At 44.8% G+C, this 288,358-nt stretch overlaps 6 protein-coding genes across 17 annotated transcripts in view; 1 reads left to right on the top strand and 5 right to left on the bottom strand.

Annotated features, from left to right (window-relative positions):
- The window catches only part of LOC142489583 (cohesin subunit SA-2-like), a 98,774-nt gene extending 29,775 nt beyond the window's left edge, over positions 1–68,999 (bottom strand). For 2 of the 4 annotated variants that reach the window (XM_075590605.1, XM_075590607.1), the window contains exons 1-23: positions 68,844–68,999; positions 67,432–67,556; positions 66,508–66,580; positions 65,955–66,101; positions 64,315–64,411; positions 62,440–62,516; positions 61,609–61,680; positions 61,147–61,351; positions 57,984–58,135; positions 57,640–57,713; positions 44,624–44,747; positions 41,280–41,378; positions 37,394–37,473; positions 34,292–34,399; positions 29,581–29,695; positions 26,673–26,790; positions 25,089–25,192; positions 20,451–20,543; positions 19,479–19,568; positions 17,473–17,676; positions 16,409–16,482; positions 14,226–14,313; positions 13,701–13,781 (exon numbers count right to left, since the gene is read on the bottom strand). In XM_075590605.1, the coding sequence (XP_075446720.1) occupies positions 13,701–13,781; positions 14,226–14,313; positions 16,409–16,482; positions 17,473–17,676; positions 19,479–19,568; positions 20,451–20,543; positions 25,089–25,192; positions 26,673–26,790; positions 29,581–29,695; positions 34,292–34,399; positions 37,394–37,473; positions 41,280–41,378; positions 44,624–44,747; positions 57,640–57,713; positions 57,984–58,135; positions 61,147–61,351; positions 61,609–61,680; positions 62,440–62,516; positions 64,315–64,411; positions 65,955–66,101; positions 66,508–66,580; positions 67,432–67,472 (2,316 nt within the window). In that variant the 5' untranslated portion in view covers positions 67,473–67,556; positions 68,844–68,999. Of the gene's footprint in view, positions 1–13,700; positions 13,782–14,225; positions 14,314–16,408; positions 16,483–17,472; positions 17,677–19,478; positions 19,569–20,450; positions 20,544–25,088; positions 25,193–26,672; positions 26,791–29,580; positions 29,696–34,291; positions 34,400–37,393; positions 37,474–41,279; positions 41,379–44,623; positions 44,748–57,639; positions 57,714–57,983; positions 58,136–61,146; positions 61,352–61,608; positions 61,681–62,439; positions 62,517–64,314; positions 64,412–65,954; positions 66,102–66,507; positions 66,581–67,431; positions 67,557–68,843 lie in introns of those variants that run through there. The other 2 variants (XM_075590606.1, XM_075590608.1) reach the window with 2 other exon arrangements.
- A 21,763-nt stretch (positions 69,000–90,762) lies between these two features.
- Positions 90,763–120,278, bottom strand: LOC142491049 (uncharacterized). 2 transcript variants are annotated; one of them, XM_075593383.1, is made up of 8 exons: positions 120,140–120,278; positions 102,338–102,456; positions 100,929–100,989; positions 97,513–97,580; positions 97,071–97,173; positions 95,947–96,065; positions 93,767–93,912; positions 90,763–91,003 (listed from the first exon to the last, which is right to left on the bottom strand). In XM_075593383.1, exons 1-8 carry the CDS (start codon positions 120,204–120,206, stop codon positions 90,901–90,903), a joined length of 786 nt encoding a protein of 261 aa, XP_075449498.1. In that variant the 5' UTR covers positions 120,207–120,278; the 3' UTR covers positions 90,763–90,900. The 2 variants fall into 2 exon arrangements, with proteins under 2 accessions (XP_075449498.1, XP_075449499.1); XM_075593384.1 differs by lacking the exon at positions 120,140–120,278 and adding an exon at positions 120,016–120,122.
- Positions 120,279–123,332: 3,054 nt separating this feature from the next.
- GTPBP6 (GTP binding protein 6 (putative)) lies at positions 123,333–141,194 on the top strand. Of its 2 annotated transcripts, none has more exons than XM_075590598.1 (10): positions 123,333–123,833; positions 124,915–125,052; positions 126,461–126,531; positions 127,631–127,761; positions 129,244–129,314; positions 129,682–129,840; positions 130,645–130,853; positions 132,251–132,399; positions 138,769–138,924; positions 140,684–141,194. In XM_075590598.1, exons 1-10 carry the CDS (start codon positions 123,380–123,382, stop codon positions 140,805–140,807), a joined length of 1,662 nt encoding a protein of 553 aa, XP_075446713.1. In that variant the 5' UTR covers positions 123,333–123,379; the 3' UTR covers positions 140,808–141,194. The 2 variants fall into 2 exon arrangements, with proteins under 2 accessions (XP_075446713.1, XP_075446714.1); XM_075590599.1 differs by lacking the exon at positions 123,333–123,833 and adding an exon at positions 123,849–124,004.
- A 133-nt stretch (positions 141,195–141,327) lies between these two features.
- Positions 141,328–157,194, bottom strand: PLCXD1 (phosphatidylinositol specific phospholipase C X domain containing 1). Of its 5 annotated transcripts, XM_075590601.1 has the most exons (9): positions 156,959–157,192; positions 156,160–156,265; positions 151,822–151,999; positions 146,645–146,774; positions 145,196–145,332; positions 144,488–144,616; positions 143,851–144,006; positions 143,110–143,290; positions 141,328–142,215 (listed from the first exon to the last, which is right to left on the bottom strand). In XM_075590601.1, exons 4-9 carry the CDS (start codon positions 146,754–146,756, stop codon positions 141,968–141,970), a joined length of 963 nt encoding a protein of 320 aa, XP_075446716.1. In that variant the 5' UTR covers positions 146,757–146,774; positions 151,822–151,999; positions 156,160–156,265; positions 156,959–157,192; the 3' UTR covers positions 141,328–141,967. The 5 variants fall into 5 exon arrangements, with proteins under 5 accessions (XP_075446716.1, XP_075446717.1, XP_075446715.1 ...); XM_075590602.1 differs by lacking the exons at positions 156,160–156,265; positions 156,959–157,192 and adding an exon at positions 152,085–152,262; XM_075590600.1 differs by lacking the exons at positions 151,822–151,999; positions 156,160–156,265 and having other exon boundaries at positions 156,959–157,194.
- A 7,367-nt stretch (positions 157,195–164,561) lies between these two features.
- RGN (regucalcin) lies at positions 164,562–183,020 on the bottom strand. 3 transcript variants are annotated; one of them, XM_075590594.1, is made up of 7 exons: positions 182,892–183,020; positions 173,505–173,671; positions 170,221–170,403; positions 168,553–168,768; positions 166,112–166,243; positions 165,759–165,913; positions 164,562–164,826 (listed from the first exon to the last, which is right to left on the bottom strand). In XM_075590594.1, the coding sequence occupies exons 2-7, from the start codon at positions 173,665–173,667 to the stop codon at positions 164,776–164,778; spliced, it is 900 nt and encodes a 299-aa protein (XP_075446709.1). In that variant the 5' UTR covers positions 173,668–173,671; positions 182,892–183,020; the 3' UTR covers positions 164,562–164,775. The 3 variants fall into 3 exon arrangements, with proteins under 3 accessions (XP_075446709.1, XP_075446711.1, XP_075446710.1); XM_075590596.1 differs by lacking the exon at positions 182,892–183,020 and adding an exon at positions 182,177–182,194; XM_075590595.1 differs by lacking the exon at positions 182,892–183,020 and adding an exon at positions 175,896–175,989.
- Positions 183,021–200,116: 17,096 nt separating this feature from the next.
- JADE3 (jade family PHD finger 3) lies at positions 200,117–277,628 on the bottom strand. The gene is made up of 11 exons (XM_075590593.1): positions 277,435–277,628; positions 244,915–244,974; positions 244,438–244,520; positions 238,261–238,418; positions 235,059–235,249; positions 230,481–230,692; positions 227,837–228,004; positions 223,253–223,369; positions 222,220–222,693; positions 214,830–214,947; positions 200,117–203,845 (listed from the first exon to the last, which is right to left on the bottom strand). The coding sequence occupies exons 2-11, from the start codon at positions 244,961–244,963 to the stop codon at positions 202,953–202,955; spliced, it is 2,463 nt and encodes an 820-aa protein (XP_075446708.1). The 5' UTR covers positions 244,964–244,974; positions 277,435–277,628; the 3' UTR covers positions 200,117–202,952.
- Between the last annotated feature and the right edge of the window lie 10,730 nt (positions 277,629–288,358).

The raw sequence follows: 288,358 nt of genomic DNA, 5'->3' as shown, positions 1-288,358 counted from the left end.
GGTTTCAGAAGCTCCAAATTTAAATAACCCGCCACTCTGTGACATCATCACATTCAATTTACAAAACTTTATACAACAAACAGAAGAGCTGCTACAACCGGGGCTCAACAGCAAGATAGCAACAAAACTGCCTACAAAATAACAGACAGAGGTTTCCATCAATGAACACAATACAGAGTGGACACAAGACCACAGCAAAGTCTCACATACAAAATAAAAACAAGAGGAGAATTTACAAAAGGGAAACAGAGCCAAAATGCAGTGGGAGGTAATTCAATATCAAAGTTTATAACTCGTTATAATCCACACCATTACAAATGTCCTAAATAAGGACCAATCAGATACATAGGTAATAAAAAACAAATACATCTGCAAAATTTCCCAGATACATTAGTACAAATAAGAATTCAATATATAAAAATAATACAAGTGTATAAATGTAACGTCTGAAAGAAAAATAAGAGAAAGGAAAGCAGGGAAAACCGTTAATGGTGATATAAACACATCTAAGAACCATTATATATCGCCCATCTAACATGAAATTATAAGAGTTGATATCGATATCTACATTTAAACCTCTAGGTTGGAGTGTGTCTAATTAGAAAACCCGGAGAGTTTCTCTCTGGAACAGCATTTGCAACCTGTTGCCACCTCTCCAACTCGGTTTAACCCAGTCAGTGCCAATAAATGTGAGATCAGATGGATCGGAATGATGATACGGTTTAGAATGTAACTGAACACTGAGGGTTTACAAACCCATTCTAATGTTACGCAAGTGTTCCAAAACCCGAACACGCAGCGGTCTCGTGGTTCTGCATGTTACAGGGGCAATTAAGGAGATTCACTGTAAATTCTGTGTATAACGGGTAAACAGTGTGTTGACCCACCAGGCGCTCAGAAATACACAGTGCTGTTGAATGTTATTATAAAAATGATTAGGGAACATCGGTCATGGCAAGCCCCAAACAAGTGAACATGCATACAGTCTTTCCCAGCAATTGGCTTTGCATAAAGCACTAATGATATTGAGATAGAAAGACTCACTTATGAATGGAGTTGGTGGCGCCGTGACAACCAGGTCCTCATATCGTTTGTTGAACCGCCGATCCTTCTGCAATGACTCCCTCATAAAGTAATAGTTAACCCAGCAGGAACTGCTACATCAATGTGGCGCCGTAACACCATGAATAACCGACACCTCTTCCAGCCGCCAACCCTGCATCCGCTCCGTCGCGGTGGGCGGTCATGTGACCGGCGGCAGTGTCATAGCTTCCGGGTCAGCAGGAGAACCAGCACAATAACAGCAACAGCCCGGCGTGCTGACGGCAGTCAGCAATACTAGGAAAATCCTCCCACGGGAGGTGTAGACGCAGCACAGCCGAAGTGAAGAGATGAATGAAGGCTGATATGGTGACTGAAAAAAACTTTATTGACACAGTGTGCAAACGGATCCTCTGACGCGTTTCAGCCCGTCAGGCCTTTGTCAAAGAGTGATCCGTTTGCATGACAAAACGTCCTGTTATAGTGTGTGCAAACTGCAGCACCTGTATCTGTTGCCCAAAAGTAATGAGCAACAGGTGCACATAATCACACACCCATAGCATGAATGTAAACACAGTTAAAAACAATTAAAATGATGACCAAAATAATATGATCTAAGATGTACATTAGTCATACAAACATAAATTAAGCATATTATGCAGACATATATAACACCATCAAAAAAGGAAATAAATTGGTCACGATTAAAAACAAAACTAAATAAGATAGTATGCACACTAATGCCTCAAATATAACAGCAAAGTATATAACTCTATAGTATACCCATGTATATAGGATGAAACGTAACAAGAGATAGTAGAGGATAGTAATGGATCTAATATCAATATATCCAAAGGAAGTGTCGTAGAATATATTATATCCTGAAACATAATAATGCACTATCATACACATAGGATGGAATGTGACAAGAGATAGTAGAAAATATCAATGGATCCAATATCGATATATCCAAAGGACATGTCATAAATTATATCATATCCTAAAACATTGTAATAAACATTATGTGAAAACATAATACATATGGTAAAGAAAAGGATGGGAAAAAGGGGGGGGGGAGAGGGGGAAGGAGGGGGGGAGGAAGAGGGGGGGAGGGAGGGGGGGGGAGGGGGAAGAGGGGGGAGGGGAGGGAAGGGGGGTGGAAGTGGAGGGAGAAATGGGTGGGGTGGGAAAGGGAGGGGGAGGGAAGGGAGGAAAAAACAACTAAAGACTAATGAGAATATACATTAATCATGAAGGAAATGTTTTAATTCCCATTCCACATTTAAACCGTAAGGTTGTAAAGTATTAAGAGAAAAGATCCATGACATTTCTTTTTTATTTAGGCGATTTAACCTATCACCTCCTCTAACGCTAATAGGGATGTGTTCAACACCAAAGAATCTAAAATTCCTTAATCCACCAAGTGGACATTGTGTGAAGTGTTTTGACACTGGGTGGAACAAATCCTGTTTATTGATGAGTCTTATATGTTCAGAGATTCTTATGTACAAAGATCTGATCGTTCTTGGGTATACTATAGAATTATATACTTTGCTGTTATATTTGAGGCATTAGTGTGCATACTATCTTATTTAGTTTTGTTTTTAATCGTGACCAATTTATTTCCTTTTTTGATGGTGTTATATATGTCTGCATAATATGCTTAATTTATGTTTGTATGACTAATGTACATCTTAGATCATATTATTTTGGTCATCATTTTAATTGTTTTTAACTGTGTTTACATTCATGCTATGAGTGTGTGATTATGTGCACCTGTTGCTCATTACTTTTGTGCAACAGATACAGGTGCTGCAGTTTGCACACACTATAACAAGACGTTTTGTCATGCAAACGGATCACTCTTTGACAAAGGCCTGACGGGCTGAAACGCGTCAGAGGATCCGTTTGTGTCAATAAAGTTTTTTTCAGTCACCATATCAGCCTTCATTCATCTCTTCACTTCGGCTGTGCTGCGTCTACACCTCCCGTGGGAGCATTTTCCTAGCACTGTAAATTCTGTGCGACAGTTAATAAAACATTCAATCTCAAAAGACGTTCCTGTTTTATTAGAGAACAAATTAGTTGCTTTACTCCCATTTATACAGGCCTTGCATTTGCTACAACTGAAAAAACCTTTTGGTTTCGTATTGAGCCAACATGCACCATTAGCCTCTCTATTTCCAATTTGCTTAACGGTAAGTGCTACTTTCACTCTTAAGAATGGGCGCTCTTGTGGAAATTATCTGCAGGTGATGTGGCAGAAAGTCTCTTAGGACTTAATGTTTCTTGAGCATTGCACAATGTTTAGACATAAAACAGATTATCTGATGTGCTTCCCTATTGTACGGTGTAATAAAGGGGATACAATTCTCATGTGTAACTTGTTTAGTAGATACTGACTTATCTTTATTTAGAATGACATCTCTATCCAGGCAATCAACATTCTCCATTTCTATTTTCACTTCTTCCGCATTATAGTTTCTTGCCAAAAATGTTTGTTCCAGTACAAATGCTTGTTCCTTATAGACTAATATATCAGTGCAATTCCTCCTTATTCTCCTAAATTGGCCTTGTGGTATATTTTTCATCCAAAATTTATGGTGGCAACTAGAACTTAGAACAAAATGATTACTGTCCACTTTCTTAAACGTTTTACTTTTGACTACACCTTCCTCTAAATACTGATTAAGATCCAGAAAATTAATACTAACTTTATCGAATTGATGTGTGAATGCTAAATTTAACTCTTTATCATTAAGATAATCAACAAACGTCTTATGGTCGGATACTACTCCCTTCCAAATGAAAATAATATCATCGATGTAGCACCGCCACAGTACCAGGCGCGCGCCAAAGGTATTGTTGGTAAATACAGAATCTTGTTCTCATAATCCCATAAAAAGATTTGCATATCTTGGCTCGAACCTGGTACCCATGGCAGTATCACATATTTGCAAAAAGACATTTTCATTAAACCTAAAATATTTATGACTCAAAATAAACCTGATGCTATCAATCAAAAATTGAATCTGTTCTAATTTAAGTATATTTGCTTCTAACAAGCACCTCATTATTGCCAGACAGCCTTGATCATGTCTGATGCTGGTATACAGTGAAGTAACATCGCAGGTGACCCAAAAAAAAAATCATCACGCCACTCAAGGCCTTCAAAAGTGTTAATCATTTGAGTGGAATCACAGATAAGAGGGGAGCAGGCATACATATACCTGAAAAAAAACAATCTATGTACTGGGATAGGTTAGATCAGCGCTGCGCAAATGGGGGGGGTGGGGGGCACGAGACCGACTGCGGGGGCGCGGGGTTTACAGAGGCCCTGCGAGCTTCCCGAAGGCACTTCAATTAAGTGCTGGGGAAGCGGTGAAGGCCTCTGTAAACCTCACTTACCTTGGCTCTGGTGGCTTCTTAGACGCGCCGCCATGGCAAGACCAAATTACTGCTTGAAAATTTTAATGTTGAAAGACATTGAACACTTAAAAGATAAAATGTGAATCCGGGTTTTTATGTTCCTAGCCGCGAAGCCTATCCCTATAAGTACATGTTAACACGAAAAGTTTTATATGTTTATTTGTTCCCGTAGCGCTTGTCGGGGATACTATCGCGAGCAAGCACTCTGTTCTGGTGACCATATTATCCACTTGATCCTGCGGGATTCTAGGTTATAGCGCCTTTCCATTATTTCATGTATTTTGAGCACTTTTCCAACTTGACATCAGCACTGATATGATAACTAAGATCAGTGTAGATGCAGGAATGTGCCAATAAATATATCCTATTGGTTTCTCTCTTAATGTTTTAAGTACCTCTCCAACTCGACATCAGCACTGATATGATGATATGATCAGTGTAGATGCAGGAGCTTACTATTTAATTAGCCCTACTGCTCTCTCTCTCTCTTTGTTATATAAGCACTTCTCCAACCCGACATCAGTACTGATATTATCACCAACATCAGTATAGAGGCAGGAGCGTGCCACCAATTAAGCTCTTAATTGGCTTCTATCTTTGATGTTTGCAAGCTTACCAGCTACTGTGGGGATTTTATCGTCACTCACGATGTTCTCCCGTGGAGGCTGAGGACCCAAGTCCGTTTCCTCCTCCACCGGGTTGATGAATAGAGACCGCTGCATCTTCCAGGGTTTCAGCAAGTTCACATGGTAAATTTGTTTACCCTTCCTGGACCCTGGTTGAGCAATCTCGTAATCCACATCACCCGTACGGCGGAGTACTTCGAATGGGCCCTGCCATTTGGCCAGGAGTTTACTCTCGCAACTGGGTAACAATAACATCACCTGGTCTCCTAGGTGAAACACTCTCATGCGAGCATTCTGATTATAATGTCTCTCCTGACTGTCCTGGGCTGATCTAAGATTCTCCCTGGCAAAATGGTCGACCACATCTAGGCGCTTCCTAAGGTCTAGTACATATTGCAGGGTATTCTTAGAAGGGGACTGCTGTCCCTCCCAGGACTCCTTTAGGAGGTCTAGGATACCCCGGGGTTGGCGGCCATAGAGCAATTCAAATGGAGAGAATCCCGTGGAGGCCTGGGGAACTTCCCGCACTGCAAACAGCAGAAAAGGGAGAAGTTCATCCCAGGCTCTCTTCTCTGAATCTACAAATTTCCTCAACATCCCTTTTAGAGTTCGGTTAAATCTTTCCACCAATCCGTCAGTCTGTGGATGGTAGACCGATGTCCGAACAGATTTGACCTCTAGTAACTTTAAGTCATCCTGCATCAGTTTAGCCATGAAATTTGTACCTTGGTCTGTCAACATAACCTGGGGAAGTCCAACCCGTGAGAACAGTTCCAACAACTTGTTGGCTACTTGCTTCGCCGTTGCTGTTCTCAGGGGGAACGCCTCAGGATATCTTGTTGCATAATCAACTATTACAAGGATAAACCTGTGTCCTTTCGCAGAAGGTTCTAGAGGTCCTACCAAGTCTACCCCAATCCTCTCAAAGGGAACTGACACCAAGGGTAGAGGAACCAAAGGGGCTGATTTTTGTCCTGATGGACTAGTTAGCTGGCACTCCAGGTGAATTTGGACTAATTTTTGGACTTCTATTTAACGGACGATCTGGGACACAATTATAGAACCCCTGAGGAAGAAAGCAGCACGCTTTCGAAACGCGTAGGGTGGCTTTGTAGACGTCCACTGCGGCATCAGGCCTCTTCCCACAGTCCGGTGACGAATCAGCTGTTTCAAGCTGACGCGCATTGATCTACATCCAGCGAATCTGCTGCGGTCATTTCGATCCTATCCGCACGTCTTCCACTGAGTGTCGCGAGAGGCTACACGCACAAACGCCGGCGGGCGTGTGCAACTCTCCATCCGCAGACCTGACCGCGTGCAGTAGCTGTTTGAGCAGCAGAGAGGGGATAATCTCTAATTTATCCACCGCTTTTATATATCATCCGTCCGGTGAGTGGGCAGTTCACCCATTGCAGCAGTGTGTCTATCCGGCAATTCCATTGTCCTTTAACCCCTTTTTTATTTTTCATATGTCCATTGTTTTATTATATGTTTTATTAAATGTTTTTAATTATTCCATTCACCTTTATCTCAGCTGATAGTTATTAGTTTTATATGTTGTGTGTGTTATATGTAGTTTGTCTCTATACCCTACAGTATTACGCTATGTATTGTGTTTTTATTTCTCTTTAAGCACAACCTTTCATCTGGAGCCTATGCCTGGCAATCCAACTGGTTTGATATATATCCTTTTACCATCAGGCGCCTTATAAATACGCATTCCTGTTTTCTTGGCACTCCGGACATGCCGCACATAGCTTAGCAATATCACTATGCATCCCTGGCCAATAGAATCGGGATGAAATACGGTCCAATGTTTTATCCCTGCCCAGGTGACCACCCCAAGGGACAGTATGGGCTAGAGTGAACACAGATTTAACAAACGCCTTGGGAACCAATATCTGTCTGGTGACCTTCCCCTGTTTGTGTCTGCCTATTCACCCTATATAGGATATCATTTGATAGCTCAAAATGGGGGAATACTATCACCCCCTGTGCATCTAAAATCTGCTCATCAATTTTCACCACCTTGTCATACTGTCTAGCAAGGACTGGGTCTTCCCTTTGCTTCTGGCGAAAGTCAGGGAGGTACAGGTCTGGTAAATCTCCAGGGCCCATATCCCCCTCCCTCTGGCCATCCCCAGCCATCACTTGTGACCTCTGACTACTAGAATGGTCACCTTGAGACCCAGATTTCTGCAACCAGTCCTGTTTGTCAGAGCGTCTTTGCTTCCGAGTCTTTTGAACCCGGTGTCTCCTGGGAAAAAGGTCTGCCGAGAAGGGGAACAGTTTGCCAGGGTTCTCCTAAGTCCTAGAAGGAGGCTCCTCGTGAAAGACTGGGGCCATTAGGTCCAAAAGAAAGGCCAGTCCCAACCGAGCACAACGGGGGCAGGGAGCCAAGGAGCGACTCCTACTTCGAGGTAAGCCTCCTGACCTTTTACCTGTAGCCGGATTTTGGCTGTCGGATAGCGTTTTACATCGCCGTGTATACATTCTATACTCCATGGGGAGTCAAAGGAACACACGTTAGGCGGTAACAGTTCCTGGAGGACCAGAGTTTTCCCATAGCCCGAATCTACATGGGCCTGGACGGTTTTTCCCCCAATCAGGGCTGGAAGTAGCCAGGGCTTGTAATTTTCTTCAGTAAAGGCCGAGGCGACGGTTCTGCTGAATGAACAATCCATCTGTGGACAGTCAACATACCGGTGGCCTTGTTCTCCGCAGGCGGAACATGGAGAGGGTTCCCTCGCAGAAGGGGGCTGTGGATAGCACTCCGCTGGACCGGATACTGGAGACCAGGCATCTGGTGGGTCCTGTGGGCGACGTCCTCGGAAGTTCCTCTCATTTTGCGACGAGCCGACATCCGGAAGGAGATGAGGGTCTCGGCGGGGACCAGCATTTGGACTCCGTCCTTGCTGGAACGACTGCTCTTTCCGTTGGACTTGGCGGTTGCGTGACGGGCCGTAGGTTCCCCATTGATCTGACCTCCCTCTTTGGGCGTCCGCAAGTGCCGGTGGAGTCGGGTCCAGGACACTCGCCTGCTGCTCAGCCCCAAGGAAGTTCTCCACGAGTCGGACCGCCAAAGCTAGGGTTTCAGCAGCGTGGCGTTTTACCCACAAGCGTGCGGAAGGGGGTATTATATGTAGAAATTGTTCCAAAACCACCTGCTCAAGAATTGCCTCCTTAGTGCACTCCTCGGGTTGTATCCAGCGCGTACACAAGTCCAATAATCGCTGAGCGAGGACACGGGGTCTCATCTTAGCGGTGTATTTATGTTCCGAAACTGCTGCCGGTAGGTCTCTGGGGTCAGACCTAAGCGATCCAGTATGGCGGCTTTTACTTGTCAGTAGTCCATTGCCTGATCTGTAGGGAGGCCCTGATATGAGGCCTGGGCTTCTCCTATGAGGAGCGGGGCCAAAGCAGTTGCCCAGCGATCTGCAGCCCAGCCCTGAGCTTTAGCGACTCTTTCAAATGTCAGTAAAAAAGCCTCTGGATCCTCGTTCGGAGCCATTTTCCTCAGGAGTATCGGGGGTCTGCTTGCCAGTTCTGCACTGGCAGACCCTTGGAATTGGGTCAGCAGTTTGGCAATCCGCTCATCCTGTGCTGCTTGTAGTCTTTCATCTCTCTCCACTTGCAGCCGGGCCTGCTCCTGCATTAACAGTCCCTGCTGTTTGGTCTGCTCCTGCATTAACTGTCCCTGCTGTCTGGTCTGCTCGCACAGAAAGTCTTTCAAAAGTTCTTCCATTCTTGTGTGTCTGTGTGTGGCCCTTTAACTGCAGGAGCCTTTTGAAAAAATCCCAGGACTTTTGAACACCATATGTTGCAGGGTACATGCAACTACACACGTGGGTTTCTTGACAAGGCTTATTTATTTAGCCTTAAAAGATATACAGCACACAAAAACAAAAATAGCTTTTCATCAGCAAACAAAAGAAAAAATGGCTTTTCATCAGCAAACAAAAGAAAATGGCTTTTTCTTCAGCAGACCAAACAAAACAGTTTCTTTTTAGCAGACAGTCTATAAATAAGGCAGCTACCCTTTTTCCATGCAGGGGACAGACAGTTCACAATTCATCTACTTTGCTAACAGACCTTGTATCAGTAATCTCTTCAGCAGCTTACTCCTCTCTCCTCAACAGCCAGCCTCGTGTGTCTACAGCCTGGGGTTTTAACACACCTTGATTAGGCAGCTGGGATCCAACTAATTGTCCTGAGGTTCACAGCTGAAGTTAACCTAGTCACTGTGCACTGTAGACTAGACATAGGTTTTCCAGGCATATAGCTGGTGGCTTTTATTTACCCTGTCACACATACGCACAATACTGAATTGTCCCTCCTTGATGTCTACAAGCTTACAAGCTATTGTGTTTGATATATGCACTTATGATATCTACAAAGACATCTAGCCCCTAACTAGTTTGGATATAGCAGCGTGTGGCTGACATGTACTGACATTATGATTAAGACTCAAGCCAATAATACTTACACAGGATTGAATTTAACGGCACCTACCTACTAATCATCTATGCTGATAAAGACCTAGAATCAGCATTGATGTAGGAGTGTGGCTTTGTATCATCTTCACTTACTTTCAGAGAGAACCTATGTGTAGGTGAACTATATGAGAATTACCATTGCAGGATCAAGAGGTGTGTGTATTTAGCCAGACACGCATGCCTATATTAGGGCAAATCTATCTACATAGATTATTTGGAGACATATTTTAGTTCTCCAATACATATGATTGTATGATCGTGAGCACCTACAGTACTCATACTACGGTCATAGTCACTATACATATGTTGTTCATATATATTTTTAATACCCATTATTTACTTCATTTTGTGACATTAAAGTAAAGTTTTAATAATTCAGAAACCACATCAGTGATAGAGTGCTCAGAAACTAGGTTTTCTGTTCTTGTGTATTTATTTGTTTTTAAACACTTACAAGACTGTAACAATGGTATTTGGGACCAAGGCTAAATGACTGAGCTCCAGATCAGAACCAACGCTAATACCACCCTAACTCCTGTTACTAGTTTTAAATACTTGGGCATATGGTTTGACTCCCACTTAACATTTGGGATGCACATTGATACCCTGACATCCAAAACCTATGCCAAACTAGGTGTACTTTACAGGAACAAATCCTCTCTAAGTTTGCTGGTCAGAAAGTGTATCGCAGAGCAGATGCTAATGCCAATTATCGACTATTGGGGCATAGTATATGGCTCGCACCCCAAACCCACCTTGGCAAACTTGACACCCTCTACAATTCGATATGCCGTTTTGTCCTCCAATGCAACTACAACACACATCACTGCGAAATGCTCAAAGAACTAGATTGGTCATCACTAGAGTCTAGGTGCAAAGTTCATCTTTCCTGTCTTGCCTTCAAATACTTTCTGGGCAAGCTACCCGTCTACCTGAACAAGCACCTCACCCCTACCACATGCAGCACTTATCATCAAAGATCTGACTCCAAAAGACTGTTCATGGTCCCAAAGTTCAGCGAAGTATCCCTCTTACCGTGCACCCCAAAACGGGAACAATCTACCGGAGACTCTCACTGCCGCCACCAGTCTAAGTTCTTTCAAAACTAAAGCTGTCTCACATTTTAATCTGGTCTGTAACTGTTACATACGCGTATAATATATATTATCTCTAACTGCGCATGCAATGTCTTGTATATTCTGTATACCCTGTTCACTTATGTAACTGTATTTGTAGCCATGTATTATTTGTCATCATAACTCTATGCACAGGACATACTTGAAAACGAGAGGTAACTCTCAATGTATTACTTCCTGGTAAAACATTTTATAAATAAATAAATAAATGTAGAGGAAGGTGTAGTCAAAAGTAAAATGTTTAAGAAAGTGGACAGTAATCATTTTGTTCTAAGTTCTAGTTGCCACCATAACTTTTGGATTAAAAATATACCGCAAGGCCAATTTAGGAGAATAAGGAGGAATTGCACCGATATAGAAGTCTATAAGGAACAAGCATTTGTACTGCAACAAACATTTTTGGCAAGAAACTATAATGCGGAAGAAGTGAAAATAGAAATGGAGAATGTTGATTGCCTGGATAGAGATGACATTCTAAATAAAGATAAGTCAGTATCTACTAAACAAGTTACACATGAGAATTGTATCCCCTTTATTACACCGTACAATAGGGAAGAACATCAGATAAAACAGATTATGTCTAAATATTGGGCAATACTCAAGAAACTGAGAGGCTTTCTGCCAGACCGCCCGCAGATAGTTTCCACAAGAGCGCCCATTCTTACGGCCCCGCTGCCTGCGCTGCCCCCGCTGGTGGTGCGTGCACCCGAGTTCCCCGGTCTTCAATGAGCTGCAGGGGAATGACAGGGGGTGTGGCCATGACTTCACCCGGCAGGTCCGCCCTCATTGGCTGAACCACCAGGGGGCGTGGACTAACGCTCCGTCACTAGTATTGATCACAATTTTCCTGTCTGCAGGAAAAACTGGCCGTGCAGCTCCGCCCCTTGCAGTGGGTCCGGCCCCATTGAGTGGCGGCTCTTGTCCCTGCATCAGGCAGCGGGGACCTGGCCTTAAGAGTAAAAGTAGCACTTACCATTAAGCAAATTGGAAATAGAGAGGCTAATGGTGCATCTTGGCTCAATACGAAACCAAAAGGTTTTTTCAGTTGTAGCAAATGCAAGGCCTGTATAAATGGGAGTAAAGCAACTCATTTGATCTGTAATAAAACAGGAACGTCTTTTGAGATTGAATGTTTTATTAACTGTCGCAGAGAATTTACAGTGAATCTCCTTAATTGCCCCAGTAATATGCAGAACCACGAGACCGCTGCGTGTTCGGGTTTTGGAACACTTGCGTAACATTAGAATGGGTTTGTAAACCCTCAGTGTTCAGTTACATTCTAAACCGTATCATCATTCCGATCCATCTGATCTCACATTTATTGGCACTGACTGGGTTAAACCGAGTTGGAGAGGTGGCAACAGGGTGGAAATGCTGTTCCAGAGAGAAACTCTCCGGGTTTTCTAATTAGACACACTCCAACCTAGAGGTTTAAATGTAGATATCGATATCAATTCTTTTATCATTTCATGTTAGATGGGCGAGTGATTATAATGGTTCTTAGATGTGTTTATATCACCATTAACGGTTTTCCCTGCTTTCCTTTCTCTTATTTTTCTTTCAGACGTTACATTTATACACTTGTATTATTTTTATATATTGAATTCTTATTTGTACTAATGTTTCTGGGAAATTTTGCAGATGTATTTGTTTTTTATTACCTATGTATCTGATTGGTCCTTATTTAGGACATTTGTAACGGTGTGGATTATAATGAGTTATAAACTATGATATTGAATTACCTCCCACTGCATTTTGGCTCTGTTTCCCTTTTGTAAATTCTCCTCTTGTTTTTATTTTGTATGTGAGACTTTGCTGTGGTCTTGTGTCCACTCTGTATTGTGTTCATTGATGGCAGTTTTGTTGCTATCTTGCTGTTGAGCCCCGGTTGTAGCAGCTGTTCTGTTTGTTGTATAAAGTTTTGTAAATTGAATGTGATGATGTCACAGAGTGGCGGGTTATTTAAATTTGGAGCTTCTGAAACCCAATCATACGGATGCCCCCGAGGAAGCCGTTTAACTGTGAAATTAGTAGGACTGGACTTTTCTCTGCTGTGACCCCCCTGTGTCCAATGGGACATTTGTGTGCTGCTCCCCTTCTTCCCGTGGAGGCTGGAGCTGCCAGCACAGAATATCTGCCATTGTGGAGGAGGAATCCGGATCGGAGCATCTGCGCTGTGACCCTGGGTGGTCTCAATGCCTATTTAATACCTGTAGTATAGGATTTCTGATATACCCACAAGCCTTAAGTGATCCTGAACACCCTTTCAGCACCATTGAGTATAGGATATCCATTTTATCCTGAGGCTTGGTGTTATCTGTTACCCTTCTACCTCAGAATACACACCTAAATACACTATTTGTGTTTTTTCACAACTGTGGTTCCTGGAATTCGCGCTCCAATCGTTGTTCCTGTGAGACCTTGTGGAGGGTCCTCTCCTTGGAGTAGCACCTCAGAAACTGCCAAAGGGGTTGTATGTGATACATTTATTTATAATATTGTTATATATATATATATTCTGAGCCCTGACTTTATTTTTTTATTCACAGTATTAACTTCGTCTGACTAATAGTCTTCACTGTGAATTAACGTAGTTAACAGTTAATTAAGCTAAATAGATTTTGTGCACAGCAGCAGTTGAGTTGGTGTTATCAAACCTCCTGCAGAGAAGTATTGCCATTACAGCCACGATTGTTTCAAAGCACAGGCATGTAATAACCACGAGCCCGGTCAGGATTATATCACAGAAATGACTCTTATGCCCGGACCTGCATTCCCCCACCAATTAAGTCGGATAGAAGAACATCTGTTGTCATAGAGGCTTAGCCAACTGTTGCTTTGCTTTTCGTGTCCGGCCCGTCTTCCATGGAAGTGGTCAAGAAATCTTTCCCAAAATCAACTGAAATTAAGATATCAATAAAATTCCACAATCACAATCAATTGAAGTCTAACTTTAAGAGAAAGTAACACACCTTGGAATGGGTCTCTTCTATGACTGGGACCAGCTGCCACAGGAGAGCATAGTACATGCACTGGAAAGCTGGCAGAACAACCTGCACAGAAAGAAGACTATTTTAAATGGTGAAAGAGCAAAGTAGGCGAATGTCAAATATTTCATTTTAAGGCTCCTTCCAGCATGCCTACTAGTGACAGGCCCAGAAATATGAGCCCCTTTGTGTAAGTGGTTGCGTGATTTAAAATATGAAGCAGGTAGAAGCAATAATGTTCTTGCTATAACTTCTGCACACTCAGAGGGGGGCCCTCAGTAAGCAGTAAGGGGTTAATTATCGCTCATATTACTTTTACAGCTTTAGCTGGGATCTGTGTGTGGAAACTACTTTGTATAATCTCAATGTTTCTTCTCCTTGGAGAAATGAAACAAAGTAATCTCATTACTTCTAGTCCCCAAATAATATATTGTTTAGTTTGAGATGCAATGACCCACTTCCCAATAAATAACATCACACAGATTTAGGAGAGAAAAATAATAATTTTACCTGCACGGGCAAACTGCGTCGCTCCATATCAAAGAGAAGGAGCTGGGAGGTCCTCTGAAGCAGATTCCACGAAGTCAGATTGTGAGCACTATATATTGAGTACAAATAAATATATAAGAATGTGACACATTCATCTTATTTCCCCTATGACCTATAATTCAGGAGCAGGCGTTATGTCCGCGAGCAATAAGATATGATAAGTGAAGCAATAGATAATGCATTAAGTGTATCTAGTCAGCATGATGTTTTAGAATCAAGTTATTATTGTATGCAATCTAAAAGAGCTAGTGAGTAGCTGGAGAGGAGCACATAGCAATCATTGGGTAACATGATTATTTTACTTTCATACAGCACAAGCTTCTTATGCAGCAGTTTCAAGTAGAAAACTACAGACAAATAACACAGGGCTTACACCAATGATTTCAACCGGGGTTCACGGGCCCCCTCAAGTATTCCGCGTCCGACAGGGGGGTGGGGGTGAGCTTACTGTCCAAGGCCCGGTGGTGGCTACCCAGCTGCAGTGGTGGCCTGGCAGCGGCTCCCTGGCCACCCAGCGTGCACTGCAATCATTCACATCCCTCCTCCGTACGGCATCGGAAGTCGGGTCCAACTTCCGCCCCCGACCGGAGGAGGGAGCTGCGGACTGGCCTCAGTCTCAGAGGAGGGGGGGGGAGTATAAGAGAGAGAGGGGGGGAGTGTAAGAAAGAGAGAGGAGGGGAATATAAGAGATAGGGAGGGAGAGTGTAAGAGGTGAAGACGGACAGGGGAGAGAGTGTAAGAGAGGTAGATGGACAGGGGGGAGAGTGTAGAAGGGGTAGATGGACAGGGGGGAAGAGTGTAGGAGGGGAAGATGGTCAGGTGGGAAAGTGCAAGAGGGGAAGACGGACGGGGGAAGACAGAGACAGATGGAGTTGGAAGAGAGATGGGAGGAAAAGGGTTGGGGTTCCCCTGAATGTCACAATATCATTCTAGTGTTCATTAACCAAAAAAGGTTTAAAACCACTGGCATAAATACACAAGTATCTACCCAGACGAGTTTGCAAAACGTTATATAAAAGACAAGTTTTTCATCTTCGTTCAGAATGGGGTCTGCCAACACATCATGCTGGTTATTAAAAGGACGCGGCTGTGTGCAATGTTTGCATTGAGATTGATTACACTGAACGACACTGCAGAATCAGGAGCTAACAAACTGTGTGAAAGTGAAAGGCCAAATGTTATTAGGTAAGTGGGTAACAGTGTCGCCCACCAGGACAAAAAAGGAGGGCGACTCCAAGAAACTCAGTTTCATGATCAAATACATTTACAAACAGTGAATTTGGAGTTATTGAAAGGGGACTGTGATACATGTCCCATGGAAAGGCTTAGGAGAATACATTGCGTTATTTACTCTTCCTGGCTGCTTGCTCTCATGGAGAGTTAACCAGGAGGACGCTATCTCCCCATCATTTGCTTGTGAGTTAACCCCCTCTACAATCAAGAAATCATTGTGGTTTAGAAGGGAATACCTCCTTAAGGGCTGTTCTATAGTGGGTGCGCTTGCTAGGCCGTGAGTGCGCGCGACAGTTATAGTTGACTGAGGTTAGTCAGCCTTCCTATAATAGGACCGCGCTCGCACACGGCAGTGAGCGTGGAATCGGCCGACAGGGGAGAAGACGGGGAAAATAAAGATTTTGCGCCGCTACCGGTGCTGAAATGTGTGTGTGTGTACAATGTTAATAAATAATTTATTTACCAACGTATTTAACACACACACACACACACACAGTACGTCACTGTGTCGCTCACAGCATACACACAAAAAGTGTGCGGCACGTGCACAGCCGCACACAATATATTACGGGTCTAAGGCTAGGTCCCTGCTGCAGTGCACGCTATGGCGTGCGCTGCAGGAACAAGAACCGCCCCTCAATGGGGCCGGGGCCGCTACCTACCTTTCTGAAGACAGGAAAACTGTGCTCAGGACTTGCGATCGAGCGCTGGCCACACCCCCCGCGGTTCAGCCAATGAGGGTGAACCTGTCTGGTGATGTCATGCCCCCCCCCCGTCTTTCCCCCTGCAACTGCAACACACTGCAAAGATACGCTCTGCATCCTCCTCTCAAGCACTGCACTGCTATTTGGTGTAGAGGAGTACCAATTAAAGGAGAGGACATTGGTCATGCCAAGAATGAGATGGCTCACTTATGAAATGCTGTCAGCCTTCTCAGAGTGCAGGACATTGGGTGCACATCTTCTGCCGTCCAAAGCTCTTCTCCCTAACCAGTAATGACAATAATAAGAGCAGTGAGAGCACATCCCTGTGCAACACCATATGTAAGGAAACAGAAATAACAACAGACTGTACCATAGACTTAGTTTTCCCCACGACATTTCCTTCCTGGTTTATTCAGTGACATGAATTGTAGTATAACTGTATACAATAAGGCAGCAGTGCAGAAACTGGGGGGCATGCAAGATTTTTTGGGGTACGTGGCGGATGCAGGGGCCCGGCACTCTTCCCCAAGGCATTTAAATTAAATGCCGGGGTACCACACAAGGCCTCTGTAACTCCCCTTACCGTGACTTGGTCGGCTTGGGCAACATGTCATCAAATGACGCCGCAGGGTCACGTGACATCACATGACCCCCACGGCGTGATTTGATGCTTTAGACTAGGTAAGGGGTGGCGGGAGCAGTGCGGGAGAGCAGACAGGGGGGCGCAGGGCAAACGTTTGCACACTCCTGCAATAAGGTAAAAAACTGTCCACATCTTAAAGCAGGGGTGCCCAACTCCAATAGTCTTCAAGACCCCACAACAGGTTAGGTTTTAAAGATATCCCAGCTTCAGCACAGGTGTCTCAAATCAGTGGCTCAGTGGCAGACCTGTTGGGGGGTCTTGAGTGCTGGAGTTGAGCATCACTGTCTTAAAGGATGAAACAGACATACAAAATGATGTAAGTGCCACACAAGACTGTACTTTATTTTGGGGATTAAGCTGTCTCCCTATCTATATCCTACATTTGGAAAGACAACTCTATCTTACATGATGCAGCACTTGTGGTATGTATAGAGATGTTACATTGACTGTGTGCTTTTACTTTACTGTAATTCTAGTATATACTGACAAGATCCCCAAGTATTTCCTGCATTACCTGCTTAACAGCATCTAATGGATAACACAATAGTTAGATACAAGCCTTTCCTTGTCAGAGAAAATATAGCCCTATGGTAAAGTTACAATATAACTATCCAGGGTCCATACTCACCTCCTGTAGAATATCATCCAGCATTTGGTTAAACGTGTCCACCAGCTGATCTATCAGTTGTCTTTTGGAAAGACTAACCCGGAGGTGGCACGCCAGCTCTTCCTTCCCGAGACTGCAGTATGCTTTGGAGCAAGCCTCTAGCACCTCCGTGTCTGAATGGTGCACAACGATGTGTCTCAGCTGCTTCAGCAAGGCATCCAAGTGCTGCAAATAAGGGGGATGGATCGCCATGGATCGCCGTGCCATATTTCTGAGCTCTTACATCTTAAATTCATGTTTTATCCAATATGATGAGGTATTATCCACACAAGTGAGCAGATGTTTGTTTAATTCCTCATGAACTGATGGCTAACAGCTATTAAGCTACTGCCCCAGTCCTCCCTGCTGCATGCGGGCCTAGTGGCTGCAGAGACTACAGCTGTGATCTGCGGTCTGTAGGGGAGGTCGGGGCCATGATGGGGCGCGGCCATGACGGGGCATATCTGCCCTGCCATTGGCTCTGTGCAGACCACGTGACCGCGTCGCTGCACGGGAAGACAACATTCTTGACTTCCCTGGTTGCGGACGTGTCACAGCGCTTTGCGCGCCCACACACACACAGCCACTGGGGCCTGCCCCATAGAGGGCTGTGCTGTGGGGCGCGCACCCATAGCGCGCACCGCCTTGACCACTGGGGACTCGGCCCAGGTCTAGTAAAGCAAAAAGTTACAGGTATTGCATGTTAATGAAAAAGACCCAGCGCACAACTCTCATAGTGTAATACAGCAATTATATTGTTACACACAGGTGAGGTAATATATGCACGTACAAGATAACGCAGTTAGAAAAGCGGGGCATGTTTGTTGTACATATCCCACAAACATGCCCCGCTTTTCTAACTGCGTTATCTTGTACGTGCATATATTACCTCACCTGTATGTAACAATATAATTACTGTCTTACACTATGAGAGTTGTGCCTTTTTCATGTCCATTCATGGGGTGCTGAGCCATCCACTTTGACGAGCAGCAGACTCTCCTCACTATTGAAGAGATTGTTGTATGTATTTTTTGAATCCTACTATCACAATATTATTTCAATATTGTATCTTTGCCTTCAATTTAGGGTGCACTTTATTTAAGATAGGTACTTATTTAACGCCTAATCTAGAAATCCCTTTAATATATCACATTGTCACAACATTTTACAGTTTGGTGCGCAGTTTTTCTCTTCTTTCTATATTGCATTTCAATGAAAAGATTTATTTCAGAGTTTGATTATTGAGGAAACTGATGGAATCACTTCCCTAATTAATAGTCTGAATTCAATAAGTCTCCTGGCACTACAGGTCCAGCAACAGGTAAAACAGGCACATGTGACACAGTGGCACCACAGTTCTCTTACAACCATCCCCAAGACAGAGGTTATTTTAATTGTTACAAATATAGCAAACATCACATCATATTATATTATGACACACACGTACAAATAGAGGTGCCACTATAAGACTACAATCTATATACTTAGCAATCTCCTGTGAGCCACCTTCAATCTCTGCCAGGGGGCAACGCCAAAATATGATGTATTTTCAGCTCTAAGAGCTGTCCCATGTAGCTACAGATCTCAGTCTGGTATACATTGAACTTCTGTTCACGTTTACCACATTAAAGCCGTGTAGCACATCGAAGTACAAGTTCTTCATACACTTTTATAAATAAGATTCCCTTACAAGTCTGCAGCCTTTGCTCGCCTTTATTTCTGAGATGCCTGTTTTATTCTTTGCTGGTTTCTCAACTCGGAAACAGTACACATCAGTTTATACGGTGCAGTGCAATGTACGATACTCCATTCACTTGAATGGGTCGCCCACGTGTCTTCCAACGCCAGGACGCGTCTTATGACAGACTGTAGTACTGCTTAGTAAATAGAGCTCAATATGGCCTCATGGAAAGGATCTGGTTTGCTGAGTGTTTGTACGAACAGAAAACAATTAGGAAGACTCTTCCCATCGTCCTTCTTTTACTTACATTGTCCATGCATCTCGCAGCATAAACCTCCATATCAAAATACTGAACAATCTGCAAGAGGTTTGTCACGTTTACTGGATCCAATGAATACTGCAGAAGAAAAAAACATCAGTGACCTACAGTACTGTTATTGAGGCACGAGAAGCAGCTGCTTTCAGTCTAAATGATATATTTATCTTGAATAGAAAAGATAAACTTAGTCACACCTATAATGTCAGTCCTGGGCAGCCATCCCTGGCACTGCAAGTCATTAACAAGACAAGACGTTAAGATATCAGCACAGTCTCAATCGGTTCGACATCAGCCTCTATATACTGCATCACTTAACCAATGTCAATATCTCCATCTCGTCTCTGAAGGAGAGGCCCCGTAGCCTCTAACATATTGGCAGACACCAACAGTGAAATATAACGCACGCAAAAGGCATTTGTGGGGGAAATAAATACAAGTCTCTCTCAAGAAACCTGACCAGCTGGCTCGAGCACACGCTTCTAAATATACACAGTGACTGTGCTACAAGGGAAAATAATGCAAGTGTCCTCCAACAGCCAGCAGCCCTCCTGTGAATATAGTGTGCAGTTAAATGATACGCTATCAATGCACAAGGCACACTATGTGAATTGATTGTGAAAGCAATGGGACTTTACTTATGAAATGGTAAAGGACAAATTGCTAGGAAAAGATGTGACATCAAGTGCATTACTTGTTTAAAGATGCAATAAGCTGAGCAAAATATCACAGGCCCAAATAACATTGTATACAATTTAACCAAAACACATGTACAATTGTATTATTTTATTTTGTAACTATTTGGATTCTCGAGTGCTACTGTTTTCCTAATAAATATGTCCATGGTAAAGTCACCCCATCCAAGGAGAGAAATGCAGAAAAGCTATTTGAGACCTGACTGCAAAAGATGTTTGGTCTTTTACAAGAATGATATCATGGGCTCACATGTGCGCTCTTTCTCACCTTCACCAGAAGGACAGGAAGTGTCCCTGCAAAGTGTTCAGTAATCCTGGTACAATCTTCCACTTGCACTTTCTTCTCCTTGGCCGAGAGGACCTAGTGTAAAGGAGCACTTCTTACACCCAAGCAGACACCATTCCTCCTTATCATCAGTGTGCGGCAGGATATATATATAACCATGTTAAAAAAAAATTTGGAGGCAAAAAGTGACACTGTGTGCTCATTTGCATGTCATTTCCCAGAATCCCTTGCTGCAGTGGACGTGCTGTATGCTGGGTGATAATGGGGAAAGGCGGGGTTGCAGACCTGCCTAAGACATGCAGATGAGCATACAGTTGTATTTGCATATATATATATATATATATATATATATATATATATATATATAGTGCTCGACAAATAATGATAACCTGTCGCCCGTTGCGAGTGGATTTAGGCAGCTGGCGACCCGTGCTGCAGCTCAATGAATTCCCCTGCTCGTGCCAATTTTTTATTTTTTTTTAAATAAATAAATAAATAAATAATCCTCCTCCCTGATTGGGTTAAAAAAAAAGTTAAAAAAAATGGCGGCAAATCCTGTGGTCCCGGCGCGCGTGCACAGGGCAAGCAGAGTGTCCTGCCATTTGCGCTGCCTGTTCCCCCCAGCAACCCAGAATCCCCCGCATCCCTCCCCCCCCCCACTCCCCACATGGGACGGAGGGGGAAGCCCAAACCAAGCCCCGCGCGCAACCCAGCCCCCCCCCCTCCGCTCCCCACGTGGGACGGAGGGGGAAGCCCAAAAGAAGCGCCGCGCGCGATCCTGCCCCCCCCCACACCCTCCGCTCCCCACGTGGGACGGAGAGGGAAGCCCAAAACAAGCGCGCGATCCAGCCCCCCCGCACCCTCCGCTCCCCACGTGGGACGGAGGGGGAAGTGCCAACCCAGCTTCCCCCGTGCGCGCCTCCTGCGCTAGTCCGCCTCCTGCCCATGATCTCCCCCTAATCACCTGCCCCCGATCCTCGCTTGCTGCCCGGGGGTGTCCGGGGAGCGTGCTGCGGCGTCGGCCGCTTCGGGGGGGGGGGGACCTGCTGCTGCTGCTGCTGCTGAGGCCCACGCTGCGCTGTGTGTCCCATGTCTTGGAGAGGGCCCACTGCCGTGCGGAGACCCCACTGCTGCCATGTGTGACCCGGTGAGTGTGTGAGTGACAGACTGAGTGTCTGTGAGTGTGTGAGTGTGCCTGTGTGTCTGTCAGTGTGCCTGTGTGTCTGTCAGTGTGCCAGTGTGTCTGTGAGTGTGCCTGTGTGTCTGTGAGTGTGCCTGTGTGTCTGTGAGTGTGCCTGTGTGTCTGTGAGTGTGCCTGTGTCTGTGAGTGTGCCTGTGTGTCTGTCAGTGTGCCTGTGTGTCTGTCAGTGTGCCTGTGTGTCTGTCAGTGTGCCTGTGTGTCTGTCAGTGTGCCTGTGTGTCTGTGAGTGTGCCTGTGTGTCTGTGAGTGTGCCTGTGTGTCTGTGAGTGTGCCTGTGTGTCTGTGAGTGTGCCTGTCAGTGTGCCTGTGTGTCTGTCAGTGTGCCTGTGTGTCTGTCAGTGTGCCTGTGTGTCTGTCAGTGTGCCTGTGTGTCTGTCAGTGTGCCTGTGTGTCTGTGAGTGTGCCTGTGTGTCTGTGAGTGTGCCTGTGTGCCTGTGAGTGTGCCTGTGTGTCTGTGAGTGTGCCTGTGTGTCTGTGAGTGTGCCTGTGTGTCTGTGAGTGTGCCTGTGTGTATGTGAGTGTGCCTGTGTGTCTGTGAGTGTGCCTGTGTGTCTGTGAGTGTGCCTGTGTGTCTGTCAGTGTGCCTGTGTGTCTGTGAGTGTGCCTGTGTGTCTGTGAGTGTGCCTGTGTGTCTGTCAGTGTGCCTGTGTGTCTGTGAGTGTGCCTGTGTGTCTGTGAGTGTGCCTGTCTGTGTGTCTGTGTGTCTGTGTGTGTGCCTGTCTGTGTGTCTGTGTGTGTGCCTGTCTGTGTGCCTGTGTGCCTGTGTGCCTGTGTGCGTGTGTGCGTGTGTGCGTGTGTGCGTGTGTGCGTGTGTGTGTGTGTGTGTGTGTGTGTGTGTGTGTGTGTGTGAATGTCTCTGAGTGTGTGTCTGTGAGTCTTCTGCGTGAGTGTGTCTCTGCGTGAGTGTCTGCGTGAGTGTGTCTCTGCGTGTCTGTGAGTGTCTGAGTGAGTGAGAGTGAGTGTGTGTCTGTGAGTGTCACCCTCTCCGTGTCGCCCTCGCCTTCTCCCTGTCGCCCTCTCCCTGTGTCGCCCTCGCCCTCTCTCTGTCTTTGTCTCTCATTCTCTCTGTGTGTGTTCTGTGTCTCTCTTTTGTGTGTCTCTCATTTTTGTGTGTCTCTCATTTTTGTGTGTCTCTCATTTTTGTGTGTCTCTCATTTTTGTGTGTCTCTCTTTTTCTGTGTGTCTCTCTTTTTCTGTGTGTCTCTCTTTTTCTGTGTGTGTCTCTCTTTTTCTGTGTGTGTCTCTCTTTTTCTGTGTGTGTCTCTCTTTTTCTGTGTGTCTCTCTTTTTCTGTGTGTGTCTCTCTTTTTCTGTGTGTGTCTCTCTTTTTCTGTGTGTGTCTCTCTGTCTGTCTCTCTCTGTCTGTCTCTGTCTGTCTGTCTCTCTGGCCGAGTCCATAGAAGGACAGGCCGCGCTGAGCTGTGCGGACGCTCCGCGCTGAGCCCCTGCATACTCAATGAGGATGCCTTGAGAGGGGGCTCACGCGAGCGTCCGCAGGCGTGCTGAGGCGCTGGAGTTTTCAGCCGACAGCCAAGCTGTTTTTCAGAGCACTGTCGGCTGAAAACATCCAATCAGCGCGGAGCAGCGTCAACGTCACGGCGCCTTGACGTCTCTTTATCTGTCTCTCTCTCTCCCACTCTCTCTCTCCCACTCTCTCTCTCTGTCTCTCCCACTCTCTCTCTGTCTCTCCCACTCTCTTTCTGTCTCTCCCACTCTCTCTCTCTCTCCCACTCTCTCTCTCTCCCACTCTCTCTCTCTCCCACTCTCTCTCTCTCCCACTCTCTCTCTCTTCCACTCTCTCTCTCTTCCACTCTCTCTCTCTTCCACTCACTCTCTCTCTCTCCCACTCTCTCTCTCCCTCTCTCCCTCTCCCACTCTCTCTCTCCCTCTCCCACTCTCTCGCTCCCTCTCCCACTCTCTCGCTCCCTCTCCCACTCTCTCGCTCCCTCTCTCCCTCTCCCACTCACTCTCTCTCACTCTCTCTCTCTCCCACTCTCTCTCCCACTCTCTCTCTCTCTCTCACACTCTCTCACTCTCTCCCACACTCTCTCTCTCTCCCACACTCTCTCTCTCTCTCCCCCACACACTCTCTCTCTCCCCCACACACTCTCGCTCTCTCCCCCACACACTCTCACACTATGGATCTGGATATCTTAACTGCCCTATACTACACTGAAATAACCTATACTGCTTACTTCCAGATCTGACTCAAGCTTCACACGGAAGACATCGAACCCCCCCTAACCCAGAAGACAGGTAACGAACACCTCCCCTCCAATGTATAACATTGCGGGAATGAGGGTACCTGGACTTTGAGGGTCTGCGGATCAGGTAAGATCCCAGACGGGATTGCTGCTTTAAATATTGTGAAGCGGGGGCATCCAGACACTAGTTAAGGGGTTCAGGAAACTAGTCATCCACATCTGGCTTTTTTTTTCTAGATTCGACATTTATACACACACACACACACACACACACCAACGACTAATTGTAGTATAATGTAATACAATAAATAAACTAATATCAAAAACGAATGTTCTTACTAGGAATTTATTCAATTTATGGCTTTTTTTTAAATGCGTGGCTGGGGGCGGGACTAGAGGCGGGGTTGGGGGCGGGACTAGGTGGCGAGTAGATTTTTTGGTTCGGCGAGTAGATTTTTGGGTGATTTGTCAAGCACTGTATATATATATATATATATATATATATATATATATATAATAATAATAATAGCATGTTCTTGTATAGCGCTGCTAGTTTTACGTAGTGCTTTACAGAGACATTTTGCAGGCACAGGTCCCTGCCCCGTGGAGCTTAAAATCTATGTTTTTGGTGTCTGAGGCACAGGGAGATAAAGTGACTTGCCCAAGGTCACAAGGAGTCGACACCGGGAATTGAACCAGGCTCCCCTGCTTCAAACTCAGTGCCAGTCAGTCTTTTTACTCACTGAGTCGCTCCGTCTCATACATAATGCTCAACTAACTAAGAAGAGAAGTGCTATTACACTTATCTCGAGAGCTCAGCGGTGCATAGAAACAGAACTATGCTGTAGCAGCTGTTTATGTTCAAAGACAGCCCTAATAAATATGCTCAGAACTGTTGTGTAGTGCAGCATAACTACACACATCCCACCACATATTCACCAGAAAATGAAAAGACACAACGGTCCATATTTATGTGGTGCTATTCCACAAGACCCCTTCCAGGACCATAAGGCACCTTACAGCTCATTGAAATGAATGGACTGTACGATGCATCCAAGATCCCCACCGTGTCTTATTGCGTAGTACTGCCCAGTAAATATGGACACATCTATTATTGTGGCTCTCTCCCACAATTTCCAGCGGCTAACTCTGGAGACTTCCCCACCGATATCACACAGACAACAGGTGAGAGGATTCCACTACAGAAATCACTGACCTTCCTGGCTGGTCCTCTTGCCACCGGAGGGTGACCTTCCACTGCCTGCCGGACACTTGCTAGGATGAGTTCAATCAGGAGGCATTCTTTAGTAGCGTTCAAAGCTAAAATCCAATTACATCTGTGTCACAATCTAAACCAGAGAACACAGCAAAATACATGTGCAAAGTTGCTACAAAGTCAGGTTCAGTTCACTAGGCTTCTTCTACTTGGGCATTCTCCACTACAACGACATTTCCTGAATGTCCTATCCTGCAACTGCATATATATATATGAGACACGGTAGAGTCCTTCTCTCCCATTTCCCTGCATGTCAGATCATGTTAACGCAGAACGCAATCTCCCCTGGAACATGAGCACTTTGGGGGTATGAAGGAGCCACCCCGACATGGGGCCCCTGGAATACCAGACCCCATGGCGTAGTGTCCTGCGGCACCCAAAGGGTTAATCTAGTAGTTTGGCAGTAGAGGAGAGAGCTGGCACATTGCCAACGGAGGCCCATATTCATTAAAGGGTGCCACACCTTAACTCGGGCTAAAGCTTAGCACCCTTCTGTGAACAGAAGGAGGCGATAGCTGAGAGAAGGGAACCAGCACATTTCCTGTATTTTTTTGGCCCTTGAATTGCAGTAGTATAATGAAAAGGACACATAGGTTAGTAAATATGAGCTGCAGTGGCACACTTAGGCCCAGATTCACTAAAGGCTGCTAAGCTTTAACACGCCATCCTTTCAGTGGTAGTTAAGGAGAAATAGAGCTCAGCGCCCTTTCATCTGGGCCTTAATGTTGTGCTTAATGTTGGATGTTGAGGGAAATGTTTAAGGGTACATCATCTTTACATTTTGTCTCATTTAGTTTATTTGTAAGTGAAACACTGTTAAAAAAAACCCATTAATAATAATAATTTTATGTACATATACAGTGCTTTTCAATGCTGAAAAAAATGATGCCTTGCAGACTACATCTCATTTTATCATTTTCTAAAACAGATACGTACACACGGCTCAAATGTTTCATTTTTAATATGTGTAAGCAGTAGAAATGTCTCATTTGTTTTAGTGCACTTTGGGTACGGTTTCAAGATGGCAAGTACTGGTCCTCAAATGGTACACTGTAAGACATTCAGACAATAATAAATGCCGCTATACAAACAGTGTTAACTAAAAGGTCTACTTAGGTTAGGACTTGTGCTCGCAGCAAAATGAATACATGAAGCCAAATGTGGGGAATTAGGTCTAAGTATTCAACCTTTGCAATGCAGCTGCCAACCCGAGAAATGCAGAGTCACTAAGAGTCACGTGCATAGCACGTTGGCTTCCAGAGGAATGCAGTGCAGGCCTCGCTGGTAGCACAAGGGTTAATTAACCTTTCATAACACTCTATTGAAAATGTTCTTCGTATGTGCAGCACGACACCAAGAAACCTATGCATGGCTTCTTTCCCAGCATATGATCCCAGACAGGACTGCTGAATAATGAGGGCTAGATCCGGAGCTGGTGTGCCAGCCGGCCTCAGAAACATTACTCAGGGAAGTTAAACACAGCTTACTAGGGAAACCCGGATCTGATACCAAATCCTAACTCACCGCCGTCCTCTTCCGTAGTATCCTGCAGCAGAGTGGATGACATGCATTGCCAGTCTTTTAGAAAGCTCGGTGTGCAGTCCCAGAGGCTGTCAACAAGGTACGTCAGGTGGTCATGCAGCTAAAGTGAGGAACACACAGCAACTGATAAGACACCATTACAGGGTGCAAAATAGCCGGCTGCCATCGCGGTGACGGTGAAGGGGTAACCCGGACATCAATAAAGGTATTATGCCCGGCTGGTTACCTCTGAACCATATTTGTGGGTTTAGAGTGTCAGCTCTTGGACCTATTGGTTGTACATGAAATGCATGTGATTGTGCAACAATAAAGAATGTGTGTGTGTGTTTTACCTTTCCAGGAGTGCTAACCAGTGGAGACTCACAGGCTATGAGTTTCAAGGGGAGGGTTTGCGGTAACAGTGTTGTCACATTGTATCTAGGTAGACGGGGCCCAGAGATGCTGGCCACCCCAAAAATGTATCCGGGAATCAAGTCAGATTCCCCGGGACATATAGGCACGGAGCTCCGGTCAAAAGCCTCCCTTGAAAACAAACAGTTACGCGACTCACCTCCAAGTTCCCTGCTTCAGCACTGACCAGAAAGGTAAAGGGGGCATAGGGATGTGAGGTGTCCCTGACACAGCCAAGAGGTCCCTAGGTTAAGGGGGATACTCATTTAATGCCCAGGTCACCCAGAAGCTGTGTAGGACGTGACTCACAACTAAGTTCCCTGCTTCTGCACAACCCAGGAAGGTAAACGGGGGATAGGGATGTGAGGTGTCCCTGAAACAGTCAAGGGATCCCTAGGTTAATGGGGATACTCAGTAAATGCCCAGGTCACCCAGAACCGGTATAGGGTTTCTGGGGGTACTCAGCTACAAGATTGTGAGGGGACTTTTAAAAGTCCAGTCCTAAGTAATGTATAGAGTGTGGGGAATATGGCTAGTAAGAAATAACGTGCAGCTTCTTATTCTATTTCCTATAACCAAATGACCTAGGATATTTTTAAAGTGTATATTAAAACATATGCTTGTGCACAGTATAATGGGCTGGGACTCTCATACAGTGCCACTGTGTCTACTCATACAGTGGGGCTCCAAAGCCAAAGAGGAAGTCTGAGGTGTCAAAACCATTTGGACAGGAGGGAAGAAGTCAAATGCCCACGTCCTCAGATCAAGGGACACACTTTGAATTCCCATTTGGCCCACCAGACTGGCCGGGGGGCCTGTCACCGTGGGGGCATTGAGGGAATTAAGGGCCAGATAAAGCAAATTTCCCACGCCCCTTGTTTCATTCAGATTTCCAGGTAACCCTGTGCGTCCTACCAGCTTGTCTCTGATTAGCTTCAGAGATTTCTGTCACGTTCCTGATAGGGGGGGGGGGGGGCAGTAATCTGTAATGAAAGTCAGAGGTATTATAACCCCTTGCGGCCCTGAGATAGTTAGTTCTCCAAAGGGTTCTCCAGAGTGTTCCAGTTAAAAGTCTCCAGCAAGAAAGGGGCTGCTTCAGCAAAAAGCTGCCTGGAATATTTTCTGTCCTGTTTTACAACTGCTATCAAGGATAGGATTCCCTGCAGCTAGGAGACTCTACGTTGTTACCCCAAATTCCCTAGTAAGTGTGTCTTTTTGCTGTAGTTTGTGTAACATTGTGTTTGCCTATTCCTGCGAATAAATTTACTATTTATTTCATGAACTCGTTTTGCTCAATGCATGATCCTAGTAAAAAGGTGTAAATGGCCTGGTCTCCCATGACAATCGGACAATGGTAGGCCGAATGTCTCCTGGTGGCTCCCACAACTGTCCGGTCAAATCGCCTCCTCAGTGTGTCTCCTGTCCGCACTTATCTCTAATCATCAGACACGACCTGTCAGTAACTCCCCTGAAGCTCCCGCTCTCCCATTCAGTATCGGGGAGTCCTTGAGAGCTGCCGGGGAGTCAGTGCCAGGGCGCGCCTGATGTTTAAAGATCAGAGCTCTGTGGGCAGGAGACAGAGTATGGAGGAGGAGGAGGGAAATGAAATAGGCATAGTCAGGAGGAGGTAGAGAAAGAGTATTTATGCCACTCTGTCTATGTAGCCTGGATGTGTCTGCAAGCTTGTCTATGTATGTTTGTGTTGCATCAGTATGTCTGTTAACATGCTGTCTGTGTGTATGCATGCCTGCATATGTATGTTTGTGTGTGCATGTTATATATATATATATATATATATATATATATATACATACACACACACACATACATACATACACACACACATACATGTCCATGTATTTCTGTGCATATATGTATGTGTATCGGTTTCTTCTGTGTGTTTTGATGTATGTCTGTAGGTACAGTATGTCTACATACCTAGTGTATGTGTTTTTTTTTTTGCTCCTAACAGATTGAGGGTTGAAGACAATGCCCTGTACCGGGGGCTGTACAGGAAAGAAGAATTCTGGTGCTACTTGTGCCAGTTCAGCACTAAAGAGACATTGGTATGTAACCCTCATAGGGTTAGATGGCTGGCAGGGCTATAGCCAGTTTGGGAGATCAAATACACTTACTGTATGGGAGACAAAAAATTAAAATCATTTGAAAGAATTTATTTCAAACCCTGCATTAGCTTTTAATTTGTGTCTTTTAACGGGATCCTCTCAGTGAGGGTAACACAAGGCTCATCGACACCACCTCACAAAGTAAGACTAGAGCAGAGCTATTAATACTGCCCACCAAACCAGGAAAGACAGTGATGCAAAGTTGTTAGTAATTTATCAATACTTACAATCAAATACCTGGCTAAAAAATACCACTATGGCAATCAAGGTCGAACACTCAACGGCATTTCATGCAACATAAACCAAAAGCCCTCCGATCTAACAACATGCAGTGACATACTTGCCGTAGTCTCAGCAAGCTGAGTATAACCCACCTCACTCTCACAGAAGAAAGTCAGCAGAGTGGTCAGCTGGCTGGATTTGAGCTCAGTCCCCATTGTCCTTTGCAGCACATTGATTTCCGCTCCTGCCACTTGAGGATTCAAAAGCCTGCAGGTAATGAATGGACACGGAGTGCATGGCCATCAGGTGCGACATAACAGCCTATGCATTTAATATATAAATACAAAGCAAGTGCCACATCATAATAATGCAACTCAGACACTTCCATGTAGAAACTGAGATGTGCAGAGCCGCAGTGACACCTCAGGGGTCCCACGGGAGGGCAATGTGAGGAGTTAGGTTTTTAACAAGATTTTTATTGATTTGTGAAGCTATAATATGAAATATATGACACCATAACAATCAATACAAGAGTCAGGCTGAGATGGGAAAAGTGTTCAAACAGAAAAAGAAATGTATGTTTCCACAGAACATTATGGATCTGTTGTTATATGCTACTCTGCGTTCCCAGTGTTTTCTGCAGTTGTCCACTTCTTATTTATTTATTACAAAATAAATGAAAAGAAAGTGTGTAGGGATGCGTGTGCGTTATTGTACTTGAATATCTCTGATCCTTTTTTTTTTCAACCTGTTTATTTTTACACAATTTCAGGGGGGGGGAGACATAATATAGAAAGGTCGGGTCGTAAAAAAATAAATAAAAAAGGGGGATTGTAACATACACGTGGTGGATTTCCAGCATAGCAGCCCCATTTCCATCAATTGTCAAAATAGCACTGATTTTAAAGCAGCAATACTTTAATAATAAAACTGATAATAATAAAACGTGAGACCTGCTGTGCGGGGAGACAGGGAGAGAGGGAGGGACTGCTTCTCTCTGCGCAGCTCTTAGTCTGGCTGCGGCAAGGTAGGATTAACGCAGCGGGAATCCCATTCAACGGCATTGACCCCCCCGCTGCGTTAATACCTTCGGGGCAGCAAGCATTACTAGCCTTGTGGGCACGGGGGGGCTGGGAGCGGGCTCCGTCCGTCAGCACTTTTCCTCGCGCCCAAAACGAAAGTAAAGAGCACCAGATCTGTACTTTCTCCCCCTTTTAATATATATATGAAAAGCACGTGACAATGTTTCATTCTACAGTCTTACCTAAGCTGGCAATCGTTTGGTGCTCCTGTTATAAATGTGTAACAGTCCTGATTGTGTGCCTAACATAATGGCCGCCTTCCAGTTTCAATTAATGCTCCAGTCAGTGTAACTCGGCAGCTACTATGTACCCTTATATCACTACGGTAACATTATCTATTGTTACAGTTTACAGCTCACACTTCTGGGAACATCGGTAACAACTTATCGCAATCAGGAAAGTGTTGCAAAGATCTTGCACTGCTTGAGAGGTGGATAAAACCTGCTATAGAAACGAAAGGATGTTTTAAAACTCCTCCCCCTTCCCCCGTTAATTGTGACTATTTTAAACATGTGTTATATCTCTGAGTGATTCCAGATACATTGTATCTATAAACCTGGCCCAAACAAACTGACTTTGGAAGTCCATGTACAGTATATAAAATATGGCCAATTGCAAACTCCCCTGTCTGTATTGTATATCACTGTTACTCTATTTGTGAGATATATGGAAACACAGTTTCTTGCCTTTTAATTTGCTTCATGTTATGCTGAAAATGTCAATAAAAATGTATGTGAAAAAAAATGGCATTAAGAGTTGGGACAAAAAACAACAAAGAAAACAGTCACTATCTAATATTACAGCACTGATTTCACTTATATAAAACATTAAGATTTCACACGTTTTGCGGCTTTAAATAAAAATAAACCATCGAGCCTCTTGATGCCTAACATGCTTGCAACAAAACAACCCCCACCCCCCCAGTGTAGACGAGACTTCATACAGGTCGGAAGTACTATTTGGAACAAAAACAGATCATGTTCAAATTGTGTTTCTCCAAAACAAAACGAAACGACTGTTTTAATGCAGGTGAACATGGTAATTTTGTAGAAACAAAAAAAAGGGGCCTTAAAAAGTGAATGCAATGAAGTTATTCAGTATATAGGGATAGAATGCAATGTAATGAAGTCATTATTGTCCTTATTAGGGACAATACACAAGTGTCACAGGCAGTGTCTCACAGAAGCTACGGGAGTGACTTACACCAATTACACCAATTGACATATTAATGCAAGGTTGGAAGAAAAAAAAATGTACATGGCGTTTTTTTTAATGGAAATTATACTTTAAAATATACTTCACACTTTTCTCTAAATCTAAGAACCAGACCCATCCCTATAGTTATTTCTGCATGGGCTCGTATCTCTGGGATAATGTAAGGAACAGAGCTAACAGTTACTTGAAACCAAAAAGTCACTTGGTCGGCCTGTTTTGATAAGTGGTTGAATAGATTATAAAGCACGTATACTGTGGCACACAACAGCAAGCACATGCATGTATTCTGAATGTGTTGGTATAGCGCTCACAGTGTACTCAGCGCTTTACACAAGACAATACAGTACAGGGAATTATAATACAATAAGCGCAACAAACAAGGTCAGACAATAGGAAAGGACATCCCTGCCCCGGAGAGCTTACAGTCTAGGTGGTATGGTGGGCGACTTACAGGTGAGGGAATACGCGCAGTAGATGGCCCAATATTTGGAAGGAGAGACACTAACCGTTGTCTGGACAATTGAAGTGATTCATTTAAGAAGTGTTTTAAGGTTTGACTTAAAAGTGGGGAGAGAAGGTGCTTGGTGTACACGGAGTGTGAGGGAGCTCCACAGGTAAGGGACAGTGAGGGAAAAGGGTTTAAGGTAATTAAGAACTGTAGAGATGAATGGGGTGGAAAGGAAACATTTATGGGTAGGACGCAGGAGATGAGTAGGGGCACAGCGAGAGATCAAAGCTGATATGTAGGGAGGAGCAGACGAGCGGGGAGCCTTGAAGGTAAGGAGGAGAACTTTGTAGGTGATCCAAAATTTGATGGGAAGTCAGGAAAAGGGATTTATGGAGGAGATGAGCAGAGACTGTTTTGGTAGAAAGTGAAATCATTCTAGTAGTGTATTTTTGGATAGATTACAAAGGAGAAAATTGTGAAGCAGGGAGGCCTGTTAGCAGTATGTTACCATAATCCAGACGGGAGAGGATAAGGGCATTCGAGTTTCAGCAGTAGATTGACAGAGGAAAGGGCAGAACTTGGTAATATTAGAATATTAAGATGGCACTATAAGAAGCAACACATTTTAGCTGTGCCGTGAATTTGAATGGAGAAGGAAAGGGAAGAGTCAAATGTCACTCCCAGGCAACGTGCTTCGGGCGACAGAATAGATTGTAGAACCATTTACAGTGATCGAAAAAAAGGCATATTAGGCCAGATTTTGGGTGACATATGAGCTCAGTTTTAAACATATTATGTATAAGGCGGCAGAGCACCATCCACAAGGATTTAGGCAGGAGGCAATCATAGAATTGAGACTGGATTGCGGATGTGAGGGTAGGGATGGATAGATATATCTGCATATTATTTGAATAGAGATACCTAAGGCCAAAAGAGTTGATGAGGTCACCAAGTGATAGTGTGTAGAGAGAAAAGGAGAGGGCCCAGAACAGAGAGGCCTGTTGTACACCAACAAGCAGATTAACGGGACACAGAGACATGTTAGCATCAGTGGCTGAAAACGTGCGATGAGAGAGGTGTGATGAGATCGAGGATAGAACTTTGTTGCAGATACCAAGAGAGTTTAGAAGATGAAGGTGAAGAGAGTGATCAACCGTATCGAAGGCAGCACAGAGATCGAGTGGAATAAGTAGGGGGTGAAATTACTATGGGATTTTGCTTCAGGTAAATCGTTGGCTACTTTAGTGAGCACAGTCTCTGAGTGAGTTGTACAAACGTCCGATTGTAAAGGGTTCCGGAGGGCATGGGAATTAAGAAAGCTGGTTATACGGGAGACGTCGAGACGTTCGAGCAGTTTGGAGGCAACGGGTTGGAGGCATACAGAGCAGTGGTTACTAATAATTGAAGATACGGGTGTGAGTAGGACTAAGATAGGAGTAAGAGTTCTGATACGGTGTGAGGGGATACAATGGAAAGGCATGTGGTAAAGGGAGAACAGAAAATCAGTTTGAAACCTTTAACTTTGTAAAAGGGGGGAAAGAGTCAAAAGTGGAGGAGTAAGGTTTAGATAGATGCAGAGTGGGGGGGGGGGCAGAAGGAATCTAATCGTTGATAGCACCCACCTGGTCTTTAAGTTGGTCAGCAAAGGCTTGAGGAGAAGTGAAGGAAGGATTGGAAGTGGCAAGAGAAGGTCAGAGGAAGGAGCCAAATATAGAGACATCTGTCAGTGGTTCAGTGAGATGTGTTTCGAGTTTCAGTGATAACACGAGAAACCATTGTGATGTGCACCCGTGGCTCTGAGAAATTCTGGGTTAAATTCACTGTACTCAGAAACAGACGTTCGGACCATTTTCAGACAAAAAATCCCCTCTGATGTCAATGGGGATTTTCGTATGGAAAGACCGGTACAGCCGATTTGAAGTCGATTTAATGTACCCCTTTGTTCTCTGCCATTTAGCTGTATTAGTGATTGTGACCCTAGAGCTGAAACATCGACAGCTACCTGTGCCGTCTAGCAATCTGTTCCCCATTCCTACAATGTGCCCAGCTTCTGGAACCAACGCTTCCAACTATTCATGTTACCAGCGCAAATAGAAACATAATTTGGTCTCTAGTTACCTTTTATACAGAAATTCTCCAGCTGCTGCAGCCAGCGGTCTGTGTGTTGCATACACAAACTGGTACAAGATGTCACAGTCTTCAGTGGTAAACACATCTTCACAATGCCTGCATGAAAACAAACTGATTGTCATTATGCAAAGTGAGGTCATTGTTCATTCAATCCAGCAGAGACAAAGTCAGATATGTCCATTATGTGTTTGTACAATCAAAAGTCCTTCTTCCGTTTGTGAGAAGGCCTCAAGGAAAACTTGCACCACCAAATGAACAAGAATGTGGACGGCACGGGCGATTTTGTTACACAATGGAAAACAAAAAGAGCGGACGAAATGTGTCCTTGTCTACAAAACTTCAGTTTGTGTATACAGTCACAAAATCGTAACGTGCATCTGTCTGCTCCCCAAATGAAAATAGTAATCTAACGCACTGGGCGTCTTCACGACAATATGACTGTAAGCTCTGGCACGTAAGCCTGTTTCATTCAATCTCATTTTTAATCATTTCTAACAAAATGTATCAGGTTCACAAAGGATGTGTTTTACAACTCGTAATTTGAAGACATAAAAACTATCCTTTGTCTAAATTATACAGCAAATAAGACCAAGTAATGCTTCCAACATAGCTTGAACTATCACCTCAGAGAGCCGAAGTAAGACAAGGGGCTGCGGTAAGCCAGAACACACACATACACGCAGATCATTTGTCTACATGTGATTGGTTAACTATTAACAATATATGGATTATCTAAGGATCCCTGGGGAATGGGTTGATAAAAACATCACCAGTTATATAAATAGCTCTTCAACCAACTGTATACCTAACCCCGACACCACACCAAATAATCAATAGCCACAAGAAGGCCCACAGACATTATGCTTAGCGGCACACATCATGAAAGTCTGCATATCAATTTAATATGACTGCGTCATTTGCTGGGCAGAAATGTAAATTACTCTAATCTTTGCCCTTAAGGCAAAATCATTATATGTGTACAGTGAACCTCGTGGAAACTACACCTGCATTGCTCTTGCAGATATATTTGAACATCTGAACACGAGAACGCTATAAAACTTCACATGTTTTATTACATTTCCTCACTGTCATGTCTATAACTTGGGTTCAGGAATAGGCAGCGCGGAGTAATTAGCACTGAGACATCAGAACTGGAAAGTGACACAAACTGAGCAACGTTCTATAGAGCCTGTGCACATTAGTTCCATTCACAAAAACTGTTCCCTTAAATTGCCAATAACAATCGCTAAACATTATCACAATTGAGTCTTCCCCTATAAGAATGCACTCCTCTGGCACCAACTACTAGCAGAGCAGTAACAACATGGGGGATGGTGCCCTCTGGTGCTGAACACCAAAGTGACAGCCTTGTCGTTGGTTTAGGTTAGGGGAGTTCTCCGATCTCTGGTGCAATGGTTTTGCAGCAGTTATTGTCCTGGTTTTGCCGTCTAGAAACTTTGATATGCAGCTCTCAACGTGTACTTCTTTAGCAGCACTCTGATCATTGCTTCCACACACTAATCCGTCGCGATAAGAACGAAATGCATAACTAGTATAATAGTGAGTAGGACATGCCACAGGTTTTCATTACATCCAAATCGACAGTTTCACTTATTTTTTTGTTTATTAAAATAAAGTGAAAGGGCTAATTATAAGACAGTTATCTCCCCTTGTTCTCTTGCAGCACAGCCTTTTAAGCATTAGGGAAAAAGAAGCATGATCCTATTTATTTCCGGGCTGTTTGGAGTGTCCGATTCCTTTCTTCCTGATGGCGCTGTACTTGGCGTTCGCTTTCCTATCTATATGTTTCGTTGCACTGTTCAGGATACGTTGGGGTTGGTATTAACCCGACACTATGTATTCATATTGTTATATATTACTCGTGTATTTGTATTTACAACGTATCCGAGTTCCTAAACCCCCGCGGGGAGCGCTGTGCATTAAGACGTTTAGAAAACAAATGACCGTGCATAACATTTATTTACCTAACATTAGTTCAGTGGCACCGAGAATTGTAAAATAAATAAATAATCATTAAAAAAGGGGGTTACCAGTCGTAGGAATCGGACACTTGTTCACGGCCATCTCGCCACGACCCCTTCAGCACCTGCACCTGGCCGACAAGGAGGCCTTCCCCGCAGCTGCTCCGTCTCTGGACCCGCGGCTGCCGGCCACCTCCCCAATAAGGTAAGTTCATTTAAGGGGTTTTAGCGGTTAGGGTATGGGGGTTAAGAATAGGGGTTTTAGGGGGTTAAGGTTTTTATGGTATGGGGCATCATTAGTATTAGGGTTTTTAGGGTAAGGGGGTAGCAGCGTTAGTATTAGGGGATAAGAATAGGGGATTTAGGGCAAGGGGTTAGGTTTTTAGGGTAGGGAATTGGTGTGGGAAGTTTTAAGGTAAGGGGTTTTTTAGTTTAGATTAAGGGGTTTTAGGGCAAGGGGATAGGTTTTTAGGGTAGGTGGGAGTGTTATTATTAGCGGTTAACATTACGGGTTTATAGGGTAAGGAGTAAGGTTAGTTGAGGGTTACCTTGGTGGTGAGACGGCCGGCAGAGAGATGTCCCTGCGGCGAGGTGTGGCGGCTAAACGCCAGCAGTGACTTGTCACGGCAAGACGGCTGCGACCAAATGTCCTAGCCCGTCGGTCGGTATAAATAGTGTGCAACGCTTTTATTACTTCAATACTGTTGGTATCTACCTCTGAGTTCAGCGCCCGAGGGTCTTCCAGCTTTATATTATTGCGTGCGCGTGTACTATGTTGTGAGCACGTGTAGACAGACACACGTATGCAGACTGATAGAAGAAATCCAGAACGCACACATTATGCAAGTTCAAAAGCATTGCATCCCGCTACAAAAGTGATCCCACGTTTCAGACCACCTAATGGAGGTCCTTGCGCAGCAAACTATCGGGTCCCTTTTGTAACATGTAACACAACCCTTATTGGCCAGCCTTTAATAACACTGTGCGGACGCCGATTTCTCTTCACACGTGGCTGGATATTCTGAGGCTGAAATGTAATGAGAGAAACACATTTTTCTTGCATTTCCCAGATTAACCGTACAAAAGTAGAACATACAACAATACTCACTGTGACATGTGTACGAGGAGCCTCATAGCTTGAACAGTCACATCATGGTCCCTGTCCAGTGTCATTGACACAATGCGATCCTAGAAGATCCAAGTCAGGAGACATTATATATATATATATGTGGGAGACAGGCAGACAGAGAGACAGAGACAGGATGTGTACATTTCTATAATTGAAGAGAGAAATTCCCTCTTAAATCAGTGGGTCCAGTTTTGCATTCAGCGCTTGTTAAAGCAAAGACCCCTCCAGAAGCCTACATGAGTTTAACGCAGAAGTCGGAAAAATATGGTCCGTGGACCACATCCGGTCCGTCATATCAATCTATCCATCCCACACTAGTAGGACCCCCCTCTCTCCACACGCCCTCCCCGGGATATACCTGTAGAAGTTACACAGAAGTTCGGCCCAACTTCCACAATCACCGCCCTGGGTGAGCTCCCTCCATCCCTGCGTAAGGACCAGTGCCACAGGTCGGGCCCCAGGGGGAGAGTGTGACCTGTGGCGGGAGGAAGGGAGGAGAGAGAAGGTGGGGGAGGTAGGGCCCCCATCTCTCCTTGCTGCCTCCCCAGACTCTACCGGAGGAGGGAGCTCACCCAGGTGATCCTAACATGGAAGTCAAGTCCAACTTCCACAATCTCTCAGGGGAAGAGGGGAGCAGGGAGAGAACGGCAAGAGAGAGAGAGAGTGAGAGTGGCGAGAGAGAGAGTGAGAAGGGCGAGAGAGAGTGAGAAGGGGGAGGGAGAGGGAGGGGGAGAGAGAGAGAGAGAGAAGGGGGGAGAGAGAGAGAGAAGGGGGGGGTAGAGAGACAACTGGGGAAAGAGAGAGAGAATGGGCAGAGAGAGAAGGGGGAGAGAGAGAATGGGGGGATAGAGAGAAAGGAGTAGGGAGGAGAAGGGGAGAGTGAGAGGAGAAGGGGGAGAGTGAGAGGAGAAGGGGGAGAGAGTTAGAAGGGGGGATAGAGAGAGAAGGGGAGGAGAGAGAGGAGAAGGGAAGGAGAGAGAGAAGGGGGGAGAGAGGGAAGGGGGGAGAGAGAGGAGAAGAGGGAGAGAGAGGAGAAGGGGGGAGAGAGAGAAGGGAGTGAGAGGAGAAGCAGGAGAGTGAGATAAAGGGGAGTGGGGCAGATTGATGATGGTAAGAGAGAGTGATGGGAGTAAGAGAAATGGGTGGCATTTGGGGGGGGGTGTAGGTGAGAAGAAGAGTATGTTTGGGAGAAGCTGGTGAGGACCTATATTAAGTTTGTGGCCCGCGGAGCTTATCAAAGCCGGTGAAATGGCCCGGCAGCCAATATAATCGCCCACCCTGGTTTAACCCATATCATATTAGTATCTTGTCACCTGAGAATGCCCAGCTCCTTTCTTTTTTTAATGTTGTAGTGTTAACAATCCTCATTTTCTTAATCTCTAGCGGTGGAGGTAACCATGGTAACCTATCGACTGAATTGGGCTCTGGTGAGAGCTCCTTGTAAACCTCCCGGGCCTAATATTTCAACTGCTTCTATCTCCTGAACAAAGCATGAGATTTTAGCAATAAAAACAGCCTTGGAAAGAACAAGAAGATATCTTTTAAATAAATAAAAAACATCTGGTGATCAGCATTGTGCGCTGCTTTAATTTAACTTTACTATCCACTCTTTGCCTTGGGATAGTAATATACAAATGATTGAGCGTTAGTTTTCCATGTCCCATGTTTCCAATACATTTAATATCCCTAATATCAGCCTAAACAGCTTCTCATGAAATGAACGCCCAACCTATGTGTGGAATTTGTTCTTGGGGTAATAGTAACTTGTTCACTGAACTCACTTCTACTTGTGCAAATTACAGCAAAGTAAATGAATCCTATTGCGAGCAATAAGACTTTAGTTTGATAAATCTGCTGCAATTATTGTGCACTCGTTTTGTCCCCGTTTTACAGCCAGTAGCCCAGGAGTGGCCAACTCGTCCTCAAGGGCCACCAACAGGTCAGGTTTTAAGGAAATGCCTGCTTCAGCACAGGTGGCTCAGTCAAAGACGAAGACACAGCCACTGATTGAGCCGCCTGTGCTGAAGCAGGGATATCATGAAAACCTGACCTGTTGGTGACTCTTGAGGACTGGAGTTGGCCACTCCTGCCTTAATGGATCTCATTGAGTTCAGTGAACGTTAAAAGCAGACATAAAATGGCCTTGGGGTCAGGGCTCGCTCCAGAAGCCAATAGAAAGCCGCTGTGTAATCAGAAGATGACGTCTATTGGTGAACCCGGCAGCCATCTGTGTCGTTTTTTACCCCGAACTAGTTCATCAGCATTAGGGGGGGGAGGAGGGAATTGCTGCTTTAATATTACTCCAGAAATACATTCCACACAGGGTTGTAGGTTCTTTTCATGATACGCCGTATAAAAATAAACCTCCCTGCAGAATGTAAACAGATAGTAAGCAAGTGTAGCTGCGATATGAACTTCTGCTGCCAGCGAGGATTGCAATGCACTTAACCTCTTCCCTGCCAGAGGGAAACTGCATCCAACTGACAAGCAACGCATGTGTAGGTTCCCTATACTGGCAGTTACAGTGTTCAGGAGTAACTGCAATGGGCTGTATGGTATCTTTCAGCACCAGAAAATGTTTTATGGCAGAAAACTGCAACATCATCCTATTGGCCAGAGATTTGGCAGCCATTTTATTTCCCCTGGACAGAGATTTAAACCTGCTAACATCAGCAGCAAGTATCTCAGGAAAACTGAGGGTTATCCTGGGATGAAAATAGCTCGGTACATCTCTGGCGGAGGGGTCAATCATTCCTACCATTGTATTATATCAGTGGTTTTCAAGTGGAGAACCCGGGGGTTCTGTGAGCGGTTCTGTGAGCGGTTCTGTGAGCGGTTCTGAGAGGATCTGTGAGAGGTTCTGCGAGAGGTTACCAGCGTTTAGTTGAGACCAAACTTGGTAATGGCCGATATTTTGTTCCTCAAGATACAATCATTTTATTTTGCCATATTTTTTTAATTGAGTAATTAAAATGATGATTACATTTTATACTTTATCGTAAATTATACATAGTAAACAAAGCAGCTAATTTATTTAGAAAATGGCAGGCCTAGCACAACACTGCTATTTTTTACGCACATAAGATAAACAAGTTGGGGTTTCATAAAGTCACAATACCTTTTTAAGGTGTAGCAGTCACCTTACATTTGTGAAGATTTCCACTGGTCAAAAGGTTGAAAAACACTGAACTAGTTGAGTTTATACAATGTTTTTAGGCCACTGGTGGTTTGAGCCTGTGGCGGATATCACTAAAGCCGCGCCACTAGTAGTATGTGTCCTGATTCCCCAGTCACGTGTAGACGCCAGCACAAGTGCTCCGGTCGCCATCCTGAAAGCCCAGCTGCTTACAGCAGATCTGCCTGTACCTTTCCAGCATTTCGTAAGTAGGGTTGCAATTTTGCCCCTCCGGATGCGGTTAATACACATGTCCACGCTAATAAATAAGCTTTGTATTATTTTTTAGGCCGTGCTTGTGTTTCATGTTTGTATGCTCTGTTTGTTGTTTTTGTTGCTAATATCTGTGTTTCCCCCCCCCCCCCCTTCCTTCCCCCTCCTGTGTTGATTTACTGCACCATTATTCTCTTTCTTTCTCTCTTTTTCATATATGCATTGCTGAGGTGAGAATCATCACCATTCATCATTCCAAGGACTGTATTTGGACTGTCATAACAGGACTGGTATTTACCCTTTTTTTGGCGCCGGTTAAACCTCTTTTTTTCATTTGTTCCCCTGACTGGTTGTACTACCAGTCTTTCACCTGGCTGCCTGAACATTTATATTTATAATTCTAGCGCTGTTTTGCACCTATTCTCTTTTTTCTGTTTTTTTTATGTGTTCTAAAGGTGTCACAACTTCATGTTTTACCTTAAACCTGCACGTAAAAAGATCCATTTTGGAAACCAGATCCTTTTTATCGTAAAGTCCATGCAGGGCCATGAGACTTTTCAGGCGCACCTCAGGGATCTGTAAGACACAAGGAGAACCCCACGGTCACATATACTAATAACATTACTAAATCTCCTTGGGGCAAAGAGAAAACAGAGATTGTGCATACAGTATTATTTGCACAGATGCAGCAAGCTTCGTGGTTCTCTCTCTAGTGTGATATATGTAGATCTAGTGAGAATTACTGTGCCAACGCTGCAACTGCATCCTATGGAAATGATATTCTGAGTTATACTGGGATATGTTGTTTAGCACTAGGGATCAGTGATGCTTGCTATACCTGTACATAAATATTTTAAATAGCTGATGATTAAATAGTTTAAAATACTATAATTAAAATTAATTTAGTATTGATATTAGGTCCGCTATAATTAAAATAGAAAACAATAGTCAGCTGGTGGCGCTCAATAACCCACTGTATGTGGTGAGTACAACCTTAAAAAAAACACATAGGTGTGCGCTATACCTGTACATGCCGACTTCCTATTAATTTCTCCTCCTTTCCTTTAAGGCTCTACATTCCTCTGCATATATCTCAACTCTGATCCCTCGTTACACACCGACCCATCTCTTACGCTCAACCCCAAGGCTGTCTCATCTTTGCACCTTTTACCTCTGCAGCTCCCTCCCGTCTTAAACCTTTCTCACCAATCTCTGCCTGCCTATGGAACCCTCTTCCGCTCAATATTCATCAAGCGCCTTCCCTTTCCACATTCAAAGCCCACCTGATAATCCACCGCTTAAAAGAATCTCATTAAATAATTTACGCCTCTGCAACTGGCTCCAGGTGCACTTGACCTCCCGGACTGCACTTTCAATAACGTGCTTTTACTGTAACTGTGTCCACAAGGCCTCGGGCATGGCGCTGACCCGTGCTGAGGCGCGCTTACGCTTACCAGTGAGCCCCTGCAGCCGCAATGAGAGCGGCTTTAGCAGGGGCTCGTGCACGCTTGCGGAAGCGTGGGTCTTAGAAAATTTTTTGTTTCAAGCGCTCACGGGAGCGCAGGGCCGGTCACGTGAGCGGCTCGCCCAATGAGGGCGAACCAGCTCCGTGACGTCACTGGCCCGCCCCCCGACACGCCCATGGATGGCGCGCTAACCAAGGCCAGGGAAAGCACCCGCTTTCCCTCAGCCTCAGCGCGCCTCCGCACGGCTGCTGCAACCCTGGACGCAGCCTAAGCCTCCCAGTATAACACTTAGATTGCAAGCTCTTTGGAGCAAGGTCTCCCTTTGCCTTACAGTATGTTGTAATTGACCTGTCACACCAATCCCCATTGTTTCTACTTGATGTACCTTGTATTGCACATTTTGTCATTTAGGGTCACTAAAATGTAGGTGGAGCAGAAAAGGGACATGTTTGAGCAGAGTTCAAGAGGAGGAAAGGGGTGTAACAATAAACTAAAGCTCAGATAGAAAGTGCAGAGGAGAAGGGCCTTGAAGGAGGGCAGCAATACTGTAAGTAATGGAAGATTAAACAGTGAGCCATGATGAGCGATGTAAAGAGGGACCTGCCAGAGGCCGCTGTAGGAAAGAACGAGAGGGTTCTAACAGCTGCTGGAAGAACAAGTGTGCAGGAGCAGACGGGTGTAAAAGGGTTAGTACACAGCCGGAAAAGAATGTGATTAAATAAATACAAACGTTCACAGCAGATCCCCCCCCCCCCATCCCCTCCCCATCAGAGTGCTAGAAAAGTGAACATAATAGTCGTCTTGAATTTGTCTAACCAGACACCATCAGCACAAGCATGCATTCAGGATTCACCACTAACTGATGTGCCCTGTGTCATGTGTGGGTTTCCTGTGCTCAGACACACCATGAGTGCAGAAAAGCTAATGCTGAATCAAGTGTTGTTACCAAGCGTGTATGAGGTTTATTTTTCCAGTAGAGGCAGCTTTGTAGAGTCTGGAAAAGTATCAGAGATAAAACACATAATACTTATAGATGTTCCTGCTTAATCTAAGGTACGTCCAACTCTTCCATACACACAGCCTGGCCACGTGTACACAAAGCTTGGTTGTGTGAGCAATAAAATAACCACAGCTACAAGTTCAAGGTGTCATATCCTGAAAACATTATGTGGATACATTAAATGTGTGTGTCGTGGGGCACAACTGTTATTAGCATATCACTGATAATTCAAAATAAATATACTGTAATCACAAAGATTGAATCACGCTTCTGAAAAGTAAATGACGATTGCTCATTCAATCATTTAATTATATGACTAATAGAAACCCTGTGGCAGAGATGGAACTGCAGAGCTAGTTTTAGATTGTAAAGTGGGACTTTGGCCAGTAATAAACTTTTGTGTTGGGAAGCAGTGAATTTTGCCATTAAACAGAGCACTTTTACCCGGTTTTTGGGTATTCTAAGTGCAGTGTAAGTTCTTTGAACCCTGTTTTTCTAACTTCCACCAGCTCATGATCGGACAGATTAGTTAGGAGGGGTTCTGGTCACATCTTCAAGTTGAGTGATGCTTGCCTTTGCAGACATCCTCCCCCTTTCTGTCCCTCCTGCATACAGCACGGACGTGGCCACTGATCACAGCGAGGACACACAGACGCTGCCAGCGCCATCATACCCATCGTGGCACCGAGCAGAAATAAACGGGAAGAGAATGTGACGGAGCTAAGAATAGTAAAAGGCATAGCATGCTAAAAGGGGGCGAGCCACGCCTTAAAGAAAAATCATGGAGAAGTATTTTAAAAATCCCCTTTTTGTCCCGTCAATGGCTGTTGACATTGTAACCTGAAAATAAGAGTGGGTGTCATACATATTAAAAGCTGGGCTGTGTGTTGATTAATGAATCATATACTAGCTGTTATGATTCTTCTGCTGAGATAACACGTAATAAGTTGGAGTGAACACACAATGGGATTTGTGTGTCCTTCCTTAGGACATTTCTTTCAAACCCTCTAGACTGGGTAACCTGCCTTATCTCTCCCCTATTACTGGCCTTAGGCATAAATTGGACATTCAGATATCTGACGACCTTATCTTCGGGGTAGAGTAAAATCATTGCCCTCTCCGATCAAGCTGGAAACAAAGGGACGTTCCAAACTTTTGGAAATTATTTGAAATGCTTGTTATTTTTAGCCTTTTTCTAGGTATCAAACACATAGAGAAGTCATAGCCTATTAAACTTACACCTGATATCAGTTGAGTCCTGCTCAGATATAGGGCTACACCTTGAACTCATAATGTAACAGTTTCACGCAGAATCCCGTTAGCGCTATACTGTACTTTCATATGAAGAAACCCACCTTGTCATAAAGCATCCATCCAATGTACTTTAAGCAGCTATCATTCAAATAGGTTTGAGGGTACATTTTCATCCACGTACCAATTTCTTCAATGCAAAGTGCCCTGATTTCAGAGACCACATCCCTAAAAAGGCAGGTAAAGGGATTAAAAGGTTCCAGCCATGGTACTAAGGGGAAAAAGCAACCACATGTGTCAAAAAATACAAAATTAAGTGCATCCATATATTTCAGGCATACGGGGCCTTCATTACCCTACATTTAAATAAAAGAAGTAAATAAGCCGGATGAGATATTCATATGGGAAAGGTGGTATTTTTCTATGCTGAACCGTCACGAAACGGGCTGCAAACTACTTTACACTACTGCTAACACACATTGTTACAAACATTAAGGTCATGGCTAACCTGCTCCACGAAATGCAATACATTCACTACATTTTACATATTAGTAGTTAAAAGTAATTGTAACCTAGCAGACACACTGTTGCCCTGACGTTTCATTGCACCCCGCAGGGGAGGGCTGGCCAGGGGAGCAAAGGGGTTATTGACGACAGCAACCCGTAGCCCGGAGGTAAAGGCCTGAAACGCGGAGTCTCTGGGTCAAACCCGGAGAGGTGGCAACCCTGGATATCAGTTGTCATAGCAACGTGACACTGCATGACATCACGGCACGTTGTCATGGCAATGTGACGCCATTTGCCGTCGCAGCACCATGATGAGGGACCATGCAGGTAGAGATGGTGAAGAACAAGGTAAGGAGAGTTACAGTGGCCAAGCGCTCTCGCCTGGCAATCAGTTTAATTGTTGTGCGGAAGGGTGCGGGGCCTCTGGAAGTGCGAGGCACGGTGCAGGGACACCGATGGCACCACCCTAAAGCCGTCCCTGTCTCCAGTGTGTATACTTGTAATTGTATAAATGGTGTGTGTATATATAGATATATATATATAGTGTGTGTGTGTATGGTGTATATATGATGTAAGTGTATATATGATGTGTGTATAGATGTATATGTGTATACATGTGTGTGTGTGTGTGTGTGTGTGTGTGTGTATGTGTGTGTGTGTGTGTGTGTGTGTGTGTGTGTGTGTGTGTGTGTGTGTGTGTGTGTGTGTGTGTGTGTGTGTGTATGTGTGTATGTGTGTGTGTGTATAACAAAAATCAAAAAATACTGCAGCATTCTCTGTAGGATATAAATAAGGTTTCAATGCATCAAGCGAGCATAAGGGGCAAGTACAGGAAGAAAGGAAGCGACGTTTCGGACCTCCCAGTCCATTATATAGGCTATTGAAGGGTGATCCTACATCTGAGATCAATACTATAATTCAGAACATCTTGGGAGTTGCTGAAACACAGGGAATAATATCTAAACCATTACGATTGTATCTCACGGTTCAAGATCCCCTAATCCCTGTGTCTAATCCACAAGAGATTAGTGAATCCCCCAGGGAGGCCAATAGTAGCAGGGACAGGCTCTATTTTTTAATCAATATCTGTATTCTTGGACAAGATTTTTAGACCGTTGGTGGAGGTTGGTCCTTCATATCTTAAGGACATTCCTGCTGAAGCTTAGACAGATTAGTACCATCACACAGGATACGTTGCTGGTGACACTGGATGTCAGTAGCCTCTACACTTCCATAACACATGTGGAGGGTGTGGAGGCTACTGCGTTCTATCTGAACCTGCGATTTATTTTGACATGTCCAGAACAGAATTTGCTACTGGCACTACTCAAAGTGGTTCTCTATGAGAATTACTTTCTGTTTGAAGATGATTTTTACAACCAGACTAGAGGAACAGCCATGGGATCAAATGTGGCCCCGACATATGCGAAAATGTTTATGAACTTTTTCGAAGAGCAGTTTGTGTATAGTCATTTTCTCTTTAAAGCTTTTGCGATAACGTGGTTGAGGTATATAGACGATATATTCATGGTCTGGTCAGGCTCCCCTAGTGATTTATTGCTGTTCCTTGATGATCTTAAGTCCTTGCCGACAATTACCTTTACTCTGCATCATGATAAGCAGGAGGTTTGCTTTTTGAACACTAAAGTATATAAGCTAGAAGACAAGGTTCAAACTGACCTCTTCACTAAGGGCACAGATCGTAACACATTACTACACCATAGTAGTTTCCATCCCATGAGTACTATTCGTTCTCCTGCAAGGAGCCAGCAGTACAGGGTTAAAAGAATTGTTAGCGAACCACACAGGCTTGAAGAAAGCCTGGTACATATGACAAATAAGTTCAAAGCACGGAGGTATACTGAGTTAGAACTTAGTGGGAAACTGGACGGAGTTGCTGGCCTTAATAGGGAGACCTTACTTACACCAAAACAAACAAAAGCCAACATCAAAAGGATTCCTTTTGTCAGCACATTCAGTACAGCAAGCCCAAGGATAAGTCAGATACTCAGGAAACATTGGCATCTTATTAATTCCAACCCATTATTAGGCCAGATACTCACAGCTCCACCGCTCATGGCCTATAGAAAGGCTCCAACATTAAGGGATGCTCTGGTTAGGGCAGATCTGGGCTCCAGAAAACCATCAGGGTCACGGTTTAAAGGGACAGTTATCCGTGGGACCTTTCCTTGCCTATCATGTGCACAGTGTGGGAATATGCAGAAAGGTCCTACGTCCAGGTAAGAAATATTGGGTCAAAGATTATGCTACGTGCCACTTGAATTATTGGTGTATCTATTAAAGTGTCCATGTGGGTTGGCATACGTTGGGGAGATTATACGTAAAGCCAAAGAATGTGTCAGCACAAGTCCACAATTCGTTGCAAAGTGATGGACCAATCCGTGTGTGCGCATTTCCTACAGGCTGGGCATAGCGTAAGTCAGCTACGTTTCGAAATCATTGAGGTGGTACCTAAACCTCGGAGAGGTGGCAATAGGTTGCACCAACTAAGAAAAATGGAGACCTTTTGGATTCGGGAACTGGGCACGGTACATCCAAGGGGCCTGAACAAGGAGTATGACCTCACTAATATAGTGTGATTTATATTTCTTCAGGTGGAGCCTGGGGTGGAATTTTCCAGTAGCCGGAGCAAAGTGTACAGCATCCAGGGTGAGGGTCAGGTGCCGGAGGACACCTTTTGGCTCGATCCTGGCACTGTTGGAGTCTTGTGACTCGGTCTGGCTACAAGCCAGCTGTTCCATAGTGGTCTCCCTTCTATACCTCTTCCTTTGAGATGATTCTATACTTATTTTATTGCCTCACCTCGCTGCAGCATATTACCCATGGTTTACCAGAAGTCGCAAACGATGGCTCTTGGGCTACTTTGGATGCACCAGGGAGGATAACCATGATCTGTCATTATGCAAATACATCAGTGAGTAACCTGATGATGAGTATCTAGTACTGTCACTTTGGCTAATTTGTTGACACTAAGAGACACTAGATATTGACCACAACAGACATCACTGGGTACCTGCCACCCAAACTAGTCCTCCCGTTATCTGGTATGAACTTGGATGGTTACCTGAACTCCGAGGAGTCATATTCCCAGTTGTATATGCTAACTAGAAAGGACTATCATGATGGGTCCCAACTGGGATGATTATATCATACTATTTCTACTTTGATCTCTAGATATGTTTTTCTTTCTAGCAGATGACGCAATGCAGAGTATTGGGCACAATTCAGTTTTTATTCAATTAGTTATGCCACTTTTATGAGTACGTGTCTGTAGTTGAGTTATGAAAAGGTATTTTACAAGGTTTTTAATATTATTCATTTTTTGGTTGCACTTTATTGATTGTTGGTACATCTACAGTAGTGGAAGATATTAGAAGTTATTTCCAGTGTAATACAGGCATACCCCGCATTAACGGACGCAATGGGACCGAAGCATGTATGTAAAGCGAAAATCTACTTAAAAGTGAAGCACTACTGTTTCCCACTTATCGGTGCATGTGCTGTACTGCAATCGTCATATACATGCATAACTGATGTAAATAACGCATTTGTAACAGGCTCTATAGTGACCCTGCTTGCGCACAGCTTCGGTACAAGTAGGGAGCCAGTATTGCTGTTCAGGATGTGCTGACAGGCGCATGCGCAATGTCCTTACTCGCGAGTGTACTTAAAGTGAGTGTCCTTAAACCGGGGTATGCCTGTATGGTACTAGGTATGCTTTTTTTCTGTTACAGGGGATGTGCCCAGAGGCAGTCCAAACATAGCCTACAGAGTTAAAGAGTACTTTGATGTAGAGAAAGATGGAGGGTCCTAAAAAATGATTACAGGGATCTAGGCCAAAAGCTTAAGGCAAGGACCTCCAAGGTAGTATTTTCTGAAATACTACCAGTGCCATGTGCTACCGCAGGGAGACAGTCAGAGATCAGGGAGGTTAATGCATGGCTAAGAAAGTGGTGCATGAAGGAGGGGTTTGGATTTTTAGAGCACTGGGACTCATTTTCTGAGGGGTGTCATCTATATTCTAGGGACGGATTGCACCTCTTCTGTGCTAGGGGGGAGAATGCTAAAAAGGAGATTTTAAACTAGGATGGAGGGGGGAGGGTAATGAAACAGATAATGAACTAAATGGAATAGAGGAAGATACAAGGTGGTATGGAGGTAGAATGGGGGCAAGTGCGAGTTTGACAAGCAGTGAGACACCCATAGTAAATACAGATAATACAATAAAACTTCTAAAGACTAAACCAAGTGGGCACAGAAAGTAAGGAGCAGATAAGATAATAGTACAGGCTGAAAAAAAACTTAAATGCATGCTTGCTAATGCAAGAAGCCTGACAGATAAAATGGGGGAGCTTGAATTAATAGCTGCAAGGGAGCAGTATGATATCATAGGCATTACAGAAACATGGTGGGATGAAACTCGTGACTGGACAGTTAATTTAGAGGGTTATTCCCTTTTTCGGAAGGATCGAACAAATAGAAGGGGAGGTGGAGTATGTTTATATGTTAAACCGGATCTAAAACCTATTATAAGGGATGATATCTATGAAGGGAATGATGAAAATGTAGAGACTTTGTGGATAGAAATTAGCAGTGGAGGTAAAAGTATAAAGAAAATGTTTGTGGGGATATGCTATAAACCACCAAATATCTGTGAGATTGAGGAAGCTAAAATACTTTTGCAAATGGAGAAGGCATCAAAACTGGGTCATGTTTGCATAATGGGGGATTTTAATTATCCAGACATAGACTGGGGCAATGAGATTAGCGTTACAACAAAAGGAAACAGGTTTTTGGGGGTGCTTAAAGACAATTATATGACCCAAATTATTGAGGAACCGACCAGGAGAGGGGCAGTTCTGGATTTGGTCATATTAAACAATGTAGAAGTAATAACAAATATTCAAGTTCTGGAACATTTGGGTAACAGTGATCATAACATGGTCTCATTTGAAATAAATTATCAAAAAACAGATTACTTGGGTTCAACAAAGACCTTAAACTTTAAAAAGGCAGATTTTAATAAACTGAGGTCTAATCTACAAGTAATACACTGGGATGATGTTTTTGCAGGGAAAAATGTAGAAGATAAATGGGCAGTCTTTAAAGCATTGTTAGAAAAGCACACTTATCAGTGTATACCCTTTGGTAATAAGTATAAAAGAAATAAGTCAAAACCAATGTGGCTAAATAAACAGGTAGGGGAGGAAATGGACAAGAAGAGGAAGGCGTTTAGATTCTTTAAGTCAGAAGGGACAGAGACATCGTATCAGAATTATAAGGAATGTAACAAAGTTTGCAAAAGGGCAATCAAATTAGCAAAAATGGATAATGAAAAAAGGATTGCAATAGAAAGTAAGGTCAACCCTAAAAAGTTCTTTAAGTACCTTAATAACAAAAAAATGAGAAAAGAAAATATAGGACCCTTTCAGTGTGAGACGGGTAGGCAGATTATTGGAGATAAGGAAAAAGCAGAGGTATTAAACAAATTCTTTGCCTCTGTCTTTACCAGGGAAGAATCAATTTCAATAGTAGTGCCGCAGGAGGAAGCCACAACCTCCATATTAATGAAGAATTGGTTAACTGAGGAAGAAGTTCATAAGCGACTTGAAAAAATTAAAGTAAATAAGGCACCTGGCCCCGATGGCATACATCCAAGAGTTCTCAAGGAGTTAAGCTCAGTAATAGCAAAACCATTATATTTAATATTCAAGGACTCCATTTCCACAGGCTCAGTACCACAAGATTGGCGTAAAGCAGATGTGGTGCCTATATTTAAAAAGGGAGCTAGATCACAACCGGGGAATTACAGACCTGTAAGCCTGACTTCAATAGTAGGGAAACTACTTGAAGGTTTAATACGGGATAATATTCAGGAATACCTAATGGAAAATAAAATTATTAGTAATAGTCAGCATGGATTTATGAAGGATAGATCATGCCAAACTAACCTTATTTGTTTCTTTGAGGAGGTAAGTAGGAATTTAGACCAGGGTAATGCAGTTGATGTGGTCTACTTAGATTTTGCAAAGGCTTTTGATACGGTTTCACACAAGAGGTTGGTGTACAAAATAAAGAAAATTGGACTCAGTAATAATATATACACCTGGATTGAAAACTGGTTAAAGGATAGACAAGAGAGGGTTGTCATAAATGGAACGTTTTCAGGTTGGGCTAAAGTCGTGAGTGGAGTACCTCAGGGATCGGTACTGGGACCCCTGCTTTTTAACTTGTTTATTAATGACCTTGAGGTTGGCATTGAGAGCAAAGTCTCCATCTGTGCTGATGATTCTAAATTGTGTAAGGTAATAGAATCAGAGCAGGATGTAATTTCTCTCCAGAAGGACTGGAAACGTGGGAAGGTAAATGGCAGATGAGGTTTAATACAGATAAATGTAAGGTTATGCATTTGGGATGCAAGAATAAAAAGGTGACTTACAAATTAAATGGAGATATATTGGGGGAATCCTTGATGGAGAAGGATTTAGGAGTGCATGTAGACAGCAGGCTTAGCAATAGTGCCCAAAGTCATGCAGTAGCTGCAAAGGCAAACAAGATCTTATCTTGCATCAAACGGGCAATGGATGGAAGGGAAGTAAACATAATTATGCCAAATTTATAAAGCATTAGTAAGACCACACCTTGAATATGGAGTACAACTTTAGGGAACCAATCCTAAGAAAAGACATTATGGAACTAGAGAAAGTGCAGAGAAGAGTCACCAAATTAATAAAGGGGATGGACAATCTAACTTATGAGGAGAGGCTAGCTAAATTAGATTTATTTACATTAGAAAAGAGGCGTCTAAGAGGGGATATGATAACTATATACAAATATATTCGGGGACAGTACAAGGAGCTTTCAAAAGAACTGTTCATTCCACGGGCAGTACAAAGGACTCGGGGCCATCCCTTAAGGTTGGAGGAAAGGAAATTTCACCAGCAACAAAGGAAAGCGTTCTTTACAGTAAGGGCAGTTAAAATGTGGAATTCATTACCCATGGAGACTGTGATGGCAGATACAATAGATTTATTCAAAAAAAGGTTGGACATCTTTTTAGATGGGAAAGGTATACAGGGATATACCAAATAAGTATACATGGGAAGGATGTTGATCCAGGGATTAATCCGATTGCCAATTCTTGGAGTCAGGAAGGAATTAATTTTTCCCCTTATGAGATATCATTGGATGATATGTCACTGGGGTTTTGTTTGCCTTCCTCTGGATCAATAAGTAAGTATAGATATAGGATAAAGTATCTGTTGTCTAAATTTAGCATAGGTTGAACTTGATGGACGTACGTCTTTTTTCAACCTCATCTACTATGTAACTATGTAACTATGTAACCTGTATATGGGCTCCAGCCTCTGCCGCCCATCTTATCCTGACTGGCTACATCACTCTCAGGGCTAGGTTGTGTTAAGTGGGGTTCTCTCCCATAGCCCGAGTTCGTTCACTGGTGCGGTTGCATTTGCACATGCGCAATGCTGTACTTATGTTGAACTGCACATGTGTGGACATTACATTATGATGTTTAGAACTCTGTGAACTATTTCATTTTAAAATACATGCCGCATGTGCACGCACACCCGGCTGAGATCATGGTTGGGGGACACGTGCCACATTGCGCATGAGCACGAGCATGCACAGTAACTGACATATGTTGTTAGGAGCTCCGTGGACCCTCTGATGACACGGCACACAGCGTCACGCATCCTAGCACGAATGTTTATTTATGAGAATCTGTGCTCTACAGTCCCCCCTGCACCACGGAGAGCAGATTATTTGTTTATTTAAGTACTTTGATTAACACAGATGCACATGCGGCGTGGTCCTGTGAGAATGATCTCTTTGAGCCACCATACCCAGGTGGGCGTATCCTATTCTGGCACCATCATAGATGAAATAAGTGTATGTCTCATTCACTATATATACTCAATGTGCTGCACATTGAGTTAGGAGCTTGATAAAGGACTGGGAGGTCCGAAATGTCGCTTCCTTTTTTTCTGTACTTGCCCCTTATGCTTGCTTGATGCATTAAAACCTTATTTATATCCTACAGAGAATGCTGCAGTATTTTTTGATTTTTGTTTTATCTGTTTCCACGGCTGGATGGTGATCCCAGCTGCTCTGCAAGCACCCTGTCAGCAAAAATAAGTATCTTATTTTTTTGATATACCTGTTTGAGTGCCCTGAACTTCTTGTTTTTTTGTGTGAGAGTGTGAGTGTGTGTGTATATATATATATATATATATATATATATATATATATCTCCCCCCTCCTAAAAGGTTACTAATATAGCTGTTGTATGCTAGGGTCCACCCTGGGTTACTATGGGGATCCAGAGGTCACCCAGGGGTTAATTAAGGCAAAGTGGACGACTAGTCAGAAGGTTAGGTTCCAGGAGGACATGAGGAGAGGAGCCTCTGGGAGAGTCGATCGGTAGTGTTTCTAAAATATAAGCACAGACCAGGCACCCCTGTTTATTATGTTGTAGATAGGGACAGTACTGGTTAAGTTAGGATCCCTGAAAGAAGGAATGGAGTCCTGAATAAGTAATAAAAAGGAATACGGCACGCCACATAAGGCCTCAGGAATGAGGGCTCCGGGGTGTCAGCGGATCAGCCACAATATTCCTCATCAGTCTGTATAGAAGTGGCAGTTCCCAAACAGGCACCAGGTCAAGTAAGAAAGGCCCACCAGGACTCCGTAGGGGCCCAAAGTAATCGGAGTAATACCAATGATGGTTCCGAAGCATTTAATAATATTTAAGATATTATAAAATCCAGTACAACGTTGTTAACATGTGTATGAGCAGTCCCTGTCACACTAATAAAAGACTGTTGTATGATAAAAGTTCCGGGCGCTCATTATTTTATAACCTTGCTTCCTCATCGCCCAGCCGCCTGAATCCAGCCCCGGAGACAAGGTAACCCCTGAGGAGCAGACCTACATAACACACCGATGTAATCTCCCTAGCAGCCGGGCAGGGTGGGATAAACCACTTCTTTTTCATAGGCGCAATCCTGCCATAATAAACGTTGAGCTAAACATATCATATGGAAGTTTGGATAGCACTACCCAATATTTTACCGCTGTATCAGGAAGACTCAATGGTTGTGGTGTGTGTGTCTGTGTACGGTGTGTGTCGGTGTATGGTGCGTGTATCTGATGTGCACATCTGTGTGTATGGAGCGTGTATCTGGGGTGCGCATCTGTGTATATGGTGCGTGTATCTGGTGTGCGCATCTGTGTATATGGTGCGTGTACCTGGTGTGCGCATCTGTGTATATGGTGCATGTATCTGGTGTGCGCATCTGTGTATATGGTGCGTGTATCTGGTGTGCGCATCTGTGTATATGGTGTGTGTATCTCGTGTGCGCATCTGTGTATGGTGTGTGTATCTGGTGTGTGCATCTGTGTATATGGTGCGTGTATCTGGTGTGCGCATCTGTGTAAATGGTGTGTGTATCTCGTGTCCGCATCTGTGTATATGGTGCGTGTATCTGGTGTGCGCATCTGTGTATATGGTGCGTGTATCTCGTGTGCACATCTGTGTATATGGTGCGTGTATCTGGTGTGCGCATCTGTGTATATGGTGCGTGTAACTCATGTGCGCATCTGTGTATATGGTGCGTGTAACTCGTGTGTGCATCTGTGTATATGGTGCGTGTATCTGGTGTGGCATCTGTGTATATGGTGCGTGTATCTGGTGTGCGCATCTGTGTATCTGGTGTGCGCATCTGTGTATATGGTGCGTGTAACTCGTGTGCGCATCTGTGTATATGGTGCATGTAACTCGTGTGCGCATTGTGTATATGGTGCATGTATCTCGTGTGCGCATCTGTGTATATGGTGCATGTATCTGGTGTGCGCATCTGTGTATATGGTGCGTGTAACTCGTGTGTGCATCTGTGTATATGGTGCGTGTATCTGGTGTGCGCATCTGTGTATATGGTGCGTGTATCTGGTGTGCGCATCTGTGTATATGGTGCGTGTATCTGGTGTGCGCATCTGTGTATGGTGCGTGTATCTCGTGTGCGCATCTGTGTATATGGTGCGTGTATCTGGTGTGCGCATCTGTGTATATGGTGCGTGTATCTCTTGTGCACATCTGTGTATATGGTGCGTGTATCTGGTGTGCGCATCTGTGTATATGGTGCATGTATCTCGTGTGCACATCTGTGTATATGGTGCGTGTATCTCGTGTGCACATCTGTGTATATGGTGCGTGTATCTGGTGTGCGCATCTGTGTATATGGTGCGTGTATCTGGTGTGCGCATCTGTGTATATGGTGCGTGTAGCTCGTGTGCACATCTGTGTATATGGTGCGTGTATCTGGTGTGCGCATCTGTGTATGGTGCGTGTATCTGGTGTGCGCATCTGTGTATATGGTGCGTGTAGCTCGTGTGCACATCTGTGTATATGGTGCGTGTATCTGGTGTGCGCATCTGTGTATGGTGCGTGTATCTGGTGTGCGCATCTGTGTATATGGTGCATGTATCTGGTGTGCGCATCTGTGTATATGGTGCGTGTATCTCGTGTGCGCATCTGTGTATGGTGCGTGTATCTGGTGTGCGCATCTTTGTATATGGTGCGTGTATCTGGTGTGCGCATCTGTGTATATGGTGTGCGCATCTGCGTATATGGTGTGCCCGTCACCTGGTTCTTGGGGCAGTGTGTTGGGCTTGCCCCCCCGGCCTAAAATGTGCCAGCCCCTGACACCAAGCCACTTGTTTCCCATAGAATTTGATAGCAGAGAAGTGCCACTTGGCTCACCTAGTCTGCCCATTTTACTATCAAAACCTCAGTCACCGTTTGATCCTGGGCTGTATTGTATTAGGATACACTTATTTCTATCCCAAGCTTATTTGAACTCCCTTACTGCATTGGCCTCTATCACCTCTGATAGGCTATTCCATGAATCCATTGCATGAATCTCCCCGCAGTTCACGTAAGCCAACCATCCCCAAGAGCCTTTTTCTAGCACTTCTCTTTCACTGAAATACACTGCACTCTAGCACCTTGTTGAAACCCTTTATATATTTGAAGGGGTCAATTATATCCCGCTCTCCCTTCTCTCCTCCACACTGTATATATTGAGGTCTGTTATTTGTTCCTGATAAGGATCCTGAAAAGGATGTAGATCATAAACCATGTTAGTAGCCCTTCTTTGCACAAATCACCAATTTATTTCTGTCCTGAGAAATGGTCTCCAGAATTGAACACAGTATTCTAGGTGAGATCTTGTCAATGAGCCATAAAGTGACATCGCTACTCGTGTCTTCTGCTGCTAATACCTCTCTGTCTTCAACATAGCATCCTGCTGGCTTCCCGCATTGCTGTGTTACGTTGCTCGCCTACATTTAAGTCAGCGGCAATAATAACTCCCAGGTCATTTCCTCTATAGTAGTTGACAATATGGTGCCTTTTTTATCCTGTATTCTTCCTTTTGATTTTTGGGACCCTGGTACATTATTTTTGGCATTAAATTATAGTGGCCACACTCGTGATCATTCCTCTAATCTACCTAAATCATTGTGTTTGCTTCCCCTGCTCCCCCCGCTCCCCCCCCCCACCCCGTTTCAGATCTTTGTGTAATCTAAAGACTTTTTATAATATTGCTAATAAAAATATTAAAGAGCACCGGTCCCAATACGCATCCCTAAGGTACTTCACTGGTCACCTGCCCCTCCTAAGAATGTACTCCATTAGGCACAAATCTCTGTCACCCATCCTTAAACCAATGTCTTATCTATTCTACCTTAGGCCCGTAATACAGAGGGAAGTGGTTAGCCAGCCATTGTATGCTAGGGCTGCGCGCACGGAGCCGGGCGATCGGGGGGAAGACTCCGAAAACTATGTATTTGCGCCGCTACCTCTCAGTCTGCAATGTATGTATGTGTGTGTGTGTGTATATATATATATATATATATATATACACACACATCAAATATTGCACAATGTTAAAAAATAATTTATTCCCACATGTCTTTTTTTTATGTTATAAAATATTGTATAATATACGCACACACACAGCTTCCCCAGTGACACACAAACACACAGACCACTTCAAAGTGACACACACAGTCACCCAGTGACACACACACACACACACACACACACACACACACACACACACACTCTGACAGCTTCCAATTCACACACACACACACACACACAGAGTTACCCAGCGACACACACACAGTACCCTTCCAAGCCTGTCGCTCACAGCAGCACGAACTTTACACACAAAAAGTGTGCGTCACGTGCACGAGCGTTCGCACAGGCGCGCACCAACTATATTACGGGCCTTAGAATCCACTCCCAAGCATTGCAACTTGCTTATCAGTCAGGACGATGTCAGGGGCTTTACACGAACCTAGATAAGCTCCATCCTGATCTATTACCTTAATCACCTAGTCATAAAAAAAATCAACCAGATCTCCCCCCAGTAAATCCATGCTACCTGCGGTCCTGTACATTGTTAGACTTAAGATGAAGTTTGTGCTTACTTTGAACTAAAATATGTGCACACAGAGTGTGTTTGTCCAACCTTAGCACACGTACAGTAACATGCAGAATCCTTACCGGTACCGCTGCACAAAGGTGCCTTTAAAAAGTGCATTCATCATATCTTCTATCTCATGATGTTTCTGTTGAAGCTGAGAATGAAAAAACGAGGCAATATTGAGCTGTAACAACAACGCTCAGAGATGTCCTTAAACAAGCCACGTGCCCTGGACCCTATAATTACTCTTCTCATGCAGCATCAAAGGGAAGGCTCTTTCCTCGTCTGCTCCCTGGCATTTCACCCACTATAACCAAATCAACTTGTCGCTCTTGTACTCCTATATTTTCTGTAGCACCATAACGGAGACCACTGGTCGTTAATCCTGCAATCAGCCCTCCAACTCAATCGCAAAGCATCCAACCTCTTTCCTTTTTTGCTCAAGCTGTTCAAGTCGGTAAGTGGTCCTTTTGGCCGCGGGTCTTGTTTTCTCCACCTGGTACAGCCTCTGCGAGTTGTCTATGCTGATATCAAGATTCAGGATAACTCTCACAAGGGCAGTCAGCAGTTTCATGGCTGAAGTAAAGGAAAGGGGAATAAATGCAGTTATACGAGATGCCAGGCCAGGCCACAGTCTGCCACAGGTTTAGCTTTGCCCTTCATTTATTCCACTAATTCTCCCTCCTTGTTAATTCTGTCCCCGCTGGAGAGATGTGTGATACGTCACTTCAGCAGTAAAGGGTTTAATGACTAGTGGCTCATCAAATCTTACTAACAGTCCCTGCAGTGCCAAACATAAAGGGGCAATCCCTCCTAGGACCAAAGTGAACTTTGTCAAGGACGTTCCCACGGTCTGTAACACAACTTCATTGCACATGTATGCAGATGATACTATTACCATAAAATTGTACTGCAATCTGATTTTTCACAAAAAAGACATTTTGTCATCTTCCAATGACAGATCTACTGATAAGAACCAGCTCTAGCACTTATCTTGCCTCAGTTACTAGTTTTAAATATTTGGGTATGTGGCTTGACTCCCATGTAACATTCAGTTCACTTGTTGACAAACTGATATCCAAAACTATTCCAAACGGTGTGTAATTTATAGAAAGAAATGATGCCTGAGCCATTGGTCAGAAAGTGCTTTGCACAGAAGATGCTAATGCCATATGGGGATATAGTGTATGTGCAGCACCCTAAATTCACTTCAGCAAACTTGGTACTACAGACTCATGGTCTTGACATCAAGTAATAACCGCTTGAGGCATATTCATGGTGAAAAGGAGCAGGCAAACATCCAAGCAACGACATTGCAGGCCCACCTGGCCTTTTATCAGTGTAAATGTGCTTTTCCCTCTTCTGTTTCTCCTGTTTGTTCATGAGGTGTGGCCACACTTTTTAGGGATACAAGCACCTTATTACCTTTTTTCTACAAATATGTATTGCTCTATTATAAATATCTGGGATAGTCATCCCTTCATTGACCTCAACAAACTTGCCACAACTCAATATGCCGTTTTGTCTTATTATGTAACTTCAACAACCTCCGTTGTGATATGTTAATTGGACTAGGTTTGTCTATCCCTTGAAATCAGATGCAACACACATCTTTCCTGTCTCACCTTCAATTACTTCCTGGACAAATTACCCAAATACCTGAGTAGATTTCTCACCCCTTATGTATACATCACTTCTCTCCTAAAATCCAACCCCCAGAAGTCTACTTATGGTCCTGAGGTTCAATAAAGAATCCGGTCGCTCTTCCTTATGTTACTGAATACCCCACTGCTGGCACACTTTACCCGAGTCTCTGAAAAACACCTCCTGGCTAAGTTCTTCCAGGACTTCGGCTGCTTATTACTTTAAAACAGGTTTGTAACTGTAGCTTGTACTGTTGTCAGATTATTATTTTGTACCCAGGACATACCTGAAAATAAGAGGTAACTCTCAATTTACTTTTTGTTTGAGTAATATTTTATAGTAAAAATGTATATGTATGTAACTTATATGTATGTAAGTATATGTAAATAAAATAGTTATTCCAACATGATTTATGGAGTCTTTTTTTTTTACCCAAATCTGCCATCTAAAAGTACTTTTAATTTATTTTGTGAAGTTAGACTTGGGAGGGGTTGGATTTCCTGTGGCGGCTTCCTATCTGTGATATCATTGTGTGTTCAGCAAGCGCTTGTACAATCAGAGACCCCCACCGCCCCTTCCCCCCCCCCCCAGGCCCAACTCCCCTAATCTGTATTGGTTCTCTGGTGAGGACAGGGTGGGATAAGGGTAACGAAACCACTTGTTTGCCAAACACTTCCCTATTCAGAGGTGCCTAAAACATTCAACTGGCAGATTGTGGGAGATGGCACCTTTACAATATATCCCTGTTCCGCACGCAAAAGGAACTAAAGACGATAGAACTCTTTTTGCACAGGAAGTACCACGTATGGAGACGTATTCTATTCCCAACACTTTTAAACGCACACAACTCAATAGCGTTTTAAAATGGTTTATCAAGTGATAACGTGCGAGGCGCACGAAACGCGTAGGAGGTTTGTTACATCTGTTTTTTTTTTAAATGGACCACTAAAGCTTTATATTCATTCTATTTTTGTGACCCACTCTTTTGGCTGTGCGCCATAATCCTATTTTTCTCCACCCTGATATTACTATTGGCAGCACACTCAATCAGACACAGGACAGAGGTACATCATATTGTGAGTATACTATTTACATATTACTAAGTGAATCTCGTGTGTCAATAGCAGGCCAGGGATTATCCCAACGAGGTTTGAGCAGTGGGCTCCGACCCATTTACTCTTACCTTCAGGGTGCATTTGTCTCTTAATGGACTTCATACTTTATTGAGAATCACTATTGCCATTTCTATCAATTATACCACTATCCTCATGTACTGTGCCTCTGTTTATACATAATATTGGAGTGTATTAACACCAAATGGATCCGGCGCAGGAGCGCTGTAATCACTACAATTTTTCTTTCTTACCAGGAGGTCCCCGGAGCTGAAAGCTGTTTTCGGCTCCGGGGCCTCTCGGTTCCTGAGATTGTTACAGGTAAAAGTACCGGTGTTATGTCCATTTTTTTTTTTATCTCACGTGTCACATGGGCCAATAGGAAGCTGCGACGGGTGATGTTCCGGCTTTCTATTGCCCCGAGTGATGCCGGAGATTTAAATCGCCATTTTGTTTCCCCATGGAGAGGACAGAAACGCTGGTACCGTCACCGGTTAAGGATACGGGGAAACAGGGGGGGGGAGGGTGTCCCCAGAGCTGAAAATAACACAGGATTGCAAATTGAAGAATACCATTTTTTGTTTGATCATTTTGTTCAGGTAATGTAATAGATTTGTAAAAGTAATGGGTAAAAAGGACCCCCCAAAAAATGGAATTGCATAGGAAAAAAATCTAACAATACTACTGATCCCAGCCAGTCATCTATTTCCATAGATCACTCAAACCCTTATTCACAAAATGCAGGTGTTCTTCAAACCATGTATTCACCAGCAAAGTGCTAGCATGTTACGCCTAGAGGAATGCACAGCTCTCGTCATTCTGTACACCAACCTGACAAAGTACTGGTGTGTCTGAACGCCCGGACGCATGAGTCTGCCAGGCCTAGGAGCAGGGAGATAATCGTGTCCAGCAGATATCCGTCATAGATGACACTGTACTGACACTGTTGCACCAGCACAGCTGTGAACTCACAGAAGTTGGCCCTAAATTTTTTCCAGTAGGGTCCTGGTTTGATCAGTGGATAGTCTTCATCATCCTGTGTTAACAAAAATACCACATTCAATAGTATGCAGCAACAAAACAAAGTAACAGACGAACATACATTTTATTTCTGGAAAATAATTGGCCAATTTTCATATTCTGCCCCTTTCCTTTTATTTGTTAAATGAAAGCCATCAAAAGCCATGCACATCTCCTGTGTATCATTGGCCTTTAGTAGCCACTGTGTCATGTACATAATAATTACTGATAGTAAATACACTCTAGAACAAAATTAAGGACATATTTATTTACCGTACTGATGGGCCAGGTAATGGTTAGAATCCAAGGATACGCCATGAACTTCTTGTACTGCAGACCTGTTTCCTTGGAGGCATAAACACAACACATGAGAACTAGCATTGGCTGAACACTGAACAGTCTCTGTTTTTAAGGCTTCTTTACGCACTTTCTTGCAGCTTAGCAGAGCAAAGTCTAGTCCCATTTAGCTGGTCCAATTATTTCTTTATTTTAATTACCACTGCAAAATTCCTTTGTAATTTTATGTTTCCAAAAAATACTGTAAAATCATTTCGAGGAAATAGTACAAAGCATTAAAAAAAAAAATGATTTATAACTCTTGTTCTGATCCCTATACTTGGATCCAGACCAAAAAAACCATGTGCATTTTACATTCTGTGATATTATATCAGTTGTTGTGTGGTTTTAGTGTTAGCCTGACAGGTGTAAATTAGAAGAGTACTAAGCACATGTATAGTAGGGTTACCATACGTCCGTATTTTCCCGGACATGTCCGGCTTTTGAATTTAAAGTCGCCGTCCGGGGTTTGTTTTTAAATAACTAAAAACGCCCGGGATTTCTAGCCACGCATGTGTGAGCGCGAACAAAAATCAACCGCGCATGCGTGGGCGATGAGCGCCGACTGTGCATGCCCGATGGGTGTTCCGGCTTGGTGTCCTCTTATTTGAGTGGTGAATTATGGTAACCCTATATAAAGAAAAGAAATGACTGAAACAGTTTTACACGGTCCAGTGCTTTGACTTGAACGTAACTCCCCTGTATGTTGCTACGTGGGAGTGCACCCCTATGCCATGACGTTCAGTGGTAGAGCAGAAGAGCGATTACCTCATCAAACTCCTCAGTCAATTTCTGCATGATTTCAGTGCTGCACGAACTCTGGAACAGCTCTGCTGTCACCACCCCTAGGTAAAAGAAAACCACTGTAGCAACTACACAACACAGAGCATTTCACACCGCTCACTCTTAAATAAACAATGTAAATAATTGTAATTATCGAGTGTTAATTATTAACACAAAATGAGTGCTACCTAGGTACAGAAGTTAATCATATTAACAATTGAATGAACACGTGACAAGGTCACAGGAACATTCACAGAAGTACATTTAGGGTGCACATCACAATAAACATTTTTAAAATTTTATGAATAGATGTAGTGAAAAACCAAGGTGAAAAAGTGAAAAATAAAAATAAAATATTATTAAACCACTGTAGCAACTAATAACGACACTTCCTATAGTGATGGGCAGATCCACCCAAATCTGTTTCCCAAATTTTCTCGCTTTTTCCCCCCCAAAAAAAATCCGTTTTCAGGTGTAAAATCCCCAAATGAATTTGGTCGGTTTTAATCCTTGCGGATTCATCAAAATCCGATACAATCTGTTCACGGATTTGTAGAATCCAACCTGCGGATTCAGCAACTCGCGGGCGGATTCCTAACAAATCGGCCGACGGATTACTGAATCCGTGGATTGGATTCTATAAATCCGCCCGTAGCTTGCGGAACGCATTGGCAATAGTAATTAATAGTAATTAAAAATCTGCATAACGCAACATCGCCCTTTTTGAGATTGAGCCGCCTTATCTGCAAAACAATGTGCCCGTCTCTAACTTACAGCCAGCAATACATAAATATCTAACGTTAGGAAAACTATCAACACAATGTGTGGCCGTACTGTGATATTGAAAATGTCCCGCATGCGTTACCCAATTACGGGAACAGCTTTCTTACGCCAGTCAGGCCCAGCGGCAAGGGGGAAACGCAGCGAAATCTGTCCCCCTTCGTGGGACACGGAGGGAGAGAGGAGGGGGGAGAGTGTGAGAAAGAGGATTGAATAGTGAGTGAGGGAAGAGGGGAGAGAGGAGGGGGAAGAGTGAGAGAGAGGAGGAAGGACGGAGTGAGAGAGGAGAGGCGGGAGAGTGAAAGAGAGGGGAGAGAGAGGAGGGGGGAGAGAGAGGAGGCAGGTAGAGTGAGAGAGAGGTGGGGTGGAGACTGATAGGGAGAGTGAGAGGAGGGGAGGGCGAGTGAGCGGAGGGGAGGGAGAGTGAGAGGAGGGGAGGGGAAGGAGAAAGAGAGAGAGGAAGGTAGAGTGAGAGAGAGGTGGGAAGGGAGAGTGAGTGAGAACAGAGGGAGTGTGTGTGTGTGTGTGTGTGTGTGTGTGTGTGTGTGTGTGTGTGTGTGTGTGTGTGTGTGTGTGTGTGTGTGTGAGAGAGAGAGAGAGGGGGGGACTCGCAAGGCCGCTGGCAGGGGGGGGTAACGGACACCTCCTTCCGCTATTTAGATTGTAAGCTCTTCGGGGCAGGATCTCCTTTTGCCTAATGTTGTCATTTGCCTGCTGCACTTATTCCCAGTGTACGGTAATATTGTGAAGCGCTGCGTACATTGTTGGCGTTATATATAAATAAAATTATACATACATTAACAACCCGGGGCCCCGGGGGGGACAGGGCCCCAGGAAAGCTGCCAGCTGCCCTGACTCAAATACAATACTGGATGCACCAACTAACCTATCTCTAGGTTTATCAAAGAAGCTTATTTTCCGATCATGCCAGATCTTCGAATGGTTTACCGAATCTCCTCTGATTATCCCAATCTCAGCCCAAAAATTCAAGATCTCTATTGTCTCTCACTTCAATGCCTCTGTTGCCATATAGGCCAACGGCCCTTAATACTGCCATTAATACAATTATTAAATATTTACCTTCACATCCTGAGCACTGAATATAGAAGTTAATAAGGTCAAGCAGTGCTGCATCCCTGTCTTGTTGATAGGCTTCAATCCAGTCATCTACAACCGACTGCAAATAAATACCAGAACATCATCATTTAAGCATTGGGATCAAACACAGCATGTGCCAGGCACAATTATTCACCAGCATTACCAATATCCCTAGCCAGGCAGCGCATGTCACGTGTGGCTCTTTCTCTAACATAAGAACTTAGATGGTAAAACTAATGTTAGATACTGTATTATAAATATATACATCAAAATACACTTCATAGAGGTAGTAGCTTTAACAATACATTGATAATCTGTTCAAGCTTCAAGCTGTATATTACTACTAAAGCCCATCATGTGATGAGGTGTCCGCGCTAATGTGCAAGAATAAGAAACATAACAAACGACACGATAGCACAGCAGCCGCTGACATGTCCACTGCACCTTTCTAACCTTTCTTCTATTGCTATTGTAAAAATTATATATGTGTATTTTTTTAAATGTGCAAAAATATAAAATGACAAATACAGCCATGCATACATGTGTTTAGAGTTATTATAAAACAATAATAATGAATAATAATAAACAATGCATGTCACGTCAATCAGGATTAAAAGAAATGCCACTAGTATTAAAAGCAAGATAAATAAAGCTACTTCATGGGAGCCCAGAGGAGCCACACAGAGGAGGTCACCCAGAGGGGTCAACGAGGGAGGTCACCCAGAGGGGTCAACCAGGGAGGTCACCCAGAGGGGTCAACCAGGGAGGTCACCCAGAGGGGTCAACCAGGGAGGTCAACCAGGGAGGTCAACCAGGGAGGTCACCCAGAGGGGTCAACCAGGGAGGTCACCCAGAGGGGTCAACCAGGGAGGTCACCAAGAGGGCATCTTGACCTAATAGGGCCCTCTCCCCAGGGCTGGTGTGTTTTCAGACTTTGTTGTAAGGCAAAAAAAAAAACTTTACCTGAAATTATACAAAGTGTTGTCACGGCAGGCGTGGGAGCCTTGTCAGGGTTTGGGGATGGAGTAAAAGGAGGAGCAGTCTCCAATGTGGGAGGTAGCATGGGAGCATGGCCTTGAGGCAGCCTTATGATGGTCGTCTCCAGAGGTTTGGCGATGGGTGAAGGTAACATTAGGCCCCTCTTGGTTTAATGCAGGGGGGGGGGTGGAGATTGGTATCTTTAGGGCTGGCAGGTTCAGGTGTATTTATGTATGTATATATGTTATTATGTTTGTACAGTAAGAAAAGGTTATGTGGTTTGGTCATTAATAAATGCTGTGACCTTTACCTCCAGCAAAGTGTTTGGTGTGATTATTTATTTATGTTTAAGGGAAGAAAATCGGCCACGGTTGGGTCATGGAAATTTGCCATTGGCTGTATTTTAAGCCGCTGCCGTTCAAATTGACTTAAAATATACTCCACTTTAATTGCGGCATTTATTTATGCATAATCCAATAATCACATTATTAAACTATTATTATTATTACTACACCAGAGCAATAGCATTTGTTATATACCGTGTTGCAGGTTCTATAATTGCACAGTGTGGCAATAAACTACAACAGGATGTGTTGTTTAGAAAAAACACGATGTTGGCCTTGTAAAATGCGTGCGCGTGTTACCTGTACCGCCCTCTTTCCGATGCTGACCACTTCATAGAGAGTCACAGCCTCAACTATTTCTCCATTTGTTATCTGGCTGTCCCTGCTTCTCCTTGCACAATTTTTCCTAGAGATATTCTCAGATTGTTTACGAATCTTTTTCGGCTTCTGGAAAAGAAAAAAAAAGCACAAAGAAGACCCAGTCAGCTTTGAAGTGTATATTTCTGTAAAGCTTTAACAGATGTGTTAGAAGCTACTGGGCTCCTACAGTATTTACCCAAAGACCAGGCAGACTTCATGCAGAGCACACTTTGGCAGTGCAAGCTCCCCACGCAGCTCAGGCCTGTGATGCCTCAATGTGCTACAGTATATTACCAGTAATAGACCACAATCACACCTGACGAAGGGAGGTTATTCGCCCAAAACGTTGTGTATTTACTTCTCTGTAAAACTAAGGTTGGGAATAAATACCAGCGAAACACGCTACCCTTGACACCAGCTGGGCGACTATTTCTTTCGTCTTTCCATCCACAATCATCACCACAAATTAACATGTGTAAAATGAACGACTTACAGGTGTCATCGGGTTTCTTAAGTCCCCATTCTGTTTGGTGGTCTCAGGAGTCGAATTACTGTCGGTATTTTCTCTGCGATATAGTAAAACAGAAATGCTAAAGAAAGAATGCACCTCCTAAAATCAGCTTTACACAAATAACACACGTGCAGCCACCTAACATCGAAAATTTTAATTAAGAAATGATACGGTAGCAGCCATTATTTGTACTAAAATGGTGATTATAAGCAGTAGTTGACAAATCACCAAAAAATCTACTCGCCACACAAAAAAATCTACTCGCCACATAGTACCAAACGTGTGCTGCTTGGGCCAATATTTACTCGCCCGGGGGTTAAATCCACTCGCCCGGGGCGAGCAAATGTATAGGTTTGTCGAACACTGATTATAAGGACTGGCTGACGAGCATGTTCCACAAGTCCATTAAATACTGAAAGGGGGGACCCCTGGCCAGGGGGTCCCCATCAACCGTGTTCACTGTGCTTCCAAAATAAATAGGCTGTCACTAGCACACAGGGAGGTATATCATAATAAGTGTAATAAAAGCACGTGCTGGGAAAAGGGATCCCTGCCTCTGGGAGCTTACATCCTAATACCCTTAGAAGTCATCACAATGTATGTTTCTTGCATTACAAAGAGTTTCTATGCTAATGGCTGAAGAGGATGGGAGATATTTTTAAACAGGCATTTGGGTTCGTAGTCTGAAACCTCTATATTCGTGTTTGTGTCTAGCCAGTAACAAGTGTTCTTGCACACTCATGCATTTGATTTATTTGGGGGTAAAAACGGTATGTTTCCCCTGTACGCCCTTTTGGCTGTCAATGACCTTGATGTACACTGCTCTATAGAGATCTCAGTGACCCTCCTTCCCCAACTGCCCACTAAATTAAGTGATGTTTCTATTGGACCTGCCCCATCTCTTACTTTTGGCAGACGTCAGCACCTGGATTGGACTCAGCTATCATATCGTCTACTGCACATCATATCGAAGAACCACAAGGACCAATTCCCTATCTGGCTCTTTACTCGTGGTACTGAGATGCCGGCTGCTGGAATGAGAACAACATTATTTTTTTTCTTACTTAAAAACAAATCAGCAGGCAAGTCTGCACAGCACTTTATTGTTGTTACTTACTTTAACTGATCTCTCGTTACCCTTTCTATCTGTGGTTTTCTGGTCATTTGAAAATGGTATCAAATACAGAAGCATTTACAATGCATCTGATCAGAGTTGCTATTAGAGATGGTTGGGGGTTCCTCAGAATTTCACTTAGGTTTCCTTAACCAAAAAAAGGTTAGAAACTACTACCTTATTCTATAACAATCAAAGCAGCTGTTTGGACCGGTTTCTTGTTTTTGGGCTGAAACGGCGCAAAATGCCAGCTGCAATAGGTGGATATAGAATTACCCCATAAGCTTGTGCTAGCAGAAAGGTAAAAAAGGGAGTCATTTATCAAAGTATCCCAGATACAGAATTGAGGAAACACGTTAAAAAATACTGCACCGATGGGAATGATTGTCTTGGATACAGTTTGTGCATTTTTTCACCCCAGTTTTGCCACCAGATTTGATAAATAAGCTCAGTCTTCCAGCTGCAAAACCAGAGTAGACAAACTACACCAGATTTATCAAACACGTTGCTTTTTACTGTGAATTGCACTGCATTCAGTGTTCAGTGCCATGCAATATGTATGGTTATGATGGATTTATATTGCAATGAAAAGAAAATAGCATAATTACACCAACCAGCACCCTAACAGCACATCAGTATTCAGACATATTATATTGTACATAAGTGTGCAGGCTGATTTTATAACTTGCATTTTCAAGTGGGGGTGGGGGGGGTTAGCACGTGAAGATTGATGACATTTTGTTTCATTAAATATATTTCCAAAAGTCCTGAAAGTTTATCAGGATACTACAATATGTAGTAGCTACTTCCAGATAAGCTGGTAATACAGCTATTGCAAGAAGCAAAAGGAACCCCCCCAAACAGTGACTGCTAAAGAAAATGGTTGTCCCCTAAATTAGAGTTCTGAATGGCTTGGGCCACTCCATCGAGGAACACCAACCGATGCATTGGTTTGCTTGCCTCTGGCGTGGGTGCTGTTAACCACATTACATGATCACACTTGTAGGGTTTCATGTGATGTCAACGGGGCCTATGCACAGCACAGAACGCAGCTGCCCCCAGCTGCACTAGACGGAACGTTCATCTCACAACGTTCTAAATTCTACTATGAACATTCCAGAGCGGACATTGTCAGCCACTGGAGTGCAGATGGGGAGATTGTTTACCAATAAGGATCATGCCCCTCCTCCCTCTTGTTGTTTACCTTTTCCAGTAGATCTCCGGAGCGTGACAGTCCTGTCCATGAGCAGACACGCCCCCTCTCACTCTCCTGATTCTCTATTGTTTTTAATTGCGGCCGTGATTCTGCCTCCACCACGCCCCTTATTCTTACTGCTTCCTACTTCGTGCTGGTCCCATCAGCACGCCAAGCAGCCAATCCAGACCAAGACAGGCTCTTAAAGAGGCAGAAAGAGTTTGGGTTTCAGCTGAATGGTTGTGGTTTGCTAAACTTTTGAAGGATAGAATTTTAAAACACGGGATGTTTATACTTTCAGAAAGTTTGAAATCGTTGTATTTCCGCAGGGTCATGTGTAGAGGAAACGTTGGAAGTTGTAATGTTGGCAAAATGCAGGACACTGCCGGGCCCAGCAGCAAATGCTTTTCTCCCTTGTTGGAAGTGAAGGGCTTAAAGCAGCAATCCCTATTTTGTTAAAGACGAGCCAAAACGTACTCTAGAGTTTAAGAGCTGCATTTCCAGCTTTGGGAACCCCTCAGTTCTTAAAACAGCACTCCTGCTCTCCCTTTTTTTTTTGAAGCGGGTTTTCTGCACCGCATTAATTTCAGCTCTGGGGACTTCCCTGCTTCCAGAGATACATACCTCTGTAGGGGGTGCCGGTAGCGACTCTGGCTGGGCTGTGTGTGGCTAACATAATGGTGGCTTAAATGTCCTGCATCACATCGGCCAATAGGAAGCTGTGACATCATCCCTTGCAACTTCCTATTGGCTCATGTGACCAGGGCACTTAAACCTGCTTAGCTGTTATCGGCACCCCCTATATCAGGGTAAGTAAGTATATCAAGAAGCAGGGGGTCTGCTTGCCACTTTTTTTTTTTTTAAATATGTTCTGCTGCTTTAAGATACAGGCAGTCCTCGGTTATCCGACACAATGCGTTACTCAAAATGGCGTTGGATAGCGAAACGTTGTAAAGCGAAACACGTTTTCCCATAGGAACACTGTTTAAATGAAAGGTTCCATTCCTGAAGGCATTTTTAATGCTAAAATACACAAAATATTTTACGCAGACAATAAGATATGCGGCATACACATAAATTATATAGTGCATATACTGTATTATATATATACCATAATATAAAAATATAATATATTATATAGTATAATATATATATATTATATACACATAAACAAGTTAGCAATGCGTCGTAAGACCGTTGGATAAGCCGTTTTGGCGTTGTAAAAATGAACATAGGTATGCATTGCACAGCGTTGGATACGCCGTTCGTTGTAAAGCGAAGCGTTGTAAAACGAGGACTGCCTGTATCTGTATTTAAAGTTGTCTGTAAATGTACAAAGATAAAACAAAGATGGCTGTTGGGGTCACCAATAGAAAGCTTCAACATCATCTCCCAATGACAGCAGAGTCTATATTGTGTCAACCATTCAAGTATTATTGTCAGTGGGACACAATTGTGGGATCACCGGATCAGAACCACAGTAGTTCCTCTGGATTTGACTACATAAACACATTACACACTAGATTGTGTATTCAAGGCACTACCTTTGGTGTTAGCATGTGTACTGTACATCTAGTACATTTTATTTTTTTCGCACCCGTATACTGGATTGCAGATTATGTTTAAATAACATACATTGATAACAGTAATAATAATACAGACTCGGAAATACTATACATAGAATCTTGTCTCTTCTATCTATAAATCCACCATTGGAACCCGGAAGTACAGCTCAACCCTCTTATAACGCTGTGCTTGGGGTCCAAAGAATCACATCTCGCTATAAGCGGATCGCGTTAGAAATAACGTACAATTGTATGCATTGTACAATAAAGTATTTAAGATACCAATAATCGTGTTGTAAAGTATTCATAAATACGAAAATTGGGAGCCACACTTGTATCACGTTAGAAGCGGATTTGCGTTGTAACGGATCGCGTTATAACAGGGTTGAGCTGTACCATACAGGGAACACAACAATATATTGCTAGTTTTTATATAGTAATGCAAATTGAACCTGTTCTGAAAATTGTATATGTGTATAAGGAGAGGACAGTTGAGACGATCGTCACACTAGACCTTTAATACAGATTTTCTTTTTTTCTTTTTGTCCTGTTAATGCCACAAAATCACAAGTACATTGTAAGAATATTTGACATGAGAAATAAATTGAGTGGAATATTATCTTTGATTTTCTAAATTTTAAATAAGGATATAATAAGGGCGTGAAGTGCGATATCGCTGAGGCACAGTTTGATTGAAATTATTAAACATTGCTTTGTTTTAAAACAATGATAGTATTGTGTATGTAGAATACCCAGTAGGCCTGTCACTTTTAGCTTCCTGTCTATTGCATGAGTTAGGCATTGGCCATGTTTAGCGCTTGCTGGCGGAAGCGTGCTGACGCGCGCTCCCGCTCAGCACTGAGCCCCTACAGCCGCAATTAGAGCGGCTTTAGTAGGGGCTCACCTGCGCTTCCGCGCGCTTGCGGAAGCGCAGGTCTTAGGGGAATTTAAAATTCCCCCGCTTGCCGGTGCGACAGGCCGGTCACGTGAGCGGTTCGCCCAATGAGGGCGAACCAGCTCCGTGACGTCACTGGCCCGCCTCCGGCCCATCCCCGGCCCGCCCCCTGACGGCGCGTGCGGTAAGCAACCGCAAGGCCAGGGAAAGCACCCGCTTTCCCTGCGCCTCAGCACGCCAGCAGGGAGCATGGCCGAGGCCTTAGTCATTTGTGGAGTGCTTTTGAAACGGGAGCAGTTGTTTAGAGCAGGGGAGCGCAAAATTTTCCTGCTGCATCCCCCTGTCTGCCTGCTCTGGAGCTCGCCTTCCCCCCCCCCCTACCTGGCAGCTGCGTCCGGGGTCGTACGTCATTTGACGCCTGTGACATCATGTCACATGACCCGCGGCGTCATTTGATGCCACGTTGCCATGGAGATGCGTCACAGCATCTGAATCCCGGTAAGTTTTATTGTTGCAGAGGCCTCACGTGATACCCTGGTATTTAATTGAAATGCCTGGGGGAAGAGGGCGGGACCTCTTCAACTACCCGCGCCCCCCCCCCCCCCGCCCTCCCCAGACAAATCTTCCACCCCCCCTGGGGAGCGCGCCCCCCAGTTTGCGCACCCCTGGCTTAGAGCATTGTTGGCCAACAGACGACCCGCATCCCACAACCTCTGACCGCCCCAGCAGCTTGCTCTCCCTCTCTCTCCAGCAGCCTGCTCTCCCTCTCTCCTGCAGCCTGCTCTCCCTCTCTCCAGCAGCCTGCTCTCCCTCTCTCTCCAGCAGCCTGCTCTCCCTCTCTCTCCAGCAGCTTGCTCTCCCTCTCTCTCCAGCAGCCTGCTCTCCCTCTCTCCAGTAGCCTGCTCTCCCACTCTCCTCAACACCAAGGGAGCAGAGATGTTGCTGCTGTGGATTGTAGTTTCTTCCTGCTCCCTCAGCTGCTTAATGACAATGCGCTGATAAATACCGGCCCTCTCCTGTGTCCAGGGCAGGAGGAGGAACGGGACAGTATTGATTAGCACGTCTGCATAATGCTGCTGACCGGAGCAGGGAGAAGCTGCTACCCACGGATGCAGCGTTCCTTCTTCCTATGTACAAGAGAGAGAAAAAGGGTGTGTGCGGTAAGCACGGGCATTTTAAGCGAAACTTCTTTGTGTTTTGTCACTGAAATTGTAATTATACTCTCAAAAGTCTTTCAATCAATCAAAAACATCAAAATAAAAATACAATTTCAGTGACAACACCCCATTTTTTTTTTCTGACTGTGCTTTAAGTGTAGGGTGACCATTCGTCCCGGTTTTGCCGGGACAGTTCCGTTTTTTTGTGTCCTGTCCCGGTTTTAAGTCCGTCCCGGTTTTGTCCCAGTTTTTGTCCCTGGTCCCGGTATTGCGGGGCAGCGGCGGTGAGAAGAATGCGGCGGCCGGTAAGTATTTTTTATGTGTGTGTGTGAATGCTGCCGGGGGGACTGAATGAAGGAGAATGCCGGGGGCGGGACTTAGAATGCCGGTCCGCATGGGATTGGATGAATGATGATGCCGGGGGCGGGACCTAAAATGCCGGCCGGCCCGCAGGGGATTGGTCGCAGACATATCAGAGGAAGCTGGGGGCAGGGCTTCCGCTTTGTGCAGAGCACACGTGACTGTGACTGCCTTCCCGCTCCTGGCTCCTCTGTGCGCGGTGAGTGTCCCCCTTCTGTCCCGGGTCCCAGCCAAGGGGGGGTACTAGGAGGTGGTAGCGGGGGTGCGCCTGCCTTTGCCCCCCGGCGCTCGCACTTTTGCCCCCCGGCGCTCGTACCTTTGCCGTCCGGCACTCGTACCTTTGCTGTCCGGCGCTCGTACCTTTGCCCCCCGGCGCTCCCACCTTTTCCCTCCGGTGCTCCCACCTTTGCCGTCCGGGAGATGGGCTCGGGGGCGGACAGTGCTGGCTGCGCGGTCGCGGGCGGTGCAGGGGGAGGCGGGGTGTATCTGTGTGTGTATCAGTGGGTGTGGGTGTGTGTATCAGTGGGTGTGTGTGTATCAGTGGGTGTGTGTGTGTGTGCATGTGTGTGTGTGTGTATCAGTGGGTGTGTGTGTGTGTGTGTATCAGTGTGTGTGTGTATATCAGCGGGTGTGTGTGTGTCAGTGGGTGGGTGTGGGTATCAGTGGGTGTGGGTATCAGTGGGTGTGGGTATCAGTGGGTGTGGGTGTCAGTGGGTGTAGGTGTCAGTGGGTGTGTGTGTGGGTGTATCAGTGGGTGGGTGTGTGGGTGTATCAGTGGGTGGGTGTGTGTGTCAGTGGGTGGGTGTGTGTGTGTATCAGTGGGTATCAGTGGGTGTGTGTATCAGTGGGTGGGTGTCTCCCTCACCCTCCCTGTCTCCCTCTCTCTGTCTCTCTCCCTCCCTCTCTCTCCCTCCCTCTCTCCGTCTCTCTCCCTCCCTGTCCGTCTCTCTCCCTCCCTGTCTCCGTCTCCCTCCCTCTCTCCGTCTCTCTCCCTCCCTGTCTTTGTCTCTCTCCCTCCCTGTCTCCGTCTCTCTCCCTCCCTGTCTCCGCCTCTCTTCCTCCCTGTCTCAGTCTCTCCCTCCCTGTCTCCCACTCTCTCCCTCCGTCTCCCTCCCTGTCTCTCCGTCTCCCTGTCTCTCTCCCCCTGTCTCCCTGTCTCTCCCCCTGTCTCCCTGTCTCTCTCCCCATCTCCCTGTCTCCCTCTCTCTCTCCCCCTGTCTCCCTCTCTCTCTCCCCCTGTCTCCCTCTCTCTCTCCCCCTGTCTCCCTCTCTCTCTCCCCCTGTCTCCCTCTCTCTCTCCCCCGTCTCCCTCCCTCCCTGTCTCCCTTTCTCTCCCTACCTGTCTCCCTCCCTCCCTGTCTCCCTCCCTGTCTCCCTCCCTGTCTCCCTCTCTCTCCCTCCCTGTCTCCCTCTCTCTCCCTCCCTGTCTCCCTCTCTCTCTCTCCCCCTCTCTCTCTCTCTCTCCCCCTGTCTCCCTCTCTCTCTCCCCCTGTCTCCCTCTCTCTCCCCCTGTCTCCCTGTCTCTCTCCCCGTCTCCCTCTCTCTCTCCCCCTGTCTCTCTCTCCCCCGTCTCTCTCTCCCCCGTCTCCCTGTCTCTCTCTCTCTCCCCCTGTCTCTCTCTCTCCCCCTGTCTCCCTCTCTCTCTCCCCCTGTCTCCCTCTCTCCCCCTGTCTCCCTCTCTCTCTCCCCGTCTCCCTCTCTCTCTCCCCATCTCCCTCTCTCTCTCCCCGTCTCCCTCTCTCTCTCCCCGTCTCCCTCTCTCTCTCCCCCTGTCTCCCTCCCTGTCTCCCTCTCTCTCCCTCCCTCCCTGTCTCCCTCTCTCTCTCCCTCCCTCCCTGTCTCCCTCCCTGTCTCCCTCTCTCTCCCTCCCTGTCTCCCACTCTCTCCCTCCCTGTCTCCCTCTCTCTCCCTCCCTCCCTGTCTCCCTCTCCCTCCCTCCCTGTCTCCCTCTCCCTCCCTCCCTGTCTCCCTCTCCCTCCCTCCCTGTCTCCCTCTCTCTCCCTCCCTCCGTCTCCCTCTCTCCCTCCCTGTCTCTCTCTCTCTCCCTCCCTGTCTCCCTCTCTCTCCCTCCCTTTCTCCCTCTCTCTCCCTCCCTGTCTCCCTCTCTCCCTCCCTGTCTCCCTCTCTCTCTCCCTCCCTGTCTCCCTCCCTGTCTCCCTCTCTCTCCCTCCCTGTCTCCCTCTCTCTCCCTCCCTGTCTCCCTCTCTCTCCCTCCCTCCCTGTCTCCCTCCCTCCCTGTCTCCCTCCCTCCCTGTCTCCCTCCCTCCCTCTCTCTCCCTCCCTCCCTGTTTCCTTCTCTCTCTCTCTCTCTCTCTCTCTCTCTCTCTCTCTCTCCCTCCCTCCCTGTCTCACTCACTCTCCCTCCCTCTCTCTCTCCCTCCCTGTCTCCCTCTCTCTCCCTCCCTGTCTCCCTCTCTCTCCCTCTCTCCCTCCCTCCCTGTCTCCCTCCCTCCCTGTCTCCCTCCCTCTCTCTCCCTCCCTCCCTGTTTCCTTCTCTCTCTCTCTCTCTCCCTCCCTCCCTGTCTCACTCACTCTCTCTCTCCCTGTCTCTCTCTCTCTCCCTGTCTCTCTCTCTCCCTGTCTCTCTCTCCCTCCCTGTCTCCTGCTGGAGATAGAGGGTGGGGGGGCTTTAAGGCAGGAATACATTTGCTCTTGTGAAGATTGAGATAATGTGAGTGGCTATCATCACCTCCATTTTGGCATAAACCACCATTTTCTGAGTGTTTGCTATATGAATGTATATTTGTCTCATTTGTGAATGAATGAATGAACTGTGAATGTTTGAATCTGCAGAGTATCGCTCCTAGATATAACTAACCCTTTTTAATTCCTACAAGGTAGGCAAGAATTGAAATAGCATTCGTAAGCAATTTCTCATGTCTTAAAGATATTCCTGCTGACCATAGTGTAGTTGTTATCTACAGCATACATACAGGGCTGGACAGAGTAACTCCCTTATGTCACAGGGTTGGGAGGCCCACATTATGGTAAATTATCGATAAGAATATAGCAATGTAAAGCATATATATGTATCAACTAATATATTTTTGCATGTCATCATATCATCACTTATCTGTAAGCCAGCCCCCTTAAGGGGTGTATTACTCATTTTGAAATGTATAAAAATGTGATACTAAGCAATATGTTTTCAGAGGCCTGAGTTCTTTCTTTGAACTCTTGTCTCCCAATTGTGCCTTGGTACAGATAAACTCATGTGTTACTTTGAACCCTTGTCTCATTGATTTTATTTCTATGCTTTCACAGATGGCGCATCCTTGAATAGGGACCCAATATTTCGGGACCAGGAAACCCAGACGGAGCAGCTGCCTACATTACTCAAACGTGCACACTTGGAATAAGGTATGGCTTTATCCTTTTTAACAAAAAAAGCCGTTAGATTAAAGTTTGAGTAATCTGTAGACAGTTTGTTCTTTATGGGCAACCTACCTGAGTGACGGGACACCCTGTATCACGTGAGTTTATCAATATTATACTGATCAGGTATTGTTATTGTTGTTTTTGTATTATTGCCATAAACTCAGGTTATACCGTGTGCCGCTAAACGGCAGGGCCAAGTGAGGGCCCGGAAGGTATAATAATTAATAAGGTGTTAAGTCTCCTAGAACTTGGGGAGAGAACTATTGTTAAGGAACAGCAGGAAACTGTTTTTAAGGCCACTGTTCCTTAACTCTATATTCTACTTATATTATACCAAGGGTTGGGGCACCTTATTGGAACCCGATCGACTGGCGTTGATCGGGGATGGATCAGATAATAAGGTGGTAAGTCTCAAAAAACTTGTAAAGAGAAGATTTTGTTAAGGAGCAACAGGTGACTATTTTATTTTTTTAAGACCACTGCTCCTTAGCTCTATATTCTACCAAGTAGTGGGCACCTTATTGGTACACGATCGACTGGCGTTGATCGTGTAATAGAGGAGAATTATGGGGAACCTACATTCTCAGTCGCCGGCGCAGGGTACGTCCCTTGAAATTATGTGTGGACTTTATGGCAATAAAATGTTTTAAAAATGGATATTTAGTGACGCAGAGTATATTAAATAAGAAGGAAAGTGAAACATATCAGGCTCGGTTTTAAAAATAACTGTAGCATTAGTGGACCCCCCTTTTTTCTGATCCCCTTTTCCTCTTCCCCCTTTTCTCACCCTTTTTCACTGAAAAGGAGTTGCATTTCTGTGAGGCAAAGGAGTTGCATGTCTGTGAGGCAAAGGAGTTGCATGTCTGTGAGGCACAGGAGTTGCATGTCTGTGAGACATGGAAGTTAATTAGTAACCTAGGAAGAAATGGCTTGAATTTAAGAATGTTAAAGTAGTTTTTTAGGAATTAATGCATTAATACTGCATGGAAAAAGAAGGGAACATCCTCTTTAAATGTTTTTTGTTTTTGTCTTGCCAGCCGTGATCCTGACAAGAAGGCATAGTGCTAGTGTGCAGCAAGTTGCTGTACGCGTTAAGAAGTTTGCAGTGCGTAGTGTTAGTGTTAGGGTTCAGTGAGTGTCAGGACTGGGATGAGTTAAGGGAGTGGGGCAGGTTATTACCCCGCAGGCCCTAGGAGTTTTCCCAAGCCACCCCAGGTTGCGGTTCATCAGGGACAGGCCCTAGGTTAGGGTTCCTGTCACGTTAGGGTTAGTGAGAAAGAGATAGGGATATAGCGGCGGTTGCTGTTCCCGTGATGCGGTTGGTGTTGCCGTGATTTGGTTGTGTTCCCGTGAAGCGGTGGGACCCTCGTTGGGGTTCCTGGAGAATTACCTGGATAGGATCAGACGGATGCATCGCACGTCTGACCCTTTTAGAAGATTGTTGCGGACCCGAGCATCGGAGTGCTCGGAAGGTATTCACTATATATATGTGCACCAACAGGCCTAACACATTAATTAGTGACTGCGCAGTCACCCACGTTCTCTACTAGAGTGCGGGACATTGGGTGGGGATTCTCGGAACACTGGGTGGGATCACCTAGTGTCGGGGAAGCGTCCTGCGCGACGCAGTAAGTGTCTCCTCTAGAGAGGGACACAGGTTATGATGTTATGATATGTTTTCTTGCATGTTGAGTAAAGTCCCTAGTTAATATATATATCTGTGTGAGTATCGATTATTGTGATTGTTCTGCGAGGAACCACTCCCCCTCTGGTGGGAGCCATCGCAGGTGGAGGCGCTGCATCGTTGGAAGTAAGTATCCCTAGTATAAATGCCCCAGGTTCCCCATGGCGGAAGCTCAGCCCTCCTGTGAGCCAACAGGTATAGCACCACACTGAGAAGTAGTCAGATACACCTACACACCCCAATCTCACTTAGGGTGGGGGTAAGAGGGCTACATTTGGAGGCGCTGCTGAGAGACAGACCTGGGGTGCCCTGTTCCATTTTTTTCCCAAATTGTCCAAGTCTCAATTTTTTGTCGCCATGTTTGTGAAGTCCGGACACGAGGTCCTTGCCTGGGCTTTGAGGCAGTATATGGAGCCTGGCCGGGTAGTGGCAGTAGGAGGCCTTCCCGCAACAATACCCGCGGTTGAGGTTCAGTACTATATGCGTAAAATTGCTGGGTGGCCGCACGCATGTTTCTTAGAGGAAGAACACGATCCCACGGCCCTATGGAAATCGATACTTTTTGTAGCAACCCCCACTGCGGATATATGCCTGGCAGAGGCACCGTCCGCCCTGTGTATGCCCGGGGGCCCGTCTGAGGGATACCCCCTAGTGTACGCGGACCTAGTAAACTGGCGTCTCCCGCCAACGCAGGGGAGCGCACGTGCTGCTGACTGCAAGCCGGCACTAGATTGTGTTGAAGAAAACTGTCCGGGATTGGCGGGAAAACCAGAAGGCTACCCCCCTATCTATACAGAGAGCCCTAGCGTAATTGCAGAGACGGTGATTAAAATGGAGTCTCTCTCTAGCAGTGAGTCACACCTAAGATGGCGGCTCCCGCCAAGTCGGGAGAGCACCAGGACTGTGCAAGAAATTGTTGCAGAGTATTGTCCGGGTTGGGCGCGAAACCCTGAACCCCGCCCCTGCACTGTGAGTGACTCAGCACAGAGCCAGAACCACTCCCTTGTAGAAAGTGCCCCTCCTTCTGATTCCACCAGGGGGAGCAAGCCTTGTTATCTTCAACCATACAGTGATGCCGTAATAGACTCTTTCTTCTCTGAGGATGAGGATGAGAGAGACTGTCAGGACATACACCCCAATGTGTATGTGGCCTGGCGAGCGCCAGGAGTAGATGGCCTTATGTTAATGTGCCCCTGCCTGCAAGAAGCCTATGACGAGGGAGCCGAATTGTCCCATTTACCGCTAGACTTCAAGACGACTGAGGTATGCGGAGAACCGGGTATACAATGTTTTAGTCCCACCTGTGACTGCTCTAGAGGTGCACTGGCGTGGGAGGCCGAATGTGAATGCTGCGGTGTGCGGTTCTTGAAGCCTATTACACCCCAGGCTACGGAGGCAGTTAAAGAAGAAGCGGGGAAGCCTGACCCCTCTGCAAAAGTGAGTGACATTGCTAATCAGTCTGTTCTAATTCCAGTGGCCCCGTGTGTTCACAACCATGTTGCAGAACCGGTTCCAGACCCTCTCAAAGGGGACGGCTTAGTGGTAGAGCAGGAACCACAGAGCCCAGACCAACCGATGCCGGAATCACAGGGTAAGGTGTCTATACCCCCATTTTCTTTTAGTGATTCCAGCGACCAACCTCTCGTGGTGATGCGCCTGCCGGCGGACCACTCTAGTGAAGTTATCGAACCAATTATTTCGGCGGATACAGAGCCTGCTGTGGGCCCGTGTGCCCTGGAGGAGGTGTACCCCGATGTTGCGGACCCTGCTGTGGGCCCGTGCGCCCTACAATGGTCAGTCCGACCTACTACCGAGGTACCATCGGTCCTAGAATGGGGACCAGTACCAAACGACGATGAGGGTGAGTCGACTGCCCCAGGGGTGTCGGGAGTGAGCCTCCAGGTGACCGCGGAGCACGATGGTTCCTTAAGTCTGGTCACCTGGGTGAAGGGCTCCCCTCTACATCGCGTCCTGGCGGAGGTGTCCTCCTTGGGAGAATCCATCCCAAGCCAGTGGAGTGGTAAGGAACTCCCTAACTCCCCACAATCTCCGATGGAGCTGGCCGTGAAGAAGGTCAGAGTTGCGGCTTCTGAACGGAGTATGAGCCCGTGCGCTCCGACACAAGTGGTCCCAGGACTGGGATCCAACGCTCCCGAGTGCCCAGAAAGTGAGTGGACTTCCCCAGAAGTGCCGGGGACAGGTCCCCAGACCACCGAGGTGGGAACTGGCAGCGTCCCCAAGGACCTGTTGGCCACCGTGAATCACCGCAGTGGTAAGGTATCAACCCTTTACCCCCTGCAGAATGTGACAGAGACTTTGAGTACAAAGACATTGCTAATCGCTCGCTTCTCAGTGGAAGTCTCCCAAGTGCTTAGGGACAAGGACTGTGTTGTGAGTGATCCCGTGAAAATTGCCTCCTTTAAGCACAAAAAGGAGCGCTCCATTCACCATGTGGTGGACCGCGGAAAAGGTCAAGACCTCCTGGGCTACCGCATCCATGCCGCGGATGGCCGGGTAAAGGTCTGGCCAAGAGACACTGTGCTATTCCTTCCACCAGGGGGAGGAAGTAGTACAGAACCAGTGACTGTCACCCCAGAGCGTGCTCTACAGGAGATTTTTCTAGCGGAGGCTCACAGACGCACAAGTGAGATACCCCCACATGATCAGTTAGGGGCACCCCACAAGTGGTCTCAGCTAGCCTCGGGTATTATGTGTGAATTTCATTGTACCCAGTCATATAATTGCCATGTGATGAGTTGTATTTTCTATGCTGTGCATTTTGATTGTATAACTATTATGTTGATTGATGTCGTTCCCCAAGCGGGGACGTTGGATTTTCCACCAGGGGGAGAGTGTAACCCAGGTCTCCAGCAGCTCCTAGAGACCCCCCTCCCTTGGAGCAGCGTGGTCGCGGGTGCCGCCGGAGCCAGCGACGGACCCGACGGCTGCTTCCAAAGGTGGGGGCCGAAGCAGGGAGTAGCGTGCTATCTCCGCGAGCAGGCTGGTTGCCGGGGACGCGATCGGGCCGTTGCTAAGGCCGCGATCGCGTTGCTGCGGTCCCGGCAGCTAGCGAGGAGGGCGCCGCCATTGCGGAGAGACTCGCGCATGCGCAGTGATCGCGCAGGCGCAGGTAAGGCCCCAGAGCTAGGGAGAAGTCGCGCGAGTGTAGGGAAAGTGCAGGAAGGGTTGAGGTGGCCTCCAAAGACTCGCGCATGCGCAGGGCAAGTGCGCACGCGGCCCCAATGTATTTGCAGCCTCCACGGGACTACAACTCCCATGAGGCTTAGGGGCAAGCACATCAGGTGCCTCCGTGTGGCCAATAAGGGCCAAGGATCTCCAGAGGGAGCAATAAGATACATTTCGCGCGCTGAGAACGGCAGTTGGAGCTGGGGAGCGGTGAGGGAAGGAAGGGTGCAGAGAGCATGTGCAGCTCCTGCATCGAGTAAGGTCCCCACATCCCAAGTAAGGCCCCAACTCCCCACCAGGTTAGTGGGTAAGTGCTGAGGGACGGCCCAGATAGGGACGCTGCCCTTAGTGCGTGTGTGTGTGCTGTCTTGTCAGGATCACGGCTGGCAGGGCTGTGAGGCCTGACAAGAAGGCATAGTGCTAGTGTGCAGCAAGTTGCTGTACGCGTTACAAAGTTTGCAGTGCGTAGCTGCTAGTGCGTAGCTGCTAGTGTTAGTGTTAGTGTTAGGGTTCAGTGAGTGTCAGGACTGGGATGAGTTAAGGGAGTGGGGCAGGTTATTACCCCGCAGGCCCTAGGAGTTTTCCCCAAGCCACCCCAGGTTGCGGTACAGATAGGGACAGGCCCTAGGTTAGGGTTCCTGTCACTTTAGGGTTAGTTAGGGATAGACAGGGATAGCGGCGGTTGCTGTTCCCGTGATGCGGTTGATGTTGCCGTGATTCGGTTGTGTTCACGTGAAGCGGTGGGACCCTCGTTGGGGTTCCTGGAGAAGTACCTGGATAGGATCAGACGGATGCATCGCACGTCTGACCCTTTTAGAAGAGTGTTGCAGGCCCGAGCATCGGAGTGCTCGGAAGGTATTCAATATATATGTGCACCAACAGGCCTAACATATTAATTAGTGACTGCGCAGTCACCCACGTTCTCTACTAGAGTGCGGGACATTGGGTGGGGATTCTCGGGACACTGGGTGGGATCACCTAGTGTTGGGAAGCGTCCTGCGCGACGCAGTAAGTGTCTCCTCTAGAGAGGGACACAGGTTATGATGATATTGCGTGATCTGTTTTCTTGCATAACACAGTAAAGTTCCTAGTTAATATATATATCTGTGTGAGTATCGATTATTGTGATTGTCCTGCGAGGAACCACTTCCCCTATGGTGGAAGCCATCGCAGGTGGAGGCGCTGCATCGTTGGAAGTAAGTACCCCTAGTATAAATGCCCCAGGTTCCCCATGGCGGAAGCTCAGCCCTCCTGTGAGCCGACAGGTATAGCACCACACTGAGAAGTAGTCAGATACACCTACACACCCCAATCTCACTTAGGGTGGGGGTAAGAGGGCTACACATGTATGAATGTCTTTATTCATTTAGCACCATTAGTGTACATAGCGCTTCACATTGTCACTTGTTGTACTAATCATAAAAATAACAAATAATCTCTTGTAAAAGGGTCATTTAAGTTTAAACCCTTTTGTCAAAGTGTATTAAGCCTGCTGCCATTTACAAGGCATGACAGTAGCATTTAAAATAAACCTAGGAAGTATTGTATGTTAAAGTCTGTTAGTGTAATATTTTAAAAGAGAATGAAAATTTGGCAGTTGTAAAAATAAGTCATTTCACCCTGACTCAAATATGAATTTGTATTTTTTTCACAGTAGCACATGTTTGTTCCTGGGCGTAGGAAATACTGTGTTACAATATTTAAATGAAGTTTTAAATTTAAATTGCATGTGCTGATTTAGAGGAGTCAGGACTAAAAGCAAGGTATATCTATAATGCAAAGTTTTAAAAAGTAAATGTTTATTTTTTATTTAAACAAAAAGAAAGAGTCTGATCTTATGGAGTAAGGAAGCTTTATTAAGTTTTACTCTGGCCCACAAGATTAAGATCATGTTGGAGTTTTGTATAGAGGAGAATGAATGTTGATGGAAGATAAACTCAGAGAGCGTGTGTATGTGTCTGTGTGGGTGTGTGTAAGAAAGATAAGGAATTATAAATATATAGTAAATAAAACAATAAGAATTATGTTTTATAAGAAGGGTTGCAAAGATGGTTTTGTGTTTGTTTTTGTGTTATCAAGGTTTTTCTGTTCAAACTTATAATAGGAAACTAACGGTTTGTTTTCTTAAATACACTGCTCGTCTGATTTTTGAACAGCAGTTATTTAAAAGAGGGAAGGTTAAAAGCAGCCAAGTGGGCTGGCCCCCCTCCTCCAGCTTAAGGAATGTACAAAGACCACGTTCCAGACATGAAAAGTTAACTAGAAACTGAGAGGAAAAAAAAAAAAGAAATGTTTAAAAGCAGCTTAGTTATAGTATGGGGAAGAGAATGATATTGTAATTTATTTATTTTTTGGGACTGAGTTTGCAGGGTCAAACAGGTCTGTTTTGGGTTTTTATCTTATTTTTTGTAAAGTTCATTTTGCTCTGTATCAGAGAAATGTGAAATTATGCTTTTTGTTTTTTGTATCTATTTTAGGATAAATACCTCATAGTTTATGAAATGCTTTAGATGGCATAGCTCCCATTATGTAGGAATTATTACAAGAAGGGGTTATAATCCCCACATGCAGTATCCAAATTACCTCTATGCAGAAACCAGTAAACACATTTCAATTCTATTTGTTCTAATTAGGAGATGTTTTTTAACGCTATTTGTTATAATTGTTTCATTAACAATACAATAATATTTAATATGTATTTCCGTATTTGAATAGTGTCAAAAGTATACTCAGTACTTCACAAAGCGTACAACATAAACGAGTAAGCATAAAATCAGATATGAAATAATTTTTCCTATAAAGTTAACTGCATATGTGATGTATTTTTATAACTTTTAACCACTACCTCTCCTTTCCCTCCAAAAGGTGTCTTAATTTGAACCCTGATCTATAGCCTCTCATTTTAAAGAATGCAACTGTAGGCTATCTAGATTTTATTTTTTAAAGCAGTAGCTATTGTCAAATTCATGATAAATATATATTTAAATCTCAAGCTGCTGATGTTTTAAATACCATCATCCTTTATGTCGTATATTGTTCACATGTCATAGGATTTGCATATGAACAAAAGAGAGGATAATTTATATGATTTTCCATTACACACCTGTCTATATGCGGACTCTGCCTATTTTGTTCATTGCAACATTACCTTATGTGTGTTGTTTTGTTATTTATCCTTGAATATTTCTTGCCGAAATGACTCCATTCATATTGTGTTGTGTTTTGGTGCTGTTTACTCATTGCTACACATAGCAACATGTTATTTCATGAATATTCATGTAGAGAGGGATATACCCCATCTCTTTACATTTTCCAGCATAACTATTGGATAGCTTTATTTTGAGCCTGTTTGGGAACCAAGTATTAATGTGATGAGCTGCTACTACGCAGTGTTTTGTGGTGAAGCTAATTAGCATTGTTAGTATATTATGGTCACTGGCCCCTCATGTTCTGATAGGGCTTTACACTCGTGTTCATATTAGCATTTTTGTTTACCGTATACTGTCCGTTTCATGCACATGGGGACTTTTATTTATGATTTATTAGTTGTCATTTTATGCATTTTGTAAGTTTTTAGCTTGTAAAAAAGTTGTATACGTTTTAGTTGTGTTATAGTTAAGTTTATGTGGATATTTCCCATTTGGTCTGTAATAAATTTGATATTAGTGGTATTAGTTATTTAACTGGTACTTTATGTATATTTTGCAGTTTACAATGAGTGCAAGCTTTAGGGACTTTTAGTGACAACCTCTTGCCACTTATCAGTGTTCTCTTACGATACTTTCCTATGCACCGTTGATTTCTTTCTTTTGTAATTGGTGAGCAAGGTATTTTTTGTGTTTATTTTATATGCGGATGCCAAGATAGTGGTGAAACAAAAAAAAAAAAAAAAAAAATTTGAGCTGATACTAAATTATAGTGGTTAAAAGCGCTCTCCTTGTGCTTTTATTAATGAAATGTTTAAGTCTCTCCAAACTTAGGTGCAGCTTATACAGTCTACCAAGGAGAATAAATAGTAGGGTGGAGGCGGTCACAGCACTTGGAGTCCAGTTGTCCTTGGAGTCCTTTGTCTATATCTACCAAGGAGAATACAAAGCAGCATCATCGCAAGAAAAAAGTGCCGGCACCACCGTAAACAGTTAACAAAGACAAAGAATCATCAAGCCAGCGTTTTTTTACCAACTGTTAGTGTATCTAGGCACAATAATCCTAGAACATTTAACCACCAAGGAATTAAGACTTCAGGCAAGGCCCGATCTTAAACGAACAATTTGTTTTTTCTGAACTCAATATTATCAAGGCCCGGACTTAAATGAACAATTTGTTTTTTCAGGACTCCATATTATTTTTATGCTTTAGAGTGTGTTTTTAAGATGTATGCCCCGCTAGCCAAGATCAGCCTACACCATCCAGATGATGATAAGGGATGATCAGTTTTGAAATATTTGTAATGTTCATTGTTTTATGGTCACATTATTTTGCAGACAATCATACAATCTTGCACAATACTACACAGGTTAATGGGTCACAAGGGAATATATACAATGAATCCCTGCCATACTCTAGTGGCCCCCAATGACGTAAGAGAGAATTACATTTAACCCCTTGAGTAGGGATACCTTACACTAATGCCGAATTTAAAATGATGAAATGTTAATTTGAATTTGTTTACAGGAAACTTTTCTAAACCGAATTCCACTGGTAAATGAGGTTCCTTTAGGTGGAAATTACACTGGGAACAACAAACAATTTATGGGTCAGGTGTCTCCACCAACTAATGAAACTTGTATGAAAATGTATTTACAGCCCTGAACTAAAAATTTACAGGGAGGATGTAGCCTTAATTTTTCAGTTTAATTAAGATAGTAAAAAGTGCTTGCACAAATTCTAGTTTACCTAGGGGAGTGTATTGGATTTGTGGAAAATAGGCCTACAGAGTATTACCATGTGGTTGGACAGGGTCCTGCTATCTAGGTACAATTGTACCTGCCTTTACAATGACCCACTGGCAGGATCAGGAATAGCAGAGCCACTTCCAACACACAGAGTTTGAAAAGTAGTCTATGGAAAGAACAATTTTGGGCTTGCTTATTTCCTAATGTAGGAGTTGGGTTGCTATATGACACGCTCAATGTACTTACGGATGTACTGGATGATGTTCTCAATCATACAACTACATTCATTAATTTACTTAATCAAGAACAGGTACAGATTAGATTAATGGCCCTACAGAATAGAATGGCTCTGGACTATATTTTAGCGTGTGTGCCCGAGTTAAAGAGCAATGTTATGTTTTTTTAAAGATCAAAGTGGTAAGATTGAGCATGAGGTAGAGAAGATCGCAGAGATACAGGAGAGATTAAGGAAAGGTGGAGATAAGAGGTGAGTTTCGTTAGGAATTACCATGTTGGTTGGTTTTCTAGAAGCGAAACTGATGGATGGATTTGTCTGTGTGTTTGCAGTTCTGATTGTTTTGTATGACTGTGTCATGTGCAGTAAATCCATACTGCAAAGGTGTGTAAAACCCTCTACCCAGGCCATGCCACTGATCACAGACGACACTACGGAAGATGCAATCTCAGAAGGAAAAGTCAGTCCTCCTCAATGGAATACAGATGAAGATGATGGCAGAAAGACCAACCTGGCTGATATGATAGCCAGCAGCTCTGTGAGTTTCCAGAACTATCGGAGCCATGCAAATTGGGGCCCTCCAGGCCAGTGCAACGCTTCTGAGTTTTATCTGAATTATCCTTAAAAGACTATGTTTTCAAGAATAAAAAGAGAGGACTGTGAAGATTGAGATAATGTGAGTGGCTATCATCACCTCCATTTTGGCCTAAACCACCATTTTCTGAGTGTTTGCTATATGAATGTATATTTGTCTCATTTGTGAATGAATGAATGAACTGTGAATGTTTGAATCTGCAGAGTATCGCTCCTAGATATAACTAACCCTTTTTAATTCCTACAAGGTAGGCAAGAATTGAAATAGCATTCGTAAGCAATTTCTCATGTCTTAAAGATATTCCTGCTGACCATAGTGTAGTTGTTATCTACAGCATACATACAGGGCTGGACAGAGTAACTCCCTTATGTCACAGGGTTGGGAGGCCCACATTATGGTAAATTATCGATAAGAATATAGCAATGTAAAGCATATATATGTATCAACTAATATATTTTTGCATGTCATCATATCATCACTTATCTGTAAGCCAGCCCCCTTAAGGGGTGTATTACTCATTTTGAAATGTATAAAAATGTGATACTAAGCAATATGTTTTCAGAGGCCTGAGTTCTTTCTTTGAACTCTTGTCTCCCAATTGTGCCTTGGTACAGATAAACTCATGTGTTACTTTGAACCCTTGTCTCATTGATTTTATTTCTATGCTTTCACACTCTCTATAAGAAACCATCCACCCCCAATCTGTGAGGCCAGCGCTTTGGCCTGGGACATAGTGCCCCAAACAATGTGGAGGCGCGCTGGGGCTCAGGTAAAGCGGTGCTTTCCCTGGCCTTATACAGCGTGCCGTCAGGGGGCGGGAGGGGGGCGGGCCAGTGATGTCACGGAGCTGGTTCGCCCTCATTGGGCGAACCGCTCACGTGACCGCCCTCCGCTCTGGCAAGCAAGAAAATCTCAAGACTCCGTCAGACACACGCTTCCGCAAGCGTGCTGACGCATGCGCGAACCCATGCTAAAGCCGCTCTCATTGCGGCTGCAGGGGCTCAGTGCCGAGCAGCAGCACGGCTCAGCACGGGTCAGCGCATAAGCGCTGACCATGCCCGAGGCCTTAGTTTGGGAGGGATGGGTGATGTGTTGGACAGCATCCTAGTCCCTCAAATCTTCCACAGTTTTCTCTTTGGCTAGAAATTCTAATCATAGTTTGAAAGGGGGGATGGGTGTGTGTGTCTCTCTCGCTCTCCTCTGTGCATGCGCACCATGCGCCGGATGCCTCTGTGCATGCGTGCCGGGAGCCTCTGCGCATGCGTATCCAGCACAGTCCACCCACGTCATTTCCGTGACACACTTCCGTCACCATGAAGGAGATTTGTGCTAGGAATTTTTTTGTAGGTGCCAGCAAAGAAGTTTGAAGTCTCTCTCCCCCTGTCTCCCTCTCTCTCTCCCCCTGTCTCCCTCTCTCTCTCCCCGTCTCCCTCTCTCTCTCCCCCTGTCGCCCTCTCTCTCTCCCCCTGTCTCCCTCTCTCTCTCCCCCCATATAACTCCCTCCCCCAAAACATTATATACTCTTTATATTTGAATTGTGGGTAACAGGAGTCCCTTTTGAGTGTTCAAGGGCCATATATGCTATATAATGTTGGCCACCACTAGCTTAGGCTAAGCGCAGGGTGACTACTACGCGAAGTGAGTGCGCTTACGTGCGCACGCACGTACATCACAATTTCGGGTTGTCCGGTGGGAGTTTTCAAACTGAAAACTACACCCGGTGGCAAAGTACAGTGTTGACGCTGCAACATTTTGCCGCCATGACTGAAATTGTTTTTTGCGGCTGCAGTCGCGTCATGTGAGCTGGTTCAGCGAACCAGCTCTGTGACACGTTAGCCACGCCTCCGCCACGCCCCCAAATGACGCGACCCAACACCTGCAGCCAAGGCACAGATCGCTGGGCTGCAGGAGTGCGCACGGAAGCACGCGGCTGTAGTTCTTAGTGGTTAGCCAGCCGTTCTATACTAGAGCCGCGCACACGGCAGTGAGCGGGGAGCCGGACGATCGGGGGGAAGACTCAGAAAATAATCTTTTCGGGCCGCTCAGAGTGAGGCTGCAATGTGTATATGTGTGTGTGTGTGTGTGTATATATATATATGTATATGTATATATATTTATCAAAGTTGCACGTTATGTTAATAAATTATTTATTCTGTTTTTTTTTCCATTTTTAAAATATATAATAAATTATTAACTTTCAAACAAACAATCTATACACACACACAAACACATATATACACACACCCGTGTGCGTCATAGCCTGTCGCTCACAGCACGGACCCATACACACAAAAAGTTCGCACACGCATGCTGTAAAACAAGCCTTACCCTGAACTCCGCCTTAGAGCAATAGTAGAATGAGATGTATCTCTATTTGTGTCACTATAATGAGCACAGTTGCTTCCATTCAACCCGCCAGGATTGAGGTAATGTTAACCTCTTCTGCTCAGCACTAGATGTAAGAAGCTCAAATAACACGCTTTATAGATGTAGCCAGGTCCCCCCTGCCTGCCAAGCCCCCCTCACCTTCCTGGCGATCGCGGGTGCCGCCGAGCCCAATGGCGGTACCGTCGGGCCGATCGGAAGAGTGGTGGCGGTCAGGATCCTGCTCGGGGGTTGCCGGGGACGCGTGCGGCCGGTTGCCAGGGCGGCGATCGCGTTGTTAGGGCTCCCGGCGCTCCCGAAGCAAGGCGGCGAGGGCGCCGCCATCTTCTAATTGTTGGCGCATGCGCAGTGCAGATCTCGGTGCGGTGGCCAGCAGGGAAGTTCGCGCATGCGCAGGAGACGCGTGCGAACGAGGGCCAATCAGGAGAGGGCTCACAGAAGGGACTACATCTCCCATGAGCCTTAGGAGCGCCCCATGTGACCCCAGGGAGCCAATAGGGCTACAGTATCTCCCTGCTCAGGGATAGATACATTTCGCGGGGTTTAGGAGCACGTTAGTCGGCTTCAGGAGCAGCTAGGGGAAGGAGGTAGGGTGCAGGAGTCAGTGACTCCCTGCACTAGGCCAGCAGCCCCTAGGTCCCAGTTAGGTCCTGAGCCACTGTGTAGCTTGTGCTATAGGGACAGGCCCTAGATAGGGACACTGCCCCATTAGCTATTTGCATAGTCAGGGACACAGCGCTGAAGCCGTGCAGCCCTGCGAGGTGGGTTCTGGGCTCAGAACGCCACCAAAGACACTGAGACTAAGGTGATATTATCCACGCTGGAATTCACCCAACGCGGTGCGGAGGACGACGTCGGATCGGGCAGAATCCCTGTCGTAGTCTGCGGAACCCGGGGTGGGAGCCCTGGGCAGGTATCATTCTTCAAGTGCACCAACACTGTACAGCAACGCAAGAAGCACGCCTAAAGGGTTGGGGTATCACTTGGGGACACTTACGTGGAGAGTGGCCAAGGGCCTTGTATAGTGCGATTGGACACGGTGTGGGGATACACGGTGGTGGGAGCGGGGTGTATGTTATACCTTACCCAAAATGCAACGTTGAATGTTATGTATAGTAGAATATAAGTTATGCGCATATATGCAGTAAAGCCTGCCCTGTTTTACAACTGTGTGGTTACCGTGATTGTTTCCTGTGAGGGCCTCCTCCCACTCCGTTGGGATCCCTCACAGGTGGAGGCGTTGCACCACGAGATTGTTATATGTATGTACCCCAGGCTCCCCAAGCGGAGGCCTAGGCTCCTGAGAGCCACACGGGTATACACAGCAGTAGTAGCGTCTGTATTCACAGGGAATACCCGTTACATAGATATGGAGCAAAGAACAAGTTGATGCAAATGAAAATGTTTTCTTTGCCCAGGTAGAGCAAATTGCTTCACTTGAGACATATCCCCAAACACAGCTATTTCCCCCTTTTGGACTCATGAAGCTGATAGTGCCACTCTTAAAATGGAAAGTGCACTAGAATAGTTTGATCTATTATTTACTAATGTTAGGTATTCAGAGGAAATTATTAACCATGTATTAATGTGATAAGGATATTGTTTTTATTGTAGAGGGTAGCAGAGAAGAAGCACTGGTTATGGATGACTTGCATGCGAAAAAGTTGTTATAAGACCATTTTATGAGCCATAAAACATATTTGAGCTATATCTTCCAGTGTCTTATGAAAATCACAAGGACAAAGAAAAGGCAAGAACTGGCATTATTTCTCGAGTCAGGTCTTCAGGGAACGAGGATACTGTTGTAATGATTGTCTGTGTTAGATCCAGTAACCTGCAAAGAAAATAACACAAGCAGAAAAGATTAAATACCCCGAATTTAACATTACAAAACATTACTGATAGTCAGGTAAAACTGTTTTATCAGAGGCTCTAAAAAATGGTCCCCACTGTGAATTTCCAGCAACTCTGCTGTTGCTACAGCATTCTTATTTTCAGTACATTGTAAGCGCCTAACTAGCCCACGGGAACCACTATGGGCTAGATGCACAAAGATCCATAAAATAAGGACTCATAACGTGACATTACCTAAACCAGACACAGACGTTATGTTCCCTGATTTACCATGGTATCCTCAAATCTAATTATATGCAAAAGCAACTCATACTCTTAACATGACGTTATGCCAATTTTGGCATTACTCCCATCCATCCCCTGTAATAGGGCTTTTGTGGAAGTGGCGAGAGTTGAGACATTGCCCTGCCCCAAAAACCTTACAATCTAAGTGTTATGTTGGCAGGCTTACAGACACATTAGGAGTAAAAAAGTGCATTATTAGAAGTGCATACAGCAGGTCAAGAGCATTTGGAGTTCGTAGCAGAGACGTAAATCGTTTAATGAGATGCTTCTTTTAAGAGGTGGATTGTCAGCTGGGCTTTGAATGTGGAAGTGAAGGTGCTTGATATTGAGTGGAAGAGCGTTCCATATCTAGGGAGAGATTAGTGATAAGATGTAAAAGGTGCAAAGATGAGACAACCTTGGGTAGAACGTAAGGGACAAGTAGGTGTGTAACGAGATATCATAGTTGAGATATATGGAGGTGCAGAGCAGTATAGAGGCCTAACAGTAAGGAGGACAATTTTATAGTTTATATGGAAATTAATAAGAAGCAAGTATAGAGAGTTCAGGAGATCGGAAGCAGCTACTGTACACATCTAAAAGAACAAGAGATGATTCAGGTAGCAGTATTTTTAATGGACTGTAACAGAGAGGGATGTGAAGCGGAGAGATCAGATAAAAGAATGTTACAGTAATCAATACGGGAGAGAACAAGGGCATGCATTAGTGTTTTAGTGGTGTATCTTAACGATGATACAAAGGAAAAGGCGGCAAGATTTAGAAATAGGATTTATATGTGTGGAGAAGTAAAGGGATGACTCGAATGTAACCCCTAGGCAGTGTGCTTGTGAGACTGGCTAGATAATAGTGTTGTTGACTGTAAAGTAGAATGGAACAATGGGACTTGGTTTTGGGAGGAAATATGAGAAGTTCTGTCTTAGCCCGGTTACGCTTGAAGCAACAAAGAGCTATCCAGGCAGAGATAGCTGATAGGTACTCTGTCATTTTTGACTGGACTGCATGTGTAAGGTTAGGTGTAGAGAAATATAGTTGTGTCTCGTCGACATAGAGATGATACGTAAATCCAATGGAGTCAATAAGATCACCCAGTGAGAGCGTATACAGAGAGAAAAGTAAGGGGCCTAAGACTGAGCCTTGAAGTACACCTACAGAGAGTTCAATAGAGGTTGAGGAAAATTTGGCATGAGACACTGAAGGAATGATGAGAGGTAGGAGGAAAACCATGAGCGGGCAGTGCCACGGATGCCAAGAGAGTGAAGAATGTGTAGGAGAAGGGGGTGGTCAACAGTATCGAAAGCTGAGGAGAGGTCAAGAAGAATCAGAATGGAGTATTTTCCTTGAGATTTGGCAATATGGAGGTCATTAGCTACTTTAGCGAGTGCATTCTGTGGAGTATGCTGTGCCAAAGCCTGACTGGAGAGGGTCAAGTAGGTTATGGGCGTTAAGAAAGTAAAGTATATGTAAGGAGGCAATACATTCAAAAAGTTTAGAAGCTAAAGTTAAGAGGGAGACAGGGCGATAGTTAAAAGGGGCGGTAGAGTACGGTATTATTCTTGAGAATAAGTCCAACAACAGCTTATTTGAAGAGAGATGGAAAAGTACCAGAGCACAGTGATGAATTAAAGATGTTAGTGAGGATGGGGACCATGGTAGAAGTGAGAGGTTTCAGGAGATGAGAGGGAAATGGTCGATGCTGCCTGTGATGGAGGTTAAGGAGAGCAGCAGGAAAGCTACTTCTTGCTATGTAACTGGAGAGGAGACAAAGGTAGATGGAAGAGGCTTAGGAAGAAGGGGTGTAGAAGGGACCGATGGGATTTATTTGTAGATAGCTTCCACCTTGCACTTGAAATAATCAGCAAAGTCTTCGGGTGCAATGGAAGGAGTGGAGCATGGTGTGACGGGAGGGTTGGCTTTATGCCGGTTTATAAGAAAGATGAAGTAACCCTGTTTGGCAAGCAAAAAGAGAAGAATTGAAGCAGGACAGAATACATTTGTAGTGAAGGAAATCAGCCAGAGTGTGACTTCCTCCAGGGGTGTTCAGCGGAGCGAGAACGTGTGTCTGTGTGTTTAGCCAGGGTTGTGAGTTGGAGTGCCATGAGTGTCGGCGTACAGGTGAAGCATACTGCTCAAGCGGATATATTGCAAAGAGGGACTGTACTTGTAAAGAATGATATCTTCTAACTGGTCCTCATTTAATATGTCAGTTTGAGGCTTTATTACCAGTTATTGCCTTTAATACATGTAATAATCAACCAAGTTTCCCCTAAAATATAGATGGGGAAAAAAAAGATTGATAAAAATAGGATAATAGGGTAAAGTACAACTAACATTTTACTACAGTGAAAAAGATACCCAATTCTATAGTAGCCTTTATACAAAGGCAATAATGTGATACTGTTTTCACAAAAACACTGGAGGTCTCCATAATAGTCCACTTTTTGTTGCACTACCTTCTTACCATGTTGAAAGGTGAGCAGGTAAAAGAGGTTCTTGTCTTGATCCTTCATTCGTAGCAACCACGGACTTCACAGACTTAAAATTAGCCTCAATGTCTCTCTTCAGAATGTCCAAAGATAGACATCCATTGAAGTAACTGAGAACTTTCTGAAGGGACACAAAAAATGGCAAAGGATAACTTTTCCAGAAGACAGGATATTCCACAGAAGACATTATGTTTAACAGTATATTGTTAACACTGTGTGGCACAAGCAAAGCCACAGTGCTTCAGAAAATGAGACAGTAAAAAAGCTTATGTCAACCAAACCTCACATTTTCCTTCCTTGTTGTCCCATTTGTTACTGGGGATTATTTCTTCACCTCTGTCATGCCAACAATATTAAGACTCTTACTTTATAGATAGGCTCTACTGTTTGCATATCATGTACATGTGGGGCCTTACAACATAACATATGTAGGTCTGGAGTCCATTTTGAAACCAAGCTACTTTGCACTGTGACCACACAGCAATGTTTAACTATACCCCGTGGTGTATGAACACAACAACGTTTATAGGTAGTAATAAATATGTAAATCACTACACCATCTCACACATAACATTTAAACCATCATTTTTTTAAGAGCAGACTCTAATTGTAGATACTTACAATTCATACAATAGGTTCAGAATAACAGGCAAGTGAAAATGCATTTTCTTAAAGATCCTCAATGTCTACTTTCAATAAACTATACATTTGACACAGACAATTTTTATTGAAACACAGCACTAATATGTGCAGCACATTGTTCATTTAACTACATTTAAACATTGTTGAAACCGGGGACCTCTCAATACATTCATTCATCGCTCCAAGGATCCCACAGGTTCCAGAGGTGATGGATGCTTAAACATTTCCCATTCAGGTGGTTCAATGTGATAGGGATAAATAGCTGCATGCAACATCCTTGCCGCAAAAAAAACTTTGCGCACCCCTGACTTAAACTACCCTTTAACTTATTTTTGGGGACAATAAAAAGAAAAAAATCTTGTGTAAATTAGGTTTGTTCATTCTATATCATGCCTGGCTACAGTGAAAGCACTGTGTGCTAAGAGATAATGGGGAAAGGCAGGGTTGCAGACCTGTCTGAGGCATGTAAATGTGCTCACAAGTGATATTTTAATGTGCTACAGTAGAGGCAACGTTTATTCTAGCATTTGCCGTAAACTAGCCGGGTTACATTCTGGGTATGTGCTGGGTATGTGCTGGGTATGTTCTGGGCTAGTTTGAGGCACGTTTAAGGCATTTCTGCATTGACTAACGACCCATAGGATTAACACAGCAGGGATCCCTGGCAGTCCAATTCAGTTTGAATGGGACTGCCAGGGACCCCCCGCTGTTAATCTGATAGGCCATTAATCAATGCAGAAATGCTGGGGCTAGTTTAAGGAAAGTTTAAGGCATGTACCCAGCATGTACCTGGGTGTTTCCTGGTTTTTTTGGGGAATTGCCACTGGTTTTTGTTCGAATAAGAGTTGCCTCTACTGTATGTCATCACTGGAATTCATGAACATGAGTGGCTTAGAGCTATTCTCTTACAGGAGCATTTGCACAGACAGGTCCTATCTTCACCTCTCTGAAAACAAATGCCAATTACATCATTATGGAGGCACATTTTAAAAACATTCCAACAGTGCAGCATTTATTGTTGTTCCCATCGAAAACATACATTTGTATTCAAATTGCCAAAGGGCACAGCTATGGTTACACATGGATCTATAAATATTTATTGGGTAAGGCAGAAAGGGGAGGACTCACTAAGCGCTGATAAGGTGTATCGGTGCAATACAAGTCAATGGGAGTTAACGACAGATCGAACTCCAATATCCCTTATCAGAGTGAAATAGATTCATGACAACAGGCTTAACACTGGTGCAAAATTCTACAAATCACGGTAACATGAGACTTTGTATTCAGTGCTATCCTTCAGGTCTACTTCACTCCTGATTCTAGATAAAAAGCAAGAGTGCTGAAGTATAGAGCATACAGTACAATGCACCATTGTGTATTTTTCTAAGTTATTAAGTTACAATCTGTGTACTTTAGTTCCTCTAGGCCCCTGCTTTTATCTGACAATCAAATGATGATGATGGATAAGGATGAAAATTGGCAATGGAAAAGCAGTAATCAATCAAACACTTACATACAGTACTGACAACTGGTGAGCTACATATTTATGGCTTCCTAGGTGCCTCACATCATCTTCCAATTGTTGGCTCAAAACCAAAAGCTGATTAAGTTTTCCTATGTGAATGTAGTACTCTGGAAAAAAAGACATGACATTAGACAGGTGTTGATAGCCTGGTCCCTATCCACATCCTTTAATAACGCTGGTTCTATAATTTATTAAATGCTTATTAGCCTTTGAATATGAGCCCAAACAACCTATTCAAGTTGGCACTGAAGTACCATTTTATACCTGGAATGTGTCATCTAATTTGCTTTCTGGGGGAGTACAGGAATAACTAGTGGAAGTATACTGAAGGCATTGCATTGAAATAGCAACCGGAAGTTAAACAAAGAACAATCTTACCATGGCTACACTTTGGTCCATATTTACTAAGCAGTCACCTGGAGCTGGAAGGCACCTTACACCACGTTGACTGGAATGGGCTGTAAGGTGTATTCTAGAGGTGAGAAGTGCCTTGTAAATATGCCCACTTGCCCTTCAGTCTCTCCCCCAGTCACGTGGTGGATACTGTGCCTCACTGGCTGAAGCATGATTGGTAGTAACTCTTATATCTAGACTTCACAGAAGGGCAATTTTTTGGGGGGGTGGGGGTAATTAGGGGTGAACTGTATCCGTACTCCAGCTAATACTGTACATCCATCCATCAGCAATGGATCTGTAATACTAACTAAGAGTAGGTATCTCGGAGTAGATTAATGCCTTTTCTGACACATTTACTTAAAGCTGGATGATTTATTGATTGTTCAGATATAAATACATTTTTAATTGCCTCAGGGTCCGAGACATTTGGTCCCTACAAAACACCACTGCTTCACAGTAACTATATTTTTGCATACATTTACACTATAGCCCAATCCAACTGACTCCTCCACGAGACTATTGTAGGCAATCTCCAGATTGCAAGGCAATTCAATCAACACTGCCTGTGCTTGTGCCCCACAAAAAGTGTTATGTCTGGGAAGAAATGATATTGTTTTATAATGTAGTGTCAAACAGAGAAGATTGCCTCACTATTCATTGGTGTCAGGTTGTACATTACATACGTTTTGGACAAAATGGCACCCAATGCCTCTTACCATCCATTGGAGGTTTTTCTAAGATATCAACAGGTCTTTCGTGTATGATGTATATTTCAACTCGTGGATAAAGCACAGATAAACCTGACGTATCCAAATAGTCCTGCAAAATGACAGAAAAGAGGAAGTGTACCCAATTATTTTATGGCATTAATACAAAAATGGAATTAGCTAAAAGAGGAAAGGCTCAGTTGTATCTTCTTCACATTTGTATTGTATTACCACGTGTGGACTTTGAGAATGTGTCACTTTTCTGAATACAATTTGGCTAATTTTGATATATCTCTATTATTATTATTATTCTCCTAGAGTGCGGTCCCACTTAACTTATACTTACTGTAATTATGGAAAACATAAAGATAAACCTTTCATCATATAATGTATATGTGTAATTCTAAGAGGTCATTCTTTTACACAGTTTTAGCATTCTTTTTGTACTTACCTGTAAGCATGGAACAGGTTCAGGTAAATGAGTTAAGCATTCTTTCATTCTTTCAACAATTTCTGCCCCTGAATTAAAAATAAAAACTCATATAAAATGCAAAATTGTCAGCAAAAACAAGGCACCCCAGAAATATATCAGCACACTTTGTCACAAACTACAAAGGGATTTCTGGTCTGACATGAAAGAGATGTTTGGGAGAAGCCTGTTTCTGAAAAAGTAATTTATTGAGTGACCTGTGTAGCTATAATTAGGTTCAACATTGAAATCTTCCTTTGAACCCCAACAATAGTTTCTGCAGCTGTGCCTGAAAGATTATAACAAGTGCTCGCTGCAAACAGGACGGTGCCGCGAGGCCAAGGTGGGGATAGGATACACCGACCTGGAGCCGCGTCTGGATTGCGGGTATCGTAGTCGTGGGTAGTCGGGTCAGGGTTGGAGAGGTACGTATCGTAGAGATCACTTAGCCGAGGATTGTAGAGGTGCGTATCGTAGGGGTGACAAGCTGTGTCGAGGGTCAGAGAAGTCAGCGGAGTCAAACGGGGGAAGGCAGAGTGCTTGCGACCAGCACAACGTCACTAGAGGTTTATGGTCAGCCAACTTCCTGGTGGAAGAGGTTAAGCCTAAATAGCAGGGTCAGCGAATCTGACGCAGGATTAGTCCTGGATAGAAAAAATTAACCGTGTAGGAGCTCAAAAGAGTGTAGACAAAGGTGCCAGGCAGGGCAAAGTCAATATGAAAGCATTTAAATGGAGTTGACACCGGGTATATAAAGTCGGGTAGGACTGTGATAAGGAGCAAGGTAAGTGACTAATAACGCAAGAGAGGGCTGTTAACGGGAGAATGGAAAGGTACTCACTCAATCCCTGACCCTGGCTGGCCGCCCGGTGTGGAGTCCACGCGACTCACAAGATCACCGCTCTGCTTTCCTCCTTCCAGCTCCAGTCCTGCATAGATGCGTCTCCCTCTGTGTTTGCGGCTGCTTCCGCTTCCGGTGGTGAACACTGATCCTCGCAGCAGTGACTGGGAAGGTAAAGGATTCGTGGTCCATCCGCTCCAGAGAGAATAAGGTAAGAACTCACCAGCAAAAAGGGGTTAAAAACTAATTTATTGGGCTACATAAAAACAAAAAATAGACAGTGACAAACTCTCCCACGCGTTTCACGCCCACTATGGCGCTTTCTCAAGGAGTGTATTTCTCCTTGAGAAAGCGCCATAGTGGGCGTGAAACGCGTGGGAGAGTTTGTCACTGTCTATTTTTTGTTTTTATGTAGCCCAATAAATTAGTTTTTAACCCCTTTTTGCTGGTGAGTTCTTACCTTATTCTCTCTGGAGCGGATGGACCACGAATCCTTTACCTTCCCAGGCAGGATTAGTCCTGCAGGCAGGGGAGAAGCTAGAACCAATCAGGCGACTGGAGCTTGAGGGAGACGGAGCCTGCGCCTGATCCTCACAAAGATGAAGAAAACAAACACAGTAACAAAACGGTACACAGTTGGAAGGATAGAGATCGTACTGTCATTTTCACTGAAATCAGTGTAAGCCAGGGGTGCTCAACTCCAGTCCTCAAGACTTCCCCCCCCCCCCCCCCCCCCCCCAACAGGTCAGTTTTTAAGGATATCCCAGCTTCAGCACAGGTGGCTCAAACAGTGGCTCAGTCTTTGTCTGGGATGTCCTTAAAACCTGACCTGTTGTGGGGTTTTGATGATAGGAGTTGAGAACCCCTGGTGTACGCTATGTTCCAGACCACCTTTATACTGCCTCAATACATCCAGCCTGGTTACTGCAGTCATTAGCTTCTTGATGTGCTACAGTCAGCGGCGGATTGGAAAATGGCCCTCAGCTATGGCGGCCGCCTCCTTGCTGCCGCCCTCCTTCTTCCGAATCACAGCGTCAAATGATGCCGCGGACGTCACCAATGTGATGTCGCGCAGCATGGCAACGTGACGTCATGATGTTATTTGACGCCGCGTTGCCATGGCCTTCTCCAAAACGAGGAGGCGGCTGCCACAACTAAGTGCCTTCCCATTAGGCCCGGTTGACCCAAGAGCGCGCTAGGCCCGGGCCTAATGGAAAATCGGCCACTGGCTACAGTGCAAATAACATTATTGTCATGGTGTTTGGGTTCTGCCAAACTCATTCTGTCCGGGTTCACCGTTAGTTGGCCAAGTAGGAAACTATGGGGATCTAATCAATACCATTTCCATTCCCCTCGCTGGGGTCCTTTAGAAACACAAAGTATAACAGGGCTCCTAAAGCAAGTCTCTTCCATTTGTACCAGCCTCCATGCTCAGTATGCACTACAGGCGGGCCAATGCAGGTCAAAGTGTTCCATAGGAGTTCTATATTTTGAAACTTACTTCACAGTAAAAATATGCACTTTGACAAAACTTTTGGCCCGTGTGAGATCTCAACTTGCTGGGCAGTTTTATGTCAATGGTGGCACAAACTACGTCAAGTAAAAAAATCACCAAACGTAAGGCTGAGTCCATACAGACTTCAGCCGTGCGGAGGCGCGCGGAGGCTGAAGGAAAGCGGGTGCTTTCCCTGGCCTTAGACCGCGCGCCGTCCGGGGGCGTGTCGGGGTTTGGGCCTGTGACGTCACGGAGCTGGTTCGCCCTCATTGGGCGAACCGCTCACGTGACCGGCCCTGCGCTCCGGCGAGCTCAGAAACTTAAGATTTCTTAAGACACACGCTTCCCCAAGCGTGCGGAAGCGTGCGCGAGCCCCTGCTAAAGCCGCTCTCATTGCGGCTGCAGGGGCTCACTGCCGAGCAGCAGCGCGCCTCAGCACGCAATGCCCGAGGCCTAAGAGTAAATTCTTTATACTCGAAAGTGGCTGTTTGGGATGTTTTCAGGTGAAAATCCCTATTGACATCTATGGAAAATGCCCCGTTATTCTATGTCTGTCAAAGCGGTCATTTTGGGTTGATATAGAATTACCCCCTTATCAATGATTATTTTGAAAATATTTATTGCTAGAAACTCACAATACATATTTATGCCTCAAATATTCCTTTATATGTTCCATCCAGGACCAACGTTTCTTTATATAAATAAAGATATATTACTATACCAACAAAGGTGTTAAAATAAATGACATGACTGAATATGGATATCACCTACAGACAGTGAGTCATATTTACTTGAGTGGTCCATAAGGTGTCTAATGCCTTAGCACTGCTTAGTAAATATGGCCCTATTTATTTAAATGCAGTTCAAATGAAAATGTGTTATATACTGTACACTAAATACCATAAATACATCTGTACTGATTCTGTTGAGATTCTATATACTCATAATATATAAGGCAAGTTGTATGAGAGGGGAAGAAAGAAGTTACAACCAGTCCTGAATCAATGCTTCAGGTTCTATTTATTAGAAAATAGTTGTTGGATTTTGACCACAATAACTCACCTAACATGTGAAAAATATCAGACTCCACAAGGCTTATATTTTCTGCAACTTGCTCCAGTAACTGGAAATCAGAAAAACATAACAATTGTATATTATATGAATTATAAAAATGATTTTATATATACACAAACAGACAGAATCCGCATACACACCTAATAATAACTAGGGTATTTATAAGACCATAATCTAAACTCTATAATAGAGAAAAACAGGTCGGTGCTCTGAGACAGGGATAATTAGAATACAAAAAAAGACACAAGAAGTCTCAAAAATGAGCACTCAAAAAATCCCCCCCCAAAATAATACTTTAATGTCCTCAATTGTAACAAACTAAAACATGTTAAAACATTAAAGTACTGTATTATTTTTTGGGGGGGATTTTTTGAGTGCTCATTTTTGAGACTTCTTGTGTCTTTTTTGTATATATATATATATATATATATATATATATATATATATATATATATATATATATATATATAAAAAACAAGAATGTTCAGGGCACTCAAATAGGCAAGAGTAGGTAAAATCACTTATCTTGTCTTGGTAGTCGGGGTGCTAGCAGTGCAGCCAGGATCACTATCAGCAACAAAAATAGATAGAACAATAACCCAGAGAATCCGCAGCACTCACTGGTTAGTATCAAAGGTTACAAAGTTTAATTTATATCACAAGCATCAGGGGTACAAACAAGACAGGACGGAGCGACGATTCGGACCTCCCGGTCCTTTATCAAGCTCTTACCATGTATGTACCCCTGATGCTTGTGATAAAAAGTAAACTTTTTAACTTTTGATACTAACCAGTCAGTGCTGCGGATTCTCTTTTCTGTTTTTCTCTTCTCCTCTCTCTCTCTCTCTCTCTCTCTCTCTCCCTCATAATACAGCGCCCAAAATTAGTGAATGAATACTAAAAATGCCTAATTAAGTGAAATTGTGTGTATCATCTAATGCCAATACAGAAAATCAGAAGTGTATATCAGTATATGGGATAAACCCAATACATCGTATGAAGCTGTGTACTAAATTCAAATTCCAGATAATGATGAAATCATACAGTAACTTTTAACTGGCCTCCATCAACGACTGCTATAATCACACCTAAATGGGATCATTTATGGTTTGTATAATAATGATAAATAGATATCAGATGGAAAAATGGAGAAGTATAGCTTTAGAACAAATTCCACAAGACGGATGGGTCTGTAACACACTGAAGCAGGCAATACTGTACATTTATACTGGTTCTCTCATGGTGGCATCTGAGTTGTGGATTCATGGAAAACCGTAAGCATTATTCGTAAGATCACCACTGACTTTTTCTATAAAGAGCAATATTCACAATATTGGAAAAATTCCCTTAAAACACGTATTTAAATGTGAAATATTTCGGATTTGTTATTTACTCACTTGCTGTACTTCCCCTTTGATGAGAACATCTAGCTGAGAACACAGGGAAAACATTTCCAAAGCCACCTGCTTGCAGCTCATTTGAATCGGCTGCAAAGGCTTCTTTAGGTTGATGATCGCTGAAAAGATCAACAGAAGTAGTGTTAACAATGGCCGGCCCATTCACTTATACACACAGCAAGTAGACTGATAAACAAGTGTTGATAGAGGGACAATGGGAACCATAGGAAGCAGCGTGTATGTTCAGCACTTCACTCTAATAATGTACATGATGCATAACCGCAGAGAACTCCATTTCTCTAAAAGCTTCTTTGAATTGAGACCCAAAGATGAACCTAATTCCACCTAGCTTTTTCTGAATACTAATACAAAAGAAAAGACAGATTGGGACCTATTACTCTAGTTTAAAAAAACCTAGACGAGCTGGTTGTTTTCTGGTATTGTGGAGTATGGTGGCAAATCTACTTCCTTTATTTACATAGTTACATAGTAGATGAGGTTGAAAAAAGACGTACGTCCATCAAGTTCAACCTATGCTAAATTAGACAACAGATACTTTATCCTATATCTATACTTACTTGTTAATCCAGAGGAAGGCAAACAAAAAAACCCAGAGTCATATCATCCAATGATATCTCATAAGCGGAAAAATAAATTCCTTCCTGACTCCAAGAATTGGTAATCGGATTAATCCTTGGATCAACATCTTTCCCATGTATACTTATTTGGTATATCCCTGTATACCTTTCCCATCTAAAAAGATGTCCAACCTTTTATTGAACAAATCTATTGTATCTGCCATCACAGTCTCCATGGGTAACGAATTCCACATTTTAACTGTCCTTACTGTAAAGAACCCTTTCCTTTGTTGCTGGTGAAATCTCCTTTCCTCCAACCTTAAGGGATGGCCCTGAGTCCTTTGTACTGCCCGTGGAATGAATAGTTCTTTTGAAAGCTCCTTGTATTGTACCCGATTATATTTGTATATAGTTATCATATCCCCTCTTAGGCGCCTCTTTTCTAATGTAAATAAATCTAATTTAACTAGCCTCTCCTCATAAGTTAGATTTTCCATCCCCTTTATTAATTTGGTGGCTCTTCTCTGCACTCTCTCTAGTTCCATAATGTCTTTTCTTAGGATTGGTGCCCAAAATTGTACTCCATATTCAAGGTGTGGTCTTACAAATGCTCGGTAAAGGGGCATAATTATGTTTACTTCCCTTACAGCCATTGCCCGTTTGATGCAAGATAAGATCTTGTTTGCCTTTGCAGCTACTGCATGACTTTGGGAACTATTTGAACAGTATCTGCCATCTTCTCCTGCCTTGGCTATAAATACATGTTTTCTTATATAGCAGGTATATATATATATTATATTTTATATATATATATATATATATATATATATATATTGTATTGTATGTCTTTATTTATATAGCGCCATTAGTGTACATAGCGCTTCACAGTAGTAATACATGTGGTAATCAAATAAATAACAGATAATATAAATAACAGATCATGGGAATAAGTGCTTTAGACATAAAAGTAACATTTTGGAAGAGGAGTCCCTGCCCCGAGGAGCTTACAGTCTAATTGGTAGGTAGGGAGAACGTACAGAGACAGTAGGAGGGAGTTCTGGTAAGTGCGTCTGCAGGGGGCCAAGCATTATGTATCGTGTTTAGAATATCCACAGTGCTATTCATATGCTTCTTTAAGCAAGTGTGTCTTAAGGTGGGTCTTAAAGGTGGATAGAGAGGGTGCTAGTCGGGTACTGAGGGGAAGGGCATTCCAGAGGTGTGGGGCAGACAGTGAAAAAGGTTTAAGGCGGGAGAGGGCTTTAGATACAAAGGGGGTAGAAAGAAGACATCCTTGAGAAGAACGCAAGAGTCTGGATGGTGCATACCGAGAAATTAGGGATGAGATGTAAGGAGGGGCAGAAGAATGTAAAGCTTTAAAAGTGAGGAGAAGAATGGAGTGTGAGATGCGGGATTTGATCGGAAGCCAGGAGAGGGATTTCATGAGGGGAGATGCTGAGACAGATCTAGGAAAGAGTAGAGTGATTCTGGCAGCAGCATTTAGGATAGATTGTAGGGGAGACAGGTGAGTGGCAGGAAGGCCGGACAGCAGGAGGTTACAGTAATCAAGACGGGAGAGAATGAGGGCCTGAGTCAGAGTTTTAGCAGTCGAACAACAGAGGAAAGGGCGTATCTTAGTTATATTGCGGAGGAAAAAGCGACAAGTTTTAGAAATGTTTTGAATGTGAGGGGCGAATGTGAGAGAGGAGTCGAATGTGACCCCTAGGCAGCGTGCTTGGGCTACTGGGTGAATGATTGTAGTTCCAACAGTAATGTGGAAGGAGGTAGTAGGGCCAGGTTTGGGAGGAAGTATGAGGAGCTCTGTTTTAGCCATGTTGAGTTTAAGGCGTCGGAGGGCCATCCAGGATGATATAGCAGAGAGACATTCAGAAACTTTGGTTTGTACAGCAGGTGTAAGGTCAGGTGTTGAAAAGTATATTTGTGTGTCGTCGGCATAGAGGTGATAATTAAACCCAAAAGATGTTATTAGGTCACCTAGAGAGAGTGTGTACAGAGAAAAGAGAAGAGGTCCCAGGACAGAGCCCTGGGGTACCCCCACAGAGAGATCAATAGAGGAGGAGGAGGTGTTAGCAGAAGAGACACTAAAAGTACGATGGGAGAGGTAGGATGAGATCCAGGATAGAGCTTTGTTCCGAATACCTAGAGTATGGAGAATGTGGAGGAGAAGAGGGTGGTCCACGGTGTCAAATGCTGCAGAGAGGTCGAGTAATATGAGCAGTGTGTAATGACCTCTGTCTTTGGCAGCATGGAGGTCGTCAGTTATTTTAGTGAGGGCTGTTTCGGTGGAGTGAGCAGTGCGGAAGCCAGATTGTAGAGGGTCTAGGAGAGAATAGGTGTTGAGAAAATGGAGCAAGCGAGAGAATACAAGACGTTCCAGTAGTTTAGAGGCAAAAGGCAGGAGGGAGACAGGTCGATAGTTAGAAAAATAGGTAAGGTCAAGCTTGCTGTTTTTGAGTAATGGTATGACTGTTGCATGTTTGAAGGAGGATGGAAAGGTTCCAGAGCAGAGGGAGGAGTTAAAATGTGTGTAAGCGTAGGGATTATAGTAGGAGCTAGAGGTTTTAGGAGATGGGAAGGAATGGGGTCAAGAGGGCAAGTGGTAGAGGGAGAAGAGGAGATCAACAGCGACACATCCTCCTCTGAGACAGTGGAAAAAGACTCAAGGAAGGCAGGAGGAGAGTTAGGAAGAGGTGTAGGATGGGGGGAAGAAACAGAGGGGATGTTCTGCCGTATGGATTCCACCTTTTCCTTAAAATAGTCAGCAAAGTCCTGAGCGGAGATGGAGGAAGGAGAGGCAGCTGAGGGTGGTTTGAGTAGAGTATCAAAGACAGAGAACAGTCGGCGTGGGTTAGACTTGTGCATGTTGATTAGTGCAGAAAAGTAGGCTTGTTTAGCTTGCGAGAGGGCAGAGTTGAAACAGGATAGCATAAATTTGTAGTGAAGGAAGTCTGCGAGAGTGTGAGACTTCCTCCAGAGGCGTTCAGAGGAACGAGTGGAGGAACGCAGCATGCGCGTGTGGGAATTTAGCCAGGGTCTAGGGTTAGAAGGGCGAGGGCGGCAGAGAGAAAGCGGGGCATGTAGATCAAGAGACGAGGACAAGACAGAGTTGTACTTTCTGACCAGGTTGTCAGGGTCTGTAGCAGAGCTGAGAGAGGAGAGGGAGGAGCGTAAAGTGGACTCAAAGTCAGGTAAGTGAATAGAGCGCAGGTTTCTGCAGAACCGGGCGGTAGATGGAGGTGGAGAAGGGGAGAAGCGAGATAAAGAGAATGAGATGAGATGATGGTCAGAGAGAGGAAAAGGGGAAATGGAGAAATCAGAGAGAGAGAAGTTTTTAGTGAAAACCAGGTCTAAGTAGTGGCCATCCTTGTGGGTGCTGGCTGCAGTCCACTGTTGAAGGCCAAAAGAAGAGGTTAGAGAAAGAAAGCGGGAAGCCCAAGAGAGAGAGGGGTCATCAATGTGGCAATTGAAGTCCCCAAGGAGAAGAACAGGGGAGTCTGAGGAGAGAAAGAAAGAGAGCCAGGATTCAAAGTGAGAGAGAAAGGCAGAAGGGGGATGAGTAGAGGTAGGTGGGCGATAGATGACCGCCACATGAACAGGGAGAGGAGAGAAGATCTGGACAGTGTGAGCCTCAAAGGAGGGAAAAGCAAGAGAGGGGGGAATAGGAAGGGTTCGGTAACGGCCGACAGAGGAGAGCAGGAGCCCCACGCCTCCACCCCTGCCATCAGGGCGCGGAGTGTGGGAGAAGGAAAGGCCACCATAGGAGAGGGCAGCTTCCAGAGCAGAGTCAGACTGAGTGAGCCAGGTCTCAGTTATAGCAAAGAGAAGCAGGGAGTGAGAGAGAAAGAAGTCATGTACAGAGAGGAACTTGTTAGAAAGAGAGCGTGCGTTCCAAAGGGCACAGGAGAAAGGGAGAGAGGAGGGAGGGTGGCAGGGGATGGGTATGAGGTTGGAGGGGTTGACTTCAGAAGGAGTAGAAGTTGCATGTGGGAGGCGAGGACGAGAGCAAGTTGAAATAAGACAGGGACCAGGATTGGGAGAGATATCCCCAGAAGCAAGGAGGAGAAGCCTGGATAGAAAGAGGAGGTGTGAGGATGATTTGTAAGGGTGTTTTTTAGTGCAGGGGATATAGTTGTGTGGTGTCAGAGGACGCAGGTAAGAAAGGAGTTCACGTGAACTGAGAAGTGGTGAAGAAAGGAGAGATGGAGATATATGAATGGAGTTTGAGACATACTGAGGCTGGTAAAAAGAAGTGCATAATTTGAGAAGAAGTGAAGTCACAGCAAATATAAATGGTAAAGGCAGCATCACAGCAGTAATGATGCTGTCTGGTATTGATGATATCCTCCTTTCCAGCGTAGTTCAAATGCAGGAATCAGGGCCAGATAGGGTGCCCACTTCTTCCTCACTTCTTTTGAACTTCCTTTTAAACTTCAGTTGTTCAATAGTCATGCCACTTATAATGGGCCACTTGGATATGGGCTGCAAGCAGACTAGCTGTTCTGACTGGGTTTATATGGGCCTAAAAAGTCACCTGACAATATTGTTCTGTCTGCTTAATTAGCACATCTGAGGCACATTCAAACAAATGGTTTTCTACACAGGGTGTTCCCTGCCTAGGTGGCAACACTTAATTTGATTAGGGGTAGACAGAAAACAGCATTCAAATATGGTTTTTACCTAGCATTGGATCACTTGCATATACTATATAATACACACAGCAGAGGATTTAGAGATGGATATATATATGCAATACGATACCGGATGAGCGAATATCAGAGGCAGCATTCCACGAGGTAGTCAAAAAAGATTTGTATTTAGTGAGACATCATATCCAACGTTTCGTTCCTACACACGGGACCTTTCTCAAGGTGATGTACATACAGAGTGCAATAGAACACATATATATACCCTAACAAACCATAACAAACAGGTGCAACACATAATTTAATTCAAACTAAAACTTACATGCTAAATGCAGGACCCTCCCATTGCAACCAGGCAGTCAGGCGTTAACTGAGACGCAATGATGAATCCATCCCATGAAACGCACTCACTGCGCATGCGCGGGTCAAGGGTTATAGGCTATAAGTCAAAACAACTCCGTCGCGTGTCACAGAGCCAAAGGGGGCGCATGTAACTAATGAAACGCATATCTGCGCATACGCGAGCCGCGAGCTGGTGAAGGGAGAAGGGAAATCGTGTGCAGCTTACTATATGACCATTGCGCATGCGCGAACCGCGGGAATTAAATAAATAATAAGCGCAACTGCAGGCGAAGTGGTCCTTCGCGATCTGAGCGTCTCAGAGCAGGACTATTGATTGTGATGCTAATTAACTGTTGTGGTAGCTAATAAACAGACGTTGAACTATGTAACAACTGGCTAAAGTCAAAGAAAAGGAGGAATAAGCCTAAACAGGCTGAATAAGGCATATGTAAATGCCTAATGGTGTATAAGAGTATATACAATGTCAATGCTAGCAACATTGGCTAATGGCATCATAGGCTGGTTAATGCAATAAAAAAGCATGAGAAATGTGGCAAAAACAACACCCATATAAAAGTGCAGTACAGTGATAACCATAAATGTGAACATATATATACTGAGATGCTCTGGCTTAATTACAGAAATATACATAAATAAATCATCATACAAACTAATGACCTGACTGGTGTGGCTTCATTTGGTAAGAGCCAGACCATGCGTAACAGAAATGGCACACATAATAGATTGGTTACTGTATAACACTTAATTGGCAGAAAATGTGGTTAATTGCACCTTTGCATACAGGCGCGCAATCGGATACTAAATATATCGGATAAAGCCAAAGAGTCAGTCCAAACTAGTGGCTATAGTTCCATGTAATCATGTCATGTGGGACAACACAAGATGCCAAAAAACAGATATCAAAATAGCAATTAGCTTAATTAGTCCATATTAGAAAATAACTGGAAAAAGTCAAAAAATCAAGCATCCAATGTAGTTGATAAGGACATGGCAAAACTGGTCACAAGTTCCTGTGAAGGCAAAATGTTATAATCATGCTGGTGATAAAAACCTAATTATTTATGAGTAACGAGGTACCATGTACCCCCCTGCTGGTTAGAGGAACATCGGTGGCGATAAGAGTGCAGGGCATCCATACATGCAAGATAGATAAACAACAGTAAATGAAAATATCCAATCCATCGTGTCGTTCCTGTGCTGGAGACAAAAAGAATCCTATGATGTACAGGAAAAACGTATAAGGACGTTGTGTAGAGTATAATCCCGTCCATTTGACTCGAATCCTGGGGACGAAAGGTCACCTAATGCAGATGAGTCGTTGATTGGATCAATCCACTGAAGGAAGCAAACAGCTCGTCTGCTGAAAGGGCACGAAAGCCATGATGTGGATAGGTCACTGTCTTGCTGAGTCGGTTAGAGAAAACAGCTCAAAGCTAGGTCTTCGTTCAACCCGCGTGGACTTAATGTGTCCAGCTTATAAATGGTTCTCGCCTCCAATTGAAGTAGAGCCTTGTTGCGATCTCCACCCCTAGGGGACAATGGGACCTGCGCAATTGGCATACACCGTAGAGTAGCGAGACTGTGCTGTTTTTCTTTAAAGTGACGAGCCACCGGTTGTTGAGTAAAATCTTCCTTATTGTCTGTGTCCGCCAGTGCCTTCCTTATGGCAGACCGATGTAGACTGAGTCGTTCCTTTAGTATCCTGATGGTCTTGCCAATGTAATAGAGCCCACAAGGGCACCTGATGAAGTAAATTACATATTTTGAATCACAATTCAAAAAGTCTTTGATATTAATGCGATATCCATGATGAGGATGTGGATAGCTTTTTCCAAGAACCAAGTATTGGCAATTGACACATCCCCGGCATTTCTCAACTCCCACTGGTCTAGTCAGCCAGGACTGCTTTTTGCCATATTTGGAACTTGGATCCGCCTGTGTGAGGAAGTCTCCCAAATTGCGACCTCTGTGATAACAGAAACGAGGAGGATCCTTGAAGAATTTTCCAATTTGTTTGTCCTTGGCTAGAATGTGGGTGTGTTGTAAAATGCTGCGTCTGATGAAACTAGACGCTGTTGTGTAGGTGCTTTTGATGTTAAAGCGGTTATCGCATGCCTTTTTATTTTGTGGTTTTAGCAAGGTACCTCTCTGTATGTTCCTTGCTTTTTCAAGTGCCACAGTCACCTCAGCCCGATCGTAACCTCGTTCCAGGAAAGACTCCTTCATTTCTTCAAGTGCTGCCTCTAATCTGGAAGGTTCAGTGGTAATTCTTATTACCCTTAAAAACTGTGAGAAGGGTAAACCTTTCTTCATGGGTGCCGGATGGTGACTAGATGCTAATAGCAGCGTATTTTTGTCCATAGTTTTTCTGAAAAGTCTTGTTGCCAAATATCCATTGTCCTTGTATACGATTGTATCTAGAAAGGCTACCTCAGTGGTACCAAAGCACAATGTGAAGCGTATAGTGGTGGGTAAGCTATTTAGTGTGTCAACAAATGCAAGTAACTCTGACTCAGAACCAGACCAAACCAAAAACAGATCATCTATGTAGCGAAAAAATGTTTGCATTCATAGGAGTCCATGAATAACTTCGCATATGATGGGGCGATATTAGACCCCATTGCAGTGCCAATGAGCTGCAGATAAAAATTATTTTCACATTTAAAATAATTTTTATGTACAATCACATCCATTAGTAGCAGTAAAAAAATCATGGGGAGGACCAGTAAATGCATTAAAGCTCAGAAGATGCTCTCTGCCAGCTTCAATGCCGTCAGCATGACTGATATTGGAATATAAGATCGCGACATCCATTGTGGCCAAAATGCACTCATCTGAAATATCAGTAAGAGTGCCTAGTTGCTTGACCAGCCTATGATGCCATTAGCCAATGTTGCTAGCATTGACATTGTATATACTCTTATACACGATTAGGCATTTACATATGCCTTATTCAGCCTGTTTAGGCTTATTCCTCCTTTTCTTTGACTTTAGCCAGTTGTTACATAGTTCAACGTCTGTTTATTAGCTAACACAACAGTTAATTAGTATCACAATCAATAGTCCTGCTCTGAGACGCTCAGATCGCGAAGGATCACTTCGCCTGCAGTTGCGCTTATTAATTATTTAATTCCCGTGGTTCGCGCATGCGCAATGGTCATATAGTAAGCTGCACACGATTTCCCTTCTCCCTTCACCAGCTCGCGGCTCGCGTATGCGCAGATATGCGTTTCATTAGTTACATGCGCCCCCTTTGGCTCTGTGACACGCGACGGAGTTGTTTTGACTTATAGCCTATAACCCTTGACCCGCGCATGCGCAGTGAGTGCGTTTCACGGGATGGATTCATCATTGCGTCTCAGTTAACGCCTGACTGCCTGGTTGCAATGGGAGGGTCCTGCATTTAGCATGTAAGTTTTAGTTTGAATTAAATTATGTGTTGCACCTGTTTGTTATGGTTTGTTAGGGTATATATATGTGTTCTATTGCACTCTGTATGTACATCACCTTGAGAAAGGTCCCGTGTGTAGGACCGAAACGTTGGATATGATGTCTCACTAAATACAAATCTTTTTTGACTACCTCGTGGAGTGCTGCCTCTGATATTCGCTCATCCGGTATCGTATTGCCTATTATTTCATACAGGATTTGCAACCACCTTGATTTACCTGACGGAGTGCCTTGTTCTCATCTATTCACTATATATGTATATAAAGTATATCCACAGCACAGTATTTTGATTATTCTTACGTACAAGTTGCTTTTCAGTGGCTAACACACAAGAAGATAAAGTGACTTGCTCAAGGTCACAAGAAGTTGACAGTGGGAGTCCAACTGTGTTCACCCTCGTCAAAATCTGTGATATTACCACTGTGCTAATCCTTCTTCCGTATTGTAACTTTTTACTAACTGGCAGCTAATTCTCCCAACATTCTTCCATGCAGTGTATTTAAATACACTGAGTTACCCAAGTCCCCCCACCCCCCCCCCCCTTTTCACGTATGTCCTGGGCACAGGTCTATTCCCTCCCCCCATTCCCAAGTCCGTTCCCCCCCCCCCCCCGTTAAGCTCCGTGTTTCCCCCCTGCGTGTGCGAGGTGAGCGGGTGTAACGGATCGGGGGACACGCGCCTCTCGGCGGGTCCCAGTCACCTCAGGCCCCACGGCGGCTCTCTGCCCCGCTTCCGTGCTCCCTCGGCCTCTCACCTGTTCATCTCCCTCGCCGAGCCGTCCCTCCGCGGCACACGCCGTACTCTCACGCACGAGACCGGGGCGCGCGCACCCGATCGTCTTACCAGCCCTTCCGCTCCGCCCCCCATCGGCTGCAGGCGATTACCTTGGATTACACCGCTGTCTCCTTCCCTGCTTACCTGGACCTATCCCTGCGATCACCCAGACAAGCCTCCGCTCTACCCCTTGCTACCATTGGCCCTCCTTCCTTTATAACCCCAGTCTGTCCTCTCCTTCCTCGCTCTGCATAGCTTCTCTGTGACTCCTGTGTACAGTGTCTATGCCAAGCTCTGTTCTCGGTTACAGCTCTTGTTCCTGTCCCTGCCCCTGTTTGGATAACTTTGGATTGATCTCGGCTTGTTTGACTACGTGTACCTCGCTACACCCTGGACTCTGCTTTGGACCTCACTACGCTGCTTTCTCCTGTCCCTGACCCACGGCTCTTGGATCTGGATCTCCGTCCCTCTGGCACCCCGGACAAGTATCTAAAAAGATGTCCAACCTTTTTTTGAACAAATCTATTGTATCTGCCATCACAGTCTCCATGGGTAATGAATTCCACATTTTAACTGCCCTTACTGTAAAGAACCCTTTCCTTTGTTGCTGGTGAAATTTCCTTTCCTCCAACCTTAAGGGATGGCCCCTGAGTCCTTTGTACTGCCCGTGGAATGAATAGTTCTTTTGAAAGCTCCTTGTATTGTCCCCAAATATATTTGTATATAGTTATCATATCCCCTCTTAGGCGCCTCTTTTCTAATGTAAATAAATGTAATTTAGCTAGCCTCTCCTCATAAGTTAGATTTTCCATCCCCTTTATTAATTTGGTGGCTCTTCTCTGCACTCTCTCTCGTTCCATAATGTCTTTTCTTAGGATTGGTGCCCAAAATTGTACTCCATATTCAAGGTGTGGTCTTACTAATGCTCTGTAAAGGGGCAAAATTATGTTTACTTCCCTTACAGCCATTGCCCGTTTGATGCAAGATAAGATCTTGTTTGCCTTTGCAGCTACTGCATGACTTTGGGAACTATTTGAACAGTATTTGCCATCTTCTCCTGCCTTGGCTATAAATACAGGTTTTCTTATATAGCAGGTACTGTATATAAATATATATATATATATATATATATATATATAGATATATATATATATATGTAACGGGTATTCCCTCCTGCTTGACTCACCCAATCTCATATTGGCCTGTGTGGTCTAACCAAGCCCCATTACATGGTCGTGTCTGGTGGTGCACCTGCAGGCAACAGGACTCCTGAGTCTCCCGCATGGTGTTATTCGGGGATTGTCACGCTAGACAGGCAGCTGAGGTAGTGTGTGTGAGTCCTACCTATATCATGTGCAGCGCCTCCACCTCATCAGGATCTATGCGTCCGCAGGGAGAGTGTCCTGATGAGGAACTCCTTCTTGGTGGTGATTGCCCCTGGAGAGTAATTTCAGACTCACACCATGGGGTTCTCTTTGAACAAGACATCTTTATTGCTTGGTGTTGTATGGGCAGCCTGCCCCTTGCAGCGATCAGCTCAGCCGCACATTTCTCCGTGCTCCTTTTAAAAGGTACGCCCTCCCAACGGAGTGGGATCCCCTCTCCCTGCAGGGAGATCACCCCTGTGCCAGGTCCCTGGACACAGCTGGCCTTATTCGGCTGGACACTACTTGATGTAGAACAGGGCCTCTAGTTACGGCACTAGTGGCACCTTGATTCCACAGCAGGCTCACAACACTCTCATCCGAACTCCCCCTAACTTTGGGCAGTTCTGTGCCTTATATACCTCAGGAGGCAGGCACATCTCTGATGTCACTAACGGTGGACTCAGAGTATGTAGCCACTCCCATCCATACATAGGGCACCTCACCAGGGTGTGAGGGCAAACCTCCATCATTACTGCTGGCATCCCTGTAACTTACCAGGCTTTACTGCCAGCAGGAGAGACAACTGCAGACCATTTTACATGCATGGCTACATATATATAGATATATATATATCTATATATATATATATATATATATATATATATATATATAGATATATATATATCCACAGCACGGTATTTTGATTATTCTTACGTACAAGTCGCTTTTCAGTGGCTAACCCACAAGAAGATAAAGTGACTTGCTCAAGGTCACAAGAAGTTGACAATGGGAGTCCAACTGTGTTCACCCACGTCAAAGTCTGTGATATTACCACTGTGCTAATCCTTCTTCCGTATTGTAACTTTTTACTAACTGGCAGCTATTTCTCCCAACATTCTTCCATGCAGTGTATTCAAATCACGTTTGCTAGTGCGGTTTCACTATCACCTAAATCTGTCTTCTCTCCCCTTAAATTCTATTAAATCCATAAAATGACTCTTCATATATTTAAACTTTTATATTAATCTGCCCCTTTTCATATCTGCGCTCTAAAAATGTGCTATAGCCCTGATTCTAATCAAAGCCGTCTCTTTTCTTCCATTCACGGTTTATAAGCACTTTCACATGAGACTCTCCTCTCAGTTACTCACCCTCTGCTGCCTGTCACTGTTCTGCTGTGTCACTCTCTCTCAAGCACATATTAAATTATTTATTTATTTATAAAAATGTTTTACCAGGAAGTAATACACTGAGTTACCCAAGTCACCCCCCCCACCCCCTTTTCAAGTATGTCATGGGCACAGAGTTATGATGACAGATACATAGTTACAAATACATCGTTACATTAAGTGAACAGGGTTACACATTATACTGTACTAGCTGATATACCCAGTGTTGGCCGGGAGTTAAGTTTCCCGCTCCCCCTCTGTCTCCGCTCCCCTCCCCCGTTCACAGGTCTATTCCCCCCCCCATCCCATTCCCAAGTCTATTCCCCCCCCCCGTTAAGCTCCGTTCCCCCTCCCCCCCCGGGACACCTCACATCACTGTTTCCCCCCTGCACCGGACAGCACTCTCCCCCCCTGCACTTCACAGCACTCCCCCTCCCCTCATCACTCTCCCCCCCCCTCCAACCCACATCACTCTCCCCCCTGCACCACACATCACTCTCCCCCCACTGCACCCCACATCACTCTCCCCCCACTGCACCCCACATCACTCTCCCCCACTGCACCTCACATCACTCTCCCCCCTGCACCTCACATCACTCTCCCTCCTACACCCCACATCACTCCCCCCCTGCACCCCACATATCTGTCCCCCCCTGCACCCCACATCACTCTCCCCCCTGCTCCCCACATCACTCTCCCTCCCTGCAGCCCTCATCACTTTCCCCCCTGCAGTCCTCATCACTCTCCCCCCATGCAGCCCTCATCACCCTCCCCCCTGCACCTCACATCACTCTCCCCCCCTGCATCCCCCCTGTCCCAGGTGCTCGTTTCCCCCCCCCCCGTCCACGGCACTGGTTCCCCCCCTATCCCCGGCGCTGGTTCTCCCCCTGTCCCCGGCACTTGTTCCCCCCCCCCCTCTCTCCGGCGCTGGTTCACCCTGTCCCCGGCGCTCCTTCTCCCCCTCTCCCCGGCACTCCCGGCGGGAGAGTGTGAGGGCAGATGCGGCTGTGTGCAGGGTGAGTGGGGGGACGGCGCGGGTGGAAGGGGGAGTGCATGAGAGAGGATGCGGCGGTGCGGGGTGATCGGGAGGACGGCGCCGGTGACAGTGAGTACCCCCCCCTGTCCCCGGTGCTTTTTCCCCCCCCTCTCCCCGGCGCTGGTTCACCCTGTCCCTCGCGTTCCTTCCCCCCCTCCCTCCCAGGCACTCCTGGCGGGAGAGCACGAGGGAGGATGCGGCGGTGTGCGGGGTGATCAGGAGAACGGCACCGGTGAGCGTGAGTATGGCGCATGTTCGGGGTGAGCGGGAGGACGGCGCTGGTGGAAGGGGGAGAGCGCGAGGGCGGATAAGGGGGTGTGGGAGGGAGGATGCGTAGTGGAGTACCAGTGCAACGGGATCAAGGGAGTCAGTGTGCGGTCCTGCCAGTCACCAAATGGACAGTGAGGCCAAGAGGCGCACGCGGTTTGAGTGTGGTGTGACTGTCATGGCCTGCGTAGGCGTGGCCGTGACATCAGCCCACCCCGCAGGCCAATGAGCTGTGGCCGTTCGCCGGCCAATCCCAGGGGGCACAAACATACAGACAAACATTTTTTCACTTTTATATATATATATATATAGATAGATATAGATATGTAGCCAAGTCTCCTTGGACTAACATTCCCTGGCCTTGGTTCCACTGTAAGTCCCCATAATGTGTGGGCAGTGTGGGCATGATACCTATGGGGTCTGTTCTAATGTTCAGTGTGTAATGTTATATTGTTCAGAAGATATGAGCAATAAAGTTAATGAGTAGCTCTCATTGTAAGGAAGGGGGGTCTATGACAAGAATAGTCCAGCTTACAAGCTACTCCCCAGGGAAGGAGGGGGGTGTTCTTCCCTATAGAGTAGAGTAAGACCAGGTCCCCGCTGTAGTCGGCGGTGTGCGCGACTACGTGCGCGCCTCCCACCAGCTCCTTACCTTCTTCCTGGCTGTCCCTGGTCCCTCCTCGCTCCCTGGCTCACTGTGTACTGTGACGCGTCAGCCAGCAGGGGCTACAACAGAATTGTGTTCCTGAGCGGCGACGCGTCACGTGGTGCGCCAGGGAGCCTATGAAGAGGGGAGATCGCCAGCAGGGGGGTGGAGGATCCCGATCACCAGTTGCAGGATTTCTGTGACCTGGTTTGGAATTCTCATTAAGCTCGGTACAGTTGTCACACATGGGAAACAGCAGGACTGACCCCACAGTGCAATAGGTTCAGCAAAACACTATTATTGGGTAAAATAATCAGTTGGAAACACAAAACAGCTGCCTATATTATGTGGTAGTGATATCCAACTTGCACGGACATGGGTTCGGCAAAGCTTGGCCTGTTTCAGCACACAAAGATACATTGCTCGAGGAGTGGGGAGATGCAGGGTGACATAAACCCAGTAAATGTAATACACTGAGAATCATAACCGGGTGTGAGGAAAACAACACACACACGGCCCCCGTCGTGGCCATGCCCACCCGCCCCATTTTGGCCACGCTACCCTACGCCTGAGAACTCTGCCTGCAGACCGCAGTCTAGCGCTGTGCACACGCTGCCAGGCTCGCGTGCAGCAGCCTCCAGCGGGACCTTAGCCTAAGGGTTAGTGTGAGCAGTTGCGTCTGGAATAGCCATCAGAGAGTGAGGGTCTTCTGGAAAAGATGCCAGAGTGTGCCGACACTGAAGAGAGTTCTTCTGCTAGAGAAGTGACTGAGGCCTAGTCCCTAGGGGATAGGGTACAGTTGATATGTGATCCAGTGCATGTACGTCATTACTAAATAAACCTCAGTCATACTAACAACTGGTGTAGTCCTTGAAGCATGGCTAGTGAAAGAAGAAGTGTCCATGAGGTGCATCCTGAAGCCTCATGATCCTCTTGGACTGGAGGCGCTGACCACTAAAGAACCACCGTGAGCCTGTCCTGATGTCCTCCCCATACCATCATGGAGATCTCCTGCCTCCTGTTTACCAACCAGGTATGATATAGCAGCCACAGAACACACTGGTAGCAGCACATTTCCCAGAGAGAGGGGGAAAGAGGGCTACATATACAATACATTGCAATACATTGCATGCACAAATTAACTTTTCAACCCCTGACCTTATACCTGCTGTACAGACCAAAGTTTCTGAATGTCTCTCCGCTATATCATCCTGGATAGCCCTCCGCCGACTTAAACTTAACATGTCAAAAACAGAGCTCCTCATATTTCCTCCCAAACCTGGCCCTGCTCCCTCCTTCCACATTACTGTTGGAAGCTCTATCATACACCCAGTAGCACAAGCACGCAGCCTAGGGGTCACACTTGACTCCTCTCTCACATTTTCCTCTCAAATTCAAAAGGTAGTTAAAACCTGTTGTTTTTTCCTCCGCAGTATTACAAAGATACGCCCTTTCCTCTATTGCTCGACTGCTAAAACTCTGACTCAGGCCCTCATTCTCTCCCGTCTTGACTACTGTAATCTCCGACCTTTCTGCCTCTCACCTATCTCCCATACAATCTATCCTAAACACTGCTGCCAGAATCACTCTACTCTTTCCTAAATCTGTCTCCGCGTCTCCCTGCTGAAATCCCTCTCCTGGCTTCCTATCAAATCCCGTATCCCCCACTCAATTCTCCTCCTCACTTTTAAAGTTTTACACTCTTCTGCTCCTCCTTACATCTCAGCCCTAATTTCTCGCTATGCACCATCCCGACTCTTGCGTTCTGCTCAAGGATGTCTTCTCTCTATCCCTTTTGTGTCTAAAGCCCTCTCCTGCCTTAAACATTTTTCACTGACTGCCCCACACCTCTGGAATGCCCTTCCCTCAATACCCGACTAGCACCCTCTCTATCCACCTTTAAGACCCATCATAAAACACACCTCCTTAACGAAGCATACAGTATGAGTAGCTCCGTGGCTGATACTTTACACCTCCTACATAAACCTTGGCTCCTTGCAGACGCGCTTACCAGAACACCTTCCTACTGTCTCCATACATTCTTCCTACTTTACCAATTAGATTGTAAGCTCTTCTGGGCAGGGACTCCTTTTCCTAAATGTCACTTTTATGTCTGAAGCACTTCTTCCCATTATGTGTTATGTGTAATTTATATGATTGTCACGTGTATAACTTCTGTGAAGCGCTATGTACATTAATGGTGCTACATAAATAAAGATATACATGCATAAATACACCAGCTGTTGCTAGGTGGCAAGCCTCCTGAAGGATAAAACCCAGGAATCTATGATCTGCAAACTTGATTTGTTCTAGGGAAAATAATTGCCACCTATCAACAGCAGCCCATCCCACCGTCCCAGTGCTGCTAGGCTGACGGTTGCCTTTAGATCCTTAAGTAACCAGTCTTTTTTGTGTCTTTATTCGTAGGCTTGAACAGGAGCCCAAGATAGGATCGTCTGCCGGCTCCTAGATAAACTATGAAATAAATTGTCACAACGTTGTAGGGCATGTTAAAGCCTCATCAAGATTCTCAATTCGGTGTTCATGTCTCAGTTCTTCCTGTTTAAAATAAGTTTCTTGCTAAAGAGTTAGAAGCATCTAACATGGAACGTGTCTTATTATAGGATAAGTATATAATAAGATCTGATTTTTCCTTTATATTAATAGGGTGACACTAAGGATTGTCATCAAATCATTAAGCAATCTTCCACCGTTTGGGTTGGGAACGAGGATCGTGTGTGCTCCTGGTCACGTCGTGACTAGCATGCCTTTTTTTACTAGAGCATTATTCTTCAGGAGGCTTGCGTTCTCACCAGCTGCTGCTAGATGGCAATCATTTTCTCTAGAACAAAGAATCTTTGCAGATCATAGATTCCTGCAAACCGGGCTTACAATCTGACATGCACTGTGATGTACAAGACGCTCACATTGTTTCTTACGGTTTTTGAGTGGTACCATACCATGAAATTGTACGCTCTATGGCCAGTGATTCTTTGTCACTGTTTCTTTTCATGTGTGAAATGTACCGCTTTGCTCTATACTGTATGCAGTTTTCTGTATTTTAAATTGGCTCTGCCTCTACTGTAATGTGCAGTGTAAACAACTGGCACTATATTTAAAAAAAAAAATGATACATGCCTTTAAAAATGTGACCTCACTTTTATAGGTGATTAAAATGTGTGACCAACTGATGTTTTTAAAAAGGTGAGTGTAAAATTGCATGTATCACCCACACAAATTAAAGTGATTTAAGGGGTATGATGTTCTGGTTTTATCACTACATTACTAACCAGCATCCAGCTTTCATATTTTGCATATTAGACCCATACCATCAAAATAATACATACAAAGATGAACACACACATACCATGCAGCCTGACTGTATTGTGTTGAAGTACTACTGTACGTGCACACAAGACAGATGGATAAGATTACAAGCAGGAAGACATGCAGTCAATACAAGATGCTGCTTCTTCCACCACATCCACTACCTTTATAACATGAGTGGTACAGGCAGGGCTGGCGTAGGGGCTGAGACTGGCTCACAGCAGCCATCATTACACGGTCCTGCGCAGACAAAAACGAGAGGAGGATTTTTCCAAGTGCTCCAGAGAAGAGGTGGAATAGACCCCACAAAGAAGGAGTGGTATATTATGAAGATGCAGTAGCAGCAGTGTGATGATGATGCAGAGCTGGGGGCTGTGCAGCCAATAGCAGTAGATTGTTAAATGGCTGTAAAGGAGACATGCTCTATTCCAACTTCCACTGTTGTGGAGAGGGGAGGTAGAAGGGTGGGATGAGAGAAGAGGAGATGCCACTCTTGTGAGACCTACAGTATATCGAACATGATGGAAAGCAGTAGTGACACACAGGTTAAGGCACAAGAATAACCCTTTTTTGTTGCACGGTTATTCATTCCAATATGCAGGCACATTTGAACTATTTTGTAATACACTTGGGCAAAGACTGGAGCACTGGGAATATTTTACATGAAATACTTATTATTCCCTTGGAGGGCTATTAAAAAGTTGAGGCATTGTGCCTGATTTCATGACACCTACATTTTTACGCATAATGGGGAGAAGGTACTTTCGCTAATAAGGAGGTGAAAAGTACCCCAATGTACCCATCACCAGACTCCATATTTTAGGACAATATTGGCCAGACTTATTTTTTTTTAACGTTTTACAGCCTCTCTTACTTAACTCTTTCCGCAATGTGTTGCCGGTACTTCTGGCAGAGAGACGGTTAATGGAGATTTGCTGCAGGGTATGGTGCATTTACAGAGATGTCGATTTCCAAGAATTTATATGAATGAATTTTTGGGGTTCTAAACCCAAAAAACTTTAATGAATAAGAGATCATTCCAAATAAGTGAAACTCACTAAATATCACAGACAATTGACAGGTTTGCCTTTTTACTGCTACAGTGGGGGGCCAACAAATACTAGTATGATCATGCTGCAGATTAATGTATATTTGAGCTTTCAAGAACCCCATAAGACTCTTGTTCAGGTGTACTGTGTAATGTGAGTAGATCTGAAGCAGATGCTTACTAGGTTTTGAAAACGGATTTTCAGCTATGTCTATGAAAAGGTCAGCCTCGAATGACCAATATCAAAGAGAGTTGGAGGATCTGAACTTCTATCAGCGAGACTTCACAGGTCTTCAACAAAGAGGTACCTGCATTCTTTCAATGCGAATAGAAATTGGCACTTCTATCATTGACAAATGATGGTCGAAAGTGATTTTTTATGTATTTCATTAGTCCCTTTGGTGCCAATGAGGCTACTTAGACACTCCTTGAGAAGGCTTAGGTCGCTTGACTGGCACACAAGGGGTTAACTGAACCCGTTATATATAAATGCATTTAGACTCATGTTTTTTATATATGTATTAATTTGTTAATATTCGTATTATTGTTTTAGATTTAATGGGCCTTCAGTCACCTATGAAATGCTAAGAACTCAGGCGTCAGCTTATGTGGTCGGGTCTGTGGTTAAGTCCCCAGAAGACATTGGGCAGGCTGCCGCCAACGTATGTGGTAGGGTTCCTGCCCAGGTGAAAGCTGGGAGACAATTTATGCAGTTGAGCCTAGGCGGCCACAAAGGGGGTACTGAGATTGGAGCTTCCCTGAGCGGGGTGGTGTTAAGCTGCGGCCAGGTAGGGAGTGGGCGCGCTGGCGTTCGTGTGCTGCGCCCTGCTCGGCCGGGCGATTTGTGGCCGGCTAGGCGCGCGCTCGCCTGGGGGCACGGCCATGACGTCACGGAGCTGGTTCGCCCTCATTGGGCGAACCGCTCACATGACGCGCTTGCGAGTGGCAAATTCAAATTTGCTTGCTCTGCAAGCAGCTAAGCGCCGAGCAGTCGCAGGCGCGTGCTCACGCATTACCTCAATGTGTTTAATCGCAGCCAGTGTGAGCACGCCCGCCCGCTCAGCACCACCCTGGCCGAGACCTTAGGCAGCCATACGCAGCATAAGGCTGAGCTCAGACACAACGCGATGCGACGTGCGCGCGCACGTTCGCCACTCATTTGCTGTGTTCTGTGGGAGTTTTCAAACAGAAAACGACCCCAGGCAGCAAAGTGCTGCGTTGTCAACTGAAGTTGAAATTTCAAGCGACAGCTGCGTCACGTGCACTTCTCCAGCCAATCAGAAACACACACACTTTTTTTTTTCTTCTTAAGTTACGCCCCCAATCGCGTCATTCTGCCTGCTGGGGATGTTCACACATCGCCCAGCAGACAGAGGCTCACAAACGCGGACGCACGTCCGTGCAGCAGCCTGTCTGAGCGAGGCCTTAGGGTCTCCCCCATATTTTTGCATGACGCATGGAACGTCTGCATACAGGGACTAGCGGGCTGCCTGAGTTTGTTTGCAATGTTGTTAAGAAATAAAGCTGCGGCCTTTTGACTTCCACAAAACAGTGTTGTCTCCTTTTTAAGGTGGGCTATAAATCAAAGGGTAGGCACGTTAAGCCTTTATAGAGGTGGGTTTAGGTGTGTTGGGGGGGAGGTGCCCTGGCGAGGGCTGATAGGCCCCCTGAGGTGGGGGCAGGGTAGTGGGAGTTAACCCCTTACCTGCCAAGCAATGCCTTACTAGCCTCTCTGGTAGGCAAGGGTGATGTACATAATAACCCTTTTTTAGCCCATAGCTAGCTGGTCACTTGGGCTACTAAGGAGTTAATATATTGCAAAATAGATCAAATGTAATGAAGTTAACTTTTGTCATGTAGTGCTACATAGTATTATCCTGAAATAACAGGACCTACTGCAGCAGCTTCCACTTCTTGCACTGTACTCTTGCATGTGACTCAGGTTTTGGTGACTGCAGTTCCCGCAGACCCGCCCTCCGAATCTAACTAAACACGCAGTGATGTGAGAACACACACACAAACATGTGTACCATTAATAATAGGGTGTCTTCTGCATCATGCCACAATCAAGAATATATATATATATATATACCTTCTATACCAGAGGAATGATTAAACACTGCATTACAGGAAGTATTTTATGGGCGGGGGGTGCTGTCCATACAACATCTGTAACATGCTTGTATTTTTAGCATAATGTAAAAATGTATAACCCCATGGGGACTGCAAGACTGCACCACCCGACCCCTCCTACGCCCAGTCCGCATGCTGCAGTAACATGCTCAGTCCCCTCCCCTGGGCGCACGTGCTCGGCCGTCACGTGACTGCGTGGACCTCCAACCTGGATGTGTTTGCAATGCTGCTCTCCTGGCTGCTGCGGGCTGCTCGCGGGAGTCACGTGTGCGGGATCACTGCCCTGCACAGGGTCACCGGGATAACCCTGCGTTCTCCCTCCTGCAACTTACTCCTGCCACCTCCCGGTGTCCCCTCCCGCTATAACCGGAGCTGTCACCCAGTGCAGCGGGGCCCGCAGAGCGCCCGCACAATATCAACCGGCACACGGTGCTGCAAAGCAAAGAAACACGGGGGCTCCCCCGGGGACAGGGAGGGCAGAGACCCCGGGGACTGGAAGGGCAGAGACCCCGGGGACTGGGAGGAGGAGGAGGGAGAAGAGGAGGAGGATATCGAAGATGAAGAAAGCGAGGCACTTCTGTCCCCTCTTACTACACCCCTCCTTGAAGGGGCTCAGAGGATATTTATTGTACACCCGGACGTGAAGTGGGGGGCTAAAAAACAGTACCTCACCACCGGTAATATATTAGTAGATGTGGCACCCTGAGCTGCATTAAGCATTTTCACCAAGTGAATCAGACCTTTACAGGAGCTATAATGGAGAATAATCCCTAAAAGAAGGTCCATGGTCCTGAGGGGGTAGCAGTACCAATTACTGATACCTCCCCACTCATCTGGCTGTTTGCAAGGTTGTAAAATCCAGAGGGTTCAAGAAGTGGCATTCTGCCCCATGCATTCATTCACAGTAACCACTGCACATGTCTCAGACACGACTAAGATTTTATAGCAAAGTATTGTAAAAGAATCCACATGGCCTAAAAAGAGAACACAGTCTAACATGTAATCTATCAAAATGATCAACTCTTACCTTGGAGAACATCCAAAATCGCACACACAGTATAACTACAATCGAGAAATGATTTAATACATTGTCCTTTTCACGTCCGTAATGGTAACGTAACTAACTGTTATTGTCTCTGCAAAGACTGATCATACATATGAAGGCCCAGATTGGCTAAATACTAAAAGTATGCATTATACAGGGCAATGCTTAAATAGAATGGACTCCTACAGCAGGTCAGCAGTTTGAAAGAAAATATCTTGACGTTTAGCAAAAGTAGCCATTTTAAAGTCTATACATATATAATGTAAAAGTGGTGCAAAAATAATATATATATATAAATATATGCAAAAGGTGTTTAATTTTTGCTTTTACACATGTACTGATTTATTCCCCCCCCCCCCCCCCCCCCCCCCATTGCTTCCAGAGATACCTCTGCAGCAGGTGCCAGTATCTCTGTGGAGTTTAATTGTGCAGATCATGCGGGACATTTAAATGCTGTCATTTGCTTAGGCATATAAATTCCCTGGCTGCAGATACCGGCACTGCCATGGGAAGTATCTCTGGAAGTAAGGGGGTCCCAGAGCTGAAATTATTGGGGTTCAGCTCCGGAGACCGCTTGCTTAATTCAGATAACAATTAAAAAAATGTTTTTTTAAAACATTCCTTAAACTAAATAAAGGATATTTAAAACTTTATTTTGGGAAGGGGGGTTGATTTATTCTTTTAAAAATGGTTTATTCTGTGTTTTATTGCAGCTGAGCTGCAGCTTGCTGAAGCCGTAGCTCTAGTACACAGCCTTCCAGATTGGACAGTTGTAGACACGCTGATTATGTCTACAAAATCTCCGGACAGCAAACTTTTATTTGGCAAAGGAAATTTCCAGGCTCTGACAGGTACAAAGCACATGCTTCCTCCAAGTTAGAATGTTATTTTCTGTGCATTGCAGTGATAATGTACCGCGCTGTACTTGGACTAGGCACAATGAGTCCCGTGTCCTGTATAATGTACAATGTGATGTTGGTGTCTAGGGAGATAGCGACTTGTTCAAGGTCACGAGGAACTGATACCAGGATTTAAACCAGCCTCCCCTTGTTTCAGTCAGCGCCATTACTCACTGAGACACTTGTGTTTGCAATCTGTCATATGACTTGGTGTAAGGGCTCGCTCAGACAGGCTGCTACGGCAGCTTGCTAGCGTTCGCGCCCCCGCCGCATGCTCCTGCAGCACAGCGATCTGTGCTCAAACAGGAGCCAGATCGCGGCTTTTGGGGGTGTGGCGGGGGCGTGTAACGAACGTGTCACGGAGCTGGCTCGCCTTGATTGGCTGAACCAGCTTGCGTCACGCGACTGTAGCCCAAAAGTTAAATTTGGATTGTGCCGGCAAAATGTCGCAGCGACAACACTGCACTTTGCCGCCGGTGGAGTTTTCCGTTTGAAAACTCCCACCGTACGACCCAAATTTGCGACGGACGTGCGCGCTAACGCCTCATCGCCTGCTGTCTGAGCTCAGCCTCAAGGAGCATTGCAGGCGACACTGTTTAAAAAAAAAATGATTGCAGCAGGGGGTCTCTGAATCTGGAACGTGTTCTTTTCAGCTCCGGGGACCCTCTGCTTGGCGAGATACCTCCGTAGGCGGTGCCAGTATCTGTGTAGTTTAAAGCTCCCTGTCACGTGGGTCAATAAAGGCATGACGTTGCGGCTGCCTATTGTCCCGCGGGACTTTTGCTAAACTGCCATATTGTGAACCAGCCAGGCTCAGTTCAGCTCCAAAGACCCCCTGCTTCAATACAATTCTAAGGGAAAAAAGCATAGTGTCAACTGGAGTGCCTCTTTAAACTTTTAAAATGTATATAAACAACTTGATTTCTGTCCCAGAGAGCTTGGGTGTGACTGCCAATATCCTGCAGTTGGTTTGGTTTCCTAACGGAGCAGGGCAGCTTTGTGATGCACCTGTTTTCCTGTGTGATTTTTCACAGAGGCCCTTTATTTATCCCTGCACTAGTGAACAATCTGCAATGTGTTCTAGTCCTCATCGGTGCTGCAGGTGTGAACAAAATGTCTTTATGTTAATCCTGTCTCCTATGAGTGTTGCAGGTCCTTCTGGCAGTGGAGAGGTTAAGGAATGTCAGAATTCTACCTGTAGAATGTTCTATTGTAGATTTACCACACCTAACAAGGAATTGGCATCATGAGTGTGCAGTTTGTATTATCCATCAATACATGGGAATAAACAATAAGATTTCCAGTGTGCATTCTTTTCGCCCTGTTTCAGACACCCTCATCTATACATTTTCTTTTACAGAAACGATTAAAGGGCTGCCTCAGGTAACGGCAGTTTTCTTGAATGTAGAAAGGATTTCTGCTCTGACTGAGGTAATGTAGTAGCAGCGATACCCAATAAAGAAAATAGCAATGTAACACATATATTCAAAACTACTTTGAACTAATCACAAATTATGAAAGAGCGATCATATTTTTCCCCAAAAAACCTATTGGTTGAAAAAAATTATATTTTTAAGGGTTGGTTCTGTATCAAGTAAACCCCTGTTTCGAATCACCTGCATATTGTTAAATTATTTTGTCTTAACACTGCTTTTAAACAGTGTGGCCTTAAGGTTAGGGTGGGATTTGATACATATATCTCTTATCTCCCAGTTATCAATTTGCCTTAATTAATGCCTATTACTTGGGTGCAGCAAACATATGGCTGAAGTGAGTAAAGGCACTGAGTTTGAAGCAGGGGAACCTGGTTCAATTCCCAGTGTCAGATCCTTGTGACCCTGGGCAAGTCACTTTATCTTCCTGTGCCTCAGGCACCAAAAACATAGACTGTAAGCTCTATGGGGCAGGGACCTGTGTCTTTAAAATGTCTCTGTAAAGCGCTATGTAAAACTAGCAGCGCTATACATGCTATTATTATTATTATTACTGACAAATTGAGCTGCGGCTGAATTCAAAAGAAACTATTTTCTTTTCATATCAATAGTACCATTCATATGATTGATAAATACATGTATTTCTCTATTTTACTACCACTGACGTTTAACCTGTTAAGCCAATCCCTGCCATTAGTTTGCCTGGGATCCAAGTGGAACTGTGTCATTAAACTTACTCAGATCCATCATCGTCTTCTTCTGAGACCATAGAAGAACACAATATTCACGCAGCCCTGCTTGTAAGCAAGCCATCTCTTTGTAATGTCTAGGCCAATTTATCGCCATAGATTTCTCTCTGGTTACTGAACAAAGATCAACAATAATGGCTGATTCGGAGAGGCTGACCTTTGCCTGGACCAAAAAGGTCATGGGAGCTGATTTCTCTCCTTCCCACTCTGGTTGTCGGTTCAGAACCAGAGATGGGTCAAAGGGGAGATCTGCGTCAGATAGACTGGAGCCAATACACTCTTCAGCTGATAGAAAGTGGGTCTCTTCTAGGTTAACATCATTTGTTTCAATTGTATTTTCCATTGTAGAAAGAACTAGAATCAACCTGGGGGGTAAAAGTCTTTGACAGATACACAATTGTCCTGAATATTTTCCGCTGTAATGCGCGCACAAGAGAGGCCAAGCTACAGATCGCTCTGGCTGAACTTCCCGTCCTGAGGTAATAAGACATTTCTAAAATGGGAGTTTGGAACCTGAGTAAAAAACCCAGGTTCTTGAGGCTGCAGAACATTATTTTGTTTCTATTAAGGAACATGTCTTTGGACATTTTATTCATTGTTTTGTATTTTACACTTTACTATTGTTTATCACTATTTGTGTTGTACATACGGAGTATTGGGAAGCATTAGCGCTTATTGTATGCCCTTTTTTTCCACATTTCTCAAATATGACGGGATATTTTCCTGCGTTTGTGAAGATGTTTCCAATTTGAGGCAATGCCTTTACCCAGGTATACAGGGGCTGTAATAAGAGATCAGCATTCACCAATGCAGCGCCTCAACTGCCCTTTATAATGTTTGGTTGCTATTTTAACTCCTTCGGTGCCATGGTCCTGTCACCTTTGCGACCCCCCCCCGGCCCTGCGGCACTGACAGGTCATGTTACCGCTCTTCTGAGCGATCACATGACCTCTTCCGCGTTCCCGGGAACGGGCGGGTCCCCCTTCAGTGAAGTCCGCGAGCAGGACCTAAAAAAAAAATTGGCCTAAGGCCATAATGTACAACGTACGCCACTCAGGCCTCTAGGGTGGCACTTTTTAGGATGTACGCTGTACGTCAATACGGCACTGAACAGGTTGAGATATGTGGGATAGCTTTTCAAATGTAAACTGGTAGACCATGCTGCACAGTACAATGGCAAACCTCAGGCAATGTGCAGTTATACTGTGGTTCATGCACAGCTGACGGGTGTTTGCTCTGGTGATATAAGTGATGCTGTTGTCAAGGCAGAGTGATGAAAATGCAAATGGCAGGCTCCTTGGGCCAATGCGAAAGAGGATACGTGCTGCACACCAAGTTATGTGATATAATAAGAGATGATACCGTTACCGGTGCTACCATCCATGAACGAAAGGCTGCATACAAAGAGAGATGGAAGACAGGGCACACGGATTTGAAAATAGAAAATATTTATTTAAGCTAACACTAGGCCCCCACCCTACTATTACCTTAGATTATATTTTCACCACATTGAACTATGTGATTAAGATAATGGTTTAAAAATATATCAGAAATGAATATAGTAACTGGGACGACTGATTACATTTGGAGCATGTAATTAATCAGTTGGTGTTGAAGTTAACATACAATGCATTGTAGCTTACTTGGGGAAATAATAGTACGTTTTGTTTCAAGAGAGATGTACAAGTGTGATTGTTCACTTCCTTTTAGACATGTTTGCATTATTTTAAGTATATTAGCAAAGTAAGTACTTTAGCTGCACTCTAAGCTCTGAGAAAATAGAACCAAAGAAGACAGACCCTTATTTAATATTACTGTTCTGTCCTTTATTGGAGAGTACCACTGCAACCATTGTTTTGGGATGAGGAGTAATCTGCACAAATAAGAAGTGTTGTCTTTAGCACCTTCTATGTGGAACATTTTTACACTGCATTTAACAAATGTATCTCTTCTTGATCTAGGTCTAGGCTAAAAAATGAGATGGCTCACATGGATCAGCAAGGAGGGGGATCAAGGTACATCATGGGTTCAGGTAAAGTGCTGTATAAGATAACATATGTCCTGCGACTCAGTAAAAACGGCGGATTCATTTGTAAGGTAAAGTGAACGTACGCACCGCACTAGATACTGGACAGCTGAGGTACAATAATAGTTTTTTATTACCACACATACGTTTTTATAGGTAGTTCATAGGCGTATCCTAACCTCTTCGTTTGATTAACACCTTCAGATCCTATATTAACCCCACAGCAAGATATTACAGACTTCTAAAGCAATGTTCAGCAAAAGGAACAACCCTTTTGCTAAACAAGGAACCAATTAAACTAATTAGTTGTTTTTTTTAAATACCTGTTTTGTTGAACTTCCATTTTAATCACGCCCCAAAATCCCAATCATAGGTGAAACAATCATGGAGGTGCAACAGCGGCTGTTCAAGGAGAGAGAGCTGAAGATCAGGAACGCCTTGGAGAAGCTGAGGAAAAAGAGAAACCTGCTCAGAAACCAGCGCCAGCGGCGAGAGTTTCCCACCATCTCTGTAATGGGTTACACCAACTGCGGTAATGTAGGAACGTAACGATGATTTAAGCTTCTCCGGCTCTTTTACTTTGTTTCAATGGTCAGTCAGAAGCTTTAAATGCGTCAAGCCAAATTCTGCACAAAGGTTTCTTTTTGATGCCCAACAAGTAATTATGGAGTTTGTACTAACTACACTAATGAGCAATTTCACAAAGTGATTACTTTTTCTTTTTTTTTTTTTTTTACTTGAGCCTAGAAAGCTCTTGCCCAGGATTTTGACCAAGTAAGATACCCAAGAATTTCTACAGGGAAGCAGGTTGCCACAAGCTGCCCATTTCTCCCCCATTTACCGAGAGAGCTTGCTGTTTAAAGCTGGGTCAAGCAGTCAGGATTTCTTAAATGAACACAAGTGTCCTGTCTGTAAATGCCGTTTTCAAGATGCCCAGAAACTTTAATATATCCTGCACGCTCAAATCTACTTGCTTCTCCATCAATCACCTACATTTTTTTGGTTCCATAAACAGACATTTATGATGATTTGAGAAAATAACACAGTTTAACTGGAATTAGGCCGCTATCGCCTTGTCCAAAGGCAGTGAATAAATTAAAGGGCTTTTTTAAAAAAAAATAAAGGTGATAATGACATGTCTGCACTATTGCACTTCATGGAATAAGTCTCTAAGAGACTCGATAGATATGGACATTCGATTTATGTTTGAGACGTTGTCTAGCAGTTCCAAAATGGTGTGACTTATTTCCTTATCATTTTGTTGTTATGCTCCTATTCCTATAGTTGTGGCTTTTGGAGGCGTGGGTGATGTATTTTGGTATTGTTTGATCTGCAGGAAAAACAACCCTGATTAAGGCCCTGACAGGTGATGCAGATATCCAGCCGCGTGACCAGCTCTTTGCCACACTTGATGTCACAGCCCATGCTGGCTTGCTTCCCTGTCGCATGCCAGTTATTTATGTTGACACCATTGGGTTTCTCTCGCAGCTTCCGCACAATCTGATTGAGTCCTTCTCTGCCACGCTGGAAGATGTGATGTATTCGGTAATGGGCTTCTTGTTTAAAAAGCAGCGAGCCGCAACATGTAAAATGCACACACATTATCTAGGAAATGTTTTACCTTTTTAGACAACCTAAGCAAGAACCCTTAGTATTAATGCTAGAGTAAACCATCCATACTACAATTGCTTGTACAGAAAATGATTTGATACATATTTAAAAAAACATTTATATACACACACACACACAGTCTTTTCGTACCAGCAAGGTGTTCGCTGGTCCAGATTAAAGCAGCAATTCGTCCTGGAATTTACATTTTGTGTTTGTACATAATTGGAACCAAAGGTTCCTCCAATGTTAAACATTAGTACTTTCAGCACCTGAACCTCTTCTCTCCCACCCCCCCGTGCCCCGCCGATATTTATTTTCTTTAATTATAAATGTTTTACCAAGAAGTAATACATTGAGTTAGCGCTCGTTTTCATGTTAGATTGTTCCAGTTGTGAGGTGCACTTGCTGGTGCTCTGGCATCCCTTCTGTGAAAACAATATGGCTCCCAAATCTCACGTGGTCCGCAATAAAGAAAGCTGCATTATCAGTTGCGACTTTCTATTGTCTGACACCGCCGATTCCACATGAGAAAGCCATCGGCACCTACAATTATCTGAGAAACCTGCATGTCCCGCTCGCGGGAAAACGTGAGATTCAGCACCGGAGTGCCCCCTGGTTTGAATTACTATTCTTTGCTTCATTGGAGAGTACCATTAGTTCTTAAAGCAGCAATACTACTTTACAATGTTTTTTCTTTTTATATGTCGACAATGCGATAATGTATAGCAATCATTTCAAGCTTCTGTTATTAATCTGTAAAAATCCTCATTGTGTGCCTAACATAATGGCTGTTTCAGTCAGTGTAACTCAGCAGCTTCAATGTATCCTTATATTACTAAGGTAACATTATCTATTGTTACAGTTTACAGCTCAAACTGCTGGGAACATTGGCAACAAAGGATCACATACAGGAAAGTGTTACAAAGATCTCGCACTGCTGGGTTGTGCTAAAACAGGCTATAAAAATCTAAGGATGCTTCAAAACTCATTGAAAATTGCATTGTTGAATAAAAACAAATTACAAAAAGAACATTCACTATTATCTAATGTTACAGAACTGATTTATTTAAAAACAACAACATACGTTTTCACACGTTTTGCTGCTTTAATGCGCTGCTACCATTGTTCTAGGGTGAGAAGTAAACTGGTTCCAGTACTAAAAAAATGTATGTCAGTTTGTTTTTTGTTTTTTCAGTATTACTGCTTTATAGTAAACGTAAAAGTGAATAATTCCTGCTTTAAACAGAGAACTCTAGTCCTCCAGGGAAAAAAACAGGGTATTTTTCATCTGGTTAATGCAGTGCATAATACTTTTTTATGTCATCTACCAGGATTTAATTATTCATGTGAGAGATATCAGCCACCCTGAAACCATCAATCAAAAAACAAGTGTTCTGTCCGTTTTGAAGAATTTGAGTGTATCACAGCAGCTTCTTGACACAATTATTGAGGTTCACAACAAAGTGGATTTAATTGAAAAGTAAGTGTGTGTGTGTATGTGTGTGTGTGTGTATCTGCACACTCTAATTCAGTTTAAGCAATTTATAGTCTCGGTAGAAAAATGAAAGCCAAACAACGTAAACCCCAAAGATGACAACATTTATCAAGGCCCGACATACTCTGTGATCAGAGTATTATTCCTAAAAAAATAAGCCACCACCTAAATTAAAATGCCTGCAAATCCCATTTCACAAAGGGCAGATTCATCAAGGTCCGTTACGTGTCAATACATTTGATCTGATGTTAACCCTGTGTTAAACCTGTAATGGAGGTTGATGAATCTAGGGTGGGATGACCAGATGTCCCGGTTTAGCCGGGACAGTGCCGTTTTTTCATGGTAGTCGTGACGTTTTCGGAATCTGTCACGATTTTTTCTGTCCCGCTAGCAAGCGCCAACTGCGCTTGCGCAAAGAGCGCTTACTGACTGTGCATGTACGATCGGCACTTGCCGACTGCACATGCGCGACCAGCAAGCTCTGATCGCATGCGCATGAGTGACCAGCAAACGCCGTCAGCACATACGTAGTTGGGAAGTACCGATCGTGAATGCGCAGTCGGCAAATGCTCTTCGTGCATGCGCAGTCGGCAAATGCTCTTCGTGCGTGCGCAGTCGGCAAATGCTCTTCGTGCATGCGCAGTCGGCAAATGCTCTTCGTGCGTGCGCAGTCGGCAAATGCTCTTCGTGCATGCGCAGTCGGCAAATGCTCTTCGTGCATGCGCATGCGTGATATTTGTCCCGGTTTTTGATGGGACAAATCGGGTCACCCTAATCTAGGGGTTAGTGACAGTAGTATACCTCAAAGAACCTTATCTGGGAAGATAAGACATTCCATTTCTGATCAGTCCCTCTGATGTCTGCAGTTCTGTGCTTCCTGGTGAAAGGGAGAACGTGAGAATAAACAGCAGGGCTTGCCATGTAAACGCTGTAGGGCCTTTTTAAGTAAATATTCAAATAAAATAAAAAGCAGCTAGGGAAAAAAGTAAGGTTGCAATCTGCTTTAAAGGGCACAACATAGAGCTCATATTGAACGGAATTGCAGCTTTTGAGGTTTCAGGTCAAACCCTTTCTCAAGAGGAAATTTCCCTTTAAAAAAAAAGTAATTTCCCTTTTATTTATTATTTATCAAATGTTTTACCAGGAAGTAATACATTGAGAGTTACCTCTCGTTTTCAAGTATGTCCTGGGCACAGAGGTATGATGATAAATACATGGTTACAAATACATAGTTACATTAAGTGAACAGGGTTAAACATTTATATACAAGACATTGCATGCACAGTTAAAGATAATATGTATTCTAGGCATATGTAACAGTTACAGACCAGATTAAAATGTGAGACCGCGTTAGTTTTGAAAGAACTGGTCGTGGCTGTGAGAGTCTCCGGTAGATTGTTCCAGTTGTGGGGTGCACGGTAAGAGGAGGAGCGGCCGGATACTGTGTTGAGCCATGGGACCATGAACAGTCTTTTGTAGTCAGATCTCAGATAAGTGCTGCATATGGTAGGGGTGAAGAGCTTGTTCAGGTAGATGGATAGCTTGCCCAGAAAGTATTTGAAGGCAAGACGGAAAAGATGAACTTTGCGCCTAGACTGAAGTGATGACCAATCTAGTTCTTTGAGCATTTCGCAGTGATGTGTATTGTAGTTACATTTGAGGACAAAGCAGCATATTGAGTTGTAGAGAGTATCAAGTTTGCCAAGGTGTGTTTGGGTTGGCGTGCCATATATTATGGCCCCATAGTCTATAATTGGCATCAGCATCTGCTGTGCGATGCGCTTTTTGACCAGCATACTTAGGGAGGATTTGTTCCTATATAGTACACCTAGTTGGCATAGGTTTGGGGTATCAATGTGCAACCCAAATGTTAAATAGGAGTCAAACCATATGCCCAAATATTTGAAACTAGTAACATGGGCTAGAATAGTATTATAGTTGGTTCTGATCTGGTGCTCATTCATAGGAACCTTTAGTAATTTAGTCTTGATCCCAAATACCATGGTTCTAGTCTTGTCAGTGTTTAAAAACAGTTTGTTTTGGGAAATCCAATTTTCAAGTCTCAAAAAATCAGATTGAAGTATATGTCTAAGGTCGGAGAGGTTAATGCTGTGTGCATATAAGATTGTCATCTGCATATGTGTATTGAAGCTCCCTTACAAGCTGTAGGAAGATCATTGATGAACACTGAGAAGAGTAGGGGCCCCAGAACAGAGCCTTGCGGGACACCGCAGGTGATATCCAAGATGTCTGAGTTAGCGCCCGAGATAGACACATGTTGGGATCTACCTGATAAGTAGGACTGAAACCAGTTTAAAGCATGCTTCCCTATTCCAGAGCACCGGAGTTTGTTTAGCAAGATAACATGATCAACAGTATCAAAAGCCTTTGCAATATCTAGGAATATTGCACCAGTGAGTTGTCCTAGTTCCATTCCACACTTGATTTCATTGCAAACTTTTAGCAGGGTAGTTACCGTGGATTGTTTGGGGCGAAAGCCAGATTGGAATTGGCTAGGGAAATTTGTCTTGGTATAGTAATCGCTTAATTGGGAGTGAAAACATTTTTTCCATGACTTTGGATAGTATTGGGATAAGAGAGATTGGCCTGTAGTTTGAGACATTGTTTTTGTCCCCACTTTTGAAGATTGGGACAACTCTGGCAGTTTTCCATGTCCTAGGGATATGGCCTGACGACAAAATAGAGTTGATTAGGGAAGCAATCGGTTTGGCAATTGCTGGGGCACCAAGTCGTAGGAACTTAGATTGCAGTAGGTCAGGTCCACATTGGCTGCTTAGTTTTAATTTGAGGAGCACTTGTGTAATCTCCTCTTCAGATACTGGGACAAATTGAAAATTGTGGGCAGTGTTGGGAGAGGGTGGAGCTATAGGGATACTCCCAGATTGATGTTCATGTATGTAGTTCGGTTACGTTTCACTACTAAGCTAGTAGCCCACCCCACAAAGTTGTTTTGAATGCATTTGCAATGTATTGTATTGTATGTCTTTATTTATATAGCGCCATTAGTGTACATAGCGCGTGGGATTTGCCAGAGTAATATCCTCCTTAATGATATTACATGGTTGTTGTTGGCAAGAAGGTTGAAATATATTGTTGATAACCTTCCAGAAGTTAGCTGGGTTTGGTGTAGTCTGGTGAAGAGTAATATTGTGCTTTTGCGTGCCTTGTATGCTTTGTCCGCATATTCTGCAGGCATCTGTAGTGATTGAGATCCTTGGTAGTGCCAGTTACTTTGTAGCTTTTCCACAAGGCATCCCTGAACTGGTAGAGTGCGATAAGGTCAGTTGTAACCCATGGAAGGTTGGCACCCCGTACCCTTATTCTGCGTAGTGGAGCATGGGTATCACAGAGTTTTAAGAACTTGGATTGGAAATAGTCGAGTACAGAATCGGGGTCAGGAATTAAGTCTTTTCTGTACCAAGGGCAGCTGGTAAGATCAGCCAGAAACTGTTGTAGGTTAAAGTTCCTAAATGTTCTAGTGAGGAGAATTTTAGGGCTTGATTGGGGTGATCTGATTTTCCTTACACAGTACACTATTGCATGGTCACTGAAAATGTCAGGAAGGATCCCAGAGGATTGGATTCTGCTGGGACTAGAGGAGAGAATCCAGTCTAGCAAGGAGTGGTTGTGAGATTTCAGGTTTGTCCGTGTGGGTTGGGAAATGAGTTGCATTAGGTTAAGTGTCTTGAATTGTATCTGGATTTTCTTGTTTTTAGGGTCGAGACAATTGAAGTTGAAATCCCCAGAAACTAGCAGCTCACTCTTCTCATTCAGAGAGGAAATGGAGCCAAGAAATTGGGTGATATCAGTCAGGGATTGTAGAGGGGCTTTAGGGGAGCTGTAGATGCCAGCAACCAAGACGGGCTTAGAAAAGGGGAGACAGATTTTGCCAACTAGGATTTCAAAAGAGGGTGGGTTTGGGGGGCAATTTAACAGTGTAAATTCTAAGGTGTCTGCAATATAAAATAACACACCTCCTCCTCTCTTTGAGCTATCTCTCCTAGAAATGGGGCATCCCTGAATGGCAATATTCGCATCGGGAGTTTTAGGAGGTAGCCATGTTTCTGTGATGATGATGACTTTGGGTTTATGGATAAGGCACCATGCCCTTAGTTCATCTAGTTGATATATTACACACTATTTTGTGTTTCTTTTTATTTTATTTTTTTAAGATGCATTTTAACTGTCATAGCAACTGTTTTTCAGTTGATTTGAAGACATTTGCACATGTTCAGCACAATACATTGAAGTACTGTAGTTCAGTAAGTGTGTAAATCTATACAAAATACCCTTTTAACATAGAACCTTTAGTGGCCAATACAGAGCTTTCTAACCAATCGTTTAGCACTGACGACAACTCATATTTACACATTAAAGCAGCAATACTACTTTCTCCCTTTTTATATGTAAAGTATGTGACAATGTATAATTCTACAGTCTTACCTATCTTGCTAATACCCTACTACTACACTAAATTAAGGGATTATGTAAACTTTGTAAGCATACAGTGTCCAATCCAGCCATTAACATCTGGAGTGCCAGTTTCATACCATATATGGAGCAGTACAACACCAATTAGGATAAAGGTTTTATACTATTAACCTGCATATAGATCCTACACGGTGCAGTACTTAGCAGTCACTCCTTATCTAACCATATAGGAGTTTCTGCAGTGCCCCTATTTTTATCAGTAATTAACCTCTTGAGTACCAGTGTTAACTTCAGATCTGCATACTTCAGATCCCAGGTTCACACGATATAATATTTTCATTCTCCGCGCTCATGCACAATTAATCCTAATTGACGTTAGTGATCGTGATTTGGTGCACAACTACCTAGGATTGTAACATACAACCAATATCACTATAACTGGCTGCAAAACATAGCAGCACAGTATAAGGTCTCTGTGTATTGGTGCACCAACTAGTACTCAATTACTGTGGCACTACATATATGGTCATTACTTTCATTCCCACTCCAAACAAATCCCTAGCTAATCACTATATATGAGGATTACTAGGGCTAGTGAGTTCACTAACACTGGACTTTAATATCCATATAACACTCCTCTGAAGTAACCTACCCCAAGAGTTTATTAAGCACTTGGTACTATTTAATAATTGTTTTAAACCCCATTGTTTTAACGAAGTTTTTGAATAAATATATGTTTTAATTCATCCACCATCTCACATAGGAAAAGAGTGCTATATAGGGGTTCTGTCCATCTTCAGTTTCACTACTATTCTTGCCCCTATAAGCACCATTCCCTACATCACTAGCTGTAGCGGGGGTATCTGATAAGCTGTGAATATTGCCAACAAATGATCCCAAACAGGAAAGTGTTACAAAGATCTTGCACTCATGGGGAGGTGGGCTAAAACCTGCTATAGAAATCAAAGGATGCTATAAAGCAGCAATCCAAGCTTCCGTTTAAAAATTTTTTTTTTATCCCTTTAATATGTGCATCAATACAGTCCACACAATGATACGTAATTACCTAAGTTGCCAAGCAATCTGTTGTCCTGTGATCGATCAGCGAAGATTCGGCTCAGGGGTTCACTAAATTACTGCAGAGGAGTATTCTGCAGTCAGTGTGACTTTGTAAATGGTTGCTATAGGAACAAAAAAGGCTTGTTACATTATAATGCATTAAAAATGTCATTCAGAGTTGTTTAAAAAAAATAACTTCTCATGGTACAGAACTGATTTATTTTAAAAAAAAACATTAGGATATTGCTTGGTCTGCAGCTTTAAAACTCATTAAAAATGGCATTGAGTTTAATAAAAAGTAACTTATCTAATATTACAGAACTGATTTATTTTCAAAACCCAAATAAGATTTCACATGTTTTGCTGCTTTAAGTAGCTATAGTGAAGATCGGAGCACTATCCCATGAAAACTCCCATTGAAGTCAATGGAAGAAACAGATGGTTTTTTTATTGATATGCACAACACAATACAGAGGGAAAATCTGCACCTTCTAAAACTACAGCAGTATTAGGAAGTGTAGATATTATTATTATTATTATTATTATATTGTTGTAATGTAGGATTTGTCCCTGTTTAAACGGCTTATCTGTACAAAAATGTAAAATATATTTGCATGACTCAAAATAATGTGTTAATGTGCACTAAAACATTGCAGACTTAAGATGTAGCCGTGTTCTATCCGTGTTCTATCCGTGTTCTATCCGTGTTCTATCCGTGTTCTATCCGTGTTCTATCCGTGTTCTATCCGTGTTCTATCCGTGTTCTATCCGTGTTCTATCCGTGTTCTATCCGTGTTCTATCCGTGTTCTATCCGTGTTCTATCCGTGTTCTATCCATGCTAGACATGATCCTGCTGCTGTGGATGCTGCTTTTCCTGTGTCTGCTCTGCTTGGATATGGATTGGAAAGATTGAGACAAGAAGTTGAAACTGCAGTGATGAAAAGCACTGGAAGAAACATTGTGACAATTAAAGTAAACCTGGAAAGTCCTCAGTTAAGGTAAACACCATACACCAATTCAACGGTCACCTTGTTTAAGTCCATTCTTAGGCCGTGATTATACAGAAAAACGCAGACGGCGTCATGGCTCAAAAACAAAAGACATGAATCCAATTACAGTTAACATACTAGTAGTGGTGCGCGCGCCGCCTGGAGCTGCAGGGTGGACGACTGGAGAGGAGAGAGAGGATTTTGTTATTGGCCGGCGACCGTTGCATCACCTGAGCGGTTCAGCCAATGAGGGCGAACCGCTCACGGCCACGCCTCTAAGCCTCCCCTGCTCTGTCTCTCTGGTATAATCAAGATGCTGGTCGGCGGCAGCGCAGGGTGACAACCAGCTGCATGCGACAGGTTCAATGCCAGGGCCATCCTTCCCCTAATTATAGAGGTAAATAAGGATTTTAATCAGTTAGTGTTAGGACCTGCGATATTATGGCCATGCCTTGAAAGTGGCTCGCAGGCTTTCACGCTTTGGCCAAAGGGTTAACTAAATTACCCTTTTTTCCAAGAGATATATAGGTATTTCACTGTGTATTTTTGTCACATTGGATGTTCCCCTGGACGTCTTTGTTTCTTGTTTTATACAATTATCCATGCCCAGTAGCACTCCTTTTGACACTTATATATATATATATATCTATATAGATAGATATATATCTATATAGATATATATATTGTGGTAATTTGGGGGGGGTTTCTGAGATCCTGCTGGGTACCTTTATATTTAAACAACAAAATATGCTGCATACAGTACATTTAGTAATGTTCAAAAAAACAGCGTAAAGTCTGCAAATCATGACCATTCTTTTTTCCATTTCTCAGTTCAAAATGTTATTTAGTTATGTGTATTATCCATGAAATGTAAACCAATGTTATGTTAAAACTCAACAGGTGGCCCCACAGTATCACTTTAATTCTTTACCTCCTCTAATGAGCTTAATAGCCATGCATTCTCTCTAAGGCCCCTATTCCACATCCCGCAAAGTCCTTTCATGCTGGAGATCCTCTGCATTCCAATAAGTAAATAGGACTCATATTCCCGGAATGAGGAAACGGCTTAACCCTCAGTGTGCCAGAAAGTTTGTGGCCCTCCATGCCACAGGCCCTTTCGACTTCTGGGTCACGTGAGCACAACAAGCGTAGTGAACTTTGTTTCATGCTCTAAGCCCCAAATCTTTGTTAATGGCATACTGCACAGCATTGTCATACATTGTCAAAAATATGGTGTTCATTTCTTTTTAATGGGGTTTTTTGTTTTTTAAATATTAAAAAAAAAAAGCTCCTTTAGTGGAAAGTGCACATCAGACTGTGCCATGTGTTTCTCCAGGGAGGAAGGAAAGATGTACAATGTATTTGTGGTATTTTGTTAAGTGTTGGCATAAACTGCTTATATTTAAAGCAGCAATCACCCAGAAAGATGCATTTCATTCATGTAATGTTAGCATAATGTTTTACAAAAATTATGATTACATTCATCTCTAGCATCTTAAGTTACTATGGTAACTGTTGGACTGCACTGTTCTCAGAGATCCTCTTACTTGTTGAAATACAATTTAGATGACTGTAGTGTGTGAATTAGTTGAATTTTTATGAAACTTATGGGTGTGTAGGATGTGGCAATATAAATATACCGCTGTGTACTCTTGTAAACTCTTAAGTGGAATTTCAGGTTCCCCAAGCATTGAGAGGTAAGGTCCTAGTTATTTTTGGCTTAAATGCTCCTTACAATGCAGCCTTACAATGGTTCTTTGTTTTACAGCTGGTTATATAAAGAGGCAACAGTCCAGGAAGTGAATGTTCTGCCAGAAGATGGCACTGCCAATGTACGGGTGATAATAACCAGTTCTGCTTATGGAAAATATAGAAAGTTGTTTTCTAAATGAGAGCAGTAACTGGATGTGGGCATCACAGAGCTCAGAAGAGTCATCCTAAAACTCTGCTCAAATATCTCTGATCTGGGAAGGAAAGATGCTCACACCATGGAAGCATGTGCTGAAGCATCTCTCGCTGACTTTCCCTAATTAGAGCCTTCGTTTCCTCCTCACTGGCAGAAGAACAAAGCTTACTCAGGAACTGAACAATGGGTCATTACATTTCTAGCTTTGTTAGGCTTTCAGTTAAGCTAAAGGGCACCTAACAGAAAAATAATCTCCCAGGAAACAGACTTGCGCTATTAACAGATGGAGTGAAATGAGCCACATGATAACTTCAGGATGGAGACTTTTTCAACGTCACGGTTATAAAAAAATAAAATCATTTAATGCAGTCAAGTTTCAGTCCAGTGTCATTCACAGATTGGTTGAGAACAGTCTTGAAACATTGCGATGTGTTCATAGGAATGGGAGCACCATGATGGAAAGAGTGGACAAAATGAAGTAGGAATATATTCTTTATTGTAGTATAATACAAATATTCTTAACCTTTAAACACTGAGACAAAACCAGAGACACTTCAAACATGTGACAGTGTCAGAGACGTCTAATTTGACACCGCAGATACAGTACATGGAATCTATTTCTAGGACAGTTAAGCTATTTTCCTGAGGAGCAGTCTGATTTGTGGACATTTCAGATGCTGCAATGTGTAGTCGTTATTACAGATTGTGGCTTCTGCATCGGGACAGGTTTTACATTTCTTTTAGAAGAAGTATTATTTCCATCTTGCAGTGTAATAAAAACACCACAAATGGAAAATTGCTGGCTCAAGAGAAAAACCTAAGAATCTGTGACAAAAAAAAAACTCCACTGTAGAGTAAATACTTGTGGGTACTTTTGCAAGCCTCAGGTCTGCAGTCCGATCTTTCTTCATTATCTCTCAGCATACAGTGTCTCGACCTTCTGGGTCTCAATGTGAGGATAGTTACTGGCTATGCAACGTGAAGCTGGTGTAAAAATACATGTCAAACATTAAACACTATTCTGTAACCGATCAGTTTGAAATGCATTTAAACATTTAGATATCTATCTTTCCTCCTTTCTCTCTTCTTCTCCCCCCACCCCCAGCAATGAAAGGTTTAATACAGCATTTCCACGAGAAGTAGTAATCACGACTTGTGATTGAACAGCAGCTTTCTGTTGAGACTAATGACTGCAGAAATAAAGCAATCTGACCCTATTAAGTCTTCTGTGATTATGTTGATTGAATCTCTCCGAGCTCCTGGGTGTTGCTTCTTCACCCACTGGTACAGTAATGGAAGTTTAGGCAGGGTCATTTTTCTCATGGATCCCATAGGGTGTTTCAGGATGTAAGCCAAGTTCTCTGTCAAATTGAGACCAGCCACAAAGAATCCACCTATGAAAAAATTGAGAGGCAACTATTTTTAAAAGATGCAACTGAAAGAGTAAATTGTGGCATGATAGAAACAACTTAATTAGGGACTTGTGTAATCTATTGCTTACAGCATATCAAAACATGCCCTAAAAGCAGTGTTTTCAATATGGTTTCCCAGGCATCCCTAAAATCCCTGTAATTCTCAGGTTATTTGACAATTATACCAAATATAAAAGAATTTACAATGCATCTGATCTCAGACGTGCTATTAGAGAGGGTTGGGGCTCCTTACAATGCATCTGATCTCAGACACGCTATCAGAGCGGGTTGGGGGTTAAGCATAATGTCAAAATCTAATTATTAACAAAAGGTTAAAAACACATTGCACTAAAAACTATGCCAACTAGCCCACAAACATTATTTGAATCAGCATTGCTACTTATTCAGTAACTCCTGAAAACTGCAGCATGCAGTTCTACGCAAGTGCCAAATTATTACTGTACATAGAAGATGTAGATCACCAAACTATACTTTATTTTTTAGATATTACGCTGTGTATTTGTTGCGTTAGTGGAATGTTTTCAGTTTACTCGCCCCTTCTTCCCATTCAATCATTCAAGTTAGTGAAGCGCAGAGTAACAGTGAACAACGGAGTAACATCTATTCACTTGCAACACAATGGAAGTGACTAGATTAAAACAGTGTTAAATCCAATGTGAGAGAACAGTCTACCAGAAATAATCTTCATATGGGAAAACTGCCCTTTATCAAATAGATTCACGCTCACTGAAGGAATTTATTTAAACCAGTATGGCCCAAATAAAAGAAAACCCTATATTGTTTCCATAGCAAAATAAGATCTTATATAGAAACAGCACAAGCACATGTGCATTATGCCATCTCTACAGGAGTTACCTGGCCGTCCTTTCTGTTTGTTCTTCTCCAGGTAGTGGATAAGTGCATGCGTGCTTGTGGTGTCTGCCCACCAGTATGGAATGGCTGGCCACAGACATTCATATTTAATTGCCATTATGTCTTCATAGGAGATGATAACTTGGTAACCCTGCTTCCACATGTTCCTCAGCGTAGGATTCTCCTGAAACCATCATCAGGTGGGAGGACACACGTTTTAATACAATTACTTCCCCCCCCCTCCCTCCCCAGAGTCCTGTAGTCTGACTCAATGTTCATATCTTGCCCCCCTGAACTTGTCTTGCTCTTTATTTTTTTTCTTCCTGTTTAGCATCTGGGGTTTCCATAATAGCCTTTAGACGGCACTGGGCTCCATTTTAAAACCTGGACACTCAATGTCAAATGCCTAACTCCTAAACGGAGCATCAGATTTAAAAAAAAAAAAAAAGGGACTGGGAAAGGCATGGAACTGTTGAAATACAAAATAAACAATCACAGATTAACGAGATTAAATGCTCCTGTGAATATGGTTTTCAACATTTAGACAGTGCCCTAAAAAGGGATCAAAGTGCGATCCACTGCATCGCGCCTGAGTAAGCGATATCTGCCATTAACTTTAAAGTGAGTCCCTTTTACCATGAACCTGATAACCCTGTCACTGATTATTAAGCTTCAGCTCCATTCCTCAAGTTGTACAATACCCAGGCCGAAAGCTGGTTACATGCAGGTACTGTATATACATACATGTCTGGGGCACAGTTTGAGACTGAAGATCCTTTCTATGCAGGAAATAAGATGTCTGTGAAGCTCGGGAGTCATTTCTTGTAGGTGCCTGCAAGCTAGGATGAGCACCTCCTTGGGATACGCCTGCAGCCAATTTAATATTTCCTTTAATGTTGCCTAAAGTAAAAAAAAAAAAAAAAAAAAAAATCGTGACTATGCTTGGCACAAGCAACATGTGAAGCAATCAAAATACAAAGCATTTCATTGCACACAGATAATGACAAAAGTAATGCATTTAAGTACACCTAAATCATACAAAACATGCATTTGCCTCATCATATTACAATGATAGTCTGCAAGTAGATTTAATAGTGTTAATGAACTCAAATTACCTAACAGGTTATACAAAATAATCAGCTTGGTGTACATATTACAAGTTTAATATGTACAGTAGGGATTAGAGAGTAATTTCTCACATTTATAAGCTTCACCAAGGTGTAACCTAAACCCAATACACCAATCTCCACTAGACTACGATGAATAACTCACATTAAAGCTTTTCCTGTCCCTATGGAATAGTGGTGAGTGGACACGTTTGTTTATTGTAGGATTACGGCACATATCTGTTGGTCAGTATGCCATTGTTACATTTCCTTACCTCTACAGTCACAGATGTGAACAACCCATGTACAAAGTAAAGAGCTGGAGATGAATCCCCAGGCCTGTGAGCGATACGCAGATCCAGATACCGTACGCCAGCGTCCAGCTGCTCTCTTATATTTAGCTCCTATCAAAAGCAGAGGATGGTGAATGATCTATAAGTAGTGCAAGGTGGGGAGGGGGGGACAGCAAGAGACTGGAAATGTAAAATACTCTTCACATACCCAGGAGAGAGCTGTGAATTAGTTGAGGCACATACTAAACGGTGATGTACCAACAAGTGGGGCAAAAATTACAGTATATGGGGCTTGTTGCTACTTGAAAACAAGACAGACCATTATATTTTAAGCTGACATTTCTTGGTTTTTAATTTTAAGCAGTGGTCATCCTATTTTAACATATCCATGATCTTCACTGAAGAGGTCAAGAACAGATGTGCTCTACCCATTGCAATGGTACCACAACAGATTGAGATCTCACTGTCATTTTCCATAGTGCTCAATAGCAATAACTGCATGTATAATGGGAGTATATCATTTTATACTACAGCCGACTGCGGGTGTTGCATAGTACTCGGCTATAAATCTTTCACAGTATTACATTTTTTTACATGGGAGCCAATACCATCCTTACAATAGCCCGCAAGACACCATAGTGATACTTTAAGGTAATACATTGTTGCAGTTAGCAAAATAAAAAAAGTTACCTGTGTTGTAGACCATTTTAAAATAATAGCGCGTGCAATGCAGGGTACGTACTGATCTAAGATCTGCAATAATTTGGGTGACTGAGGATCAACTGGAGATCTTTTGTCCAAACAGTAGGTCATAGTGTCGTGACTTCCTGAAAATGCAAGTAGAGCTTAGAGCACAGAACCTCCACCATGTGTAAAATGTACATTTGCATGTATGAAAGCAGCATTGTGGGCTATACAATGCTTTTGCAAACTAAGCTGTTGGAAGCACATAAATATTAGGTCGCTGGATGAGGTGAACAGATCTTGAGTTTAAAAAGATAGGCTGGACAGCAAGATCTACTTAATATATGGTCTCCAAAAATGAATGCATGAAATAGCCATCTACCAGAAACAAGCCTACCATATTTATATTAGGTTTATTATTGTACTAATAATCCAGAGGATGATATTAATATACCGGTAATAAAGCTGGTGACTGTCTCCATTATTTCTTTGCAGAAGAAGAGTTTTGTAGCACTAGTGTGCGTGCATCAGAGCCCAGCATTGCAAACAGCCATCCGGTGAAATTAAAATACATATTGCACTTTTAGGCTACAACCAAACTCCATATGAAAGGAAAAATATAAAATGGGTGAGAATTTTAAAGAGCTTCATAGGAGGGTTCGCTGTATGGTGTCCCTGTCAATGAGTAGAGAGTACTCTTACACCTATGTTTTAAAGTACAAATATTTTCTGATTTGAGATTCACAAACCTATAGAATTAAAACAATTAGAATGAAAACAAAACAAACAAAAAAAGACAAAATTTGTCCCATACAGGCCTTTCCATTCACTATTTATTAGTATTACATTTCAAATTTACCAAGCAGTGCAATTCCATAAAATTCCATAAAATTCAATCATTTGTCAATGCGTTTTTAAAAAGGCTGGAAACCACAGGTGGATCTAATGGTAAAGATTACGCAGGGATTTTTATATAATAACTCCACTTAGTACATATGGGCCATATGTTTAGCACAGTACTGGTAATCATCACTCTGATTATCAATTTTGGGTTTATTCCCCCCCCCCCCCCCCCCAATAACAGTGGCAAATATTAGATTCCCCAAAGATGTTTTTCAGATGCTTGGACACACTTTACATAGGAGGAGCACAAGTAAATATTCTGGGCGATTTCCCAAATGTGCAATAAAGGCAGGGTACTTCCATATAGTCCTTATTACATCCATTTTGAAATGACATTTGTGTTAATTAAGGAGTTGAACATAAATCTCACAGGATCTTGGATTAAAAAGATAATGAGACGGGCCTTTAAAACTTGATGGGACATGCGGATACAATGGTGTATTGAGGGTGTTCTGCCTTTAGCTTGCAAATGGGAGGTGTTTTTCTGGTTTTACATACCATGATCTTATAGCATGCCTGCAGTAAGGCAAATGGGAAATAACCCCACGCTACCTGGAATGGACAAGTTATAAAGTGGAACGTCCCACAGTTTGTCAGGCAGCCGGGACATCCAATCTTGCGTTTCCTCCCACTGGTTGTTAGGTTTGTGCAATGTGCTTTCCATTTCTGGTATGTTTATGCTCTGGAAAGCAAATAATGTGGATAATTAAAACAAAAAAAATGTTCTCTATTGTTACACAGTAGGTTTTTCTATTAGCAAAACTGCAACTATGTTAAGTGGAGAAGACTAGGGCACAATGGCACACACACACACACTTCACATTTAAGGTTATGGTGGGTAAAAAAAGTGACAAAAACCCTCCACAGTAAAGCATATAGCAACTGTAATTATGACTGTATGTTCATCTGCATGTCTTAGACAGGTCTGCAACCCTGTCTTTCACCATTATCACCCAGCACACAGCACTTCCACTGCAGTAAGGGATTCTGGGAAATGACATGCAAATGAGCACACAGTGCCACCCCCAGCCTTTGCTTAAAAGCTGTGCTTAAAGCAGCATGCATTGGCTTAAGGGTTGCTCTGTAATAGGAGCTTGAGATAAAAGGTGGCACTGTGAGCTCATTTGCATGTCATTTCCCAGAATCCCTTGCAAATGAACATACAGTAATATTTACAGTTGATATAGATATATACACACACACACACACACACACACACACACGTGTAAGGATATTAACCGCCCAATAGGCAAACGGCATCTCACGCATGCACCTGTCAGCACGTCCTGAACAGCAATAGTAGCTCCCTACCTATACCGAAGCTGTACACAAGTGGGAGACTAGTATAGAGCATGTTACAAATGCGTTATTTACATCAGTTATGCACGTATATGACGATTGCAGTACAGTACATGCATTGATAAGTGGAAAAAAGGGTAGTGCTTCACTTTAAGTACATTTTCGCTTTACATACATGCTCCGGTCCCATTGCGTCCCCGCCCATGTATTTCCCCCCCCCCCCCCAACACACACAAATAAGACCCCTTCCCCCCTTGGGGTCTTGGCAGGTGGTATAAGGGGGGCCTGGGGCATCTGGGCTTACCTGGGGCTCTTGGATGAGCCTGCTGGAGCAGCATGGCCAGCACAAGGCAGAGCCCAGCAGGCCCGCAGAGGCCCGGCAAAGAAGCTGGAGTAGGGAGGGACAGATGGGCGGGGCTGAGCAAAGGAGAGGGCTCTTCTGTCCTGCAGGAGGGAAGTGGCAGCCAGCAGAGGGGAGGACCCGGCAGCCAAGAAAGGGGAGGGCCGGGCTTGCTTGCGGAGAGTGTAGGGTTGCCGGCAGGGAGGCCGGGCCCCTTGACTGGCGGGCCTGAGACACCAGTACCAGGTGTCCCCACGTCAGCGGCCCTGTTGGGGCAGACTGTACTAGGTGCCTGGTGCAACAGAGGTTCCCATGCTGCAGGGAGCATGGCTATAGCCAGGTTTAAGTAGGGACCTGGGGCTGAGCCAACTCCACTCTTAGGCCAAGCTCACTCTGGCTACCTCATGACGTGGCGTGCCTCTGTCTGCTGGGCGATGTGTGCTCATCCCCAACAGACTGAATGACACGACTTGGAGGCGGGACTTCCATATCCTCCATCATCCATGTGTAGCGCACATGCCCCCACCCCCTGGGAGATATGGCAGCTTTGTGCGCGCGCTTTACTGTCTGTGGGCAGAGCTCCCAGAAAGTGAAGGGCGCTGGGCGTATCGTCCTCACGTACCTCATGGCCATTATGAGGATGTTCCAGTGTAACGTGGGGTCCCAATTCTGGCCTATTTGCCGTACGTTAGCAAAACCCGGAAGGGGCCTGAGGCAGTCAAGGACTTCGAGAGGTGGTGCCAGAGGGCACGTCCCCCACTGCGACTATGTGGCAGGGAGACTCATTGATTTCCAGGGCCCATTCGCGGACCTGTTGCTTGGAAGAGGAGAACATGGTATATCTCTCTAATTTGTACTACTGAGTCGGGCACCCCAGGTCTGAGATATCAGCAGCGCCTCCAAATGTAGCGCACTTTCCCCCAACCCCTGGGAGATATGGCGGCTACTGTATGTGTGCGCGCATTACCTGTGGCTCACAGGGGGCCTGAGCCTCTGCTGCTGGAAGCCTAGGATGTGCCTGATCCCTCTGGTGACAGCACCTCCACCTGTGAGGGATCCTACTATGTTGGATAACCCCATCACAGGACCCAATCCAATGATACACACACACCGATAAAAATAACAGTTTACTGTACAGTATGCATGAGAAAGGACAACACTAACGTCCCCACCAACTAGGTCGCGCACGGCCGTAACTCCACAATGCCCTAAAACTCAGTGTCCACACCTGATGGGATATCCCCCAAAGTACGGAGGGGCCTTTAGACCACCCTGGTGTCCACAAGAAGCAACCCACCCAATGTGTGAAACAGCGCTGCCTACAACTAACAAGTGTAAAGTTGGTGCACTTGTTGATACCTGCCGGGTACTCCAGCACCCGGTAACGCAGACTGTAGACAAAGGGACCGTCCAATTTTGCAGGGGAATGCTGCAGCCCTATGAGCTGTGAGGTGTCATGTGTTTCCCAGCCCCTGGGGAGTTGTAGTTCCCCATGCGAAGCTATATAGTAATCCGCCGCTATTGATGAGCCTCTGGCAATGCGCTGGGACTACAAACATGGCCACCGAGCTCTTCTGCGCATGCACACCATCTCGCGCATACGCAGCCGCACTGAAGATGGCGACCTGCAAAGGGAGCTGCCGGGAGCCTCCGGCGACTCAGTCGCCTGCTGCAACCTCCCTGCACCTCCGCAGCCACATCGGGCGGTAGGGAACCACGGGGATGCCCAAAGGGGAGACCTGGCCACACAATTTTAAAAGAAACAAAAAAGTGTGTGTGTAATTTCATTGGCTGGCGAAGTACACGTGGCACTGCTGCAGCATGAAATTACAATTTGAGTTGTCTTCCTCAAGTGCAGCAGCGTCAACGCTGTACTTTGCTGCCAGGAGTCATTTGTAGTTTGAACACTGCCCATCACAAACATCCGAGTGCCGAACGTGCGCGCGCACATACATCGCGTAGCAGGCAGAGTGAGCGGGGCCTTATCTAGGGTTAAGTTGGGTCCCGGGAGGAAGTGCAGGCAGAGGAGGAACTTCTGCAAGAGGGACAAGCAGAAAACCTGTCCTGTTACGCTGTGTCTGCTGACAATAAAGCAAGCAACAAAGAACAAAAATGCCCAAAGCTACTTCCATTGTGACAAAAAGGTAAAGGTTGGGGTTTCTCAGAGCTTGTTGGGAATCTGTGTATTTTGCTAATAAAGCAAGCATCCTGTTTTAAAATTTCCTGGCGCCCTTTTCTACTAGTGCCTAGGCCCGGATCCACATGAGACCAAAAGATTAAACTGACTGAGCTACACTATGCTGAAGCAGGTAGAAATCCTGTTTGCAGTGCGAGAGAGACCGATTGTGTGTACACCACATCTTCTGCAGCCGGGTGGGGGTAAGCATATAGAGATATAGATATATATCTATATATACACGTTTCCCCTACCCTATGGGAGATGTGGCGGCTACTGGGTGTGTTTGGTGCTTTACGCCTGAACCTCCGCTGCTGGGAGCCCGGTATGTACCCGATTCGTCTGGTGACAGCGCCTCCACCTGTGAAGGATCCTAGCACTGCTGGATACCCACATACAATATAGGCCTCGCACGGTTGTAACCCCACAGTGCCCTCCAACCGTTATGTCCACACCCTGATGGGATTCCCCCAAAGTACTGAGGTGCCCCTGGGCACCCAACCTCCATGGTGACCACAAGAGCCAATCCACCCAATGTGTGCGACAGTGCTGCCCACAGTAACTGAAAGTGCACGTTGTGAGGTACCTGCCCAGGTGCTCCAGCACCTGGGTATGGCCAAGAAGCAAAAGTGATCTGCTGATCCAGCGACGTCGTCGTCAGCAAAGCCTCCGCGTGGGGTGGGTTCCAGCTGGATGGTCCCACCATGAAGAGAGAGTCTCTATTGGTGTGGTGGTCTGGTCCCATGCTGTGAGTAATGGCTGCCGGCGCTATTGCATGCGTGCCTCTGTAATGGCCAGCGCATGCGCAATCTCGCACTGCGCATGCATAACAACATGACGGTGCCCTACTAAGGCTTTGTCCCCGCTGGCGCCGAGTTTGCTCATGCTTGGAGAGCTCTCCAAGCATGAGCGCGGGTTGACCTTTAAAATTTCACAAGCACTCGCGGGGAGGGGAGGGAGGCGGCAGGGGGGACGATGCAGGGGAAGCTGAGCGCTCTAGAGTATAAAATGTTTTGGTTTATCTAAGCGCAGAGCACCGGTGAGCGTGTGTGCACACGCATATGTGCGCATCACGTGAGCGGGGACTTGCATATATATTTATATGCAAATCACCTCGCCAAGCACCGCCCGCTCAGCGCTAGCTGGGACGCAGCCTTAGAGAGCCTCTGGCGACTCTTCATACCCCCCTGCAGCCTCCCGGACATGCCACACTCTCCCCGGCCGAAGCGGAGCCCAAGGGGAACGTGGCTGGCCACACACACGGTTATTTAAAAACAACAACATTGTGGAGCTCCATAATACATGACAAAAGTCTTGAAATGGAGACGGAGTCCAAACAAGAGCCAAAACTTGAATGAAAACATTTGAGGGGCTGGGGGTTCCTTCTTTTGCAAAACACAACTTACTAAATCTGCTACTGTTTCCCCCCAAGAAAAAAAATAAAGGGCACTTAAAAGCTGCAATGCTCTGGAAATGAACACCACATTAAATTGTACAATGTATTGGGGTATTCAACTCGTTTTCCAAAGAACCAAATAATTTTTATTTATTTTTAAAGTGACAAGTAGAAGGGCCAGAATCATACAGCAACGTCACTTTATACACAACAACAACGCGTCTGTACCATGTAAGGGTGTGTGTGCAACGTCACTTTATACACAACAACAACGCGTCTGTACCATGTAAGGGTGTGTGTGTGTGTGTGTGTGTGTGTGTGTGTGTGTGTGTGTGTGTGTGTAAAAATGCACTTATCTGCCTGACTAACTACAGCGAGATTACTGTATCAGAAGCAGACAGTCAACAAGTGGGGCTCACTAGTGTTTCAATGGACTGTTACCAACCCATCACCCCCTTCAGAAATAATAGAAACATTTTGCCAACACAACTAATAAACAATAAAAAAGGTTAACTCACCCGAACAATGTGCACGGCTGCCAGTCATGCAGAAACCCCCAGCAGTTTGCCCTTGAGGTCACACATTTATTTAGCAATCACTGAGAAGTTTAGCTCAGGTTTGATCTCAACACAAAGATATTACCAGCTGGAGACTGCCTAACAAATCACTTCTTGTTTGTCACATGTGAACAGGATCCTTAAAAAAAAAAAAAAATGCTCTACATTCCTTAATCTACCAATTTGTATATAAATACATTCAGGTGCTGATAAAGCCAACCTACCGCTGCAGGGATTGGACACAAAACAGTACACTCCCCTCTCTCTTGTGGGTGTATGTGATGTGAGTGATGGCCTGAACCTCATGTCTGTCACAGGCTATAGTGCACACACTCATGAGACGCAAACAGTAGCCACGCGGTGCAGTCTGTGATCCCTGCAGCAAGAGGGAAGGAGGAAGGGAGAGGCTACTCTTGTCTGCGTTGCACCCTTCAGTGCTGGGGAGGGAGAATACCTCTAGAAGAGGGTTAACTCTGTCAGTACTGGAGAGTCATGAATGCATTACGACGGGTAATGATACAGTAAAGGTGCAGTCCCTCCTAGGACAAAATAAACTAATCAAAGTGGCATGTGATGTTTAACAAATGTCAGTCGCTTACATTTCACTTATTAATCATATAAATCTGTAATTTGAAATACATTTTCTAGATACCTGTAAATGCTTTGGAGTGTTTTTATAGACTTTACCTAATCTCTTGTGATACTGTGTGTGTAGGCAATTTGGTCATCGTGTGTGTGTGTGTGTGTGTGTGTGTGTGTGTGTGTGTGTGTGTGTGTGTGTGTGTGTGTGTGTGTGTGTGTGTGTGTGTGTGTGTGTGTGTGTGTGTGTGTGTGTGTAGCGCGCACAGTTGCGAATATATATATATATATATATATATATATCTAATTATATGGACCCAAAGATGAGGTTATAGTAAACAAACTTTTGAAAACCTCATTGGTTACTTCTTCAAGTGTACACCAATTATATGAAAGCTACCAGGTTTTTATTGCTCTCTATACTATAATTGTATCTATGAAGAACCCGTGACAATGAACTACCAGTGCGAAACGCGCTGGAACTTTGGGTAATTGAGATGTAATTTCCGAGCCTTCTGGTCTCTGCGAGCGTCCCTCTGGTACCCCCATCTTGTCGCAGTCGTGGAGCGGCATTGTGGGTCACTCCACATACTATACGGACTGAACGGATCTGGAGTATGGACACTTACCCGTGCTCAATGCTTTTGAATGTGTTCTTGTCTATATTTGGAATATAACCTTTTTATACTTAACCTCGTGCACTTTTGTCTTTTAATTTATTTTACTGTTCATCTACGAAGAACCCTAATGTTGGTCCCCTAAAACTAATGAAATCTACAGATGTAGCCAGACATCTTCCCCGGAGCAGAAGGAGGAAAAGCAAAATGCTGCAGCTCTGGGGAAGGTAAAAGCCGACGACCGTCCGTGCTTTCTCATAGGATGCACACAGGAGTTCATTCCCGCTGTCGGGGGACCCTGCGTAGGGATGGGTGGATTTTTGGGGGGCAGATTGAATTTTTACAAATCCTCCAGCGGATTGCGGAAATCGCAGATATTGCTCTTACAATCCTCCATTGGACTGCAGAAATCCGCGGATTCTACTCTTAGAATCTTCCAACGGTTCGCGGAATCTGTGGCTTGGATCTAATGCCGGTGTTGGGATAATCCACATGGATTGAAACTGGAACAATCCGCAGACATATTATACACTGCGGAACGGATTTTGAATGAAACTAACGGGGAACGGATTTTGACAGTTTCGCTCATCTCTAATCCTGCGGTCTCGTTCCCGTGGCTTTCCTTGGCAGCGGTGAAAATTAATCTGGCTACATCTGTACAACAGGTTTGTATTTAACCAGCACTAATACGGCTACTAGAACTTTGAACTACAGGCCTAAAAAAATAACTTTTTTTTCTTGTCCCTTTTTTTTTTTACAGAGAAGAAGTGAAAACATGTGATTAAATCTTTCTAAAGAAATCAGTTTTTTGTTGTTGTTGCAACTTTAACTTTTGAGTGCCTTTGTGACATACCAGATACATCATGGCACGTGCTCTTTTTCTGGGGGCCGATGGGGGTGACTGCTCAGACAGAGATCCCCGCACTTCCGTTTCCAGCATCCGGGCACCAGTTATGTCGTTTGATCGCCTCAAAAGTGATCACTACCCGAAAGTGCTGGAGGTGGGGTGCTGTGCCCTTGGCACTACAGGTCTAAAACCATTACATCAGCTCCATTGCTGAGGGCCTATTCAGAAATGTGATAAGGCAGAGATTAGGGATGTAAAGTTCCTAGGCTTCAGGTTACAATGTTTACAAAATATTTAAAGATGCTACTACTCGCTTGATTTTTCTTTCAAGGTGTAAGGTCAGTCAGCTAGATACATTCCATGAAACACTCAACACCCTCAATCCTGACGCTATCGCACTTAATAGATTATGGGCCTACGTGGGAACTGCATGAATAACTACATAAAGCAAGAAAACAATGTGGTTTTTTTAACCACTTTACTGCCACAGCGGCCAGGAATGCGTTGCTGTTGTGATTCCATGGAACCTATTAAAAATGCACCATGACTGTTATCTCACCTTCATTGTCTCGTGTATGTAAAAAAATACTATTGAAAAAACCTTTGAATACTTACCTCAGTGTGTTTTTGTTTTTATTCGTTTGTGTTCACAATTTGCCCTTTTTCCCCAACAACAATGGCAAGCTTTGCAAACAAACTTTGACAAGCATTCAAATGTAAACTTTGCCATTTGCTGCCGTTTTTGTGAAATTTTAATATATTTTTTTTTGCAAAAAATGTTGCATTTAAGAACAGAACGCAAAAAAAGGCATAAAACTAATTTGAGAACGGAAGCACATTTCTACTGCTATTGTATGATAACTAGCTTTGTGTAAAGATTATCTGCTACAGATGTACTTCCCAAGATGTCTTTTCTTTTCATTTGCTTTGTTGTATTGATAGGCACTTCCTGCTTGTTAACAATATTGGTTTCTGCAAAGGGCACATTTTCTGTATGTGAAGCTGCAAAGAAAACTCACAGACACAGAACCACAGCACCAATATCAGGATCCACAATATGCTGTCATTTGAGCTGCTGAGGGCATGATGCAGTAGCATCCCCTGACACCATTATTATAACCCAGTGGTGTTGCAAGAGAGTCAAAATGGCATCATGCCGTTTCAACCATTTTGTTTTATAATAGTAACATGGTGATATCCTATAGTTTTTATCTATTTTGAAAAAATATGTCGGTAAAAACAAAATAGTTAATGGAAAGGCAGCCTCCCTCCATTGTAGTTTTGTATAACAAGAACATTGTTAACGACTGCGTCCCATCCAGCACAACTTTTACATTTTTGTACTATTTTTCAACGTGGTGTCTTCCCAGTGGCGGTTTTCACATTTTGCCGTCCATAGGCACTTACATTTTGCCCGGGCCACCTCCTTCTGCAGCATCGCGGCGTCAAATGATGCCACAACGTCACGTAACGGCGCGTTTCCATGACAATGCAACGCAATGGCACGTTGTCATGGGAACGCGTTGCCATAACATCATTTGATGCCGCGATGTTACAGAAGGAGAAGGGCTGTGTGAAGGGGACGATAAGAGACCTTTACAGAGGCCCCGTGCACTCCCACGGAAATCAGTGGGGAAGAGAGCGGGGTCTCTCTATATGGAAAAAAAGCTGAAAATTTGATGCCCCTAAATGTTACCGCCAATCAAACCTAATGGGAGATCTGCCACTGTGACTTCTCCTAAAACAAGCAATATCTTATTAAACACGCAGTTGCTCCTAAGGCGGAAATGATGTAAGAGTGGTAGGGTTTATCTGGGTGATACAATATTGACAAACTAACATTCAACATGGAAGTTAAGGCTTTGGAGGGATCTCCTTTCTATTGTTGATCACCTTCGTGTGGTCTAGAGGGGTGGTTGGGACATTCTATTGATCATCAAAGAAACTAGAAAGGTGAAAAAGAGGATTACGTTTGTTTAAGGACACTAGTTAAATTGTTATTTTGTTTGCAATCTGGTTTTAGCACTGCTACAAGTAACATCTATAAATCCTATCATAGCCCATCATTTGAAGCACAGGTCATTGGAAAGTTAGGTGTAAAGGGATTGAACAGTTCATAGTTTACGCATAAGGCTCATCCAGGGATGGCCACAAATAGGTTAAGTTTTCATCTCAATAAAGTTAGATCTAGTTAATATATCATTTTTCTACTTATTCAATTCAGGATCATATTAGTTTATATGTTGATGACCTGACCTTGTAAAAATGATTATGTGATGTAATGATGCTTCCCTTCTTCATCCAGCGTAGCTATTTATTCATATATAGTTCTGTAACTTCCACCTACACAAACTTGCTAAACCTGTATTCAAAAAGGGTGGAACATGAAATTCACATAGGGATCGCAACATATTATTACTTGGTATAAATAATTACGTTATATTTTAGGCTAATTTTGCAGTTGTATAGCATCAACATACAATAGTCAATTGGTGCGTTCAGAGGCTGACTTTGTAATTAACACATTTTACATATTGATATTTCTTAAATGTGCCAGACAAAAATGGAGTGACCATGTTAATAGTAAAACCTGCAGAAAGCAGCAATCCGACCGTTTGTTTATTATTTGTTTTCAGTTTGGCACTTGGTGGACTGCTGACTACATAGTAATTGCTCTAAGAGCTCCCCATTGATAGGAAGATTCATTGTAAATCCCTTTCTTGGCTAAACAAAACTGCACTGCGGTCCAGTCATGAATGGTTAAACACTTGCAACATATAGTAAAATTTTCCAACCAGTAGGTTCAAGTTGTGTGTAATGTTTGATGATTCACATGAAAGGAACTTTCTGGCAGACATTTTATCCAAGACACTGAGGGCAAACATTACAAAATAATTTGTACCTGAACCTGGGGGCTCTACAGAAATCACTGGCGTGGTGTCACACAACGGGAAACCCCCTGATTCATATTCGATTAAACAATAATATAAAACACTTTGCCAGATCCAACAAAAGTGTGTTACACTTGATGTCTGACCGGAAGCACAGTACTTACTGTTTGCTGCCGTGCTGCTTTTTTCATTTCTACAAAAGAATCTCTGGGACATAACACCCGAGTCACCCCAAAGGCGTCTCCCTAAGAGAGACTCCACGGTATGCCTTCACTGTCCTGTCCACCAAACCAGTGTGGAACAGGTTTACAGCGTGACAAGAACCACATCAAAGACCACCTGGCGCCCATCAGCCCCTCCTCTCTGCATATCTGATCTGAAGTACTGTGTGCTGCTGCTTTGTTTTTTTATTTCTGCAAAAGAATCTCTGGGACATAACACCTGGATCGCCCCAAAGGCGGCAGCCAAAGGGTGTCGCCGTTCGCTAATGTTTGGTAATGTTACAGCTGCTCTATTACATCTGAAACTCACCAACCCTCTCATCCCCTGTTCTCAATGTTTCAACATACCCAGCCTATAGATTGTAAGCTCCATGAGGCAGGGCCGCTTCTAACTCATTGCCATCCTATCCTACCTCTTCTAACACAACTGTAACCTTGTCTGTAAACAAGGCCGCCAACAGGGGGGGGGGGGGACTGCCAGGGCGTCCCGGGCCCCGTGAGTCAGTGCCCGTTTAAAAAAAACAAAACGCAGTGTGGCTGCGGGGCACCCGGCACGGGTCTCCCTGACGGCAGCGCAGGAAGTCAGCGAGGCTAAGCTTCACCGCCCCCACAGCACCGCCAACCCCACAGCACCGCCAGAGCCCCCACAGCACCGCCAACCCCACAGTCACTGCAGCACCGCCAGAGCCCCCACAGCACCGCCAACCCCACAGGCACTGCAGCACCGCCAGAGCCCCCACAGCACCGCCAACCCCACAGCCACTGCAGCACCGCCAGAGCCCCCACAGCACCGCCAACCCCACAGTCACTGCAGCACCGCCAGAGCCCCCACAGCACCGCCAACCCCACAGGCACTGCAGCACCGCCAGAGCCCCCACAGCACCGCCAACCCCACAGCCACTGCAGCACCGCCAGAGCCCCCACAGCACCGCCAACCCCACAGGCACTGCAGCACCGCCAGAGCCCCCACAGCACCGCCAACCCCACAGTCACTGCAGCACCGCCAGAGCCCCCACAGCACCGCCAACCCCACAGGCACTGCAGCACCGCCAGAGCCCCCACAGCACCGCCAACCCCACAGGCACTGCAGCACCGCCAGAGCCCCCACAGCACCGCCAACCCCACAGGCACTGCAGCACCGCCAGAGCCCCCACAGCACCGCCAACCCCACAGCCACTGCAGCACCGCCAGAGCCCCCACAGCACCGCCAACCCCACAGCCACTGCAGCACCGCCAGAGCCCCCACAGCACCGCCAACCCCACAGGCACTGCAGCACCGCCAGAGCCCCCACAGCACCGCCAACCCCACAGCCACTGCAGCACCGCCAGAGCCCCCACAGCACCGCCAACCCCACAGCCACTGCAGCACCGCCAGAGCCCCCACAGCACCGCCAACCCCACAGGCACTGCAGCACCGCCAGAGCCCCCACAGCACCGCCAACCCCACAGCCACTGCAGCACCGCCAGAGCCCCCACAGCACCGCCAACCCCACAGTCACTGCAGCACCGCCAGAGCCCCCACAGCACCGCCAACCCCACAGCCACTGCAGCACCGCCAGAGCCCCCACAGCACCGCCAACCCCACAGTCACTGCAGCACCGCCAGAGCCCCCACAGCACCGCCAACCCCACAGGCACTGCAGCACCGCCAGAGCCCCCACAGCACCGCCAACCCCACAGCCACTGCAGCACCGCCAGAGCCCCCACAGCACTGCCAACCCCACAGTCACTGCAGCACCGCCAGAGCCACCACACCACCGCCAACCCCACAGGCACTGCAGCACCGCCAGAGCCCCCACAGCACCGCCAATCCCACAGCCACTGCAGCACCGCCAGAGCCCCCACAGCACCGCCAACCCCACAGTCACTGCAGCACCGCCAGAGCCCCCACAGCACCGCCAACCCCACAGTCACTGCAGCACCGCCAGAGCCCCCACAGCACCGCCAACCCCACAGCCACTGCAGCACCGCCAGAGCCCCCACAGCACCGCCAACCCCACAGTCACTGCAGCACCGCCAGAGCCCCCACAGCACCGCCAACCCCACAGGCACTGCAGCACCGCCAGAGCCCCCACAGCACCGCCAACCCCACAGCCACTGCAGCACCGCCAGAGCCCCCACAGCACCGCCAACCCCACAGTCACTGCAGCACCGCCAGAGCCCCCACAGCACCGCCAACCCCACAGGCACTGCAGCACCGCCAGAGCCCCCACAGCACCGCCAACCCCACAGTCACTGCAGCACCGCCAGAGCCCCCACAGCACCGCCAACCCCACAGTCACTGCAGCACCGCCAGAGCCCCCACAGCACCGCCAACCCCACAGCCACTGCAGCACCGCCAGAGCCCCCACAGCACCGCCAACCCCACAGCCACTGCAGCACCGCCAGAGCCCCCACAGCACCGCCAACCCCACAGGCACTGCAGCACCGCCAGAGCCCCCACAGCACCGCCAACCCCACAGTCACTGCAGCACCGCCAGAGCCCCCACAGCACCGCCAACCCCACAGTCACTGCAGCACCGCCAGAGCCACCACAGCACCGCCAACCCCACAGTCACTGCAGCACCGCCAGAGCCCCCACAGCACCGCCAACCCCACAGCCACTGCAGCACCGCCAGAGCCCCCACAGCACCGCCAACCCCACAGTCACTGCAGCACCGCCAGAGCCCCCACAGCACCGCCAACCCCACAGCCACTGCAGCACCGCCAGAGCCCCCACAGCACCGCCAACCCCACAGTCACTGCAGCACCGCCAGAGCCCCCACAGCACCGCCAACCCCACAGTCACTGCAGCACCGCCAGAGCCCCCACAGCACCGCCAACCCCACAGTCACTGCAGCACCGCCAGAGCCCCCACAGCACCGCCAACCCCACAGCCACTGCAGCACCGCCAGAGCCCCCACAGCACCGCCAACCCCACAGCCACTGCAGCACCGCCAGAGCCCCCACAGCACCGCCAACCCCACAGGCACTGCAGCACCGCCAGAGCCCCCACAGCACCGCCAACCCCACAGGCACTGCAGCACCGCCAGAGCCCCCACAGCACCGCCAACCCCACAGCCACTGCAGCACCGCCAGAGCCCCCACAGCACCGCCAACCCCACAGTCACTGCAGCACCGCCAGAGCCCCCACAGCACCGCCAACCCCACAGTCACTGCAGCACCGCCAGAGCCCCCACAGCACCGCCAACCCCACAGTCACTGCAGCACCGCCAGAGCCACCACAGCACCGCCAACCCCACAGGCACTGCAGCACCGCCAGAGCCCCCACAGCACCGCCAACCCCACAGTCACTGCAGCACCGCCAGAGCCACCACAGCACCGCCAACCCCACAGTCACTGCAGCACCGCCAGAGCCCCCACAGCACCGCCAACCCCACAGTCACTGCAGCACCGCCAGAGCCACCACAGCACCGCCAACCCCACAGTCACTGCAGCACCGCCAGAGCCCCCACAGCACCACCAACCCCACAGTCACTGCAGCACCGCCAGAGCCACCACAGCACCGCCAACCCCACAGTCACTGCAGCACCGCCAGAGCCACCACAGCACCGCCACCCCCATAACACCGCCAGCCCTGCAGCCACCGGCCACCCCCCCCCCCACCGCAGCACTGCCAGCCCCTGCGGCAACCGGACACCCCCCCCCCACCGCAGCACTGCCAGCCCCTGCGGCCACCGGACACCCCCCCCCCCACCGCAGCACTGCCACCCCCCACAGTCACTGCAGCACCGCCAGAGCCACCACAGCACCGCCACCCCCATAACACCACCAGCCCTGCAGCCACCGGCCACCCCCCCCCCCCCACCGCAGCACTGCCAGCCCCTGCGGCCACCGGCCACCTCCCCCCCCCGCAGCAATGCCACCCCCCGCAGTCATTTCCCCCCAGTTGCACCACCAGCCACTGCAGCACTGCCACAGCCCATCCCCCCCCGCATCACCACCAGCCACACAGCACCGCCAAAGCCACCGCCCTCCCGCAGCACTGCCAGCCCCCCCCCTGCAGCACCGCCACCCCCCATAGCAACAGCCCTCCTCCTGCAGCACAGCCACCGGCCCTCTCCCCGTAGCACCACCACCCCCAGCAGCAATGGCCCTCCCGCAGCCACCCACTCGCCCCCCCCCAACGCCCCACCCGTGCAACAACCGGCCCTCTGCAGCCACCAGCACACCACCCCCACACCTGCAGCCACCGGCACATGCCCCCCCCTGCAGCCACCAGTATTCTGCCCCCCCTGCAGCCACCAGCACACCGCGCCCCCCCCCCTGCAGTGGCGGCCTGACCTGAGATCATTCCCAAGGTAAGTCTGATTTTTATATGTATTGGGGGGGTTGGGTACTTTTTATATGTATTGGGAGTATATTTTTATATGTATTGGGGGGGGGGGTATTTGTATATGTATTGGGGGTTAAGTAAAAGTTGTGCGCTAAAAATGTTTTTCATGTGGTAGGTGCGCTATGGGTTGGGGGGGCTATGCTCCTTTCATTTGTCCTGGGCTCCATGATTTCTGTTGGCGGCCCTGTCTGTAAATGTTACATATGCCCATAATCATATTTATAACTGTCCATGAGATGTCTGTAAACTGAATGTATAACCTTTGTTCAATTAATGCAACCATGTGTTATTATAACACTGTATTTTCCTGTCTTTTTCTTGTGTAACAATATAATTGTTTTTAATTGTAGCTGTTCTCAAACTGACTGTAAAGTATTGTATGTCTTTATTTATATAGCGCCATTAATGTACATAGCGCTTCACAGTAGTAATACACGTGGTAATCAAATAAATAACAGATAATATAAATAACAGATCATGGGAATAAGTGCTTTAGACATAAAAGTAACATTAAGGAAGAGGAGTCCCTGCCCCGAGGAGCTTACAGTCTAATTGGTAGGTAGGGAGAACGTACAGAGACAGTAGAAGGGCATTCAGGTAAGTGCGTCTGCAGGGGGCCAAGCTTTATGTATCATGTGTTCAGAATATTCACAGTGCTACTCATGCTTCTTTAAGCAAGTGTTTCTTAAGGTGGGTCTTAAAGGTGGATAGAGAGGTGCTAGTCAGATACTGAGGGGAAGGGCATTCCAGAGGTGTGGGGCAGTCAGTGAAAAAAGTTTAAGGCGGGAGAGGGCTTTAGATACAAAGGGGGTAGAAAGAAGACATCCTTGAGAAGAATGCAAGAGTCTGGATGGTGCATAACGAGAAATTAGGGCTGAGATGTAAGGAGGGGCAGAAGAGTGTAAAGCTTTAAAAGTGAGGAGAAGAATGGAGTGTGAGATGCGGGATTTGATCGGATGCCAGGAGAGGGATTGCATGAGGGGAGATGCTGAGACAGATCTAGGAAAGAGTAGAGTGATTCTGGCAGCAGCGTTTAGGATAGATTGTAGGGGAGACAGGTGAGAGGCAGGAAGGCCGGACAGCAGGAGGTTACAGTAATCAAGACGGGAGAGAATGAGGGCCTGAGTCAGAGTTTTAGCAGTCGAGCAACAGAGGAAAGGGCGTATCTTTGTTATATTGCGGAGGAAAAAGCAACAAGTTTTAGAAATGTTTTGAATGTGAGGGGCGAATGTGAGAGAGAAGTCGAGTGTGACCCCTAGGCAACGTGCTTGGCTACTGGGTGAATGATCGTAGTTCCAACAGTAATGTGGAAGGAGGTAGTAGGGCCAGGTTTCGGATGAAGTATGAGGAGCTCTGTTTTAGCCATGTTGAGTTTAAGGCGGCGGAAGGCCATCCAGGATGATATAGCAGAGAGGCATTCAGAAACTTTGGTTTGTACAGCAGGTATAAGGTCGGGTGTTGAAAAGTATATTTGTGTGTCGTCAGCATAGAGGTGATAATTAAACCCAAAAGATGTTATTAGGTCACCTAGAGAGAGCGTGTACAGAGAAAAGAGAAGAGGTCCCAGGACAGAGCCCTGGGGTACCCCCACAGAGAGATCAATAGAGGAGGAGGTGTTAGCAGAAGAGACACTGAAAGTACGATGGAAGTGGTAGGATGAGATCCAGGATACAGCTTTGTTCCGAATACCAAGAGTATGGAGAATGTGTAGGAGAAGAGGGTGGTCCATGGTGTCAAATGCTGCAGAGAGGTCGAGTAATATGACGACTTAGTAGTATTGTGACGACCCCTTAAGTAGAGGCCTGTATTTACTTTAAAAATAAGTGATGATGAAGGTTGAGCATGGGTTTGCTCCGTATTATTTGAATAGGAGTAAAGGCGTGCTAAAGCTTGACGCCCCTTTGTGAATTGGGGCATTTTCCTGCACTTTACTGACACCTTTTTTTTCCTTATGATAAATAGGCTTTGATAAGATCCTCTCTATGTTACAGCACAGGAATATGCCGTTCAGGGCCCACTCTGAGAAGGGAGAAAGTTCAAAGTTAGAAATTATGACTGGGCCGGACAATCCATCAGAGGAGAGAGTGGATTGAGGTGTGGAATCAAAGGATTAATATCTACACTGTGTTACAGGGCCTTTTATTTTTCGTCATATCCTGCAGAAAAATCACGACATTTTGGGGGAAAGTTTTGCAATTATAGGTATATCACAGTAGATTATTAGATTTAAGAATTATTTGATAATCTAAAAAATATTCTTTGGAATTGGTGACGGCATGATGACCTGATCAAGTGCATAGTTACAAAATGGACTCCAGACCTACTTCTGCCGAACCTTTGACCTAACATTCCCGATTTGCATCCTGGTAACTATAAAATCTGGGACATCTTGCAAGAACGAGTTTACAGGGAGGAGATCCGGGATGTTGATGAGCTGCGACGACGTATCATTCAGGAGTGGGAGCAGCGGGATCAACGCGTTATCAATTATACAGGCAGACACTGGCGTTCTCGTCTTCGGGGCGTGCATTTCGACAGGACATTTTGAACACACACTTTGAAACATACTTTGAACCCAAACTTTATAGTAATTTTAGTTTTTCAGATTAGATTACAACAGTTTAACGCATTTACGCGCTACGAAAGGAAGATCTATTTCTACCGCAGTGTATCTGGTACTAGTTGACATAATACAGTGACATCAATTTAGTTAACGTCAGTTGATTGTCCACATTGTGCTTTTTATATAGTGTTAATCTACATAACAGACCTACAATTGTGCACATTTTCATGGGAGTTAAGCAAAAAATATATACGAGGCAAAACTGAAGGGGTCCCTTTTTTCCTGAAAACGGTGTATTATTAGGCACCAGTGCACATGTGCATCGCTCTGTCCACTTATCTTCAGACTAGCAAGTGAAACATTGAGGAGGCAGGAATGGTCCTATTAATGTACAGCGTACAGATTTCCGTAATGCTGCGATGCACAAATGCTTATTTCACCTTGATTTAGAAATCGAATTGAAAGTAGATTTAATGCGAATGCAAAGTGAATAATGTTGCCACATTTGTATTTGTTTGTTCATGTTCCTGAGATATACATTTGCATTATTACAATATGCTTTAACCCCTTCACTGACTGAGAGCAGCACAAAAGTGAAGGGTTTATTGATGATTCTTCCAAAGTAGGAATAACAAGATTAGAATGATTACATTGGGCAATGATGGCATTTATTGTATTTGTAGCTGAAAATGTATTGCATGAAAGCCCAAACCGGGAAATAGCAGTTGATGAAAATGCACGTTTGGCTTTTCCTTTGTAGCCAGTAGGTTAGTTATTCTGCGGTTGATCAGGTAAACTCATCTGTTGTAAGAGCATAGGAGAGACATTAATAACATTGCTGTTTCCATTTTTGTTTGTTTGTTTAACCCGCATATACGTTGGGTGGTATTCCCTTTACGCCTAGTCCAGTTATCTGCAAGAAAAGAAAATAGAATGTCACAATCCCTAAGAGGCAGCCGCCTCTCTGTGACATCACTTCCGCTGACAGTCGGGAGACACCTGCTACGTAGGGCCAGAGGGTCAGACATTGCCAAGTCTGGGCTCACTTTAAAAGCAGCAATCCCGCCATTTCACAGGATGGGAATGGAGGGGTCAGTTAGAGCTAAATCAGGCTTTTTTTCCAGCTCCGGAGACAACCGAATTCACGCGCTATTTAACAATAAAGTTACCAGTATTACTTCCTGGCTTCCCTAGGTATTTAAATAGCGGTGCGGTAGAAAGCCGCAATGCCTGACGCTGAAGCTTCCTTATTGGCTCGCAGGACCCGCGAGATTTGAATGGCACTGTTGTTTCCCGTGAACGGATTTGTCACATCTGTAATCTCACTGGAGGGTCCCTAAAGCTTAAATAGAACATAGTTCCGCCCCGGGGGGGGGGGACTCAGGAAGGGCATCACATATATATTTTAAATAAACGGTTGGGATTGCGGTTTTAAAACTCATTTACTTCGGAACTACATTTTAGACTCATGTTGTAAATCTGGGCCGAGTGGCCCTTCTCTTCAATATTAGAGTGTTATGGTTATTTAGAAACCTGTGCACAGTTGAAGACAGTGGAGAATAACTCTGGGAAACATTATAAAGCTGGAAGTGTGCAGATCCCTATCGAACTCCAGTTAATATTTATTCCCCTTTAAAGTGCAGTGAGCCGTATAATTTCATTGACATTGCAATGTCAACACTAAATCATTGTTTGAACACTAAATCTCTCTCTCTCTCTCACCTGTCTAGCTTTGCTTTGATATACTATGTATGTAAAGTAAAAAGCCCTAAATTCATATCACTAAGGCACATGCAGGATGGTTGTACGTTAGGCTTATCAGTGTATAGGGGAAATGGAAATAACCTTGAAAATGCCCCCAGACTGAGGCTGCCGGGCGCTCAGCTCCTCGTCCATTCCATCGCAGGCAGAAGTCACGTACATGTCTGAGTAATCCTTTCCCCCAAAGCAGCAGGAGGTTGTCTTGTCCACTGGCAATGTTACCGTTTGGATTCGCTTTCCTGCAGCACATAGAATAAGAGATATGTTCCTATCTCATATGCAGCAATACATATCTGGTGCTTATTACAGATAATACAATGACCTCTTTTTTAGAATGATTTTCTATACCGTTAATGAGTTTGGAAACACATTAGTAACATAGAATTTATTATATACTCAAAAGGCTTTTTCAAATGGGTGGCAGGCCCACAACATACCAGTCTGAGGATCTATGCGAATCACCCGTCCTCCATTATAACACGCCACCCAAAGTTTTCCTTCTGCATCTATGCACATCCCATCTGGGATTCCTTCACCCTTCTCCAGCTTGTATAGGTGCCTGCGGTTCGCTGTGGAAGAGAAGCAGTAACTAAGCTATGTGCCATGCTAGCATTGTTAGGGGTGAGATCTGATCACGGAGCAAGTTGGGAATTTAGGTCAAAATATTTAGCAACCAATCGCTTTGATGCCAGAGAGGATTGCAATGCATTCGCTAGCTGCAGAGGAGTACAGTTTCCAAATATTATCAATGTACAAAATGCTGTTGAATATCAAGAATACATTTCAGTTGCATTAGGTTTCGAAACTCCCTGAAAATTCAGGACATACATGTCAAACCTTTCATTTGAGTTTAATGGATGAAGAGGGGAAACTTCTATTTCCATTAGTGCGTGGTATGTACAGACTCAGCAAGGAGATTGCATGATTTGTAACTTTGAATGGCCATTCATTCATAATAATTGATATTATATATATAATCATCAGTATATAATCTCCATTTCTGCATGTCCTAAGAAATTATGGGAATGTGATCTTTTGCATGTATTCTTCGCACATTTGACCCGGAATATGCCATCTAGACACTGGGCAAATACCCAGTGGGACCAGGGACCGGTGGAGCTCTATGCATCGTGGTTACAGAGGCCCTGCGCTCTTTCCCACAACAATTAAAGTCATTGCTGGGGATACAGCGGGACCTCTGTAAGACTTACCGTTTCTGGCGTGGCCCTCCTCCATCGACGTTGCATAGTCATGGGTCGCTGCGTTATGGAGACACGTTGCCATGACCACGTGCCATCACGTGATGTCCCGGCAGGTAAGTGAAATTCCAATCCCCATTTCACCCCCAATCCGCCCTGCTACCTCACACTTGGCAAAACCCCTAACTCCTCCTTTTGATACTCCCCAAATTACAACATAACCCAAGAAGGGAACAATAGGTGCTAAGTACCTTGATACATTGACACCAACTGGCACAGGAAGACTGGAATGTAATGTCAGACTTGCCTTGATACATTGAGCTCTATTCAATAACCCATTTTAGGGGACTTGAATGAAGCTGGACTTGTCTCTAGCACAGGGACACGCTGTCACTGCATATTGCATAGAATAAAAGGGTCTTGATCTACCATGACAGGACTTCCAGAGACAGATATATAATTTTCCAGGTAGTAACAAGAGTTGGGGGTTTAATATATAACACATATATTCATTGGTTACAGTTCTCTATGGGAATAGAGAGGTTCCTGTATAAAATGAAAGTAACTATGGAAAGTAAGGCTGCCCAAGGGGAACTATGAAGGATGCATCATCATAAAATGGGGAAGAACTGGATTGCTTCCCTTTGCCCTGACCTCTCAATGACATCAACTATTCAAAAGATATTCAGCTATTTTGAAAGCATTTCCTGGTAAAAGAACTGCAACATAAAAAGCAGAACTAAAAAAAAATGAATTACAACTGTTCTATAATTTTTTTAAGAACACGTTTCTCGATGCAGATTTCTCAATGCTTAGGCTCATCCCCAGTGATCGCGACGGCGTGCGCGAACAAGAGATGATTCTATGGGGCCGGCCCCAGTCAGTCCGTGCGCACGCATGCACAAAGCGCGACTACATTTTGAAAAGTCAAGAAATGTGACTTTTGGCGCGACGGCCGAGTGATGGCCACGTCATGGCGGAGGTTCAGCCAATGAGGGGGAACCAGCCGCATGATGTAATGGCCGCGCCCCCACCACGCCTCCCCGCCGCGAGTGATCTGAAGTCCTATGGTCACACGGGTGAAGGCCACGAGCACCGCCAGGCGTTCTGTTGCACGCACGCGCTCACTGGGGCCATAGCCTTCCAGTGAGGTAGACTTCCACCAGCCGTATAGAGTAAGTCCCAAACCTAAACTCTAAATCCCCCAAGTGACACAGGCCAATAAAAAGCCACAATGGATCATATCGCTGCTTCCTATTGGCCTGCGCGATGTGGCAAATTGAAACTGCCATTTTGTTTTCCCTGGAGGGGACTGGAACATGCTACTTTTATCAGTATGTAAATCAGGAACCAAGCGATCCCGGAGGTGAAAATAATGCATGCGGCATCATACACAGGATATGGAAAAACATCAACAGTTAAAAATGCACAAAAGTACTCATTGTTTATAAAACAAAGCACCAGCCAGGGACTTGTAATTAAAGATGAAAAAAACAGAGTTGCCTTCATATTAACATTAAACGATGGCAGATACAGTATACAGACAATAGATTCCGATGTGTTTCCATTTGATGATACCAGAATCGGTGGAAAAAGCTGCATTCTTGAAGATCATTCATACTAGTACAGACAAACTCGTACAATAAAACAATGGCAGCACCTTTTTTGCCATTACTTACAGACTTTTCCAGTTTTCACATCATAGTCGAAAGCATCAACTGCGTACGAAAGGCTGTCTATGTAATACAGCGTTTTGTGATCGAGGGACCAGTCTAAGCCATTAGAGATGTCCACCATGTCAAAGTGCTTCACCACAGAATGATCAGGATAGAGGGTGAACAGAGAACCCTGGTTCCTCTCGACAACCGCAGGGCGGATTTCCTGGGCCATGGTGCCTGTGGGGGCCATACTGAAATGATTAATGTACGAATATGATGTATACAACCTTAGTTATATTAATATGCTTACTACGTTAAACACAACCTGTCACAGCTAAGGGATTTACTTGACTTATAATCAACAGTCATAGACAATCCAAATTGCTAATGCAATCTTTGCCTTCATATCATTGTAACACAGCAGGGCTTACTACAGTTCTACTTATTCATTATACTGTATCTTCTTATAGTCCTACACTGTATAATCACCAACCCCACCTAACACATACTAGTGAACGACACAAATGCAGTTCCGTAGGAAAATATGGGTATTCTCAATCCTGTCGACTCTCGGTTTTATATGATAGATATATTTATTATGTTATTTATTATTTGTACATCCGTTGGCACAGTTTTTGTATTTTGTATATAAGTACATTTGGATGTAAATGGACTTTAACAATATATATATATATATATATATATATATGTATATATAAAATAATTAACAGCGCCCCTATTAGCACACACCTGTATCCTTGCAAAACAAATCCCACACTGTAGAACGATGCACCCAGCACAGATGTCTAACAATATATAGTATAGTGGCAGGATACTAAGTGAATTGCAAGTTACAAAAAATAAAAATATATAAAAATATGAAAAATGAAAAAATATAAAAAAATGTAGGTTGGCAACAAAAACAATATAAAAAAAAAGAAAAATATACCTATAAAAAATGTGTGTAAGTCTCTTTTTCAATGTAGACAATGTAAATATAGAATGTCCATACAAATCCTTAAAAATTGAAATTGTTGTCCTGGGCAGCTTTAATCTTGGGCTCACCAACCTCCCAACGATACCTAAGAGAAAAAAAAAGAAAGAAAAAGCGCCCGATCCTTGTGTAAAATCAGATAATAAAGGGTTTTAATTTGCCATGAACAGATGATTGCCAACTCACACTTTGTCAAATAAAATCAAGCAATTTATGGGACAAGCCCATGCACCAGAGCAGAGACGTCAGTCCAGGAGTATCCTGCAATACGATCAGTGGAAGATTGAATGCAGCCAAAAGTACCTACTATTCCAACTGAGGTGAAAGAGAAAGTTTTACTGGCAGCACATCCCACAGCAGAGCTGATTTACAGCGGCAGTATCTGTATGCAGACGGAGGACAGCTGTGAAATTTGGACGTCGGTGTGGTGCATGGGCTTGTCCCATAAATTGCTTGATTTTATTTGACAAAGTGTGAGTTGGCAATCGTCTGCTCATGGCAAATTAAAACCCTTTATTATCTGATTTTACACAAGGATCGGGCGCTTTTTCTTTCTTTTTTTCCCTCTTATATATATATATATATATATATATATATATATATATACACACACACATATATAAGATTCACATGGGTAACACCACTGATTATTCTGCTTATTTAAATGTTCTGGTACAGTTTAAGCTAAACTGTACCTGCAAAAAATCTTCCTTCTGGGTCAACCTTCCCATCATTAAACCGGTTGTTGGGCTTGTCCTCATCAACGCGGGCGATCGTGGTTACAGACTGGTCCTCCCAATTAAGACCTCCAAACGTGGTTCCCATGGCAACAACATAACCACCCAATTTCCGAAGTGCAACAGAGCCAATTGGGGCTTCTACACAGAGGGGAAAAGATAGGTAATTAACACAACACGTCACAACAGAAGCAAACTCCTTAGTAAATCATTCAAATCCAATCTGGTTATAAAAACTGCCCAAGTATTGGAGGGTGCCGTAACAGAAATCAGTAAGCATCTTATGATACATTTCTGTCATCTTGCAGGTTACATATATTAGTGGATTTCAATCTTTTAAGAACTGTGGAACCTTTTAAGAATGTATTGTGACTCCACAGAACCTCTGAAAAATATATAGTGACTTCCGAGAACCCAAGTCCTCCACTTACTTCATATGTGTACTAATAATTCACCCGTAGCAGAGCTCATCGTTTGTAAATAAAATAACAGATAAAGGGACTTTTATTTGGAGGACAATAGATGTATCTGCACAGGTGAGTGAGAGGCAGTGTAATACCTCACTTCTCACCTAATCAGTGACTAAACAATTAACCCACATGAAAAACTAACAGAGCAAGCAATCTTGAAGAGCAATCCATGTCTACTGTTCTCACATGTAAATGATTGTCAGTGAGGAGATGCCTTCATAAGATGGTATCTTCATGTTCTGTAAGACTACTTGAGGAAGACATTCTGGAGTGAGTAACCCTCTACTATGTGAGTTAAATAAGGCATTACAGACACCTAAGAAAAAAGAAAGACAGCTAGAAAAAAGAGTGGAGAAAGATCTCACAGCAGTCAAAACTAATGGGATTTATGGCCTGTATTGTGGGTAAAGGCCATGGTAGTTAACAATGCAGTAACTACCATTCACACAAATGAAACTCAATGCATTGTTTACTTTACTGTACCCTGCTTCTCATCATATTGAATATGGTAATAAAAAGTGTTCTAGCTCGCAAATTGCATGCGTTACGTATAGTTCTGTTGTGAGGTGCAGGTGCTTGAATATTTGGAAAATAAACCCAACCTGGGTCTTCGATTGAACTCCGCAGATGATGTATCCTTCTGCACTGTCCTAAATGTGTTCTGATTTCTTAGTGATCTGCATGTGGCGATGGTGTATAAACCATCATGTACCTCCAATGTAACATGAAACTGTCCAAGTAGATGTCCCATAGGGTCAAAAAACGGAGCACAGCAGCAGCAAAAAGTGGGGCCACAAACCAGAAGAAAGATTAAAAACGATTTATTGAAACACAATTGAGGGGTGCAGAGTAACTCTGACGCGTTTCGGGACAGGTGTCCCTTTGTCAAAGAGTTCATTTTGAAAAGGGTTTGTGGCCCCACTTTTTGCTGCTGCTGTGCTCCGTTTTTTGACCCTATGGGACATCTACTTGGACTGCTTTGAAACCGACGTGAGGCATGCACCACCCTGGGATGAGCAGCCGTATTGTGAGTATATACCTGTTAACTCCATAAGTCATGTTGTTCATGCTGGTTGTTTTATTGGGAGGGTAGGCATGACCCTTATGGTATATATATAGGTTTGTCACCACCTTATTGACACTATTGCATTGTTTTATTGACAGGAGTTTAATGGCTACAGGTGTATTATAAGTCTCACACAGCTCTTATCATAGCTCATTATGGGTGTTTTCTTCTTTGTGTGATATCTACATACTGATGTTTTGGTGCAATTGAGCCCTGATTTTGGGATTGGTTCCCTTCTACCCTATGTAACATGAAACTGTGCAATCTTTAAGTTAAAGCCTAATTAAGTGGGGAATACTCATTCTTCTTCGTTTGTCTTTTATCTTTTTAATTGTAACATCGTTCTTCTTTTCCAAAAGTTCTGATCCTGATTTCTATTGATTAACTTTTTAATTGTAAGTGAACTGTCCATCCAGTTGTAGTTAGTGTGTGTGTGTATATATATATATAGTTATTGAAATTATACTGTATTCTTTTCAATAAATGTCTGAAAAAGATGTAACATTTCTTTTTTATCTTCGAAAAAAATGCTGTGAATGAAGCGCTAAAGTGCCTAAATAACTAACTAGTGATACAATCAATAATACACTCTTTACATAAAGATAGGCTGCCTGATACCTACTGTCCAGTACAAACAGAATCAAACATAAAACAAAATAAACCTGGCGCCAAATATTGTCCAATAAGATGAGACCTGTGATCCTCAAGAATCCGCAGAAGTGCTTTCAGGTCATGTAACGAGAAAAAACAAACAAACAAAAAAACCCAGATCATAGCATATAACTGCTGGGTGAGGGCAGCCTATGCTAAAGACACTACATACAGAAAAAGTCAGGGGGGGGGGGGAGGCAGACTCGCTGGACGCGTTTTGTAGAACAAATCTACTTTCTCAGTAGGGCGGGTGCTAGTTGTCACCTTTTGGACTGCTTCAGTACTCTGTGGGACTAGCTGTTGTATCAGTGTGTCTGAGCGGAGAGGTTTGTGTGCCTTTAACCCTGCGGACGCCGGGCAGAGAGGAGCAGTGAGAGAATTGGATTAGCCACACGCGGTGTCGGCGTGAGCGCCCCAGCGAGTCTGCTTCCCCCCCCCACCCTCCGGCGCTTCCCCATGAGCGACTACAGGGAGACTTTGGTGACGACATCAGCGTCACAGAGTGGTAGCTCTGTCGGACCATCACCCTGATACCTCTGGACACCAACCTCAGTTTATCACCGCCAGTTGTCACCCTGCTTCTTGTAAGTAGGGTTTTGATTTTACCATCTCCGGATCAACAGCGTTCTGTCATTGTACCGCGGTCCCTTGTTTAATGACACAGTTCCTTATGTTTTAATAAATCATTTTAGTCTGTTACTTTTTCTGTATGTAGTGTCTTTAGCATAGGCTGCCCTCGCCCAGCAGTTATATGCTATGATCTGTTTGTTTGTTTGTTTTTCTCATTACATGACCTGCAAGCACTTGTGCGGATTCTTGAGGATCACAGGACTCATCTTATTGGACAATATTTGGCGCCAGGTGTATTTTATTTTCTTTTTTCTCTGCAATAAAGTAAAGGTTAAAAACATAATTTAGCAGCCGGGGAAGTTGTTGATTACTTTTTGACAAATTGGTTATATTTTATGCTACTGTTGCTTGTTGTGTCTCATTAAACGTAACATAGAAAAAGTAATAACTGCATGACAATGCTCCCTAATTAGTCTCCCACTCACCTACACATACACTCTGCACATTGTTGGTGTTAGGGTTCCACCGACAAACCTTCTGTCCTGTGATGTCCACATACAGCAGGGTGCCTTCCTTTTCCTCCCACACTGGGGATTCTCCAATCCTGCACTTGTCACGGACAACACACTCAATCTTAATGGAAGACATGGTCCTGGAGTGCAAGAGATGATGGAATGATACACAGTTTTACAACGTGAATGATAATTGGAGAATGGATGAGGGATATTATTACAACCCACACACACGTACAAACAATCCCATTTTTATCTGGTCCCCGAGATATTTATCGTTTATCGTTTGACATGAAAAATGACAAATCTGGCCCCCGTGGCACCAATAGAAAGCTGCAATGTTAATGGCTTCCGCAAATTGAGCATAACAAAGATGATATTTTCTGTCCAGGAGGAAATATTCCTCCTCCCCTGACAAAAGGAGTAATACCTTGTAAACCGAGTTAATAAACCCCTTCTACTCCCCCAAAAATGAACAGTCAGCGTGGATTACTGCTTTCACACAGCCAATGTTTACTGCTGTCAAGATACCCATTTGCCAGCAGCACCTACTTATCATATTTTAACCTTTCTCCAGATAAAAGCGGCGTCATGACAAGGAATGTCAAGGGACAATAAACAATATTATTGTCATGTACAATTAATATTGTCATGTACAATTGAGCAAGCAATGTCCTACATGTGTATTTAAAAAAAAAAAAAAAAATCAGTTCTGTACTATGAGAAAATACTTGTAGCATTTAAATAAGATTAAATAAAAGCAATTTTAAAGACATTTTTAATGTATTCTAACATAACAGGCATTTTTGTTCCTATAGCAACCATTTACAAAGTCACATCCCATTCCCCTTCTGAAACAGAATCACCTTTTTGAGCCCTGTCCTCTCTAGCAGTGAACCAATTAAATCTAGTGCCTGCCTGGTCACATGATCTTCCTCACAGAACTTTGGCTGTCAGTGCAGCAGAACAGGACCCAAGATGCATTTAGTGAACCACCAGTCGAATTTCAGCTATCGGTTACAGGAGTACGGATGGATCAGCAACTTAGCTAATCACTTGTCAGTGTGTAGATTGCATTGATGCACAATATATATATTTTTTAAACGACAGCTTGAACTGCAACTTTAAGCATGGAATTCTGATTGCTCAGATTAAATTTTCTGCATTAAGAAGATTTAGAGAACTTTACTCAAGTTTTTCACTTGAGCAAAATTAGTACCAATAAATAAATAAAATCAGCTCAGGCAATGTGAAAGAAAACTCAACTAATCTTGTACTATGCATCAATGTAATTAACATTTTCAGAGAGTTCATTTAAAAGCAAGTTGACAAAACATGTTTGTTTACAAACACATCAAATGTGCCTGGGTATGTACCCACAGAGGTGGTATCAGATTGAAATTGTGGTCAACAATTAGTGACAAATTCGCACAAGACTAGCGACATTTTCTCCTTGCGTTTGTGAATGAAAAGGGTTTACATAAGCAAAAGGTGTTAACACGTTGGTAATTGCATTATCACAAGTTATTAAACCCCCATTCAGGGTCAGTGGAACACGCTGTGGATGGGAGATTATGGGTAATCACAGCATTTCCATGTTTTTGTTCTCTTATGCTCCGTAACGGATTTACAAAACTGCCGCCCTTATTCACTTACCTGGTGTCGCCCTCCTCCTTCAGCGTCAAATGCTGCTGTGACATCACATGCTGTCCTGTTGTCACGGCAATGTAAAGTCACAAGGCGGACGCAGGGTTGTCACCACTCTGGGTTTCACCCGGAGACTACGGGTTTTGGCCTCGTATCTCCGGGCTACGGGTTTACCTAGAAAACCTCCGGGTGGCGGCAACCCTGGGCGGGCGGCAGGCTGCGTCTCTGGCATCTTCACCCAGTAACTGTTCTCGATATGGCCGTGTGGCGTCAAATGGCGCCGTTTTACAATGACAACGGGAACACTACATGACGTCATGACGTAACGCAGTGCCACGTCCCATTGTCATGACAAAGCGGCGCCATTTGACGCTGCGCGGCCATATTGAGAACAGTTGCAGGGGAAAGATGCCGTGACATGCAGGCATTTAATAATAAAAAATCTTCGTGTTGGACTTCAGTAGAAGGTGTCAACCCTGCCTGCATGTGACGTTGCCCTTCCTCACTGCGCCTGTCCCAAAATTCACAGGAGACCAGCCGACTACCTCCCTATTACAGAACTACAGCTAACCTCAGATCATCATCGTGGTAATGATGCAGGGTGGCCCCTTTTGTTTTAGACCTTACTCTATTTTGTCAAAGAAGTTGCTAATAGACCAGCAAACACCGATACCAGAAAGGACTGAATCCTATCACATTAGGCTCACACACACGCACACAGTGGGCAGCCTGGCACAGCAGAAGCCGCTCCTGTGTTCCTGTTCCTCTCCTCAGCTGGGACATTTTCTTTTCTCAATGTACTTCCTGTAAGGACACAAATCCTTTCCTGCAGAAAAGTCATGTGATTCCATTGCACTGTGCAAGTCCGGGCTTTCTACAGCTGGCATAGGGCTCCACCTTTTGGTTTTAACTACAAATACTCTACACAGCATTTTAGCAATTTAATTTTATTTCATATTAGCTGAGAGACCCGGCGTTGCCCGTGAGTTAAATTTCCCGTTTGGAGGAGGAGGGGGGGGGGGGGGGGGGGACAGTGGACAGGAGGGGGGACACAGTGGACAGGAGGGGGAGGACGGACAGTGCACAGGAGGGGGGGACAGTGGACAGGAGGGGGGGACAGTGGACAGGAGGAGGGGGGGACAGTGGACAGGAGGAGGGGGGGACAGTGGACAGGACAGGCACCCGGCTTAAAATTTCCGGCTCCCTCCTCTCCACTCCCCCTGTCTATTTCTCCACTCCCCCCCTCTCTCTCCGCTCCTCCCCCCCCCCCCCATGCGCAGCTCCGGTCCCCACCCTACAGTGTCACACACACACACAGTGACACACACAGTGTCACACACACACACACACACACACACAGTGTCACACACACACACACACACTGGACAGGAGGAGGGGGGGTAGGGAGAGTGGAAGTCCAGCGATCCGAACAGGCGGCTCCCCACCTCCCGCCAGCCGTGACTGCGCACCACCACCGCACTCCCTCCCCACGCGGGCAAGCAAGGGAGCGCCGTGGGGAAGGGGACCAGAGGGAAGGGCATGTCCCATGCGGCCGCCACTGCCCTGTTCCCCCCGCCCCCCCCCGGGAGGGCCGTAAGGGTGAGTGTGATGGGGGGTTGATGGGGGGGGGGGGGGAGTGTGTGTGTGTGTCTCTGCGGGTGAGGAGAAGAGAGTGGCAGTTGGGTGACGTCATAGAGGCACCAATCAGATTCGCCGCATCTAGCACCAGACATACAAGAATCAGTTTTATTATATATAGATAGATAGCGCTGTTCTCCCAATGGGACTCAAGTTGCTTCACAATTACAGTGTAGCGCGCGGTATGCAGCATATAGGATTGTTACAGACAAGTGTCCCTGCCAGACGATCTTACACTCTATGTTTTGGTTGCCTAGGGTCACAAGTCACAGCTTACACTGAACCAGGTTCCCCTGATTCAAATTGTTACCAGTCAGTGTCCTTACTCACTGAGCTGCTCCTTTAGCTATAGATTAAAGGAGGCAGATTGGATGGAAGGATGAAAAGGAAGCATGCCATGAAATAGTACAGGCTTTCCTTTAAGAACAAAATAGCAGCTAGGCACCTAAGAGATCAAATTGTATATATTAACAAAAAAGTAGCGTGCTCCCAACCTAACCCAGCTCTCTTTGGAAAGGAAAACCTTAATGCAGTGGTTCCCAAACTTTTTCGGTTCAAGGCTCCCCAAGGTGATCAGGATTTTTACGCGGCGCCCAAAGTAAAAACAAAGGTGTATATACATACCTAACAGTTGCAGTGCGCAGTTGGTGTCTCTCTCAGACACTCTCACTCTCTCTCACACACTCTAACTCTCTCTGACCTCACTCTCTCTCTCTGACCTCACTCTCCTCACTCTCTCTCTCTCTCTGACCTCACTCTCTCTCTCTCTCTCAGACCTCCCTCTCTCTCTCTGACCTCACTCTCTCTCTCTGACCTCACTCTCTCTCTCTCTGACCTCACTCTCTCTCTCTGACCTCACTCACTCTCTCTCTGACCTCACTCACTCTCTCTCTGACCTCACTCACTCTCTCTCTGACCTCACTCACTCTCTCTCTGACCTCACTCTCTCTCTCTCTGACCCCACTCTCTCTCTGACCTCACTCTCTCTCTCTCTGACCTTACTCTCTCTCTCTCTCTCTGACCTCACTCTCTCTGACCTCACTCTCTCTGACCTCACTCTCTCTCTCTCTGACCTCACTCTCTCTCTCTCTGACCTCACTCTCTCTCTCTCTGACCTCACTCTCTCTCTCTCTGACCTCACTCTCTCTCTCTCTGACCTCACTCTCTCTCTCTCTGACCTCACTCTCTCTCTCTCTCTGACCTCACTCTCTCTCTCTCTGACCTCACCCTCTCTCTCTCTCTCTGACCTCACTCTCTCTCTCTCTCTCTCTCTGACCTCACCCTCTCTCTCTGACCTCACTCTCTCTCTCTCTGACCTCACTCTCTCTCTCTCTCTGACCTCTCTCTCTCTCTCTCTGACCTCACTCTCTCTCTCTCTGACCTCACTCTCTCTCTGACCTTACTCTCTCTCTCTCTCTGACTTCACTCTCTCTGACCTCACTCTCTCTCTCTCTCTGACCTCACTCTCTCTCTCTCTGACCTCACCCTCTCTCTCTCTGACCTCACTCTCTCTCTCTCTCTCTGACCTCACTCTCTCTCTCTCTCTCTCTCTCTCTCTGACCTCTCTCTCTCTCTGACCTCTCTCTCTCTCTCTCTGACCTCTCTCTCTCTCTCTCTCTGACCTCTCTCTCTGACCTCTCTCTCTCTCTGACCTCTCTCTGACCTCACTCTCTCTCTGACCTCACTCTCTCTCTCTCTCTGACCTCACTCTCTCTCTCTCTCTCTGACCTCACTCTCTCTCTCTCTGACCTCACTCTCTCTCTCTCTCTCTCTGACCTCTCTCTCTCTCTCTGACCTCACTCTCTCTCTCTCTCTGACCTCACTCTCTCTCTGACCTCACTCTCTCTCTGACCTCACTCTCTCTCTGACCTCACTCTCTCTCTGACCTCTATCTCTCTCTGACCTCTCTTTCTCACTCTCTCTCTGACCTCTCTCTCTCTCTCTCTGACCTCTCTCTCTCTCTCTGACCTCACTCTCTCTCTCTCTCTCTGACCTCACTCTCTCTATCTCTCTCTCTCTCTGACCTCACTCTCTCTATCTCTCTCTCTCTGACCTCACTCTCTCTCTCTCTCTGACCTCACTCTCTCTCTCTGACCTTACTCTCTCTCTCTCTCTCTCTGACCTCACTCTCTCTCTCTCTGACCTCACTCTCTCTCTCTCTCTGACCTCACTCTCTCTCTCTGACCTCACTCTCTCTCTCTCTCTGACCTCACTCTCTCTCTCTCTCTCTGACCTCACTCTCTCTCTCTCTCTGACCTCACTCTCTCTCTCTCTCTGACCTCACTCTCTCTCTCTCTCTCTCTCTCTCTCTGACCTCACTCTCTCTCTCTCTCTCTGACCTCACTCTCTCTCTCTCTGACCTCACTCTCTCTCTCTGACCTCACTCTCTCTCTCTGACCTCACTCTCTCTCTCTCTCTCTGACCTCACTCTCTCTCTCTCTGACCTCACTATCTCTCTCTCTCTCTCTCTCTCTCTCTGACCTCACTCTCTCTCTCTCTCTCTGACCTCACTCTCTCTCTCTGACCTCACTCTCTCTCTCTGACCTCACTGTCTCTCTCTCTCTCTCTCTCTGACCTCGCTGTCTCTCTCTCTCTGACCTCACTCTCTCTCTGACCTCTCTCTCTCTCTGATCTCTCTCTCTCTCTGATCTCTCTCTCTCTCTCTGACCTCTCTCTCTCTGACCTCTCTCTCTCTGACCTCTCTCTCTCTCTCTCAGACACACACACAGATAGACACACATACAGACAGACACTCTCTCGCACAGACAGACACTCTCTCACAGACAGACACTCTCTCTCACAGACAGACACTCTCTCTCACAGACAGACACTCTCTCTCACAGACAGACACTCTCTCACAGACGGACACTCTCTCACTCTCTCAGACAGACACTCTCACTCTCTCAGACAGACACTCTCACTCTCTCAGACAGACACTCTCACTCTCTCAGACAGACACTCTCACTCTCTCAGACAGACACTCTCACTCTCTCAGACAGACACTCTCACTCTCTCAGACAGACACTCTCACTCTCTCAGACAGACACTCTCACTCTCTCAGACAGACACTCTCACTCTCTCAGACAGACACTCTCACTCTCTCAGACAGACACTCTCACTCTCTCAGACAGACAATCTCACTCTCTCAGACAGACAATCTCACTCTCTCAGACAGACACTCTCACTCTCTCAGACAGACACTCTCTCTCTCTCACTCTCTCAGACAGACATTCTCTCTCTCACTCTCTCAGACAGACACTCTCTCTCTCTCAGGGAGGGAGGAAAGGCAGGAGATCCGTGCAGGCAGCTCCCTGCACAGACACACACACATACAAATAAATACACACATAAATACACACACACACACACACACATAAATACACACACACATAAATAAATACACACAGATACACACACACACACAGATGCAGATACACACACACACACACAAATAAATACACACAGATACGGGGGGGTGGGGGAGGGTATGGCTGAACGGCTAAGTCCCTGCACGGGGGAGGTCAGTGCTGCGGGGGCCTGTGCCACGTGGGGGGAGGGCCGGTGTGCTGCGGGGAGGGAGGGCCGGTGTGCTGCGGGGAGGGAGGGGGGGGGGGTGTGAGGCTGCAGTGCTGCTGGGAGACATCTGTCTCCCGGTGCTGCTCCTCCATCTCTCAGCGTCGCTGAGCCGGGCTGAACAGATGCACAAAGCCCCTGCATCTGTAATCAGCGCGGCTATAGTTCCTCCGGCCTGGGACATAGTAAGCGCTTAGGTGCTGCTGCTCTTTGCTGTCCTGGCAGAGGAGACAGCAAGTGCGCTTGGGAGGCGGGTATCACTGTGTGTGTTTGTCACTTGGTAGCTGTGTGTGTGTGTGTGTGTGTGTGTGTGTGTGTGTGTGTGTATATATATTATATAATATTTTAAACATTTTAAAAAAAAAGACATGTGAGAATAAATTATTAACATTGTGCAACTTTGATAAATATATTCACACGCACACACCACACACACACACATATATATATATATACACACACACAACACACACACACACATATATATTGCAAGAGAAAAAGGAGGGACCCCGCATCCACAAGGAAAATAAGTACAACTAAATACCGACACTGGATTAATCCAATATACAATGATATGTCGGTGGTGCTATAAGGGCAGTTATATAGGATAAGAGAGAAAAAAAGGCCCTAAAAAAGCACTATAGTATGTTTGAAAGTACAAATCACATAATATTTATTGATATATTGTCACAGAACAAATGTTTAAAACAAAGCACAGAAATTGTTAAAATAGAGCATGGATCCCCTGTTCATTACAAAGCTAAACACATCCTCCAAAAACAAACCCTCATGGAGACAAAGCCAACAGTCAACATTGACTCAGATAGTATTCAAAAGTGCCTGACAAGATAAATCTGGTATAGCAACCAACAGACTAAATAACCGTGGCTATGGCTACGTGATCATCAGCAAGAAATCAAGGCATACTATACTAGTTGGCTTTGTCTCCATGAGGGTATGTTTTTGGAGGATGTGTTTAGCTTTGTAATGAACAGGGGATCCATGCTCTATTTTAACAATTTCTGTGCTTTGTTTTAAACATTTGTTCTGTGACAATATATCAATAAATATTATGTGATTTGTACTTTCAAACATACTAGAGTGCTTTTTTAGGGCCTTTTTCTCTCTCATATATATATATATATATATATATATATATATATATATATATATATATATATATATATATATATATATGTATATATACACACCACACATATATATATATATATATATATATATATATATATATATATATATATATACAGTGGTCGACAAATCACCAAAAAATCTACTCGCCCAACAAAAAAAATCTACTCGCCACCTAGTACCAAACGTGTGATGCCTGGGCCAATAGGAGCTCGCCACGATGTTAAATCCACTCGCCCGGGGCGTGCAAATGTATAGGTTTGTCGAACACTGTATATATATATATATATATATATATATATATATATACATATATATATACACACACACACCACACATACATACATATATATATACACACCACACACACACACATATATACATACATATATATATACACACACACACACACACACACACATACATATATATATATATATATATATATATATATATATATATATATATATACATACACCACACACACACACACACACACACACACATATATATATATATATATATATATATATATATATATATACATACATACACCACACACACACACACACACATATATATATATATATATATACACACCCCCCCCCCCGCAGCCCGTTTTACACACACACACTCACCCCCCTTGGTGCTGCCTCTGTCTGGTGGCTGTAGTTGCAATGCCGGGCAGGCTGCAGCCCCATTGGATGGGAGCGGTCACGTGACCGCTCCTCTGCTTCCCCTCAGAGGTTGTTTTTTAAATTAGCTAGCAGCCCTTGTTTCCCGCTGCTGGCGGCCCTGATAGCCAGGGCGCCCCTCTAGCCAGGGCGCCGCGGCGCACAGTTTGGGAAACACTGTAAGCTTTCCTCCTGCAGGGGTTCTATGGGGAGCGATTAACACTGAAATAGGATATCCATCCAGCTCCACATTAGGAGGTACAGGTGCATCCTTTAACTCTGGTTTGGCAGTCCTAATTCCCTATTGATTATAATGATGTGTGTTGGTTTCTAAAGCATTTGGAGGAGAAAGACAACCTTTTTTAATATCAACAGCCAGGTCGTGGAGCACAGCTTCTTCCTGGTTGTATCCCATGACGACCTCTATACTAGGGAGCCGCTCTAAATTCCCTTATTAATGACACAGGTCAAATATAAAGCACCTTCTACCAATTATACTATTTTACACAATGTACACATCTCCGCATTGGCCTCCCTGCAAAATCACTAATGGGAAATAGAAAAGCAGGATTGTCTGAGCCTGCTCTTGGTAATCAGACAGCCACTCTGCACTAGAACATACAGCACTGTTACTCAATACATGGGTTTATAGCAACCTACAAGAGTTAAAGATACCTACACTGAAACCGGTGGCAGCTCTTCTCTGGCGGCTTCTCAGGAGGACTGAGGGCAAAGTAATAGCAACCCCTCAAGGTTTATATTTGTGGAGTCAGTTAATATTTAACACCAGTGGTCAATGCACCCATGAGACACGTTTGCCTTATTTTATTAACAAGGTTTTCCTGGCTAATGATCCAGAATCCTGGTGTTAAAGGGCTTTCTTCAGCACTTTCTAATGGATTCCGCAGTGGGGGACTGTCTGGTGAGGGTGGATGGAAATATAAATTACTAGCACAGCACAAAACAATAACCTAATCCTTAACTTGATCTGCTATTGTCAAGGAGGGTACAACACATGGTCAGGTATTGGAAAATTAGCTGCAATCACAGAAATGTGACATTGTGTACACTATCAATTCAACATCATCCTTAGCTTTGCTATACAGATCATTATTTGCAAGCAAATCCAGTTATTCTTAACAGTGATAAAAATCTGCTAGTACTCAGTCAATCATAAATGAAACAACTTCACTTTGGTGGTGTATTCCTGAAACACATTTCATGTAAGTTAGTGGCAAATAAATATGATCTGTAGACACTTTCTACCAGGTAGTGCTGGAGACTGCATTCTGATGATTATATTTCTCTATGTATACTCCTCTATTGGAGTTGTGATTATATTATAAATAAATACATTACAACAACCTCTTATTAAATGCAAGAGACAAAGTAATGCTAGTGCAATATACAATGATGAAATCAGTAGAGAGAGAGATTTGCACAAAGTAAGATATTTCTCCTTGAGATCTTGAGTGTGTGTGATGTGTGGTGCGGTGTGTGTAATATTGTGATGAGTGGATAAGCTAAAAAGTCCAAAGCTTAGAAAGTTCCACCTACAAAGCTTTGAGCTTTCGAGTGCCAGTTAACTTTAGTGTGATATCTGTAGCTTCTCAGAGAAGTCCAGATTGATATGTCTTCTACTTCGTACAATCTACCGCACATTAGCAGCTAGGTGTGTGTGACATAAATTCCCAATTTGACATTCATATTTCTCTTTTTGTAGCTTACAATGTGCTAGTGTGCAAAATAAATGAATATGGTAAATAGACAGGGCAATACATGGATCAAAGAGACAATGGAGGAGAGTAAAGTGACAGAGTATCAGAGAGGTAAAAAAAAAATGATAACATTGATCTAGTAATATGCTATAAGAAATTAAGTCCTCGTTTTTGGGTATCAGAGCATGATCATTTTGAGTTCAAATGTATTTGTTCTTGGGTGGTTTCAAACATTCCGTTGAGGATCTGGATTTGTAGATGATGTATGGAATGATTTGGCTGTGAGGAGTGATATCACATTGGAGTACAACATCTTCCTTCTTCGTGGTATGTTATTGTGTTTGTGCAGGTTCATTCTAGTTTGTAGTTTTGGGCTGGTTTCATCAATGTAGCATCCTTGGTCACATTTGCTGCATTGAATCATATAATACCACATACCTAGATGTGCAGCAGTGTGATCCATTAACATTGAATGTTCAAGTTGTGAAACAGGCTGTTGGATATTCACATACAGTATGTGTGCAAAGTTTGCAGCAATTTGTTGTTGCATGGCCTTGTACAATTATCAGCATCCTTCAGTTTATTAGTAAGTTATGTGTTGGCTAATTTCTGTATTGAGGTATGGCGGTTGCTGAAATGCAAGGATTTGAGGTTTGGGAAATATTTATTTTAATGTACCATTCTTATTCAGCATGGGTTGCAGATTCTTGATCCCCCCTCACATTTATTCTAGAGCAGGGTTGTATGAGACTGGTAGTGGTACCCAGGTTGTTGTTATCTTGCAGGTGTTCTTGTGGGGCTTTCAGTGCAGATGTAATTGTTTTGTCGACAGTCTTTGACTTCTGTCCCTTCTGTAATGATTGTCAGTGTTGGGAAGTGTCTGTTCCGATCATCAGAATCGGCGTACCAAGGTACCTTGATTAAGAGCTGAGGCTCGAAACGCGTAGGTAGGGTGACACCTTTGCTGTGCATTTTCATATGACAATTAAAATAACCAAATTTTTTTATGGTATGCGCACTTTTCTTATTTTTCCCCCCATTGTTTTGATGTCTACAAGTAGTGTTCTGTTATCCTCTCCTTATTCATGTGGTTTCTTGTATACAGAGGTGTGGAGTTTGCCATTCTTCGGTGTTAGACATTCCAAGGCAATGGTGCACTTACTGTTTGCATAATTTGTGTAAACAGAGTGTCCTGACAAGGTGCGAGGAAGTAGCCTTTTCCGTACATTCCACTTGCAGACCAATTCGGACAACATACTTCAAACCCATGCATATTTCAAACCCACACATTCACTCTTGCATTATCATTGGTGGTATAATGTACAGTTCAATACAGGGGAGCTTCTGAAAGCTCTGTACATGGTAATTCAACCGATGAAGCGCTCATGTTGGCCACCTAAAAACAATCACAAACTACAGTTCTCCAGAACCTTAAAATAAAACAGTGTTCTAATACAAGCTGTATGTGGGGTACACACTTTGATAAGGCAACACATTGCATTAAAAAAAAAGGATGACCCCCCCCACCCCCATTAATGCTGCATTGTTTATGGTGAATAATTAACTCCCACCAAAACAGATCATGCCGCAATTTTCAGCTCTCTTAGTGAAGGGCTGTCCTGTTGGTTAAAATTGTTACATGATGTCTGGGACTTGTGGACTGGAATCCCTAATAATTTGTATTCCATTTACCTAAAACAGGGGTATTCAGAGTATTAGTAGTGTATAAAATCAGGGGAATAACAAGTCACTAGCTGTTAAGTAGTATTTTCTAGGTTATGCACATGTAACGGTGTTTCCCTCACATCCTGGGAGATTCTACCATTACTGGTCGTGTGGTGCATGATACCTGCTGGTAACAGGAGGGCTGCGTCGTCCGCCGGTGGTAGTGGGGACACAGGACTAGACTTCTAGGGTTCATACCCCACATATCTCGTTAGCAGTGCAGTGCCTCCATCTCCCGTAGGCTCCAGGAGCTGAAGGTGATATCCCACGGTAGAACTTATTACCTCTCCCCCCAGTAAGCTCACGCACCAGGCAGGAGGTATATGCAAACAGGAACGGGTTTATTACTCTTCTGTACAGTTACAGGATGATGGTCCCTGGACCGACACTACAGGCCAAGGGCACCCGCAGCCATCCTAGCTCTTCCCCGCCTCCCTAGCAGAGACAGAGGTATGGTCCACACTCACTCTCCCCCTAAGGAAAGAGGACTGGAGAAGGCCCAATCTCAGCCTTTCCACTGTGCGACCTGCCTTCCTCAGTGGGGAAGGACACACTAAGAGTTTAGGGCGGCCCTGCCTTTTAAGTACTGCCAGGAGGAGGACATCAGGCCTGGCTCATGATTGGTCATGCCCAGGCCTGATGTCACCGACTCCCGCTGTCACTCAAATGCAGCTCCTTGGAGAGGGAAAACCCCATATCAACTACTGGTAACCTGATTATACCAGGGTTTACTGCCAGCCCAAGGGCAGAATAGTAGCCATCAGGTGACCTGGCTACACACAATTTGTGAGGCATAAGTCATTAATGCTTTGTGAGGTCACACGCAATTATCAACTCAGAGTATAGACTGTTCTCATATAGTCAATATTTACATCCACGCATTGGAATTTTGGCAAGGGGTCTTACAGGGCGTATATATCACCTTTTCGGATTATTTGCTCAGCTTTCATTTTGAGAAATTATGAAGCTTAAATTCCGAGTGCCAATTGCAAGAGTTTGTTCAGCACACGCTGCTTATTTAAACAAAAAAAAGAACCCGATGATGCAAAATTGGCCTTTCCTGCACAGATGTGTTGATCGGTCCAATCATTATTCCAGACTGTCAGAAAACGAATATGCTGCAATGTAGAAAAAAGCTGAGTATCGCTGCAGATGACCAAGGCTTTAGAAGCTTATTTTGCATAATAACAAGCCAAGACCCTAACACAAATATGCCACATACCCGTCGTCACCCATACAGTGGGGTCTTGCTTGTTATTAATAGAAAAAAGACAAACTGTTGACACATTTCAGACATTTGCAGTTGGTGAAACATGGGCGAGGATATGAAACTTTCCTAAGTCACAAACATTACCTAGAACAGAGACGAAACTAGGGAGGGGACAACCAGCTGCCCCAGGTGCATAAAGCCGCCTGGCGCCGGTGGTGGAGAGGTGATTTCACCTGTCAGTCACCGCGAGTGTCAACAGTGTGCTCGATCCTGCTTTATTACCGCGACATCAAAGCAGGATCTGGTGCAATGTGACTGGTGGTGACTGACGGGTTAAGCCCCTACTGCGGAGTGTGGCCGGACCATCAAGAGCCTTTGACGTAAGAATTGCCACAGTCCTTGAAGCAAGAGATAAAAACAAATCATCCCCATGCATTTCCTGCACTTTGTACCTTGTGTTAGCTGTGCTGTCACTGCTGTGCACTCCTTGAGAAGTTGAGTTTGTTGTTACTCCCTCAGGGTTAGAACTCCTCCCAGCCAGACAGCAGCACTGGAGAGGAACTAGTGTGCAGATATGGGGGAGGGGTGGGGTGTTTGAGAGAGATAGCAGGACATGTGTTTCATCTACACATCTACTGTGTGTGCTGCACACAATACTCTGAAGTGAGCAGTGCCCACTTGGAGAAACTCACTGCTCTTATCCAGAACTTGAATAATATAGAAGAGAACCAGAAAATAGTGATCTTCCTGGGACAGGAGTCTGCCACTTTCCAAGGAAGACGAGCCATTTTATAAAAAAAAATATTTCTCCAAAATATTCCAACACATTCGTGAATATTACACCCCCACAAACACATACTTATACTGTACACACACCAATAGGTATATACTGTATAAGCAGTGGTCGACAAACCCGGTCGCTACGGGCGACAAGATTTTTACCGGTGGCAAACCTCATGGCCGCCAAGCAGAGCACGCGATTGCTGGCACTGAAGGGAAAAACAATCCCCCTTCCTGAATGGGCTGACACGCCTTGGTGCGCTGCCAGGATTTTTTTGGGGGCTGTGCTCTATATGAGCCCGCACTGTGAAACCTCCTCTTTTTGTTCGTGATCCTGCAAGGAGGTAAGTGGCCCCATCCATGGTCTCTCCCTTCCCTCCCTTGTCAGCGATGCCACCGCTTGCCCACTGATGCCTCACATGGACATCCGGTGCCCCCCCGGCCGCCGATGGCCCCCATGCTGCTGATGGCCCCCCTTGCCCTCCAATGGCACCCCTTGCCTGCTGAAGGCCCCCACTTGCCCCCCCTCTGTCACCGATGGCCCCCCCTGCCGCCGATGGCCCCCTCTTCTCCCATGCCCCCCCATGTCTCAAGTCAGTCAACTACCCACCCCCCCTGTCTCTACCTCACCCCCCCTGTCTCACTCACCCGATGTCTCACCCTCTCACCCTCTCTCTCCCACACTCTGTCTCTCCCACCCTGTGTCTCTCTCTTCCACCCTCTCTCCCTCTTCCACCCTCTCTCTCTCACCACCCTGTGTGTCTCTCCCACACTCTCTCTGTGTCTCTCACACTGGATATCTTTTTTACCCTATATATCTTAACTGCCCTATACCTACACCAAAATAACCTTTACTGCTTTCTTCCATATCTGACTCTCAAGCTTCACACGAGAGACATCGGAAGACAGGTAGGGAACACCTTCCCTCCAACATATAACATTGTGGGAATGAGGGTACCTGGACATTGAGGGACTGCGGATCAGGTAAGATCCCAGGTGGGATTGCTACTTTAGAAATTGTGCAGCGGGGGCATCCAGACACTGGTTAAGGGGTTCAGAAAACTAGTCATTCATATCTGGCTTTTATTTCTAGATTAGTGAGGTACACACTGCCATGGAAGAGGGGGTTTGGCCCGGTATTAAAGGGGTTACACCCCATTTGGCCACTCCCTGCTCTCACTTGGGAAGCAAGGGGTTCCCTGGACTGCGGTCCAGTAATGTGTTTTTACCCTGCTTCAGCAACCAAATGTATATTCCCCTGTAAATGTGTATTGTTCCCATTCCAGTGTTTGCACCAACATATACACTGGGATTGATGCGGGAGGGAAAGGGTTAAGGTTAACTCAGTGTTTATAGCCCTTTGTTCCATGTTCCCGCCTTTTCAGGCTCCATTTTGCAGTTTCCCATAGGTCGCCATTGCAGCTCCATTGAAACTTATGGCGAATTCGGCGGTTTGGGCCCATTTCCATCGAAGACCAGCATGTGGCGTCCGAGAGGAGGAGCGGCGGTATCCCACTGTAAGTCATTGGAGCCATTGACTTCAGTGGGGATTCCTCGACGCCGACTTCCAGGAACGGGTTGGCACCCATCCAAACCGCAGACCGCAAAAGCGGATACATTTTCTTAAAGAGAGCTTTTATCACTACTAGTTCAAGGTCTTTGTGTCTTTTCGTGATGTCTACATCTGAACCTATATTGTGGAAGAAATTGCCAATCCTGTATCCTGTTTGCTTTCTTGTCCAACCCCTTAAGTAAGTGTCTATATTTTGCCTGTTATTTGTATATCTTGTGTGTTATTATATCTAAGTCGTGTTCAATTCAACCCAGATATTTTGGGTGTGTATTATTATACCCTGTCATAAGTTACCGTGACACACACACGCACACACACACACACACACACACACACACACACACACACACACACACACACACACACACACACACACACACACTAATTGTAGTAAAGTATAAGTGTAATACAATGAACTGTTATGTCAAAAACGAATGTTGTTGCTAGTTCTTACTAGGAATTTATTCAATTGCTTTTTTAAAAAGAGGGGCAGGGCTAGGGGGCGAGTAGATGTTTTGGTTCGAAGAGTAGATTTTTTGGTGATTTGTCGACCACTGTGTATAAGCATTAACATACGTCAAAATATGTAGGGGAATAAAATGCATCTCACAATAATAAGTCCCTTTATTTATTTTTTTCCATTGTTTTTCTGTGCAAAACAGTGTCATTTACAAATACACAATACATACATACACTACCCTCCCCAAAAAACACATACACGAACCCCCTCTCCCCCCCCAAAATACACTATATATATATATATATATATATATATATATATATATCCGCCAATAGAAATCTTGGGGCCCAGGACAAATGAAAGGAGCAGGGCTGTGACGGGAGGGGCTCTCTAATAAAGGTCAAGCCCGTTTTGGTTACCCCTGTTCCGTGTATAAGGGTCCCAGAGTCAGCTCTTGAACCCAGTAACATTGTCTCACTGTGTTAGGCCTCGGCCATGCTCCCTGCTGGCGTGCTGAGGCGCAGGGAAAGCGGGTGCTTTCCCTGGCCTTGCGGTTGCTTACCGCACGCACTGTCAGCAGCCATCAGGGGGCGGGCCGGGGGCGCGTGCGTCACTGGCCGGGGGGCAGGCCAGTGACGTCACGGAGCTGGTTCGCCCTCATTGGGCGAACCGCTCACGTGACCGGCCTGTCGTGCCGGCAAGCGGGGGAATTTAAAATTCCCCTAAGACCTGCGCTTCCGCAAGCGCACGGAAGCGCAGGTGAGCCTCTACTAAAGCCGCTCTAATATTGGCTGTAGGGACTCAGTGCTGAGCGGGAGCGCGCCTTAGCGTGCTTCCGCCAGCAAGCACGTAACATGGCCGAGGCCTTATACTGTATGTATTAAAAACATTTTTTTTTGTTTTTTTCCCTTCCCGGGCATACAATCAAGCAGGGATTGCTAGGGTATGAGTTTCAAGGGGTTTTTTTTTGCAGAGAAACCATTGACAGAATGTGCCTTGGAGGATGGGGGCCGGAGTTGTCGGTTCCCCCATAAATGTACCCGGGAATCAGGCATGATACATGTAGGCACATTGTCCCGGCAATATCTCCCCTTGAAAACGCAAGTGCTACTCACCACTAGGGTACCCTGCTTCAGCACAGCCCAGAAATGAGAATGGGGCACAGGGATAAAACATATTCCTGTAGCTGAGAGAATCCCTAGGTTAGTGCCAAGGTGACCCACAATAAGGTATAAGGTTTGTGGGTGCCTCAACCATATATAAGGTTGAGGGGGACTATGAGAGTCCAAGGGAAAGTATGCGGGGAATAAGGCAGATATAAATAAAACTACAATATTTTTTATTTTCTGACCCCTGTACGCAGAGACTCAGAAGTGTATTAAAATATACTTTAATATAATGTAATGTGCTTTTTACATTCAGAACCAATGTCCAAACAGGCTGCCCGAGCTAACCCGTTTGTTCAACCGCCCGTGCACAGCGTCTGCCGGCACGCTGCCTGCGCCCCCCTAAATAATCCTGAGCCCCCCAGTTTGCGCACCGCTGTGCTACACTACCGGAGGCCAAACGGGAGACGCTTCTGGCAGCGTCAGGGAAGCAGCTGGAAGGAGGGGGATCAAGTCGGTGTCTAATCTGGGAAAATCAAGCACGGCTCACAAAGTTTTGACTGATAGCCCAGTCTTTCACTGGGCCCGGGAGCAGACCATGAACATGCTAGCTAATCTGCAGCTGGGGATACCACAAGAGAGTATGAACATGTGATGGCTGGGTAACAGCTGCTTAGGGTATATAATTACTAAGAACAATGTCACCAGCACTCCTGAAGAAACCGAGAAAGGTGAAACTTAAAGATACCATTACGAACACTGATTCACTCTCACTTTTGTGAGTATATTATCCTTAGACCTTGAGAAGACACCTTACCTGTTATATAACAATATTGCACCATTAGATATATTTTTTGTTTCCACATGTTTGCGCTTCCCATTGATCATCACTCCTTCATGCCAGAGCTAACCCGTAAGCACCTGTAAGTCTGCTGGACATCGGAGTTCAAAGCAACCAGAAGATGCCCAGAGGTGTGAATAACATTTGGTCAGCGGGGAAAGGCAGAGTACCAGGTCCGGAGATCAATGGCAGTCCTCCGGGATGCCACTTGTTCTGCCAGACCAGGTGGAGCCTGCCCCAGCGGGTGGCATTGAGATAGCCAGGGAGAGAGGTGGCAGGCTTGCGCATGTCTCTCGGCTATTTCTGATTTCCCGCTGACCCGGCTTTTCTAGCCAGCTTGGCTCTGATGAGCTGCTTGGAAAAGTTCCCACACGTTGATTGGCTGCTCAGTTTTGTGAATGAAACTGAAAATACTTTCATAATACTAGCCAATCAGATTCGCACTCTCCAGTTGTAAGAGCGTGGGCGGGCTTTTCAAAGTTGCTTCTGTGCGAATAGCAGAGCAACCAGCTTCGATTTTGAATCTGAAAAGCCTGCCCGCCAGAGTCTAAGTCCAGCTTTTTGGGACCAAGTTCTCAGAAACTAACGTAGCGGTGGCGACTGATTTGAGTTCCAGGAGATTTGGACTAACTCGCAGTCAGGAGCGACGAAGTTCTCAGAACAGGAAATCCGTGTAGATAAAAAACGGAGCACAGCAGCAATGAGTATAAGGGCTACAATACCAAACTGAGTTTAAAAACAATTTAATGAAAAATGTGACATGGATGGTGAAGAAAAAAGTAACCAACGCGATTCACGCATCTTCCAGTGCTTCGTCAGAGAGTATATTGCATCAAAAGGTACAAGTATAAATAGCCCCCAATGGAAACAGGGTAACGCCAGGTAATACAGCGTGTGTGGATGCAGTAGAAACCGTCTGATAGCTCAAGGCAAACCACACACTGTAGGCTATATAAGCTTGCACAGTGAGTAATTATAAGCAGAGCATGTGGAGATAATGCCTAATGAAGATGCGTGAGGGGTTAACTGAGTGCAGACCCGTGTCCAGTGTGTGGATGTTGGCTGCAAGTAACACAGTGAAAAAAAATCGTTATGGAGTTGAATTACTCACCATGAATACCGTTCCCCTTCTCTCCTGGCGTAGCTAAGCACCTAAACAGGTAACTGGCGTCCCTCCATTGCGTGGCCACGATCAAAGTAGGCAATAGATAAGTAGAAGATCGATGCCACAGCCGCTCCAGTATTACTCAGACTCACCAGGGTGATGGTTAAAATCGAAACTTTATTTAAGCTACATAAAACAGGTACTCAGACAGACAAGACTAAGAGACCTCCTCCCACGCGTTTCGAGCAAGATTGCACTTGCTGGCGTGCCCCGTGCGGTCCCACTGGCGTAGACATATTTGTGGGGGGGGGGAGGGAGCACGAGTGCGACTGCCCGCTCCTCCGTCTTCTGGTGGCTGCCCGTCCTGGCCGGGAGGATCCTGGCGCTCCCTTGCCCCTGGTCCCATTGGATGCTTGCGTGGGGGGAAGTGGCAGTGCGTGGTCGGCTGGCACCCGGGGAGGGTGGTGGGTGCAGGGGGAGGTGGGGAGCTGCCTGCTCGGATCTCTGACCTTTTCTCTCTATCTTCCCCCGTCACTCATCCAAAGCTGCCTCGTGTAGTGTGTATGTGTGTAGCACACCAGAAGTACCCATCCAGTCAGTCACCCCCCGTCAGACAGTCACCCTCCCTCCCCTCTCTGTCACTCACTCTCTCTCTGTCACCCACTCTCTCTCTCTCTCTGCCTGTCACCCTCTCTCTGTCACCCCCCCTCTCTCTCTCTGTCACCCTCTCTATCTCTCTGTCACCCTCTCTATCTCTCTGTCACCCACTCTGGATCTGGATATCTTATTTACCCTATATATCTTAACTGTCCTATAGCTACACCAAAATAACTTATTCTCCTTTCTTCCAGATCTGACTATCGAGCTTCACATGGGAGACATTGGAATCCCCAGTAACCCAGAAGACAGGTAGGGAACACCTCCCCTCCAACATATAACATTGCGGGAATGAGGGTACCTGGACATTGGAGGGACTGCGGATCAGGCAAGATCCCACGCGGGATTGCTGCTTTAGATATACTGAAGTGGGGGCATCCAGACACTGGTTAAGGGGTGCAGGAAACTAGTCATTCCCATCTGGCTTTTTTTTCTAGATTAGGGAGGTCATCCGATATTTATACACACGTAACTATGTAACAAGGAATAATTGTAGTAAATAATAAATGTAATACAATAAACGGTTATGTCAAAAATGAATGTTATTAGTTCTTATTAGGAATTTATTCAACTTCTTTTTTTAAAAGAAGGCCGATAAGCAGTCACTGGGTTTAGGGGATTAGCCCCTGAGGATGTCTAATAGACGAAACACGTAGGACAGAGTCTTGCAGTACAGAGACTTTGGGGGGCATTCACTCACCGTTGGTGTACTTCAGCCTAGAATAGGTTCCAAGTACTCAGCCCAGTGACTGCTTATCGACCGTGCAGCAGAATAAAAGTCTGTTTGGGAGTGCTGTCTGTCCAGTTCCTGTGTTGTGACCCAGGGTGGTCTGAATGCCTACCCCAAAGACACTTATGTAAGTGCATAACTTTGTGTTTTTTAATAATTAAAACAATTTGCACTATATTTGATTTATTTCTTGTATGTGGGATTCCCCTCCCTCTATCTTCCTTGCTGACCATTTGGAAAATCGCTTTTGACGGTGTGAAGAACCCACCTTGATGGTCTCTGAGTTGGTTACTCTATATAACCCCACTGCCTGAGTGTACGTGGAACACGTGAGTTTTACATTTATAGATTAATCTGATTTTGTCTCAGATTGCTATACAGTGTTGCACTACTGCTGTTTTTTTACTTTTATGTTCCTGGATGAAATTTGCGCCCCTATTTTTTCACCATTACTTTGCCTGTACCGGGTTTGAGTCCTGTTTGGGAGCTGCACTTTCTATTAAGGACAGTATTAATTTTTTGTTTATCAACACTCACAGCAAATTATGTTTATTTAGTAATTCTCACGTTTAAGTAGTGTTATTTGCGCTTGCACCTTTTTTCTTCACTGTGTAAAATACTGAAATGTTTTTCCGTCATGCCAATAAAGCTTATTTGATTGGTACATGGAGAGAAAATATGGTGTGTGGGAAAATGAGTTTGTGAATCTGTGTGTATACGTACGTTTCGCCATTGGTCTTCGAGGGCGAGGAGATAGGTGATTATCTGGTCACTATAGCCACACACAAAAAAAATCACTAAGGGTTTGTTAGCATCTGAAAAAAAAGTTACATAACGTATGTACAATATTGTATCTGCAAGTCTGGTAAACAAATTAAACATTTTCTGGAATGATGATCTAACAGGATATTGTGGGGTTTATTAACTTTAATAGTACATAGGTAATTTATGCAATATGGCGCCCCTGCAACAAGTATATTGAACGTACTACAAGAAAAAGAAAGAATATATGAACATGTGAGATTCATATGCTAGACTGGATTCTCTCCTCAAACCCCAGCAGAATCCAATCCTCTGGCATCCTTCCTAACATTTTCAGTGACCATGCAATAGTGTACTGTGTAAGGAAAATTAAAACGCCCCATTCAAGCCCTAAAGTTCTCCTCACTAGAACATTTAAAAACTTTAACCCACAACAGTTTCTGGATGGCTTTACCAACTGCCCATGGCACAGAATCGATTTAATTCCCGACCCTGATTCTGCACTCGACTATTTCCAATCCGAGTTCTTAAAACTCTGCGATACCCATGCTCCACTACGCAAAATAAGGGTAAGGGGGGCCCATCTTCCATGGGTTACATCTGACCTTATTGCACTCTACCAGCTCAGGGATACCTTGTGGAAAAGCTACAAAGTAACTGGCACTACCAAGGAACTCAATAACTACAGATGCCTGCGGAACATGTGCACAAGGCAAAGAAGGCACGCAAAAGCACAATATTACTCTGACAATCTCCACCAAAATACATCAAACCCAGCTAATTTCTGGAAGGTTATCAACAATATATTCCAGCCTCCTAACCATCAACAACCAAGTAATATCACTAAGTGGGATATTACTCTGACAAACCCCACTGACATTGCAAATGCATTCAATGATTACTTTGTGGGGTGTGCCACTAACTTATTAGCAAAACACAGCCCAAACCACAAACCTGAATCTCATCCTGGGAGTGCCCACAAAGCCCCACCCCCTCCCAACACTGCACACAATTTAAAATTTGGCCCAGTATCTGAAGAGGAGATTACACAAGCGCTCCTCAAACTAAAACTAAGCAGCCATTGTGGACCTGACTTACTACAATCTAGGTTCCTATGACTTGGTGCCCCAGCCATTGCCAAACCAATTGCTTCCATAGTCAACTCTATTCTGTCTGCAGGCCATATCCCTAAGACCTGGAAAACTGCCAGAGATGTCCCAATCTTCAAAAGTGGGGACAAAAACACTGTCTCAAACTACAGACCAATCTCACTTCTCCCAATTCTATCCAAAGTCATGGAAAAATGTGCCCACTCCCAATTAGGCGACTACTACACCAAGACAAATTTCCCTAGCCAATTCAAATCTGGCTTTCGTCCCAAACACTCCACCGTAACTACCCTGCTAAAAGTTTGCAATGAAATCCAGTGTGGAAAGGAACGGGGACAACTCACTGGTGCAGTATTCCTAGATTTTGCAAAGGCTTTTGATACAGTTGATCATGCTATCCTGCTTAACAAACTCCAGAGCTCTGGACTAGGGAAGCATGCTTTAAACTGGTTTCTGTCCTACCTATCAGGAAGATCCCAACATGTGTCCATCTCAGGCTCTAACTCCAACCCCCTGGATATCACCTGTGGTGTCCCGCAAGGCTCTGTTCTGGGGCCCCTGCTCTTCTCAGTGTTCATTAATGATCTGCCCACAGCTTGTAAGGAAGCCTCAATACACATGTATGCAGATGACACAACCCTATATGCACACAGCCATAGCCTCTCTGACCTTGAACACATACTTCAGCCTGACTTTTTGAGACTCGAAAACTGGATTTCCCAAAACAAACTGTTTTTAAACACTGACAAGACTGTAACAATGGTATTTGGGACCAAGACTAAATTTTTAAAGCTTCCAGCGACTGAGCTCCAGATTAGAACCAACGCTAACACCACCCTAACCCGTCACTAGTTTTAAATACCTGGGCTTATGGTTTGACTCCCACTTAACATTCGGGATGCACATTGCTACCCTGACAACCAAGACCTATGCCAAACTAGGGGTACTTTACAGGAACAAATCCTCCCTAAGTCTCCTGGTCAGAAAGCGTATCGCACAGCAGATGCTAATGCCAATTATTGACTATGGAGACATAGTATATGGCTCGGCACCTCAAACCCACCTTTGCAAACTTGACACCCTCTACAATTCAATTTGTCGTTTTGTTCTCCAATGCAACTACAACACACATCACTGCGAAATGCTCAAAGAACTAGATTGGTCATCACTAGAGTCTAGGCGCAAAGTTCACCTTTCCTGTCTTGCCTTTAAATTCTTTATGGGCAAGCTACCCAGCTATCTGAACAAGCTCCTCACCCCTACCACATGCAGCACTTATCACCTGAGATCAGACTCCAAAAGACTGTTCATGGTCCCAAGGCTCAACAAAGTATCCGGCCGCTCCTCCTTCTCTTACCGTGCACCCCAAAACTGGAACAACCTACCAGAGACTCTCACATCCACCACCAGTTTAAGTTCTTTCAAATCTAAGACTGTCTCACATTTTAATCTGGTCTGTAACTGTTTCATACGCCCATAATATATATTTTCTTTAACTGTGCATGCAATGTCTTGTATATAATGTATTCCCTGTTCATTTATGTAACTGTATTTGTAACCATGTATTATTTGTCCTAACTCTGTGCCCAGGACATACTTGAAAACGAGAGGTAACGCTCAATGTATTACTTCCTGGTAAAATATTTTATAAATAAATAAATAAAGAACAATTACTAATAATTGTATTAATCATCTTGATGCTAGCATTGCGTGTCTGCATATAACTTAACTGATTAAATACCTTTCTGTTTTTATTTCATTCTATGTTGTTCTATATTCATGACCTCTCCCCCTGACTGATTCGTAATCCGTCATGCGGATTTTCAATGATAGAAAACAAACGGCCTTTTTGAGACTGGTCCATGGCAATCCACAGCTGAGAAGAACTCGACAATCCGCCGTGGATTCGGATTTGAGAAAGTTTCGCCCATTTCTACTCCTACTGTGTCCGGGAGCCTTCCAACATAGCACTTAGATTGTAAGCTCTTCAGGGCGGAGCCTCCTTTGCCTTATGTTCTCATTTACCTGTCGCACGTGTTGCCTTGTTTGCACTTCCTTTACCTTACATTGCACATTTTGTAAAGCGCTGCGTACACTGTGGTGCTACATAAATAAAATTATACATGCATACATTAGTACCATGGGTCACAAGGCAGTTTCAGCCTCATATGCTTAGCAATGGTCTTAAGTTAGGGAACTTCTCTTTAAAAAGAAACTTTAAGCAGATGGAAGTTTCTATGAACGCTTAAAGAGGAAATCCACGGCGGCGGATTTATTTAAATATAGGGTTGAAGCAGGGGGTCCCCGGAGCTGAAACCCGTTCATTTCAGCTCCGGGGACCCCCTACTTCCCGAGATACCAACCTGTGAATTAGGTGCCACTCTCCTCGGCTTCCAGGGTTCACAATATGGCTGCTGTACAGATATTTCCCAGCCTGCGGGCCAATAGGAAACCATGACGTCATCATCCCGGCTTCCTATTGGCCCATGTGACACGGGAGCTTCAAACCCGAAAGTCCTGCTTGCTGAGCCGAGCAGCTACCGGCACCTACTTCACAGGTAATTATCGCCGGAATTAGGGTGTCCCCGGAGCTGAAATGAGTGGGGTTCAGCTCCGGAGACCCCCTGCTTCAATTCTATATTTAACAAAAACTTTTTCTTTAAATTGCCGCCTTGGATTGCAACTTCAATATAACTATACAGTGCAGCATGTTCATTCCAAGCAGCAAAACAGGAGTTGTTTGTGTTTCTTTGTTACTTACCGTAACTCAGCCTGAGCTGTAAGTAAAGGTTACACCAGGTGTTCACAAACTTTCCCCCGTGTGCCCCCCTGCCTGTTCTCCTCGGCGTCTCGTGCCCCCCCACCTCCGCGCTGGGTCATGCGACATCATGACAAATGACGCGCTGGCTCATGCGACATCACGTCGCCATGGTGACATGACATCACGTGACCCCGCGGCGTCATTTGACACCGGGCTACCAGAACGACGCGGCGCTGGAAGGGAAGTGTATTATAGAGGCCTCGTGCGGTCAATTTAAATGCCTGGGGGGAGAGCGCAGGACCTATATAACTGCCACGCTCCCCCCCCCGAAAATATGGAGCGCCCCCCAGTTTGCGCACCACTGGGTTACATTATCTTCTAATGTAACAATCAACATTTACAAATAAATGAGTGAAATTCTAGTTTTTGGAGCCAGGATCCATGTCTACCCCTCCCCTCTCTCTCTTCCCTCCTGGCTATCCAGTTATATTGGTTACTACCGTGCAAGATCACTCAAAGTGTTATTCAATATTGACCAAAAGCAGGCTTTTTCAAATGAACATTCCCATTGAAGTCAGACTGTGGCGGGCATGGCATACTTCAGTTATTTTGCTCTATCTGCTTGACAGCCTTTTATAATAAAGAAGTTCGTTTTTGATTGTATACAAGCCATTTCATTTACACAGGTCATTGGAAAATGTATAGTTTATTAACTGCTGGGACCTGGCTTATGTATTACTGCACCAGTAGAGCCTATAAAAGGTAGTGGATTTATTTTTTGTAGAAATAGGAATTTTCTGATCAAAGATCAAAGTGCCACTTGGATTGCATGCAATGTTTAACTTTGCAACTTAGGTAAAAAATAAAATGGTATGTGGAATGGAGCTGTAGGAGCTCTTTTTGGTATGTGGAATGGAGCTGTAGGAGCTCTTTTTGGTATGTGGAATGGAGCTGTAGGAGCTCTTTTTGGTTCTATTTGAACTTTTATTAGATCTCTTAGACCCATATTCACTAACGGATGCCAAGCTTTAACACATTACACTCCTATTCATTAGAATGGGAGTTGGGTTGTGCTAAAGCTTGGCACCCACATTAAGGCCATCGTCACATTAGCCCATTTTAGATTGAGTAAAATATCACTGAGCCTGTTTTAGGCGGAGTTATATGTAGCGAGAAGGTATGATAGTTATCAACACCCAGTGCTGGAGGCATAAAGAGATTCTTTAGTACTAAACATTGTAAGAAAGGGGGTTTTAATTACTGTGCATGAATAATGTACAAAGACGAGCACTGAAGAGAAAGTCGATGTGAAATAATAAGGGATAAAACCATGCTGAATACAGAAAAAGACAGACACAATATCCGGTTAGCCATTACATAATTTAATGAAAAAAGTACTTGTAAAATGGGGACATCAGAAAAAAGCTCAGTCCATCTTTGAAAATTGAATATATACATATTTATATATGTAAAAAAAAGGAATAACACAAAAAAGATTTAACAAACAAAAGTTAAAAGATAATACTTTAAAAAACATTTCACCACCAATTAATGGAAATTAGGCAATTACAGGATTGTGGCTTATATTTTGTACATCAAACTGGGCTCCTTCATTCCACAGCCAAAGCTGCATTATCATTACATATATTAAAACTATGTCCCAACAGGAGATCTGAAGATTACATCTGTTTTATTTGTAGAGGTACCACTCCCTTAATTAACTACTATCCAATCCAGAATGGTCAAGCGCCTGAGAGAGTTGCCTTCAAACTACATGGTGAGACTGTGTCTTTGTAACCATCAAGCCAATGACTAATAGGTCAGGCAAATAAATAGGTCAATAGAGTTATAAAAGACAAGAGCATGTAGAGTCAATTATCTTCCAGCAAACGGATGACCTCTGATTCTCATGATACAGCTCATCATTCATTACTGGTATTACAACCTGATGGGTCGTCCTAAGGGCCACCTACAGTACAGCTGGAATTGTGATCCCAGTGCTCCAATTCCACCTCTACAGTGCATAGGAGCCACAAGATAATCCAATAGACCACAGCCACACGCAAGAGAAATGTAGACCGTGCGGAGACCTCAGAAGCAAATCATGGGAATAAATACAGGAAAACAGGCTGCTTTATGGGGGGAAACAGTGGATTTTGGATAAACTTTTAAATAGTTTACCTCCTGATTGCCATTAAATGACAACCTGCCTTTTCACCCAGTGTCCACTTGACGAGAATGATTAAAGTAATACAAATGACCAGTCAGTGGTCCAACAAGCTGTACTAGAGAAGGTATTAAGTGGTCATGTTAGACCAAATTGAGATTTCCTTTCAGAAACAAACAAAATAAAAAACACGGCTAGGATATCCAGGATTGGTGTGGTGACAAGATGACATGAATATCTCTCAATGCCAAAAAGCCCTTCTCTGCATACATATGTTGGTTCTTTTGAATTTAGCCAAGAGTAAAACACATCAGAGCTATCCAAATGTCACCAATGAACAGACTTTTTGGTTTGTATTTCCGTGTGAGCACATTAATCTACGGTCTACATATAAATATATATATATATTTTTGCTATAGCTAAACAGGAATCTTTATTTAGAGACTTTTGGACAAAGTGGTGTTGACATTGTTTCCAGAGGACAATTTTTTTCATTTTATGTGATGAATGATGTGCTGTATATGAACAGTACAGCAGGTTGTTCATAAAACATATTTTTCATGCATGTTTGCACATTGACCAGGGTAATGGTACACAGGCCATTCCTCCTTACAGTGCACTGACCTGGCTTCTCAGTTAGTAACACACACAGCCATGTACCCACGCTCCGTAACACACACACAGCCATGTACCCACGCTCCGTAACATACACAGCCGTGTACCCACACTCCGTAACACACACAGCCGTGTACCCACGCTCCTTAACACACAAAGTCGTGTACCCACGTGCAGTAACACACAAAGCCGTGTACCCACGTGCAAAGCCGTGTACCCATGCTAGACTGTGTTAGATGTTAAGTGTATGGCGTTTTATGCTTTTTGAAAACAGCGGTTTGAACAGTTTGACAACACAGCAAATAGGAGCAGCAAAATGGAAAACAAAACAATATCAGGGGATAAAATGTCTGAGAAAAAACAAGGAGCAGTTTTTTGTAATTTCATATAATTTGTAGTTCGACTAACTCAAGTGCTTTAATTATAAGAAAGGCATATGACAACTAAACCTGGAAATAATTAGGCCCCATATTCATGGAAGCTTGATTAAACAAAAAAATAACAAGTATGTTGTAGTGTATGGTATTGTGTTGCGGCTCCAGCAATGCAATTTTCTGCAAGGTACTGGTGGCAATTCGGGCCATAAAAATAAGTGATTAAGTGGGTCCCTTATGTTCCCTCTCATGTGTTAAACTTTCCTTTTGAAGGTGGCAGTGCATCACATGATTGCTGATAAAGTATTTACTCGTACTACTCATCTTTATAAACCGTATTCACAAACTGGCACCTGGTACTTCATTGGGTAATATATTTACAAGTGCATTCCACTATAAGCAATTTCTGTACATCGGTGTCAAGAAGCAAAGTAGTGAATGCCGAATATTTACAGACCAAAGCAATGCTTTATCCATGGAGTCAGTGAACTAGGAGTATAAGAAGGTCAACGTGTTTGGCAATACTGCAACATTACATCACGCAATCAGAGGGGTGTTAAAAAATAATCTATGTGACTGAATGAGGAATTCCACTCCGTTTAGTAGTCAAACATACATCTACATACTGCAGGCTGCAAGGGGGTGCACTTCAATCATCCCTCTGAGGTACAACGTACAATGGCATTTTAAGATTCCTGTGCAAAGAATTATATTGCCCATTCACCTATGTAGAATCGCCATAACATCCTGCACAAAAAAATATAAAATAATATTAAATAAAAGGATCTCTCTCAACTGCCTAGTAGTCAGGCTAGGCTGTGCATCACTGTGTTTATGATGAATTAAGAACCCACAGATTCATACACATCCTTGGACAAGCACCCAATCACAGCCAATCTTTAGCTAACCCCTTCCTGAGCTCCCATCCATTACTACATCTCACATGTTTCACTGCATTTACTTCAGGGTTTCACTGTACCCCGTTTGGCATTTAGATATGCGCTAGCACAAAGACAAAGTATGGGGTGGTGCACAGGTTTTTTTTTATCACCTTTGCACTGAACTGTGAGGAACCATATTCTTTTTGCTCCTGCTGCGACTGTCTCTACTTGAGTCTCTATTGGGGCTCTCTCGGCTCAAACTGCTCCTCCTTAGCCGCATGTGGTCCTTGTTCTCATCACTTTCTGCCTCAGAGTCACTTAACTCAAGGTCAGGGCAGTAGCCATCATTGTCCTGGTATGGAGTCCCAGATGTCTGACAATCGAGCGCCTGTTTGCTCCACAGACGCTCTTTCGCAGACTGCCTCCTCTGCGGCTTTTCACAGCTACGGAGATCTTCTGTGGTCCTCACCAGGTTGTTGGTTGCCTCTTTGAAGGACCTGCTGAAATGCTCCATGGTGGATTTCCTGAAGCTGCTCTGACTAGCCAAGTGAGCTGTGATTAGAGACTCCTGCTCGTGTGAAGTCTGACTGGAGCTGTCCCTCTGAGTTTTGCCCCCGCCAGAGCTCAGCACACCATTAGACTTTGCCAACCTCAGGTGTTCATGCTGCACCTTCCCACTGCCATTTGAAGACTGCCCGTGAAGGACAGCTTGTAATGACAAGGGTTCCCCTGATGCATGAAACCTTGAAGTTTGCTGGCACCCTGGGCTCTGGATCTCCTTGCGTGAATGGGCGACTCCTCTCAGCAAGCCATTACTCCGGTGTTCAGAGGGGTACCTTGAGTAGTGTTTGGCTATGATCTCAGAAGACTCTTTGTGGGGCTCTCTGCTCAGACCATGATGAGAGCTGCTGTTATGGTCAGGGGGACGGGATCTGTTTGCAGTTTTCACAAAGCTGTTTTTGCAGTCCCCCAATGTGCTTTTTGGCATTTTCAACTTCAACGTGATTCTGGGAGGAGGGTAAAACAGTGTATTTTCCAGTGCACTTGATAAGGGTTGTCCTAAAAGGAAAACAGAAACAAAGCACATAAAATAAGGAGCATGTTTTAGGATTCTGTCAAATAGTGTTATAAAAAAGGACACATGGAAACACAGGTTGCTAGAATGACCTTAAACTATATGTTTTCTTACCGATAATTTAATTTCTCTTAGTGTTTCCATGACTGTGCATGACAATGGGATTTTAGGCCATCTTTTCAGCCAAGTTTTTAGAATAAAAACAGGAGAGAAGAAATGAAGAAACAGGGGGAAAAAGGATTACAATAGGAACAGTGACAACACATGCACTGTCACGGAGGGACTACGAGAAATGAAATTATCGGTAAGAAAATGTTCCCGTTTCACTAGCATCGCTCCATGACCATGCATGACGATGTGGACGTCCTAAAGCAGTCCCAAAGAAAACAGGGTCGGAGAATGTTATTTAATGACCGTTTGGAGAATTTTTCCTCAAAATACTCATTAAATAAAGCATTAGCAGAAATCTTGTATCTGCTGGTTCTTATACATATAAAAAGAGAGATCGAGCCGCTCACCTATTGTTATCCTAAATATAGTAGGGCAGAAATTGAATGTAAGGTGCATGCAGGGATAGTTGCAAAGCTATCTAGGTTTGATCCAAAGAGGATCAGAGGATTCCCCAAATTCTGCACTCAATACATACAGTATAGGATGGACAGCAGGGCTGTAATAGTTCCTCAGATAGGTATTCTGTTGGGAGGTCTAGATGACCACTAGATCAGCAATTCTAAAACCAAAAATAATAAAAAATTTATTACATCCAAATATTAGTACACAATGAAATTAAGTATACAATAGGAAATATTAAAATCCTCATAGTGGTGTGGTGAGCAAGTAGTCTCCTGGGTGTATATATACACCGGTATATATTTTGGCAAAGGATCAGTGCCAATGCGCATAAGTAGCGTGTATATATATTACATTACACCCTTGTGAGTCTACTACAAACTCCAGATGGGAGTATATAGTGTCATCTAGACCGCCTAACTGAATACCTCTGAGGGACTATTACAGCCCTACTATCCATCCAATGCAGAATTTGGATGCAGAATTTGGGGAATCTTCTGATCCTCTTTGATTCCTATACTGTACATCCAATTTGTATGGTCTGGTAAACACATGGCGCAATGGCTGCTTTACATAAGTGCTCTTAAGTTGCATGTTGTTTCTCTGCCCAGGACATCGGCATTGTTCTTGTTGAAGGGGCTCGTGACTTCCTTATTTGACTTGTTCTTTCCACATAAATCTTTAATGCTCTTATAACATCCAAAATGTAGACTTTCTTTTAAGTTATTTCTTAAGATTTGGGAAGAATGATGGAACCACGATGTCTTGATAGAAGTGTAGAGATTGTTCTTAACACTATCTTGTTTTGATGTATAATAAAGTAGGATAATGCTCTTGGCTCCTTTAGCTTCATGAATACAGAGAATAATGGTTCAAAAATAGATCATTTTGGGGCTTACAGAACCAGGTTGAGATCCCATGTGTCCCTAATACTTGGGCTCATTCTCCAAACTGCTTTAAAAAATGCTTGGATATGTTGATTTGTTGCAACTGGCTCACTTAAGAGGACTGAGAGCGCTAGCACTTGAAATTTTTGTGAATTTTGATGGAAGCTCTTCTCAAATTCTTGCTTTAAGAAATTCAGGATAATGACAATTGCTACATGTATATTTTGGAAGTTACTGGTTTTTGAGACTGCATTACCTTGGAGAAAAAACCCATCTTGTTCAATATTTTTCTTTCAATCTCAAAACCGTAAGCGACAATTAGGTTTGGGTGTGTAACAGGACCTTGAGAGAGCAAATTCAAATTTATTGAAGGATGCCATGGATGGTCTATAGATAAAAAAAAAATTCAACTCTGTATACCAAGTTCTCCTGGGCCATGCAGGAGCCACTAAGATCACATGTGCTTTCTCCAAATTGATTCTTTTGATTACCATGAAACAAAGGGTGTTGCCGCTCTCCAAATGTACAGAAATAATATATACGTGTAGATAAGGGGTGCATACGGGAACCAAGTACATATAGCGAGACGGGAGAGGGTTAAAGGGTAACCCAAAAGAATTCCTATTTGCACTCCCCTATACTAATAAATGGCTAGGAAGAATTCAATCCCTGGGTAAAACCCATACACCATGTAGTGAAATATAGTTAAAATACGTTTTAATTAACAGTTATGCAAAGACTAATATTAAAAGAAACAGGGAGTGGGTACAGGGAGTAGAGTGAGCTATTTGATCCTGTATTGGTTGCTGTAAGAGCACAGCTAACAAATATGTAAATCGCTATTGATGCGTCATAACAATCCTATGTATAAACCCTCTCACCAGGCACTGAGTCTCTCATGCTAAGTGAGGTGTGTAAATGTCTCAGTCATAAACAGGACTTGTAACACGCCCAACCTATGTATATAAAAGGCTATCACGTGATGTCCCTCCCTAGGGGAGTTTACGCTGCAATACATAAGATGTCAAAGCATATATCTGCCAGAATCCGTGGGTACACAAAGGCACACCATTACTGCATCCTTTTTGAGGGGGATACTGTAGATCTTTGCTTAAAGTATCAAATGCTGTATCAAGCTCCCCCCAAGTAGGGTCCCGACACTTTAGCCTCTAATAAAGATACAATCTATCATTAGTGCACAAAGTATAGTGTCAGCAAGGCGAATCTACAATGCAAAACTCTCATACAATGCTGCAGCCCTAATTCGGCAGTATACAACCTGGCATAACTCCATGCCCCGCGCTCTCTGATGACGTCACGAAAAAGACGTCATAAAATCACCGACGATCGTTTCGCGCCCCCGGCGCTTTGTCAAGGTAAGGAGGAGTGAAAAGAAAGCCACTTCGCTGGTGCTTTATGTAAATCGACCGGAGGAGTGGCTTTGCGAGCGGGCCAATCAACACCACGGGAGGGGAATCGCGCAGATGAATCCTGGCTACGGTTTAGGCCGAAGTTAACACTTTGTGTGCCAGTGATGATCTACATATAAGGTGAGTGTATCACATGCGTCCCTCTTGCTGTTTGCAATATAAGGGGCAATAATGAGTATCATATTGACCTCATATAGTAACGAAAGCATTATGCCATGGATATTAATAAAGATCCTGCGGGGTACAGATAGAGGTTACCCCCTACTAGTAGTGGTGCATAGGGTAAATGTCTGGGTATCCATACATTATATGGAATCCCCTCTCATTATTCTGATAGAATGGGCTCACTGTCAGCCAGTAGGTATGTGGAGGTGTAGAAATGTGTGAACATTAAATGACCGCCTCTAGGAGTCAAAACGGTCATGTGGAGTATAAGACCCCAACTGTATACACTGGTTTGCTCGTTCTCCAGGTCACCCCTCCGTCTGGCTGCTTGCCAATGCAGGCACTGGTGGAAATCAAAGAGGTTCCAGCCTCTGTTGAGCTGTTTGACTGTTAGTCCATGTGTCCCGTAATGATTTTACGACGGCCGCAAAGTGCGGATGGCCGTAAGTGAGAATTTATCGGCACTTAAAGGTAAACACTCCAATGATCGAGATATCCCACAGGAATACAAGTATCGGGTAAAAAAATCACCAAATTGACTTTATAAAAACATATATTCTATCCAACGCGTTTCATAGCAACGCTACTTCTTCAGGGATAGCCTTTTATATACATAGGTTGGGTGTGTTACAAGTCCTGTTTATGACTGAGACATTTACACACCTCACTTAGCACGAGAGACTCAGTGCCTGGTGAGAGGTTTTATACATAGGATTGTTATGACGCATCAATAGCGATTTACATATTTGTTAGCTGTGCTCTTACAGCAGCCAATACAGGATCAAATAGCTCACTCTACTCCCTGTACCCACTCCATTTCTTTTAATATTTGTATTAGTCTTTGCATAACTGTTAATTAAAACGTATTTTAACTATATTTCACTAAATGGTGTATGGGTTTTACCCAGGGATTGAATTCTTCCTAGCCATTTATTAGTATAGGGGGGTGCAAATAGGAATTCTTTTGGGTGTACCCTTTAACCCTCTCCCGTCTCGTTCTTTTCATTACCCTTTGAATCTGTGGAAAAGGTGGAAAAATGCATATCAGTGAGAAGTATTGCTAGGACGTCCACAAATGCTGTTTTTGGATCTCGGTTTCTGAAGCAGAAGAGCTGTATCTTGTTGTGGAAACTCTAAGCCACACTGGTGGTTGACCCCAATTTTGTATTTGCTCAAAATGTAATCTGCTGTAACATTCTCCCCCCTCTCCCTGAAAATATATATTACTGAAATTGCTGGAATATTTTTTTGCTGTGCCCATTTTCAACACTTGGAGATTTCTTTTGTGGATTGTAGATTCGGTGCCTCCTTGATGATTGATATTTTACTGGTGTAGACTTATAGAATTGAATTCTTAATTATGTTCCTGAAATTTGATGTGAAAAATGGGTTAACTGCTTTGAAAACTACTCTAAATTCTAATTATTTTTTGATAGCGTGGCCGACTACTTGTGATTCCATGTATCTGGAGTTATTTCACTTCTCCCCCCAAACTCATAAAACTGGCATTTGTCGTAATTACATTCCACTGTATGTGAAGAAGTGACAATTCCTTTTTAGAGGTTTTGTTTTAGAAGTGTTCACCATATGAGTAAGGTACTTGACTTGTTTGGGATTCCAAAGACCCTTGTTCCACACTCCGAAATCGTTCTGAAATTGTCGCTAATGGAAAGAACCCATGGTACCACCTATATAGTTGAAACCATTAAACCTAGTAGAGATGTACATTGCCTTGCAATCACCGTTGATAACTGATGTATCTGGTTTGAGAATTGTATTATCTTGTCTATCTTTTCTGAAAGTAGGAATACGTGTGGGGAGTGTCGAAAATCATACCCGAGAAATCTTAGTCTGTTGTGGGACCAAGTTGGTTTACTTGAAATTCAGGATCCCGCCATGTTCTTGTGAGATCTTGATTGTTTGGTTTGTGTGTTGCAACACTTCTTTCTTTGAACCTGCTTTGACCAACCAGTCATCCAAACAGGGAACTACAACAATTGTTTTTGGTCTTAGATGGGCTATCAAAACAGAAAAAATCTTGGTGAAAACACACAAGGGCTGTTGATAAACCAAAAGGAAGTAGCTAACATTGATAGTGATGCCTGAGGATAAAGAAACATAGGTACTTCTGATATGACAGATGAATGGGTACAAGAAGATCTGAGTCTTTAAAATGTATTTCTGCTAGAAAATCTCCCTCTTCTAGGACACTGATGACTGATTTGATTTATTCCTTTTTGAAGGGAGTTGTTTGAATATAGCCATTGGGGTCCTTCAGATGAAATGACGGATAAAACGTTCCTTCTTTCAAACCATAAAGAGCTTGGAGTAGAATCCCCATATCTGATGATTTTGGGGTATTTCTACGATCACTTTGCCCTGCAGGAATTTCTGGATGCAGTCTTGAACAGCTGACAATGGTTCTACATTATTTGGCTTTCTGGACGGTAGAAACCTCCTCCTTCTTGACTGTTGTTGAAATTCTATGGCATATCCTTCTGAGACTTTTAAGTACCGATTGATCGTATATCGTTTGGGTCTTTTCTCCTTGAAGGGAAAAAATCAGCTGTCCGAGTAGTTAGTTTTCTTGGGACGAAGATAATCTTGCTCCTGCTGCTGTCTAGACCCTATGGAAAATGTTTAGCCCTTTAGCCATGGGGCCTGTCGAGCTGCTACTAGTAGTGCTGATGACCCGGAGAACACTCTGTGTCAAATGAAGCATCCCCAAGACTATGTAATGCTTCTGAGAATATCACAATCATTTACTATTTTCTGTCTGCAAGTACCTGATTCAATTGCTTCGTGATGTCTTTAAAAAAACAATCTTTATGGTAGACGCTAAACAAGCTGTTGCAAACTTTGGTCTGTTATGCAGTTTAAATGATTTCTTGAGGAGGCTTTCAACTCTCTAATCTATCGGATCCCTAGAAGATGGGGCATCTCCCAGTGGGGTAGGGTCAGTTTGGCTACAGTCGCATACACTATAGGCAGCGATTCCCACACATCCACATCTTCAGCTTTAAATGGATACATCGTCTCAAACCTCAAGAATACTGTTTTTTTCCTATCAGGATTCTTCCATTCATTGTTAATGAATTCACTAATTAATTCATGGACCGTGATCTGTTCTTTATGCCCCAGAATAAGTCATTCTAATGTGTTAAGTTCTTCTTTATCCTCTTCTACTGTATATGGAGAGTAGAAAAAGTATCCTTAATTCATTTGTTAATTCCTTCACTATTAAAACTTTACTATTCCTCCATTGTTTGAGGATGACCGATAAAAACTCTCAGATGCCTAAGTGCCATCTTCATCAGAGCCCCTGCCAGGAAAGTCAGAGTCTAATCTTGACTGATCTTGTCTGGGCCTTTTTGTAGACAGTTTGAAAGTTTCATTCCTGGCAGACATAACCTGATCCTACCAGCAAGGACTCAACCACGTTAAAAAAAAAAACAACCAAAAAAACCCAGCCATGCTAGAGGGTGCATCTCCCACAGCAACTTTCCGAATGCACATTCAACATAGCTCAACAGAGGAGCCAGGAGGCCATTTATCATCGCAGTTCAGGCAATGAATATGCTTAGGTGTTGCAGAAAATACTTTGGGTCTTGTGGATGAATTTTCAGTTAACGATTTAGCCTTAATTCCAGAGCGGGAGGCAGGAAAAACAGAAAGACGTGAACGCCACAAGAGATCCCGATCTATCATGCACACAACCGAAAGCACTACATGGTAAGTCGATTGTATATAAAGGTTCCTTCCCAGGGAGTGCCTCCAAACAGAACCACGCACCATAGATTGGCATTTCTGTCACCCATTGAGTGTCCGGGGCTATTTCCTGTGTTTGTGGATTACCATCAGCTTGCGTACACATCGCCAATGGGGGATCACCTCACCAGGCGGGGTCATTTCAATAGAATCTACGTGGACATGTGGGAATCCTGCTAATACGCCGTTTCCCCCCCCCCCCGTATCCTGATGCCTCCTGGTTCTTGGGAGCGCTGCATCCCCGCTATGCTTCAGAAAACCGGTGTGTATACCATACTCCCGCAGGCACCAGGACAGCCTTTAGGGGAGTACCAATGTCTGAGTAGGGGACAAGTCGTCCCAAAGCGGCCCATCAATGAGTACCCTGCGGGTAGCGCAATAGCAGCCTAATAACATTCAAAAACAAAACCTGTAAAATAGATAGGTCCCCCTCTTGGCTGCTAGGACACAGACAACTGAGGTAGTAGTATTAGACAAGCAGCACCTTTATCAGCTGACCTGTGTCCTACCTCCAGCTTGAAGTGGCTCAAACCCCCAAGGTCATGCACAGTCATGGAAGGACAATAGGGAAAATATCCTTTTTTTTCCCCTCTTGCCTTTTAACCTGCTGATAAGAATTGTTAATAACCTTCATCTTTTAATCAAAATGACAGTCTACTTTCAAAAGAACATCTGGTAGGACAAAATAAGTAAAAACGACCAACGTTTAACTCCAAATAAATTGGAGTATAGGAGAAAATTTGTACTAGACAAAAATGCATGGCGGAGAGGATGATGCATGGCTGAGAGGATGATAAATATAGAGTTTTAACCACATACAGTATTTCCCTGATCAAAATACTCAGCAGCAGCACTCGTGTTTAGAATTTCAACTGATTTTCATTACACCTCATATTCTAGCCAAACCTGCAGTGGCACAGAGCATTCTCTGTGTGGGTGCCAATTCACATTCACTACTGCAGTCCCATTTGACCACCTGGCCTTGCCTTACAGAGGATGGATTATCATTATACTTTTAGCACAGAGCACAGTAACAATCAATCAACCCATAGAAGCAGAAACACAGTTATAAAATCTAAACACATAGCTCATGAACCGACTGTCGTCGTAAAAAGTGGCAGAGTGTGACCCTAAATAAATCAATGTACACAGAGTCTAGGTTGTATGGGGCAGCAGAACCTCACTGTGCATGTACATTGTGCAGTGCAGGGTTCACTGGCAGCTCATTCTAGGAATGTAGTGATGGAAGAAATGGCCAGATTAGCATTGGTCAATAATTGGAGTGCACATGGAACAATATAGGGCACATAATTAGAAGAAGCACTGTAATTCAGATGAAGAAATACATAATGGTCAGTGACATCATTCTGCGCCCTACTTGAGTTGAAGTTGGTTTACCACCAGTCAGTGATGCTGGTGACTACAAGGGCTGTAAAGCTAAGTTTAGAAATGACAGGTTGAGCACAGCCAGGGAGACACATTAGGTTAGACTTTTTGTAATCCCGCATCAACATCCTAATTTAAGTATCACACTGAAAAAGGGCTGACAGATAATTTTACAAAACCTATCTACAGAATAAATGCAAAAGAATGGTATAATACTCGTATATTGCAAATACTTGAACTGATGAGACTGGTTGCATGTCATGTCTGCTAACTATGTCCTATACAATAACCTCCATATGCAACTTAAATAACGGAAATATTTTAAAAGCAAAGTTTTAGTCTCAAAACATAGACATAGATGCAGAGACTGTGCTAGATTTTTCCCCATGGAGTGAAAATATACCTCAGGGGACAGAGCGCGCACTTGCACCCCCCTCAGTTTCAAAGTGGTCAGTCACTTGTCTGCTTTCCACGATCACGCCCCCCAATGTTGTAAGGAATCAGGGAACACGTCCCCTGCGGCGTGTTCCCTCCTTACCTGCTGCAGTGTGCCTCCCCGCTCTGGTTACAGAGCGCGCGTGCACCCCCAGCTCTTCACTTCGTGCCACGGAGCTTGTCTCCGCCCCCCGGTGGCGTTGCGCGTCTGTCACGCGCGGCGCTCTCAAGTGACGCCGGGCACCGCTCCCCAGTTGCGTGGCAAGTATTCCTAATTGCCCACTTGTCTCTTGCAGTCTATCCGAGCCTCCGCAGAGGCCGCACCGCCTCCCTTGCTATTGGTTCCTGTTGACTTTAAAAGACTTTCACCTTGCTGAGCATAGCCTGTGTAGCCTTGTGTTCCTGCGTTTGCTGTGCCTTGCGCCTTGTTCCTGTGTTTTTCTCTGCTGCTTTCTTGTGCACCGACCTGGCTTGACTTTAGGACCCTCTCTTGATAACGACCCCGCCTTGACAATTGGACCCTCTCTGGATAAAGACCCCGGCTTGCCTCTGACTACCCGCACCTCTCCATCCCTGACCACGGCTTTCGGATATACGACCACTCTCCCGGCTCCAACCCCAGACCACAGCACAATGGACACTGACCATGCCACTGGCTCCACCCCATGACTCCGGCAAGTATCTCAACTAACCCGATCTCTCCAACCCAGACCCGGCTACGCTGACTATCCACTCTCCAGGCGTGCCTGCACTGCTGTGGGTGCGCAGTCTTGTACTTTCCCACCTCAGTACCGGGGTCCCGCCTTGTTCGTGGTGAGCTCAAGCGTTACAAATGTCTTGTGTAGTACTACGCGAAAGCATTGTTGGGCGTGTACTCAGAGAGCAGATTGTTGACTGACATTTCTGTGTCTGTCATCTATGTATATATGTAGGTATGTGTGTGTGTGTAGGTATGTATGTGTGTGTGTGTGTGTTTATGTATGTGTGTGTGTGTGGGTATGTATGTGTGTGTGTGTAGGCATGTGTGTGTTTATTTTGCAGATGAGGTTGGAAAAAAGACATATGTCCATAAAGTTCAACCTAAGCTAAATTTAGACGGCAGATACTTTATCCTATATTTGTACTTGCAGTATATTGATCCAGAGGAAGGCAAACAAAACTCCCCAGTGACATATCATTTAATGATATCTCATAAGGGGAAAAATAAATTCCTTCCTGACTCTAAATAATGGCAATCAGATTTCTCCTTGGATCAACATCCTTCCCGTGTTTACTTATTTGGTATATCCCTGTATACCTTTCCTTTCTAAAAAGATGTCCAACCTTTTTTTGAACAAATCTATTGTATCTGCCATCAGTCTCCATGGGTAATGAATTCCATATTTTAACTGACCTTACTGTAAAGAACCCTTTCCTTTGTTGCTGGTGAAATCTCCTTTCCTCCCACCTTAAGGGATTTTGCTCCCTATGCCAACCTCAAGGTCATTAATAAAGTTGTGGTTGTTAGTGTATAGGTGTGCACATTGGTGTGTATGTTAACGTGTCTTATCTTTGCAGATGAAGCATACAAACATGCAAGGCTAATTTAGAGAGGTCCCATACATTATATAGGCATCTAAGACAGGGGTGCGCAAACTTCCTGAGCTGCGCCCCCCTGCCTGGCAGCCACAGCATTGGCGACCCCCCTCTCTCCAAGAACCCGGCGTCACGTGACCACGCGGGCCATGTGACGTCATGTGACCCCACAGGATCAATTGACGCGTCACAGAAGAGCCGGCAGAGCCGGTAAGGCTACGCTTATAGTGCCGGTGATATCAGGCTGCGGTCGCTGGGAAAATCAAATTGAGATGACTTCCAGCGATCACGACTAAGCCGTCGCTCCGCGCTTACTATAAGCGCACGCGACGGCGGCAATGCATTTGTTTTGACGCAACGTCGTGTCACTGTCACCGTCACTATAAGCCCAGCTAAGGGAGTTACAGAGGCCTCACGCCTCCCCCGGCATTAAATTGAAATGCCTTGGGGAAGGGTGTGGGACCTCAATAACCACTGCGCCCCCCATAGAAATTCTTGCGCCCCTGTGATCTAAGACACTATACATGACAACTGTCAATATGTCTATGTTGTGAGACTGATATGTTGATAATAAAATACTTTCTTTATTTCAGTTACAAGCAAGTGCAGGTATAATTTGCATATAACGGTTTTGCTGCAGCCTGTGTACTGTAAGTACTGTGCACCCTTGGCAGTTCCTCACTATTTAAAAGTGCCCCATATCTCTCATGCTACACATTAACCTGTTGACCTCGTGTAAATATATGTATTACCTGCTGCCATCTCCTGATTGACCAGCTGAACTTGCAAGTTGAAGATCTGCTCATGGACTTTGCTATGGGACAGTTTCAGTTTCTCTCGCCTGTTCACCATGTAGCACAGATTCCTTACCTGGGACACACAAAAAAACAAGAGCAGAGAGTTTCATGTAACATCAACAGGTTTCAAATACTCAATTCAATTATATGAACCTGTAGTCTCTGTTACTTCAAAGAATGCAAAAGGGGAAGACAGATCATTTTCACCATTTAATGTGACTTATACAAAACGTACATTTTAAAGCAACACTGACAGTTTATATAATTCAACCAACTATTTCTAATCCGAGTTCTTAAAACTCTGCGATACCCATGCTCCACTACGCAAAATAAGGGTACGGGGGGCCCACCTTCCATGGGTTACACCTGACCTTATAGCACTCAACCAGTTCAGGGATGCCTTGTGGAAAAGCTACAAAGTAACTGGCACTACCAAGGATCTCAATCACTACAGATGCATGCGGAACATGTGCACAAGGCAAACAAGGCACGCAAAAGCACAATATTACTCTGACAATCTCCACCAAAATACATCAAACCCAGCTAACTTCTGGAAGGTTATCAACAACATATTCCAGCCTTCTAACCATCAACAACCAAGTAATATCACTAAGGGGGATATTACTCTGACAAACCCCACTGACATTGCAAATGCAGATTACTTTGTGGGGTGTGCCACTAACTTATTAGCGAAACGCAGCACAAACCCCAAACATGAATCTCATCCTGGGAGTATCCCTACAGTCCCACCCCCTCCCAACACTGCCCACAATTTTCAATTTAGCCCAGTATCTGAAGAGGAGATTACACAAGCGCTCCTCAAACTAAAACTAAGCAGCCAATGTGGACCCGACTTACTACAATCTAGGTTCCTACGACTTGGTGCCCCAGCCATTGCCAAACCAATTGCGTCCATAGTCAACTCTATCCTGTCTGCAGGCCATATCCCTAAGACCTGGAAAACTGCCAGAGTTGTCCCAATCTTCAAAAGTGGGGACAAAAACACTGTCTCAAACTACAGGCCAATCTCACTTCTCCCAATTCTATCCAAAGTTATGGAAAAATGTGTCCACTCCCAATTAAGCGATTTCTACACCAAGACAAATTTCCCTAGCCAATTCCAGTCTGGGTTTCGTCCCAAACACTCCACCGTAACTACCCTGCTAAAAGTTTGCAATGAAATCCAGTGTGGAATGGAACGGGGACAACTCACTGGTGCAGTATTCCTAGATTTTGCAAAGGCTTTTGACACAGTTGATCATGTTATCCTGCTTAACAAACTCCAGAGCTCTGGAATAGGGAAACATGCTTTAAACTGGTTTCAGTCCTACCTATCAGGAAGATCCCAACATGTGTCCATCTCAGGCTCTAACTCCAACCCCCTGGATATCACCTGTGGTGTCCCGCAAGGCTCTGTTCTGGGGCCCCTACTCTTCTCAGTGTTCATTAATGATCTTCCCACAGCTTGTAAGGAAGCCTCAATACACATGTATGCAGATGACACAATCCTATATGCACACAGCCATAGCCTCTCTGACCTTCAACACATACTTCAGTCTGACTTTTTGAGACTCGAAAACTGGATTTCCCAAAACAAACTGTTTTTAAACACTGACAAGACTGTAACAATGGTATTTGGGACCAAGACTAAATTTGTAAAGCTTCCAGTGACTGAGCTCCTGATTAGAACCAATGCTAACACAACCCTAACACCTGTCACTAGTTTTAAATACCTGGGCTTATGGTTTGACTCCCACTTAACATTCGGGATGCACATTGATACCCTGACAACCAAGACCTATGCCAAACTAGGGGTACTTTACAGGAACAAATCCTCCCTAAGTCTCCTGGTCAGAAAGCGTATTGCACAGCAGCTGCTAATGCCAATTATTGACTATGGAGACATAGTATATGGCTCGGCACCTCAAACCCACCTTAGCAAACTTGACACCCTCTACAATTCAATTTGTCGTTTTGTTCTCCAATGCAACTACAACACACATCACTGCGAAATGCTCAAAGAACTAGATTGGTCATCACTAGAGTCTAGGCGCAAAGTTCACCTTTCCTGTCTTGCCTTTAAATTCTTTATGGGCAAGCTACCCAGCTATCTGAACAAGCTCCTCACCCTTACCACATGCAGCACTTATCACCTGAGATCAGACTCCAGAAGACTGTTCATGGTCCCAAGGCTCAACAAAGTATCCGGCCGCTCCTCCTTCTCTTACCGTGCACCCCAAAACTGGAACAACCTACCAGAGACTCTCACATCCACCACCAGTTTAAGTTCTTTCAAATCTAAGGCTGTCTCACATTTTAACCTAGTCTGTAACTGTTTCATACGCTCATAATATATATTTTCTTTAACTGTGCATGCAATGTCTTGTATATAATGTATACCTTGTTCATTTATGTAACTGTACTTGTAACCATGTATTATTTGTTTTTCTCTGTGCCCAGGACATACTTGAAAACGAGAGGTAACTCTCAATGTATTACTTCCTGGTAAAATATTTTCTAAATAAAATAAATAAAACTTTTTTCCCCAAGTGATAAAAGTATTAAAGGAATCCTGTTTCAAAAACCAAATAAGTATTATCTGTGTATAAATAAATAAATTAAGGGGTTCTCAAAACCTCTTCCCACGGACCACCGGTAACACCACATTTAAGGAATCACCAATGCATTTGCAGTTGAGTACTCCCAGTTTTCATATGAATAAGGACATTGGTTGATCCCAAATCCTGGTCTGGCTCTGGGTCCCGAGGAAAGGTTTGAGAACTAGTGACTTATGGGATGCCTTAATATAATTCTAGTGACCCTCTCTACTGCACGCTTGTCAGCTCGTCTGAAACAGTCACAGAGATTTTTACTTCCACTACAAGTCTTAAGGGAGCAATCCAAGCGGGGGTTGTTTTTTTTGTACATAGGTTTGAAGCAGGGCGTCTCCGGAACCGAACCCCATTAATTTCAGCACCAGGGACTCCCTGCTTACCGAGATACATACAGTGACAAGAAAAAGTTTGTTAACCCCAATGATAATTACAGAAATTCCATCGTTTTTCCATGATAACCTTCTTGAATCAAAACCAGTCTTTTCCAAAATAGGGTTTATATTAACCAGTTCCATGTCTTCTGAAACAATATAACGTATGAATTAGACAACCAATGAGTAATTAAGAGTCAGTGAGAAAAAGCAAATGAAAAACTGGTTTTATCAGCTAAATTAAAGGGGATAATTAGAATCAGGTGTTTAAATAATTAGGAAGATCTTCAGGGGTGAATTTGGGAGGCCCCACCCTATATAAAGATCAGAAACGTTGTGAGTTTGGTCTTCAGCATACAGGTGTGTAGAAACACGTCATGTCACAATCAAAAATCTCTGAGGACCTCAGAAAAGCAATTACTGATGCTTATCAGTCTAGAAAGGGTTAAAAAACTATTTCTACGGATTTGGAGCTCCATCAATCCAGTCAGATAGTCTACAAATGGAGAAAGTTCAAGATCACAATCAATCTACCCTAGAGCGGTCGCCCTACCAAAATCTCTCCAAGAACAAACCGGCAAATAATCCAGGAAGTCACAAAGAACCCCAGAGTAACATCCAAGGATCTGCAGGCCACTCTCGCCTTTGCTAATGTGAGTGATCATGGAAACTATCAGAAAAAGACTAAACTAGAATGGTGTTCATGGAAGGATAGCCAGGAGGAAACCACTGCTCTCTAAAAAGAACATTGCTGCCCATCTGAAGTTCGCCAAAGAGCACATACAGATGATCCACAAGACTTCTACAACAATGTTCTCTGGACAGATGAGTCAAAGGTAGAACTTTTTGGCCTCAATGAGAAACGTTGTGTTTGGCAAAAAACAAACACTGCGTTCGAACAGAAGAACCTCATCCCAACCGTCAAGCATGGTGGAGGGAGTGTGATGGTTTGGGGCTGCTTTGCTGCTTCAGGACATTGACTGCTTGCCATCATTGACACAACCATGAATTCTGCATTGTATCAAAAGATTCTAGGAGAATGTCAGGCCATTCGTCCGTGAGCTGAAACTAAAGCAAAAGTGGGTCATGCAGCAAGACAATAATCCTAAACATACATACAGATCTACAAAAGTAATGTAGTCCAAAGGTGGAAAAACGGTGTACAGCGTGGGAAGGAAAAAATGGAGCACAGCACATCAAGGTATAAAGTTAAAAAACTATTTATTGGGGGAATACATGGGGAACATCAAGGTGAATGGGTATAGAGTAGACGCTATAGAGCCTTGATGTGCTTTAGTCCATTTTTTTCTTTCCACGCTGTGCACCGTTTTTCCACCTTTGGACTACATTACTATCATTTCTACTGCTGGATGCACGTCCTGGTGCCCAGAAGATCAACTATCCAGTGAGTACTATCCAATTGTGGCGTTATGTTCCATGTTTTACTGTGATCTACTATCAACATGTCTCACACTCTAAGTAGTACCTCCCATAAGTGTGATAGTGAACAGGCTAGAGTGGCTTCATAGGCTATCTCTTCCCCCAATAACCATAAATCCCACTTGGAGTATAATAGCCCCTGGTGTGGCATCTACTAAATTGGTTATGCCTGGCTCTATGCATGGGAGATATATATATATATATATTAAAGATCCGCAGCACTCACCAAATGTACGTCAATAGCAAAAATGTTTAATAGAACAAATAAAGCATCAGGGGTAATAACAGAAAAATGGAGCGACGTTTCGGACATCACGGTCCTTTCTCAAGCCCCTACCGTGAGGTCCGAAACGTCGCTCCATTTTTCTGTTATTCCCCCTGATGCTTGATTTGTTCTATTAAACATTTTTGCTATTGACGTACATTTGGCGAGTGCTGCAGATCTTTTTTGGATTTCTGTCGTTTATATTTGCTGGTGGATGATGATCCCGGCTGCACTGCAAGCACCACAACTGGAAAGATAATTTTTTTGCCCTTTTTCTTTTCCCACTTAGAGTGCTATCTATATCTATATCCATATCCACACACACACACACACATACATACATACATACATACACACAAAATACCTTTGTTAGTACCCTGTCACACCAGTCCTGGGACTTATCAGTCCATTTTTTTCCTGATCTACAAAAGAATTTCCACTTTTTAGAATGGCCTAGTCAAAGTCTGGACCTAAACCCCATTGAAATGTTGTGGCAGGACTGGAAGTGAGCTGTCCATGCAAGGAAGCCCTCAAATGTCACAGAGTTGAAGCAGTTCTGTAAGGAGGAATGGGCCAACATTCCTCAAAACCGATGTGAGAGACTGACCAGCAGTTACAGGAAACGCTTAGTTGAAGTCATTACTGCTCAAAGGGGCGCCCCCAGGTACTAAATCTAAAAGGTTTACATAATTTTTCACACATGGATACTGAACGTTAAATCATTTGTGGATAAATAAATGTTGAAAAAGTATCATGTTTTTGTGTCATGTGTTTGATCAGGTTATCTTTATCTATTATTAGGACTTAGATTAAGATCTAATAACAGTTTAGGTTAGAAATATGTGAAAATCCTAAGGGGCTCACAATTTTTTTCTCGCCACTGCACCTCCGTAGGGTGTGGCGGTATCTTGGCAAAGTTTAAAGCTCCCGTGTAATGTGGGTCCATAAGAAGCTGCACCGGATGACGTCACAGCTTCCTATTGGCCCGCAGGACGCTGGAGCTTTGAAACGCGGTTATTCCATGAAACCTGCTAGCAAGCCGGAGCGGCTACTGGCACCCCCTACAGAGGCGAGTATCTCCGGCAGCAGTGGGTCGCCGGAGCTGAAATTAATGGAGGTCCATTCCGGAGACCCCCTGCTTCAAACCCAAGTAAAAAAAAAAAAAAAAAAACACACACAATGGAAAAATAAACCGTCCCGGCTTGGATTGTCACTTTAATTTCTTGGTTGAGAACGGGGGAAGGAAGTGCATCATATCATATGATGTGCAGATTGAATGCAGAATCTATTGCAAAACTCCAACTTCCCAGTCTTGTGTGAGCACATTGTAGTTACACCCAAATAGAAACACACATTGTTGTATAGTGTACCGCAAAGTATGTAAAAATAGATTGTGTAAGGTAAGCACTTCTGAAACCACCAGAGACGTACATTTCCACCGGTGGCGTCGTGTCGTTACCAAATGAAAGGAATTGGCAATTATGCTTTCCTATTTACAGGCTTCATGGCTCTGCTTCCTTCCCCTGTAATAGTCACCTAAGTGAACACTATACTACCAATGTTGAAGGACAGGCCTTCGAAAAGAGTACACAGATGTACGGCAATTATAAAAATATACAATTAATCTGTTGTGCTAGTTTTTTTTATTTCTGGTGTCTCATGGGTCCACCTTATATTTTTTAAATGATTCCTGATGATTTGGACACAGAAAGGTTTGTCCTTCAATATACAGTGGCCTCAGTATATGGCCTCAGTATGAAAACATAGATAGATGTACTTTAACTTCAGGTATCTTCGAGCATAGCCATCTATATTTTCCTCCTTGTGTATGTTAAAGGTTCTACACTGGTGAACATTACAGACACTACGTGTTAAGTTTTCACGCCAAAAGCTATTTAAGCAGTGTATCATCTGAGGCATCTATATAAACGTGCAACTTTCCCCTTTCATGCGTATATAAAATGAATTCTAAACTAAAACTGAAGGCGATAGAACATAAGCTAAAATGAAATGGGTAGCAAAACAAAAGTATTGGAAGCAAAATAAAACACTTCTGCTGAACAAAATCTTACAGGCGGCAATGTCGTCTTCTTCAATCCCAAAAGCAAAACTAACTATGTTTTAAAAAAAGTCCTTGTCCTGCAGTCTCTGAGGGTAGATAAACCAATTGTTTACCACGTACAATTGAATAAAACATGATAGCAGGGGCTCCAGCCCCACAACAATGTCATTTCAGGAGACAAACAATATGAAAACAAAAACTGACCTCTGAGTAAGGTTAACTAAAATCTTGGCAATGTAAAGAGTACACATTTTACAATAAAGATTTAGAGATGTGTGGCTTTTTATTTTACCCCTGAAGGCTCTCTGGTTTTAGTCAAGTTTTTTTGTCCCAAGTACCCTCTTCTGGAATACAGTTTTGAAAAGAAAAAAACACCCCCACAAAACCCCTTCTTAAAGAAACAAGAACGGCCTATTAATATGTATTAAAAATACAATACTATGATAAAAGAGCACTCTGAGAGACCCCGAGACTGCATTTCATATTATCTGGTTTGAGTTTAGCGCTTCCGATCAGATACTACATGTTTTTGACAAGATGCTCTAGGTTATTCTGTGCCCAGCGACACCTTGACTCCTGCACAGGCACTTACCCTCTCTAAGTCTTGCCTAAGGTGCATGAACATCCTCATTCGGGTGTGAATGCTGTCCTCCTTGGGCTGCACCAGACCGTTCTGCTCATCCTCTTTAGGGGGCAGCAGCGGTTTGTTGAAATTGCTTTTCCGCTTCAGCTTCCAGAAGGAGTAAATTAAGTCCACAGTGATCTTGGGCAGGCCCAGTTCTGCCGCCACATCCTCCACCTTCACCAAGGTGTAGAAGTCCTCCTCCAGTTCCTTCAGCTTCTGGGCTCGTAGGCTGGTTTTCTCACTTTCCGTTGGTCTGGTGTCGACATGGCTTTTGTGAGGCTCCTCTGGCTGTGGCGTGGGACCGTGCTTGTTCTTGCTGTGCTTCAAGCAGTAGGACTTGAACTTGACCTCGTCCCCCTCATCTAGTATGGTCTTCATCTCCAGGCTGTGCTCAAAGGCGCAGGTGACGTGGAAGGCTGTGATGCAGCTTTTCACAGAGCACTGAACAGGGAGAAGAAGCCAACACACCAGGCCAAAACCATGAGGAGACAGAGCAGAGGACAAATTGAGAGAGAGTACAAGTTAGCCTCTTTGGTGTTAGAAGAGTAAACCAATTTCTAGGTAAAGGGCACATTTCTTTACATGTTTTATCACCCATAGAAGGTGCTCACGCTGAGATTAGGGGTGATACTCCACTATACATAGAAGGAAAATCATTGACAGGTACACCCACATACACTATGTATAAATCTCAGTGTTATGGTATAATACCTTGGGCAATACTTAATAAGCGGTGCTATGCCAGAGGACACCATATGGCCTATTCACTTGAGATGCTTGGTCTACACTGGCAGATATATATCAATCAGAATAAAGTTAACAATGCCACCCAGCCATGGCGGCTATGTTGGGAAGAAATAATCAGCAGGATGTCTCTACTAACTTCATAGGAGTAGAAGCAGAGGGCGGTGAAGCAGAAAGCATCAAGACAAATGACTGTAAACAGGGGGAGGTTCTTACCTGCCCAATAAATATGATGTGCAGAATACGATATACGTACCTGTATAGAGGCCCCCGTCTTCAGCTTGCAGAGGCTGCAGACTAACGCCCACCGACTTGGAGGAATGTGAGAAATCTTTGTAATTGGCTCCATCCTCTCAGGGCAGGCGATGCTCACCTGTACACAGAGAGCAAAGGGAAGCTCATTATTATGGAGAATTAACCCCATGATGTGGCTAGGCTCCAGGGTCAATTAGGAAACAGTGAAAAGTTACAAAAGCAGTACGAACAGGTTTTAAAGTGGAATTTGATTTGTGGACTTAAAAAGCAGGACATATACTCCCCTTTCACAATGTGTAATTTGGGGGAATATGTTTACAGAACATAGCATTCTTTACAAGATAGAGAGACCAGCCTGATACCAGCTTTTTTGGTGTGTGCTCCTCTCCAAAGTAGACAGAGGAGCACGTTCAGGAGTCCACAGTGGAAAATGTGACGGTAAGGGGGTAACCAGGCTCACTAATAAAGGGTTAAGCCCGCTTGGTTACACATGATCCATGTATTGGGGTTTGGGAGTGTCAGCTCTTGAGCCCAGTGATTGTAAATGTATTGTATGAAATTATGCGACAAAGAATGTGTTTTTACATTTCCAGGAGTGCCAGCAAGCAGAGATTGCTGGGCTATGAGTTTCAGGGGGGGGGGGGGGGGGGGGGTTAGGGGTTACGGAGAAGGTCTTGTCAGAATGTGTCTAGGTAGTGGGCTTCCAGAGTTGCGGTAGACCCGAAAAAATGTACCCGGGAATCAGGTCGGATTCTCGGATACATTGAGACACATTGCTCCAGCAAAATCTCCTCTTGAAAACGCTTGCACGACTCACCGCTAGGATTCTCAGCTTCAGCACAGACCAGAAAGTAAAATGGGGCATAGGGATGTGTGGTGTGCCTGGAACGGTAAAGGGGTCCCTAGTTAAAGAGGGGATGCCCAGTTAATGCCTAGGTCACCCAGAACCTGTATGTGGGTTCTGGGGGTGCTCCAACCATACATAAGGTTGGGAGGGTTTTTATAGTCAAAGTCCAGTATAGTGTGTGGGGAATATGGCTAGTAGGAATAAAGTGCAACTTCTTATTCTATTCCCCATAACCATAAGACTTAGGAAAAGTATATAAATGTATGGTTTTATTAAACAGTGTGTTTGAAGTACATATATGCTTGTACACAGTTTTATGAGCCGGGTCTTTCCAGACCGATGTTCTGGGTGAGTCACTGGGTTACCAGCTTGGTGCCACTGTGTCTACCGAGACATCGGACATGAAAGCCACGGAGGATGCCAGAGGTGTGAAGAGCATTTGGGTAGGAGGTTTAGGCTGAGCGCCCACATCCTGGGATGAATGGCCAGTCCTCGGTCTACCATTTGCCTTCCCAGACTGTGAGAAGCCTAAACCAGCGGTTGGCTTCTGCATAACAGGTGGCTGAGGTGCCAGGTTGGCGCATGCCCTTGGCTGATGCAGAGTATCCGCTTGCCCGGCTTCAGAAGACTTGTTTTTATCTCCATTCTCTTCCGGCCGATATGGTCCCCTTGGATTACAAGAATACGGATTCAGAAGACTGGCATCAGCCTGATTGGCTGTAGTATTTCATGAATGAACTCTGAAATACTATAAGAAACCATCAGCCAATCCGGAGATCAGATTCTAAGTGCCAGAACAGCAGCGGCAAATTTGAAATGACCAAAATATGCTCTTGGAGAAATAGCAGCAAACCAGCTTAAGAAATTTCAAGGCAGGAAATGTTCTACGTCACACTTTTTGGGGCGAAGTTCTGAGAATTGAACTTAGCGGTCGCGGCTAGGATTGCAAGCCGAATTCAGTTCCAGGACGTTTGTGACTAACTTCCGGTCAAGGGATTTCAGCACCTCCAGAAGAAAGAGAGCGGTGGCGTCAGGAACTTCATGCCGATTTGAGTTCCAGGACATTTTGGGCCAAGTCCCGGTGAACTAAAAACTTTGTTTCTTTGCTTATTTCTTTTTATTTAATTTTTATTTATTTTTTTTTTTCCCCACTGGAGTTTATGAGACCATTGATGTTATTACACGGAATTGCACAGCAGAACCAAATCACGTCTTGCAATGCTGTTTGGCACATGGTTCGTTCAAACAAGTACTTTTTTTTTTTAAATGTTTTTATTATTTTGGTGAAAACAACAAAAGAGTTATATGAAATGATCTATACTACAGCACAGTAAATGCCACTTTTAACATTTTTCTTTTTCAAACATCTGGAAACATACAGTGATATTAGATCAAAATATTTTTCAAACGAAAAAAAAGGTTAGAACTTATTTGTGCCATTTTCTCCTATTCAATTTGTTCTTGTGATTTGCGTATTTTTCCTCGATTAAATTAAACATGGATGATATTATAAAAAGAAAGGAAGAAAGAAAGGACAGAGGAGAGGGGAAGAAGAGAGAGGGGAGAAAAAAAAAAAAAAAAAAAAAGGATAGTAGGGGAGTGGGGACTCATCCCATCCTCCCGCCCGCATCCTGGTCCGTCGAAAGGTGTCTCCTTTTTTTTCCCTTTTATTTAATTTTAATTTTAGTTTTTATGTCCCCCAGATCTTGGGCTATGTCTCCCAGATCTTGTTAAACTGGTCTATCTTTTGGTTGAGGGTGGCTGAGAGATGTTCCATGAGTCTGATCTCATTAATTCTATGGATTACCATTTGTTTTGAAGGTGCTTTCATTATTTTCCACTTCACTGCTATTGAGCATCGGGCTGCAGTGAGGATGAATGAGGCCATTTTCCTCTGTGAATTCGGTAGCTCCTCTATAGGCTTGGCCAACAACAATGACAGCGGGTTCATCTGTACCAATACTCCAGTGTGGTCCTGGATCATCACTCTGATCATATTCCAGAATGTTTGTATTTGAGGACAAGACCACCAAATATGGACCAGATCCCCTCTCAGGCCGCACCCCCTCCAACAAAGGTCAGACATACCTGGGGAGATCTGGCTCAGCCAACTCGGGGTTAAGTACCATTGAAATAAAATTTTATATATATTTTCTTTTATCATAGTGCAAATTGATGTTTTGGCTGCCGATTCCCAGACATCCTCCCGGACGATTCCCAGACATCTTTATCTATTTCCATATTGAGGTCTTCAGCCCATTTTATCACGTAACTATGGTTGACGGCTCCCGTTGACAGCGCTATTCCCGTATAAATTTCCGAGATCAGACCTCTCTGGAATACTCCTTTTCTACACAGTTTTGCAAATTTTGTTAATTCTGGGAATGTAGTTTTTTTGAGAAATTTCTACTAAGAAGTGTCTGATCTGAAAACTAAATAATGGAAAGTAATGGGGGTGGTATTTCTGTTGCATTTGTTGAAATGACAAGATCACCCCTTTCTCCACCAAATCTATCACTGATTTGATGTTGGCTTCTTTAATTTGTATGAAGTCTTTAGGGGTACATCCTGGAAGAAAATCCGGATTGCCAAAAATAGGGGTTAATAAGGAAGGAAAGGATGACAAGTTGTAATTTAAAAAAAAAAATACAACTTGTCATCCTCTTTGCTTATTTCAACCAGGAAAGGCTAGTTCTTTGCCCCAGACCCCCAGTAAGTGTGTCGTTCTGATGTATGTTGGGTTTTACTGTGTGTAGCCCATTATAAGTGAATACGTAATCATTTGTTTTACCATCTTGTTTTGCTCAGTGTTATGATCCCGGTATAAAAGGTGTAAAAGCCTTGTCTCCCGTGACAGAACACTAAGCCATATACATTCTACTTTCTGATTTTACCAATGAGAGGCAAGGGGTGGAACACAGACATACTTTCCAACATGGTCTATCAGAGGTACTCCAGCAGTTAACTTGTTTTTTTTTTTTTTAGAGACGGTAAATAAAAAAAGTGGCAAAAACGCTCCACCGTAAAGGATATAACAAATGGAAATATTACCGTATGCTCATTTGCATGTCTTAGACAGGTCTGCAACCCCACCTTTCACCATTATCACCCAGCACACAGCACTTTCACTGCAGCAAGGGATTCTAGGAAATGACATGCAAATGAGCCCACAGTGCCACCTTTTGCTTCAAAACCATATCACATGGGCCCCTATAAGCTTATGCTTGCTGCATTTCACAGCTTTTGAGCACAGTCTGGGTTAAGAAGCAGAGCCAGTAAACCCACCCACAGACAGCTGTTTCGACCTTAATGAGTCATCAGTGTGAGGTTGGTTATACTGGCTCTGCAATATGAAGCTTTGGCTAGGTTCCACCACACTTAGTTAAGTTATGGTGGGTAAAAAAAGTGGCAAAAACCCTCCACCGTAAAGCACATAGTATATATATATATAATATATATATATAATAATATATATATATAAATATATATATAATATATATATATATAATATATATATATATATATATATATATATATATAATATATATATATAATATATATATATATATATATAATATATATATATATATATATATATATATATATGTTACAATTGTATATATTGTTTTTAAGTATCACTGGGATTCATGGCTGGTCTCTTGAATCTCAGTGGTACTTGAAAACAATATACTGAGCAGCTGGGATTGCGCCGTTAACCAATTATAGAAGATATTTTACCTCTGGTATCCAGAGAGCGCAGCTCACATGGGCCCACTTGGTTCCAGTTCTGGTGGCTTTCATAGCACCTCCCCTCTTCGGGCACAAAATGCACTGTGGATGGACCCCCAAGACACAAGTACGACACAACCAGCTGCCTTCTGGAACCTTCAGGATGCCGTAACATGCCTTCCAAACCAGAGAGAGAGAGAGAGGGAGAGAGATACATTAGCTTTGTGTAATGTCATCAATCCTCCCAAAAAAAGAAAATAATAATATATATCTATATCTATCTCGGAGGCATAAGGGACAATGCAACTGTTGGTATGAGCACTTCCCTCTCCGGTCAGCTGTCTAATGTTGGTGCGCTCGTCTTTTATGCTGGGCACAGGAGAGGAGCAGTACAGTATTCATCAGCGCATGGCATTAAGCAGCTAATGAAGTGCTCTGCCAGCAACATCTCCACTACCTCTGCACTGGGGAAAGCGGACAGCTGGGGCGGCCAGAGGCGTGGGGGCTGCAGTTGAAGCACCCTAGGGCCACATGCTTTAAGCTCACAAACTACCACAAATCGATTCAATGTCATCACAACTACCATGTCTTTTTAGAATGATTTACTGTGGTGGGAAGAAGTGGCCCAGAAGGAATGATGCACCTTTCAAGTAGGAGGATTCTGTTTCAATCACAATGTCAGCTCCCTATGCAAGTCATTGTCTCCTGCAGCACAAGCATATGGAAATAGAGAGGCACACTTGACACAGTGTTTTTGTTCTAAAATATATATTTTGTTAAATTTGTTTTGTAGTTGTTTTTTGATTTTTCGCTTTGGTTTCTATTATGGGGAAAATGTAAATATGCTGAAAAACAAATCATAATGCCATGTAAAAGGAGCTGTTCTTTGCTTCCTATTTAAGTATGTCATTTACATTTATTTGAATATTTTATTTATATATTTTTTAAATTAAAAAAAGTGTGTGTATATATATATATATATATATATATATATATATATATATATATATATATATATATACTAAAAGACACAAAACAGTGCAATATACAATATAAATGTCCTAGCACCTCAATGATCTAAAACAGATAATGGTACCACAATGCAGATGAATCAAATGAGCAGAAGGAAAAGGTCCAATATATAATCAGTCCAGTCTTATACCAGGGGAGATTCCTCAAGAGCCAAATCCAATGCTGGGGGGCAGCCGAATCCACAGGGAGAATCACTTCCAGGGAAGAACTAAATGAAAAAGAAAAGGAAAAGCGCACCCCCTAGTGCATTATCTCCAAAGTAGGAAGATAAATATTTATTGGCAATAAAATAGAAGGCAATACACACTTACAAGATTAACAAATAGAAGGTTCACATAAAAGGTACCTATGAGAGCCTGATGGACCAGCTCATACAGACGGAGAGTACAGCCACACCGAGACTCACTGTGACCGCAGAGGCAGGATGATACCCCACAAGCAGCTAAGTGTGTATTGCCTTCCATTTTATTGCCAATAAATATTATCTTCCTACTTTGGAGATAATGCACTAGGGGGTGCGCTTTTCCTTTTCTTATATCAGAATAAATGAGTTCTTCAGTATTAGGTGATACCTTTTTTATTTGGACTAACAATTTATGTCATAGGACAAGCTTTCGAGAGTTTTCCACTCTTCCTCAGAGGAGAACTCCCGAAAGCTTGTCCTATGACATAAATTGTTAGTCCAAATAAAAAAGGTATCACCTAATACTGAAGAACTCATTTATTCTGCACTATAGCAGCTAGCTATTTGTAACACCGCCGGAAAAATAGATCAGTGTATCTCGAAAGCTCACACAAATAAAAGCATTTTGTTAGCCACAGAACTGTATCGTCTATTCGTTTTTCATTATATATATCCCGGTGGAGACAGGTCAGGTGGCGGTATAAATATATATATATATATTCCTGTATACAGCCACCTGACCTGTTTCTACCATCTCATCTCTTCTCTCTCTCAACGGGGCCCAAAACATGGATCACATGGATCTCACTAAGAATAAAAAATATATTTTTTTCTTTATCAAGATGTGTGCCGAATTTTTGATTTTCTATACCTATTTCTTCTTTGTGCACTTCGCTGTAACTATTACTCAAGAGTGCAGCCACTTTGTTTATGGAATTATTTCAACAATCCACACTCACTCGTCTCTGTACAGAACCATCTGGTAATATATCTGGGGAAGGAAGACAATTGTCCTGCGATATTCTATATGCAGCAAGATTTTACACACATTGCTTCTAAGGATTCAACCCGTGGGTGGCCCCATCAACCCGTTTCAAAATATATTTTGTGGATTTAAAGCAGTTTCTGCCATAATTAAATGGTCAGGTTGTTCCACTGATGTTAATTCAGCATTGCGGCTTGTGACTAAGGTGTAGGGGAACACCCAGCCCTAGAGAGTATGCAACCTCTGCCCCTCTTATTAGCTTAGGTTGCTCACCTGTGCTTTTTATCTGTATTACATGTAATACCTTGTTGTTTGCTGGAATGCCGTGTTCTTTGAGCCAATTACATTGTATCGAAGTAGGAAGGGGAATCCTATTGAGCATATCATTTTAAGCAGAGAGCTAAGGATGTTTGATAGACGACCCCCATGCACCTCTAAGACTTGCAGCCCACCTGATGCACACAGATGTTGCACCGGTCACAGAACACCATGTCGTTGCCCTCTTCGCTGTCCGGGGAGCGGCACACATCACAGATGACATCCTCGTCATACTCTATACCCAGGCCCTCCTCTGTCTCTATGGCATGATTCATGTTCTCGTGGCACTGGCGCTCCAACACCTCCAGTGTTTTCTCCATGGTGCTCTCGTCAACAGGAGCGCATCCTATAATGACAGCAGGACAGGGAGGGAATGCATGGGGCCCATTTGGAGAACCCTCCAGCCAGCAGCCTGTCTTACACAACATAGCAACATGTAACATGCAACAGAAGAAAATCTCAGCCAAGTAACGCCTTCCCTGTGTTTGGTGATACATCAAGCACCTTCAAACATTGGAATTAGCAGTAGCAATTACTTGGTTGCCCATAAGGAACAGGTGTATCTCTTTACAGAGAACAAGCTTTATAATAAAGCGGGCTCTTGTATGCAAACCTTTGCTTTATAAATATATCAAGCAAACTTTCAGTGTGACTCGCAAATACCATGTCTCTTTTCTTTTTATGAACACAAGATTGAAGCAGGGGTTCTCTGGAGTTGAACCCCTATCATTTCACAGGTACTTCTCTCCGTAGGGGGTGCCGGTAACCGCTCCGCTCGGCTTGCAGGGATCACGTAATGGCGGAGTTTCAAAGTTCCTGGGCCCTGTGGGCCAATAGGAATCCATGACGTCATCAGGTTCGGCTTCCTATTGACCCATGTGACGCGGGAGCTTTAGGCCGTGCTTGTAGTCCTAGCGACGGCGACATTGCGTCAAAACAAGTTTACTTACGCTGTCGCGTGCGCCTATAGTAGGTGCGACAGCTTGGTCGCGATCGGTGAAAGTCAATGAAAATTGATTTTTCGGCGACCGCCGCGGGCACGTGAGCGGTTCAGCCAATGAGGGTGAACCGCTCCTGACCACGCCCCCCGGTCGCCATCTCTTGCCTCCTACACAATAAGCAAAAAACGCTGCTACAACGCCGACGGACGACGTCACAATGTTGCGTCGCCGTCGCCAGGACTATAAGCGCGGCCTTAAACTGTCAGGAGATACCGACACCCCCTTTGAAGATCCATCTCAGGAAGCAAGGGGTCCACAGAGCTGAAATTAATGGGGTTCAGCTCCAGATACCCCCGGCTTCAAAACCATCTAAAAAATGTATAATAAAAAAAGTGCTACATTAAGGTAAAAGACCAGCAATGATTCTTGAAGCATGACCGTCAAATCGTAGTAATGGTTCAATCAACTGATCAGAGGACTGGAGCACAGTATATTCATACCTCACTTAATGCTACAGACTCCCCTTAGTCAATTCTAATATTTTCTTTTTTCCCATAAATGTATTTGTTTTTTTTTTTATAGCCACCAAACATAGCAGCAGAATATAATGAACAGCAATATTTCAAAGGAAATTAAAGTAACCCGTGTTTGCTAGCATAGTACCATATAATATTTGTTCAGCGAGTGTATCTTTTTTCAATGCAATCGAAGTCTCTTTTTAGCATGGTATGGCCAAATTAACTTGCACCCCAAAACGTCAGCATTTGTACTGCCGAAAAATTCATTTGAACAAAGCTTCTATTTAGCACAAGACTTTCCACTGGCAAAATATGTTGGAATATTGCTACCCAGTAGCTTTATTATTTTTACTTCTCAAACCAGTTTTATATTAACAAAAAAAAGATATTTGCTGTTACCCATACTTTTTAACATTATCAAGTGTTGAAACGTTAAAAAGTACCACCAATGGCCGGGAGGAGCGTGCAGAACGTCAATGCGGGTGCACCCAGGCTAAGGAAGCTCTGTGCACCCAGCCGAGAAATCGATATAAAATGCCCCGATCGCCGCCTCGCTTAGCCCCGCGGGACGTCCGACGGGACCCGGATCTCTCCCGCTTCGGCCACGGGCCGCAAGCGGCAACAGAGAGGAAAACAGACAAAGATGGCACCGCCGAGCAGGGCACACGGGAGCGCGCACCCACAGAAAATAACAAAGGAGAGAGGCAAAGTATGGACTCTGAGGGGCATATCCACAATAAAAAGGCTACCCAAACAAATCAAGCAGAGAGGGCCACAGCAGGTGAGGGGGTAGAGGGGGGAGCTGCTTCGGACAGTGAACTGTCTACGACTGAGGGAGACACAGTAATTACTAAACAGGACCTTCAGGACATGCCTAAAGAAATGCAAGCACGTTTTCAGTCAGCTCTGGATAGAGATGTAAGGGAATTTAAAACAGAAGTCTCTCTATTAGCTAAAAGAACTACGGACCTTGAAAATAATATGGACATTTTCCTATAAAATCAGGTTAATACTGAGGATGAGGTCCCGCATCTCAATGATGACACAAGAGCTATGAGGGAGGGAATGGACGACATGGAGAACAGGGAGCGAAGGCAGAACTTACGAATTTGGCATGTCTCCGAGTCGGTGTCCACGGAAGCCCTCCTGCCATATCTTAAAAGATTGTTTACGTCAATTGACCCTCAGCTGCAAGATGGCGATCTTACAATGGACAGAGCAGAGCCTTGGGACCGAGATTTGATGACCCCAAGAGAAGCAGAGATGTGGTCCTAAGGCTCCACCAATATGCAACCAAGGAAAGGATAAAAAAGGCTGCAGAAACAGTGTCTCAACTGAATTTGAAAATGGCTCCACCAAGATTTTCCAGAGTGTCCAGAATGACAATTGAGAGGAGGAGAGGGTTGCGATCAGTAACGACGGCACTTCAGGAAAAGGGTATTCGCTACCGATAGGCCTTTCCATTCCGCCTTGTAGTCAACCACGATGGCAGACAGATCTCGATCCGGTACCCCTAAGAATCAGCAGCTTTCCACTCAGCGTTGGGTCTGACCCCAAGGATAGATAGAGTCAACGACAAAGACCTCGGGACGACGACACAGATGACGATCGATCGGCTGAGGGTGCAGTTGCTCGGAGATGAAAGACCAAATTCTGTCTGTGCATTTGATAGACTTTTGTTGAATCATTTTGCTGTGGTTCTCTAGAACTTTGGAAGATTTAACCGGAATCCACTGCTGTTCTCTCCAATCATCGATCCATCTACATAAGATGACTATTCGAAGTGTACAACAGTCCTATAACTGTGCTTGCTCCCCCTTTGTGTCTGCTTCCCATTTGTTCCCCGCGCGAGCCCGCTCTCCCCCCTCCTCGCGCGCGAGCCCGCTCTCCCCCCTCCTCGCGCGCGAGCCCGCTCTCCCCCCTCCTCGCGCGCGAGCCCGCTCTCAGGACTGCGCGCTGTATGCATGTGGCACTTCCTGTTTGCGAGTGCGCTAGTCCTGCCTGCTCTGCCGTCGTGAAGTGAGGTGTAGGGGAGAGAGTGAGGTGCAGGGGGGGGTGAGGTGCAGGGGGGGTGAGGTGAGGTGCGGGGGGGTGAGGTGAGGTGCAGGGGGGGGTGAGGTTAGGTGCAGGGGGGTGATGTGAGGTGAGGTGTGCTGGGGGAGATATGAGGATGATGAGGGGTGCTAGGAGAGATTGATGAGGGGTGCTGGGGGAGATATGATGATGATGATGATGATGATTTTAGCCGTGCGGCCCGAATCTGTTTTCCTTGGAGCAGTTCGACCCTTCTCGCTTTACAAGTTGTGCAGGCCTGCTCTATATGTACAGTAACGAAGCAGAATATTTATAAAATGTTCCTGTGTTGGTATTACACCCCTAAGAGGTTAAAGAAAATGTTCCCGGAAGCTACTGATAGATGCTGGAGGGGTTGTGGGCAGATAGGGCATCTAGCGCATATTTGGTGGTTCTGTCCAGTTATGCAGAAATGTTGGAGGTCAGTTCGGAAATTAATAGAAGAGGTGACGGGGATTAGGATACCGCTAGACCCAGTTTTAATTATTCTGGCTAGACCCATGGATGATGTGAACCACTATACAGTCAAACTGATTACGCACATTTTAACGGCGGCTAGATGCACTGTAGCAGCAGAGTGGAAGAAAACACGTCCGCCCTCCAGAAGAGAGATAATTAGAAGGGCTAGCGATGTCCAATTAATGGAGAGACTCACCTCCTTTCTGAATCATACCACAAGAAAGTTTGATAGAGTATGGGAACCTTTAGATGTGGGATAGGATATGATTGTAATAGAAACCAGGATTTAGGAGTGAGGAGAATATGATATGTAGAAACAGAAAAAGAACAGCGCAAAGTTGAATTGAACCATTCCCACTGATCAGCAGCATAAAACTTCACCTATCAGGTTGTATTGTTAATTTATTTTTAAGTCACTATTTTCAGCACAGACCACATTGAGCGCAAGTTTTTTCTGTTTTCACTCGAATATGATATGTGGATTATAAAACAATGTATGTGATGTAATGTGACTCTTTATATTTTGTTACAAAATGGTTGTCCCCCCCCCTTTTTTTCCCTTCTGTACCCCTCCCCCCACCCCCATTTATATTTGAAAAATCTCAATAAAAATATAAGTTTGAAAAAAAAAAAAACAAGTACCACCAATCGTTTAGTTATCGGTCAGTAAGGTAACTGCTGCCGAGCAGTGCCTATGCTTTGTATTGTTTGTATAGATTACCCATGTCAGACAGCTCAAGGTTGAATTCCTGCAGCCAGAACAGGTCCACATCATCTAAGTCGTATCGGCACATAGTCTCTGCCAACTCCAGGATATTAATGTATCCAGTTTCTGAAGGCTCCTGGCTTGAGCAATGGATGTACTTCCGCGGTCGTGAATATAGCACCTCCTTCATCTTCTCTGCAATCACCCTGAGAACAAGGCAAACAGGGAATCACTAACGGCTAAACAATACAATAAGGACACCTTCATTTGGAGCTCCCTATAAAGAAGCACATCCCAAGCTGCAACTGACAACACTGTCCTCCTGCTTCTATCAACCATGTTTATGATATTGATGAGGTGTGGTCTCACTTTAGGGTTCTCAAACTTCTGGGGGTTGGGGGTGGGGGGGGGGGGAAGGGAAGAGTACAAAACAATGGTGATAAGAGCAGCATGTAAATGAAAACATAAGAAAATAGGAAAGCCTACAATGAAGAGCTTACGATCTAATATACAGTGGTACATATCTACACATTACCCAGAACATTAGTTGAGAGAGAAGGACATGGCACATGAGGGTCCTACAGGGGAAAAAGAAGTGTATATGATATAATTCATGAAGGGAAACCAACATTTCGGTTCACAAACCAAAGCTGAGTGAAGTTTTATTTGTGAACCAAAACATCCGGGGGTTTTTCTATGGGCTTTTCATCAGTCTTTTTTCATATACCTCTTTTGCTCCTATAAGACCCTTCTGTGCTGTGTCCATTGTGTGTGTTTTTGTGTGTCCGTGTGTGTGTGTAATGTAATGGAACTGGGTCTGAAAAATACCTAAGATACCTAAAAATACCTAATGTCTAAGACTGTCAGCAGATGCTAAAGGAGCCACCCGTTAGCATTGATCTGCTGACAGTCTTAGAAAAGTCTCCAGGTTGAACAATACATTTGTAGGTTTTTCAGGGACCACAGATTGCTATAGGTGCTTTTCAGACCCAGGTCCATTAAATTACCACAGATTGTGTCTACTGGTACTTCCACGGTCATTGGACTCAGACAGGCCTTGCGCCTGCAAAATTCTACTTATGGTGCAAAATTTACATTGCAAGAAAAAGATTTTTTTTAAAAGCCATGACTATGCATATTTAACGTATTTGGGTTGTCCTTCTTAGTGGTATACCAAACCCCTGATTAGTACATCAAAATACAAAAGTAACTGAAAGACGAGTGTTTGACCTTCATTAGAGCAAACATTCTCGCAAAAGTCTAACATAGATGGAAATGTTAGCATAAGGATTTTATTTACAACATGTTCTAGAATTATACTTTGGAATTATAGCTGAACCCCGTTATAACGCGGTGCTCGGGGGCCACAGAATGAGGCTGCGTTATAAGTGGGATCGCGATAAAAAAATAAATGGCCGCTGCGATCAGAGGTTCCGTGTCTGCCGGAGGGGGAGAGCTGAGATAACTCTTCCAGTTCTCCCTGAAGCCAGCGTCGCAGCAGCACCCCCACGCAGGACTTATATCACTCACCATAGGGCAGAGAGAGAGCCCCCCCCCCCCCTAAACAGAGAGGATAGAGATCCCCAAGGCCTCACTCAGCTTGAACAGAGCACAAGGACCCCACAAAATCTCAACGTGAGGGCAGGGAGATCAAAGTGAGGAACCCCCCACACACACACATTAAGAAAATACAGCAGGAGCCTCCAACCGGCGAACTCCGCTTCCCAAGCAACTAGTGACATTAGCAAAAGCAAAGTGCAGTTTCTTTCACACTCAGAGATGTGCAGCAGTGTGACCCGTGCTAGCAACATGCCCAAATATTCTCATTTTAAAGTGTCTTTTAAACACATCGAAAATGAGAATATAATGAGAATATAATGAGCTTATGGCCCTTCTAAAGGTTTCCTGACCCGGAGAACTGGTTGCCGAGCCCGGATATACAGCAAAGAGAAGCGCTGGGAAAGCGGAGTGTGAGGACAGGAGCTCCGGGGTCACCAGATCCCCAAAGTACAGGGAACATCACCGGCAGAGACCCCCCCCCTCCCCTCCAGCAGAGACCCCACCGTACCGTGCAGTGCAGGAGACTGTGGACTGTGTGCAGTACAGGAGAGCTGGTGAGTCTATGAGGGGGGGGGGGGGAAAGGATCTCCAGGCAGTCTGGAGAAGCCGGAATGCCAGGTAGGTGTGTGTGCGCGCGTGTGTGTGTGTGTCCACATGGCTCATTATAGTGTACATTGAATGAAAGGTTTCAATTCCTGCAACAAAAACCCAATTACTAAGACAAATTTCATTTCACAAATTGCTGGGGGGAACAAATGTGTTTGTTCAAAATGTTAACTCTGAAAAATAGTCTTGGCTTTAAAAAAATATATATATTTGTGGCATTTGAGGCGGCAGAAAGAGGACTACCAAGCACATTAGATGCAGGAACGGTGTCTTTGAAGATATATACCTTCAGTTAACTGTAAACATCTGGTAGAGATTAATATTGCAGCCCATCAGCTGTGTATAGGGAAAACTGTAATAGACTCAAATTGCATACCAACACATTCTGCAGAAATTGTGTTTAGTGGGAAATTGCTGGGTTCTGGCTGGAGCCTTTGCTTTAAACTGACAGTGTGATTAAGCTTACCCATGGTGCTAGAAACACAGCACGTGCTCTTCTAGGAAGTAAAGAGCAAACAGAAGAGAAGACTGTGGGAGCTATCGCGTGCCAAACAGACAGAGGCAACCTGCGTTGCAGAAACCCCATGGCAGGTGAAAACGTCCACAATGCATATTTCCCCCCACACTGCTGCCAATCATCCTGAACATACCCATGAGCTGAATCCATCATTTTCATGATGCAAGCAGGCATATATGTGTGTGTGTGTGTGTGTGGTGTGTGTGTGGTGTGTGTGGTGTGTGTGTGGTGTGTGTGTGGTGTGTGTGTGGTGTGTGTGTGGTGTGTGTGTGGTCGGACATGGCAAATCCTGTAAGTTTGACCCCCCCCCCCCCCAAAAAAAATTTTTTAATTTTTTTTTAAATGGGAGCCACGCTAACACAGCGTTATAAGCGGATCCACGTTGTGGCGGATAACGCTATAACGGGGTTGAGCTGTATTAGTTAATCAGTTTTCTTTTTGCCTAGTGTAGTTTTGTTATGACTGTAATAAAGGACACAGAAAACAGGATGTAAACCACAGTGTAACATAGCATTATGTAGTATATACTCTCACCGAAGAGAAGGCTGTGGGACAGTAGCTGGGCTGGCCGGTACCTGGACACCCTTCTCCCACTCCTGCTTCCACGTGTCCGTGAAGAGGTAATATTCCTCCATGTTGACATGGTAAGAGTCTGGAATCTTCATGGCACTAATAAGGTCCTTCCGGAACACCTAGAACAATGTGACAGACATTTTTCAGGAGATTAAATAAATGAATAAATAAATAAATTGAAAGAATTATATCCGTAGAACTAAAAATGGGAGAAAAAGAAAAGAAGAAGTGCAGCTGATTAACTTAAGAATTGTGAGTAAAAACGTAATAAAACAGCCCGGATAGTGAGTTGTTGCCTGAACCAAGGGGGGTTGTGATCTGGAGCTGATCTGTAATTCCCAAGGGACCCCCTTGGTCACTCCAGTGGTCAACAGAAAGCCATAGCATCATCTCTTTCTATTGGTGACCTGTGACCATATGTGCAGTTGTTTGTTTTTCATGCAGCTATAGACCATGTTTTTTCCCCCCGAAACAATAAAATCCCTATCTACCGGTAACCGCGGGTCCCTGGACAACGGGGGGCCACAGATCCGGGGGACCCCCCAGTTTAGGTTGGGGGAGACTGCCACTTTAAACATGCAGTTGAACTCAACAGTTTTTTGTAATGCTTTTTCCATTCAGATGTTCATAAAGATTATATACTGCACAGTCCCTCTCTATGCAGTGTTACAGCAATTTGTCCCATGTAAAACCAGTTTATGGAGAACAGTTTTCTATAAACCCACAGATGGTACACAATGGTTAGTGGATAGCTGACACTGAACAGCTTTCAAATTCCCATGCATTCTACTATTGCCCTACATTTTATCAACTAAAAAACAAACGGTTACTACTAGGTGCCTGTCAACTAGCTGTAAAAACAAAGCACAGTAGGGTAAACACGAATATCTATGGATGCAAATCCTAATATTTCAGAAAGGAAACATCCATATGGGGAAAAGGGAGAACAGAAGATTTGACTTGCAACTGGTTCAACTTGATTAGTATTTAGTTCAAACAAGACAGCCCTTGAGGTGTCCACTGAGACACAACAGCTGCTCCTGGCTTCTGTCCCAGGCTTGGCACTGAGGTTAGTAACACCCAGTCATGCCCCACACTTGGCATGGGGTATGGGATCCTGCAGGAAGTAGACGTGGAAAAGACACAAGAGCTCCCAATGCATTTCTACAGCAATGCATTGCCTTCCAGTCACCAGCACCCCAGGAAAAGACCGGAAAACGCTGTGTAGCTTTTGATACACCCAACAGCTGACAAACCAATAATTATTTTGTGCATGTCTGACTAATTACCTGTAAATATGTGTTTCCCCCTCCCAGAAAAAAAACCCATTAGCCTGACTATCTTACCATGAACGCTTTTGACCTTCACAGGTGCCTGCATCAAGCTCGTATTAAGGGGATTTCTGAGCAACTGTAACTTGTTAGACTGGGATTTTTTGGATGCTATGAATTATTTAGCACAACACACACTGCATTCACGTGACAATGTACACTAATTTCTGCCTTAGATCTCCCTATATTAATATGTCCAGTGCCAAAGAGAACCCATCAATCCAATTGTATTACATTGAAGGCTCCTATCTTACTAGCAAAGTTAACAAATAAATTAAATACATTGCTATTTCCATACTTCCCATCTGTTTAGCTACCAAAGCTTTTGTATCGCCTTAGCTCATATGAACGGAACTTTGCATACTCTGTAACTGCATGCAATACAAGCGAGTGGGGCTGTATTAAAAATATAAATCAGAGCATCAACATGTCTTTAATTGTGTGCTAAATGGCATATTTTAAAAAAGGGGACAGGCCTCACTCACTATGATTACCATTTGAAAAAGGGGACAGGCCTCCGTCACTATGATTACCATTGCACTCTCCTCTGTATCTTAAATTACAAAAGGAGATTTTGAAGGTCGTGCTGGAGATTGCCTCATGAATGAAGTCCTCCTGGTACATTACCTGCACCTTTTAAAACACAGAAATCAACATACATACAGTAATGTGAAAAAAAGAGTGTACCGCGCACTAAATTGTGATCTAAAATAAATACAATAAGTGAATCAAATAGTTCCAACACTAAATAGTGTTCCAAACCTAATAAAGAGTGTTCAATGATCAATTGGGTAAATAGTGAAAGTGAATGTTAATAAACAAATAATGACTTAAGTGCCTAAAATAACATCAGTGAGGTGGTAGGATACAAATGTAACCTTAGGGCTGTTAAATAGTGGTCGTGCGCGCGGCACTTATAATTGGCTGAGGTTAGTCAGCCTTCCTATAATAGGGCCGGGCGCGCCCGGCAGTGAGCGTGGAGCCGGCAGACAGAGGAGAAGACGGGGAAAATAATCTTTTCACGCCACTACCGGCGCTGTAATGTATGTGTGTGTGTGTGTGTGTGTGTGTGTGTCAAAGTTGCAAAATAGAAATTATTTTTATTTATTCAACATGTTTTTTTATTTGAAAAATATTATTTAATACATTATTAACTCACAATCTATATATACACACACACACACACACACACACACACACACACACACACACACACACACACACACACACACACACACACACACACTCACACAGTACCTTCCAACCCTGTCGCTCACAGTATACACACAAAAAGTGTGCGTCACGTGCACGCGCGTTCGCACAGGCGCGCACTATATTACGGGCCTTAAATACAGGGAGTCTGCAGCTAATCTAATGATGGCTCAGCATTGGCACAGAATAAATGGGATTTATAAGGACACCAATCCTGGCTTTAAAGCGTGAGATTCTGTGGCACAGCCTATAAAACATTACATGGTCAGAATAAGCGAGCATGTTTTCCATAGATTAAGACTATCATCAAGCGAGTGAAACGAGGTATGTCTGAACATGACAGCTGGATAAAGTAGTGAAAGACATGGTGTTAAATCCCATTGCCTATCAAAATCCCTGTATTTAGGATATTCCATGTATCTGCAACTTATAAAGACATTATTTTGACAAAATGTAGAATATGTATAAATAGTTCAAGTACTGCATTTTTTTAATATGACAAATATTGCATATCCATATGACAATTTTTTTTTCTACAAAGCACTTTCTTCCGTTTTGCATATTAACCCTTTGCTGCTAGGAGTGCAAGATGTTGCTAAAGACTATTGTGGCAGCAAACAGGTTAAAAGCATCTAGTAGCAACAGCTGGAAACTCAGACATCGTAGCTGTGCGTCAAGGGAGGAACTATGGAAACTGTCTCCGTAGCAAGCCCTGGTATCTGGGGCTTAGTCACTAATATATGCGCTTTCTTAAAAGAAAAAAACATCTCCTTCGTTTCATATAAAGATCAGCATCTATGATATTGCACCTGCTCTATATTAGCTTTGCAAGAAGTACTGAGGTCCCAGCAGCACCAATGAACATGCAGAAAAACACAATCTGCATGTTAAAAGGTTTGTTTCCTCCGATTTAAAATAAGTGATGAGGGCTAAGGGCACCTATGTCTTATGTAGACAAGAGTAGAGATTTCCGAGTGCCTCAGAATCCACCATTGGTGGGATTGCGGACGGATTACATGGAATCCACTGTTTGCAGATTCCAGAATTCTAATCACTGAAATCTGTGGTGGTGGCATTCAGGTGCTTGGCATTTTTCGGCACTAGAAGGGTGAAACAGGAACATTTAATTGGATTGTCCTACAATGCAGTGTCAGACTGGGTTATTAAGAGCCCACTATGGAATCAAGTCGTAGGGGCTCAAAGGAGGGCCATACGGAACAAAAATTGTATGTGGGTTGCATTAATGCATACATTAACTTGTGCATAAATACATATACTCATACATACACTTTTGAAAACATACACCAATACATGCATGTAAACATACAAACACAAACACACATATACTTGTAGATTCAAAGCAAACTGACTCACAGACAGACTGCTATGGGGCATTCAGCCAGTGTCCCGAGACTACTCACGATTGTGTTTCCCAGTTATTCTGCACATGGAAGACTCACCTGATGCTGGGGCCTACTAGCAGTTTCCCAGATATCTAGTGGGATAGTCCAAGCCTGCTCTGATTGATTCCATGTAACTGCTACACACGCCAAAGGAAGGCGGTATGGGAAAGTACTTGTAATTAGTGTGAAGAGCTAATATATTATGTGATATTGCAGCATTTTAATTTCCAAAAAAGGAGCTGCTAATTTCACAGGCATCCCATCTGAGCACAATCCCTATCACAGCGGAGGGGGAAAGTGGCTGCACTGAATGTAAGTTTGTGCTGAAGGATATACAAAGGCAGTCATAATTGCACCCGGCTAGCACAACGCTGGTGCGCTATTTCATGCGATATTTCATGCTGTGTCATTTAACACATTTCTTTTTAGAACATGACGCGTCAACAGAGGCAATAACATTGGCTACTTCTTTACTGGACTGTCCTCCCCCCCCGTGGGATTGTGCGCCTGGTTATACTGTCAGCAAGGGAGAGGATAGTGGCGATACAGAAACATGGTGTGTACTACACGTGTTACTAAAAACAGATACCAGGGCTAATAATACACTTTGTTTCCTGTGTCTTTCTAATGGAAAACATAAATCACCTGACTTGAAAATCAGCATGTCCCAAAACATTGATGCTTTAGTTTCTAGAGCGCACATTTTTCACAGTTGCTAAACACTTGAATTCGGCCATTTAGCGTGACCCACAAGAATCATTGGTCTGTGTTACTATTATGTTTGAATATTAAGTCTCTTATTACCTGTTGCAGGTGTTGTAAAAATGTATAGATGTAATCATCACTGACAGAATTAACCCCTTTTGCTGCCAGAGGCGTCTGTATTTTTTATTTGCATGGCGACAACCCGTTCTGCAGCCTTACACACACATTGTACCTCATACAACCTATACTAAAGGCATACGGCAGAGGTTAACCCTTTCAGTGGCAGCACCAGTATCACAACAGATAACCGCTTTTGTAGAGGCCGCGTTGTTGTCATGAATGGGGAAAAAGGAGGGTGCCCGGGAGCGCTGAACACGGCCTTCCTAAAACATTAGCAAAACAGCGATGACGTCCATTGGATGGCGTAAGAAACACGAGCACGCCAGACCTGGTGACGTCCACTGGATGCCATGAAGGCCCTCAAGGGGTTAAAGAGGCAGTTCCATGTAGCAGGGTGTTGCAGGGTACATGCAACTACACACGCGGGTTCTTTGGATAAGGCTTATTTATTTGAGCCTTAAAACATACAGCACACCAAAAACAAATAGCTTCTCACCAGCAAACAAAAGAAAATAGCTTCTTCTTCAGCAGACAAAACAGCTTCTTTTTAGCAGACAGAACAAAATAGCTTCTCGTTAGCAGACAAAACAAAAATAAGGCAGCTTCTCTTTGTATGCAGGAGACAGACAGTTCATCACACATGTACTTTGCACCACAGACCTTACAGCAGTAATCTCTTCAGCATTTTCAGTCCTGTCTCCTCACCAGCTCTCCTGCATGTGTGTACAGCCTGGGGTTTTAACACCTTGATTATGCAGCTGGGGTCAGACTAATTAAGCAGCCCTTCTCAACGTAACCTCATCACTGCTGCACTGCAAGCCTAAACATAGGTTTTCCAGGCATATGGCTGGTGACGTTCATTAACCCTGTCACACAGGGCTTTAGTTTTTTTTTTTTAACAATTATAATCAATGTAATGGGCTTCCTTAGAGAGCGTCAGTAACCGTTTAAGTAACAGTTTCACCTTTTTGCTTCAGGTCAGTTTAGTTATAATCTTATCTAGTAATAATTGTTCTCCGCTTGAGTCTCTTCTAACCATGCTGCCTTCACTAGTCAAACAACACAACAAAAAGGGGGAAAGTCTGTATCAACCATTTACTTCTAGGTACGACAGTTTACACAATGGTCTGCTCACTAAATGGACAAGGTAGAGACTGTAAACACACACATAGGCATGTGGCTAGTACAGAGGCATGAAAAGTTTAAAAACAACTTTTGTAAATCAACACTTGTCCAATTTGTTTACAAATGGTGTCAATCAGCCACACAGAATCTGTTAACAACATGGCCCAATTTGTTAGGTCGCTCCGTTCCTGGGAGGGACTGCCTCATTACAATGCTGGTTTGTGAGCTGGGACCCTACTGACCTCAGCAGGTTTCTTTGTTTCATCGGCTGAAGTTTTGGCTTTGCTCCTGTATTGATAGCAGGAGCTAAAGGAAGTCGAAGGACCTGCAAATAAGAGGGGGAAAAAATGAATTGGAAGAGTCCTATTATTTCCAAAACACTTTGTAAAGTTGTTCCAACTATATGAATTAGACGAACGCAGTTCCTTTTCCTTGACTAAAAGAACCAAACAAAAACACCACAAGAGAGATGGATTTGGACACATTCCACCTGACCAGAAAAGTGCCTCGCTTGTGAGGATGGATTTTGCGAATGGTTGAACATTACTTCTCTGCCCTCTCTCAACCATCTTCGCTCTCATCCAACCATTCATATTCCTCAAACTCCTAAATAAAACCGTCGCAGACTAGTTGAGGAATATATTTAGATCCCACGACTAAACACGCACGGTGCTGAAGGAACATGCAGCGGAGTTGGATATCAAGCCGCCGATACTCACTCTCATTGTCTGAGCTGTCGCTGCTGCTGAGGTGCCTGTGGCGTTTCATCCTGACGCATCCTAGACAGAAAAATATATATGTGAAGTAAACGCGTGCACTTTTTGAATAAATGTACATTCGGAGATACTGAGGTTTATAATTTATTTCATTTACTCATGCTGTTACACTAAAGAGATTGCATTTTTTATTCTTTTGAAGTTTACATTTACTGCCATTGTAAAAAAACATGCTTCCTTTATTGTATTATAAAGATTTGTAGGGAGATTTTTGTCCTTGTGGCTCCTCGAGAAATTAATTATAGTTCAATTAAGTGATTGCAGAGCATTTTTGACCGACTTTAAGGAGTAATTTCACCATGGTCCTTATTAGCCACCTAATAAAACAAAAACAAACAGCAGCTTCCCTCCACTTATAATATGGCTGCTGCCCTGAGGTACAACCCTCATGAGTTTATATATAGCAATTCCACAAAGGTTTTCTAGGTTATCCAACAATCAGAGATAGGGTATATAGTCGTTTAAGTGTTGGGCAGAGTGCAGGCCTCTGCTAGATACATTTAAATATATTCCAGATAGATTTCGTCAGGTTTCCACCCCGGAGGTGGCTCACTGAAATACTATGTCCATGTGCTTTGGCATTGAAAAGTCCTACATAAAAGTACACGGCACTATAATTAGTGCAACACTGCCTGAAGCTATCAACGGCAAAATGATGTCTGGCTCCGGCTTCTTTCAGGAGTGATGTACCTGTGCCAAGTTCCTTGAAAGAGAGACATGGCACGGTACCTGCTGCAGGCAGACAGTGAAGAGGCCAGCTGCACATTTAAAAACAAATGTTCTTTATATGACTTGTTTATAGCAGTTCTGCAATGGGCGCATACAGGAGCAAGTAGCCAGGAAGGGAACTTGTATGTAGCAAAAGGAAGAAGAATCCAGGTGCTCCAATGGTCATTGGCGAAGAAAGACAGTGTTTGTTGACGCCTGATCAATGTTTCAGTCCTGTTTGGAAAAAAACCCACCTTTTTCTCGTCACCAAAGACCACTGGAGTGCATGGATTCCACTTCCTCTACGTGACTTGTACTGATAAAATCTATCCAAAAAATGTTCTGAGAATGACATGGGAAAAAGCACCTAGGGCTCGTATAACAAGTGTTGAATCATTAGGTTGCAAAGCTATTTGATCCCCACTGAGGCAACTGGAAGATTTTTTTTTTTTTTTTTTTACTCTCCCCCCTCATGTAAAAAAAAAAAAAAAATCCAAGATGTAGAGTACAGAAATGTCAAAGCATACATGGTTTAAAGAGAACACCAACACAAAATTGTGTTTTTCAGGAGGATCATAGATTGTACTCCAACGCAGCAGGGCTCAACAAGTCCTCAAGACTTCCCCCCTCCCCCCCAAAATACGGAGTCATTCCTTTATAGAGCCATAGCAAGAAATAGCAAACAAAGCACAGAAAGATAACAAATTTACTTTTATTCATTTCTTCGTTTTTTAAACAAAGACCATTTTTATGAAAGCCACATTGCCCCCTCCAAATTGTTTTTTTTTTTATGTTATTCTGTACTACCTAAAACTGGGAACTTACAGAGCCAATACACGCCCCCCCCCCCCCCCCGATCTCCAGGGAACCCTCGTTTCCCCGAGACACTGTGTGTGTTTTTGTCAGTGTACCACCCACAAACCTCAAAAATATGGCTGCCGGGTCACGAATAAAAATTTGCTATAGAAAATTTCTGCTAATGTTGCATATTTCTATTGACTACGCAGATCAAGCAGGAAGCTATTTTGTGTCTGGTTAGGAAATATTCTCCCCATTCCCATCCCAGTTTAGGTAATTAAAGTAAAAAAATAAATAAATAAATAGATGACGCAGAAATACTCGCCAAAACATCATAAACCTACTACATGACTCATCATTACCAGGACAATTTGGGACCCAACGTCGATCCTTGTTCCCATCTACCCTCTCTCAGGGGTTAGTATAATAAGGGGGTGTTATTTAGGGTATAGAACTAATCAACGTTACATTGCTGAGTACTCCAGGTTCTAACGATACGGCAGGCTGGACTTCACCTGAGCGGTTCGCCCTCATTGGCTGAACCGCTCACATGACGCGTCCGTCGCGCGGCAAGAACAATTTAAAAAATATTTTTAAAAATGGCGCGCTTGGGCGCATTGGTTGAGCGCACTGTGGAAAACATGAATTTGTTTTGGTGTCGCACACGCCGCCCCTATAATCCCGGCCTTAAGCACATGCAAGTCTCTTTTCTTCCATCTGTCTGAAACCCCCAATGCATTCATTTTTATTATTGTTTATTTGTAAAGCGCCAACATATTGCACAGCGCGGTACAGAGGGGGTTACAGAGCGACATCAATTACATAAACTGAATGACATCCAAGTAAGGACAGACAGACACAGAGGGCCCTGCTCCTCAGAGCTTGCAATCTAGAGGACTTCAATTTCCAAGTGATATTGTGTAATGAAGCCACCAAATGATCATCCTCATTTAGGATTCTGTTCGGCAGGCGTATCCTTAATAAATATAATCAATCCTCTTGAATGATTTCTCCAGTGTCCTGCAAAGACGTCTACTTGGCATTGAAGGGGTTAAAAAAAACAATCCTCCCCCCTCCCCTGTCCACATTGCCTTATTTATTTACGAATAAGCACCAGGGAAACAAACTCCAAGCCTGGGAACACGGAATGAGGTCGGAGTTTTATGCTCTTTTGTTCATTTTTACGGTACACACATCTAACGGACATATCTACACGACATCTGCCTAACCTGCCTGAACAAGCCAAGAGACCAACATCATGTGGGTATATGAAGGTTAAACGGCAAGGCAGTGTGAGAAAATGGCAGTCAGCATCCTATAGTCACAAGCATCACGCACACACATGTAGAGCCGGCATCCAGCCCGCACACCGGCGAGGATCAATCCCACTAACAACTGCACAGCAGCAGAAGTGAAAGTGTATCGCAAAAGCACAACCACTTACTAGTTACTATGGATTCTGTCATTGGGCTGGCAGCGTATCCTTGTGTTCCTTGTATGTCGGCTGTGAAGCAGTGCATAAAGCAGTCATGACTTAAAGAACACCACGGAAAACAGTTACCAGCCCTACAACAAACGCAGTATCATGGGAGGGAGACAGAGCAGAGAGAACAATGAGAATGAGAAGGTATTTTTATACTGAGCTGCCAACACAGCAGAAAACTGCAGGTGCTAGGAGCCTATGTCCTGAACAGGGGGCGGGATCTGCAAAAGGTTAGCTGTAGTGTGGCTTCAATTCTCTTTCACTCCTATGTATTGAAAATTAGCAGAAATGATCTTCTGCAAAGTTTAGCCAAGAGCATTTCTGTCATGCCATGGGCGACTGTTATTATATTTAGTTTCCATTTCTGTCAGGTACAGAAAGTGCGGTTTTATTTTGCTCCTAGCTACAAACGAACTAGTCTATGTGAAAAGGCATAGTGTTATTTTATGTACATATAACAGAACATCATTGCTTCTTTTTACAGTCATCAGCCACATGGACCACAATGATATTTGTGTCTGTTTAGGCGTTGTTGTGTCCGCAGAAGATGTACAACAATGAATGATTTTATTGTCCGTAGTCAGCCTGTAGATAAATTCACTAGCCACAGCTGGACAACCTTTTTCTCAGACGGGCGAATAAATGGATACATAGTTTTGGGTGGGCCGCTCTCTACATCTGGTTTAAATTAATGTTAAACCTAAACTAAACTTAAAGCTGCAGTTCAGCTTTTTTTTTTTTTTTTAATTTATTTTTTAACTTTCATAGTTTCATGTGGGCAATCTCTAATTACCTAAAGAACTGCATAGCTGCCGGTCAATTCGTTCTCCGTCTATTGATCGGCAAAGTTTGGCGACATCTTTAAATATGGGTAATGTAAATCATTACTATAGGAACAAGCATGCTTGTTAAAATAGAATACAAGAAAATTGGTCTCTCAAAGTTGTTTTTTTTTTTGTAAACAGAAAATGCTAAAAGTATTTTTTCTTACTACAGAACTGATTTATTTAAAAAAAATCACACATGCAGGATATTGCATGAACTGCAGCTTTAAATAACAAAAAAATATGGAAAAGAAAAAAAACTTTAAATCTGAATTTAAATGAATTTAAAATGCCTCAATTTGATTTGGGAACTTACATTTCACGTAACAGTTTCTCAATATTTGGAGTGATTTGTTTAGGTTGATAACAGAAGTAGATGAGCACCTGTCAATACAGATCTGTATTTATTTGTAACAAATGTGCATCCCCGAAAACGTCTGCTCACAAAAGAAATATGGGGAATAACTTGAATTTAATTTAATTATTTAAATTGATTTGATTTATATTATGTTTTTAATTGTTAAAGTTATTAAAATTATGTTCATCTTCTCCCGGAGGGAGACTGATCGTGTGTCCCCAGGGCTGGTGGTGGAGGGGGGTGGGGGGATGAGGTGGCGTTGGCCTGGAGCTGCTCACCATACCTGGCTCTACCGACACCTTGGGGCCCGGAAGAACGAGCGGTCGTCTCACTCCTCTGTCCTGTCCTGGACCCGAGGTCGAGTCTGTGGTTGCTCTGTCTGAAGCTCAGAGGAGAAGAGCTGGTCCGTGCCTGGCTCACAGCTACTCTGGTTAGATAAACTTATAACGATAATAGAAGGTCGTGGACTTGGAGACTCCAGGGCATTGGGGACCCTAGAAGTATATTCTATGGTAACATAAACTATCTCAGCCCAACATGATAGGTTGAGCACTACCAAGGATCTGAGTATTGAACTAAAACCATAATGCTGCCTGATAACTACCCGACCTACCAAGTTAATATGTATGCTCACTGAATGCTGCAGAGCTTTCTATGAGTTCTAGTTTCTAAATGTTAATTATCTGAAGTTCGCCATTAGAGGCAAAGATAAAGTTATAATGTATGCCGTCTTCCCTTCCCCCTCTCCCCACCCCACCCCCTCAACAACCACTCTACACCCCTTCCCTCTCACCGCCCTCGCTATCCCACCTCCCCCCTTTTACCCCATAAAATTGATAAGAATGATGTACATATGTTAGTATATCCGAGTTACAGATATCTTTTAGGTCAGGGCCAGGATATACCCGATAGGGCTGATCAAAAAGAGAAGATGTGGTGGCACGTCCAGCACCCGCCTCCTACCCATTCTTCCCTCCCCCACCCCGTTCCTCCACCCCCTCCCCCACCCCGTTCCTCCACCCCCTCCCCCTTCTCTCCTATCCCCTCTCCCCCCACCCACTATCCCACAGGTTTGACAGGAATGATGTTGTCAGGTTTCAAAATTGTGCTCACAGTTGTGTGGCAGACCAAAGTTACGACAGTTAACCTGTTTTCTAAAACTATATATGGGTCTATGGGTTGCTGAGCTACACTAACGGTTGTGATGTAGACCAAGGTCAAGATATTGACCTCCTCCCCCTGTCCTCCCCCTCCCCCAGTCCCTTTCCCCTCTCTCCATTACCCCACTGGTCTGACAGGAACGATGTATTATGTATATGTTATTATATCCTACCCACAGTTGTGCTATAGACCAAAGCCAGAATGTAACCGATCTGTTCTATAAAGCTGTATATGTCAGTGGATTGCTGTGTTTCGTTTGCAGTCACGATGCAGGCTAAGGCTAAGATAACATTGATCTGCTCTATAAAACCATAGCCAAATGTTACAAGGGTAGGCTTAACAAAAAGAGGTTATTGATATTCACCCGGTACCCCCCCCCCCCCATCACATCCTCACCCCTCTCCCCCTCCTATCCCCCCTCTCCCCCACTCTATAACACAAGGGTCTACCAAAAATATGCAATGGAAATAAATCGGCCATAAACAAATGTATGTGGTATCCCAAACAATATATATATCTTCTGCTGCAAAAGGGAACTGTACACTATGACAAAAGAGGGTTTCTCGTACCCACCCCTTTGTTGACACCAGACCCCCGGGACCAGGGATGTCTCCCAAGGGTATTCTGCCCTACAGATCGGTCACTAGGTTGACTGGTTCCTTAACTCTGGGGCCCTTTCCTACCCCCTCTTTTTTCCTAGTTAGTTTGTTTTTTTCCTACAGTTCTCCCCCCTCCTCCCATCCCCCCGCCCTAAAAAAAACGACCAAAACAATGTTAGGTGGACCCGAAATAGCAGCATCAGCAAATTTCTAGAAATATATTAGGACCACTCCAGTGGGAAAGGAGGAGTCTTAATGCTTCAATTGACTATCATTGACTATGGCTAACCCCACTTCTATAAAAATTATATCACTGAATGTAAAAAGGGATACAGACTAATAGAAAGAGGAGACGGGCTCTCCAGGAACTGAAAAGATCAAGAGACTCATTTCGATATCCACGACCCCTCTAACACATTCAGGAGCGTATTTCTGCTAGCATTTTATTCTTCATTCAATAGTGAGAAAAGAGGGGTGGCGATTCTATTCAGACAGGGGGTTCCCTATAACGTAGAAAAAATAACCACCGACCCAGAGGGTAGATTTCTTACAATTTCTGGCTCGGCCATTGCTCTAATCCACCTATAATCACCAAACGAGAACCAGACAGAATTCCTCGAATCAGTTTTAGAAACGATCGAACCCAAATTTCTGTCCTCTCATATTAGGGGGGAGACCTAAATATGGTTTCAAATCCCGAGGTGGATAGATCCTCTACCCCGGGTCAAACCCACACGATCCACATCCAAAAAACAGCAAAGAAATGTAGGGATATAATAAAAGGACTTGTGGAGAGCACAACATCAGGGCCAAAGGGACTACACTATCTATTCTCCTCCTCACCAAATCTACTCAAGAATAGATTATCTATTTGTCACAAAAATATTCTTCAGGCCTCTTCATATTCGGATATTGGACCCATTACCATTATCAGACCATGCTCTAGTTGACCTGACCCTCACCCTCTCCTTTGTCAAAAATAACTCCTTTCACTGTAGATTAAACGGCTCACTGCTGAACCACCCTGACAGATAAAAAAGAAAAAAAAATCAACAAGCCCTAAAAGAATATTGAAGCATTACCCAGCAGCAGCAGCCAGTCAGCCCAGCCCCTTAGCAACAGCCCTGCTCGGGGAAAGCACTACTGTAAGGTCCTGGGAGTCACGCCGTCCTCAGCGTGCTCCTCACATACCCGTGGTGCCGCCGGGCTCTCCCGCGTCTCGTAGCGATCCTCCCTCCAGGAAGCCGATCGCCATATTGCCTAGGCGCGCGCGCGCACGTCAGCGCTCCCCTTCTAGTGTCAGGCCTGGGCGTGTACTCGGTCACGCGCCCGCAAGTACGGCCACACGGGGGCGCGCCCACATGGAGGAGCACCAGCCTCTTAAAGGCATATCTCCTCTTTACAATGCCTCAATCAAATGTGCTCGTTCGTCTAGTCCCTCCTCCAGGGGTTTCTCTGGACCTATCCCTGCCTCAGCCTGGCCCATTCACACACCCCCACCTTGCTACTCTGCCATTGGACCTTCGTGCCTATATATACCCTACAGCTTCATTAACTCATCGGCTAAGCATTGAACCAGTTGTTCTCATCACTCTCTGCCTCCCTAGTCCTGTCTTGTCCTGTCTTGTTTTGTAGTCTTCCTCGTGTACCGAACCGGCTTCCTCTACGACTACCCGCACCTCTGGCATCCCGAACTCGGCATACGGCAACACGACTCTCCGCACCTCTGGCATCCCGGACCCGGCAAACGGTAAACGATTACGTCCTTCTCTCTAACCCCGGACTTGGCAAACAGCACCCTCTACCATCCGTACCTCTCCTGCCCCGACCCGGACTCCCAGACCACTCTACTCTCAAGACGTGCCCTCGTGGCTGTGGGTGGCGTTATATCCTATCCCACCTCAGCACCGCGGTCCCGTCTCGTTTGTGGTGAGCACGTCCTGACAACTACGCCCAGAGAGGTAATACCGGTATACCCATACATGTCCAGAGAGGTAATACCGGTATACCCATACATGTCCAGAGAGGTAATACCGGTATACCCATACATGTCCAGAGAGGTAATACCGGTATACCCATACATGTGCAGAGAGGTAATACCGGTATACCCATACATGTGCAGAGAGGTAATACCGGTATACCCATACATGTCCAGAGAGGTAATACCGGTATAACCATACATGTGCAGAGAGGTAATACCGGTATACCCATACATGTGCAGAGAGGTAATACTGGTATACCCATACATGTCCAGAGAGGTAATACCGGTATACCCATACATGTCCAGAGAGGTAATACCGGTATACCCATACATGTCCAGAGAGGTAATACCGGTATACCCATACATGTCCAGAGAGTTAATACCGGTATACCCATACATGTCCAGAGAGGTAATACCGGTATACCCATACATGTCCAGAGAGGTAATACCGGTATACCCATACATGTCCAGAGAGGTAATACCGGTATACCCATACATGTCCAGAGAGTTAATACCGGTATACCCATACATGTCCAGAGAGGTAATACCGGTATACCCATACATGTCCAGAGAGGTAATACCGGTATACCCATACATGTCCAGAGAGGTAATACCGGTATACCCATACATGTCCAGTATTGCCTCTAATTTTTTACTGGACAGTGTTCAAATACAGGGCAGTCCGGTTCAATACTGGACACCCTAATCTCGTGGGCGATTCTAAATGCCTTGATGGGTCTCTTAGCAGCAGTACCAAGCAGCATTCTGATACAAAACATGGGCAAAAATGCACGGCACACACCGTGCGCACTAATTCTGCAGTCAGGACGGATTAGAATTGTGGCGTCCCAATTCTCAACTCAGCCATATGACATTAATTTACGGTTTCCATGGGCATTTCATTATTTAAAGCTTTAATAGCCCTTTGCATTTTGAAGGCATGGAAGCCTTCAGGTGTGAATATCACAACACAAATTCAATACTTTCCGCTGCTGCTAGAGATTTACAACGGAGAACAACATGCTGCAGCAACATCAATGTTGCAATAATTAGGGTTGAGCCGTCAACCAGTTTTCAGAAAATCATGGCAACTGTTTTAAAGAGTCCGCACTTCTGTGCTAGTGGGGAGAACGTTAAAAAGGTTGGAGGAGAGGGACAAGAAAGGAGAGAACTTGGAAGGAGATGGGAGAGGGACAAGAAACAGATCATGAACTATACAGAATAGATAGGAATGGGGAAATAACTCGGGGTCACTGGGGTGCAGTGGGGGGAAGTGGGAGTATGACATGCAGAGAGACACTCATATTAAATACACATAATACTAGTAAACTTCTAAAGACTAAATACAATGGGAGTAGAAAGGCAGGAGCAGATAAGATAACAATAGCACAGACTGGAACAAAACCTTAATGCATGCTGGCTTAGGACTGTAATATAGCGCACGCGCGTGCGCTACCGTGCAGGGTATGAACCTGCAGTTGCTATACTTCAGGTGTGCGCGTGCACGGCCGTGGGCGTTGGCGCGGCAGATCTGGAAAAATACAAGAAATGTATATTTTCGCGTTGCGAGTCAATCACAGCGCGGCCTGAAGTTATGATGTCAGAGCCACGCCCGTCACCGCGTGCGCTATATTAACTAAATGCGCATGCCATGTGCACGCGCAGCACCGGACGCGCGCGCACTATATAACAAGCGTCTGCTTGCAACAACTTATGCCGCACGTGCAACAACTTATGCCGCAATCTGCGGTCTAGGGGTAGTGATGGGACGCGCGTCTTGAGTAGAGCAGGGGGAAGCGTGGTGGGGCCATGACGTCACGCGGCTGGTTCGCCCTCATTGGTTGTCTCACCAAACTGCAGAAGCAACGACGCGCTACATCGCCACTGGTACTATGCTACCTTCAATAAAGAAGCATAGAAGAGTCCCGAACACGCACGCAGCGACACCCCCACCCTGAGCTTATGCTTCTTGTTGCTGCTTTTTTTTTCTTCTAAAGATGTCCGATTGTTATTTTGGATAATAAAAGTATATAAAGGGATTTTTTGTTTTGTTACAATAGTGTGCTGCTGACTTTTTTGATTCCTGTATACTACTGATGGGGAGAGATGGCAACCAGCGGTCTGGACATCACCTGATCTCTCTTCAACTACAGGAAAGGGAATGCGCACACACGCATGCACGCGCACACGCACACACGCACGCACACATGCACGCACGCACGCACGCACGCACACACAATTATCTCATGGTAACTATTTCTTCAAACGTTGGCTTTCACCATTTCATGTCTGTGGTTTGTGATACATGTTCTCCATGGTGGTTATTTCAGTAAATACAAGTAAAGTTAAAAAAAAAAAAAAAAAAGTCAGCTGAAAAACGTACTCTGACATTTTATGAAAATGTGGTATTAATATTGGCTGCCAAGTGCTCACTCAGAGCGGAGCTGAATTTGAATAACAATGAGATTTACGGGGCCCTTGTGTAAATGGAAAATCTTGCCTCCTGACAAGCTGCAACAAGAGAGTGTTCTGCGGTGTCAATTGTAGGAATATTTCTTAGGCACAGATGGGAACATCACTTAACACCTTGCAGATGAATTACACGCAACGGAAGAAAAAACAGCATCTATTGGATGCGCAAAGTTCACTACGCTACAATATTTAGCCAAGTGACTGCTCACGAAGTAGAGCTGCTATCATTCGTTACGCTGATAATTATAGGTCTAGCAACTGAAGGTTCTGCTGAGGTCTCCGCTGCTTTCTTGCTACATTCAGATATGATGCAACAGGTGCTCATTGTATGAAGAGTATACTTGGCAAGTTGCACTTTTACAGTTAACAAGATCAACACCATTTGTTCTTGGAGTGGTTTGCAGCAGTGGTTCTCAAACAATGCGGTCCGTGAATACCTGCGGGTCCCTGCAACCTTTCAGAACTCTGGTTCCATTGTAGTCAGTGGCATTTCTATCACTGCACAATATGAGTTCTGAAGGCAGATTTTACACCTGGATCCAGTATATTTGAAATATAGGTTTCAGAACTCTATTGCCAAAACACATCTAAGGAAGTATTGTGGTCCAACTGAAATGACACCTAATGGAAAAAAAACAAGCCCCACTTAAAATAGACTAATCAGTAAACCTCATCTGGCTGCACTGTAACAGAGTGAAACTCGCACGTTTAACCCAGATCTTGGAGTGGTTCCTTGTTTTCAAGGTTGAGTGCACAAGCCACTTAAAATGAATGAAGCCAGTGGCAAACACATCTTCTCTATGCCTTGCTACTATATAAAACTCTAGCATCAGTAAGTAAGGCCTGCAAACAGCACGATGGAGAATGCCACAGAGCGTGTAACCTAATAAAAGAATGATGCGGGGATTCCAATGGTACAGCAGTGAGGGCACTTTACACACTGGCTCTGAGAAAAATCACAATGTACCCAACTTTCAGCAGTCCCTAAATATTAAAGATGCCGTCCCGATTATCCATGTCGAAAAGCATATTTTTGGCTACCAATTCCTCTATTGAAAATATGGCTTTGATTAAACGACTAGAAAATGATCTCTATGGGGAGATTCTGAAAATAGGTTTGACTTACTTTAACCCTTTGAATGCCGGAGCGGCCGCTACACCAGAGTGCCACAGCCTCTCCTGCACATCGCGACCATGTGACCGATCCTCGTCACAGATTACGCAAAATGGAAGAATACTCTTTCTTGTGCTTTCCCGAGCTCGCCGAATTGCGTGCAGTGCTCCCTAGGAAGATGAGCAAATAACGTACAACGTAGTCATGGGGTGCTATGACGTGATAGCCATGCTGTGGGGCTAAAGTGCCCGATTAAAGGACAAATAATTATGTACATCAGGTAGATGGATGCAACCCCTCATATTAAGAAGACCATGACAGTACAGGCATACCCCGCTTTAAGGACACTCACTTTAAGTACACTCGCGAGTAAGTACATGTCGCCCAATAGGCAAACGGCAGCTCACGCATACGTCTGTCAGCACGTCCTGAACAGTAATACCGGCTCCCTACCTGTACCGAAGCTGTGCGCAAGCGGGGAGACTATAGAGCCTGTTACAAATGCGTTAATTACATCAGTTATGCACGTATATGACGATTGCAGTACAGTACATGCATCGATAAGTGGGAAAAGGGAGTGCTTCACTTTAAGTACATTTTTGCTTTACATACATGCTCCGGTCCCATTGCGTACGTTAATGCGGGGTATGCCTGTAGTAATATTTTACCACACAAAGGACAGGATTAAACCACATGGTGGCGGAGTTCTCAGAAACCAATAGTAACTGTTTCTATACATCATTGTGTGGAAACTTTTAATTCAGAGGATGCCTATTTCTGAAGCAATTAAAAAGATGCGTGCACCACTCTCCATGGGAAACATGAGCAGATACCGCAGTTGAATATGACGACTCAGGAATGGTATTTTACCAACCTTGCACAGAAATGTGCACTGCCCGTGGAGAGCGCAGATTTCTCCGGGAACATACGCATTCCACACAGAATGAGGAGTGTTCAACTTTCTAGTCTGATACATCTTCCTAAAAGGGCTGTGTGTGATCTTTACCATCACACAGCAAATCTGCCAACATGCAATCATGGCAAAAGCACGCCTGGGACGACTTATTATTTATTAGGTGTGGGATGTCAAAACACTGCTAGTAACGCCAACACATGCTGAGGATCCAGGCCACACGCTGCAGGTCGCCATGGAAGTAAAGATGAATTGGAAAATCCCTGCTACGAATGTACGTTCAACATCCCCTCAGTTCCCCCTTTACTAGGAATCTCCTCCACTATAAAAAGGAGTGCCCCGCAAATGTGGTACATCAGATGCTTCAAACACAGGCCATGCACTAGATCAGCTTTACTAGTGTACAAAGTGACAACAATCTCATTTTAAGGCTTATATTTCACACGACTCTGAAACAGTGGCCAATGCTGCAGAGACACCATGTGTATGTTTTACTGGATGGATGTCAGATTTCTTCCCCACTTTCAGACATCAGGGCCATAGAGAGGCATGTGTATTAAATAATACACACAGCAGCCAAAGTGATGCACAATTAGTATCACACGTACTAACAGCATTTTATTGGCATTCACATTCATCCAGATTTCTGACAGGACAATCCCACTGAGGAACCGGACATAAAAGAGGAGATACTAACTTTAAGGAGGGTTGTTCTATTGAAGTCTCCTATACAGGCATACCCCGCATTAACGTACGCAATGGGACCGGAGCATGTATAAAGCGAAAATGTACTTAAAGTGAAGCACTACCTTTTCCCACTTATCGATGCATGTACTGTACTGCAATCGGCATATACGTGCATAACTGATGTAAATAACGCATTTGTAACAGGCTCTATAGTCTCCCCGCTTGCGCACAGCTTCGGTACAGGTAGGGAGCCGGTATTGCTTTTCAGGATGGGCTGACAGGCGCATGCGTGAGCTGCCGTTTGCCTATTGAGCGAGATGTACTTACTCGCGAGTGTACTTAAAGTGAGTGTCCTTAAACCGGGGTATGTCTGTATAGAACTCTGCTAATGAGTGCAACATCTGTGAATATTGTCAGTGTCACCCTAACAGTAACACAGGCTTCAAATGGATGCATTTAGGATTGGTGCAAATGAACTAAATTGTAATTGGGGTATGATGAGTCGTGAGGTTAGGTACACAAGGCTGGTGACAGAATAGTGCTGTAATTCTCAGAGACAACAGTTCATCTTACGTTCTGCAAATAGATTACAGAACCGCACAGCGCAATTCGCCCTGACCTAACTGTCACTAATTGTAAAACTAGGCCAAGCACTCAAGGGATTAGCACTATTCTCATTATTACATCAACTTCCAATTATAGCCTACAACGCTAATATCGCTGAGCAAGTCTCAGAGTGCCAATATGAACAAACAAGATCCCAAATCCTCTGCTGAAATGAGACATTAACGTAAGCTACAAATCATATAAATCACTATTAATAGCTCTAGAGTAAGAGCAATAACAACACAAAAACGCATGAAAACTTTCCGGGTTTTTTTTTTTTTTGTTTTTTTTAAACGTTGCAAAAAAAAATTCAAATAATAGTTTGTTCTTGTATATCGCTGCTAGGTTTACAGAGAGTGTAAATCATGGAAAAAGTAAAAAAGGTGTGTGTGTGTGTATATATATATTTTTTTTTTTTTTATATAGATATTATATACCAACACAAAATTATGTAGCGCTCAGGTGGATAACAGTGACGATATATATATATATATAAAATAATGATAATAAATATATACGTCAATAAAAATCCTAATACAAATCAACACATTTTTAACTACATAGAACTACAAACTATAAAGTGATAGTGAAAAAAACTAAGTCCAAAATAAATGTTCCACTTTAGAAAATCCAGAGAGATAAAGATCCCAATTGATGATCCAGGGAGCGTCTTTGCAGCTTCAGATAAAAGTGGTATAGCCAACCACTACGAAATTCTCAAATATATATATATATATATATATATATATATATATCAGTACCGTGTTAGCTGAGCTTCAATAATCTAAAAATAAATAGATGATACCGTTCTGTGGCTAACGAAATGCTTTTATTTGTGCGAGCTTTCGAGATACACTGATCTCTTCTTCCGGCGATGTTACAATGAATGACCTCTAGCCATAAAACACATCCACACCGGGGGATGGACCAGCACAGATAACATTCCAAGAGACACTGTTTTTAAGTATACCTTTTGCTTGCTTCATTCATTGTAACATCGCCGGAAGAAGAGATCAGTGTATCTCGAAAGCTCGCACCAATAAAAGCATTTCGTTAGCCACAGAACGGTATCATCTATTTATTTTTTTATTATATATATATATACATATACACATACATACATATACAGTGTTCGACAAACCTATACATCTGCACGCCCCGAGCTCCCATTGGCCCAAGCAGCACACGTGTTTTGTTTTTTTTCCCCTGCTCGCGCTGCTGTTTAATTTCCCCCGCTCGCGCTGGAGAAAAAAAAATGTTCATGTTGCTGCAGGAGCTTACCCTGCCTGCGGCTCCCTGAGCAGTGCCCTCCCTCCTCCCCAGCCTCTCTGAGCACGTTTCTCCTCCCCATAGCAGCTAGAGAGTGCCTCCGCAGGCCCCCGCATATCCCCAATGGCCCCCGCATATCCCCAATGGCCCCCGGATACCTCCCAATGCCCCCCACTTACCCCCAATGGCCCCCGCATACCTCCCAATGCCCCCCGCATACCCCCCGCAGGCCCCCACATACCCCAATGGTCGCCGCATACCCCCAATTGCCGCCGCAGGCCCCCGCATAACCCCATTGGCCGCCGTATGCCCCCGCAGGCCCCCTCATAGCCCCAATGGCCCCGCATACCTCCCAATGGCCCCCGCATACCTCCCAATGCCCCCCGCTTACCCCCAATGGCCGCCGCAGGCCCCCGCATAACCCCATTGGCCGCCGTATGCCCCCGCTGGCCCCCTCAAACCTCCGATGTCTCCCGCAAACCGCCGTCAACCTCTGCAAGCCCCCTCTAACCTCCGATGTCTCCCGCAAGCTCCCGATGTCGCCCGCAGCCCCCGATGACTCCAACATACCACCGATGGTGAGCGGGACTCCCGGCGCCGTTTCTGGTAGTGTGTGTGTCTGTCAGAGTGTGTGTGTGTGTGTGTGTCTGTCAGAGTGTGTGTGTGTGTCAGTGTGTGTGTCTGTGTGTATCTGTCAGTGTGTGAAAGTGAGTGTGTGTGAGTAGGATGACTGACTTGGTCTCTCTCTCTCTCTCTCTGTGTCTGTGTCGCTCTCTCTGTGTGCGTGTGTGTCGCTCTCTCTCTCTCTCTCTCTCTCTCTGTGTGTCGCTCTCTCTCTCTCTCTCTGTCGCTCTCTCTCTCTCTGTCGCTCTCTCTCTCTCTCTGTCGCTCTCTCTCTCTCTCTGTCGCTCTCTCTCTCTGTGTCTCTCTCTCTCTCTGTGTCGCTCTCTCTCTCTGTGTCGCTCTCTCTCTCTGTGTCGCTCTCTCTCTGTGTCGCTCTCTCTCTCTGTGTCGCGCTCTCTCTCTCTGTGTCGCTCTCTCTCTCTCTCTCTCTGTGTCGCTCTCTCTCTCTCTCTGTGTCTCTCTCTCTCTCTGTGTGTCTCTCTCTCTCACCCACTCTCTGTCTCACACTCTGGACCTGGATTTCTTACTTACCCTATATATCTTAACTGTCCTATACCTATACTGAAATAACCTATACTGCTTGCTTCCAGATCTGACTCAACACACACACACACACACACACACACACACACACAAATTGTAGTATAATGTAATACAATAAATAAACTTATGTCAAAAACTAATGTTGTTCTTACTAGGAATTTATTTTATTTGATTTTTTTTTAAAGCGGGGCGGGACTAGGTGGCGAGTAGATTTTTTTGTTCGGCGACTAGATTTTTGTTTGATTTGTCGACCACTGTATATAAATCTCTTTATATATATTTTTTTTACCCCTACTATTTCACTTGGTCACATCGCAGGCTTGGACTAGCAACTATCAACGCCCACTATCTCTGTTTGCCTGTGAGTCATAATTGTTTGGCCAATGCAATGTTACAGAGAGGGAGGGCCTTAGAGTATTTAATACCCAGTTTAGCAGCCAACAGACACTCCTGATGAAGCTGTAACAACGGCGAAACATGTAGAGTGTTTCAGCCCATACCAAAGAGGAAGAACAACTGAGGTCCACCCCTGTCATCAGATCCGGAAGTTCGCTTAACAACCGGAAGTGACGCAACAGGAGTGCCTGGCGTGGACGCGAGAGTATTGCGGTGGAGCAGAGGATAGTGAGGAACTCAAAAGGATCGCGACCAGATGAGCACCCACTACCTATAATATCATACTGCCTACCTCGATCATATGAAGTGTAAGCCTGCATTTTTTGAATCCCTTTTAATACTAAATACCATCTGCACTATAAGGTCTCTTTTCTTCTTTTTTTCTCCTTGGAGGTTGGGGGCTGGTGGCTGCTGTATACACAGGGAACATCCACCCCTTAAGTTGGATGACTGCCTGAATTTTACTGCTTTATTGTGAGTAGTCATTTTTGAGCTTTGTTTGCACAAATTTATTCACACCAGTATTACACTATGTAGTGTTTCTTTATTTCATAACTACGAGACGAGCTCCCCTGATTTGTTGGAGGATCACCTGGTGCAAAACGAGTGGAACAGTCTTTATCAAGGGTTGCAGTTTGTTTCTAAGTTTCTTAATTTTTTCTTTAGATCGCTTGATTGTTATTATCACACTGCTTTATTATTTACACATATGTGGTTGAATTGTATATGGTCACATTTAGGGTGTGTTTAGAGCGCTATTGTTAGTTTTTTTCACTTGGACTAGCAAACAAGGATTGGTTTCATGTTGAACACAAGCCATCAGTGTTAAATAGAGAAGTTATCTGACGTTCCCAAATCATTGCATGAAAATGTGTAAGTCCTCTAATGAAACTTGTCAAAGTTGCAGAGCAATGCTACCTACCCCAGCAAAGGAGATCAACTCTTACAAAATGCTCCATTCATATATAGTAATAATATTTTTTAATATGTATAGTAATACAACATTTTATTTAATATTGAGCGCTATATATATATATATATATATATATATATATATATACACACACACACAACATTGATTAATTCCTCCAACGCTTCTAGTGTTAACGTGTTCTGGTTCTTATTATGTTTAATGGTGTACGTGTGTTTACTTGGTTTATCTCTTGTAGAAATCCATACAATTTAACAGAGAAATAAAAATGTACTGTATAATGCTATTTTTGTGCATAAAACCATGAAAGTTAGTGTATTTTGGATGTTTGGCAACTCCTTTGTAAATATAAACATGATATTTGAGCTTTTCTCTCTGCTAAAGGGGGACATGTGGCTCTTTGCAGTGTGTGAGGGCAGCTTATGTGACTCCCACCACTACACTCCAGCCTAGCGTCTGAGCAAATATTATATTAGTGTGACGGCCAGCCCGTTCCCACAACTGGTGACACAGGTTCATGGTTATGTTATACTAAGATTTAACAAAGAAGTGGACACAAATCTGGGTGACCACCTTGTTGCCAGGGATAGGCCAGTCCTCCCCCCGTCCGTCCCCCATCCCTCTCTCTTTACCTCTGAGCTCTGCAAGACATGGGAGCTCATGTATACCTGTCCCTGGCCATCCTATCCATAGCACTTCAGGACAGCTGTTTCCCACTGGCCCAAATCAGCAAAGCAAAAATATATACATGGGCGGCACGTGCATGTGCACTACGTTTACACTATGGAGGGTATGTACTAATATTCTTATTCAGGTGTGGACAAAAATATTTTTAAAATAATGAAAATCCCTCCAAGTACCACCCTACCCCCCAAAGAATATCACAATAGGGGCATCTACAAACACTTTGTGTCGTTTCCATGATTTCTGGCTCTTCCAGGGACTGATCATGATAAAGCTGTAGACCAAGCAATATCGTGTGTGTGTTTGTTGCATTTTTGAAGAGAAACTTCTTTACTGGCACCTATAGGGTTTTGATGGGAAAAATCTTGTGTTGTCACAAAAAACCATGACGGAAGTGACATCACGCTATTGCTGATCATGTGCCCATGTGCATGCCCATAACAACTTTCTAGGCCACACAGATTGTAGGCAGCGCGTGCGCAGAAGAGGAGGTTGTAAGCCGTATATGCCTCGCCACGCATGTGCACAAGCCCATAAATCGTCTTCCCCTCCACGTGCGCTATAACGAAGCTGTCGGCGCAGCACGCGTGACCGCTCAGCGCCACGCAGGTGCGCATGTCCATCCAGCGCCCCGCGCGGTACTGTCTGGCGCCGCGTGCATGCGCAGGATCATACAACTCGCCACAACTTCCATGCTCAGGCGCCTGTATCACACCAAACTCTCTGCTGCACAGTCTGGGCCACCCCAATGCTACACGCACAAGTCACAAACAGTCACACCCAAAAACAAACAGGACACACAGACACACACAGTCATACAAGGAATTCAGTTAGTATAAATATAGACGTGCAAATAGCTAAAACAGGGGGGGCCGGGCACGCGCGTTCTTAGTCAAACGTCTTTGTGTTTTCTCACTGAAATTGTGTTTGGATTTTAAATAAAAACATCACCATTACAAATACAATTTTTGTGACAAAACAGTGACAAAGAGGTTTCACTTAAAATGCGCGTGCACACACACACACGTTTTTTTTAACAACTCTGAATTACATTTTCAATGTATTATGTAACACGCATTTTTTATTTTTATAGCAACCATTTACAAGATCACATCCCCTTCCTCTTCTAAACAGGCTCTGACACACCCCTTTTTGAGCCCTGCCCCCTCTCTAGCAGTGCACTGCCTGGTCACATGACATTCCATGAGACACAATGCTTATCGCTCTCCTAATTATTCTAATTAAAATATTCTTATCTCATGGTGCATAGGGTAGAGTTAACATGGACAGCCAAAGTCCTGACAAGATATACGAAAGAAATTTATACCAACAGCAGGAGATACTAAACACAAAGTAACATTTAAGGTGTAAAGAAATGTATCCCTGGTTCATCCGAATCACTTGAAAAATTGTAACATATGCAGACTAATGTAACATGCGTCAAATGGGTAAGTGTATCATAACACTAAAGTAGAACAGAGGATTGGTGTTTCAGCATATAAATACATGTATACCCATCATCCCCTGAATAAAGTAGTCCCCCATTCATCAAGCTGCATATATAGTAATTCAAACTGTGTATATATAGGTGAAATCGGACAATGGCACAAGGCAAGAAAAACGAGTAAGTAGAGATAAGTATCAAATAGTACCCGATCAGCCGAGTTGGTAATTTTCTATCGTATACCGTGTCAGGACTTTGGCTGATTATACCTCTTTGCCCACCACCAGGTACTCTCTGAAGGGACATACCCTATAAGCTTTAGCATTGGCTTTCCCTATATGTGAATTATACCTGATGTGTGAGAGAGAACACTCTCTATTCTGGCCACCATTTACCGTATTTTTAAACACACCCTTATTTATACCCCACACTCCCTGATATTGCTCCCTCATGTATTTAATAAATTCTTTTTTGTTTTGCGTCGTGTAGCACTTTTGTCTATCAGCCTGGGATATATTGTTTAGTCCCATTAAGTGTTTTATTCTCATAGAGTGCAATTTTGTTTTTTTTGTCCAATTGAGGGTCTCTACCCCACTTGGATTTTTGTGCACATGATATTCCACACAGAATTTTGCATCTTTGTTTCTCTCCTGCTGCACCGACAGCCATTTAGTGAACCCCCGAGCCGAATCTTCGCCGATCGGCAACTTAGCTTATTACTTATCATTATGTGGATCTTATTGAGGCACATATTAAAGGGGGGAAAAATAATATAATAAAAACGGCAGCTTGTTCTGCTGCGTTAAAGGGGAAGTCCTACCCAGAACTAACTAAAGTGAGCTAAAAGGCAGAACAACATCAAATTGGTTCAATGTAGCTGTAACTTTTTTTAATTGTCAAGTATTTTTAACTTCCATCATTTCCATGGTAAAAAATGCATTCGAGGGGTTTTACAAACTATAACTAATGTCTTCCAGTTATAAGACTGTCAGTCATCAAAATAGTTATTTCGTTTGACAAGTAATATAGGAGCCATTATTTGTCAGACATCTAGACGTAAATATCCGGAATGCTGGAATTCAGGTTTGCTTACAAGAAGCCAGACATATTCCTCACAATATAGAAGACAATTACTTCAAGGGTCGTTGAATCTTCCCAAAGATGGCTAATTACACTGACATACACAATACATTGCTATGGGTTAAGGAAGTGATTTTATAAATAATGAGTAAAGTACATTTCTAAAGCCGTCTGTTGTGTCTGTACACAGCAGGACAGCTGAAGCACTGAGATATCCCCTGCTGTGGATTAAAAGTCGAAACACATTTTATTCAGTTGTTGTTGTTGTTGTAGTAAAAAGCAACCCCCTTATATTAAAATATTTTGTATTATTTTTATTTTATTTTTTTTTAAAACACAGCGATGCAAAACACTCACCAGGTATATTGAGCATTCTCTCATATACTGCTTTTATAGTTCTCCTTAGAAATCATATAATAGGCATTTATTCAAGAGGAAGCAAAAAGGATTTCCTTAAAGAGAAAATGGCAGCCATTTCACCTTTTCCCGAAACACACACACACACAATTCTAATACCATGTGTATTTGTGATCTGAAAGTACTGTGGCTGCTTAACGCTGAGGTCAGTGTGTAACTCTTTCCAAATGGAGGAAGCAATCCTTTGTATGCATCTGCTTTACTTCCCATGTAATCACACTGCTCTCCTGTGTGTGCAGTTACACCACATCGCGTGCAAATCCTCATATACAAGGAATTCATTGGGCCTGACAGCCCTGAATGATGCACTGAACTGTCCAATGTTTCCTCCAGCGTATTTGTATACTGTCTTATTGCTTTTTCTGAGGGAAAATGGCTGCTTTTGGGGTAATACTTTTTTCAGAAGCTATCATTTTTTAAATTACGACATCACTGGGAATTGCACAGCTAAATACATCTGCGATCGTCAATGAAAAGTTAAACGCAGACTACACACCTTTTAAAATCATTCTTTGTAATTGTAACACCTGTACTTGTAGTGACCACCCCTCCGCCTGCAGGATTAGTACTTAACCTGTTCCTGCCCCCCTTCTGCTACCCTGGGGTTTTAGACTGAAGCAACAAGATGTATTTGTGCTGTTCCAGTGAACGCACAGGCTTAGCAGCGAAGTCTTATCGCTATTCAGGCCTCTAGCCTCATAAATCATATCAAACATACTGTAGGAGCCTCTTGACAAGAAAATATGTATATAATTATAATATCTTACTATTCATACTGTATAGCGTTCCAACAAACTAATACTTTCGAGGCATACATTTAAAAAACAGCTATACTCTGCCTTTAGATCTGTTTCTGTTAAATGGGACTAACATCGTATTACTACATCACTGCATTCGCCACCTGGCAGCAAAATGGTGAAATAGTAGGATTGTATTTCCTAGTACGGGCTGGATTAATAATCCATATTCCAAACAGTACAAGAAACCAACAGGTTTTGTGGTATAAGCAATGACTACTGCAGTACAATAACCTAGACCAGCGGCGCGCAAAGTGGGGGGCACGACCCCCGGGGGGGCGGGAGATTGTGCTGGGGGGGGGGGCGCAGGCAGTTGCAGAGGCCCCGCGCTCTTCCCCCAGGCATTTAAATTAAATGCCAGGGGATCGCGTGAGGCCCCTGCAACTGTTTTTTTACCGGGATTCAGCCGTCTGTGTGGCATCGCCATGGCAACGCCACGGCACCATGTGACCTGACGTCACACGCCCACGCAGCGTCATCTGACGCGGATGAAGGTAGGCAGGGGGGCGCGAGAGCCGGGGGCAGAGAGACAGGGGGCGCAGCACAAAAAGTTTGCGCTCCCCTGAACTAGACAACTAGACAATAAATACAAAGGCCATTTTTTAAAACCCTATTTCCACTGCCAGCCTCGGTTATGCGCCCTAAATATTACTAATACAATTTTTTTCTTCTTATATATCGCTGACAGTTTACACAGCGCTGTACGTAAACCTTTCCAGGCACAAAGGCCAACAGAGCTCACAGTCCCATTTCTGTGCCTCGGAGATTGCCTGACATTCAAGTTCACACGGAGACAGATTCCAACCAACTTCCAAGGCAGGGACAGTGCCACTCAGCTACTCCTTCCTGGTAAAGCGGTTCTCTCATTATACACCAGGGAGAGCAGCTTTACATTGCAAGAGAGTGAGGTCCGTCACTCACACAGGCGGTATAGCTCGCCGTTTAAATATGAACGTGCTCTTAGACCGAGGGCGTGTGCACCTCTCATATTGAGTGAAATAAAAGTATGTAGTTTTGCAGTGTTCGTATGGATGACCTGAACTGCCTATCTCCATGTTGGAATATCCCCAACACAAAACAGGAAATATACACTGGGAAAATGCTAAACTTGAGTGGCAACTGGGGGTTGCTTCATATCGCCATATTGCAAACATACAGCAATCCTTTATAGAAGAGTTCAGCACTGCAATTGTGTACATGTTACAAATCGCATCATCGCTGGCAGGCTACTGTAAGTATTCTGTTCGATCCGTGCCGGGTTTTCACTGCGGTCCGGGTTTTCTGTCTCTGCTGCCCTTTTCAGCAGTCGGTGGCCATTTTGGGTACTGGCAGCCTGCTTTATAAGGCCTCGTCCAGGGTTGCTGCTTGCTGGCGGAGGCGGGCTTCCGCTCGGCACTGAGCCCCTACAGCCGCAATTAGAGCTGCTTTAGTAGGGGCTCGCCTACGCTTCCGCAAGCGCGCGGAAGCGTAGGTCTTAGCAGATATTTACATTTCAGCGCTCGCCGGAGCGCAGGGACGGTCACGTGTGCGGTTCGCCCAATGAGGGCGAACCAGCTCCGTGACGTCACTGGCCCGCCCCCTGACGGCGCGCGGTCTAAGGCCAGGGAAAGCACCCGCTTTCCCCGAGCCTCAGCGCACCAGTGGGGAGGTTGGCTGAGGCCTTAGGCTGCAGTTACCATAGGGAGTCGCCGAGCAAAGTTCTGTGTGTTTGCAGCTCCTGTTGGTCTTTGCAGTTACACCTTACCCTCTTGCCTGTTTTGAATTCCTGTTGCTGACCCCGGACCGTGACCCCAACCTCACTGCCTTCCGCCTGCCCTGACCTCCGCGATTTTGCACCTCTGCCTGTCCCCTGGACTTTGCAACTCTGCCGCCAGCCCTGACCCCTGCTTCCATACCGACTACGGATACTCTTACAGGACTCTGTCCCTGGGTTGTTGTCGGTTTATTTTTATCCCTACCTCAGCCCTGCGGGTCCGCCTCCTGATTTGAGACGAGCACCGTCACAGCTACTAAGAACTTTATATAAATCGTTGTCGAGTTCGCCTTTGGTATCAGGCTTAATAACAGTTGAAAGGATGTGGCTCTCCTGATCGCCGAGCACAGCAGTGGTTTAGAGCCTTGTAGGTCCAGTCTGAACAAGCAGTCAATAATTGTGGTGTGCTTGGCACATGCTTGAAAACATGAGGTAACTCTCAATGCATTATTTATTTCCTGGTAAAACATTTTTATAAATAAAATATGTCGCAGTTCTAGTACATGTTCAAATAAATGGAAATGAAATCTTCTGTATGTGTGTGGGAAAATAATAATAATAAAAAAATATATATATATATATATATATATATATATATATATATATATATTACACACATATACATACATACACACTCTGATGTATTAATACACTTGGAAGTCTTTTGACACTACCAAAGTCGTGTGTGTGTGTGTGTGTGTATATATATATATATATATATATTTTTTTTTATTATATATATATATATATATATATATATATATATATATATATATATATATATATATACATTTCGTTAGCCACAGATCGGTATCGTCTATCCATTTTGGAAGAAAATAAAATATATACATACACACACAGTTGTGTGTAAAAGAAAGTACATCCTCTTTGAATTCTATGGTTTTACATATCAGGACATAATAACAATCATCTGTTCCTTAGCAGGTCTAAAAATTAGGTAAATACAACCTCAGATGAACAACAACACATGGCATATTACACCGTGTCATGATTTATTTAACAAACATTAAAGCCAAAATGGAGAAGCTATGTGTGAAAAACTAAGTACACACTTACTGCTTCCATAGGAATTAAGATGCTAAGTAGCAGACAGGAGCTGCTAATCAAATGCCATGGATTAATTGATCATCAGCAAGTGTGACCACCTCTATAAAAGCTGACGTTTTAGTAGTATGCTGGTCTGGAGCATTCAGGTGTGTGTTAACACAATGCCAAGGACGAAAGACATCAGCAATGATCTTAGAGAAGCAATTGTTGCTGCCACCAATCTGGGAAGGGTTATAAGGCCATTTCCAAACAATTTAAAGTTCATCATTCTACAGTGAGAAAGATTATTCAAAAGTGGAAAACATTCAAGACAGTTGCCAATCTTCCCAGGAGTGGACATCCCAGCAAATTCACCACAAGGTCAGACCGTGTAATGCTCAGATAATTTGCAAAAAACCCAGGAGTTACATCTCAGACTCTACAGGCCTCAGTTAGCATTTTAAATGTTAAAGTTTATGACAGTACAATTAGAAAAAGACCGAACAAGTATGGTTTGTTGTGAAGGGTTGCCACGAGAAAGCCTCTTCTCTCTAAAAAGAACATGGCAGCACGGCTTAGGTTTGCAAAGTTGCATCTGAACAAACCACAAGACTACTGGAACAATGTCCTTTGGACAGATGAGACCAAAGTGGAGATGTTTGGCCATAATGCACAGCGCCACGTTTGACAAAAACTAAAACACAGCATATCAGCACAAACACCTCATACCAACTGTCAAGCACGATGATGGAGGGGTGATGATTTGGGCTTGTTTTGCAGCCACAAGACCCGGGAACCTTGCAGTCATTGAGTAGACCATGAACTCCTCTGTATACCAAAGTATTCTAGAGTCAAATGGGAGGCCACCTGTCCGACAGCTAAAGCTTGGCCGAAATTGGGTCATGCAACAGGACAATGATCCCATGCACACCAGCAAATCTACAACAGAATGGCAGAAAAAGAAAAGAATCAAGTTGTTGCAATGGCCCAGTCAAAGTCAAGACCTCCACCCGATTGAAATGCTGTGGTAGGACCTTAAGAGAGCTGTGAATAAACAAATGCCCGCAAACCTCAATGAACTGAAGCAACGTTGTAAAGAAGAGTGGGCCAAAATTCCTCCACAACGATGTGAGAGACTGATAAAGTCATACAGGAAACAATTACTTCAAGTTATTGCTGCTAAAGGTGGTTCTACAAGCTATTGAACATAAGGTATACTTAGTTTTTCACACATGGCTTCTCCATTTTGGCTTTATTTGTGTTAAATAAATCATGACACAGTGTAATATGTCATGTGTTGTTGTTCATCTGAGGTTGTATTTACCTAATTTTAAGACCTGCTAAGGAACAGATGATTGTTATTATGTCCTGATATGTTATGTAAAACCATAGAATTCAATGAGGGTGTACTTTCTTTTTCACACAACTGTATGTATGTATGTATGTATATATCAAAAAATAAATAGATGATACATATATATATATATATATATATATATATATATATATATATATATAGTATCATCTATTTATTTTTTGATATACTTGTACTATATTTGATATACTTGTACTTGCTTTGCTAGTCCCATGCTGTGTTTAAAAGCTGTGTGAACGGCGATACATCAGCTTAAATGGGCTCCATGTGAATGGATATTCCAGGCAAATGGTGACTCATTGTGTGCTCATTTGCATGTCATCTCCCAAAATCCCTTGCTGCAGTGGGAGCACTGTATGCGAGGTGATAATGGTTGAAAGGCAGGGTTGCAGACCTGTCTAAGACATGTGAATGTGCTCACAAGTGATATTCTTTATTGGAGATATATATATATATATATATATATATATACATATATACATACATACACATACATCTCTTTATGATGCTCATCCAACTTATAAGTTACTAGGGTTTGTGGCATCTAGTTAGATGTGATGAGTGGAGAATTTACTATACACTGATGTGACAGAAGGAACATGAGGACAATTCTTTAATGTGATGCACTCATTATCCTTAAAAGGAGATGGGTGCCCATAACCCAAATAACTTACAATGGAAAAAACCCCAAGCATCTTCAACACATCCTGCAAGGCCGTTTCCCCTACATTGTTCAATTTGAGGTCAAACATCTGGACCCCTCCTTCCCAAGAATGGAGATGGTTATAAGAATAATGGTATTCCAGAAAAAAAAATCTAAAAAAACATCCAACCATATAGCAATTCACACTGAATCACAATGCACTGGAATAGACTGCGAGATACACAGACCTTGGTCTAAGGCCAGGTCCCCGCTGTCTACTGCAGCACCCGCTGTGGTGGACGCTGCATGGACCAGACCCGCCCCACAATGGGACCGAGCCAGCTGTGAGAGGGGGCCGCCGCGCAGCGCCAACAGAAACTCCTGCTCTTAAGAAAATTAAGAGCAGGAGTCACGACGGAGCGCTAGGCCACACCCCCAGCGGTTCAGCTAATGAGGGCGAACCTGCCGGGTGACGTCATGGCCGCGCCCCCGTCACTCCACCGTCACGTCCCCGTCTTTCCCCCTGCAGCTCTCTGCAGACCGGGGGACTCGGCTGCACGCGCCGCCTACCTCGCAGGCGCCTTTGCAACGCAGGCAGTGGGCCGCAGCCCAACAATCAGCTCAAACCACCTCAAACCACCAATAAGTATCTGGATGAAAATATTCAACAGCATCATCACACCCATCCTTCCGTGGGCGTGTCGGGGGGCGGGCCAGTGACGTCACAGAGCTGGTTCGCCTTCATTGGGCGAACCGCTCACGTGACCGGCCCTGTGCTCCGGCAAGCAGGAAAATCTGAAGACTCGGTGAGACACACGCTTCCCCAAGCGTGCGGACGCATGCGCGAGCCCCTGCTAAAGCCGCTCTCATTGCGGCTGCAGGGGCTCAGTGCCGAGCAGCAGCACGGGTCAGCGCATAAGTGCTGACCATGTCCGAGGCCTTACAAAGCAATGAGAAGCCAGGAGCTCCTCACTAAACCCTGTGCCAAACAACTCTTCCCCCTCTCCAAGAACAAAACCCCACACAGATCAACAACCTGACGAAAAAACAAATCAACTCTATCAACAGTGAAATGAAGAAGCAGTATGTGACTATGTGGCAAAATGATATCCAACGCTCAAAGAAGCTGGAGACCTACCACAGCCTACAGAGAGAATATACTCTGGCACCCTACCTACTGAAGGTAAAAGACCCAAAGCAGAGACAGACCTTGTGCCAGTACAGAAAGAGTGCCACAGCCTGGAAATAGAAACTGGCAGACAGACAGAACTGGAAGTCCCGGGAGATGAGACTGTGACAGCGATGTGAGCTAGGAGAGGTAGAAGATGAAACTCACTTCCTCCTGCGCTGCACACAATACTCTGAAGTGAGCAGTGCCCACCTGGAGAAACTCACTGCACTTATCCGGAACTTTAATAATATAGAAGAGAACCAAAAAATTGCGATCCTCTTGGGGAGAACTGGCTGCACACTATATCAGCACCTGCCACAGGCTGAGAGACGCCCACTAACCCCCACATCCATGTGTGTAACTGTTACCCATGTACTGTGCAATCATTATACCCAAGCCCCTATAATTCATGTATTGTGTAATCATTGTACCCCACCCCCATATTATGCACGCTTTGGCAATACTGAAATGTTCTTTCGTCATGCAATAAAGCTTATTTGATTTGGGTTAATGAAGGCAGAATCAACAAGAGACACAACAGCCCCACAGCAGTTACATGCACCAGTAACCACATCACGCACACCACCCACTGCCCTCAATGCACGACCTCCATGCACAGCCCTCCACAGGCTCAGCAGCAACTTCTGAAGGGAAGCTACTGAAATATCCACTTATTAATAACAGCATCCAACTGTATCCACAAATTGTACCTTCCATAGAGATGTCCACTGGTGCAATCACCAGCTACACACAAAAATTAAATTATTAAAAGTAACTTAATTTTGGAAACAGCGATCCCATTCATGTTTGCACTGTCTATTATGCTGCACATAATTAAGAAGAATTAGTGTGTACAATATATACACACACACGGAGAGACTTGCACACGGGGGGGGGGGGGGGGAGGAGAGACTTGCACACATGAGGGGAAGAGGAAAGACGTGCAGAGAGGTTATCCTCTATATAAACACAGCCTGTGCCTGCAGGGGGTCACTTAAGGAGGTCAGGGAGTGTCCTGCCCCAGCATGGGTGTGCAGACACACAGACTGCTAGCATGCACATGGGCCTGCATTAGCACACACAGGTACATACCAGCATGACTTGCACACGGGGGGGAGAGACTTGCACACGGGGGGGGGAGAGGACTTGCACACGGGGGGGGGGAGAGACTTGCACACGAGGGGGGGGGAGAGACTTGCACACGGGGGGGGGAGAGACTTGCACACGAGGGGTGGGGAGAGACTTGCACACGGGGGGGGAGAGACTTGCACACGAGGGGGGGGAGAGACTTGCACACGGGGGGGGAGAGACTTGCACACGGGGGGGGGAGAGACTTGCACACGGGGGGGGGAGAGACTTGCACACGGGGGGGAGGAGAGACTTGCACAGGGGGGGGGAGGAGAGACTTGCACAGGGGGGGGGAGGAGAGACTTGCACAGGGGGGGGGAGGAGAGACTTGCACAGGGGGGGGGAGGAGAGACTTGCACAGGGGGGGGAGGAGAGACTTGCAACAGGGGGGGGGGAGGAGAGACTTGCACACGGGGGGGAGGAGAGACTTGCACACGGGGGGGAGGAGAGACTTGCACACGGGGGGGAGGAGAGACTTGCACACGGGGGGAGGAAGAGACTTGCACACGGGGGGGGAGGAGAGACTTGCACACGGGGGGGGGGGAGGAGAGACTTGCACACGGGGGGGGGAGGAGAGACTTGCACACGGGGGGGGAGGAGAGACTTGCACACGGGGGGGGGAGGAGAGACTTGCACACGGGGGGGGGAGGAGAGACTTGCACACGGGGGGGGGGAGGAGAGACTTGCACACGGGGGGGGGAGGAGAGACTTGCACACGGGGGGGGAGGAGAGACTTGCACACGGTGGGGGGGAGGAGAGACTTGCACACGGGGGGGGGAGGAGAGACTTGCACACGGGGGGGAGGAGAGACTTGCACACGGGGGGGGAGGAGAGACTTGCACACGGGGGGAGAGGAGAGACTTGCACACGGGGGGGAGGAGGAGACTTGCACACGGGGGGGGGAGGAGAGACTTGCACACGGGGGGGGGGAGGAGAGACTTGCACACGGGGGGGGAGGAGAGAATTGCACACGGGGGGAGGAGAGAATTGCACACGGGCGGGAGGAGAGAATTGCACACGGGGGGGAGGAGAGAATTGCACACGGGGGGAGGAGAGACTTGCACACGGGGGGGGGAGGACGAGAATTGCACACGGGGGGGAGGAGAGAATTGCACACGGGGGAGGAGAGAATTGCACACGGGGGGAGGAGAGAATTGCACACGGGGGGGAGGAGAGAATTGCACACGGGGGGGGGAGGAGAGAATTGCACACGGGGGGGGAGGAGGAGAATTGCACACGGGGGGGGAGGAGAGAATTGCACACGGGGGGGAGGAGAGACTTGCACACGGGGGGGAGGAGAGACTTGCACACGGGGGGAGGAGAGACTTGCACACGGGGGGGAGGAGAGACTTGCACACGGGGGGGAGGAGAGACTTGCACACGGGGGGGAGGAGAGACTTGCACACGGGGGGAGGAGAGACTTGCACACGGGGGGGAGGAGAGACTTGCACACGGGGGGAGGAGAGACTTGCACACGGGGGGAGGAGAGACTTGCACACGGGGGGGAGGAGAGACTTGCACACGGGGGGGAGGAGAGACTTGCACACGGGGGGGAGGAGAGACTTGCACACGGGGGGGAGGAGAGACTTGCACACGGGGGGGAGGAGAGACTTGCACACGGGGGGGAGGAGAGACTTGCACACGGGGGGGGAGGAGAGACTTGCACACGGGGGGGGGAGGAGAGACTTGCACACGGGGGGGGAGGAGAGACTTGCACACGGGGGGGGAGGAGAGACTTGCACACGGGGGGGGAGGAGAGACTTGCACACGGGGGGGGAGGAGAGACTTGCACACGGGGGGGAGGAGAGACTTGCACACGGGGGGGGAGGAGAGACTTGCACACGGGGGGGGAGGAGAGACTTGCACACGGGGGGGAGGAGAGACTTGCACACGGGGGGGAGGAGAGACTTGCACACAGGGGGGGAGGAGAGACTTGCACACTGGGGGGGAGGAGAGACTTGCACACGGGGGGGGAGGAGAGACTTGCACACGGGGGGGGGAGGAGAGACTTGCACACGGGGGGGGAGGAGAGACTTGCACACGGGGGGGGAGGAGAGACTTGCACACGGGGGGGGAGGAGAGACTTGCACACGGGGGGGGAGGAGAGACTTGCACACGGGGGGGGAGGAGAGACTTGCACACGGGGGGGGAGGAGAGACTTGCACACGGGGGGGGGGAGGAGAGACTTGCACACGGGGGGGGGAGGAGAGACTTGCACACGGGGGGGGGAGGACGAGACTTGCACGGGGGGGAGGAGAGACTTGCACACGGGGGGGAGGAGAGACTTGCACACGGGGGGGAGGAGAGACTTGCACACGGGGGGGGAGGAGAGACTTGCACACGGGGGGGGAGGAGGAGAGACTTGCACACGGGGGGGGGAGGAGAGACTTGCACACGGGGGGGGAGGAGAGACTTGCACACGGGGGGGGGAGGAGAGACTTGCACACGGGGGGGGGGGAGGAGAGACTTGCACACGGGGGGGGGGAGGAGAGACTTGCACACGGGGGGGGGAGGAGAGACTTGCACACGGGGGGGGGGAGGAGAGACTTGCACACGGGGGGTGGAGGAGAGACTTGCACACGGGGGGGGGAGGAGAGACTTGCACACGGGGGGGGGGAGGAGAGACTTGCACACGGGGGGGGGGAGGAGAGACTTGCACACGGGGGGGAGGAGAGACTTGCACACGGGGGGGAGGAGAGACTTGCACACGGGGGGGAGGAGAGACTTGCACACGGGGGGGGGAGAGGACTTGCACACGGGGGGGAGGAGGAGACTTGCACACGGGGGGAGGAGAGACTTGCACACGGGGGGGGAGGAAGAGACTTGCACACGGGGGGGAGGAAGAGACTTGCACACGGGGGGGAGGAGAGACTTGCACACGGGGGGGGAGAGACTTGCACACGGGGGGGAGGAGAGACTTGCACACGGGGGGGGAGGAGAGACTTGCACACGGGGTGGGAGGAGAGACTTGCACACGGGGGGGAGGAGAGACTTGCACACGGGGGGGAGGAGAGACTTGCACACGGGGGGGAGGAGAGACTTGCACACGGGGGGGAGGAGAGACTTGCCACACGGGGGGGAGGAGAGACTTGCACACGGGGGGGAGGAGAGACTTGCACACGGGGGGGAGGAGAGACTTGCACACGGGGGGGAGGGAGAGACTTGCACACGGGGGGAGGACGAGACTTGCACACGGGGGGGAAGGAGAGACTTGCACACATGAGGGGAGGGAGGAAAGACGTGCAGAGAGGTTATCCTCTATATAAACACAGCCTGTGCCTGTAGGGGGTCACATTAAGGAGGTCAGGGAGTGTCATGCCCCAGCATACACACAGACAACACAGACTGCTTAGCATGCACATGGGCCTGCATTAGCACACACAGGTACATACCAGCATGGCTCTTATACAGAGGGGATATACTGGGGGCCTACACTGCCACACACTGCACCTCTCACCTTCTCCGCCTTCAGCCTGATGGTGGGATGTCCCTGTAGAGCCGGGGTATCAGCGGCTGTGCATGTGTGTTGCCGGGGGCAGTAGAGGACGCCCGGCCGGCCTGTGCCTCTCCTCCTCCTCCTCCCTGTGTGCAGCTCCCAGCAGCAGCGCCACACACAAGCAGCCTATTGTATTGACACTGCTCGCTGGCTCCCCAGTCCCACGCTCCTCCTCTTCCCCTTCCTCCCGGGCATGCTCCCTTCCTCCCTCTCTGCTGCTGCTGGCTGCTGCTGCTGCTGCTGGCTGCTGCTGCTGCTGCTGCTGCTGCTGCTGCTGCTGCTGCTGCTGCTGCTGCTGCTGCTGCTGCTGCTGCTGCTTGCTGCTGCTGCTGCTGCTGCTGCTGCTCGCAGATCACTGCCTCCCTGGGAAGGAGGAAGCGCCCTCACTATCCCCAGCACCATGCGTGTATCATTGTATGTCTACAGCACTGGCAATGCACGCAGCGCTAACCCTGAACATAAGTGCAGCAGCAGAAGGCAAAGGGCGACCCTGTTCCGAAGAGCTTACAATCTAAGTGACCCCCCTGGCTGGCTGTGTGGGTGGCAGACTCTTGAGTGCCAAGTAGGAGAGCCTAATGTATGTTTGTGCTCAGATTGTGTGTTTCTATAGTTTTCGTGTAGTATGACCTGCAACATTTGTGTGCTGCTAATTCTAATCGTATTATCGCTACGGTTTTTTTTTTTTTTGGTACAGTTCTTTATTCTGCTAATAATTGGAAATGTAATTTTCATGCTGTAAAAAAAAGAAGATTGTGGTCACTATGTTTGAATAAAGACCTCAGGGGTGATGTGTAAATAAGGTTTATTATTATCTGTAGGAAGTATCTTTATCACACTAGCTCTGTAAGGCCGCGTTTATAGTGCCGATGACGTCACTCGTCGCCATTTCATTTCAACTTTGAGCGACGTCGCTGGCGACAAGGCCAGTGATGTCACGAAGGGGGAGGGCAGAGTGCAATAGGCACTCTGTGATTGGTGTAGAGACAGTCACATGTGGCGACTCTCTGTCCCAAAATTAAATTCTACTGACATTCAAAAATTTGGGTCGCTCTGTTGCACTTACTATAAGCGCACGCGACAGAGTCAATGTATTTGTTTTGGGGCAACGTCACATCACCGGGCACTATAAGCGCAGCCTTCGTCCACTGCTACTGTCCTGTGATGTTCACATGATCAAATAGCCTGGCAGCTGTAATACATGAGGAGCAAGGAGCCGTGTAATCATGGATGACGTCATGTGGTTGAATTCTGCTTTTTAGCGTTACTTGGCTCTATAATTGTTTTATTTTTTCGCACACTTACAATTTTGCACTATCTTTTTAAACAAAAAGGGGATTCAGTTCACACAGCCTGTAATCACGGAATGGGGCATTTGGTCTAGGGTGACCACCCGTCCCCCTTTTGCCGGGACAGTCCCGGTTTTTCGTGTGCTGTCCCGGTTTCCTGTGTGTCCCGGAAATGTCCCGGTTTTTCCTCAATGTCTTCCCGTTTTTTTTATTGTCGCCTGCGGTGCGCGAGTCTGCTGCGGCGCGGAGGAGGAGACTGCAGCAGCCCGGCAGGTAAGTATTTTTTTTTAATGCCAGGGGTTGGGCTTGTGTAGAAACTGGGTCTTGCTGATTGGAGGATGTGGCCCGGCATTGTACAAAGTCCCGCCCCCCCCCGGCATTTTCCTACTTTGACCAATCCCCTGCGTCCCGGCATTAAGCCCCGGCAGCGGAGGCAGTGAGGAGAACCCGAGGATGCGGTAGCCCGGCTGGTGAGTACGTTCAGATGCCAGGGGGTTGGGTTTCTTACTTGAATATGTCGGACCGCTGGGGATTGGTGGAGGATGCATGGGGCGGGGCTTTGGCTCTTCCCTGCTTTCCCCCCCACCAGGCCCCCCTCCTCCCCCCCCTTCCCCCCCACCAGGCCCCCTCCTCCCCCCCCTTCCCCCCAGAGAGTGTGTGTCAGAGAGAGTGTGTGTGTGGTCAGTGTGTGTATTGGTCTGTCTGTGAGTGTCTGTAGATCAGTGGCTGTGTGCAGGTCAGAGAGAGAATGGGGGGGGGGAGAGGGAGAGAATGGGGGGGAGAGGGAGAGAATGGGGGGAGAGAATGGGGTGGGGAGGGAAGGGAGAGAGAGAATGGGGGTGAGGGTGAGAAAAAATGGGGAGGGGGAAGTAGAGAGAGAATGGGGGACAGGGCTGGCAACGGGGGTCTGTCGGGGGTGGTGTCCTGGGCCCGGTGAGTCAAGGGGCCCACCCACGTGACAGTCAACCACCCTCCCTGTCTCCCTCCCCCCCCTGTCTCCCTCCCCCCCCTGTCTCCCTCCCCCCCCGTCTCCCTCCCCCCCCGTCTCCCTCCCCCCCGTCTCCCTCCCCCCCGTCTCCCTCCCCCCCGTCTCCCTCCCCCCCCCGTCTCCCTCCCCCCCCCGTCTCCCTCCCCCCCCCCCGTCTCCCTCCCCCCCCCCGTCTCCCTCCCCCCCCCCCCCCGTCTCCCTCCCCCCCCGTCTCCCTCCCCCCCCCCGTCTCCCTCCCCCCCCCGTCTCCCTCCCCCCCCCCGTCTCCCTCCCCCCCCCCGTCTCCCTCCCCCCCCATCTCCCTCCCCCCCGTCTCCCTCCCCCCCCGTCTCTCCCTCCCCCCCCGTCTCTCCCTCCCCCCCCCGTCTCTCCCTCCCCCCCCCGTCTCTCCCTCCCCCCCCGTCTCTCCCTCCCCCCCGCCGTCTCTCCCTCCTCCCCCCCGTCTCTCCCTCCCCCCCCGTCTCTCCCTCCCCCCCCCGTCTCTCCCTCCCCCCCCCGTCTCTCCCTCCCCCCCCCGTCTCTCCCTCCCCCCCCCCGTCTCTCCCTCCCCCCCCCGTCTCTCCCTCCCCCCCCGTCTCTCCCTCCCCCCCCGTCTCTCCCTCCCCCCCCCCCGTCTCTCCCTCCCCCCCCCCGTCTCTCCCTCCCCCCCGTCTCTCCCTCCCCCCCGTCTCTCCCTCCCCCCCGTCTCTCCCTCCCCCCCCGTCTCTCCCTCCCCCCCCGTCTCTCCCTCCCCCCCGTCTCTCCCTCCCCCCCCGTCTCTCCCTCCCCCCGTCTCTCCCTCCCCCCCCGTCTCTCCCTCCCCCCCCCGTCTCTCCCTCCCCCCCCCCGTCTCTCCCTCCCCCCCCGTCTCTCCCTCCCCCCCCCGTCTCTCTCTCTCCCCCCGTCTCTCTCTCTCCCCCGTCTCTCTCTCTCCCCCCGTCTCTCTCCCCGTCTCTCTCTCTCCCCGTCTCTCTCTCTTTCCCCCGTCTCTCTCTCTCCCCGTCTCCCTCCCCCGTCTCTCTCTCTCTCTCTCCCCCTCTCTCTCTCCCCCCTCTCCCTCTCTCCCCCTGTCTCTCCCTCTCTCTCTCCCCCCCTGTCTCTCCCTCTCTCTCTCTCCCCCTGTCTCTCCCTCTCTCTCTCTCCCCCTGTCTCTCCCTCTCTCTCTCTCCCCCTGTCTCTCCCTCTCTCTCTCTCCCCCTGTCTCTCCCTCTCTCTCTCTCCCCCTGTCTCTGTCTCTCCCTCTCTCTCTCTCCCCCTGTCTCTGTCTCTCCCTCTCTGTCTCTCCCCCTGTCTCTGTCTCTCCCTCTCTGTCTCTTCCCCCTGTCTCTGTCTCTCCCTCTCTCTCCCCGTCTCTGTCTCTCCCTCTCTCTCTCTCCCCCTGTCTCTGTCTCTCCCTCTCTCTCTCTCCCCCTGTCTCTGTCTCTCTCTCTCTCCCCTGTCTCTCCCTCTCTCTCCATGTCTCTCCTCCCCCTCTGTCTCATCTTAACTGCCGTATACCTACACCGAAGTAACCTACCCTGCTTTCTTCCAGATCTGACTCAAGTTTCACACGGGAGACATCGGAAGACAGGTAGGGAACACCTCCCCTCCAGTATAGTACCTTAAGGGACTGCGGATCAGGTAAGATCCCAGCCGGGATTGCTGCTTTAGAAATTGTGAAGAGGGGGCGTCCTGACAATGGTTAAGGGGTTCAGAAGTCATTCACATCTGGCTTTTTTTTGTTCGATTAGTGAGGCCATCCGACACACACCACACACACACACGTAACTAGGACTAATGGTAGTAAAGTATAAGTGTAATGCAATAAATAAATAAACTGTTAATGTAAAAAAAAAAAATTGTGTCCCGGTTTTTCATTTTCTAAATCTGGTCACCTTAATTTGGTCGCAATGTTTAAATGTAGTCTGTTTCCGGTACCACAGGAACACTACTTTTTATTTTTAAGTCACTTTGACCACTGATTAGGTCAACTGCAAAACAGCTTCTGGCTGATGTTGGATGGCTTGTAAACATATTATCCCCTCTTCTTTCTAGTTGCCAAGGCCATGTGCCTCCCATGTACAGCTCCACTCGATGTTAACATGTTCGGTTGCGATTATACATAAACGCCCGTAGCGACACTGCACGGCGCATAAACAATGTTTAATAACAACGTGAAAACTGCATATACCAAATGTGACTGTCTCCCTGCTTGCTACTGCAAAGCGGGCAACCGTTGCAGCGTTTTCACAATCTGTTGTCTGGTTGCGACTGCCGCGTCACAATCAAAAAACAGATTTTTAGCCTACAGCAGTGCGAGCAGTACCATGTACTTGTGCACATGTCGGATCTGTGACGTCGGATCATAGCGACGTCGGATCTGCGACGTCGCTATTGTGACGTCGGATCTGCGACGTCGCTATTGTGACGTCGGATCTGCGACGTCGCTATTGTGACGTCACAGATGCGTGCGCGCGCCCTGCAGTTCGGCTGTATAATTGCAGCCTACCCAATTATTGCTTTTATCATAATAGAAGAGAATTGTTGCCTCTAAAGCTACTACATACAGTGGTGAGAAAACGTTTGTGAACCCCAATGATAATTACAGAAATTCCATAGTTTTTCCATGATAACCTTCTTGAATCAAAACCAGTCTTTTCTTAAATATCCAATAGGGTTTATATTAACCAGTTCCATGTCTTTTGAAACAACAAAATGATGTATGAATTAGACAAACAATGAGTAATTAAGAGTCAGGGTATGTACAAAAGTAAGTCAAACCCTGGTTTTATCAGCTACATTAAAGGGGATTGTCACGTACGACCCCCTGCTAGCACGCGACCTGTATACGGAACAAGGGTTAATACCGACGCTCGCAAGCGCACCCACTCTTCACCTCCGCAAAGGTCCGTCAAATGGACAGTATCCCCTCTTACAGAATCAAGGATCAATACACAACCCGCAAGCTGCCCCACTCTTCACCCACTCAGGGGTCCCTCAAATGAGTTGTATCTCTCCTCAAGCCGTCCCAATATACCACCGCCACGAACAGCACACAAGTGAGCACGTGACTTTAGATATGCAACCAGGGTTAATACACAAAGGTTTCTCTAGCAACCCCCCTTTCTCCTCTGCAAGGAACCAGCGAGTTAGTATTAACCCCTACCCAATTGCACATCATAACCATCCACTGCCACCACCTGAGGTTATGCAGATATGATAAAAGATCTTAGACTAAAATATCCGCTAGGGCCTCAGGTCCCTGTGTATGATAGGAAAAACTATGCACTTTAACACAAAATCAGCTGTAGTAACATGTGCCTGAATTTAGTAAGTTATTCTCTCCAGCGTGCACAAAGTTCATTCAGAGCCCAAAGCATTACTTATTAAATGGTTTAATATATATAACAATACAGTGCTTAACTTACAGAAAAGGTATTAAAAAATAAACATACAATTACAATATAAGGCAGAACAGCTTCTTAAAATAAAAGGGGTAAAACAGAAAATCCTATACAGTACCTGACCACATGCTATGGATTTTCCCCAGAGAGGCACTGGTTCAGAAGATGAGATCTGCCATGCTATCCAAGCATGCCCCTAGTCAGATCTGCCCAGTAACAACCTGGCCCAGACTTAGATACAATACTTTCATAAGCCCACCCCTTTCTACAGAATACTTTGACATTCAGAGCAGACAGAAACAGTCCTGCCCAGTTTCAAACCCAGCATTTGGTATTTTGTACACAAGTGTAGCTCATTAACCCCTCAAGCACCAAAGGGATTAAAAATACCCAATACCTCATGACATTATCATGACAGGGATAATTAGAATCGAGTGTTTAAATAATTAGGTAGATCTTAACGGGTGAGTTTGGGTGGCAAATCATCCAGGAAGTCACAAAGAACCGCAGATTACCATCCGAGGATCTGCAGGCCAATCTCGTCTGTGAGCTGAAGCAAAAGTGCGGCATGCAGCAAGACCATGAACCTAAACATACAAGTAAATCTACAAAAGAATGGCTGCAGATTAAGAATTTCCGCGTTTTAGAATGGCCTAGTCAAAGTCCAGATGTAAACCCCATTGAAATGTTGTGGCAGGACCTGAAGCGAGCTGTCTATATGCAAGGAAGTCCTCATGTCACTGAGATGAAGCAGTTCTGTAAGAAGGAATGGACCAAAATTCCTCAAAACCGATGAGAGAGACTGACCAGCAGGAACCGCTTAGTTGAAGTTATTGCTGCTCAAGTGGGCGCCACCAGGAACTGAATCGAAAGGTTAAAGCTGCAGTTCAGTCTTTTTTTTATTTTTATGTTTTTACTTCAATAGTTTCCTGTGGGCAATCTCTACTTACCTAAAGAACTGCATAGCTGCAGGTCAATTCGTTCTCCTTCTATTGATCGGCGAAATGTGGTGACATCATTAGAGCTGGCATATATTTTTCTTCTGCTTCTGTCACTCAGTGGAAGCTCATGAATATTCATGAGCACTCCTGCACTGACATGTGCTAGAGGAAGGGCAGGGCTGACAAAGGGGCGTGCCAGGGCTTGTGACAGGACATGAAGGGGCAGTGCCTTAGCAAATGGCTGTTAAAATAGAATACAAGAAAATTGGTCTTTCAAAGTTGTTTTTTTTAAAACAGAAAATGCTAAAAGTATTTTTTCTTACTACAGAACTGATTTATTAAAAAAAACACACATGCAGGATATTGACTGAACTGCAGCTTTAACATACATTTTCACACATGGATATTTTTTTTTTTTGTGTAATTTGTTCAGGTTGCCTTGATCTATTATTAGAACTTGGATTAAGATCTAATAACATTTTAGGTTTGAAATATGTGAATTCTATGAAGTGGTTCACAAACTTTTTTTCTCGCCAAAGTATGATTCAAATTATCACTATTTTGAAACCTAGATTTCCCTTTCTTTTGTACACAAAATATAATCTAGGTGTGTTCCTGTTGCATAACTAGGGAAATTATGATTAACATTTAAAGAGCTATGCCATGTTTTACTTTGAAAGCGCATTTCTTTCAATAAACATTTCTTATGCCCTCTATTCTAAGTCTTGCACAGCTTCATTTTAATATGTAACGGAGACGTGTTTGTCATTTTGCAGGGATTGGAAACAAGACTTCGGCCGTACTCTGCATGGCGCGAACAGAAGGCCGTACCTCTGAGGTAGCCATGGAGCGCGCGAGGGCGCGGCCGATTTTCAAGCACATAATTTTGTTTTGGTTGCATGACAGCCGAGTTACGGGTGCGGTACATTCAATTAGGGCGAACCAGCTTTGTTACAGCCACACCTCCACCTCCCTGTAGGGCGAATCATAGGAATCCAAAGGCCACGGAAAGCTCACGCTACTGGCGTGCGAAACGCCATGCGCTCCATCGCCCGCCTGCTTTATCCGAGGCCTCCCACTTCATTGATAGGACATAGTCGTTTTGATTCCATATACAAAATGTGAGTTCTTTGGACAGGAAGAAAATAGATACAAACAGGGTGCTTTTAGTGCTAAATATGTGTAGGTTTTTGTTTTCATTCCGGTCTTTCTTCCTTGTTTAGCGACATCACACCTTTTTAAAAGTAAATAGAAATTGGGAACATTTGTGTCCTTTTGTGGCATACCTCCAGTGTACTTTCAAACTCTTATTTCCTCAGTTGCCAGCTGGAAGATATTCATTGGGTTACTAATGATACTACTGACATACGTCCAGCATTCTCCTTCAAATTTCAGTCATTTGACATTTATATATTATACCATACCATGCAGGAATTGAACCCTTGAACGTTTCATATACCAGTCCACTGCTCTAAGCACTACACCACAGTATGGATGGAAGGTTACCCTGTTTAAACCGTGGAACAATAATAGAGCAGAGCTCTGTTTCCGTGCTCAGAAAAATGCATATGCCATCATATACCATATCATGTATCAAATATAACGTCAAGTCCACATTGATAACAGGTACTGTCCAATAAAGGCTTGCTTGCAGAACCAGTCACATAATGCTCCTGGGGGGAAGAATAAAGTGAAAGGCAAACAGATGGGCTGACCTAGCTGTCCAAAATGAATGGAATGCAATAGGAAGAAGAAATGGCAGAGCACAACAGGAAATATCCAAAAAAATAATTAGGAGGAAAGTGCATTATCCATAAAAAGATTTAATGGTCATGGATGGAACTGTTCACATGACGCTGTGAGAGGTACACTGACGTGTTTCGGGCTTCCTGCCCTTTGTCAAAGAGTATCGTACCTCTACAAGTTCCGGTACATGTAGGTGTGACGATGGAGGGGATTTGGCCCGGGATTAAAGGGGTTACACCCCATTTGGCCACCCCTGACCGCACCGGGAGACAAGGGGTTAACTGGGCTGAGGTCCAGAAATGTGATGTAACCCTTGTTATGACATGTAAATGCATGTTCCCCTGTTCCATTGTAATGTCTGGTTACTCAGTGTTTGCATCACACACACACTAGAATCCATCCGGGAGCACAAGGGTTAATAGTTCTTTAATGATTATAGCTCTTTGTGTAATTTTCCCGCCTTTTCAGGCACCATTTTGCAGGTCCCCATTGGCCGCCATTAGGGCTCAATGCATTTCAATAGGAATTTGTGCTGTTTTAGTCCTGTTTCCTGTAGTGACCAGCAGGTGGCGCCCGAGAGGGAGAGCGGCGGTTTCCCATTGAAAGTCAATGGGCTCATTGACTTCAATGGAGATGCCTCGAGGTAACCTAGTTGGCTGCCGTCCAGACCGCAAACCGCAAAGCGGATACAATGTCCTTCAAAAGAGCTAAAATCACTGGGTCAAGTTCAACGTCAATTAGCGGGGGAATAAACAGTTCTAGGGCACCTAGGGATAGAATTCTTTTTGCCCCTAGTTCCTAGGCGTCCCCCCACTCGACCACCACCGGGTCCCCGAATCCTGGACCCCCGATAAGGGTCGAACCAGATAGAGCGGATCGCGCCATAGGCTTCCATGGCGGCAGCAGAAACAGCTCAGAAAAATGACTAAATGTAAAATGTTGAAATGTGTAAGTCCATATCTCCGGTTCTGGAATGCCCAGAGGGATGGGATTTGGGTGACATGTAGCCAAGATTCCGGCTTTAATGCATGCCCATTTCCAGCCCCCTCAGACCAACCAGACGGAGTATGGACCCCCTTGAAGTTCGGGACTTTTCCCATAGACTTCAATGGCAGAAAACCCCCATTGACTTCAATGGCAGCGATTTACTATTGAAAGTCTATGGCGGAGCTGCCCGTTGTTTTCAATGGGGATTTAGTGAAAAGCTGAGATTTCTTTGTCAATGGAGATTTTTGTATTAAAATGATTTAATGTACATTTGTGTAACTCCGGTTTCTTAGGTCGTAGCAAGTCGCTTTTTGGACCATATGGTGTCCCAGTTCTGGCAATGCGAACTGGGAAGTTTGGACCTGCTAGACCTAACGGAACCGGATATTTTAATACGTCTATGTTTTATGCTTAATAGTGTATCTTAAGGTATGGATAAGTTCAAAAGGAAATTCTTTTGGGCCATAAGGTAGCAGATGGCCCTGGGGACGCCGCTATGTCTAGGATTTAAGTGCTCTTCAAAGAGTTTTGTCACCCTCACTGTTTATCTGAGGCCCAAACCAGAACAGGTCTTAAGTGTTCCAGATTAACACCTTCCAACAAAGGTTTTCCTGCCAGAACTCCAACTGGATAGATTGGCTGGCATTCCTGATGTAAATGTGGGGCTTCAGAAATGAGACCCCCAGAGTTCTACTGCGCATGGGCCAACTAGCAGGGGGGCATGGGTCAGAATGCTTTCCCACGTTAGTGAGTGGCTGGAGGTAATTGAAAACCAATCCCCTGTGCTTAAGGTTAAGAATAGAGGGACAAAGGTTTATAAACTGCTGTCCACCCATATATCCTTTGTCTTCATTTTTGGTCTTCGTGCAAAGTCTCCATTCGTCTTCGTTTGCTGAATGATTTCCTGATTGCTGAGAGAAACGCTATGCACTGTCTTCCTGCCAGAGGTCTTCCATGTCTTTGGTGTCTTGATGACTATGAAGAGTGCTGTATGAACTGCCAGTCCAGATATGACTGCTTCATCATTTCCATTTTAAGTAAGTGTCTATATTTTGCCTGTTATTTGTACATATTTGCTGTGTTCACCTTTATCAAGGAATAAATTATATTTGTTATATCTAAGTCTCGTCCCAGTTCAAACCCAGGTATATATATATTTATATATAGTTTTGGTGTAAATTACAGCCTGTCGCAAGCTCTCGTGACAGGCTTGTAATTAACTGGTGGCAGCGGTGGGACCGAACTGGACCTGGATTACAGTATTCTGCGGGGTACTGTGATCCAGTGGGAACTTGATGGTAATTGCAAGTTCCTGGGACTAAAGATATTGAACACACAGTGTACAACATATAACACAAGATATGGCACCTCCTCACTGTTCCCCTACTTGTGAGAAGTATTTCCTCCAGAACCAAAGTGCCGGCCATCCGTCTGACTGGAGCCGGGCACTGAGACCAGAGGAGTGCATCAAGTCGGCGCGGGGAGCAGCAGCCAGCAAGGCTGAGAGAGAGACAGCAATGGGGGAGCATGAAACCCGGCAGGCTGAGCAAAGATCCACAGCTGCAGCTGCTGTAA

The sequence above is a fragment of the Ascaphus truei genome, chromosome 3 (assembly GCF_040206685.1).
Source record: "Ascaphus truei isolate aAscTru1 chromosome 3, aAscTru1.hap1, whole genome shotgun sequence".
Classification (NCBI taxonomy): domain Eukaryota; kingdom Metazoa; phylum Chordata; class Amphibia; order Anura; family Ascaphidae; genus Ascaphus; species Ascaphus truei.
This window is presented reverse-complemented; position numbering and strand designations above follow the sequence as displayed.

Excerpts from the sequence above, each read along its gene's own strand:
- LOC142491049 (XM_075593383.1), bottom strand. The coding sequence starts at position 120,206 with ATGATGGCTGCTGTGAGCCAGTCTCAGCCCCTACGCCAGCCCTGCCTG. Across the intron at positions 97,581-100,928 it reads TGATATTTTTCACATGTTAG|GGGCAGAAATTGTTGAAAGA; the intron begins GTGAGTTATTGT and ends TTTTTAATTCAG. Across the intron at positions 97,174-97,512 it reads AACCTGTTCCATGCTTACAG|GACTATTTGGATACGTCAGG; the intron begins GTAAGTACAAAA and ends GTCATTTTGCAG.
- GTPBP6 (XM_075590598.1), top strand. The coding sequence starts at position 123,380 with ATGCTGCTCTCCTGGCTGCTGCGGGCTGCTCGCGGGAGTCACGTGTGC. Across the intron at positions 129,315-129,681 it reads AAGGTACATCATGGGTTCAG|GTGAAACAATCATGGAGGTG; the intron begins GTAAAGTGCTGT and ends TCCCAATCATAG. Across the intron at positions 132,400-138,768 it reads AAAGTGGATTTAATTGAAAA|ACATGATCCTGCTGCTGTGG; the intron begins GTAAGTGTGTGT and ends TATCCATGCTAG.
- PLCXD1 (XM_075590600.1), bottom strand. The coding sequence starts at position 156,985 with ATGAAAAAAGCAGCACGGCAGCAAACA. Across the intron at positions 144,007-144,487 it reads TCACATCTGTGACTGTAGAG|GCAACATTAAAGGAAATATT; the intron begins GTAAGGAAATGT and ends TTTTTACTTTAG. Across the intron at positions 143,291-143,850 it reads TCAAACTGTGCCCCAGACAT|GAGAATCCTACGCTGAGGAA; the intron begins GTATGTATATAC and ends TGATGGTTTCAG.
- RGN (XM_075590594.1), bottom strand. The coding sequence starts at position 173,667 with ATGTCTTCCATTAAGATTGAGTGTGTTGTCCGTGACAAGTGCAGGATT. Across the intron at positions 170,404-173,504 it reads TGTGCAGAGTGTATGTGTAG|AAGCCCCAATTGGCTCTGTT; the intron begins GTGAGTGGGAGA and ends CCCTCTGTGTAG. Across the intron at positions 166,244-168,552 it reads TGTGAAAACTGGAAAAGTCT|CGAACCGCAGGCACCTATAC; the intron begins GTAAGTAATGGC and ends TCTCTTCCACAG.
- JADE3 (XM_075590593.1), bottom strand. The coding sequence starts at position 244,963 with ATGAAACGCCACAGGCACCTCAGCAGCAGCGACAGCTCAGACAATGAG. Across the intron at positions 223,370-227,836 it reads GCGCTCTCTGGATACCAGAG|GTGAGCATCGCCTGCCCTGA; the intron begins GTAAAATATCTT and ends CTCTGTGTACAG. Across the intron at positions 203,846-214,829 it reads CAATCAGGAGATGGCAGCAG|GACAACCCTTATCAAGTGCA; the intron begins GTAATACATATA and ends TTTTCCTTTTAG.